At 34.4% G+C, this 280,709-nt stretch overlaps 31 protein-coding genes across 45 annotated transcripts in view; 18 read left to right on the top strand and 13 right to left on the bottom strand.

The window, feature by feature from the left end:
* Positions 1-2,684, top strand: part of LOC125820280 (PHD finger protein ALFIN-LIKE 4-like) — an 11,306-nt gene extending 8,622 nt beyond the window's left edge. Inside the window, exon 5 of the mRNA XM_049499722.1 lies at positions 2,070-2,684. Coding sequence (XP_049355679.1) covers positions 2,070-2,342 — 273 coding nt within the window. The 3' untranslated portion in view covers positions 2,343-2,684. The remainder of the gene's footprint in view (positions 1-2,069) is intronic.
* The window catches only part of LOC125820277 (eukaryotic initiation factor 4A-2), a 41,982-nt gene extending 1,232 nt beyond the window's left edge, over positions 1-40,750 (top strand). Inside the window, exons 1-6 of one of the 7 annotated variants that reach the window (XM_049499718.1) lie at positions 28,925-29,059; positions 30,837-30,897; positions 31,095-31,137; positions 38,409-38,472; positions 38,561-38,991; positions 39,970-40,750. In XM_049499718.1, coding sequence (XP_049355675.1) covers positions 30,839-30,897; positions 31,095-31,137; positions 38,409-38,472; positions 38,561-38,991; positions 39,970-40,605 — 1,233 coding nt within the window. In that variant the 5' untranslated portion in view covers positions 28,925-29,059; positions 30,837-30,838 and the 3' untranslated portion in view covers positions 40,606-40,750. Of the gene's footprint in view, positions 1-28,912; positions 29,060-30,836; positions 30,898-31,094; positions 31,202-31,289; positions 31,721-32,838; positions 33,729-35,610; positions 35,790-38,173; positions 38,243-38,365; positions 38,473-38,560; positions 38,992-39,969 lie in introns of those variants that run through there. The other 6 variants (XM_049499715.1, XM_049499717.1, XM_049499720.1 and 3 more) reach the window with 6 other exon arrangements.
* Positions 5,069-6,414, bottom strand: LOC125820279 (uncharacterized). Its single transcript, XM_049499721.1, has one exon. It carries the CDS (start codon positions 6,375-6,377, stop codon positions 5,358-5,360), a length of 1,020 nt encoding a protein of 339 aa, XP_049355678.1. The 5' UTR covers positions 6,378-6,414; the 3' UTR covers positions 5,069-5,357.
* LOC125820276 (protein phosphatase 2C 53-like) lies at positions 13,407-17,161 on the top strand. 2 transcript variants are annotated; one of them, XM_049499713.1, is made up of 5 exons: positions 13,409-13,687; positions 14,488-15,179; positions 15,273-15,590; positions 15,674-15,779; positions 16,283-17,161. In XM_049499713.1, the coding sequence occupies exons 2-5, from the start codon at positions 14,592-14,594 to the stop codon at positions 16,633-16,635; spliced, it is 1,365 nt and encodes a 454-aa protein (XP_049355670.1). In that variant the 5' UTR covers positions 13,409-13,687; positions 14,488-14,591; the 3' UTR covers positions 16,636-17,161. The 2 variants fall into 2 exon arrangements, with proteins under 2 accessions (XP_049355669.1, XP_049355670.1); XM_049499712.1 differs by having other exon boundaries at positions 13,407-15,179.
* LOC125820275 (U-box domain-containing protein 35-like) lies at positions 18,509-24,684 on the top strand. Of its 3 annotated transcripts, none has more exons than XM_049499709.1 (8): positions 18,509-18,843; positions 19,914-19,999; positions 20,576-20,697; positions 20,776-20,979; positions 21,666-21,921; positions 22,063-22,158; positions 22,643-23,071; positions 23,671-24,684. In XM_049499709.1, exons 1-8 carry the CDS (start codon positions 18,690-18,692, stop codon positions 24,376-24,378), a joined length of 2,055 nt encoding a protein of 684 aa, XP_049355666.1. In that variant the 5' UTR covers positions 18,509-18,689; the 3' UTR covers positions 24,379-24,684. The 3 variants fall into 3 exon arrangements, with proteins under 3 accessions (XP_049355666.1, XP_049355665.1, XP_049355667.1); XM_049499708.1 differs by having other exon boundaries at positions 21,663-21,921; XM_049499710.1 differs by having other exon boundaries at positions 18,509-18,847; positions 21,663-21,921.
* Positions 40,751-42,398: 1,648 nt separating the features above from the next.
* On the bottom strand, positions 42,399-43,822 carry LOC125819970 (NDR1/HIN1-like protein 6). The gene has a single exon (XM_049499378.1). The coding sequence runs from the start codon at positions 43,738-43,740 to the stop codon at positions 42,907-42,909; it is 834 nt and encodes a 277-aa protein (XP_049355335.1). The 5' UTR covers positions 43,741-43,822; the 3' UTR covers positions 42,399-42,906.
* A 3,371-nt stretch (positions 43,823-47,193) lies between these two features.
* Positions 47,194-48,665, top strand: LOC125820022 (abscisic acid receptor PYL2-like). The gene is made up of 2 exons (XM_049499439.1): positions 47,194-47,568; positions 48,313-48,665. Exons 1-2 carry the CDS (start codon positions 47,337-47,339, stop codon positions 48,651-48,653), a joined length of 573 nt encoding a protein of 190 aa, XP_049355396.1. The 5' UTR covers positions 47,194-47,336; the 3' UTR covers positions 48,654-48,665.
* A 3,088-nt stretch (positions 48,666-51,753) lies between these two features.
* Positions 51,754-57,603, top strand: LOC125820134 (uncharacterized). Its single transcript, XM_049499556.1, has 6 exons — positions 51,754-52,170; positions 53,005-53,273; positions 53,416-53,508; positions 53,592-53,663; positions 53,820-53,936; positions 56,381-57,603. The coding sequence occupies exons 1-6, from the start codon at positions 51,855-51,857 to the stop codon at positions 57,476-57,478; spliced, it is 1,965 nt and encodes a 654-aa protein (XP_049355513.1). The 5' UTR covers positions 51,754-51,854; the 3' UTR covers positions 57,479-57,603.
* A 22,692-nt stretch (positions 57,604-80,295) lies between these two features.
* On the bottom strand, positions 80,296-80,759 carry LOC125820142 (uncharacterized protein C6G9.01c). The gene has a single exon (XM_049499567.1). It carries the CDS (start codon positions 80,757-80,759, stop codon positions 80,373-80,375), a length of 387 nt encoding a protein of 128 aa, XP_049355524.1. The 3' UTR covers positions 80,296-80,372.
* Positions 80,760-81,933: 1,174 nt separating this feature from the next.
* LOC125820137 (serine hydroxymethyltransferase 3, chloroplastic-like) lies at positions 81,934-85,997 on the bottom strand. Its single transcript, XM_049499561.1, has 11 exons — positions 85,739-85,997; positions 84,596-84,791; positions 84,219-84,393; positions 84,023-84,140; positions 83,834-83,946; positions 83,599-83,721; positions 83,316-83,420; positions 83,070-83,156; positions 82,892-82,999; positions 82,471-82,543; positions 81,934-82,391 (listed from the first exon to the last, which is right to left on the bottom strand). The coding sequence occupies exons 1-11, from the start codon at positions 85,944-85,946 to the stop codon at positions 82,117-82,119; spliced, it is 1,581 nt and encodes a 526-aa protein (XP_049355518.1). The 5' UTR covers positions 85,947-85,997; the 3' UTR covers positions 81,934-82,116.
* A 2,149-nt stretch (positions 85,998-88,146) lies between these two features.
* On the top strand, positions 88,147-92,923 carry LOC125820141 (uncharacterized). The gene is made up of 3 exons (XM_049499566.1): positions 88,147-88,506; positions 89,763-89,921; positions 92,448-92,923. Exons 1-3 carry the CDS (start codon positions 88,237-88,239, stop codon positions 92,805-92,807), a joined length of 789 nt encoding a protein of 262 aa, XP_049355523.1. The 5' UTR covers positions 88,147-88,236; the 3' UTR covers positions 92,808-92,923.
* Positions 92,924-93,718: 795 nt separating this feature from the next.
* LOC125820139 (vacuolar-processing enzyme-like) lies at positions 93,719-100,190 on the bottom strand. Its single transcript, XM_049499564.1, has 9 exons — positions 99,961-100,190; positions 98,403-98,567; positions 98,173-98,329; positions 96,181-96,266; positions 95,881-96,080; positions 95,436-95,484; positions 94,991-95,200; positions 94,252-94,458; positions 93,719-94,106 (listed from the first exon to the last, which is right to left on the bottom strand). The coding sequence occupies exons 1-9, from the start codon at positions 100,144-100,146 to the stop codon at positions 93,924-93,926; spliced, it is 1,443 nt and encodes a 480-aa protein (XP_049355521.1). The 5' UTR covers positions 100,147-100,190; the 3' UTR covers positions 93,719-93,923.
* A 5,565-nt stretch (positions 100,191-105,755) lies between these two features.
* LOC125820133 (protein EARLY FLOWERING 3-like) lies at positions 105,756-112,279 on the top strand. The gene is made up of 4 exons (XM_049499555.1): positions 105,756-106,375; positions 107,356-108,128; positions 110,649-110,700; positions 110,945-112,279. Exons 1-4 carry the CDS (start codon positions 106,187-106,189, stop codon positions 112,094-112,096), a joined length of 2,166 nt encoding a protein of 721 aa, XP_049355512.1. The 5' UTR covers positions 105,756-106,186; the 3' UTR covers positions 112,097-112,279.
* A 1,995-nt stretch (positions 112,280-114,274) lies between these two features.
* Positions 114,275-119,956, bottom strand: LOC125820135 (nuclear poly(A) polymerase 4). 4 transcript variants are annotated; one of them, XM_049499557.1, is made up of 11 exons: positions 119,803-119,956; positions 119,560-119,689; positions 119,384-119,461; positions 118,370-118,477; positions 117,254-117,316; positions 116,976-117,137; positions 116,530-116,643; positions 116,367-116,441; positions 115,902-116,231; positions 115,641-115,805; positions 114,276-115,490 (listed from the first exon to the last, which is right to left on the bottom strand). In XM_049499557.1, exons 2-11 carry the CDS (start codon positions 119,683-119,685, stop codon positions 114,879-114,881), a joined length of 1,833 nt encoding a protein of 610 aa, XP_049355514.1. In that variant the 5' UTR covers positions 119,686-119,689; positions 119,803-119,956; the 3' UTR covers positions 114,276-114,878. The 4 variants fall into 4 exon arrangements, with proteins under 4 accessions (XP_049355516.1, XP_049355514.1, XP_049355517.1 ...); XM_049499559.1 differs by lacking the exon at positions 118,370-118,477 and having other exon boundaries at positions 114,275-115,490; XM_049499560.1 differs by lacking the exon at positions 118,370-118,477 and having other exon boundaries at positions 116,399-116,461.
* A 2,187-nt stretch (positions 119,957-122,143) lies between these two features.
* On the top strand, positions 122,144-131,693 carry LOC125820138 (ATP-dependent 6-phosphofructokinase 6-like). Its single transcript, XM_049499563.1, has 13 exons — positions 122,144-122,544; positions 124,257-124,303; positions 124,422-124,461; positions 125,671-125,733; positions 125,834-125,971; positions 127,287-127,445; positions 127,910-127,963; positions 128,557-128,625; positions 128,882-129,011; positions 129,489-129,757; positions 130,175-130,223; positions 130,297-130,451; positions 131,502-131,693. The coding sequence occupies exons 1-13, from the start codon at positions 122,443-122,445 to the stop codon at positions 131,682-131,684; spliced, it is 1,458 nt and encodes a 485-aa protein (XP_049355520.1). The 5' UTR covers positions 122,144-122,442; the 3' UTR covers positions 131,685-131,693.
* Positions 131,694-132,708: 1,015 nt separating this feature from the next.
* LOC125820140 (serine/threonine-protein kinase Aurora-2) lies at positions 132,709-136,019 on the bottom strand. Its single transcript, XM_049499565.1, has 9 exons — positions 135,882-136,019; positions 135,078-135,194; positions 134,555-134,701; positions 134,371-134,466; positions 134,008-134,103; positions 133,814-133,910; positions 133,536-133,653; positions 133,062-133,134; positions 132,709-132,978 (listed from the first exon to the last, which is right to left on the bottom strand). The coding sequence occupies exons 1-9, from the start codon at positions 135,921-135,923 to the stop codon at positions 132,877-132,879; spliced, it is 888 nt and encodes a 295-aa protein (XP_049355522.1). The 5' UTR covers positions 135,924-136,019; the 3' UTR covers positions 132,709-132,876.
* Positions 136,020-140,619: 4,600 nt separating this feature from the next.
* LOC125820132 (cell division control protein 2 homolog A-like) lies at positions 140,620-146,018 on the top strand. The gene is made up of 9 exons (XM_049499554.1): positions 140,620-140,788; positions 141,704-141,735; positions 141,820-142,004; positions 143,105-143,225; positions 143,468-143,641; positions 144,024-144,187; positions 144,799-144,886; positions 144,996-145,049; positions 145,625-146,018. The coding sequence occupies exons 2-9, from the start codon at positions 141,727-141,729 to the stop codon at positions 145,712-145,714; spliced, it is 885 nt and encodes a 294-aa protein (XP_049355511.1). The 5' UTR covers positions 140,620-140,788; positions 141,704-141,726; the 3' UTR covers positions 145,715-146,018.
* Positions 146,019-146,524: 506 nt separating this feature from the next.
* LOC125820493 (tryptophan--tRNA ligase, chloroplastic/mitochondrial) lies at positions 146,525-159,237 on the bottom strand. 2 transcript variants are annotated; one of them, XM_049499933.1, is made up of 15 exons: positions 159,107-159,237; positions 158,871-159,014; positions 155,176-155,263; positions 153,791-153,832; positions 153,430-153,519; positions 153,225-153,347; positions 152,094-152,165; positions 151,747-151,859; positions 151,558-151,579; positions 151,395-151,460; positions 150,429-150,485; positions 149,131-149,177; positions 148,826-148,907; positions 147,698-147,787; positions 146,525-146,911 (listed from the first exon to the last, which is right to left on the bottom strand). In XM_049499933.1, exons 1-15 carry the CDS (start codon positions 159,172-159,174, stop codon positions 146,777-146,779), a joined length of 1,239 nt encoding a protein of 412 aa, XP_049355890.1. In that variant the 5' UTR covers positions 159,175-159,237; the 3' UTR covers positions 146,525-146,776. The 2 variants fall into 2 exon arrangements, with proteins under 2 accessions (XP_049355890.1, XP_049355891.1); XM_049499934.1 differs by having other exon boundaries at positions 158,871-159,011; positions 159,107-159,236.
* A 3,229-nt stretch (positions 159,238-162,466) lies between these two features.
* Positions 162,467-170,346, top strand: LOC125820492 (uncharacterized). The gene is made up of 10 exons (XM_049499932.1): positions 162,467-162,772; positions 164,872-164,954; positions 165,058-165,135; positions 165,520-165,632; positions 165,732-165,797; positions 167,716-167,817; positions 167,917-168,451; positions 168,976-169,181; positions 169,360-169,523; positions 169,967-170,346. Exons 1-10 carry the CDS (start codon positions 162,654-162,656, stop codon positions 170,100-170,102), a joined length of 1,602 nt encoding a protein of 533 aa, XP_049355889.1. The 5' UTR covers positions 162,467-162,653; the 3' UTR covers positions 170,103-170,346.
* A 2,686-nt stretch (positions 170,347-173,032) lies between these two features.
* On the bottom strand, positions 173,033-178,113 carry LOC125820491 (casein kinase 1-like protein HD16). The gene is made up of 16 exons (XM_049499931.1): positions 177,436-178,113; positions 176,466-176,597; positions 176,299-176,372; positions 176,119-176,188; positions 175,959-176,014; positions 175,778-175,849; positions 175,563-175,657; positions 175,354-175,420; positions 175,127-175,256; positions 174,828-175,046; positions 174,585-174,727; positions 174,343-174,517; positions 174,103-174,193; positions 173,852-174,009; positions 173,583-173,771; positions 173,033-173,479 (listed from the first exon to the last, which is right to left on the bottom strand). The coding sequence occupies exons 1-16, from the start codon at positions 177,829-177,831 to the stop codon at positions 173,420-173,422; spliced, it is 2,127 nt and encodes a 708-aa protein (XP_049355888.1). The 5' UTR covers positions 177,832-178,113; the 3' UTR covers positions 173,033-173,419.
* A 1,479-nt stretch (positions 178,114-179,592) lies between these two features.
* On the bottom strand, positions 179,593-187,700 carry LOC125820494 (uncharacterized). The gene is made up of 11 exons (XM_049499935.1): positions 187,404-187,700; positions 186,516-186,560; positions 186,068-186,124; positions 184,110-184,179; positions 183,760-183,801; positions 183,558-183,631; positions 182,132-182,202; positions 181,898-181,980; positions 181,650-181,759; positions 180,957-181,019; positions 179,593-179,913 (listed from the first exon to the last, which is right to left on the bottom strand). The coding sequence occupies exons 1-10, from the start codon at positions 187,599-187,601 to the stop codon at positions 180,957-180,959; spliced, it is 813 nt and encodes a 270-aa protein (XP_049355892.1). The 5' UTR covers positions 187,602-187,700; the 3' UTR covers positions 179,593-179,913.
* Positions 187,701-190,320: 2,620 nt separating this feature from the next.
* Positions 190,321-194,903, bottom strand: LOC125820414 (protein NRT1/ PTR FAMILY 1.2-like). Its single transcript, XM_049499843.1, has 4 exons — positions 194,664-194,903; positions 193,499-193,716; positions 191,867-192,417; positions 190,321-191,500 (listed from the first exon to the last, which is right to left on the bottom strand). The coding sequence occupies exons 1-4, from the start codon at positions 194,767-194,769 to the stop codon at positions 190,645-190,647; spliced, it is 1,731 nt and encodes a 576-aa protein (XP_049355800.1). The 5' UTR covers positions 194,770-194,903; the 3' UTR covers positions 190,321-190,644.
* Positions 194,904-197,096: 2,193 nt separating this feature from the next.
* On the top strand, positions 197,097-206,998 carry LOC125820073 (chaperone protein dnaJ 10). Of its 2 annotated transcripts, XM_049499488.1 has the most exons (11): positions 197,097-197,926; positions 199,198-199,257; positions 199,396-199,478; positions 199,631-199,790; positions 201,021-201,150; positions 203,390-203,548; positions 204,828-205,006; positions 205,116-205,196; positions 205,288-205,437; positions 206,577-206,723; positions 206,763-206,998. In XM_049499488.1, the coding sequence occupies exons 1-10, from the start codon at positions 197,840-197,842 to the stop codon at positions 206,670-206,672; spliced, it is 1,185 nt and encodes a 394-aa protein (XP_049355445.1). In that variant the 5' UTR covers positions 197,097-197,839; the 3' UTR covers positions 206,673-206,723; positions 206,763-206,998. The 2 variants fall into 2 exon arrangements, with proteins under 2 accessions (XP_049355445.1, XP_049355446.1); XM_049499489.1 differs by lacking the exon at positions 203,390-203,548.
* A 2,505-nt stretch (positions 206,999-209,503) lies between these two features.
* On the top strand, positions 209,504-214,436 carry LOC125820111 (UDP-rhamnose/UDP-galactose transporter 1-like). Its single transcript, XM_049499532.1, has 5 exons — positions 209,504-210,006; positions 211,080-211,264; positions 212,384-212,584; positions 213,576-213,737; positions 213,853-214,436. The coding sequence occupies exons 1-5, from the start codon at positions 209,877-209,879 to the stop codon at positions 214,201-214,203; spliced, it is 1,029 nt and encodes a 342-aa protein (XP_049355489.1). The 5' UTR covers positions 209,504-209,876; the 3' UTR covers positions 214,204-214,436.
* A 2,898-nt stretch (positions 214,437-217,334) lies between these two features.
* On the top strand, positions 217,335-220,882 carry LOC125819993 (uncharacterized protein At1g76660). The gene is made up of 3 exons (XM_049499407.1): positions 217,335-217,748; positions 218,963-220,034; positions 220,342-220,882. Exons 1-3 carry the CDS (start codon positions 217,692-217,694, stop codon positions 220,527-220,529), a joined length of 1,317 nt encoding a protein of 438 aa, XP_049355364.1. The 5' UTR covers positions 217,335-217,691; the 3' UTR covers positions 220,530-220,882.
* Positions 220,883-221,396: 514 nt separating this feature from the next.
* LOC125820084 (uncharacterized) lies at positions 221,397-226,125 on the bottom strand. Its single transcript, XM_049499499.1, has 7 exons — positions 225,841-226,125; positions 223,763-223,823; positions 223,548-223,642; positions 223,432-223,465; positions 222,207-222,261; positions 222,080-222,122; positions 221,397-221,682 (listed from the first exon to the last, which is right to left on the bottom strand). Exons 1-7 carry the CDS (start codon positions 226,042-226,044, stop codon positions 221,611-221,613), a joined length of 564 nt encoding a protein of 187 aa, XP_049355456.1. The 5' UTR covers positions 226,045-226,125; the 3' UTR covers positions 221,397-221,610.
* Positions 226,126-227,063: 938 nt separating this feature from the next.
* LOC125819949 (pyrophosphate--fructose 6-phosphate 1-phosphotransferase subunit alpha-like) lies at positions 227,064-236,269 on the top strand. The gene is made up of 19 exons (XM_049499354.1): positions 227,064-227,209; positions 228,283-228,455; positions 228,943-229,055; positions 229,314-229,388; positions 229,468-229,581; positions 229,672-229,739; positions 229,931-230,014; positions 230,422-230,475; positions 230,688-230,768; positions 230,868-230,961; positions 231,044-231,117; positions 233,045-233,155; positions 233,249-233,293; positions 233,380-233,436; positions 234,307-234,411; positions 234,985-235,101; positions 235,206-235,309; positions 235,486-235,651; positions 235,809-236,269. Exons 1-19 carry the CDS (start codon positions 227,120-227,122, stop codon positions 235,935-235,937), a joined length of 1,854 nt encoding a protein of 617 aa, XP_049355311.1. The 5' UTR covers positions 227,064-227,119; the 3' UTR covers positions 235,938-236,269.
* A 682-nt stretch (positions 236,270-236,951) lies between these two features.
* Positions 236,952-237,578, top strand: LOC125820375 (transcription termination factor MTEF1, chloroplastic-like). The gene has a single exon (XM_049499807.1). It carries the CDS (start codon positions 236,952-236,954, stop codon positions 237,576-237,578), a length of 627 nt encoding a protein of 208 aa, XP_049355764.1.
* Positions 237,579-239,341: 1,763 nt separating this feature from the next.
* On the bottom strand, positions 239,342-243,709 carry LOC125820120 (protein PIN-LIKES 3-like). The gene is made up of 9 exons (XM_049499542.1): positions 243,460-243,709; positions 243,068-243,147; positions 242,869-242,993; positions 242,405-242,526; positions 241,760-241,999; positions 241,473-241,565; positions 241,188-241,288; positions 240,201-240,439; positions 239,342-239,687 (listed from the first exon to the last, which is right to left on the bottom strand). The coding sequence occupies exons 1-9, from the start codon at positions 243,592-243,594 to the stop codon at positions 239,563-239,565; spliced, it is 1,260 nt and encodes a 419-aa protein (XP_049355499.1). The 5' UTR covers positions 243,595-243,709; the 3' UTR covers positions 239,342-239,562.
* Positions 243,710-254,123: 10,414 nt separating this feature from the next.
* Positions 254,124-260,424, top strand: LOC125820374 (AT-rich interactive domain-containing protein 6-like). Its single transcript, XM_049499806.1, has 13 exons — positions 254,124-254,480; positions 254,694-254,830; positions 254,919-254,958; positions 255,299-255,351; positions 257,358-257,403; positions 258,121-258,213; positions 258,934-259,056; positions 259,162-259,213; positions 259,455-259,527; positions 259,652-259,718; positions 259,810-259,860; positions 259,967-260,059; positions 260,320-260,424. The coding sequence occupies exons 1-13, from the start codon at positions 254,124-254,126 to the stop codon at positions 260,422-260,424; spliced, it is 1,290 nt and encodes a 429-aa protein (XP_049355763.1).
* A 5,086-nt stretch (positions 260,425-265,510) lies between these two features.
* LOC125820373 (AT-rich interactive domain-containing protein 6-like) lies at positions 265,511-275,340 on the top strand. The gene is made up of 13 exons (XM_049499805.1): positions 265,511-266,137; positions 266,342-266,478; positions 266,566-266,605; positions 267,026-267,078; positions 272,575-272,620; positions 273,169-273,261; positions 273,883-274,005; positions 274,110-274,161; positions 274,346-274,418; positions 274,592-274,658; positions 274,750-274,815; positions 274,888-274,980; positions 275,236-275,340. Exons 1-13 carry the CDS (start codon positions 265,511-265,513, stop codon positions 275,338-275,340), a joined length of 1,575 nt encoding a protein of 524 aa, XP_049355762.1.
* Positions 275,341-280,709: the final 5,369 nt, after the last annotated feature.

Raw genomic sequence — 280,709 nt, 5'->3', positions numbered from 1 at the left:
GAGACACATACAAAAATAAGCTAGTTGTGGGCTTCACTTGCCATAAAGACTTAGTCAATGTGGGTTACACAGTGAATCTCATAAATTAACCTGTGGTGATGGGCCACGTGGAACTTAGTTCGAGGGGGAGATTGTTGGGTGTGCAAACAAGGTCTTATTTTTGTAGCGGAAAAGATTAGGAGGCTACATATAAGGTATATGATCTCTTAATGGTGTGTGGCTTTTCGAGGAAAATTGTTGGGCTCAACCTAAAACGGTCAATATCCCATCATTTTAAGAGGGTTTTGGGTTGTCTTAGCCCATAACTTGTATTAGAGCAAAATGCACCTCACTTGATGTTGGGCCCCCAAATTAAATAGACCATGCTTTAGATGTCCACACCCTCCCCCCTCACATGCCTTGGGAATGAGGTTAGGCGTTTAAGAATGAAAAAGTCCCACATTGATAGTTAATGAGATGGGTGGTCTCCTTAGCAGACTTGAGCAATCTTCCTCTCTTTGAGCTAACTTTTGGGGTTGAGTTAAGCCCAAGGTTCATTTCTTTACATGGTATCAATGTTAGATTCATTCCAATTTATGATTTACCGATGTTGTTGGGCCCCCATATTTAATTGTTTTGGACATGATGCAGGGTGTTAAGTCCCACATCAAATAGGATGATGAAATTTGAACTCCTTTAATGAACTTAGGCAATCCTCAGCTCATGAGTTAGCTTTTCGGGTTGAATTAAGCCTAAGATTCATTTCTTTACATGTCACAAATGATATACTTAGATTTTTTTATTTTTTTTTAAAGAGACAACTTGTATTATAAACAAAAGAATTCATAGAGTGTTCTAGTAATACTTACAGCCAAAAGTTAAAGAAGAAAATAAATCTCCAATGGAACTCATAAATAATCAAAAATACTCCTAGAAAATAAATCTCCTATGGAACTCATAAATAATCAAAAATACTAGGAATATGAGAATAGGCTTCACTGAGGATAATGTCCTGCTGGATCTATAGAGGTACTGTAGAATCAGATGTTGGTTCGATAGTTTCTGGCAATTGAGCGGAATTCAATGGAATGGCTTCCTCAACATTCAAGACTCCCACTTCTTTGTTTCCTTGCTCTGCATATTCATCTAACTCTAATCTACTGTCCACTTGGATGATTGACATAGCATCATCACCCCTTGGTGTAACATCCTGTAGTTCTTGATCAAGACCTTTTCCATCGATTTGTAAAACCACTGGTGGAGGTTCAAAAAGGCTTTCTCCTCAAATATGTTGAAGGATCTCAGCTCCTTTAGTTTGGTTTGCTAGTATCTCATCAACAAAAGGATTAGAGGGCCTTTTATGTTTTTTCCTCCCCTTTACTAATGCTGATTGGGCTGCCCAAAATTTCCCTCTTCTCATTATATCTGCCCACCCGTGCTTCCACTCGTACAACAGGGCCCACACACCCCTCACGTGACCACGCACATGTTTGGCCAGCTGTATAATTTTTCTGCTCCTCTTACCTTCAATCTGACCCATTTTAGATGATTCTGGAGCTCTGCTTCCTCCTCTGTATCCATCTACTGCAGAGATCTCCAATCTCTCGAAGGAACTTTTGAGACCAAAACTGGAGTGGAAGACATACCAGTCTGATCCAAACTTCCTTCAGGCTTTCCTAGATGGAGTTTGAGAATGGCGTCTACCAGTCTAGTTGGAATTTCTGAGATTTCTAGAACCATTTCCTTTCAGTTCATGGTCTACAGCTGTTGTTGTTGGAAACTCAAAAAGAAACTGATTGTGTTCCATCTCATATATGTTAATGTCATGGTGGTTTTTCCAGGAGCTATTTGACCATCGGCGAATCTCAGAAAGATGTACATTCGGTATCTCCTCTGATAGGCTTCCTACCACGTTCCTATCCACTTAGTCCTTGAAGATTTACGGGTTATTCCTAATTAAGCCATCCTGAAACTTTTTCTATTCATGTTTATTGTGGCATTTGGCACTTGTTAGTTTTATTGTGTCGATATTATTCTGTAAAAACTGCAAGTGGAATTACCATATTTAACCTCATATGATCTGATCACAGGTGGCACAACGTGGTTCTGAATCTCAGATCAAGTATTCAAGACCACAACCAAAAGATGAGGACGATGATGGTTTGGATGAAGATGACGAGCAAGGAGAAACACTATGTGGTGCTTGCGGGGAAAACTATGCATCTGATGAATTCTGGATCTGCTGTGACATATGTGAGATATGGTTCCATGGGAAGTGTGTTAAAATCACTCCTGCCAGGGCTGAGCATATCAAGCAGTACAAGTGCCCATCTTGCACCAGCAGCAAGAGAACACGCCCTTGATTGCACCTGTGTTATTGAGGTTCATCCTTTGTGAAGTCATGAAACTGTTAAGATCTTTTCGTGGTATGAGAAATGGATTTCTTATGGGAAGCTCTTCGATGCCATATGTTCTATTCTACATTACAATTATCTATTATCTAGTTGCAAGAATGTCATCTAGTTTCTTTTTCTAGTTTGTTGTGCTGTGAATGATGTAGGTTACCACTCTGAATTAGTTGTGTAGGTTGAAGTTATTGTGTCATGACTGTTCAAATCTCAAGTAGTTGTCTCTGTAGTGTTAAGGGAAGCCATTTTTCTCAGTTATGTGATGTTAAGGAGATATTGTTCTTCCCCAAATTTGTTGTCAATCTTTTGTTTCCTGTGGCCTGCAATTTCTAAGTTCCCTCTGTCCCCCTCTGATTTGATACATTCTGAAGTAGCCAACGATATAGTTTAGTGCACGAAGCATCTTGTGTTTACGTAGGTTTGGGAAAGGACTGTATGCAAGGGGTGTAATGTGATTAGTACATCCTAATCCTTAAAGAAAGTAATAAGTCTAGCTCTCAGTATTTGATTAAGCTGTTACCTATATTTTTTTTAAAAAAAAATTGGTTTTCTATCTTATGTCTTGTGCTTGTTTTGAAGTTCAGCTAATTTGGATTTACGCTTAAAAGTCCCAGTCTTGTGTTTGTTTTGAAGTTCAACTAATTTGGATTTATGCTTAAAAGTCCCACTTTGGAGGGTAAAGTGTAAGGTGACTCCATATCTGGACTTGAATGTAAGACTCCTTTTGATTTTACCATAACCTTTGGTGTGATGAATACTTTGCAATTAAATTTTGCTATTTTTGTTTTCATGGAAGGAACTATAATAAATAATGCCACATAAAATTGAACGAAGAGAGCACATATTATGGGATCGTTTGGTTAGGAAAGAAGTTATTCTGAGATTTTAATATGATGATCAAATAAAGATGGAATTATTTGGTGAATTGATTTTTAGTTGACTAAAAATGGGATATGTTTTGGATATTAATATAATGCATGTGTTTGGTGTATACTAGATAAGTGGATTTTTTTTTTTTATTTCCAATATAAACCTTGAAATTTTTAAGACTTTGGGGGAAGTGCCTTGAAAAAGGGCATCTTTGTCATTGTAGTGTTTTATCTCGGGACTAAGTTATCTCTAAATTATTATTTCATTCTCAATATGGAATAAAACAATACCACAATTATAACATAAATTAACATCGAAATTATTATCACTTATCTCTCCTACCAAACGGGCCCGAAAACCAAAATAATCCCACTGCCATCATGTAGATTTCTTTTTCCTCATATTTTGTAATTGAAAGGGTAGATTTTGTTAGGAGCCATCAATCAGTGACCTAACCTCTGACCAATGGTTGTTGTCTCTTCATGAAAGACAAAGACAATCACACTTTGTAGCCCTATGTTGATGTAAAAAAAAATAAAAACTGATATCTGTTTTGAAGCTCGGTCAATTTAAATTTATATCAAAAAGTTTTACGTTGAGAGTATAAATACTTCTTACTAAAAATGATCTTATTTTCAGAATTCGATAACGAGACATATTGAAAATGAAGCAATACTTCTCTTCTCATCTCATCACAATCTTCTTTAGTGGTGATCCTAGATCTCACTATAAATCTGATATCTTTTTCCTTTTTTTTTTCTTTTCATTTAGTGTTCCCTATTTCCTTTGAGACTCGATTGATTTGAATTCACATTGAAATGTCTTATTATGGAAATAAAACGCTTTCTATCAAAAGCAATTACGTTCATGAATTTCGAGTCAACACCTCTAATTAAGAAAATCTTTGATGACAATCTCAAAATCTGAATATATAGTACTATATAATTGCACTCTTCACCAACAAACAAGTGATAATATTGTGTTAAACATTATCTTTAAGTTAGGCAATTTGTAGTTCTTAGAATTTATTATGTATTATAATACTTTTGACTTTATCATTTTAAAAATTTGTTAGTCATAAATAAACAATACAATCATTTTTTTATGATTTTTTTTTAAATTTGGACTAAATTCATTTATAACCTTTCCCACCACAACACCTTTCAAGGCTTTTAAACCAACCATTTTGACATAAAAAGTGGCTATCTTCCAAATCCATTTGACATAAAAGTGGCTTAGAAAAAGGTCATGGTATTGGGTCCCAAAACAAGAGCCTAAAGAAACCACCTCCCCAAATTGCTACAAAAAAGAGTTACTTCTCCACATAATAACATGTATATCATTGCTAATCAAAGGACCACTTTTTTGTTTTTTGTTGGTTGTTGATAAAAAGAAAAAAAAAATATTAGCCTGAAAAGGAGAGAATACAACAAGGCCAAAAATGTTCCATAATGTAATGATGATACGTCTGTAATGTATTGTATATCTCTGAATAAGTCTCATTCTTTTACTCTTTTCTAAAAGTCGATGATTATTCGTAGTTATTATCTTTGATACCAAAAAAGAGTTCAAACATAATGCTTTATTTCAATCCTGATTCGATATTATAAGTATATTGATTTGTACTCATACTTGATTCCATCCATAGATTGATTATTCCAATGTATAGATATGTGAAGATGCAACAAGAGGCCAATCCTCAATTTACACTAAAAAGTTTCAATCTTTCATAGATTAGAACATCTTATATTTTAGATAGGATAGTAGTGAGACAAGTAAGACAACATGAAATACAAAAAGAAAATTAACATAACATTGCTATAACATAACATTGCAACTACATTTTTTACAAAAATTTACATTAGGTTAGGTAAAACATAAGAAAAAGTAAACTTCAATAGGATTCTAAATATAGAACATCTTCCCTTTTCTTTAGGTTTAAACCATTGTTATCTCACTATCCCGACTAATCTGGATTCGCGCCATATAAACACTGGCCAGACTAATTCAGATTTCGCCCGTGTGTTCAGAAGGGCTCCATTTTCCCTCATTGGTATCTGTGCTCAATGACAATCCAAGATTTCATCAAACAAAGGTTTCTTAATTCTTGGTAGATAGTTTCTTGAGGAACTCATAAGTAGTGATCATAGTTATTGCAGACATGGACATTGATGCCCATCTTGGACCTAATCCTCTATAACAAGCACTAAATCCACCTTCCTTCACTAAATTCTTCACTGTTTGTAAAACTGTTGGTGTTCTCCTACTACTACTACTACTACAACAATCATCATCTAATACTTGTAATCTCGTTTTCACGGTGTCGAGTGGCATTGTAACTAATGCAGACACTCCACTAGCCATAGCTGCACTCACTCCTTGAACTGCAAGCATTGCCTTCCCATCTGGCTTATAACCGCCCTCGGTGTCTTTCTTGCAACAATAGCAACCAATTGAGCCCCAAACCAATCTATGAGCTATAGAGTATGAACCCCACCACACTGCATTTGAAGGTGCATAAGTCAGTATTGAAATACCAAATCCTCTATACAATCCCCTCAAACCATCACTACAAATAATCTTCCTAAACGCATCGATCCCACCGTTATAACACTTCAATCCAACAACACCACAGCTAGAATTTCCACTTCCTTGAACCATCAACCTCTGACTCACAACATCAATTGGTGTCCACACCAATTGAGCTGCCATTGCCGCGCTTAGCCCAGCAGCAGCACTAGCAATAGTCGAAGACGATGCCTCGGAGAATCCCAACTGAACAGTTGCAGTTCCAACACTACTTTTAGTCACTTCAAGTGCCCCCATGTAGAGTGCTCTAGCAGGAATAGTCCCTGTTAGAGAAGTACCAAATCCTCTATAAAATCCTCTATACCCTTCATTCCTCAATATAGATCCTGCCATTTTTAGACATGGAATTTGACTACTCATAACTTGCTGCCTAGTTTTCAACACTACTATTGGGTAAAGTGCACCTGAAACACCAGAAAAAAGCGCAGCTCCCAAGAAAAAAAACTTAGATTTGTCAAGCATCTCCCAATTTATATCTGCAGGTAGATGTATTTTTGAACCTGAACCATCCTCCTCCATACTCACACTCATTTTCCACCACTTCCCAAATCAGCAAAAATTTCAAAATCAGCAAAAAAAAAAATTCTTTACCTCAAATCCACTAACAATAAACTCCCTTCAAATCAAATATCCCCCAAATCACCACCCAATCAAGAACAGACAAACAAAACCGCCATGAACGTTAAATCAAGAAGAGATCAAGCAAACAAAAAACAGAAACAAAACAAAAACCAAAACCAAAACCAACCCTTATACTAACTTCCCAAGATCTCAAATGGGTCAAGCTCAGATCAACAAAAATCTACACATACATACAAAATTCACAATGTATACACTATATCATCTATCTATCTATTTACTGTATCATTTTTTGTGTTTTCTTTTTCTGTTTGTAGATGCAAGATTTGAGAGCTAAAACTGAATCAACATAAACTTAAACTCAACCCCATCAAAGAGTTTTTGAGAATTGTGAAAAAGTTTCGATATTTTATAGTGACAGTGAAGAGGTGGGTGGCGGAACAATGGAGAAATGAAAGAAAAAAGAAGAGAGGGTTATGGATTTCATAAAAACTGAGGGTTTTATTTTTGGATATGGACACGTGTCAGTCAACATCTGAAAATATACTTGCCATAACCCCACACTCTTATCATGGGTCTATAGTCCCGTCTCGGTAAATACTTATCTGCATCGAGATATTATATAATATGATTGTGGATATAAGTGATATAATAGGATATATTAATTTACATGTATTATGTGTTTATTAGTTTGATCTAAAAATTGAATAGCATCTCAGTAAGTATTTATCTGTATCAAGTTGATATCAAAATATCTAAACTTATCGTTGGTAAGTAATATAGTAAGATATAATTTACACGTATTACACAAATGTTAGCTTGATCTAAAACTTAAATAATATCTCAGTAAGTGTTTGTCTATACTGAGTTGATATCAAATTATATAAAAATTATCGTTGGTAAGTAATATAATAGGATATAATTTACACATATTATATATCTATTAGCTCGATTTAATATATTGAATAACATCTCAATAAGTATTTATCTTTATCAAGTTGATATCAAATTATCTAAATTTGTCGTTGGTAAGTAGTCTAGTAGGATATATTTTACACGCATTTTGTTTTTATTAGCTTGATCTAAAAATTGAATAACATCTCAGTAAGTACTTATCTGTATCAGGTTGATATCAAATTATCTAAATTTATCGTTGGTAAGTAGTATAATAGGATATAATTTACATGTATTATGTTTCTATTAACTTGATCTAAAAATTGGATAACATCTTAGTAAGTACTTATCTGTATCAAGTTGATATCAAATTATCTAAATTTATCGTTGGCAAGTAGTATAATAGGATATAATTTACATGTATTATATTTCTATTAGCCTGATCTAAAAATTGGATAATATCTTAGTAAGTACTTATATGTATTAAGTTGATATTAAATTATCTAAATTTATCGTTGGTAAGTAATATAATAGGATATAATTTAGTAGTATTATGTATCTTTTAACTTGATCTAAAAATTGAATAATATCTCAATAAGTATTTATCTGTATCGGGTTGATATCAAATTATCTAAATTTATCGTTGGTAAGTAATATAATAGGATATAATTTACATGTATTATGTATTTATTAACTTGATCTAAAAATTGGATAATATCTCAGTAAGTACTTATATGTATCAAGTTGGTATCAAATTATCTAAATGTGTCGTTGATAAGTAATATAATAGGATATAATTTACATGTACTATTTATCTATTAGCTTGATCAAAAAATTGGGTAATATCTTGGTAAATATTTTTCCGTATCGAATAGATATCAAATTATATTAATTTTATCGTGGATAAGAAATATGATGGGGTTACATATATTATGTATATTTTAGCTTGATCCAAAAATATTAACTCGATAAATATTTATCAGTAATGAATTTAAATCAAATTATTATCATGAGTATATAATAAAATAGAGTGTATTTTACATGTATTATATATCTATTAGCTTGATCCAAAAATTAGATAATGAATTAAGTTTTTATCATTGTATTTGTTATATTTGAATTTAAATATACATTTCTAAGATTAATAATAAGTTTGTTTAGTAATCTTTTAAAAGTTAAAAGAAATTATTTATAAGAAATAATAATTTAAAATATTTTGACAGTTAAAATAACTGTGTGTTGATAGAATAAAACTTTTCAAAGACCAAAGAAACAGAGCTTTAAGAAAATATCTTCTCTTTTTGAATTTGTCACATCACATTAATCAGGGTGAAAGGTTGCCCTCTCTTCTTTTTCTAATATGAACCTTGGAATATCAGAAAAAATTGACTCTACCTAGTTTGATCGCTCCGTACAATTACATTTTAAAAAATAAAATTCTTTATCATAATTTGATGACCTATTTTCACTCAAAAATTTTAATCTTTTGATAAGAAGCTGAAAGCGTACCTTCATTTTCATTTGGTATAATAAGTCAACGAGTTTTCATGAGAGATTTTTCAAAAAATTTAAATCGCAACATTAAAGGATATTTTAATATATATTTTACATACTTTTAATATAAAATTAGAAAAATTAAAAAAACTTGATTTATTTAAACAATAAATAAATTAAAACAGAAAAATAATATTTTATTATATTATATATTATAGTAATAAAAAGAGAGCATAATTTGTGTGGGTGTGTGTGCAATAATAATTGACAAAGGGATATTGAGATTGGTCCAGTTAGAATAAGGGGTGCTCTTGTTGATTGCATAAACTGTGGGTAAACAGGTGGCTAACACCAGTGGGCTGCCTCACCACTTTTCTCATCACCTTATGCCTGTTGGCAGCCCCTTATTATCCTCTTCCGTTTTTTTTTGTTTTTCATCCGATGTTGAAATTGAAAATTTTCATTATAGATAAAATATTTTTTATTAAAGATGATTTCTCATTTGAAGAAATTTAAATTCGAGACCTCGAATTAAGAATGAAGAAGTACTTACTAGTCTACCACAACTCTTATTGGTCTCTTATTATCATTTTTTGTTGGCTTAAGTCATATGCGACTCTTTAAAGTTGTTCACATTTTTCACTTAGACAACTGAATAAAGCCTTGTACCCATTGAACACTTGAATCTTAATAAATTTATATTTATTTGACGCAAAATAATAATAATTAAAAAGATAAACACATCTCAAAAGCATATGCATACCAAATGGACCAATGAAACGATGACACATGTTGATTGGATTAAAAAAATTTAAAACTCTATTTAATTTAAAATTTAAATAATTCAAAACGAACTTCAAGAAAACCATTGCTATCCATCTAAGCTAACCCCTCAATCACCTTTCATTCTAATGGCATTTAACCTTTCATTCATGGTCTTCATCTTCTTTCACTAGTTATCATTATCACAATTACATGAAAAAATAATGAACTTTTGTCGGAAAAAAATAATCAATAACTTTGCTGAAATATTATTTTCATCGGAAACAATGGAGCTTTATCGGAATATTTAAGACCTAAATTAGATCTACATAAAAAAAATTAAAAAAGGGAAAAAAGTGGAAGAACAATTGGAGGGAGGAAGATGGGAGAAGACGTTGTTGTTTTTTTTTTTAATTAATTATATATTATTATTATTTATTAATTTAATTTAGGTGTATAAGTTGAAAAGAAAAAGAAAAAAAATATCATTTTTATTGTTTCACGCGCTTAAGGAGGGTGTTGTACACGTTTTTTTGTCATGTCAGCGTTTTGTGTCTAATTGGAATCACTTTTGAATATATAAAGTGTTCAATAGGTACAAGGCTAAATTGAGGTGTCTAAGTGAAATCTACGAACAACTTTAAGTGGATGTGTATGCCTGAAGCTTTTTTTGTTTTTGTTTGTTTTTTCACTTGGTGTTAGGATCAGGAAATTCCGTATTTGGGGTATAATTTTATTTTATTTTTGATTTTTCACCTGTTATCCGGTATCCACATTGGAGCCCGACTAAATCTAGATTCACATCAGAAAATCCCTTATTGGGAGGTGAAGCGCTTGCACTCACTAATAAAGACGATTTCATATCCAAGAGGACTCAAACCTGAAACCTCTGACTAAGGATGAAGAAGTACTTTTTTTATTAGTGTAAAATTACTAATTGCGTAGACTTTAGATATATTTTTTTATTGCTCCTTGAGAATGTGAGATTTTTTTTTTCTTTTCAAAGAATTTGTATTATATTCCTCTTGTCACTTCTCTATTCGTTTAATGGAAAATCAAGAACTTCTTGGGGTTATCATGGAATTATATGTTCATAATTTATAGTCAAAATACATATTAATTTTCTTTATTCACATGCTAATATTCCACATGTTCCTAGGTGGAATTTTATTATGTTCATTAAGACTACATGGTATAGATTGTTTACCAAAGAACATATTGTCTCAATTGTATATTTCTGAAAAAATATTTATATATAATCTAAACAATATATGAAGTGGAGGTGGGAGGTAAAGGGTGTGGATAGTGGGAAATGGGGGCTACGGAGATGAAGATGATGTTTGTTGGTGGATAGGACACAATTAGGGTAGAATGTCATCACTCGTGAAATTTGTTTCACTAGAAAAATCATTTTTCGTATTTTTCTAGAGAGAATACGTTTTATCTATACTGATCAACCACATACGTAATGTTTGTTTTGATACAATAATGATCTTAGAGGTATGGTGGTGCTTTTGAACTTTTGACTTTATTTGCTTTATTACACACTTGTTTATAAGAAAATAAACTTTCGCTCATTTTAAAAATTATTTAATATAATTTAGTGCTCTTTATCTATTGGGTAGCCAACCAGACTATAATTGGGCCAAATACAGGCCCATAGTCCTAACCCAATAAAATGTGATATAGGCCCACGTGAAGCAATAGCATTTTTACATGCAAGACAATCAGAGTGATGTCATCTCTTTGGGCCAACCAATCTAAATCTTCTCTTTTATGTCATCTAATTTTACCAATTAACAACCCAAATTAATCAAAAGTAAAATTTCATTTGTTTTTCTAATCACATACCCTAATAATAGAAAACATTATTATGCAGTTTTTCAATATTATTTATCGGGAAAAAAAATCTTATTTCAAAAATTAAAATTTAGGCATAATACATAAATATGTTATTTAACTTAATCTCATTTTACATTTATGCCCTTCAATTTTGGGTGTGTATAAGTAGACCCTTAAACTTGTATAAAGTTAAACAAATAGACAAACGTCCTACATGTATTTTATGTCATATAAGATTCATGTGTCTACTTGTTCAGTTTTATATAAGTTTAAGTATTTTGTTGTGCACACCCAAAATTAAAAGACATATATGTGAGACTAAGTTAAATAATACGTTTATGTATTATGCCTAAAATATAAGATATCTGATTAGGAATGAATGTTCACTTTTTATCTTTAGATAAAAGCATTTAATTGGTGCATTTTAGATAAATAAAAACATTCAATTGGTGCATTATTTTTGTATAGTTGAATAATGGACCATAGAGTGAGGGTCACTATAGAAGTCAATTAATTTTTGTTCACAATAGACAAAAGGGAGTGTGGTGTGCGGGCAATGAATTGGAGAGTGGAAAGTGAAAAGTGAGAGAAAACATTTTAATTTGTGGTGATGCTTTAATGTGCTCTCTCAATTTGACATCTGTCCTTTTTTTTGTTAGCTATTTTTTTAATGTTTTTTTTTTAAGTAGTACTCCCTCCGTCCCATTTTATGTGGCAACATTTGACCGGGCACGGAGTTTAAGAAATAAATGAAGACTTTGAAATGTTTACCAAATTGCCCTTTAAAAAGTAGACTCTTTTTTCTCTATCCTCATAAATGTATTGAAGTATTATTTTAAGATTAAGTGAGACCAACAAGGATAAAAGAGGAATTGTACCTTTATAAACTTACCATATAAAGAAATGTGACATTCTTTTTGGGACTGACCAAAAAGGAAATAGTGCCACATAAAATGGGACAGAGGGAGTAATTTGTTTTTGAAGATTATAAATATATCGATAGAGTAAATCTTTAATAAAAGAGGTATTATATCTTAAGACATAAATAAGGGTAAAATAATAAGAAAAATATAATTAATATATTTTAAAAAGTGTATAAAAGAGAAACACGGTAAGTAATTTAAGATAAAAGAAAATAATGAGACTTTTGCTATTTCTTTTATATTGAGTGAAGATTTTTGTGTTATGATTATTACAATTTAATGAAACTTTTGGATGTTTTTGGTTAACTTTATTTCCTTCACAATACTTTTTAAATTTAAAAGTTAAATATTATTAAAGTATTTGATCGAAATTAAAAGTATTTGAAAACTTAAAAGATCAATATTTGAAGAGAAATTTTAATAACTTAATTGATTGACTTATGACTAGCTGATTTTCATATTATCAATGAGAGTTGATTTTTTCATACATATTGTCCATGAGAGTTGAATATCCCAGGTTGTAATTCTCTTGCTCCATTTTTTTTATAACACCAATATTTGAGGGATTATTTTGAATACTTAGGGGTTGTTTGGTGTGAGAAATAATACCAAATAATCTCGGAATTAAATTATAGTATCGCTTATTTTGTTGTTTGGTTGGCAAGTTCGGGATAACTTATTCCGGGATTAATAATTAGTACCGGGATAAGTTATCCCTCTCCTTGGGTGGTAGAGTAATTCCGGGATAACTTATCCCGGGATAAAATAGGTAAATGACAAAAATGTCTCTTTCAACCCTTTTGTTATATCACTTTTTACATTAATTAATGGCATTTTTATAAACAAATAAATTGTTCTTAAAATTTATTATTTTGAATACAACAAACCAAAACTCAATAAAAAATAATCCCAACACAACTTATCCCATCATAACTAATCCCAACATAATTTATCCCAACATAACTTATCCCATCATAACTCATTTTCAAACCAAACAACCCCTTAATATTTTTGTCACTTTCTCACTCCTGAACTGAAGATATAAAATAATTTATTAAAAATATTTTTAAAAAGGAAAGTCTCCACCATTTCTTTGTATTCTTGATTCTTTGATGCAATTCTATTGTCTTCAAGTTTAAGCAGATTTCAATAGTATAGAAGACTGCAATTCTTGAAAAGAGGAGAATAAGTTAGTGGCAATTTTACCTCATATACTATCTTTTATGTGTTTTTTTTACATATTGGTGTCATCAATTGTTTGAAATTTTGAAGAGAAGACTAGTTTTAAAAGAGGGGTTGTTATGAGTTGCCTCAGATCCAGGGTACTGAAGTTTTTATGAGAAAAAGGTACTTGCTTTACAGTGATTTCATGCGATTCTTGGAAGTTAGCTTTGCTTTTAACAGGTTAATTCACATGACCCTTTTCTTGTTACCTATCTTTCTTGTGTTTTAAGGATTAAAGATTTATGCCATGTTTGGATTTTTGACTCATTACCTATTTGGGGTTTTAGTAATTGTGTGGATGTAAGGATCTTTTGTGGCTGTAGTTGCTTGGTGGGTAGATAAGGAAGAGGGAAAGAAGAAAAAGTTGAAATTTTTGAAGAGAAAAAAGGTTCTTGCTGTTGTGGCTATTGTTGTGTTCTAGCTGTAGTTAGTGGTGGGTAGATAAGGAAGAGGACAAAGAAGAAAAAGCTAAGATTTTTGAAGGGAATAAAGGGGTGCTTTCTGTTTTTTTTGTTAAAACAGATCTGATTAGCAATTTCTGTTAAGTATCTTGATTAATGGGGCGTGGCGAAATGTAAAAGAATGTTCTTTTACTAGTTGATTCTCTTAGGCAATGGAAAATGGTCTGTTGAAGCTCATGGTAAGATTATTAGTGATTCTAAAGAGAGGTGGTGAATTAGTTTAACAATGAAAGGCACTGTAGTTTTAGAGTGGTTGATGGTTAGCTTTTACTGCGTTCAGTGTAGTCGTTTCGATGGAGGAGATGTATATGGTTGCAGTGCCATTTGTATTTGGTAGTTTGATCTGTCACAAACCAAGCATAGGAAGCCATATGGATGTAACTAAGATAAATTCGATGGATGAAAATTCGATGGATGATGTAACGAGCCTGTATTCTAATTCCGGGACTAAAACGTTGGCAGACACTGTTTCTGGTGGTAATGATGATTGTAGTTCTGTTGATTCGGAGAGCGACCTTAGTATTACAGCATCATCTGTGCCTGAAGAGAGCAGAAGTGAAGGGACTATGTCGCTTGATGTGATATCTGAAAATGAAAGCAACTGGATTGGTGGTGATGCTGTTGTTAGGGAAAGTGAGGATGATGATTCCTTATCACTGGAGGGTGATCAGATTCCCGATAATTCGTGTTCCCTGTCAGTGGTGAGCGATTGTAGTAGTTTATGCGCTGATGATTTTATAGGCTTTGAGATAGCGTCTGACATAGAAGGTCAGGATTTCGTGGATTCTCAGAAAAGCATCAGCCATGACGAACTTATTGGTAAGACTGGGGTTTTGGTTGAGTCAGATGTTGAGGATACTTTGACTAGACCCGTGGCAGTTCCAGTCAGACTTGAGGAGCAGATCACTGATAAAGGTTTGAGTGCAACAGTCAGCCGCAGTGTTTTTGAAGTGGACTACATACCCCTATGGGGATATACATCTATCTGTGGAAGGAGACCAGAAATGGAAGACGCATTCGCAACTGTTCCTAGATTCATGAAAATTCCTCTACAGATGTTAATTGGTGATCGTGTGCTTGATGGACTGTCTAGACGCTTGAGTCATTTGACGACTCATTTCTTTGGAGTTTATGATGGCCATGGTGGTTCTCAGGTCTCTGTCTCTCTTTCTGACTTTGGTTCATACAACTCCTTGTTACCTAAATATGAACAAAAATTAATTGATTCATTTTTTTTTCTCTTTCAGGTGGCAAATTACTGCCGAGACCGGATTCATGCTGTATTGGCTGAGGAGTTGGAAACTTTTATGATGAATCACAGTGATGAAAGTATTAGACAAAGTTGCCAAGAGCTCTGGAATAGAGCCTTTACCAACTGTTTTCTTAAAGTTGATACTGAGATTGGAGGGGGAGCTGGTCACGAGCCTGTTGCTCCAGAAACTGTAGGTTCCACAGCTGTTGTTGCCGTTGTTTGTTCATCTCATATTATAGTGGCAAACTGTGGTGATTCAAGGGCTGTTCTGTGTCGTGGGAAGGAACCCATGGCATTGTCAGTGGATCACAAAGTAAGCGTAACTTTGAACTAAACTTACTTCCATAGCAAATAATCCCTGTATAATCATTTTTCATTTCTGTTCTCTTTTTTCAGCCAAACCGAGAAGATGAATATAAAAGGATTGAAGCAGCTGGAGGGAAGGTGATACAGTGGAATGGCCATCGTGTTTTCGGTGTTCTTGCAATGTCTAGGTCTATCGGTATGTTTTCTCCTAGCTAACCTATTTTCTGGCATTTGCAAGATACTTTAGTTATCTATAGCTTATAACATAAATCCCTATCTCTTTCATGTCGTAGTAGAATGATACATGCATTTGCAGTTGTCCCAATTACTAAATGAGCAAACGAAGACAATCCTTATAGAGGTCTTGGGATTAGATGATCACTGTTAGGCCTGATCGGACTATCACTGCAAGGCTTTTGGGCCATGTAGACAATCTGTCCTATACGGCTCAGGTTCATGCATTGGTCATAGGTATGGCATAACAATACTAGTCTGTTGGACCGTGTGATTTCGGCCCTAGTGCGCCAAATCCTCCATAAAGACATTCTACACATTCTTGTACTTGTAGTTTGATATGAGAAGTAACCTGTGGGTTGCGTATGTGTTCTCTTGGGGCATTTATCGGTTGGACAGAGGTCATAATTTTTGTTAGTAAATAGGTCTTTTGTCTCTTTCTTTTAATCCGGTTATTGATTGCAGGAGATAAATACTTGAAGCCTTGGATAATTCCTGATCCAGAAGTAACGTTCATACCTCGAACCAAGGATGACGAATGCCTTATTCTTGCGAGTGATGGTTTATGGGATGTCATGACAAATGAAGAAGCTTGTGATATGGCTCGTAAACGTATACTCATGTGGCATAAAAAGTACGGTGCAACGCTCCCCGTGGAAAGAGGTGAAGGAATTGATCCAGCATCACAGGCAGCAGCAGAATGCTTGTCGAATCGAGCTCTTCAGAAGGGCAGCAAGGACAACATAACAGTGATTGTGGTGGACTTGAAAGCTCAAAGAAAATTCAAAACCAAAACTTCAACACAATTGGCCTCATAATCTGCTGTTCCATTTATTGATTTGCAGTATAGACTGAAGGTGACACACTTTAACTTGGCCTCAACTGGTAACTAAACACTCCAACTTTGAGGATGCACATTTAGGCACCTCAACTCGTCTAACCATGTCAGTTAACCTGTCCAACTTACAAAATGATCATCTAGACACCTCCAAAATTTATGTGTCACATCAACATCGGTTGTTCACAACGACACAGTGGGGGACGAGTTGAGGTGTCTAGATGTGTATTCTCAAAGTTGAAGTGTATAATTGTCCGTTGAGGCCAAGGTAAACCATCTATTTCTGTGTTACATTTTTTTTTTTACCTTGGGATAAATATAATGGCTATTATTGGAGTAGGTTTCTGTCTGTATTTTAGTACATTGCTCCATTCTGTATGTAATTTTCTTTATTTTGCTATTTGAAGTAGCAAAAACTACTACATTATAATCAAATGTAATATGGTCATTATGCCTCCATAGTTAGAAGGCTCTATGTAGGTATTTTAATCTACTGTTTGACATCATGTCTTGTACTTTATGTGTGTCATATTTTAAAGGATAATACATAAATATCTCCCCGGAATTTTCAACTACACACCTAAACTTTGTGTTGGACTTATAAGTGTGTAGTTGATAATTCGGGGACAGGTCGAGAGGATATTTATGTGTTACCCTACATTTTAACATGCAATCAAAAAGTGTGATCTATTGGTCAATAAGATCATAGGTATCAGTATCCCGTGCACGTGGTGGAGTTGTAAATTACAATGCTTATTGTTTGAGTAGGAATATTTCGTCTATTCGATAAGAATAGAGATTTATTTTTTATTTTTCTATTATACTAACGAAATTCATTTGAAAGGTTAGAAATCAACAAAAGCAAGTAGACTTTGTCTTTTGAATTATGACTATCTCTATTCTGAAATTAAAATTCGATAGAGATGAAATTCGAGGCATTTGATTATTTTATGTTTTATTTTGGACTCCACAATTGGATCTTTATTATAGACATTTTATCTTGCCTCGAAATGTCAAACCAACACAATAAGCATTGTTATGCGATCCAAAGGTCTCTAAGTGATCACGAACAAAGATGGAGAAAGATACAATTTATTCAAATTATGGATATATGATATCATGTAATGATAGGAGAACAATACAATTTATCCAAACACTATATTCATTAGAACATACAATATGATACAATATAACATAATACAATACGTTACATTATGAAAAAAAATGTAACAACCATCCAAACAAAGTGTAAGTGATTACAAGTAAAGACGTCCACATCCCCAAAGGGCTCTAGGTGATCACGAGCAAAGATGGAGGACGACACAATCTACTCAAATTATGATATGTGACATTATATAACGAGGAAGAACGATACAATCTATCCAAATATTATATTCATTAGAACAATACAATATAACACAAAATAATATGATACATTATGAAACAATACATAACAACCATCCAAATAAAGTGTAAGTGATATCACGAGCAAAGACGTCCCACATCCCCAAAAGGGCTCTAGGTGATCACGAGCAAAGATGAAGAACAATACAATCTATCCAAAGATATGTAACGTTATATAGCACAATACAATCTATCCAAACACTATATTCATTAGAACAACACACTACGATACAATATATCACAATACAATACATTATGAACCAATATGTAACAACTATCCAAACAAAGTGTAAGTGATCACGAGCAAAACCGTCCCACATCAAAAATCCATTTAAACTATCACTATTTTACGAGTTTTATATCAATAAAAAATAGGAGGGGGGGGGGGGGGGGGTGGAGTTAAAACATCACCATAGAAATTGATCCATTTTTTTTGGGAGACAACAAATCCTTTTGGGCAAAACTAATGGCATTCCATTCCATGCAGCTCTACCAATTTTCCATTTTTGTCAAACGTGAAAAAAAGCTAAGAATTTTTTTTCAGCCACCGTTATGGTGGCGGAAAGGGGCGGAGCTAAGTAGCGGCAGCCTCTTTCCGATCTGTTTAATATATAAATTTATGAACAAAAAATGGATTCCCAAAATCCGGGGGAAGATTCTATTGTTGTTGCCGTTGATAAAGATAAGAGTAGCAGCTCTGCGGTGAAATGGGCTATTGATAATCTGCTTGGAAACAATCAAATTCTTGTATTGGTTCATGTTCGGGTCAAGAATTCACCAAAGCGTAGGTACCTTCTCTCTCTTTCATTTACATTTCTAGGTTTGGTTTGCCCTAATGGTCAAATGTCAATGAATTGAATTGAAATACGTTATGGTGGACAGAGTAATCCGATACATGTGTTGGTGAAAGATAATAGGTATCCCGGAAATTAGTTTAGGATAATGTAACTGGGATTTATAAATTGGTCATTCATTTGATAATGAGAAAGGAGACCTTGACGTAACTGGTAAAGTTGTTGTAGGAGGTTATGAGTCCTCTTGTAGAAATGCAGGTTCCCTACTATAGACCTTTGTAGTCTGGTCTTTTCTCAGACTCCGTGCATAGTGAGAGCTTAGTGCATCCTTTTTTTTATTCATTTGATAATGTAATTGGGATCAATAATTTGGTTTGGGAAGAAATTTAGAATTTTATTTTGTATTAAAAAAGAAATTTTTGTAAGGGGAGCTTATTGCTTTTTAGTCACCTATGATTGTTGGTTAAATGTGCTTTTGGTTTATCACCAAGGAATAGTAAAATCGATAGGATCCTTCCCTTGATCCTAGTACTGGCCGGAGTTAATAGGTACGGTGGAGTTAGTTGAGGTGCGCACAAACGGACTCAAACACTACTTCTTCTTTTTTTTATATAAAAAAGTCATTTATTTGATAAATGTAATTGGGATCAATAATTTTGTTTGGGAAGAAATTTTAAATTCTATTTTCTATTAGAAAATAAGTCTTTTTAAGGGGAGCTTAAATGCTTTTTATTGCACCAATGTTAGTTAAATGTGCTTTTGATTTACGGCGAGGAGTGTAGTAGAATGGATAGGATCTCTCCACGCTTAACCAAAGGTATCAGGTTTGAGCCGTAAGAATGGAGAAACTCTTGTTAGGGAGTTGTTTCCCTTTTATGGGACCCTATAGGACCCAAAACTACATTAGTCAGGCTAGTGGGCTTTGAATATTGGATTAATTTTTTTAAAAAAGGTGTTTTTGATTTCCCAAATTGCCATCTTTCTATATCTCAAATAATTTGAACTTTTAGTTGTTTATTGTGACACTAATGCTAATTTGTTGCGGTTGGTGGAAATGAAGCTACTTTAGATTCAAATGGAGGATTAAGTGATGAAGCTACTCAAAATATCTTCACACCTTTCAAGGTTTATTCTGCACGCAAAAGGGTACGTGAATTAATCCATGATAAGTTAGCACTCTCTTTTTCTCTCCAAGCATGGTTTGATCCTTTATTTTCCTTTGTAATCCCTTATGTTTAACACAATACTCCTATATTTGAAAGTTCATTAACTTTAACCTTCTCATTTTACAATATCGAAGAAGTCTTTATTGTCTTTTGCGTTAGTCTAAGTTGCTCGGACTCTCCAAAAATGTTGCTGCATCCATGTCGGATCCTCAAAAATGCACTACTTTTGAAGGGTCCGACAAGTATCCGATGACATTTATGAAGAGTCCGAGCAACATTGACGTTAGTAACACAGGTTAAGAAGCTTAAACACCAGATTGTCCTCTGTATGGTTTTTAAGATCACTAGAAATAGGTGTTTTTGTCTCGTAAAGTCTGTTTTATGTTCTTTTTTCCTTCTAAAATCTCTTGTTCTACTTGAGTGTTTTGCACATTCAAAGTAATTTATAAGTTACCTAGAGTAGCATCATGTAAGATTAGATGAAACCGGGCTTCTCCCATGATGGAAATTTAACTAAATCTTACTTTATTCTAAATGGTTGTTGAGTTTATTGCAGATAGTAGTGAAAGAGATTGTCATTGAGAATACTGAAGCATCGAAGGGACTTCTTGAGTACATCAACAGTCACAGTGTTAGCAACATTGTTCTTGGTGCATCGTCTAGGAGTGCTCTTGGCAGGTTATTATCTCTCAGTGTATCTGTTGCTTATTCTTCATTACAAAGGAAAGCGCTTGGCTTATATTACTTCCGTTGCAGGAAATATTGGACTCATGATGTGCCAACATTGGTAAATAAGGCTGCACCAGAGTTTTGTGCTGTCTACGTAGTTTCAAAAGGCAAGCAACAATCTGTCCGACCAGCAGCAAAATCTCTTCCTTCTTCTGTACCAGCAAGACAACCATCTTCATCAGCATGGTCAGCACCTAGGTCAAGTAACTCTGGATCAGAAGATTCAACCAGGTATAAAATACCAAGTGATGATATAAAATTGGTCAATCTTGTTTTCATTTTGTTGTCCTTATCTTTGATGGATTTATTACAACTTTCTCATGTCACTTGATATTTATGAATTGAACCCGAAGTATCAAAAGAATACTTGTCATGCCTTTTACAACACACATCATTTTGAATGCAGAGCAACAAAACTTAGTTTAGTAAGTTGGCAATTTTTTAATGCAGTTTGCTATGATGATTGGTAAAAGGATGAGTAGTTAAATAAGATTTTAAGAATCAATATATGGGACATACTAGTGTTAACTCAAACAATATTTTTGTTTATTTCTAACATATTATTATGTCCTCATTTTATGTACTACTCCTGATTACACTTTTTAGGGGAGTCGAACACTTTTTTCTTTGACTGTCATCTTTTTTCTATTCGAATTATTAACTATCGTGACTTATATTACTGTTTAGGTAGTTCCAACATATGTAAATATTATTTGAAAAACTTGTGTTTGAATTCAGACTGAAAATTAGAAGTTTTGCTTGTATTTCAAACCTCATCATAGTATTTGGAGTTAAAAGTTTGAACTGTTGAACTAAGACATAGATGAATGAACAATTAAGAACCCTTATGCTCTAAGCAAAAGTGTTAATTCTTTCTGTACTATCTCTAACTTTAATGAATCAATGGTACAAAGTAGGTTTTCATACACGAGGTCAGAGCAAAAGATTGTAGAATCTGAGAAGACGAGGGGTGAAAAAGGACCATCTATTGTACCGATAGATAATCTTCATTCTCCCGAGATGACAAATCCATATAAGCACGCTTCTCAACCAGATGGTAATATGCGGTATGCTCGTATTAGCCCTAGATCAGTTGATATGACGTCTGAAAATCTTGACTTCACACAAGTTGCCATCAGAGAAACTCCTATGAATGGAAGCTCCTCATATTCAGTAAGTGCAATATAATCAATCATATGAACTACACTGCAACACAAATTTGTTGCTTAATAGACATTATAAGCATTTCCATTATGTGAAAAGTATCAAAATTGCCTAGTAATAACCTTTATCTCGTCATATGTGATAATGCAGGTGGATGCTGAGATGAAAAGACTAAGACTTGAGCTAAGGCAAACTATGGATATGTACAATGCAGCTTGCAAAGAAGCGGTCGTGGCCAACCAAGCGGTAATAGCCCATTTTCTAACTGCCTAGAACCATAAAGATGAAGACCATCTAAAATAGCAAGAAAGAGATAAATATATGGGCCTAAGTATCTGCAAAAAGCATTAAACATAGAACTTGCATTGTATTATGCAAATCATATTTTCAAGAAACCTTGTTTAATAGTTCAACGATTTAAAAGATATTATAAGGGAACTCATGTTTCTACAAATTTTACTACCATGCGGCTCCCAACTCCCAAAACTAAATGAGTGCATGCAGCATTTTTATGGGAAGTTATTCCTCCAAGGAATATATAAGGTCTGAAATAATTGTTAAAAGTTAGTACAATTCTTATCTATAGATGAGTAAGAAATAGCATCGCATCAGTTGTTTACGTTTCTGAAAAACAAGTTACAAATGTATGTATCAAACTTAAGGACTGGCTTTCTCCCTCTTCTTATCCAGGAGTAAGTTTTTCATGTGTCATATTTCTACTAAGTTTCAGGCTGATGAGCTTAATAAATGGAAAAGTGAAGAAGCTCGCAAGTTTGAACAAGCCCGTTTTGCTGAAGAGGCGGCTCTCGCAATTGCTGAGACTGAAAAGGCTAAATGCAGAGCTGCTATTGAAGCTGCTAAGAAAGCACAAAAGATGGCTGAAATAGAAGCACAGAGAAGGAAATATGCGGAGTTAAAAGCTAAGCGAGAGACAGAAAAAAAGAAACAAGCAATGAATGTTCGATCTCAGAATGATATACGTTATAGGAAGTATACAATAGAAGAGATTGAGGTAGCCACCAAAAAATTCTCAAATGCACAAAAAATTGGAGAAGGTGGATATGGACCTGTTTTTAAGGGTAAACTAGACCACACACCTGTTGCAATTAAAGTTCTGAGTGCTGATGCTGCACAAGGGAAGAAACAGTTCCAACAAGAGGTAACCGTTTATACTCCTAATTCAATGATACCTTCTCTTTTACAATATGTATTTAAGATATGAAACATTCTGCATTATTTGGGCTGAACAACTTCATTTTCCGTAGAACTTATGCATTCATTGAGTCACTTCTGGAGTTAATTACACGCAATGCAATCGAGGGAATCATGATAAATTGTAGAAAGTGGGAAAATACATGTATACTGATGCAGCTTGGTGCATCGCATGATTTCTTTTGATTAATGGATAACAGGAATATTTTTGACTAATGCATAGCATGGTAGTTTTTTCTTATTTTAAGTATGTATGCTTTATCTAAAAGCTTCTCTATTATGCGCATAAGCTTTGTGTAGATGAGCCCATCTTAGAGATGTCCAATGAAACTTTTGTTTGAAAATGATGATTTACTAATGTAAATGGGACAGATTTTCACTTGCTATAACTAGAATGTCTAAAAGATGTTGTAGCTTGTACTCTCTCATCTATGCTACACTATTATTAGAAGCCCTCTTTCTTGGTTAAATTGTTGATTGGTGTTAGTATGAGTATTTGACAAGCCGCCTGCTGATGCACATGAAAAATGTTTTTTTCATTTACAGGTTGAGGTCCTCAGTCTCATTAGGCATCCAAATCTGGTGCTACTATTAGGTGCATGTCCTGAGTATGGGTGCTTAGTTTATGAGCTTATGAATAATGGCAGCTTGGAAGATCGTCTTTTTCGGAAAGGTAATACCCCTTCAATTCCATGGGAAATTCGCTTCAAAATTGCTGCTGAGATTGCAACCGGGCTTCTATTCCTTCATCAATCAAAACCAGAACCTCTTGTTCACCGGGATCTAAAGCCAGGAAATATTCTGTTGGACAAAAATTATGTCTGCAAAATCAGTGATGTTGGTTTGGCAAGGTTAGTGCCATCATCTGTAGCTGATTGTGTGACACAATATCACATGACTTCAGCTGCCGGGACTTTTTGTTATATAGATCCTGAATATCAACAAACGGGAAGGTTAGAGACTAAATCAGATATATACTCGCTTGGTGTTATGTTGCTCCAAATTATTACTGCAAGGCCTCCAATGGGTTTAACTCATCACGTTGAAAGGGCCATCGAGAAAGGTAAATTTGCAGATTTTTTAGATCCAACAGTGCCAAATTGGCCAGTGGAAGAGGCTCTTAAGTTTGCAAAATTGTCACTCAAGTGTGCTGAGCTGAGGAAGAAAGACAGACCTGATCTTGGTTCAGTAGTAGTTCCTGAGCTTACTAGGCTTAGTGAATTCGGAATGAGCAGCATGCCAGGTATCGGTTAGCTAAACTTTGCCCCCCGTGCATACTCAAAGATTGCTCCCACACACAATGGATAAACTACTGTCAACTCAGGTCTGTGGCTTCTTCCCATTACCAACATTTAATCGAGTGCAGTAAACATCAGCTGTATCGTTCATTTTCCCTTTTCACGAGTTAATCTTACTGAAGTTGAAGGAAAAAATGATCACTTAAGAGTATTCCCTTGTTGAAACATTTTGATAAAAAGCTAAGTGAGTGATGATATGATGAACATATCGACATTTTTACCTGTTCTTGGACAACTTCTGATATATAAAATGTTGTTCCAATCTTTTGAAATGCTGCCTCTGTTCCAATTTAAATTCTTATGTTATGTTATATCATCTTATGTTACACATCACCACGAAAAGGTTGTGATGAAGTGGTAACCAGAGGTCCCGGGTTCGAGTCCTAGATATGAAGTCATTTTTGGTAGGGAGTGCTTTACGCCAAAACTGAGACTTTTCAGCATGAACCCGAAGTAGTCAGCCCCCAAAGCCAGTACCGGATACCGAGTCAATAGTACAATATTTAGCTTTAAGGCTACCTACATTTACTAGGGTGTAAAAACTTACTGCACCTAGTGTTTACATCAAGTCAATAAGGGGTCGTTTGATAGGAAGACTTTCAATCAAAGACGACTTCATATTCGGGGCTTGAACTCGAAACCTCTTGAATGAGAGTTTTGGTGAATATTATCCAAACATATAAACATAAACTTAAAATTAGTTAATGTAATGTGGAATCCAATCCAAATGTGGATGATTTCGTCAATATTCAACCAAATTAGATTAATCAATAAAGAGCTCAATGATTGGATTAAATATTCAATATTGATATGACGTGACAATCATCACAAAGGATAATTATAATATTCTTTGTTTTTTTTTATTAATCATGGTGTTTAAGTCAACTTTCTCTTCCACTAATTTCACGAGATACTAGTCATTTTTTATTGGCAATAAATATCAGATAACTCTATCTACTACGACCAGGACAGATGAGAAAAACTCACTTAATATTTTTCTCGAAAGTAATTATTTGATTATTGCAAGTAGTTTACACTAATTAAGCATCAAATCTAAGCACCCTTAAAGTGGAATTAAAGTTATATTTTATTTAAAAAGAATAAGGGGAATTTGTTAAACTCTAGCAGACTACGCATTTAATGGACACGTCACATTTTCAACATTTTGTCAAAGGTTCCTTTTTCCTTCTTTTTTTTCCCAGCATTATTGGTACTTAATTACTAATTAATACAAAGCATATATACTTTATGTTGCTTTTGCACCATAAAAGATATTTCTCGTGGCTTCAAGAATATAAAAATCAAATGATAGTTCTCGATCCGAATTCAAATTTAAATGTCGAATGGAAAAAAACGTTACATGTCAAGACTCGAGAGTAGTTATTTTCTGAGCTTATATGTTGAAGGTGCCTTTTTCTCACTTGATAAACTAGTCTTTCAGATTAATTTTACATATTCCGTCTATAAGTTATAACAATTAAGCGGGTTGATTAATGCTTGAGGACGCAACTCAAAGCGATCACCTAAACCCAACATTTATATTAGATGATAAAATTAGTCCATAAAACATGATCAGTATGAATCAATAATATAATTCATCCATTTACTAGTTCAATCCACCTAAAAAATGAATTTCATTGCAAAGAGTATAGAGTACTACTATTGAGTTTATAGAATATTGAATATGTTATCAACCTGATCAGTTGTGGTGAAGTGGTGAGACTGCTCCATCCTTAATAAGAGGTTTCAGATTTGAGTCTCGGATATATATAGAGAGAATCTTATTAGGAGTGTCACCCCCAAATTGATCCTGCAATACACGATCTAAATTTAATCAGAGCTTCAATGCATATTCCAAACACTAAATGATTAAAAAATAAAGAATATTTTTTTATTTATAAATTAGTTTTGGATTGGACTCTCATGACTTCAGTGTGCACATATAAATGATCCCTATCTATATTATTATACATAAAATATTAAGTATATACACATAAAGAGAGACATATTTATTCCTTACATGATGGAACTGTCTGGTTATTTTCATCCTCTATATAAAGTCCATAAGAGCACACACTAATTCCTCACACAAATCAAATCATAAATCATAATCTTTGTTCCTTTCTTAAATACAGAAAGGGATTTCGATGAACAAAGTATTTTGCATTAGCACGATTTAGAGATTTGGAGAAGAAGTGCATCTCAAAAAATATATAATATTGTAGTCAGTCTATTTTAATGTAAGTATTAGTGACTGTTAAAAGCGGTAATTAATTAAGAAAGGTGACAGAAGAGAGTGAGCACACATGGTATTTTCTTACATTATAGTATATATGGATGTTTGAAGCTATGTGTGCTCACCCTCTATCTGTCACCTTCCGTTCTCTTTCTCCCTAATTAGCTATTACAAAGCTTTTACATTTGTATATATATATATACTTGTTCGTAGGGAAGCTTTAGAACAATGATAATAATATCTTTATATGATCTATTCACCAGGAATTAAACAAGAGAAATAAAATACCTAAAAACTTCTTTTATGTTAAGGAGATACAATAATTTTAATTTACGCATAAATTTTATTTTATTTACCTAATATATTTTTTGAATGAGCGGTATTTAATTGGACCTCTTTCATATATGTAGTTATGTTATGATCATAACGTTTAAATTTTGATGTTCTCACCATTTCCAACTTTCTTATCCATCCTATAGATTTTGATCCTTCTCAACCCTTAAAGAGAGAATTAATTATGGTGTCTACTTTTTTTTTTCATACTATGAGTACTCTACTTTTCAATTTTATGATTATAATTTTTTATCAGTATCAACTGTTTTTATCAAACCAATAAATAATAATATATGTTGAAATATACGCACATACATCTAATCATGATTTAATGATATATATTTTTACTTTATTAAATCATTTAATTATAAAAAGGTTGCATTATTTTGTTGTAAGCCACCCATATGAATTAGTATTTACTATTCTAATCCTTGTGTCTAAATAGAAAATTGTCTAGACGGATGACTAGTCAGAATTAGGCCCAATCTTCATCTTTACCTCTCAAAATTGATAGTTTTTAATTATTATCCTTTAGAACTGTTAGTTTAAAAAATAGCCAAAAATTCTCCAAATAGTAAAAAGCAAGACAAAAAATTCGCAACGTATAAGTTTAGTTAAAGTTATGCCTTGTATAAGTTTAATGACAAGTTAGGACATAAGTTCAGTGACATAAGCTATGCCCTAAAGTAAAACAAATTAGGTACAAAGCACAATTTATGTCCCCAAAACACAAATGCAGTGTCACAAGTTATATCTCAGAATATAAATTTAACGGCATAAATTATGCACTAAGTTAAAATAAAGTTATGCTTCAAGGCATAAGTGCAACCATACAAATTATGTCTTAAAGCAAAATAAATTAAGTTCAAGGCAAAAGTTACGCTCCAAAAGCAAAAATTCTCTAAAAGTTTTGCCATGTGAAACATATACTACATAACTTATACCCCAAAGCAAACACTCCTAAAAAAAAAAAGTTTGGCCGTGAGAAATTAGGTCATAATTACATATCTTTTGACCCACAAAATTTGTATTATATGAATAGAAAAATAAAAAATTAAAGATCACCATAAAATAAGAACAATCCGTGCAAAAACACTAATAATGAACTTCCACGTATGTGTGGGGAAAAAAAGTAAAAATTACATGAGGCATGTTTTCTTCTTCCTCCTTCATATCTTTGGCTCTTAAAGGTTGAACTATCAAAATTGGAAGTCAAGTTCTAAAATTTAATCAAACATCATACCAATGGGTCTTAGTTTAATTGTGGTTAGGTGACTAATAATTTTTGTGAAGTTTAAAATCTGAACTATTTAAACTAAAACTTCATACATTTTTTTTAAAAAAAAGAAGTTTCTTATATGATACTTGAGTCAAACTTCAATACGAGTTAAAAATTTTAGACGTAAAAAATTAAAATTTGACCTTCAGAGTTAAATTTGATAGAGTTTGAAATTTTTGATTGTTTTTTTAAATGGAATTTTTTTAAGATGACAATTTGTTCATTTTGTGTACTTTTAAAGTCTCATTGTCTATTTTTCCATTTTTTTTCTCCACTCCCTCTTCTCATCTTCCTTTTCAAGTCTGTTTTAAATTATTTAACTTGAGTTGAGTAATTTATTTTTAAAAAGTACTTTTTTGTCTTTAAATATAGACATAATATTTGTAGACATATCATTTTTTTAAAATTTTACTTAAAAATTACACTAAATATATTATTATTGTCATTGTCATCTCATCTTTTATGATAAACCTTTTTTTTCTTTTCAATTTCAATTTGTGGAATCCACGTTAGTGAATACAATTCCCCTATTGAAGCGGTCCAAATTTTCTAAAATACACTTACACCCCAAATTTTTCTTATAATATTCTTTTACCCCCCAAAAGTTTAAAAAAAGAACAAAAAAACCCACTCATAAAACTCATTCTACTTCAGATATTGTGGTTCCTCAACTCCGCGGCGTAGATCCGAGGAGTTTTTTTGGAAGAAGAAAAAAAAGCTGCAGTCTTTGAAAACCCTAATTCTCAAATCTTTCAGATCTTTCTTTAACAAACTTCAAATCGTTATCAAGTAGGTTACTCTTCTTATTCTTGTAACTTCCTCTTTTTTTCGATTTTTCTTGTATTTTGTAGATTTTTTATGTGTAAATTTTTGGTTGATTGAAAGGTTGTGTTTTTATGATTCATTGATGTTGAGTAGTGGTTTTGGTGAGTTGGGTGTTGATGGTTTTGCTGTTTTCTAATGTGGGTTGGTTTTGTTTTTTGTTTTAAATGATTGGAAAACGAGCGATCTAGTGATTCTTGTTTTATCTTTGTGTATTCAAGGATTCATATAGCACCCCCTCCAAGCTGTTGCAGTTGTAGATGAGTGGTGTGCTAAAGGGGTTAGCTTTGTAAAGATTAGAGGGGGTGGTAAGTTGGGATGCAGACGAGGAGACTGCAATTCCTCGATGTGCTCTGTGGAGCTGTGTTGTTGACATTTTTCTCGTTGTTTTGATGTATATTTAGAGCTATCTCAGCCCCATGAGTGATGTGTGTCTTAGAGGTGTGCTTAAGGAGTTAGCTTTACAAAGATTAGAGGGGGTGGTGAGTTGGGAGGTAGGTAGGCTAGGAGGCTATAATATCTTGATGTGCCTGTGTTGTTGACATTCTTTTGTTGTTTTGATGTTTATTTTCCACTCTCTCAGCTCCATGAGTGGTGTGTGTCTTAGTGGTGTGCTAAAGAAGTTAGCTTTTCAAAGATTGGAGGGAGTGGTGAGTTGGGAGGTAGGCAGGCTAGGAGACTATAATATCTTGATGTGCCTGTGTTGTTGACATTCTTTTTGTTGTTTTGATGTTTATTTTCCACTGTCTCAGCTCCATGAGTGATGTGTGTCTTAGTGGTGTGCTAAAGGAGTTAGCTTTGCAAAGATTGGAGGGAGTGGTGAGTTGGGAGGTAGGCAGGTGAGGAGACTATAATTCCTCGATGTGCCCTGTGTTATTTGGCATTCTTCCCATTGTTTTGATGTATATTATCCACTATCTCAGCTCCACGAGTAATGTGTGTCTGAGTGGTACTAAAGGAGTTAGCTTTTCAAAGATTAGAGGGGGTGGTGACTTGGGAGTCATGCAGGCAGGGAGACTATAATTCCTCGATGTTCCCTGTGTTGTTGACATTCTTCCTGATGTTTTGACATATATTTTCCACTATCTCAGCTCCATTAATAATGTGTCCGAGTGGTGTGCTAAAGGAGTTAGCTTTGCAAAGATTAGAGGGGGTGATAAGTTGGGAGGCAGGCAAGGAGACTATAATTCCTCGATGTGCCCCGTGGTATTGACATTCTTCCCGTTGTTTTGATTTATATTTTCCACTATCTCAGCTCCACTAGTAATGTGTGTCTGAGTGGTGTGCTAAAGGGGTTAGCTTTCCAAAGATAATAGGGGGGAGGGGGTGATAAGTTGGGAGGTAGACGAGGAGACTATAATTACTCAATGTGCCCTGTGCTGTTGACATTCTTACTGTTGTTTTGGGAGAGAGGATGCGTCTTGATTCTTGTTTATGACATCTATAATAATTGAAGAAAGAATGGATAATGCTATTTATACTTGATGAAACAAATTTTATGTGTGACTTTGTTGAAGTGTTTTGGGTCTTAACTAACTTACCTATTCACAGAGTTAAGCTTTGACCTTCACTTTTTATCATCTACAAAATGTTCAATGAATTGCCATATGACTGATAAGATTTATGATTTGTTAATAGAAAATTTTAGTTTCGAATAAATTAAATTTTTGCTTATACCAGTATCCCAAAACTATTTTGAGATTGAGGTGCAGTTAATTAATTAATTATTTAAAAATTCCTGCAGTCATGGCAGCAGAAGGTTCTCAGTTTGATGCTCGTCAATTTGATGCGAAAATGACAGAGCTGTAAGTTATCTCTTTCCATCATATATTGAGGTCATGTTAATCTGGCTGGAAAGCATCCTTGTCTCCCCATCCCCCCCCCCCCCCCCCTCCCTCTTTTTTTCCAATTTATTGATTTATCACTTTCTGCTGATATTTGGCGTCTAGCCTTAGCCATTGATTTGATTGACTTTTGTGATTGTTTGATATGCCAAAAACAGGCTTGGTACTGAACAACAGGAATTCTTCACATCATATGATGAGGTTCACGACAGTTTTGATGCCATGGGTTTGCAGGAAAATCTGCTGAGGGGCATCTATGCGTATGGTAAATTGACATCTCCTCCTAATTCTGGTTTCCTTTCCTCCATTCTAAATTTTACAGGGCACTGAACAGTGTTGTGAATTTCTTTAAGGTTTTGAGAAGCCATCTGCTATTCAGCAAAGGGGCATTGTTCCTTTTTGCAAGGGCCTTGATGTTATCCAGCAGGCACAATCTGGTACTGGAAAGACGGCAACTTTCTGCTCTGGAATTCTCCAGCAGCTTGATTACAGTTTAGTTGAGTGTCAGGCTCTGGTTCTTGCACCAACCCGCGAGCTTGCACAACAGATTGAGAAAGTTATGAGAGCACTTGGTGACTACCTCGGTGTGAAGGTTCATGCTTGTGTTGGCGGTACCAGTGTCCGTGAGGATCAGCGCATCCTTCAGAGCGGTGTTCATGTTGTGGTTGGTACTCCAGGCCGTGTCTTTGACATGTTGCGCAGGCAGTCTCTTCGCCCCGACCACATCAAGATGTTTGTTTTGGATGAAGCTGACGAAATGCTCTCTAGAGGTTTCAAGGATCAGGTTGCCCTTTTACTTAAATTTTTGCAGTTTATTTCTTAGTTCAGAGCAGGATTTGCCTTTATTTTCTGTCACTAAATGATGTTTCTGTGTTCGAAGGTTAATTAACATTTAACAATCTAGAAGTGGAGATTATTATCTCATTTTATCAACAAAATAAAAGAATTCACCCTTTCTATTTTTTATTATGTGAAGCAGAATTCAATTTTAAATGTGTGTATGTAGTTGATAGTGAACTAATAAAGCTAGGGCTAATTTGTTAGTGATATATTTCTCCCTCAAATTATCAATCAACAATTCCTCAGTCCTAAACTAGAGTTCAGCTCTATGGATTATCTTTATCCAGCTTGAAATCCGACCCTTTCAGGCCTAAGCTAAATAATCTGAAATCTAAAACAAGTTAAGAGGTTCTCTAAACTTCAAAGTTCCTCAAGTCTCACAGCTTATCTCTATAACTAGTACAAGATCTCCAACACTACTAGATCAAATGCAAGGGCGGCAACAATTAAGTGTTGACTCTCAACTAGTTGGCATTGCTATATGGATAAATTGCTTTCGTTGTTATTTATTCTTACTGAAGTTTGCATTTGTTTCTAGAGATCGTAAGTCTTCTGTGATATTTAGTCTTCCATGATATTTGAGGTTTACCTTTTTCGTTGCTACTGTTCAATCATCATAGTCCTGTGCTTATAGATCAAGATCATTTGAAAGTCAGATAAGCCCTTTTTTGATGTTATCTTATATGTGTAATATTTATATTCTCTGTCAAATGTGATCATGTCGAATATTGTCAAATCACATATGAGTGCACATCCGTAATCCTTTGCATAGACACGACACTAATTTTGTGGATATGTTTGGTCTTAAGAGGCCCAACATTCACCCTCATGGTCAAGTGCATTGCTTTCAAGATGTGTAGGTCTCTCTTTCTTTTATAATTTTCAATTTGCTTGACAATATATGCCGGTTATTGATCAGCTTGTTGGTGAACCCCCCTCCCCCCAAATTGTAGCTTTGATGTGCTCTAACCTCCTTCAACAATTGGTGCCACATCTTGGTGGTCTTTTCCTCCTTTGTTTTGATGATTTAGCTTGTCCCATGACACAATTATTATTTTCCAGATTTATGATATATTCCAGCTTTTGCCACCAAAAATCCAAGTGGGTGTTTTCTCTGCCACTATGCCACCAGAGGCTCTTGAGATTACTAGAAAGTTCATGAACAAGCCCGTGAGAATTCTCGTGAAGCGTGATGAGCTCACTCTTGAAGGTATTAAGCAGTTTTATGTCAATGTCGATAAGGAAGAGTGGAAGCTCGAAACACTTTGTGATCTTTACGAGACCTTGGCCATCACCCAGAGCGTCATCTTTGTTAACACTAGGCGAAAGGTTGACTGGCTCACTGATAAAATGCGTGGCCGTGATCACACAGTATCTGCAACTCACGGAGACATGGATCAGAACACTAGAGATATCATTATGAGGGAGTTCCGATCTGGCTCATCTCGTGTGCTTATCACAACCGATCTCCTTGCTCGTGGTATTGATGTCCAACAAGTCTCTCTTGTTATTAACTACGACCTGCCAACTCAACCAGAAAACTACCTGCATCGTATTGGTCGTAGTGGACGATTTGGAAGGAAGGGTGTTGCTATCAACTTTGTCACCAAGGATGACGAAAGGATGCTTTTTGACATACAGAAGTTTTACAACGTCGTAATTGAGGAGCTCCCAGCCAATGTTGCTGATCTCCTTTAAGGCGATTTTGGTATATTTTTTCTTAGATTTAGTTTCAGTTTGTACTAGACTTGGAATTAGGAAATGCTGGTACCATGGTTTGCCACAGCACCAGTTACTTTCCTGATTCAAATGAAACTTCTAGAGTCAACTTTTGCAAATTTTGTTTGGTTTGTCATTTTATATCTTAAAGCATCCAAATAACTTTGGATTTGGTATTGTTTGAATTGTTTAATTTATCTTTTTCCCTATGGAAGGTAAAGCTTTTAGTTGGATATCTGTTTTTCCCATTTTGATGCTATATTTCATATTTGTACTCCAGACTGTGGTTACATTCTTTAACATAGAAGGTGAAACATCTAACAACTATTGTTTCTTACCCAATCAATAAAGATTCAGATTTGAGTAGGTCCTCTAATATTTGCCTAACCAACAAGGATTCTTGTTGGATAGATCCTCTAATTGAAATCAATCAATTAAGATTCATGTTGGGTAGGTCATCTAATTGAGAAGCTAAAATTTGTCCAATCTATCAGGATTCATGCCAAGTCGGTCCGCTAACGCCTTATCTTCCTATTAATAAGCCACATCCTACTTCGACGTTTCCAATTTGCCATAGAGAAACTGCTTCCTGCGTCTGCAGCCGTTGCAACTAAACGAAGGAAGGAGGATTCATGTCAGATAAACCCTCTTATAAAGAAGGTAACATATCTATGAGCAAAAAAAAAAAAAAATCTCATAGACAGTGTTTTATTGATGTTAGTATGATGACATGGCCATCTATATGACCTTCTCAATTGTTCATGTTGAGCTATTATGGTCAGATTATATCAGTTAAGTTTCAAATTTCAATTAGTTGGGGTTGATAATATAAATCCACGCTATTCATACTTATTCCAATACTATTATAATACTTGGGACTGATACATGTAGAGGTAAACGTACAATGTATGAATTCAATATAACTCAATTATATATGAATGGAAATTTCACCTAAATAAGTACATATAATAAAACTATGAACTAGGTATCATTAATTAATTGTAGTATGTGACAAGTGAGGGGCTACTGAAACTCACAAACTTAAATCGTACAATAGTTCTCAATATTCATTTTCTTTAGTAGTTTAGATATATCGCTCATGATAAAGTAAATCTCATATTCAATTAAATTTCTGATTAGAAAACGAGAAAATTTCTACTATCATTGTCAGGCCAGCTAGGCCGTGAGCACATCTCAAAGAAGTAAGCCCCGGTAGGGGTCATCGTAGAATGAAGGGGATGGTGAAAATTATAAATGTCTTATTTCAAGATAATGACAAAAATAGTCCATTGTCTTTAATATTAAGTTCAAAATAGTCCCATATGTATCACTTGAGCAGTTTCAGTCCTTTTAAATTGTCAAAAGGGTGAAAGGACAAATATATCCCTGAACTATCGTAAATGGTATGCAGATACCCTCTGTCATACTTTTAGGACATTGGTGCTCCTGTCGTCCAAAAATTAGAGCATATATGCCCTTCACTCTAACGAATGACTAAATAGGGACATGTGACACAATCTTATCCGTCGATCTGATATTTAATAAATGTCGGATCGTTGGATAAGATTATGACACGTGCATGTACGTTAGTATAAAGGGTATATATGCTCTAGTTTTTGGACGGCAGGGGCACCAATGTCTCAAAAGTATGACGGAGGGTATCTGCATACCATTTACGATAATTCAGGGGTATATTTGTCCTTTTCCTCTTGTCAAAAAATGAGTAAATTTTTCAACCTCCATCAAATAATATTTACCAAAAACCTAATTATTAAATTTAATTATGATTTTTTTTATTAACCATAAATACCAAAAATCCCCGTCAAAGTCTTAGATATTGCAACATAAAAACGAAAAAGCAAAAAAATAACGATAATTACTCCTAAATTACGAAACCATATGAGTTCCCATTTAATATTTTCTACTTTCACAATATTAATTAAATTTAATAATAAAAATTTGACAAATATTTAATAAAGACCAAAAATATTTAATAAATTATGAAACTATTTTAAACTTATCACCAAATTATATTAGGTTAAGGGAAAATTTTTGAAACTTTTTCCTTTTTTTTTTTCCCAACTCAATTTACATAAGGATTTGGAAACATAAAAAGACAAAACATAACACAATCATAAAAACTCTCTCACACATATTGTCTTCCTGAACTCCGCGGCGTAGATCCGAGGAGTTTTTGGAAAAAAGCTGCAGTCTTTACAAACCCTAATTCTCAAAAATCCCCTTTTTCTCAAATCTTCAGATCTCTCTTTAACAATCTTCTTATTAGCTATAAGGTAACTCTCTTCTTTTTGCTGAACTTTTTTTGGTTTTTTGTTTTGTGTGTGGTTATTTTTTGTGTATTTTGCTGGATTCTTGTATCTGTTTGGTTTAGTTTAAATGGGTGTTTGAGTTTTTGAAGATTCATAGGTAAAGTTGTGATCTTTTTGCAGTTGGGGTTTGTGGGGTTGGATGTTCTTGGTTTTTTACTAATTTGGGTTGGTTTTGATTTGTGTGTTTTTGTTTTAGTTTAGATGGTGTTTGAGTTTTTGATGATTTATAAAGTAAAGTTGTGATTTTTATGCTGTTGGGTTTTGTGGGGTTGGATGTTCTTAGTTTTTACTTATTTGGTTTGGTTTTGATTTGTGTATGTTTGTTTTAGTTTAGATGGTATTTGAGTTCTTGATGATTCATAAAGTAAAGTGTGATTTTTATGCTGTTGGGTTTTGTGGTTTTTACTTATTTGGGTTGGTTTTGATTTGTACGGTGCTTGAGTTTTGATGTTTTGATTGGCGTAAAACAGTGATTTCTTCAGACAGTTTGGTATTGTGGGGTTTGATGTTCTTGGTCTTCACTAATTTGGGTTGGTTTTGATATGTATATGTTTGTTTTAGTTTAGATGGTGTTTGAGTTTTTGATGATTCATTGGTGTAAAGTTGTGATTTTTTTACAGTTGAGTTTTAGGGGGTTGGATGTTGTTGGTTTTTACTAATTTGGGTTGGGTTTGATTTGTGTATGTTTGTTTTAGTTAAGATGGTGTTTGAGTTTTTGATGATTCATAAAGTAATGATTTTTCAGACAGTTGGGTATTGTGGGTTTGATGTTCTTGCTCTTAACTAATTTGGGTTGGTTTTTATTTGTATCTGTTTGTGTTTGTTTTAGTTTAGATGGTGTTTGAGGTTTTGATGATTCATTGATGTGAAGTTGGGAATTTTTTCAGACAGTTTGGTATTGTGCGGTTTGATATTCTTGCTCTTTAACTAATTTGGGTTGGTTTTGATTTGTATCTGTTTGTGTTTGTTTTAGTTTGGTGTTTGAGGTTTTGATGATTCATTGGTATAAAGTAGTTTTTTTTTTAAAGATAGTTTGTGGGGTTCGATGGTCTTGCTCTTCGCTAATTTGGGGTGGTTTTGATTTATATGTTTGTTTTAGATTAGATGGTGTTTGAGTTTTTGATGTTTCATTGCCGTAAAGTACTGATTTTTCTACAGTTGGGTTTTGTGGCTCTTCACTAATTTGGGTTGGTTTTGATTTCTATATGTTTGTTTAGTTTAGATGGTGTTTGAGTTTTGGATGTTTTATTGGTGTAAAGTAATTTTTTTTTTCAAACAGTTTGGTTTTGTGAGGTTCAACGTTCTTGCTCTTCACTAATTTGGGTTGGTTTTGATTTGTATATGTTGTTTAAATAATGGTCTTTGAGTTTAAAGTAGTGATTTTCTGCAGTTGGGTTTTGTGTAGTTCAACGTTCTTGGTCTTGATTAATTTGGGTTGGTTTTGATTTTTATGTGTTTTCATAATTTCTTCCTTCACCATCAGAAATATGGTGTTTTGAGTTTTTGATGTTTCATCGGCATAAAGTAGTGATTTTCAGACAATTTGGTATTGTGGAGTTCGACCTTTTTTTGCTCTTCTATAGTTTGGATTGTATCTGATCTGTATATGTTTGTTTTAGTTTAGATGGTGTTTGAGTTTTTGATGATTCATCTGCGGCAAGTAGTGATTTTTTCAGACAGTTGGGTTTTGTGGGGTTCACGTGCTTGCTCTTCACTATTTTCAGTTGGTTTTGATTTGTATGTCTGTTTTAGCATCTCCTCCAACACTTACTCATTCTCGTCCGTTGTCACCTTGACCCTGTGTCAAGTAGCTATAGAAATAGGGTTGAGCTGTATGGCAAGTAGTCAAACAGTTATTTCTATCTGCTTTCTGCTCCTTTTACTTCTTCAGGAAAGAAAAAGAAAAAGGAGAAATGATGTATATTGTCTCTTGTGCATGCCCTCATGAATAAAGGAAGAACAGATAATGTTATTGATATGTGGTGAATAAATTTTATTTGTGAAGTGTTTTGGGCCTTAAACTACCTTTTGTTATATCTTATATGCCATGGAGTTATGTTTTGACCTTCCCTTGTTGTGATAAGATTTGTTATTTTTTATTTGAGAATTCTAGTTTTGATAAGTAGTTATTGGTACTTGGTGAATAAACTTTTTTATATGTCACGGAGTTAAGCTTCAACCTTCACTTTTTATCATCTACAAAATCTTCTGATAAGATCTGTTATTCACTAATTGAAAAAAGTAATCTTAAAAGAAAACTAAAATTTGCTTACACCAGTATACCAGAACTAGTTTGAGATTGAGGCATAATTAATTGATTTATCTGTTTTTTTGTTAAATTCCTGCAGTATGGCAGGCTCTGCACCAGAAGGTTCTCAGTTTGATGCTCGTCAATTCGATGCGAAAATGACGGAGCTGTAAGTTATCTCTTCTCCCTCCTGTACTGAGGTTATTGATCATCACTTTCTGCTGATATTTTGCCTCTAGCCTTTGCCATTGATTTGATTGACTTTTGTGGTTGTTTGATATGCCAAAAACAGACTTGGTACTGAACAACAAGAATTTTTCACATCATATGATGAGGTTTATGACAGTTTTGATGCCATGGGTTTGCAAGAAAACCTTCTGAGAGGCATCTATGCCTATGGTAAATTGACATCTCCTTATAATTCTGGTTTCCTTTCCTCCGTTCTCAGATTTTACAGGCACTGAACAGTGTTTTGAATTTCTTGAAGGTTTTGAGAAGCCATCAGCTATTCAGCAAAGGGGCATCGTTCCCTTTTGCAAGGGCCTTGATGTTATCCAGCAGGCACAATCTGGAACTGGAAAGACAGCAACTTTCTGCTCTGGAGTTCTCCAGCAACTTGATTACAGTTTAGTTGAATGTCAGGCTCTTGTTCTTGCACCAACCCGTGAGCTGGCACAACAGATTGAGAAGGTTATGCGTGCACTCGGTGACTATCTGGGCGTGAAGGTTCATGCTTGTGTTGGGGGTACCAGTGTCCGTGAAGATCAGCGTATCCTTCAGAGTGGTGTTCATGTAGTGGTTGGTACTCCAGGCCGTGTCTTTGACATGTTGCGCAGACAGTCTCTTCGCCCCGACCACATCAAGATGTTTGTTTTGGATGAAGCTGATGAAATGCTCTCCAGAGGTTTCAAGGATCAGGTCTCCCTTTTACTTAAATTTTTGCCGTTTTATTCTGTTAGTTCAATGCAGGATGTGCCTTTTTATTTGTTTTACTCTGTTATGTTTCTGTGTTCGAAGGTTAACACATTAGAAGTGGATTATTGCCTGACTTTTCATCACTTCTGAATTATAATTAACCTTCCCTTTTTTGATAAAGTAAACTGGATTACTTTTTAAATGTGTTTACTTATGAGTTGTTGGCGAACTAATAAAGTGATGGCTGATTTGTTAGTAATATGAGAAACAATCAACTTCTTCTCAGTTATATGGACTCTCTAGAATTCAAAGGTCTTAAGTCTCATATCTCATCTTTAACTAGTCCCAAACACTAGATCGGATGTTAATAAAACAACTAATTTTGACTCTCAGCTAGTTGATAGATATTGCTGTATGAATCTTCTGCTTTCATTGTGTTTTATTATCATTAAGTCTTCTGGGATAATTTATCTTCCATGAAATTTTAGATCTACTTGTTTCCCTTCTGCCACATTTCAATCATCGTAGTCAGGTGCCTATTGTCCAGGACACTTCAAGGTTTGCGCAAGACATGAGAAAATTATCTCTGGCAACTTGTTTGAAGTGGTGTTTTATTTTTGTGCTATTTATATTCTCTGTCAAATGTGAACATGTTTAATCTTGTCAAATCATAAATGAGTGCACATATGAAATCCTCTGCATATCAACGATCCACTCATTTTGAGGATATGTCTGGTCTTAAGAGGCCCAAGATTCATCCTTGTGGCCAAGTCTGCATTGATTTCAAATGTGTAGGTCTTACTCTTTCTTTTATAACGTTCAATTGGCTTGAAAATATATGCTGGTTAGTGATCCGCTTGTTGGTGAATACCCCCCAATTGCAGCCTTGATGTTTTCTAACGTCCTTTAGCAACTGCTGGTCTTTCCCTTCTTTGTTTTTATGATTTGGCCTGTTCCGTTGACACAATTTCTATTTTCCAGATTTATGATATATTCCAGCTTTTGCCACCAAAAATCCAAGTGGGTGTTTTCTCTGCCACTATGCCACCAGAGGCTCTTGAGATTACTAGAAAGTTCATGAACAAGCCTGTGAGAATTCTTGTGAAGCGTGATGAGCTCACTCTTGAAGGTATTAAGCAATTCTATGTCAACGTCGATAAGGAAGAGTGGAAGCTCGAAACACTCTGTGATCTTTACGAGACCTTGGCCATCACCCAGAGTGTCATCTTTGTTAACACCAGGCGAAAGGTTGATTGGCTCACTGATAAAATGCGTGGCCGTGATCACACAGTATCTGCAACTCACGGAGACATGGATCAGAACACTAGAGATATCATTATGAGGGAGTTCCGATCTGGCTCATCTCGTGTGCTTATCACAACCGATCTCCTTGCTCGTGGTATTGATGTCCAACAAGTCTCCCTTGTTATTAACTACGATCTGCCTACTCAACCAGAAAACTATCTGCATCGTATTGGTCGTAGTGGACGATTTGGAAGGAAGGGTGTTGCAATCAACTTTGTTACCAAGGATGACGAAAGGATGCTTTTTGACATTCAAAAGTTTTACAACGTCGTAATCGAGGAGCTCCCAGCCAATGTTGCTGATCTCCTTTGAGGTGATTTTGGCTCTGTGAGGGGAATTGTTCCTTTCCTACTGGAAGTAGTCTAATATATTTATTCAGAGTGAACAACTGCAAATTTTGTCTGGTTTTTGTTATTTTGTTTTTGGAAGTGTCCAAATAACTTTGGATTTGGTTGTTTGAATTTTGTTTATTTGAACTATTTTTCTATGGACGTTAGGCTTTTAGTTCTATTTTCTAATGTTGGTGCCATATTTATGCCCCACTATTTCTTGCCCAATCAATCAAGATTCATGTAGGGTAGGTCCTCCAAGATTTGTCCAACTAATCATGATTCATGCTGAGTAGGCTCTCTAATCGAGAAATACGAGAAGCAAATTGTTGTGTGGATGAATTAATATCTATACCTAAGTCGAGGTAGATCTTGTGTCACTCCAGCTAGTCGTATGAAACTTGCACATACCTATCACTTTTGGAAAGGTTTGAAATCCTTGCTTCATGTAGGGTCCAAAAATTTGAACATACCCATTTTTTTGTTACGACTTGTTAGTTGTTTTTCAACATTTCTTGCTTGAATTGTTGACCATTACTCGACCTCACATGGGAGGTTCCGCGTGGAGTGATTCTCCCTCTAAAAAGTCTACATGATATTCCTTTGATCAAGTAGATCCTCTAATATAGAAAGTAAAACTTGCTCAACTAATTAGGATTCATACTAGGTAGATCCTTTAATATGAAAGGTAAAAACTTCTTCAAATCGTTGTTTCTTGCCTAATCAATCAATTAGACTTCATGTCGTGTAGGTCCTTCAAGATTTGCCCAACCAACAAGGATTCATGTTGGGTAGGTCCTTTAATTGAGATCAACCAACTAAGATTCATGCATGTAAGGTCCCCTAATCGAGAAGGTAAAACTTGTCTAACCAATCAAGATTCATGCTGGGTAGACTCTCCCTTTTAAAGAAGGTAATACGTTTCTAAATAAAAATGTCCATGCAACAACTTATGTTGTGTTTGGGTAGATCCTTCTCTTGTAAAGAAGGTAATATGTCTCTGAATAAAAATGGAGAAATCTCATCTATGCAACAACTCTTAACAATGCCTATACTCAATGTTGTGTTTGAGTTGATGATATGAATTTCTCATAATTGACTCCACTCCATTCAAACTTGCTCCAATGCTATTATAATGTTTTTGAGTGATGCATGTAAATGCAAATATACGACGTATGAATTCAACATAACTCAATCGTATATGTGTTAAAAAAATTCACTAAATACATACATATAATAAACTATATAAACTCGATAACATAAATTGGTTGGGGCTTTTGTGGCAGAAATTTTAAATTTTGAATTTGCCTATTAAATACAAAGCTATGTGTAAATGAGGAAATAATTAAGACTTGATTGAGATCTACAATGAAATTATCTAGAGAGTAATTTTTTTAGTACTTACGAATTATTATTGTCAGATTGATAACAAAGTATCTTATTATAATAAGATAATTATATATAATTGTACTATATCATCAACAAATCTAATGTATCCCATAATTAGAGTTTGGAAATGTTAGAGTGTATGTTAATCTTACGTATACCTTAAGAAGATAAAGATTTTTGAGATAGACTCTTGATTTAAAGAATGCAATACCAACAAGCTGAAATAACAAGAAGACAAAACGAATAACCAAGGCTAAAGAAACAATAATAAAAGTCTAAGAATACAAAAAAAAATAACAAGAATAAAATCAATACTTGGGAAACATAATACAAATTTACATAAATATAATTATTAAGTCACATCAAAGAAGAATTATTAAGAATATATCAAACTCTTTTTTTTTTGTTTGCTTTTTGGTACATTAAAATTATATCAAACTCTATATTTCACCAAAAAAAATCTACATAACACCATTTTCTCCCTCCATTTGCCTTATCTCTACTACATAATAGTATAATATTATGAATAAATTGCAAAAATCAAGCAAATAATTGATAAATAAAAATAAAAACAACGAAAAAAGAGTTAAGAATCAAAAACTACATTTAACTATCTCAATTTTTTGAATTTTCTATCCAAATTATCACGTGTTTACTTTTTCTACCTGAATTATTACCAATTATTTATCAAAACATACATCAACTATAACTATTCACATTTTCTACCTGAGTTTTTACGGTGTTAAGGTAGAAAAAAGTGAATGCATTATGATTAACGTGTGATTCGATAAATATTTGATCATACTTCAGATAAAAAAAACTTCCACACCCAATAAATAATTCACCGAGATAATTTAGGTGCGTTTTTCACCCTTCACTCACCCTAAAAAATGAATTAGAAGGTCCATTTTAAGATCTTCATGCGTAAATCAGCCTTACATTTAGCATTTGTAGTTGAAGCCACCGCCGGAGTTTTCCCCGTCGGAATTCTTCCATGGATTCCGTCACAAGTAACTCTGATCCCGACTTCCTTACTTTTCAGTTTATCCATTTTCGCCAACACCATTGTATCCAACAAGATCTTCATCGGTAATCCATTTTTTCTCCTCAGATCTGATTTCAAAGATGAAATTGAATCCGCATCGAGCACTTGAGACGCCATTGATAGAGTTGAGTGAATGATCGTGATGTTATTTGGACCGCTGCTGAATCCTGTGAACGATCCATTAGCTAGTAGAACTGAATTCGAGTTCACGGTTAAGGAAATAGGATCGTAGTTGTAAATCAGCTTTTTGTTAGGGTTTTTAGTGGAGAGTGTGAGATTGAGCTTAACGGTGAGGTGTGTAGTGTCGTCGGAGGTAGTAGTGAGTTTGAATTGGATGATTTTGAGTGAGGAGACGGAGAATGCCGGAGGTTTTGGGCGGAATAGGAAGTAGAAACCGGCGCCGGCGATTGCGGCGAGGAGGAGGACGGTGCAGATGAGGAGGAGTGACCAGAAACAGCAGAAGCAGAAGCACCGACGGCAGGTGCAACGGCGGCGGTTGTGTCGGTGGTAGGCAGTTGGAGTTGGTCGGTAAGGGATGCGATTCGGATTGTACATTTGGTTCTTCGCCGCCGGAGGAGGAAATTGCGGCGGTTTTGCGGCGGCTTTGGGATTGACGCCAGCCCCAGCGGCAATATTGGTGGCATTGCCATTTGGCTTAGCTGAAGGGTGAACTCTGTCAGCCATTTTTGGAGAGAAAAAATGAGCTTAGATTTGGCAGAAGAAAAATAGAATTTATATTTCTGTCGTTTCACAAAGGTGTTTGACTAATGTCGGTGGATTCGGTGAATTCTATTATGCTCGCTCAGATTTTTCAAAAATATTATCGAGATGCGTATCATATAGATGTCAGAATATTTTGTAAACTTTGAATAACATAGGAACTTGTCAATCTCAATAGAAGATTGAGCCCGTTTGGATTGACTTAAAAGTTGGTCAAATCTACTTTTAAATAAGTTTTTTACTTCTAAAGTGTTTGACAAATATAAAAAATAACTTAAAATAAGTTACGAAGTGTTTGACAAGGTAAAAAATGACTTAAAATAAGTCAGAAATCAAAAGTAGATCTCTCCCTACTTTTTTATTTTTTAACTATTTTTTATTTAAAAACTACTTTTTTTTAAGTCAATTCAAACGGGCGATAGTTAAGTACTGTCTTATTTTTTTACGAATTAGACTTGGTAGTAGTTTAACGTTCTATACATGTTTCGCCTTTGTACCAATAGTATTAGCAGTTTTGTGAGTTGTGATTTATGTTACTTTCCATTGTGTTTTAATAAATGTATTATTTTGTTATATGATGTGTTCTCTAGTACTTGTTATATGTATTATATGTTACTTAGATATGCGTTACATTATGTTTTTTATGATTGATTTATATTGATGGACTTTTAAAATTCGTTCATGCTACTCGGATTTTAAAAAAATACATGTTATATAGATTCTGAAATATTTAGAGAGCTAGAGTAACATAGGAATTAGTCCATCTCAATAAAAGATTTTGTAGATAATTAAGTGTTGTCTTACTTTCTTACAATTAAGGTTCGGGGTGGTTTGACGGTTTGTACCTATTTCTTCTTAGTATCAATATTATTAGTAGTTTTGTGAGTTGTGATTTATATTATATTGCATCTGATTATGTTTTAATTACTACATTACTTTGTTATGTAATGCTTTTTCTAGTACTTGTTATAGATACTTATGTATGTTACTTGATATGTGTTGCGTTCTATCGAAATGAAATGTGAGTAAAATTTATGTACTTTCTATCTTTACCGACCTCATTATGTAAAATTATACTAAATATGTTGTTTGTAGGCAAACATATTCGTGTATATTGATAAGTTATAGCAAATATCTTATAAAAACTAGTTGTTGTGCACATAAATTGATGCCAACACCATGATTGAAGAATTTTTGTCGTTCTGTCTTTCGCACGGAAGTCTGTCTGTCTTCATTCCAATCATCGTAGTTCGATCGATCAACTACGCCCATCCATTCTAACAAAGAAAAAAGTGTTTGTCTAACACCTTAGCATTTGATGAAATAAATATAATCTTTTCGCTTTCAATTATAAATTTTTAGTTTTAATATCCTAAAATAAAATAAAAATAGATAAGTTTTTTTTTGTACATACTTCAGTATTTATGTAATAGATTAATCAAGTCAAATATCAAATATGATAGTTAAAACCAATTATCAATCGAGCCATTAATTACCAAACAACAAATGATTAAATAAATTATAAATAATAAAATAAAATAACTCTTAAATATAGAAAAATGCCAACTTTTTTTTAACAAATTGATAAGGAAAGAATAAATAAAACAAATAAAGTAGAGTAACTTGGTTAATACAAAAGGAGTATGAAAATTTGTGAAGTATAGGCAAAGCAAGCGTCAAAGTCTCTCTTCTTAGTTTTTCCTTCATTTGTTCCAAGTACTTATAAATTTTAAAATTTAAATTTTATAAATTTATTTTAAAAGATTTTTTATGTTGAATTAAGATGTTTTTAAAGTTATAAACTCATATTTGGTAGTTATTGTATTCGTCATGAATTTTTATGCAAAAATATATATATGTATGTAAAAATACTAGATTTGGATGAATCTGATACTAATACTTTATGTTCGCCTTTATTTGAGAGGGCGGAGGGGTGAGAGTGAGGATAATTTATGACTTTTATATTAAAATATGATTAGATGATAATAAGTTAAAATTTAGTAATAGAAAAGTATGTAGTACAATAAATTCTACCAAAAATGTAGTACAATAATAATTATGTGCATATATTTATTAGGTTGATTTGAATATTAATAAAATTTAGTAATAGAAAAGTATGTAGTACAATAATAACCGATCTCCTTGCTCGTGGTATTGATGTCCAGCAAGTACCCCTTGTTATTAATTTTGTCCACCGAAACTTGGATAGATGGAAAGAAATCACCTATTAATATTTTGCCTTCGCTAAATTTTGAACTTTGAATCGGAGACTTAGTGGTTCTTTTATTGACCACTGAGCCATACTCGTGATTCTTCCTAGTGTATGTGTTCTTGTATACATAAGCTTTCTTAAGTTAGAGAAAAGAGAGCATGTTTGAACTATGAAGTGAAGAAAGAAACATGAACTTGAATATTGTAGAAACAAAATTCCAATTCATTGAAAAATAACAAGAAATTTCTAAGACTCCTCAAAAATACCACGGAGTATGTGTCAAATCTTCCAAAATAGCTACTCCTTATACTTGGAGGATCAAATATGGATGCAATATCATTTTTGAAAGGTTCTAACCTATATCTTTGATTGGTGCAACATTACTCGACCATTTTGATCTGTCCAAATTCAACCTAACTTGCTAATTTGACACCCCTAACATCATAGTTTCACATATGTCTCCAAGTCCTAACCTAGAACTCTAGTTGGTCTGCGCGATGAGATAAGCAAGAATATTCATGAGATTATTTTATCTCACCTTCTATATGAGATAGTAATACCACTATTTCAATACAAATAGTGAGATATAAATCTCCGATTTTCCTAATATCTCAAATTAAATATGAAATAAAATTAATTTATTTCAAAATTATTATCCTTATCTCACGTACCAAATAACGGTCCAAGAAAAAGTTGTGGGTAGGGTTGAATGCTGCAAAGTTGAGTTTTGATCATGCGAATGTGTTAAACTTTGTCACATGATCCTCGAATATACAGCTTTGCTATGTTTGCTGTTTTTTCTTTTTTTTTTTCCTCGATAATCGATATTTGTTTCGTATTTTAATATAATTTAAATTTACGCCGCATATATAAAAGCTCAATTAATTTTAAAAAATGTACTTTACCAGCAAATTATATCCAATCCATATTGTATAAACTCGAAGTTTCTGATTAAAAATTTAAAAATCGAATTAATTTTTTAAATAGTTACTCGATAATAATTATTATCTCAGAAAGTCACCAAACTTTATTTGTGACATAAAAATCACTCAATTAATATTAATTATCATAAAGTCGGTTAATTATTATTATTTCACCTATAAAATTACGCTTGCTTCATGCACGAAACTGCCTACGAAACTCTTATAAATAAAGCCAAACAACCCATGCCCACATGTATTTTCCCTCTCACAAAAAGAAAGCCTATAACTTCTCTTCCTATCTCCCAAAAACCAAAAGAAGGATAAAACAATTTGGCATTTTTTTCTCCATTTTCAATCAATTAAATTTGTGATTTTTTTTCTCTTCAAGAACACTCACCTCGTCGATTCTTTCCCGTGTTCCTTAAATGGATGGTGATGGCCAATTATTAGTTCCACAAGGGCTAACACAAGAAGAATTTGCAGAATTGGAGCCCTTGATTCGAAATTACCATACCTTTGAGGATTTACCAAACACTTGTACTTCTCTTGTGACACAGCGCATAGACGCGCCTGTCGATGTTGTGTGGCCATTCGTCCGTCGTTTTGATAATCCCGAGAAGTATAAGCACTTCATCAAAAGTTGCAGGATCGTGTCAGGTGTGTAATTACTTCATCTAAAAGTTTAAATTGACATTAGTACAACACATATATTATTATAAGTGATTATTTTGTCACGTACACTATACTTCAATATACCTAGACTTGTTCTAGTGGTTAAAGTAAATACTACTATTGATCTTCTCGATGAAAAAAAATATCTCACATATGAATATTATTCATTTTCCTTGTTCAAATTAAACACATAAAATTTGTCCAAAAATGTCGTAGTGATAATATACTTGAATTATCTTTTATTAATAATATCAAAAGTTCGTTTTTAATTTGTTTAATTTAATCAAAATAAAAGCTTTCATTTCTCTTTCTGCTTTTTGATTTTATGTTTACCATTTTGTTGAACTAAAAGAAAAGAAGCTTTCAAGTATTTCACAATGCATTTTTATATTGTGATTTTAGTTGTTTCGACGAATCTATCTAAATTACCAGCACTTCTCTGATCGATAAAAGTTGCATTTTTATATAATAATCGAATTGTAGCGGGTAATCAATCTTTGTAAAAAGTTAAATTCAAAATAAGTAGCGGAGCCACATGTACTTAACACTTCTTCGTCAAAAAATTTACATTATGACGTAGCTAGGTAATTTTATTTGACGGATATTTTATCCCAAATAAAAATAATATATATATATATATATATTGACATATCTTGACTTCTTTGTGAATTTATTTCTTTATATTTTGATCTTTCTTAGTAAAAATTCTGACTCCGTCACTCGATACAGGTGATGGCGGAGTTGGCAGCATAAGAGAAGTCACAGTTGTGTCAGGAATACCTGCATCTACAAGTACAGAACGTCTAGAGATATTAGATGATGAAAAACATATTTTAAGTTTTCGAGTTGTTGGAGGTGAACATAGATTGACAAATTATAAATCAGTAACATCAATTAATGAATTCAACAAAAATGGAAAAATTTATTCTATAGTTTTGGAATCATATATTGTTGATATTCCAGAAGGGAATACTGGTGAAGATACAAAAATGTTTACCGATACTGTTGTGAAATTGAATCTACAAAAACTTGCTTTAGTGGCAATGTCTGCTATGCATGGGCACGAATAATTAATCGTGATGAAAGGATGATTCAGGATTTGAATTTGATCGTTTTGTTGGTTTTTTAGATTAATAAGTATGGTGTTTGGGGTGAAATGTGCTTCCTTTCATCAGGACATGTATCGAATAAGATTTGACAATTTTTATGTAGTACGTACGTACAATTGTATGCAGTTATGTAATCGTGAGTTTGGTTTTTGAAATGTTTGTTACTTTTAATTTTTGAAATATATATATATATATATATATATATGTTTCGTGTGCAAAATATATGTATGTTTGTATCCGACTCAAAATTCTTTAGCGGTATTTTGGCAATATCTCTTACATTTTATGTTTACGAATATGATTTGTGTATATTACTTTCTTAAAATTTTATTTACAAAATAATACTGAATATGTTATTGTCGTTATTTTCTATAATAAAGAAAAAAGGAGCCTAACTTTATATATGAATGAAAAGCTGGCAAAATGCCTTGTCAATGTTTGTGTATACTCCAACCTTAAAGGGGAGAAATTATTGTTGAACTACTCTATTACTTTTTGAATAAATGTGAGGGGGGGAAAAGGAGAGAAATAATTTGTTTTTTAAATACAAACAAAAAAAGGGATAAACATTAGTATTGTTACCATTGAGAAACTTGTGACTTACACCTTGTAACATGTGATATTAAATTTGCTTTATTAGTCACTTATTTTCTTCTAGTTTATACCTTGTTTGAAATTTGACAAGAAGAAAATAAATTTGCTTTATTAGTCACTTATTTTCTTCTAGTTTATACCTTGTTTGAAATTTGACTAGAAGAAAATAATTTTTAAAAAAAATATATATACACTCTTTTTCGAAATTAAAAGAGAGCAATTTGAAAATATATACATATATATGTATATTATTTTTTGAAATTATCAAATATTCGTGTTTTTTACTGGGTCCACCTCTACCTTTGATAAGGTTATACAATAGCTCAAGGAGAAATATGATCGATAACATAGAAAGGGTTTAAAACTAATGTAAGGATCATCTTACAATAGAAGAGACATGTATTATCATATGCTACTCTAATATAAGTGTAGTAATTTTAGCTTTTAATGTGTTTGAAAGTCTTTGATCAAACGAGTATTTTTATAAAAAGCTTAGATGAATTTAATTTCATTCGTCAACCGACAAAACAAAGACTAATTAATGCAACAAATTGTAAGAGCATCATTAAAGATCAGGCCCATGCTATTTTGGACTTGTCATTTGTGACTTTGAGTTTAGAAAGGAAAAATTACAATCTAATATTTTTGGGCCATCTAATTTACAAAATAGAATATAATATATGTTGTATATTAAATATGCACATCCTATACTTATAAGATATATATATATCTATACACATATATAATTGAAATGTATAAATAGTATATACTATGATCATGTTAATAAACGAAATGGTTCGAGTATACATTTAGGGGTCGTTTGGCAGAGTGTATAAGAATAATGTTAAATAAAGTGTATTAGTAATGCATATATTAGTTATGCTTGCATTAATTATACATAGATTATTTTAATGCGTTGTTTGGTTTGATGCATTAAAAATAGTATGTATTGCATTAAAAAAATTACTTACAAAGATACCCTCCACTTTTATTGTGGAAAAGATGTAAAAAAATGTTTTGAGGGACAATTGAGTCTTTTGTCATTTTAATGCATGCATTTAAACTATTGCATTGCTAATACCTAGAAATCCATGGTATTAGCAATGCACACCTTAATACACAATAGAATGTTTATACATAGGTTGAAAAAGAGTACCAAACAAGGTACTAGAATACACAAAGCTAATACATGCATTATTTTTCCTAATACACTCTATCAAACGACCCCTTACATAAGTTTTCCTTCAAACAATGAGTAATTGACTTGTTGAGATTTGGGTTGTGAAGAGGTTGCAAAATAAGTTTCCTTTAAGAGAATGAGTATTTTTCTTGTGATTGTCTCTTCAGAAAAAATTTGTGACTAAAGATAAATTGTTGAAAATTAAAATTTCTTGTGATTGATATTACTTGTTATCTATGTGATGATAATTTATTAAAAACTGCTCATCATTTTTTCATAAAATGTATTTGGTCTACTTTCTTGTCAAATTGACTTTAAAACATTGTTTTGGGTGAAGTTGCAACGAAATGACATTGAAAGGACTTTGTATTAACTTAATAGAAAGCATTGAAGATGATGAGAAAACATATTGTGATTGCTAATTTAGGAGATTTGATTTTTCATATTTGAATGTCCAGAAATTGAAAACTGTATAGAGATTACACTGTTAATAAACACATTACGACAAATTTAATTACTATATTTGAAAAGAGCAAAAACAGGAAGTAATTTTTGTCATTAGAAGTTTTTTAAAATTCTGGACACAAACTCTTACAACTCAGTATCATCTTGAATGACGGTTTGTATGATTGTATGGATCTTGTTAAAACCCATATGATTGCTATCACTAGTCTAAAAGGTTATTATCAACTAAAGATAAATTGTTGAAAATGAAAATCTTATATATTGCTACTGTAACGATAATTCATTGAAAACTATTCATCATTCAGTTATAGCTAATGAATATGATCTACCGCATTACGAAATCACTTTAAAGCATAACTTGAGAAGAATTCACAACAAACGGTATTGGATAAGACTCTGCATCAACTTAACAGGAAGCACTGAAAAATGATAAGAAAACACATCACGACTTCTTATTTGAGAACTTTGATTTATCATATCTAAATTGGTAAAAACTAAAATCTGTATATGAGTTATATTATAGATAAACAAACAATATTTCAACAGATTCAGTTAGAAATTACGAACATAATTAGTATGTTCAGTAATTCAAAAAAGATCAAAAAACACATAAACTTGATTTCAAGATTGTATAACTATAGTTGATCAACACTATAAATTTGTATGAACCTAAAATTTGCTCTGGACATAGATAGCTTACCAATGCTTTAGGACACGATCTTAGATAGATCGGGGAGAGACTTGAGGCCCAATTTCTATCAATTAAAAAATATCTAATCTAGTCATGGGTCAAATCCATATAAAACTCATTGTTGACCCGAACTTGTTCATTCTCTTTACTACTACTTCTCTCACTAGGGTTTCGAAAACCCTACCGCCGCTGCTCTCCTTTTTCCCCAAATCTGAGCAAATTGAAAGCAACAATGGCGGAAGAAGCACAGTACGGAACACCAGAAGCCGGTAACAACAAGAGGAAGTACGATGATCAAACGACACCGTCTCCTGGTCCACGTAGACCTACTGGATTTTCTGCTCCGATCGCTTCCTTATCTCCTTCTGATGGTGCTGCTCCTCCTTCTTCTTACAACAATGTTCCGCCGCCTATGGATGATTTCCAATTGGCTAAGCAGAAGGCTCAGGAGATCGCTGCTAGGTTGTTGAATAGTGCTGAAGCTAAGAAACCTAGAGTTGATAATAACGGCGGTGGTGCTGGTGCTGGTGGATATGATTCCTATGAACGTAAGGGTTATGAGCTTTTTCTAGCCTTTTGCCGTATGGATTTTGTGTTTTGTGTAGTTTGTCTGTTTTCTTTGGATGCTTTGACACGAAATTGAGATTTTTTTAAAGAATTGTAATTTTTTCTGTAATTCTTTACTGTTAGAGATACTGCACTATTAAAACGAAGTTCATTTTTCACTGATATCGTTAAACCCCATGTCAAAATAGTGTTTATATTGGCTACGATTGATTTAATTAGTTTGTACGGTAGTCAAGTTTACACGATTTATGAGTTTTCTGTCCTTTTCTGTTATTGATTTTGTGTGCTCTCTTATGATGGTTTTTGAGATGAAGGTGAGATGTTTTTTAGATTAAAAAGATGTATTTTCACGCTGATATTCTTTTCCTTTTTGATACCGCTTTATGGACACCAAAAAGAAGAATTTGAGTTTGTTATTTACAGGTATCCTTATATCTTATACAGCTCGTTGTAGTATTTTTTCTATATCCAAATAGGGTTCATATTTGCTACAATAATGGTGCTGGTGGAATTGATTCCTTGCGAGTTTACTTCCTTTTGTTGTTGTTGATTTGTGTTTATGCCTTTTTGCTGTGGGAGAACAATTTTCAGGAAATGAGGTTTTTTTTTTGTAATTACTGAAGTGTTATTTTATTGCTCATTGTTATTGTAATTTTCACCTACTTCTATACCCGTCCAAAAATAATCTGTTTACAAAATATTTTTGATGAAATACAATTATCCATACCCAATTTGTGTTTGTAATTGGTTACCACTGATGTGATTAGTTGGCAAGGTAGTAGGGTTTAAATATATGTGGCTTTTCTTGACTGCAGACAAGCCCATTGTTACTCCTTCAGTTACAAGTTCATATGGTTATCCGGGGCAAAGCAAGAAGATTGAAATACCAAATGGCAGAGTTGGTGTGATTATAGGAAAAGGTGGGGAGACCATCAAGTATCTTCAACTCCAGTCTGGAGCCAAAATTCAGGTTACCAGAGACATGGATGCTGATCCTAATTCTACAAATAGAGCAGTTGAACTCATGGGTACTCCAGACCAAATAGCCAAGGCTGAACAGTTGATTACTGAGGTTCTTTCTGAGGTACTAATCTTTGCCTTACAATACCTAAAAGAGTGTCAAACTCCCGTAATTCTTTTGTTGAATTATATCTATCTTCTCATGCTTTTGACCATTAATTGATCTGTTTTCAGTTTGTTAATAATGCATTATGTATCTGAAACAGGCTGATTCAGGTGGTTCTGGTCTAGTTTCCCGAAGATTACCTGGACAGCAATCTGGAGGAGAACAGTTTTCCTTGAAAGTCCCCAACAACAAGGTGAGATTTAGTGTTGTAGTTTAGTTGTCTCGTGGTTAGCTTTCTACTGTTTGTCTCATGTGTATTGGTATGTGTTTTGTTAGGTTGGTCTTGTTATTGGAAAAGGAGGTGAAACTATAAAAAGTATGCAGGCAAGAACTGGAGCACGTATTCAGGTAACTGCAAAATACTTTTCCCAAATAATTTGCAGTTTTTAGTTGGCAATGGCACTTATCTTTTATAAAGAATTACAGTCCTTTGCAGTGTGTGAAGCAATTGTTTAGGAGATTTTTTTCCAGCTTTCTTTCTTATCTTTTCCTACTTTGTCACAGGTGATCCCTTTGCACTTGCCTCCAGGTGATACATCACAGGAAAGAACAGTTCAAATTGATGGGTCAAGTGAACAGATTGAGGCTGCTAAGCAGCTGGTGTATGAAGTAATTAGCGAGGTATGCGTAATTGGATATCACTTTCTATTCTTTCCTTTTTATTGCAAGAATATAATAGGCAGCAAAGGTAGATGAACTCTTGCCTCATGATGATGCATTTAATCTCCTTCAAATTTTGAACAGTCTATATTTGTATGTTATTTGCTGTTTGTAGTTTGTAACTGTGTGTGTATGTTGCAAGTTGCATGTTGTGGAAGACTACACTTTTATACTTTAGTCCTGTAAGAGTTGCTTCTGTAGTTCTCCTGATCCTGTTGTTCAAATTTCATCTCTTAGCATCTTGAAGATGCTGTGGTGTTAATTTTTTCAGCAGTGGTGGAATTTCCTGACACATTTAAGTTACAGTTTACTTCTGTTGCTACAGCATTATGAATGAGCAATTACTAATCCAATATACGACTTAATCAGGATGTTCATAATCTATATCTGAAAGTTTCACGTATGTATGTTGCTGTCAATTACCTATATCCGTCCTTGCATCGCTAGAATTCATAGTGTTTGCAGATATAATTTTGCCAGTCCTCTTCTCGGGTCGACAGCGTCGGTTAATGGGAATTGTAGTTCATTTCAATGACCCCTGGATGAAGGAGATTGGCTCTTGCTGTGCTTCAGTTTTTGGAAGGAAGTATTCTTATTAATATTGGAGATATGCTTTCTAGTTGCAAATAGGTCTTTGAGAGTATTTTGCTCCACTCGTAACTATAGCTCCATTACTTTAAATAGAAGGATTAATAGTTTGTTATCCACATAATATATCTGTAGTGTGACATGACACCTACATATGTCAACATTTTTTCCCATCGGTTCTTTTTAATTAGTTGGATGTTGCTGGAGCAAGAGATCAGTTTCTAACCCAAGGCATTATCAGGTTTAAGATGGCTTATCAAAATGTTTAGTTGCCTCAATGTCTATTGATCTATATTTCATTGGACTTTAGATGTTCTGATTTTTGTGAGGCGCAGGTTTTGGAGAGGTTCTCCTTGAAGGTAACTAAGTCTGTCTAAAAATTTCCCTAATATTGAGGATATATTCTAATCTGAGATGTGCAATAACTCTTGGTTTGGGTACTTGGTTAATATCAGGAGACAACATATAACTATGCTGGTTAATTTTGTATCTGATCACTGATATTATTATTGGAAAATTTGTAGGCTTAGTATGTATTGGACAATGGTGACACCAACATGGAACCCTAAGTGTTGGTGTTCCCTCAGCATTGTTCTGGTATGGTCTCCAACCTAATTATTGATAACTAATGTCATATTGTGGGAGTAAATGAGGGACTGATTTTGCTAGGATGCAATGGAGTAAACTAAGATTTGTTGAAATTATCATTGTATCTTTTGGCTGTCAATCTTGAGATATTATATGAATGTACTACACAAGTGTTGTAACAAATAGTGTTTGGTGTAATTATCTACTGTTGATGTCATTATTCAGCCAGAGGACAACTTTTTTGTGCCTCAGGATTTTCTAGTGCTTCATTTGGTTTCTCTCAAGAAAAATCCACCTCATTCATTACTATTGATTATCCGCTAGTATATGATTTTTTCCTTTTCTCCATAGACCTTTTAGTAATGGCTATGAAGATCGAACTTCCTTTGAGATTCGGAGTGCTTTAAGGACCATTAGTATGTCAGTTTTGTGTGTTCTCCTCTTGATTGTTAGCAGTACTGCTAGGTTCGCATTTCTCATTATCGAAAAACGGATTGTTGCCCTTCAAGTGTGATGTGGCACGTAGGAATCTGCTTTCTGGCAGTGTTATTAATGACATACATTATCACTCTGTGGTTTCCCTTGTTGTTGGTTCCCCTGTGGTCCACTTCTCTTATGGGTGAACCCAATTCAAGTAGTGATTGCTCGTCTTGGAACCTCAAGGTGAACTGCTCTTGCTGCTTTGCAAACACATCATATTTTTTCTTAATATTGAAGTTCGTCGTTTGTCTAATTTGCATGTCATTGAAATAGTTATTTGTCTTCTCTGGGTATATAAATTTGGATACACCATATTATTATCATATAAAAATCTGAATACTCTGCTTATGACATAATGAACAGATTACTCCATCATCTTTTATTATTGGTCAAGTCCCTTGGCCTATAGTGTTGCCTTGGTCATCTTATCTTGCCCTCTTAAGAGTTATCTTGCCTACATATAGAATGTGTGTGTATTTGTTTTTTGCTTTTTGCTTTGGTATCCTTCACTTCAAATAGGGTGAGGATGAGCATCTGCCAGGAGTTTGTACCTCCCAACCAGTAAGTCTTACATCTGTCTTGATGCATACCTAATATCAATTGTTATATGTTTGTGGTATAAGTTACTGTTTTATCTGCTATGATTATGCTACCTGGGTGTGGCTTAGTCTGCCCTTGCAATGTGAGTTATTTAAATATGCTTGAATCAATCATATTCTTGGTTAGTTTAGACAACAATTCTTGTGCAGAATCGTGCTAGGAATCAAGGGATGTCCGGAGGATATCAACAACAAGGTTATCAGGCCCGGCCTCCTACAAACTGGGCCCCTCCTGGTGCACCTATGCAACAATCTGGTTATGGCTATGGTCAGCCTGGTGCATACCCATCTCAACCATCTTATCCTGGCTACCCTCCTCAACCTGCCTCTGCTGGATATGCCTCTGGCTGGGATCAGAGTGCTGCTCAAAATCAACAATCTCAGGCAGGTGGGTATGATTACTACAACCAACAGGCTCCACAACAACAGCAGCAAACTGCTGGAGGTTCAGCTGCTTCAACTGATTCCAGTGCCTATGGTTACAACCAGCAATCTGCCTCTGGTTACAGCCAAGGACAAGCTTATGCCCAGGATGGCTATGGTGGATATCACGCACCTGCTCCTCAATCTGGTGGTTATCAAGGTTCTGGTTATGAGCAGCAACAAGGTTATAGCTCTACTGCTGGCTATGGGAATGCCTCAAACCCAACATCAGATGCCCAGAACTCGTCATATGGTACCCAAAGTGATGGCAGTCAAGCACCTCCACCAGCATCAGCCACGGGTCAACAAGGATATCATTCTGGCCAGCAGCCCAGCCCTAATCCTAGTTACCCATCTCAAGGCTCTGCTCAGGCTGGATATGGGGTGCCCCCAACTTCTCAAGGTGGGTATGGTACACAGCCAGCTGGAGGCTATGCTGCTAGTTATGGGACCCCTCAGGCTCAAAAGCCTCCTAGTCAGGCAAGTTATGGTCAACCACAGCAGTCTCCTAGTGCACAAGCTGGTTATGCTCAGCCTCCCACAGCGCAACCCGGGTATCCTCAACCAGCTGCTCAATCAGGTTATGCCCAGGCCGATCCCAATGCTCAGCGACCTCCCTCTTCTGCCTATGGTGCTCCACCAGCTCAGCCAGGTTATGGTGCCCAGTCTTATGGCGCTCCGCCAAGTTATGGCCAGCAGCCACCACCTTACAACAGTGCCTATGGTGGTTACTCCCAGCCTCCAGCATATGCTTCTGAAGCAGCTCCAACCTCGCAGACCGTTCCACCTAGTGGTGGGGTTGCAAAAGCATCACCTCAGAGTTAATATCAGTCTTTTTCATATGTTTAAGCGGATCTTTTTAAGACAATTTCTTACTTCTGTTGCTTAGTTATCTTTAGGTTTTGTAGTGTATCAAGCGCTGTTTTAAACTGTAGTTTGTTTTTGTCCCCTTATCTGGGCTGCGTATTGTTTTCCTTGTTATATCTTTCAATTTGTTGGATGTGTTCTCAATTAAATTTCCTAGGGGCTAGGCATGTATGTGCATGTTATTCTATGCTTCTTTTCAAGAATTTCAAATGGTTTACGGAGTACCAGCAGAGACCTCAAAATCATGGAGGTTTCTGTTTCTGTAAGTTTGTTTTTGAAGGATAGTATGCTGAATTCAGACTTCTTCAGTTTGCAATATACATCTGATGTCTTATGTCTTCAGTATTTCTGATATAGATGCATGAATTAACTTTGAGAAAAAAAGTTTTATGACCAAGACCTTTTATTTCACCATTATCCGCGTCATTTATATATAACTTAAGAGGCCGTTCAACAAAATTAGGGGTTTTTAAAAGTTTTTTATTGTGTTCGTTATTTAATTTTTTTTTGTGATGTGTTTTTTTTTTTTAAAACCCTTAGTAATGACCTAGGGAAATTGTATGTACATCATGATCTATTCCATTTTAATAGCATATAGGGGCCACTCAAAAAATAAATTAGTAAGTTTTTCTATTTTTTGCGTGTAACTTCAATGATTTTTTTTTGGAGATATGACTTTTGGGGACTTGTTTTTGCAAAACAATTGCACCTTCCGTAATGATCTAGGGAAGCAGTACATGCCTTTTTTTTTTTGCAAAACCATGGCCCTTTTTTTGGAGGTTTCTGTTTCAGAATGACCTAGGTAAATTGTATGTATGGCCTCACAATTTTTGGATTTACATGCCTTTTTTAAAAATCACATAAATTTCATAATTTTTCGTGTGTATTAGCTCATGGATCTGGCACCCCGGAGTACATAATTTTTTTTCTCAAAAAACATTATGAGGACCTCCGTAATAAGTTGGGGAACCATCACATATACTAACACTATTTTTTTAACGTCCATTTTCGCATTTACAAACCATTTTTTAAGAATCTCCCAAATTCACCAATTTTTCGTGTGCATTAGCCCATGGATCTGGTGCCCCTGAGCACCCAAATTTATTATCTAAAAAAACTTTATGAGGACCTCCGTAATGAGTTGTAAAACAATCACATAAACTAACACTATTTTTTTAACACCCATTTTTACATTTACATGCCTTTTTTAGAAATCACGCAAATTTCTCAATTTTTCTTGTGTATTAGCCCATGAATATGGCGACCCGGAGCGCCCAAATTTTTTTTTCTCAAAAACTTTATTAGTACCTTCGTAATGAGTTGGGGAACCTTCACGTATACTAACACCATTTTTTTAATGCCCATTTCTGCATTTACAAGCCATTTTTTAGGAATCTCACAAATTTTTCAATTTTTTGTGTGTAATTGGCAAAAGATATGGCGCCCGGAGCATCCAAATTTGTTTCTCAAAAACTTTATGAAGACCTCGGTAATGAATTGGGGAACCTTCACGTATACTCACACCATGTTTTTACGCCCACTTCTGCATTTACAATCATTTTTTTAAAAATCATCCAAATTCCCCAATTTTTCGTGTTTATTAACCCATGGATCTGGCTCCCGGAGCATCCAAATTTTTTTTCTCAAAAATCATTAAAAGGACCTCCGTAATGAGTTGGGAAATCTTCACGTATACTCACACTATTTTTTTAACCCCCATTGTCGCATTAACAAGCCCTCTTTTAAGAATCGCCCAAATTCCCTAATTTTTTGTGTGTATAATCCATGGACCCGGCGTCCGAAGCACTCAAATTTTGTTTCTCAATTTTCTTTTGAAGACCTCCGTAATGAGTTGGGGAAACTTCACGTATACTCACACCATTTTAATGTCATTTTCACATTTACAAGTCATTTTTAAGAATCGCCAAAATTCTCCAATTTTTCGTGTGTATTAGCCCAAGGATCTGGCGCACAAAGCACCTAATTTTTTTCCCAAAAAAACATAAGGACCTCCGTAATGAGGTGGAGAAATTTTACGTATACTCACACCATATTTTAATGCTCATTACCGCATTTACAAGCCATTTTTTAAGAATCGCCTAAATTCACCGATTTTTCGTATGTATTTGCCCATTGATCTGGAGCTAGAGAACCCAAAGTTTTTTTCTCAAAAATCTTTATAAGGACCTCCTTAATTAGTTGGGTAACCTTCATGTACACTCACACCATTTTTTAATCCCCATTTTTGCATTTACAAGCCCATGTTTAATAATCGCTCAAAATTCCCAATTTTTCGTGTGTATTAGCCTATGAATCTGGTGCCAGGAGCACCCAAAATATTTTTCTCAAAAAACTTTATGAGGACCTCCCTAATGAATTGGGGAACCTTCACGTATACTCAGACCATTTTTTAATGCTTATTTCCGCATTTACAAGCCCTTTTTTAAAAATCGCCCAAATTTCTCATTTTTTGTGTGTATTATTAGCCCATGGATCTAGCGCACGAAGCACCCAATTTTTTTTCTCAAAAAACTTTATGAGGACCTCTGTAATGAGTTGGGGAACCTTCACGTATACTAACAACGTTTTTTAACGCTCATTTCTGTATTTACAAGTCCTTTATTAAGAATCACCCAAATTCAATGATTTTTCGTGTGTATATTAACCAATGGATGTGGCGTCCGGAGCACCATAATTTTTTTTCTAAAAAAACTTTATGAGGACCTTTGTAATTAGTTAGGAACCTTCACGTATACTCACACCATTTTTATAATGCCCATTTTCGCATTTACAAGAATTTTTTATGAATCACCCAAATTTCTCAATTTTTCTTGTGTGCCCATGGATGGATATGACGCCCGGAGCAGCCAAAATGTTTGACTAAAAAAACTTTATAAGGATCTCCGTAATGAGTTTGGCAAACTTCACGTATACTCACACCATTTTTCAAAGCTCATTTTCACATTTACAAGCCCTTTTTTAAAGAATCACCCAAATTTTCTAATTTTTTGTGTGTATTAGCCCATAGATTTAGCGCCTGGAGCACCCATTTTTTTCTTCCAAAAACCTTTATGAGCACATTCGTAATGAGCTGGGAAACTTTCACGTATATTCTCACCATTTTTTAACACCCATTTCATTATTTACAAGCCTTTTTTAAGAATTGCCCAAATTCTCTGATTTTTAATGTATATTAGCCTATGAATTTGGCGCATGGAGCACCAAATTTTTTTTTTTTACAAAAACTTTATGAGGATCTCTGTATTGAGTTGGTGAACCTTCACGTATAGTCACACCATTTCTTTAACGCTTATTTCCGTATTTACTAGCCTTTTTTAAGAAAAGTCCAAATTCACCAATTTTTCGTGTGTATTAACCCATGGATTTGGTGTCCGGAGCACCCAATTTTTTTTCAATAAACTTTATAGGTACCTCCGTAATGAGTTGGAAAACCTTCACGTATACTCAAACCATTTTTTTAACGTCCAGTTTCATATTTACAAGACGTTTTTTTAAGAATCACCCAAATTCACCATTTTTTTGTGTGTATTAGCCAATGGATGTGGCGTCCGGAGCACCCAAATTTTCTCAAAAAACAATATAAGGACATCCGTAATGAGTTGTGGATCTTTCACGTATACTCACACCATTTTTTTAATGCCCATTTCCGCATTTACAAGCCTTATTTTAAAAATCGCTAAAATTTCCCAATTTTTCGTGTGTATTACCCCATGGATCTGACGACAGAATCACCCTAATTTTTTCTCCAAAAACTTGATGAGTTCCTTCGTAATGAGTTGGGAACCTTCACGTATTCTTACACCATTTTTTAACTCGCATTTCCGCATTTCAAGCCCTTTTTTAAGAATTGCCCAAATTTATCGATTTTTCGTGTGTATAAACCCATGGAACTGGCGCTCTGAGCACCCAATTTTTTTTCTCAAAAAACTTTATGAGGACCTCCGTAATTAGTTGTGGAACTTTCACGTATACTCACACCATTTTTTAATGCTCATTTCCGCATTTACAAGCACTTTTTTAAGAATCGCCCAAATTCACCAATTTTTTATGTGTATTAGCCTATTGATATGACACTCGGAGTACCCAAAAAATTTTTCTCAAAAAATTTAATGAGGACCTCTGAAATGAGTTGGAACACCTTCACGTACACTTAAACAATTTTTTTAACGTCCATTTTCGCATTTACAAGCCATTTTTTAAGAATCGCACAAATTCACCAATTTTTCGTGTCTATTAGCTCATGCATTTGGCGCCCAGAGCACCCAAACTTTTTTTCTCAAAAACCTTTATGAGAATCTTTGTAATGAGGTAGGGAACCTTCACGTGTACTCACACCATTTTTTAACGTCGATTTACAATTCCTTTTTCTAAGAATCACGCAAATTCATCGATTTTTCGTGTGTATTAGCTCATTTATCTAGCGCTCAGAGCCCCCAATGTATTATTATCAAAAAACTTTATGAAGACCTCCGTAATGAGTTGGGAACCTTCACGTATACTTACACAATTTTTTTAACGCCATTTCCGCATTTACAAGCGATCTTTTAAGAATCACCCAAATTCATTGATTTTTCGTGTGTATTAGTCCATTGATTTTGCGCTTAGAGCACCCAAAATTTTGATTCTCAAAAAACTTTATGAGGACCTCCGTAATGATTTGGGAAATCTTCATGTATTCTCCAACCATTTTTTTGAATGCCCATTTCTACATTTACAAGCCTTTTTTGAAGAATCGCCCAAATTTACCAATTTTTCGTGTGTATTAACCTCTGAATCTGGCGCCCGAAGCACCTAAATTTTATTTCTCAAAAAATATTATGAGGACCTCTCTAATGAGTTGGAGAATTTTCACGTCTATTCACACAATTTTTAATCCCCATTTTCTCATTTACAAGCCCTCTTTTAAGAATAGCCCAAATTCCATAATTTTTCGTGTGTATTTAGCCCATAGATTTGGCTACTGGAGCACCCAATTTTTTTTTTCTCAAGAAACTTTATGAGTATCTCCGTAATGAGTTAGGGAAACTTAACGTATACTCACACTATTTTTAATGTCATTTTCACATTTACAAGCTCTCTTTAAAAACCTCTCAAATTCTTCGATTTTTTGTGTGTATTACCCCATTGATCTGACGATCGGAGCATCAAATTTTTTTTTCTCAAATTTTTTTTTACGACCTCCGTAATGAGTTGGGAAACCTTCATGTAAATTCACACCACTTTTTAATGCCCATTTCCGTATTTACAATCCATTTGAAAAAATGTCCCAAATTCACCGATTTTTCGTGTATATTAGCCCGTTGTTTTGGTGCTATACCACCTAAAAAAATTTTCTCAAAAATATTTATGAGGACCTCGTTAATGAGTTGGGTAACCTTCATGCTTACTCTCACCATTTTTAACACTCATTTCTGTATTTACAAGCCATTTTTTATTAATAGGCTAAAATTTCCAATTTTTCATGTGTATTAGCCATGGATCTGGCGCCCGAAGTACCCAATTTCTTTTTCTCAAAATATTTTATGAGGACCTCGATAAAGATTTGGGGAACTTACACTTATACTCACACCATTTTTAATGTCATTTCCGCATTTACAAGCCTTTTTTTAAGAATCGCATAAATTCACCAATTTTTCACGGCTATTAGCTCATGGATCTGGCTTCCGGAGCACCCACATTTTTTTTCTCAAAAAACTTTCTAGTACTTCCGTAATGAGTTGGGACCTACATGTATACTCATAGTATTTTTTAACACCCATTTCCGCATTTACAAGCTTTTTAAAAAAAATCACCCATATTACCCAATTTTTCGTATGTATTAGCTCATGGATCTGGCGCTTAGAGCACCCAATTTTTTTTTCTCAAAAAACTATCTGAGGACCTCTGTAAAGAGTTGGGGAACCTTCGCGTATACTCACACAATATTTTAACGCCCTTTACCTCATTTACAAAGCCTCTTTTTAGAATAATCCAAATTCATTTATTTTTTGTGTCTAATATTCCATGGATTTGTCTCATGGAGCACCCAAATTTTTTTCTAAAGAAACTTTATGAGAAACTTCGTAATGAGTTGTGGAACATTCATGTATACTCACACCATTTTTTAAGCGGCCATTTCCATATTTACAAATTCTTTTTTATGAATCTCCAAAATTCCCCGAATTTTCATGTGTCTTACCCCAAGGATCTGATGCCCAGATCACTAAATTTCTTTTTCATAAAAAACATTATTAGGACCTCCATAATGAGTTGAAAAACCTTCACGTATAGTCACACTATTTTTTCAACACCCATTTCCACATTTACAAGCCATTTTTTAAGAATCACATAAATTCCCTGAATTTTCGTTTGTATTAGCACATGGATCTGGTGTCTAGAGCACCTAATTTATTTTTCTCAAAAACCATTATGAGGACCTCCATAATGAGTTAGGAAACCTTCACGTATACTCACATCATTTTTAACGCATATTTCCACATTTACAAGCCCCTTTTTTAAGTATCTCCTACATTCACCGATTTTTCGTGTAATAGCCCATGGATATAGCTCATGGAAGTCCCTATTTTTTTTTCAAAAAACATTATGCGGACCTCCGTAATGATTTTGGAAACTTTCACGTATACTCATACCATATTTTTAACGTCCATTTCCGCATTTATAAGCCTTTTTTTCAGAATCGCCCAAATTTACCAATTTTTCGTGTGTATTAGCCCATTGATCTGGCGTCCGAAGCACCCAAAATATTTTTCTCAAAAAGCTTTATGAGGTCCTCCGTAATGAGTTGGAGAACCTTCACGTATACTCACACCACTTTTTTGACTCCCATTTCCGCAATTGCAACCTCTTTTTTAAGAAGCATCCAAATTCACCGATTTTTGTGTGTTTTAGCCCATTGATCTGGCGCCCGTAGCACCAATTTTTTTTTCCTCAAAATCCTTTATGACGAACTTCGTAATGAGTTAAGGAACCTTCACGTATATTCACACCTTTTCTTAACGCCTAATTACACATTTATAAGCCATTATTTAAGAATCGTCAAAATTGATCGATTTTTCGTGTGTATTAGCCCATTGATCTGGCGCTCAAAGCACCTAATATATTTTTTTCAAAAAAACTTTATGAGGACCTCCATAATGTGATAGGCAACCTTCACGTATACTCACTCCATTTTCTTAACTCATTTTCACATTTACAAGACATTTTTAAGAATCACCCAAATTCATTGATTTTTTGTGTGTATAAGCCTACAGGTTTTGCACCCGGAGTACCCAAAATTTTGGTTCTCAATTTTTTTTATGAGGAGCTCCGTAATGAATTGGAAACCTTCACGTATACTCCAACTATTTTTTAAATACCCATTTCCAAATTTACAAGCCTTTTTTTAAGAATCGCCTAAATTCATCGATTTTTCGTGTGTTAAGTCTATGGATTTGGCGCCTGAAGCACCCATATATTTTTTCTCAAAAAAGATTATGAGGTCCTCTGTAATAAGTAGGGGAACCTTCACTATACTCACACCATTTTTTTAATGCCCATTCCTACATTTACAAGCCTTTTTAAGAATCCCTCAAACTCCCTGATTTTTCGTGTGTTAATCTCATGAATCTGGCTCACGGAGCATCCAATTTTTTTTCTAAAAAGTCTTTATGAGGATATCATTAATGAGTTGGAAAACCTTCACGTATACTCACGCCATATTTTAATGCCAATTTATACATTTACAAGACCTTTTTTAAGAATCACCCAATTTTTTTGATTTTTCAAGTGTATATAAGCCCATGGATCTGTAACCCGGAACACCCAATTTCCTTATATCAAAATCCTTTATGAAGACCTCCGTAATAAGTTGGGGAACCTTTAGGTATACTCACACCATTTTTTAATGCCCATTTTCGCATTTACAAGTATTTTTTTAAGAATCGCATAAATTCACCAATTTTTCGTGTATTAGCTCTTGGATCTGGCTTCCTAAGCACCCAAAATTTTTTTCTCTAAAAACTTTCTAGTACCTCCGTAATGAGTTGGAAACCTTCCCGTATACTCACACCATTTTTAATGCATCTTTCCGTATTTACAGGTTTTTTTAAGAATTACCCAAATTCCCTAATTTATTGTGTGTATTAGCTCATGGATTTGGTCACCGGAGAACCCAAATTTTGTTTTCTCAAAAAACTTTCTGAGGACCTCTGTAATGAGTTGGAACCTTCACGTATACTCACACCATTTTAAACTCCCCATTACCGCATTTACAAAGCCTCTTTTAAGAATCACCCAAATTCCTAGATTTTATGTCTCTATTAGCCCATGAATTTGTCGCTCGGAGCACCCAAATTTTTTTCTAAAAAAACCTTATAAGGAACTCCGTAATGAGTTGAGAACCTTCACGTATACTCACACAATTTTTTTGAATGCCCATTTTCGTCTTTACTAGTTCTTTTTTATGAAACGCCAAAATTTCCTAATTTTATGTGTGTATTAACCCAAGGATCTGACGCCCGGATCACCCAAACATTTTACCTCAAAAAATATTATGAGGACCTCCGTAATGAGTTGAGGAACCTTCACGTATACTCACAATATTTTTTAACGCCCATTTTCGCATTTGCGAGTCCCTTTTTAAGAATCACCTAAATTCCCTGATCTTTCGTTTGTATTAGGCCATGGATCAGGCGTCCGGAGCTCCCAATTTTTTTTCCTCAAAAATCATTATAAGGATCTCCTTCACGTATACTCCCACAATTTTTTAATGCCTATTTCCGCATTTACAGGCTTTTTTTTTTCAAAAATCCCTCAAATTCACCGATTTTTTGTGTGTATTACCCCATGGATATGGTGTCCGGAGCACCCAAATTTTCTTTTCAAAAATCTTTATGAAATCCTCCGAAATGAGTTGGAAACCTTCACGTATACTCCAACCACTTTCTTAATGCCCATTTCCGCATTTATAAGTCTTCTTTTAAGAATCGCCCAAATTTCTCAATTTTTCATGTGTATTTGCAAATGAATCTGGCAACCGGAGCACCCAAAATATTTTTAACAAAAAATTTATGAGGATCTCCGTAATGAGTTGCGTAACCTTCACTTCTACTCACACCTTTTTTTTAAGACCTATTTCTGCATTTACAATCTCTTTTTTAAGAATTCGTGCGTATTAGCCCATGGATCTACCATCCACAGTACCCAATTTTTTTCTCAAAAACCTTTATAAGGACCTCTATAATGAGTTAGGGAACTTTCATGTATACTCACACCTTTTTTTTAATGCCCATTACCGCTTTTACAAACCCTTTTTTAAAAATTGACAAAATTTATCAATTTTCCATGTGTATTATCCCAATGATCTGGCGCTCGGAGCACCCAAACTTTTTTCTCAAAAAAACTTTATGAGGACCTGTATAATGAGTTGGGGAACCTTGGCGTATTTACAAGCCTATTTTTAAAAATCGCTCAAATTCACCAATTTTTTATATGTAATAGCCCATTGATCTGGCGCCCGGAGCACCCAAAAGAAATTTCTAAAATTTTTTTATGAGGACCTCTATAATGAGTTGAGAACCACTACGTATATTCAAACCAAATTTGTAACTTCCATTTCTGCATTTACAAGCCTTTTTTAAGAATTGCCCAAATTCACCAATTTTTCGTATGTTAATCCCATGGATCTGGGTCCAGAGCACTCTAAATTTTTTCTCTACAAACTTTATTAGGACATCTGTAATAAGTTGAAGAACCTTCACATATATTCACACTATTTTTAACGTCCATTTTTGCATTTGGAAGCCCTGTTTTAAGAATCGCCCAAATTCCTCGATTTTTTATGTGTTAGCCCATGGATTTGACGATCAGAGCACCCAATTTATTTTCTAAAATTTTTTTATGAGGACCTCTGTAATGAGTTGGGGAACCTTCCCGTCTACTCACATCATTTTTTATGACCCATGGATCTGACTCCAAAAGTACCCAAAATTATTTTCTCATAAAACTTTATGAGGAACTCTGTAATGAGTTTGGAACTTTCAAATATACTCACACCATTTTTTTAACGCTCATTTCCGTATTTACAAGCCTGCTTTTAAGAATCGCCAAAATCACCAATTTTTCGTGTGTTAATATTAGCCCATGGATCTGGCTACAAGAGCACCAAAAAATAATTTCTCAAAAAACTTTATGAGGACCTCTGTAATAATTTAGAGAACTTTAACGTAATCTGTCACCATTTTTTCAAAACCTATTTCCGCAATTGGAAGCCCTTTCTAATAATCGCCAAAATTCACCTATTTTTTGTGTATTAACTTTGGATCTTGCACCCGGAGCACCCAAAAAAAATTTCTCAAAATATTTTATGAGGACCTCTATAATGAGTTGGGAAACCTTTACGTATACTCGTACCATTTTTTAATGCCTATTTTTTGCATTTAGAAGCTTTTTTTTAACAATCGCTTAAATTCACTGATTTTTCGTGCGGATTAGCCTATTGATCTGGCACCCGAATCACCCATGATATAATTGTCAAAAAACTTTATGCGGACCTCCGTTATGAGTTGGGAAACCTTCACGTATACTCACACCATTTTTTAACGCTCATTTTCACATTTACAAGCCTTTTTTTACAAATGACTTAAATTCACCGATTTTACATGTGTATTAGCCCATTTATTTGGTTCCTAGAGCACACAAAAAAATTCTCTCAAAAAACCTTATGAGGACCTCCGTAAAGAGTTGGGGATCACTCACGTATATTCACACCATTTCAACGTTGATTTCCTCATTGACAAACCCTTTATGATGAATCACCCAAATTTCTTGATTTTTCATGTGTATTAGCCTATAGATCTATCGTCCAGAGCACCCAAAATAAATTCCTCCAAAAACTTTGTTAGGACCTCCGTAATGAGTTGGGGAACCTTTACATATACTTACAATATTTTTTAAATGCTCATTTCCGTATCTACAAGCCCTTTTTAAAGAATCGCCTAAATTTCCCTAATTTTTGTGTGTATATGCCCATTTATTTGGCGCCCAGAGCACCCCAATATTTTTTTTCTCAAAAAACTTTATGAGGACATCCGTAATAAGTTGAAAAATGTTTACGTATAGTCAAACCATTTTTTTTAACACCCATTTCCGCATTAAGATTCCCATTTTTAAGAATATCCCAAATTCTCCAATTTTTTGTGTGTATTAGCCCATGAATTTGGCGCTCGGAGCAACCAAATTGTTTTTCTCAAAAACATTATCAGAACCTCCATAATGAGTTGGGGAACCTTCACGTATACTCACACCATTCTTTCAATGCTGATTTCCTTATTGACTAGGCCTTTATTATGAATCACCCAAACTTCCTGATTTTTCATGTGTATTAGCTCATGGATCTGGCGCTTGGAGCACCCAAAACAATTTCCTCCAAAAACTTTATAAGGACCTCTGTAATTTGTTGGGGAACCTTTACATATACTTACACTATTTTTTCAACGCTTATTTCCGCATTTACAAGCCCTTTTTGAAGAATCGCCTTTTTCGATTTTTCGTTTGTATAAGCCCATGTATTTGGCTGCCGGAGCACCCAAATTTTTTTCTTAAAAAACTTTATGAGGACTTTCGTAATAAGGTGGGAAATCTTCACGTATACTCACACAATTTTTTTAACACCCATTTCCGCATTTAGAAGCCCATTTTTAAGAATCTCCCAAATTCTCTGATTTTTCGTGTGTAATATCCCATGGATTTGGCGTCCATAGCACCCAAATTATATTTCTCAAGAAACTTTATGAGAACCTCCATAATGAGATGAGAACCTTCACGTATACTCACACCATTTTTTAACGTCTGTTTCCGCATTTACAATCCCTTTTATAATAATCACCCAAATTCACTGGTTTTTCGTGTGTATTAGTCAATGGATCTGGCGCCCAGAGCACCCTAAATATTTTTATCAAAAAACTTTATGAGGACCTCTGTAATGAATTGGGAACCTTCATGTATACTCACACCATTTTTAACTCAATTTCCCCATTTACAAGCCTATTTTTTTAAGAATAGCCCAAATTTATTGATTTTTCGTGTGTATTAACCCATAAATCTAGCCCCGGAGCAACCAATTTTTTTTCTCAAAAAAACATTATAAAGACCTCCGTAATGAGCTGGGGTACCTTCACGTATACTTACACCATTTTTTTAACGCTATTTCCGCATTTATAACCCCTTTTCTAAGAATCACCCAAATTCACCAAATTTTCGTATGTATTAACCAATAGATCGGCGCCCGAAGCACCCAATATTTATCTCTCAAAAAATTTTATGAGGACCTCCGTAGTGAGTTGGGTAACCTTCACGTATACTCACACCATATTTTTAACGCTCTTTTTCACATTTGCAAGCCATTTTTTAAGAATCACCAAATTCACCAATTTTTCTTGTGTATATTAGCCAATAGATCTAGAGCCTGGATCACCCAATTTTTTTTTTTTCAAAAAACTTTATGAGAACTTTCGTAATGAATTGGGAAACCTTCAAATATACTCACACCATTTTTTAACGCCCATTTCCACATTTACAAGTCTTTTTTTTAAAAATCGCCCAAATTCACCAATTTTTCGTGTGTATTAGCTAATAGAGTTGGCACCCAGAGCATCCATAATTATTTTTCTCAAAAATCTTTTGGAGGACCTCTATAATGAGTTGGGAACCTTCACATATACTCACACTATTTTTTTAACGCACATTTTCGCATTTATAAGTCTTTCTTTATGAATCGCCCAAATTCTCTGTTTTTTTCTGTGTGTTAGCACATGTATCTGGCGACCGGAGCATCCAAAGTTTTTTTCTCAAAAACTTTACTAGAACCTGCAAATTGATTTGGAGAATGATCACATATTCTCAAACCATTTTTTTTATCGCCCATTTCTTTATTTACATGCCCTTTTTGAGGAATCGCTCAAATTCTTCAATTTTTCGTGTGTTATAGCCCGTGGAACTGGCATCTTAGAGCTCATAATTTTTTTTTGAAATAGTATTTATGAGGACCTCTGTAATGAGTTGGGACAATAGAATGCAACTATTTCTGACGGATAGATATGTTAGCTAGGCCATTTGCCTGATCAGGGTTTTCATCCGAACTAGTGCCTTAAGCAGGAAGGAGGCGAAGAAGGCCTCCTTTCGGGGGGGCCCAAACCATCAGTGAGATTTTTTAGCACCCATTTTAGTGTTTTCATGACTTTTTATAAATCACGCCATTTCCTTAATTTTTCGTGTGTATTAACTCATTGATCTGGTGCGCAGGAGCATCCCAAATTATTTTTCTCAAAAAACTCTATCAGGATCTCTGTAATGAGTTGGGAACCATTACGTATATTCATATCAGTTTTAACGCCTATTTTTGCATTTACATGTTTTATTAAGAAATCGCGTAAATTTCTAAATTTTTTGTGGATATTATTAGCCCATGAATTTGGCGCTCCAGAGCAAATATTTTTTTTTTCTCGAAAAACTTTATGAGGACCTTCGTAATAAGTTGGGGAACCATCACGTATAGTCACACATTTTTTAACATCCATTTCTGCATTTACATGCCTTTTTTTAGGAATCACGCAAATTTTTCAAAAGAATTTATGAGGACCTCTGTAACGAGTTGGTGAAAATCACATATATACTCACACCATTTTTTTAACGTCTATTTTCGCATTTACATGCCTTTTTTTAAGAATAGTGCAACTTCCTCAATTTCTCGTTTGTACTAGCCCATGAATCTGACGTCCTGGAGCATCTAAAGTTGTTTTCTCAAAAAATTTTATGAGGAACTCCGTAATGAGTTGGGGAACCATCACTTATACTCACATATATTTTTAAAGCCCATTTTCGTATTTACATACCTTTTTAGGTATCGCGCAAATTTTTTAATTTTTCTTGTGTATTAGCCTAGGGGTGTACAAGTCAAACCATAAAGTCAAATCGAACAGACAAATCAAATCAAATCAAAATAACAATGATTTGTAATTTGATTTGGTTGGTTTGGCGTTGAAGAAAAAACTGACTATTCTTGATTTGGTTTGATATTAAAAGAAAAAAAAGTCAAACCAAACCAAACCCACATAATATATATATCAAATTTGGGATTGTAAAATTTTATAAATATTTTATTTTGTATTAAGATCGGAAGTTACATTTATATTGTTTTAATTTTAAAATTCGAAGTTAACAATTGACTTTGTTAATATTTTGTTTTGTTTTTTTTTAATGAAAACCAAACCAAACTGATCTATGTGCACCCCTATATTAACCCATGGATCTGACTTCTCAGAGCATTCAAAAGTTTTTTTTTATAAAAAACTTTATGAACCTCCGTAATGAGTTAGGGAACCAGCACGTATATTCGCACAATTTTTGTAACATCTATTTTTCAGATTATGTAAATTTCTTAATTTTTCATGTGTATTATAGCACATGGATCTGGCGCCTCGGAGCACTTCAAAAATTTTTCTCAAAAAACAACATGAGAACCTCCGTAATGAGTTGGGGTACCATCACGTATACTCCAACCATTTTTAACTCATATTTCCGCATTTACAGGCATTTTTAAGGAATTACACAAATTTCTCTATTTTTCGTGTGTATATTAGCCATTGATCAGACGCCTCGAAGCATAAAAAAAATTCCGAATACAACACTCCCCGTGAAGTTTTTTCAGTAAAAATATTTAGGTGTTGAAAGATGTCTGATGCATGGGATGATACACATGAAAAGTCGGGAAAGTCGAGTCATTACGACATTTGGCTACTAAATGCCATAACATGCCTTAAAATGGTGGGACTATATGTAATGTTTTCCTAACTCATTACAATGGTATTGATATAGTTTTTTCAGAAAATTTGTTTGTGTGCTCCAAGGCGCTAGAACCAAGTGGCAAATACACATGAAAATTCAAAAAAGTCGCGTAGTTCCTAAAAGTTGCCTCGTAAATGCAATACTATCACTTAAAAAATGGTGGGACTGTACGTAATGCTTCCCTTACTGATTACAGAGTTCTCATAAAGTTTTTTCTTAAAAAAAATTTGGTTTCTCCAAGGCGTTTGATCTATGGGCTAATACACACGAAAAACTAGAAAAGTGGCGCAATTTCTAAGAGTTGGTTGTAAACTGCGAAAATTGGCCTTAAAAATGGTGGGTCTATACGTAATTCTTCCCCAACTCATTACGGAGGTACTCATAAATATTTTTCAGAAAATAATTTTGAATGCTCTAAAGAGTAGATCCATCGACTAATACATACGAAACATCAAGAAAATCGCGTAATTTCTAAAATTTGGTTTGTAAATGTGAAACTATGCCTTAAAAAATTGTAGAATTGTACGTAATGCTTCATCAACTCATTGCGGAGGTCCTAATAAAAAAATTTCAAAAAAAAAGTTTTGATTGCTCCAAGGTGCCTGATCTATGGGCTCAAACGAAAAATTGAGAAAGTCACATAATTCTAAAAGTTGGTTGGTAAATGCGAAAATAAGCATTAGAAAAATGGTGGAACTATACGCAATGCTTCCAACTCATTACGTAGGTACTCATAAAAATTTTCAGAAAATAATTTTGGGTGCTCTAAGGCGTCAGATCCATGGACTAATACACAAGAAAAATTGAGAAATTCGCATAATTCCTAAATGTTGGTTGGTAAAAGTGAAAATAAGCCTTTAAAAATAGTCGGACTATACATAATGTTTCCCCAACTTATTAAGAAGGCCCTCATAAAGTTTTTCTTAAAAAAAATTGAATGCTCGAAGACGCCAAATTGGTGGGCTAATACACACGAAAAATCAAGAAAATTACGTAATTCCTAAAATTCAGTTGGTAAATGCGAAAATATGCCTTAAAATGGTGGGAATATACTTAATTATTCCCATCTCATTGCGAATGTCCTCATAGAAGTTTTTTAGAAAAAAAAATTGACTCTCCAAGGCCTCAGTTACATGGGCTAATTCACACGAAATTAGGAAAGTCGGGTAATTCCTAAGGTTGGCCCGTAAATACGAAAATGTGACTTAAAAAATGGTGGAGCTATAAGTAAAGCTTTGTCAACTCATTACAGAGATTCTCATAAAGTTTTTTTCAGAAAAACTTTTTGGGTGCTCCAAGGCGCCAGATCAATGGGCTAAGACACACGAAAAAAATAAGAAAGTCGCTTTCTAAAAGTTGGTTTGTAAATGTGAAACTATGCGTTAAAAAGGTGAAATTGTACTTAATACTTCCTAACTCATTACGGAAGTCCTTATAAAATTTTTTTAGAAAAATGCTCCAGAGAGCCTGATCCATGGGCTAATACACACAAAAACCAGAAAAGTCCCGCAATTTCTAAAATTTGCTGGTTAATGCGAAAATAGGCCTTAAAATGGAGGGACTATAAGTAATGTTTCCCCAGCACATTACAAAGGTATTCATAAAGTTTTTTTCAAAAATAATTTAGGGTGCTCCAAGGCGCCAGATCAATGGGCTAATGCAGACAAAAAATTAGGAATTTCGCGTTATTCCTAAAATTTGACATAAAAATGATAAAATAAGCCTTAAAAATGATGGGACTATACGTAATGTTTCCCCAACTCATTACAAAGGTCCTCATAACGTTTTTTTCAAAAATAAATTTTAAGTGCTCCAAGGGGTCAGATCCATGGCTAACACACACGAAAATTGAGAAAGTCGCATAATTCTTAAAAGTTAGCTCGTAAATGTGAGAAATATGCCTTAAAAATTGAAGGACTATACTTAATGTTTTCTCAACTCATTACGGAAGTACTCATAAAATTTTTAAAAAAAAACTTTTTGGGTGTTCCAATGCGCAAGATCCATGGGCTAATATACACGAAACACCATGAAAGTCGCATTATTCATAAAAGTTAGCTCGTAAATGCGAAAATAGGCCTTAAAATGGTGAACTATAGGTAATGCTTCCCAACTCATTATGGAGGACCTCATAAAAATATTATTTTTAAAAAATTGGGTGTTCCAAGGAACTAGATCTATGAGGTAATATACACGAAAAACTAGAAAATCACGTAATTCTTAAATGTTGGCTCGTAAATGCCAAAATAGGCCTTAAAATTGGTGGGACTATACATATTGTTTTCCAACTCATTGTAGAGGTCCTCATAAAGTTTTCTTAGAAAAAAAATTTGGTTGCTCCAAGGCACCAGATCAATGGGCTAATACACACAAAAACCCAGGAAAGTCACTTAATTCTTAAAAGTTGGCTTTAAAAAGCGAAAATAGGCCTTAAAAATGGTGGGATTACACATAATTCTTCCCCAACTCATTGCGGAGGAACTTATAAAGTTTTTTTAGAAAATAATTTTGGATGCTCTAAGGCGTCAGATCCATGGGCTAATACATACGAAACACCAGAGAAGTCGCATAGTTCCTAAAATTTGATTTGTAAATGCGAAACTATGCCTTAAAAAATTGTAGAATTGTACGTAATGCTTCCCAAACTCATTACAGAGGTCCTAATAAAAAAAATTCACAAAAAAAAATTGGTTGCTCCTAGGCGCCTGATGGCTAATACACACGAAAAACTGAGAAAGTCACGTAATTCCTAAAAGTTGGTTGGTAAATATGAAAATAAGCGTTAGAAAAATTGTTAGACTATACATAATGTTTCCTCAACTCATTACGAAGATCCTCATAAAGTTTTTCAGAAATAAGTTTGGGTGCTCTAAGGAGTCAGATTCATGGGCTAATACACACGAAAAAAATGAGAAAGTTACGTAATTCCTAAAATTTGATTGGTAAATGCGAAAATAAGCCTTAAAATTGTCGGACTTTATGTAATACTTTCCTAACTCATTATGGAGGTCCTCATAAAGTTTTTTCAGAAAAAAATTTGGGTGTTCCAAGGTGCCAAATTCATGGGCTAATACACACCAAAAAATGGAAAATTCGCGTTATTCCCAAAAATAGACCTTATATTGGTGGGATTATACGCAATGCTTCCCCAACTCATTATAGAGTTCCTCATAAAGTCTTTTTCAGACAAAAAAATATTGGGTGCTCTAAGGTGTCAAATCCATGGTCTAATACACACGAAAAATCGAGAAAGTCGCGTAATTCCTAAAAAGTTGGTTGATAAATGCAAAAATAGGCCTTAAAATGGTCGGACCATATGTAATGCTTCCCTAACTCATTATGCAGGTTCTCATAAAGTTTTTTCAGAATTTTTTTTCGAGTGTTCTAAGGCGCCAAAAGCATGGGCTAATATACACGAAAACCAGGAAAGTCGTGTAATTTCCAAAAGTTGGCCTGTAATGCGAAAATAGGCTTTAAAATGGTGGGACTTAATGCTTCCCTAACTCATTACGGAGGTCCTCATAAAGTTTTTTCACGAAAAAATTTTGGGTGCTCCAAGGCCTCGATCCATGGGCTAATACACACCCAAAATAAAAAATGTCGCATAATTCCTAAATAAGCGATTTTCTTAGTTTTTCATGTATTTTAGCACATAAATTTTTTGGTAATATGGCTTTCATACACTTTGTCTCAAAACCTTTGACATAACCATGCGAATTAGGATATTTTCTTAGTCCCACCATGATCCACACCATTTTTTTTATTTAGGGGTCATTCAACACGAATTAGGATATTTCTCAGTTTGTCATGTGTGTTAGCCTATGAATTTTTTGGTGATATAGCTTCCGCACACTTTTTTTCTCTCAACTTTTACAGAATTATCCACAAGGATCTGGGGAATAATTCTTATAGTCTCACCATAACTCATACCTTCTTTTTTTTTACATTTTGGGGTCACTCAACAGGAATTAGACGATTATCGAATTTCATGAGTGTTAGTTAATGAATTTTCCGATGATATGATTTCTAGACACTTTTTTCGCAAAACTTTTACAAGACCCTTTGTAATGACCTGGGGGAGTGGTACATATAACCTCACCTTCCAAGTGCCCCTCATATAAGGTTTTATCTTCCAAATTCTTTGTCAAGTTTTTTTTTAATGACCATGGTATCTGAATCAACTTTCGTACATTTCAACTAATTTCACAAAATTCATGTCACTTTTCATCAACAACAGGTATCAAGATGCCCCTCATATAAGATTTTATCTTCCAAGTTTTTTGTCAAGTTCTTTTTTTTAATGACTGTGGTATCCAAACCAATTTTCGTGTATCTCAACTAATTTCATGGAATAACTGTCACATCTCATCATCAACAGGTACCAGGTAACTCTGTTCACTAAGACTAGAACAGATAAAAAAAGAATCTTGATATTTTTTATCTTCACTAAGTTTTAATCTTGAAATATTAGAATTTTCAATCAATTCAGGCCATCTTGGTTGCTTTGTAACTCAAGTTGGAGAGGAAACAATGAACAAAATCGACAACAGTGAAATGTAAACAATGTTTCATGATTGGCTAATCCAAACATCTACCAGAAGAGGTTTAAGGTGTTGGACAATAAATTTGAAAAGAAAAAGTTTTTTTTTTGGTTTTTCACCCGGTGTTTGGAGCCCACATTGAAGCTCCGACTAAATCCGGATCGCACACTGCAGGGCCCATTCGGGGTGACGCTCCCAACAAGATTTTCTCCATACCTAGGGCTCGAACCCGAGACCTCTGGTTAAGGGTGAAAAACTCCCACCAGTGCACCACAACTCATGTTAGTAAAATAAAAACTTCTTTGCATGGTAGTAGTATCTATTTTGTGTGAAAAAACAAAATGGAAATATCTATTGTGTGAAAAAAGAAGTTGGAAAAATCAAGTAGAAGCAAAAGATGTCTGTATTTATTTTTTTCGTTCAAATATACAATCACCCAAAGATTATATTTTATCAAACTATCTCAATCTCTATAATCAAAAAACTAATCATGTATTATCGCCAACGGCTTATGATAAAGTCTCATTAACATTTTACTTCTCTATTTTTGATCCGATCTCTTTTAGACTTAATTAAATTTAACTATTCATAAATAGTATTCCCTTTGTTTTAATTTATATGGCACAACTCAAATTTCGAGAGTCAAACAATTAAATTTTAACCATGAATTCAGGCATGAAATATTTAATACTCGTTTGAATCTTGAAATACTAAAGGTGCCACATAATGGATGGAGTATCAAATATTACCCATAATTGAAGAGGGAAGAAAAGGTCTTTAGGAAAACCGGCACTAAAACTTTGGTCAATGGTGTAGTTAGTACATAAACCTCAATGTCAAACGAATTATTAAAAAAAAAATCAAAATAAGGGAGGTAAGCATAATATTGTGAGAGACAAAGGAGATCAGTATTACGAAGCGAAAACTAGAGTCTCTGAAATTATTCCAAAAATTATATCACTCTCTTTTAGAATATTCCAAGCAAATGAAATTGGTGCATTACACTAAATTGTGCAAGTAATTCTTCACAGTTCAAACAAGTAATAGGCATTTTATGAAGGCCTCCAAGGATGAGCTAGCTGGAAAAACAATCGTTTAGTCGACTAGTCAGACGAAAATGTTTCAGCTATATAAAGAACCAAATCAATAAAAACACGTGATGATGCTCGTAATTTTATATCTTTTACGACCTTAGATTAATTTCTCTCCTCTTTCTAGCTGCACGCTCAGTCCCTCTCCTCAGCGCTACTGACTCACGGGTTACTCTGACAAACACCTCAACTTTTCTCCCTCCATGACACTTTCAGGTGCCACTTTGCCAGCCTTCACACATTGCTCTGATTGCCATCAGCATGCTGCCAACACCATTCTCTAGCCTTCGACTTGCTGCTTTTGCTCCTAGCGCATTAATTTTTTTCTTCCCATCATGTTTGGACCCTTTCTTCACATTAAGGACCTTGTTCCAATTTCCAGATATGCTACGTTAAGGAATTACTCGAAGTGGTTTGATCTTTTTCTAACTGGTCCTGGAAATGTTGGGTCAGATCGGTGACTCCAAACTCCCAGATGATGAACCATCTTCATCAGATCACCAAATCTGGAACTAATTAAACAACACAAGCATGCCATTCAGATGGATACATGCAATGATCCATATGGTCTTATCCCCACTTCTTAATAATTACCTGATTGTCGCAATGCTTGGATGATATTGATACCAAATACCACTTCCTACATTTAGTTAGGGACCTAACTACTAATGTGTTTATAGGTAAGCTTCATGAGCTTGTCCATAGACGTGCGTCCTACACCCAGCGTCTACAGTGAACTATTCACTGTACTCATACTATCTCCTCTGATGCCTTAGCTATCATGACATTTCACATGATATCAACTCTAACTTTTGCAAAGTTATGACCAACGCTGATTATATATGAAGCATGTCTTGATGCAACCGCTTACACCTTCCTGCCTTAACAGTCATTCATGTACACATCTAACAATAAAATAATGCAGAAGGGGGTGAACATGAACATCCTCACTACGACAAATGCCATGACCAATAACCATGATCAAAATTAACAATTTCAGCATGCTTTCTTCACTGATCAACGCGTCCTTGGGCCTGTCCAGCAACCAGTTTTGTAGCAAATTCCTTCCCTCATATCGGCACAGCTCCATCGTGTCAAATTTACGATTTGGTTGGTAATTTGGATCTTTTTTCCACCCCAATCATTCAGATGTAGGGATGTCACCTTTATCCTCAGCTTCTGGGTCCATTATTCTCTAGTATAAAAGTGACGACAACTATGTCCTAGCCTTGCTAGGCAGAGTTACCTAGTACCTATTGCTAGTGGGAGGTGGCAGGTATCCCGTGGAATTAGTCGATGTGCACGAAGCAGGCCTAGACACCAGTCATTGGTGTCCTGTCCTTGACGACAATTCTGTCTCTCTCTCTCTCTCTCTCTCACGCTGGTCTATTTGTCAGTTCGACATTAAAGATGCTCTTCTCAAGGGTTAGCTGACAGATTATGTGGAGCAACTGCAAGACCTTGTTGATCCTTACTAGTCTACCTAAGTTTGCAAGCTGCATATTTCACTGCCTTAACCGAACTCTTTAGCCTAGTTACTCTTCTTTGTTCCTTTTTCTACAAGCATGGATTTTTTAGTGGTGGGACAAACAACTCAATGTTTAACTCCCACAATGAGTATAGTTACCTATTTCCTTTAGCATAGATATACTAAAGATATCTTTACAGGTTCCAAAAAATATTATTGTTAGATTGGTTTTATGGTCTGTGCTTTAACTTTTCCTGGATGAAGTTGGTGATCTGGACTACTTCCTCCGCATGCATGTTCCGTCACATTGTCTAGCTCCTTTTATCCAAAACCAAGTATGTCAATCAATGACTAGGAGAAACGGGCGAAGATGCCTCATTATATGGTCTATCTACCTATCAGCAATAAGAATATCTAGACAGCATCAGCATCCATTCATAGATCCAGGAGACCATGTTACAGATAACCATCTAGGATTTCACTTGTAAGCTAAATAGCGCAGCCAAGTTTGCTTATGCAGAACTGGAAATCATACGTACATCCTTTCACACTCAAAACTTAACGCAATAACCCTAATTTATGTTACATGGACCATTTTACAGACACAATCAGGTGTACTCAGATTTTTCTTCGATCTCTCAAGTGTATTGGGAACAATTCCATGAATACACAAACCCAACTCAAAAGTTTATACTTTTCAGCTTCAAAAATCCAGGCAATTGAATATGCATCACCAAAACGAACACTTTACATCTATAAACAAAATTCCTCATGCATTCAAATAAAACTGTTACAACTTACACCAGTCAGTTAAAAGAACAAAACTTCATCCTCAAAACAGACATACTACTACAAATTCACTACAAAACTGATATAATTCCTTCAATATCAAACAATCCTTTCAAAATTCACTAAAAACAACAGTCACAATCAAAAGGGCAAAGTGAAGTACCTCCAGCATTAGACCTCCCAAAACCCAACTCCTCTTCTGTGTATAAAGTAAACCCATCTGCCGTTTTCTTCCTCGACCGACGTCGTGGCTCAGATAACACATTATCTTTCGGAATCCTACTACTTGTTTCCTTGCTTTTCTTCACCTTTTTCGGCTCTGTAACAGCAACTCCAGTTGATTTTTCTTGTAATTCCGGTTTCTTCCTCTTTTTTCCGGCAAATATATCGTCGATTTCACTGCCTGGCTTTTTGGTTTTGGATGAAGGAATTGTTTTCTCCTTTTCTACAACAGCAGCTGCTGCTACTTCCACTGGTTTAGGCTTCTTCAAATTACTCTTTTTTGGCATTGTTGGAAGTGAAAACTATGGAATTATACCTAAATTCAGCAAAATGTGGAAGAAAAAATTGAAGAGTAATTTGATAAAGTGATAGAAGAGAAAGTCCAGGGATTTGGGGTGATTTCTATCTTAAACCCTAGGTAGGGTTAATTAAAGGGAAAATGGTTTTAAAATATAACCCCTCAACTATTGAAAATTGAAAATAGAATAAAATGTTCTCCGTTTGGTTTTGCGGTTTAAAAATATCCTTGAATTATTAGAATTGAGATAAAAGTCCTCTTGCTCGAACGAAATACATGTATTCCATTTTACGACTCCTTCCGTATAATAATAGTTGTCCACTATACTATTTTGGAATGCCCAACAATGCTTGTCCACTTTATGAAATTGATAGATAATTCTACACTTAGTTCCTAATTCACCCTTATCATTAGTTATAGTTATTTTTCTATTACATTTTTCATGGCATTGTATTTATTATATTTAAATGGTGATATAGTAAAATTACTCTTCTATTTATAGTTTCTTAAGGAGTGTGCAAAGTCAATAGTGGACAAGTATTGTTGGACGGAGGAAGTAATATATAGTATGGGGGATATACTTGTTTTATTGATAAAAAATTGTTCAAGCAGAAATAATAATATTTGTACGTGAAACAATGACTCACTAATTAAATATGGGAAAAAAGATTAAAATGTGTCTAAGAGACTCTATTGAGACAAAAATGAACTTTCAAGAATGTAGAGCATGTATAATGGTTGTCCATCTAGTATGGATCATACATGTATGGTAGCTGAAATGGACGACGATTTCTATTGCTATCGAGGAATGCATCATAATATGGTGAATATCACGACTTGAGTCAATATGGATAGAAGAAAGAATTCAATCTCCTTCGTGATCTTATTGACCTTACAACAGACTTGAGAGCAAGAAAGTCTCAACTCCCTAATTTAGAGAAAGAAAGATTTTCTTTTATTATTTCTTAATCGCGATGAATTCTACCTTAGAAACAAAAACCTACCACACTTGTTTCTTGTACATTGTGTTTGCTCCTTCCATGGAAAAAAAGCTTATTTTTTGTTCTTTCATAAAAAGCTTGAACATGTACGTATAATTGTAACTTCTAAATTCTAATAAAGATGGATAAAAATTCATAGAAAAAACATTTACCAAGTATTTCATATATTTCCTCCACATTTTCAAAATTTTGGATCACTTTTTTCCATTTTAAATCCTAAAGGGGGGTGGGGGTGGGGAGACAGCATTTCATGCAATCATCCTACATTATCAACTTTCAAGAATCTGCCTGTTATACTATTTCATACAACCAGTTTGCTACTGAAAAATCTCCACCAATGTTTCATCACAAGCCAGGCAATGGATATTGGATTGTCAAAGCTTCAACTCTTCTTTGCAGATCTAACACCTTATCGATCAAAGGAAACTCCGGTGAAGTAACAAACTTCATGAAGTCTTGGAGTTTAGAACCAGAGACTAAGCTCTTGGCCTCAAGAGTTATCTGCACACCCTCGTTAATGAGGTCTGCAACAGTTACAAATTCCTTCTCTGAGAAACCTCGAGTTGTCATTGCAGGTGAGCCTATGCGTATACCACCAGGCACTAGTGCACTTTTATCACCTACAGTTTCATTGACGGTGTAAGGACAAGATAATAGATGTCAATAATAAATCACAATGGTTAAAGCTTCTAAACTTACCGGCTACTGAATTCTTATTGAGCGTGATTGATGCCATGTCAAGTATTTTCTCCACTCTAGCACCATCAGTACCCTAATTGGCATATGTAGTCGGGTTAATCAAAGTTCACAGGACGAGGTTGGTTGTATCTTGGTGCTTATAGCTGGTAAAACACAGATACTAACAAGTAAAAGCCAGAAGGATCCTTTAACAGAGTTTGACGACCTGTTTTTAGACTTCCTATATGGATACATTAATCAACCAAATAATATTTGCTATCCAATATTTACCAAATTCATATGGTTGCACTTCAATTCCGCAGTAACCACCAGTGCTTAATAGTTTAATAGTTCATTAACTACGATTGCGTTGCCAGTACATTTGCATGTCCTAGTTGAATTTTTCTTTTCTGGATAAGAAATAGTGTAATGCAGAACTTACCAATGGCCTGAGATCAACTAGGACCAAATGATTGTCAGTTCCTCCAGATACCAGCTTGTACCCCAACTCCATTAACCGGCTTGCAAGAGCTCTACAGTTAGAGACCACCTGCAAACACAAAAATTATGTTTCCCGCATAAATGGCCACAATCTAGTGAAAAGACAGGAAAATCTTTACCTTGTTCTGATAAGCCTTGAAATCAGGTGATTTGGCATGCTTCAAGCAAACAGCTAGTCCTCCAATTGTATGATTATGTGGACCACCCTGTGAAAAAAAAGCATGCTATTGCTCGTCAAACTCACCACATTATACAACATACAGCTAAAGTGCCAATAGTCCAGGCATTGATAGGTTTTAACATTCCGGGGAGCAAAAGAAAAAATTGTAGGGTAACAATTAGTGTTGAGAGAAAATGGAACTGACCTGCAAGCCAGGAAAAACAGCATTATTGATGGCAGATTCCAAATCAACGCCTAGGACAGGATCTTTCTTGAAGAAGATCATTCCTCCTCTAGGACCTCTTAGAGACTGAACAAAAGCATTGCCATTAAACTTAATCAGGCCAATGGAAATAAAATCATCAAAAATATTTTTGCATTTCATTCTCCATTTGTCCTTTCTGTGATTTTCTTTTTAACTTTATTTTTCGCTGGGTAGAAGGAGCTGGAATGGCTATGCACAATATTTCAAGAATTTTAAATCATACCTTGTGAGTTGTTGTGGTAACAATGTCACAGTATTCAAATGGATTAGCAACTACAGAGGCAGCAACAAGCCCACTGATGTGAGCCATATCCATCATGAGAAAGGCTCCAACAGCATCCGCTATCTTCCAGACGTATAGCAAAAGAAATAATTAGATGTAGAAAATAAGATATCAACAAGGTGAATTATCAGTATGAAACAGCAACTCCAACTAGCAAACTCCAAATATTTTGTACCTTTCTCATACGAGGATAATCAAAATCTCGTGGATATGCACTAGCACCAGCAATAATAAGTTTTGGCCGAAAAAGGGTTGCAGTTTTCTCAAGCATGTCATAATCAACAAGGCCTGTTAAGTCGAAACAAAAATCAGATTACAATTATAGTTAAAGCTTAATGCATCTACAAAGATAGGCATGCGGTACCTGAAGATTCATCAAGGCGGTAAGGCATGGACTCAAAGTAAATAGATGTGCCTGAAACTCGTCTTTTAGGAGTCATAAATCCATGGGACAAATGACCCCCATGAGGCAAGTCCAATCCCTGAGTGATAAATATTAAAGACAAATATTAATCCATGTAATCTAGAAGACCAACAGGAAGAGACTGCTTACAACTAACCATAATTCGGTCATGTGGATTGAGAACTGCTGTGTAGGCTTCAAAATTTGCTGGAGAACCAGATAGGGGTTGAACATTGACACCCCACTGTTTTCCATCTAAGTTAAAGGCTGCCAAAGCCCTCTCTTGACAGAGTATTTCTAACTCATCAATGTACTCGTTTCCACCATAATATCTGATATAGGGAATTCATTTACAAGAACAAAGGAAGAACGTTGTTAAATAAGCTACACAAAAGGAAAAAAAGAACAAGTTTTTACCACGAAGAGATTCATATTTCATATCAAACAAAGTAATCACAAAGATAAATAATAAAGAAAAATTAATGTGAAAATGCTCATTTTTCTTCTTTTTCTTCTCATAGGGATAAAATTTACCTTTTGCCTGGTAGTCCTTCGGAGTATTTATTTGTAAGGCAAGAACCCACTGCCTCCATCACTGCTCGAGATGTGAAATTCTCAGAGGCAATAAGCTCTAAACTCCGAAATTGACGTTCCTTCTCTTTGTCAATTATACCACGAACTTCAGGATCAGCTTCACCCAATCCATAATCTGCAAAGTTGTTCCCAGCACCTAGAAAGTGCAACAGACAGCTCTAAGTAACAGAGTAACAGAATAAGCTAGCAAGCATAATTCAAATTCATCAACTTGAACTATCACATACCACTAGAATGCGGAAATGAAAAGTGCCAAGAAGTGGCTTGACTACCACAACCCTTACATAGGAAAGAAAAGGAAGAGAAATACTATTCAAGTACGAGAACTATGGAACGTTTTCAAGATAAAAATGCATTCGTTTTCGTCAACAAAGACAAGTGACATACAATTAAATGTTTCAGAACTTCTGAGTTCTAACAATAATGTCAGTGCCCTGGTTGATTTCAAGAAGATTATAAGATCACAAGCTGATGGCTTTGCATGTACCAATAGTAGATATGAATAAAAGGACATTCACAGACCATGCAGTAAATTGGCAGGCTACCAAGGACTTAATGCAAAACCCCAAATCTGGGAATGTCAATGTGTTCCACATTTCTTGAGTTACGTGATTTAAAAAGTCACGCCAGAGGGCTGTAGGTGCACTAAGTTGGATCATAATTGTCAAGACTCTACGATGAGCAAAGAATTAAAAATGGTCAAACCCTACAACAAGAAGGTAACACATGAAGTAAGAGTGAAACCCCCAAATCCCAATCGACTACACATTAGTCAAAATGATTCAAGAACTTTTAGCATATATAGCAGTTAGCCAATTATATTATATAATCTTCTAACATGTGCATTAACTAATATGGTTTATGAAATAACTTTAAAATGTAGACAGAATAACTCCAGAAAACGATTTCACACCCCACAGAATACAAAAGAACAAACACATCAAAGACTACTAGTAGTATACAAACTAGAGCACATAGAAAAGCCAAGAAGACACTAAAACGGAAAAGTCTATCACCAAGAATCTGCTGCATAGTTTTTATGTGTATGTACACATGGAATAAAACGTAAGTTTGAAAAATTACCTCCCATTTCTGGAATAGGAACAGAAACTGCAGGAGGCCTTCCTGAAACCAAGCTCCCTTCAAGTTGAGAGGCTTTGCAAGGCTTAACAGACCATAACTTGACCCCATTAAGTTTCACTTCACCCTTTAAAGGAAAGGCTGATCCATTAACCCAAACAGGTTGCTGAAGAGAAGAACCCATCACTGCAGCTCTGCTACAAGCCTCCATATTACCTTATAATACTGTATACAGCCTCTATGTAAACCACCAATTCCTTCACATAGAAAAGAAGAAAACTTTATTATAGACCGTTCAACTTAATTAAGGAAAAATATTTAAGTACTTGAAAAAGATGAATAATAAATCAAAAAACTGCACTTCTGATACAAACATTCTTCGTCTAATTTTATCAAACAGAAAGAAGGAATAATGCATAAGGACACAAAATTTCCTCTTTATTTTAAAACCGTGGTGTCCAATGGCAGAGCAAGCATTTTCACTTTCATTAAGGAGTTTAAAATATGAAAAAGTAAACACACGAAGAAGCAGGATGCTCAACATCTACTATATATCCATAAAAATAGTATTAACCATATACAAACAAAACAATTTTATACTGAAGTAGGTTTGATGAACCCCTCACTCCACCCATTATGGTGTCCAGGGCCAAACTTGTGTTGTGTGCATCACATATCGAATACTTGCTACCTCCCAACAACACAAGTATCGGATAACTCTATCTTCCTAGTTTGGATGACATATATGATAAAATCACTTAGTGTTTTGACTATGCTGGGATTTGAACCTGAAAATCCATAATTCTCAACTCACCTCATTGACCAATTCCCTCAATTTGTATAACTAAAATAAACAGAAAAATTCAAACTTGACACAGAATTCACTCTAATTTCTCAATTTAGAATCAAAAAATTTCAAATTTCGCAAAATAATAAAAGGCAGTACAGTACAGAAACACATATAATTCAAACATCAAAAATATTGCTTCACAGATAAGATTTTTTACCTGGTTCTGTTTTGTTGCTCTGTTTTATCTAGCTTCGTATAAACTATAGAGTGCTTATAATAGAGAAGATGAAGAAGATAAAAAGGTAAACCCTAGCTAAGCTGCAGCTTATATGGGAAAGCGCGCGCTGAATATTGGATTATGTTAATATAACTCGATTGGTGATTAGAGTTATGCCGATATTGTTATTGCTAATTTTACTTATGTACTATATTAAATTTATATTTTTTTTATTTGTTATTTTTAATATACGAAAAGCTATTGTTTTAGGTTTAATCTTCAATATTAATTATTGTGGGCAAGTAAAAAGAATAAAAGGAGTATTAGAGATAAGATATAAGACCTAAATTATAATAAAATTATTATTTACACAGTTAAATTATACGAATGTCTTATTATTTCTGAATTCAATTATTATTATTTTGTATTAGTTACACTTTTAGACTATGTGAGCAGTGTCATGTTGGTAGAAGAAGAGAAGAATTGGGTCTTTTAAAACTCGATTCGAGATTAATTACAGATGAATTAATAAAAATAATTTTACATATTTAATTATTTAATTTAAGATGTCATATTTTCCGCATTGTTTAAAAAAAAGGACAATTTAAGATATAAATTCAGAGTTAAAAGCATTTTAATAAATCCAAAATTCTAAATGAATGAAAGAAAAGACAAATTTAGTTTAGTGAGAAAAATGATATTTTAAAGTAAGAGTTGTGCAGGTGCAGATGATTTGCATCTTTGTAGATATATTTATTTTACTGAGTTGCTCGTCGAGATAGTACTTAGATTTACGTTTTTTTTTATGGGTCGAAACTCAATAAAGAACTCCGTTATCTTAAAACCGTTATAGTTACTATCGTCTCTCAACAGAACTTCAATCATCAACTGCATTGTTATCAGGACACTAACTTTTTTGACCTTCCAACATTGTGCACTCGTCAACCCTCATATTCAATCTTACGATTTTGCGGAGACTTGTGTTTTTCATAATCAATCATTTAGATCTGATTACCGCAATTCCCTTTGTGAGAAGGCATCCTTTCTCTCGAAGTTACGAACCTATTTGTCGATTTCTTAGAGAAAGTTGTCTTGCGCCTCTAGATATTCTCAATTTACTCACTGATGTTGATTTCTGATACAAATATCATCTGGCTTAAAGTCTTTCAAGCTTTTCTGAGAGTATTATATGGATTACTATATCCTCTTGCATGACTCGAAGCATTTTTTCTGCCTTTTTTTTATCTTGAAAAAAAATAGAAATATCTTGTGTTCTTGAATCGATAATCATCTTTCGATTAACTTAGCCTCCTCCATTCGTTGAAGGAATATTCACTATTTCTAAATCATGCAATTTTTACAACAAAAGGGGGCTAAACGGAAAAAGTAAAAAACAGAAAATCCCTTCGAAGAGAGAGAAACCCAAAGGGGAAAAAAGAGGAGAATTGTCTGAAAAGAGGGGAGCTAGAGAGAGAAAGTGACTGATCGGGAAAAATGGAGGGAATAGAAGGACAAGGTTCAGGGCCACCGGCGGTGAGTCGTTACACTCTACAACCAACTCGATTAGCAAGCGAAGACATACTGTTCTGTGTAGATGTGGACAACGAATCACTTGTTGAAATGAAGGTTGCGGCTGCCGGCGGTAGACCGTACACCAGGTTGGACTCAATTAAGCAGGCAATCCTTCTATTCGTCAATGCCAAGCTCACTATTAATCCAGATCACCGTTTTGCTTTTGCTACTCTTGGCAAATCCGCTTCTTGGGTAATATTTTTACTGCAATTTCTTCAAGCTGATTGAAGTTTGAATTGGGTAATGCTCATAATATATGTAGAATTTCAGATATGCAATTGTGGAATAAGTGATTTTGCTATCCTTCCCATAATGTGATAAATAGCCACTCTCATTTCAATTTGTTTGTAGGATTTTGACTTGATTCATAGTTTAAGAAAGTAAAATATACTTTTAAATCTTGTGGTTTGACATGTAATGTATCAAAATATCCTCTAATCTTGTGGTTTTAGACATGTCAATTGAAATTAAAGAGTTGTCAAATAAGAAAAGAAATATTCTTTTCTGAAACGGATTAAAAAGGAAAGGAAGGCAGACAAACTGGAAAGGAAGGAGTATTAGTTTTTTCGGTTGCATAATTAGGCAGACCTTTTTCTTAGTTCTGGTATAATATGAGGCAGTTATGATACCTTTTTTTTTCTTCAAATGCTTACTAACATGAGGCATTCTGATATGTGTATAAAAAAAATAGTTCTTGCTAATATCATGCAAACTAAGTCTAGTATTTAAGTGGAGAAGGGTAGAGGGACGGCCCCATTATCATCGAGTATCGAAGGTGTATCCCCTTCTCTGTCATACCTCTTGAGTTAGAAATGCTTAATGAGTTGTTAGCCATCCAAATCATGCAACTTTAGATGGTGCATTAGTCTTCTAAAGTATTTTCTGTGGCCACATTCTTAAGCTTGTAATGGAGTAGTCTTCCTAGAGTTATTAAAGAAATTCGATGTAGTTAGTGATGGGGATACTTCAGATACTGTTTCAACACGTTACTTTCATCACTATTCTATTGTTATCATACAACTTGTCAAACTTAATCATTGCAAGCATGAAACAATTTGTTATCACTGGTAGGAATACTTGCTTTTTAAGATGTAGAATCCTGCTTCTTAGCATGAAATTGGTTTGACGGAGTTTGTAAAAGTGTATGAGTGGTTTAGAATATCTCCTTAACTTTGATGTATTTTCTTCTCACTTTCCCCCTTCGCTATTATGATGTATTCCTGTTTGATGAATGATTTCAAACATAAACTTATGCTGCTTTTATTGATGACTTCCAAGAGCTGCTCTGCTATATATTTATGTTCTTATTGTAGTATAAGTTATTTGAAACTTTTATGGCCTGCTTAAGTTATCTTATCAAATCTATATCTTCCTGTTCCAATTTACTGGTGGGAAGATAGCGTAGAGTATTGAAATTGACTTGTCTTCTCAAATTTCTATTGATGAAGGTTCGGAAAGAGTTTACTAGTGACATTGACTCAGTAGTTTCTGCATGCCGGGGTATTGCAGTAGAGTCACCTTGTGGCCATGCAGACCTTACTCAACTATTTCGAGTGGCAGCTCATGAAGCAAAAAAGACACGTGCACAAAATCGGATACTCAGGGTGGTAAGGATGTGATTAGCAATGTGTCTTTTCATTTGACTTTAGGACATCTGGTGCTGAACTTTTTATATGGAGAAGGTTAACATTTGGTTTGCTAAGAAAATTATAGAAGCTATTTTGCATATGAATGACGCATGGTAAATCAGCTACTCAGTTTTGGTGCAATGTAATGAGCAGATGTGTTCTATTTCTAGAATTATCTCTTAGCTATTAATCTGAGCACGACTACTAAAAAAAAATGGTTTTGCTTCATCATGTGGTTGATAGTGCTGTAGCAATAAGTAATGGTATTTGAGTTGTTAAGTAAATACAACTTTAGTTTTGTGTGTCTCAACCAATATTGAGTCTTCGGTTTCTGAGGTTGAATGTTGCAGAGAACAAGCACCATATGCGTGACTACTCTTGATGCACTTTCATCTTGGCAAACAAGATATTAAGAACACAGCTAGACCAAATATCCTAGCACCAATGTGAGAATGGGGGCAAATAATTCTAATTTTGGTAACGTACTTTGGGTTCTTTTTCTGAATAAAATGAAAAGATGGTTTCTCAACATACTCAGAAAAGCTAGTAGATCCAACTGAAGGAGGAAAGGAGATCAACTACTTGACATACTTGCATTTTACAATTAAATATGTAGTTTTCTTTTGATGAAGTTAGTAATGTAGTTTTCTTCTTTCCTTTTATTTGCTTTATTTCATGCCACTTATACATGCTATTGTTGGAAAGAAACACTTCTTCTCTAGTTGATTTAGTCGGCCTAAATTAGCCTAGATTACCGAATTAAGGGATTTATCTTCTTTGTTTAGTCATTCATCTTATTCATTATCAGTCCCTGATTCAGTAGCAGTGAAATTTACTATCATGATGTTAGTGGGAGTGCTTATGGATATGTAAAAATAAAAGATGTGTTTTGTTTGTTTGCACATCTCATAGCCACCTTAAACGAGATTTTCATTTCGGAAAACTTGCTGACTTTAAGTTCACAAACATATTGCTTTTCCATCTGTTAATTCTTGCACTAAAACACTTTAACGCCCAAGAGATTGGTCTCTACACTCCAGGGAAAATACCTTATTTAAGGCGACCTAAAGCAGGATACTAGTCTCTAGTATTAAGGTTAACTAGAAAATTTTTAAATAGCTTCCAGGTGGCATTAGCTATATCTAGATTGGGTCATGGGCTGCCAACGTGTAGAGACACAACTCCAATAATGAAAAGATGTTAAGATGAACCCTTCGGGGTGGCCCAGTGGTTTGAGCTTGGGACTTCCACGTTGGAGGTCTCAAGTTCGAAACCCCTTGCCAACGAAAGCAAGGGGTTTGCCTTCTGGGTCGAGCTCGTCGCACCAGGCTTGCCTAGTGCAGATTACCTCTCCTATGTGGTTTGGGAGCTATTGCATAGGAGCGGGGATTTTACCCTGTGCGCACCCAAAGGGTAGCGGCTGCAGGTTTCCCTTGTCATAAAAAAAAGATGTTAAGGTGAAAAAGAATGAGTACTAATAGTGGGTTTTAGGTAGTTGTTTATCACGAGGAACAGATGCAGAAAAGCTACAGAAGAAGGGAAGATAAACTTCTTGAAATCATATGAACCTGAGAAAGATCACACCAGTTTGGATTGATGTTAGGTTGGACGTGAGGTATATCTGATAAGGATAGCATATGGTGTTTGTCAAGGCAAATGAAAGATGCAACCGAGAGTAGGTTCAGGTGTCTATATGCATAAAAGTATCTTCTACTTCCTTCTGAAAACTAAAAAGGTCTTTACTTGTATCGAGGTCATAGCAAGCATAATCACCAGCTGTCACCTCCTTCAACTATCAATTAGTTTTATTGACTGAGAAGTTCTAGTTTATACAGGAAACCTCCAACTACGACGGTGTCAAATCAGAAGTGTTTTCTTTTGATTATTTGAACAATGCTTACTGCTTGTGTGTTAAGATTATATTTGAGTTGTGTGTGCAGGTCCTTTTATTCTTTCATGTCTATGGTACCATGCCATGTGCAGGTAGTAATAAGTCTGTTACAATAGCAACATTTAAAAGTACTGCATCAATCAGTGGCAAAAGGTCTGAAATTACCTCAAAAGATAGCCACATAGAAGCTAAGTAAATCTTTTGAATGTGAGACTCTGAAAGTGCCTAGAAGATTTTTCTTTTCCTTTATCAGTGAAGGGTTTTTATCTTTCAGTGTCTTGTGGGATCTAAAATGGTTTTTTACCTTCATGAAATTCAGTTATTCTCATTTCCTTTGATCTACTGGTAATTTTTATGAGTTTGAACCATTCTCATTTCTCACTAGATGCTCTCTTCTGAATGATTACAACTACAGCTCAGCCCCAAACAAGTTGAAGGTCGGCAATATGAATCCTCACTGACCATATTTCCTCTTTTAAGTGTATCCTAGGCCAATATTATGCAAATGATTATTCGATACATTTTCATAAACATCTAATGCTTGCAAATTTATTCTCTCTGTACAATTGGTTGCTAGGAAGTGTTAATTAACATGTATTCTCTTTATTATGCAGATACTTCTATATTGTAGGTCATCTATACCACCACAGCATCAATGGCCTGCTACCCAAAAGCTCTTCACTTTGGACGTAGTTTACCTTCATGACAAGCCCGGACCTGACAATTGCCCTCAAAAGGTGTATGATGCCCTTGTCGAGGCCCTGGAACATGTCAGTGAATACGAGGGTTACATATTTGAGAGTGGTCAGGGGCTTACTCGTGTCCTATTCCGTCACATGTGTACACTTCTTTCCCACCCTCAGCAACGTTGTGTGCAAGATGACCTTGACATTCCCAAGTCCCTTACAAAGAAGTCAGCTACCTCTGACTCGGCACCAACTGATGAAAATGCTGTTGTTGTCTCTAGCCAATGATATCATAAGCAGTTGACAAATCAAACCAACTCTCTATAGTTGTACTGTTTCTAATCCTTCTTGTTTTAGTGTTCTATGGAGACGGAAACTAATGTGGGTAGGTAATCTGGTCAGTATGTCACCCCCTATCCCTACCCCCACCCCACCCCACCCCTCTTCCTTTCCAACTCCACTGTTTTCCTGTATAGTAATCATTTTGTTGTGAAGTCTTAAGTCAGTCTAAGAATACAAATGGATCAGTGTTGATGAGCTCTCTTCTTTTTTCCATTGCAGAATCATCTGATCTACTGTTGTTTTAAGGCCTTTAGTCTTTTCATTTACTAGAAGTAATCTTATTTTTACGTACGTGAGTAATTTCCAAATTTTTCTGTCTGAATGAAGACGTTGTTCTTGTTTTCTATAAGATACTCTTCGGAACAACTTCAGACACGTGGTGTTTGAAGTTAGGCTTGATGAAGTCTAAATATTTTAAGTTTCATATGGTTGAAGTTCAAGCAGGTAAATAATTTTAGAAAATTGGACACATGTTATAGATAACGGAGTTCAAATAATGTGCCCGGGTGACATTCTTACATATGAATTACAATACATCTAGTATGCTTATTATTTTTGGCATATCATATCATTGTGATGAGGGCAGCTTAGAAGCAATGGTAAAGTTGTCTCATGTGACTTAAAGGTCGTGGATTCAAGCCATGACAATTTCTAACGTAGGATGTTTTGTCCACTGGGATATGACTTTGATTAATGAAATTGCCAAGAAGATGCACACTGGTGTAACTCTCCCTCCTATCGTTAAAATTTCCATTCATCAGTGGGTTCCCTTCAATTTATTCGAGAGGAAAATCCCATATTATGGAGGTCTTGCCATTTACTTGAAATGAGAAATGTCCTTTCAAATATTATCAATATTCAACACGATAAGTTGTGCTTTTTCAACTGTATTTACAGAGCACCAATTTACAAACAATACATGAATTCTGATTACCAATAATGGTAGACTTCAATAATACCAGGATCAAATTGCAATTTGCAAATAGGACACGAAATGACACTGATAACAGCAACTATTATTATTACCAGCATCAAAGTGCGAAACTGCACATTCCATGGCGTTTACGCACTAAAGCCCCTGTGGAGGGAACTCCAAGTATTGGAGGGGATGCTAGGACAAGCTTGTACTGATGCCTCCACCATCTGCTCCATCTGAATTCCAGCATTACAGATATTGGCAATGGAACGCATGTGTTTCATTCCATATTGAGATAACGATCCACAGTGTGACTCAAATGTTCTTACCTGCAGATATGATAGATTAGTTTGATTCCGAGGCACAAAAGTCGCAAAAAGATAATTGTGTTCCATGCGTTCAGACAAACTACAATGATGAACCAAATCTCAAACATTAAGAGTTCTATGAGATTGCAGTTTTTTTTGTGCTTACAAAGGATTTAAGGCAGGCCCAATCATCAACAAGAGGCTGACCAGCAGATCGAACATGCTTCAGCACCTCTGGACCTTTTTGAATTCCAAACAGAAGCTTACCAACAAGGGCAATGCGCTCATCTAGGTGCATTCTGTGTGACATAGCTTCAGTGAATTGTTTCTGAGCTTCAACTTTCCGAGCAGAGCCTTCAGGAGCCTTGCGGAACTGCCAGCATTGAGGAAGAATAGGAAGTCAGCAAGAAAGCATTTCACATCAGAGGCACAATGGCCACTCAGCTCGTAATGACATCATAAGCAGCCAAATTGGGCACCAATTTTCAATAATGCAGCCAAATGCCAATTAATACATACACATAAGGACCAACGAATTGCAATGTGACTTGTTAAAAATAACTCTTGCGGCTTAGCACAACCTTGGAACACCACTAAGTTTCCCGCCTGTTTAGCATCACTATCGTTCATAAATGTAATGCTAGTGTCTTTTTTGGAAACCAGCTATACCACATTAATATGGTTATGAAACCATCCATGGTAGCAACATGGTGCAAAGATATTTTTTAAAGAGGACATACTGTTAACTAATATGTGCTTTAAGATTCAATAGCTTTATTTCCTGCTGGTTTGTTATGTAGTATTTGATATTTTTGATTCTTATGTTTAGTGCAAACTCATTTTCCTCAAACTCAGGAATCTCTGAGTTCTACCAAAACACTAAGGGGGCGTTTGTTGGGGCATACCTTGTCCCAGAAATGTAAAAGATCTGCATCACGCTGGTTTACAGACTTTGATGATGCCCACAAGGAATTGTCATCTACATAAGTGTAGTTATCATTTGCAGGATTTGTACCCATAAACCTGAATAGAGACTCCATACTCAGTTGTAGATCACCAAATTGCATGACATGGGAACCATAGGCAGTATTTCCATTAGCAGTTCTCTTTTTGACCTGCAAAAAACAGCAGTAGAGATGCAAATACACAAAATAATTAAAATGTCACCATAATAAAGGATAGAGAGAAACTATATCATTGGATCGGTAATTGTGAAACCCCTTTGTTCTTCTCTTTTAACACCAATACATTTGCTTCAGCATTCCAAATTCCTTATTTTGTTATTATTTTTACTTTCTAAACTACCACATCAGCTAGATGACCTAATCCTCAATGTCCAAAAGTACTTACCAGGTGATACTGCTGCCTCAAATTTTCAGTCCGCAAATTGTGCATTTCACTGCACAGAAATAGAAACACAAAATGGTTCAGCAACAACGTATAGGACTACTGTGATCATTTAGCAGAACCATAATTTTTTAAACATAAAATCCAGATCATAGTGTAAAATCCAAATTTGAAAAGGACAAGTAACGGAAACAGAAATCCACATATAACAAGTCCCTCCTTGCATTGGCAAGTCACATGCATGTAATTTTATTTGCAATTGACACATTCTTCCGCATGGAATATAAGAATAATTCAGCCTCTAAGATTGAGAAAATAATAAATCAAGAGATCTCAAGAATTTCAGGCAAAGCCAGAAAAAAAAGGACAAGAACAAACTTCATAGTCATTTAATAACAAAACAAGTAAAACTCAAAATCATCCAGTAAAGTTCAGAAGCTGCATATACCTGTCCTCCATCCAGGAAACAGCATACAAATCACCCAGACAGGTCTCATATTCAGGAGGAGGACTAGGATATTCTCCGGGACAATAGGTTCCCCAGCTGCTCTCTTCAGCATTTGAAGCTGTTGTGGCATAAATATTTAGACCCTTAGGAAGAAGTCCTTCAAATATACTTCCAGACTCACAAGCTTCAATGTACAGTACCTGGAAATAGTAAGCAAAAGAAGAAACAATTAAAAAATTAAGAGAAAATACGGAAGTGGCTTCACAAATATTTAAAAGACAATTGAATATAACAGCTCACCAAGCTTTTATATGTCCCAGCGGCATGCTTCTTTTTCAACACAGCAATCAGATCATTTGCATATAGATAAGGATTGGTAGGCATCCCTAGTACACATGACAGTTTAGCAGATATGTAAACATAGCAGTGATATAATTTATCCAACCTATAATTCAATAAACCAAGTTTATGAAAATATAATAGACTGACAGCAAACATGCAGAATTAAAAGGACAATCTATTGGTCCTAAAAATTCCTTAAAACGTTTTTGAGGCTACAAAACTTATGAAACCTGTGGTCTTAAACATGCCATAGCCTTCCTGTGGCTATAAAAGCTTCTCATTAAGTAAATATTGAAATGTGTCATTCTGTTTGAAACTGGCTAATAAGAATATCACGCCAAAGTGGAACGAAGGGAGTATCTGTTAAAATTCACTTCCATGAAAATACCACTTTCTTATTGATCCACACAATATAGAACTACAGACATAGGTGCTCAATTCAAAGCTTGATGACTGAATGTGAAAGTGGTTCATGAACAGATACTACAAAGAGATAAGATAGAGAATATGTTGAGTCCTTTGCTGGCGATATATTCACCACAGATATTGTTGGAAAAATAATTCTAGTATCTCAAAAAGAAGTATTCATATTATTGTCTAAGATTCATTCCTTAATCTCTTTATTAATGACTCTTTATTGTATGACAATAATATTCAAGCATTACTATAAATAGTAACATCTTCCTTATTCATTACTCCCTCTGTCCCTAATTACTTGTCCACTTTTCTTTTTATAGTTGTCCCTAATTTCTTGTCTCATTTTGACAAATCAAGAAAGGACAAATTTTTTTTTACCTATTTTACTCTCAATTAAATGACTAATTAGTTTGAAAAATGTAGAACTTTTCATCCACTTCATAATTAATAGGGATAAAATGGTAAACTCATTATGTCATTAATTGTTTTCTTAATAGGTGTGTCAATTCAAAAGTGGACAAGTAAATAGGGACAGAGGGAGTATTATTTAGCCTTTAATGAGTTATTATTCCTTATTATGACAATACCTTAATATTCATTTAAATCATCATATTTATGAGCTACATTAATTCTCTTATAGCTGTTGAAAACTATACGTTGAAGGGATTAACTTCTTGTTCTTTGTGTGGAGTGATTCCTTTATATATATTCTCTGTGTTACTACTTTGAGAGTAGAGAAGAACACAATTTCACTGGTAAGAAACAATATTCTTCTTCTTCAATTCCTTGAGTGCTGGGTTTTCTTTTAAATAAATCTTTGTTAGTTTTTGGCTCCTAGTTTTATACTAGAAGAGCTTGTTGAATCCTGGGGGATACACCCATACCGGGTGAAATATCCTTAAGGACAGTGTCTTTCGACACGCCTCAAGCTATGAGAATTTCCTACAAGAGTTTTGTGGTGAAGTACAAGCTTTGGTGAATTCGATAAGTGTTCGTGATGAAGGTATTTTCTGTAAGATTTTACAACAGATATCTATTACAAAAAATCAGACATGTGATTGTCAATTAGGATGAAAGAGGAAAGGTTAAGCTGTGATATTGGATCCATGAGTATAAAGTGTTCTTTTTGTTTTTCTTAAGAGATTTTTCCCCAGACATTTTTTTTTAGTTTGGGATTGGGGAGAGGTTGGATTAGGGGACCATTACCATAATTTCTATTGGTGAACTAATTGAACTCAAAAACAAACAGAATGTTCAAAGGTATAAGCAGATTCAGCAGATAAGAGAACCAGAGATAATATTAAATAAAGATTATTTGCTTGCCTAAATAGAAACAGAACGAATATGTATCATCTATTTCTCAAACAGTAGAAAGCAGTGAGACAATGGTCAATCATATTCAATACACGTGAAATTCTCGAGGTGCAGACACAGATGCGCAAGCCTTCAAAAATTTCATGACGAAATTAGTATAAAAGCGCTACATATAGAAAGCAAAACAACAACCAAAAGAGGCACACATAAGCTACTTACCAAGCACCCCAGGGCCACCATGATCACTATAGAATATGAAAATATGATCATTTGGACCACTATTCACCACCTTTCCGCTACCTCCAGTAAGAGCAGTTTTGTTACCAAGGAGAACAGCTAAAAAGTTGTGCACATTAACATCATCTCCCGTGTAATCCTGCCTCGAGATATAGCACATGAGACAGGAGTATAGTTTAGGTATATACTAAATGATGATGAAAAACACCAACCTTAGGAACTCCTTCGTAAACATCATCACCAGTAGGACTATTAATGATAACTCCTGGTCTTGGGTTCTCTTCATGGTGAGCAATGTCATCATACATGAAGACAATAATATTTTCATCTTTGAGACCACCTTTTCTCAATAGCTGATATGCATGGCATACATCAGCCTGATACAGAAGTCAAGGTCGACAAGGCTTATCAGTAAACGTATGAGAAAAGAAATATTATAAAGACACTCCCTAAAAGTTACAGTTAGGAGCCGGTTTATTCCATTCTCTAGTCCCAAATCTAATCTATCAAAAGAAGGAAACTGTTGTCTTAGCAAAACTTTTTACAAACTGATTCGGTTTTAACTGGCTGGTTGTCTTAATGGGATGCGTTTCACAAACTTGGAAAGCTACCACCATAGATTTTGAGAGTAACTTTTGTAATGTTATCTTCAAATATCAGTTTGGCCATGAAATTTGATCAAAATCTGAGCTTCAATATTTTCAAGTTCCCAAGAATTGGCTCAGACCAGTTTTGGCGAGTTTGGGACTTCCCCTCACAAATTTCAATTTTTTTCCAAGTAAAATGCATGTCCAAACACAACTTCAAATTCCAAAAGCTCAAAAATTCAAGTTTCAACTTCATAATCTATAGCCAAACGGGAGCTAATAGTGATGAAAGTCTTTGTTTATAGCCTTTAATTCTAACAAGTACTGCACAATACATATAACCAAAGTCCAAATTCCAATAAGTGCAGTATAACCCTTTACTGAATCATCCAAGTGCAGTATTTTCTAGCTCGCTAGCTCATTCAACCAAACAAAGAATAAATTATGCAAGCATCTCAATTTTCATTTAATCTCTTAAACATAACATCAACATAGATTTAGTGAAAATTTTCCTCCTTCATTTCACCAAAAACAGCAATAAAGACAATTATCCAAGTGCACTGTTTCCTAGCTCACAAGCTCATTCAACCAAACAAAGAATACATTATCCAAGCAGCTCAATTTTCATTTATCTCTTAAACATAACATCAACATAGATTTACTGAAAATTTTCCTTCCTATTTTCACCAAAAACAGCAATAAAGACAATATCCAAGTGCAATGCTCCCTAGCTCACTATATCATTCAACCAAACAGAAAATACATTATGCAAGCAGCTCAATTTTCATTTATCTCTCAAACATAATATATAACATACATTTACTGAATTTCCCTTCGTATTTTCACCAAAAACAGCAATCATCTATAAAAGACAATTATCCAAGTGCAGTGTTTTCTAGCTCACTTTGTCATTCAACCAAACAAAGAAAACATTATGCAAGCAGCTCAAATTTTTCATTCATCACTTAAACATAACATCGACATACATTTACTGAAAATTTTCCTTCATATTTTCACCATAAACAGTAATCATCTAATACCTACTATTCAAAAAAAAAAAGAAGGCAATTTCTAGATATTACAAAAACAAAACGAAGTAGATCGGAAGAAAAACACGAACTCACACTAATTCAAAAAATTCAAAATCAAACAATAGCATTTCTAATACGCAAAATATAATCACCTGATGTCTATAATTCCAATAACCATTTGATCCGGCAAGAAGGACGGCCCATCTGGTTCCAACAGAGTTATCTGCGTCATCGAAGAATCTGGAAGCTTCCGACGGAAGTTTCAAAACATTACGTCCTTCGACGGCGGCAAGGACGGCGACTCCGACGAGGATGAAAACTCCGGCGACGTGAATCATTATTATCGGAATTTGCAATAATATAGTAAAGTTTAGTTTCTGCCATAGATATTATATAATACAGAAAATATCTAATAGCGATATGAGACGTGTACGGCTGAGATTGAAAGAAGCTTTCATGCTATCTTACGCATTATGCCTATTTTTATTCTTTAAAGCCAAGGGGAGTAGGTGATACATAGGACAAAGTAATCAACAATTGGTCGGTATTCACATTAAATTTCGATTAATTTAGATTTGTGTTATCATATTACAAACTTCTTCATACTTTATTGAAATTGTTGTTACATTATCTTTTTATATTATATTATACTATATAATATTCAAATTGATTATAACAATTTTCATCATTATATAATGTCATACATCATTAATTTAAAAGCTACCACTATAAGAAAAGTAGGAGATAAGGTAAAGTTATAATAAAAAAATAAAATGTAATTATGAAATAATAAGTAAGTCTAAAATGGGAGGGGAAAAAAGCAATGTTACAATCATAATCGTCATTAATAATAAATTTAATTATATACATAAAATATTTTTAGATAATCAAAATAAATATTTATATTTAATGATAAAATAGACAACAACCATCCAAAACAACTTGTCCAAAGTAAACACGAGACATATGACAACACTTGTCTCACATGTTTGGTGGTATAAATTTGAAATAATCTCTTAATTATATATTTAATTTTTTTATGTGTATTTTGAATTTGTTAACAGTGAATATTTTTAGTTTTTATTAATATTTTACAAATTAACCGTGTTAAATTTAATAAAAATGAAAATGAAGATTTAAACATAACTCTGATAAACTTATTCGACTCAATTCAATTTTTTAACAAAACAAAAAGCTATCTTATTTTTTTGTGTGGTATAAATATACCTCAAAAATTATAAGTAATTGGTTCGATTTGTTTCAGTTCAATTGATTTGGGAGGTTTTCATAATTTTCATTACAAGTTTGAAACTGAAGTATTATAGAATTATGATTCTTACACTGAAATTAGGATTATATTTAGATAACTTATTTCATCATTTATGTGAAAATTTTATATGAACTATAGTCCTTATTTTAGTACTAATTTTAGTTATTATCTTCAACCGAACAAGAAATAATTAAATATCAAAATTTAAACCGGTCTAACTCATCTAATTTCTTGAACAAAATGACCCCTAAGACTAATTAAGAGTCTAAACGAATAAGGATCATGATAAGGTGGTAAGGCAATCATTCATTTTTGTTAGTAACATACCCTATGCGAAGACTTTCTAATATAAGTTTAAATTCAGTCAAATTTTAATATAAATATCGAATATCAAAGATGAAAAAAAAGTTACTTATTTTATATTGTTACATATATTAAATTTTATAATTTTTTAAAAAATATATTTGACTTCGTCATCGTTATCGCAAAATAATGGTGATGAGCATACCACGTTGGCTTGCGGAACTCGGCACATTTGGGGTAGAATTTGGCATCTTCGACTATGTACAAATCACGTTTTTGTTAACTTCAAATTATTGTGGTTCTTTTTTGATAATATAATGACTACTCGAACATTTTGTTTTTTACAAGAAAGTTCAAAGTTTGGACTAATGTATAGTACTAGTTCGTAGTATGTAAAATATGTAATAAATGATAGTCATGTGAATTGATTAATTAATTTTGAGAAATGGTTAGAATATGTTATTCATTAATAATTGTGTTAAATATGTTCTTATTGTTACAATATTGATTCAAATTATTTTATTTATATAAAAAATACTTAAATTACCTTTGAACCTTGGGAAATAGTTTAGATTTGTTTTGAATTTTGAAGGCTTCATTATCTTTCTATAGCAACAATGGTTTCCTCTTCAATACTTAAGATTTCTAACGATAGTGTATCTATCTTTCAAATTTAGATAAGTTATCCGCAAATTTCAAATCATCTTAAATAAAACTTAATTAACACTGACTTAAATTTTTGCATTTTCCGAAAATCAATTAACACAATTCTATCACTAATCCTTCTAAGATCATTAATAGCAAACTCAAAGCTTCACAACAACCTCATAATGCCAAAGACTTCTTATTCAACATTTAGGGTGTGTTTGGTATGAAGGAAAACATTTTCCGGAAAATGTTTTCCAATTTTCTCATGTTTGGTTGGGTTAAATGTTTTCCAAATCAACTCATTTTCCTCAAATTTAAGGAAAATGACTTCCCTTCAAAACTTAAGGAAAACATTTTCCAAAACTTTCTTCCAACTTCAAATTACAATTATTTTTTTTGTTGAAAAAATCAATTTGTTTTGTTTCTACCCTCAAACCAGCCCCCCAACCAACCCCCAAAAAATAATAATTTAAGTTTGTTTTCAAAAAATATTTTCAACTTCAAAATTTCAATTTTTCACCCTACCTCGACCCACCCCTACCCCCCACCCCCCACCCAAAAAAAATTAAATTTGTTTTTAAAAAATATTTTCAATTTCAAATATTATTTTCTACCCTAGTAAAAATAAAAGATATTTCTCAAAAAATAAAATCATTCATAAATCAAACACTAAAAATCTTTTCCGGAAAATATTTTCTACTCACCAACCAAACATGAGAAAATAAGTCAAAAATCAACTTGTTTTCCAGGAAAACATTTTCCTTCATACCAAACACACCCTTAGCTTCTAATTTGTTCGCAATTATGTTATGGTAGTTAAGGGTGGGTTATACAGTAGGTGGGGGGCAAAACGGTAAAGATAAAGACGTGAAAGAGACTATTTGAATGAGGTGGTTATGTACAAAATTTATGTGTTCTTTTGTAAGTGTCGTTGATGTGAAATGGTGGACCAGCAATAATTCGAATGACTTTTTAAGAGCGGAAAGAATAATAGTGTTGATTCATTTAGTAGATGGGTGATTGAGAAAAATAAAATATCAAATTTGTAAAGTTTATACGAGTTAATATCTCAAAAGGTCACTCAACTTTAGAAATTTATCTAGCAAAGTCACTAAACTATATTTGGTATCAATAAAATCACTCAACTTAGGCCTTTATATCAATAAAATCACACAATCAATTCCTTATTAAAAACAATTCACACCACAAATAAATTATTTTTCATATTGTGTTCATGATTAAACTACTAAATACATGACTCAAAATTACTATTTCAATATAAAATAATAAAAAATCAAAATAAAAGATAAATTTATCAAACTTTGAACCTAAAACTCTCCAAACTAGCGTCATGATACATGGAACCTCACTTTTATTTTATTTATTTTTAAGTGAAAAAATAGATTCACACAAAAAAGAAATTGATTAAACCATCACAACAAGTGTGACCGTCAAATGAAGCAATAGTAATTAATCAAATGAAATTAATAAATTATCGAAATTGATTAAACTACCAGAGCAAGTTTGACAGTCGACATCGCAATGAAGCAGTAGTAATCTACCAAATAAAATTGATTAAATTATCTTTTATTATTTTATTTTATAATATATAATAAAGTAGTAATTTTAAGCTATTTATTTATTATTGTAATTGTGATCAGATATTTTAAAAAAATATTTTGTTTTTTTAATGATAAATTTGATTGAGTGATTTTATTGATATAAATGCCTAAGTTGAGTGATTTTATTGATACAAAGGTTTAAGTTGAGTGATTTTATTGATACAAAATTAAGTTTAGTCACTTTGCTAGATAAATTCTTAAAGTTGAGTGACCTTTTGGAATATTAACTCAGTTTATACACACCTGTTTTGATCATTTTACAAAGTTCAAGAATAAGAACTTACACAACTTTTCAATAATGTCATGTGAATTAGAACGACACTTTTAATGATAAAATTTGAAATAATAAGTAAAGATATATACTTCTTCTGTCACCAAATTCATTTAAATTACAGAAGAGTAAGCAAAATGTTCTTCTCAAGATTAATCTACCCTAAAATAATCAAGATAGTTTATTATATCAAATACATTTTTATTGTGGCCTTTTTTTGTCTTTTACAATAATGACTACTCAAACATCTTGTATTCACAAGGAAGTTCAAAGTTTGGACTGATGTATGTAAATATGCACTAAATGATGTCATGTTAGTTGATTGATTAATGGGGAAATATTTAAATTAGTTATTAAACTTTTGGGGAAGGGTCCAAATATGTAATTCTTTAATAATTGTGTCAAATATATTTCTATCTTATGAAACTAATCTAAGTTATGACATTTTTTCTTAACAAGGAGAAAAGCTTAAATTTGTCCTTGGACTTTGAAAAAAAGCTTCATTGTTATTGTGATTAGTGGTGGAGTCAGAATTTTCAATAAGGAGTTCAAAATCTGAAAAAATAGACACACGAAGTAGCCGAAGGGTGTTCGACATCTACTATATATACCTAAAAAATTATTTTAACCATGTATAAATCATATAATTTTCCATCGAAGGGGGTTCGGATGAACCCTAATTGTAGGTGGCTCCGCCACTGCTTGTGATAATATTATCATCCTCTTCAACACTTAAATTTTTTAACGATAATGTATTTATCTTTCAAATTAGATACCTACGAATCATAAATTATCTTGAATAAAATTCAATTACCACTAACTTAAATTTTCATATTTGTCGAAAAACTCAATTAACACAATCCTATCACCAATCCTGTTGAGATCATTAGTAGCAAACTCCAAGTTTCACAATAACATCATAGTGCCAAAGACTCTTTTTTCAATATTTAGCTTCTAAATCATTGGCAATGATATTTTGACAGTTAAGGGTGGGTTATAATGGTTAAGGGGCAAAGCGATAAAGATATATGAAGGTGTGATAAAGACTATTTGAATGAGATGATTTTGTGTCAAACTTGTGTGTTCTTTCGTTAGTATAGTTGATGTGAAATGGTGAAGTAATAACAATGATTTTTGAATGACTTTTTTTGAGTAGAGAGAATCAATTAATATAGCGATGATTCATTTAGTGGATGAGTGATTGAGAAAAATGAAATATGCACAAATTTGTGAAGTTTATAAATTTTTTGACCACTTTACAAAGTTCAAGGGTAATGAAACTTATATAATTTTTTAATAATGTCACGTAAATTGAAACAACACTTCTGATGACAAAGTTTGCAATGACAAGTGAAGATATAGGATCTGTCACTAACCAGATATATATGAGCTACTAAAGAATAAACAAATGATCTTCTCAAGATTGATCCGCCTTAAAATAATTGAAGAAGTATATTATATTAATTGCGCTTAAAATATAAATGAAAAGAACGGAATAAAGTATCGTTTTGAGAAATATAACTATTGAAAATCTTAAAAACTCGTCGGTTCTCAATTTTAAAGATTTTTTTGTCAAGATGACTAAAGTAAGTGCCTCCACATGAGATTCGAGTAACTAAGTATGAACCGATACCATAGACATTCCGATAGCGAAAGAGATGAAAGACAAAATCTTATAAAATCAAAATAAGACAAATAAACTAAATTATCGGAGAGTGATCCCAACTGAATATTTTAATAATCCTAATAAATAAATAAATACTCTCTTATTGGATGTTCTCCATTTCTCTCTGTTCTATCCAAGAAATACTGGGTCCTCCAATTTTGCACTTTTTTGCCCCTTCCATTTTCACACAGTCGTTTGATCTTTTGCCGACTTTTCCAATTACTTCTTGTTTTTTTCTTCACTGTTATCTCTTCCCTGATATTATTGTTCTCATTACCTGATCACAGAAAAATACAATAGTAATTTTGTGAAAGTATACATCTTTTTTGCTTCTGGGTGCTTCAGAAATCTCTTGATTTCTATGTAAAGATTGTGTTTTGGGTTTCTGGGTCGGTTGAATTCTTGTTTTTTCAGGTGGGTTTTGCTTGGTTTTCTTCAATTTTGATTGGTTTTGTTGAAAAGTGCAGAAATTTGATGTAATTGGACGGATTTCTTTGAATTTTGGAACTTGAATGTATGGTAAAGTTTCCTTTTTTGGATTGAATTAATGAATGTTGGAGATTGGGTGAACCTGTTGAGAAGCTATTAGAGGGAAGAAATGAAGAGAGGAAAGGGTGAAGAGAAGTTAATGGGACCTATGTTTCCAAGGCTTCATGTTAATGATACAGAAAAGGGAGGTCCAAGAGCACCTCCAAGAAACAAAATGGCTCTTTATGAGCAGCTCAGTATTCCTTCTCAGAGATTCAAACATGGGATTTCGAATAATCCTAACAATGCAAATATCCTGGTATTCAAACTGAAATTTATCCCTTTTGCTGAGTATATAAGTAATATATGTGAGCTGATTCATTAATTTGGCCAATAGAGTTGGAATTAGCTTTGAATGTATGATATTCCTTTTTGCTGAGTGTACATGAGTAACATATGTGAGCTGATTCATTAATTTGGCCAATAGAGCTGGACATTAGCTTTGAATGTTATGGTTTACTGCTATGATTGGTAGCTTTTGATTTTAAGTCTGTTGTTAGACCTGTTTAAGATAAAAGAGTTCATTTTTATCCTTTTTGAATTCTTAGTTTTGTTTTTACCCAAAAAAAAACACTCTTATAGGATAGGATGGTTGTTTTTCTCACAGGAATTGGGTTAAATTGCAATGAGTTGCTGAAGAATTGTAACAGAATCAATTGTCTTAACTTTGTGATATTGTTTAAAATCATCTAGATTGACTATTGTGTGCCAGCATTATTGAGATAATCACTAGATGATATGCACACCGTTCGCTAACCTCCTTTGTTTTGTTTTATTGGGAAAAAGGTTGGGGTGGCTAGACACCACTTCCATTGGCATGCTTTGCATAAAAATGAGGAAGTTAAGTATTACCTCGAAATTCTTAAGTTCTTCACCTTAATGTTCCAGCAGGATGTTATTAACTAACTTATGTGATTGTCCTTCTCTTAAAGGTCTGTTGAAGAGAATTTGAATTACCTCATTCAATTAAGTAAATGGTTTTGTCATTTCCTTGCTTTCTTTTTTCTGATCTTTTTCTTGGAAACTAAAGATAATGTACTAGTAGCAAAACGGACTGTTACATCAAAATGTGTTCTTAATGTAAGCTGGTATTACCTTTAATCTTTATGCAGTTTAGAGGTTTCATGATGTTATCTGTTTCACTCCGGATTTGATTTATATTTTTTGTGCATGGTGATTATGAATCTTGTAGATGTTTGAATGTATGACCTGACTGATTTAAGCAATTAAATTGTGCAGGGGAATGGACGTGAAAATGATGATTTTTTCTCAGTACAACTTCCTCCATCAAGACATCCTACTGAAAATCCACATTCCTGCAGTTCAAATTCAAAAACTCCTTTGCTGCCAGTTGAGTCTAACAAGAAAACAGAAGAGGATGACTTCAGAGTTCCTGTATTTGTTAAATCCAAGGCGGGCCAAGGAGATGGAAAGCTTTATAGTACTCTGGATGGTAGAAAGCTCTCTGCCTCTACTGCAGTACTTTTGGGGCATTCTAGAAAAGACTTGAATGACGAGAACTCCAAACAGATCGCCGTAGGCAGAAAGATTTCGTGCAACTCTACCTCAATTCCATCAATGGATAAGCTAGATGATGTTCGGAAGAAGGCTGATGTACAATTGCAATATGAACCGAGAGATGACCCTGATAATACTTTTGGCATATTTTGTAAGAATGATCTGTTACGACCGGAATGCAGAGTTGATTCTCAAGTTGGTGGCACCATGCTATCTGAACCTGTTAGGGTTGTTGATAATGGTGATTCTTCTCTTCTTGTGAAGGATGTTGCATCAAAAGAGCAGATAAGTCCTAATAATAATCACAGTAATGATAAGGAATCAAAGGAAGACAAGGCATCTGAATCATTACAAACAAAAATTGTGGACCAGGGTGACGACTTATCAGAGACTTCCATGGTGGAATCTATATCTGGAATGTACATATCTCCTGACGATGTTGTTGGGATAATAGGTCAAAAACATTTCTGGAACGCCAGAAGAGCTATTGCCAAGTAAGTTCAACTGTTTTGTATTGGCTTGGTGAATGATAAGTATTTGAGCTTGACATTTGAATTTTATCATCATATGTGAAATATGAGTCTGCCAACTCTTTGGTAGTTGGGTGGATGATCTTGTATGTTGGCTTTTGTTTTAAACTTGATTTCCACTTAACTGATGGTGTACTTCCAAGTGCTACTCAGATCATCATTTATAGAGAAAGTGACCAGTTGACCTCTATGTGTATCCTCATGGTATTTTATGTAAATGAGGTACGTTCTCCTGGAGTAATTTTGCATGCTGTAACAACATTATCTGTTCTGTGAATGTATTACATGTTCTCTTGAAATATCTGCCTACTTTATCAGTTAGGTCACTTGTTATTCAGAATGATCCCGAAGGATATTTATCACTTGTTAGACATCTGTTCCTACTTAAATTTGACATTTGAACTGCAATATGTTTTAGAAGGACCTTGTCAGATAATGCATCTTGATAATCTTTCGATGTCATGATCTAGTGTTGCCACTGGGTGCAGTTTGAGTGGCATGTTTAGTTATTTAGATGATTACGAGTGACATGAGCTTTGCTACAACATGAAACTCCCCCACATAAATAGTTTTATTTTAAAAAAAATTGTAGTCTACTTCATCATTTGTTTTTGTAATGCTAATGGTGTTTATTCAATTAGAGCTTTCTCACCTTATATTAGGATATTTATTGGTTTTCATTTGTCTCTGCCGGGGGTCTTTAACAATTTAGACCGAGTGGTTGCTGACTTGGTGCAAGTGGATGGAGTGTGAAAGGTCTCAACACCTTTGAATGGGATGATGACCCTTTTGAATACTACCTCCTCTTGTCCATTATAAATGACCTTTTAGTTCAAAAGAATTGATCCAAAATAAGTGTCTTCGAGAAATCAAGAAGACATTAATTTTTTTCTTTTCAAATCATTTCTTGTTCTCTCTCTTGCAAGATTGAATAAGCTCAATCAAATTTGACACTCCCATCGCCTCGCCCTTACAATGGAATTGGAATTCAAGCTCAATTAGAAATATATAAATTTCGCCTCAGTTTCAATGTCAATGTGTTAAATTCAATCAAAATAGATGTTTGTAATCCAAGAAAAACAATTAAAGCTACATTATAAAATTTAAAGAAACACAAAGTAAGTGACTACATCCAGATCACTATTGAGGAAACTAGAAACAAAACTTAACTGAAATAATTGAAAAGTATTTATACCATTTTAGGATCACATTTCAGTTGAGCAAAAAATCGGTTTTTCCTTTAGTAATCAACACATTAAACGAATATCAAATCCATCTTGTGTTGCTACTCGACAAAATTCTTCATCATCAAGATAAATATATGTTCTTTGCATTATCTTACTGAATGAATATTGGATAACTTCAGTGTCCTCATGGCCATTTTGCCTTGATAGTAAGAATAATTTATAATTTATTCAATGAAGTATGACCTTACAATGTCTTTGGTTATTCAAATTACTGGTTTTTGTCTCTGGATTATGGAAGCTCTGTTACAACTCTTTTAGCTTGTTCTTATGTGATTTAGGGGAACATACCAATTTTTCTAAAGAAGAGTTAATTTCCTTGTGCATCAAACCCTGGATGGGCTATAACAACTTAAAGCGTAGATTCTTATGAAGTTTCTGAAAAGGCAGTTCCCTAGTCTCTTCGTTAGAACTCATATATTTGTTTTGCTAATTCACTACTAGAGCTCGACATATTTCTTTTTCCATATGTCTCTATTGTTGTGTGAAAGAAAAAGATATTCAAGGAAAGAAATTGAAGGAGAAAATCAGTCCAGTAGATACATGTGTATAAAGAAACATAAATATTGAATTAAATTAACAGGAAAACAAGGAGAGAGGCAAAATCGGTTTTCCTTGCTTGGGCTGGTGACCCCCTCTGTTTTAATAAGTTCACATGAACAAAATTAGTTCTGTGGTGGAGAGAGGCAAAATCTGGTGCTAGCATACTGATGCATTTTAATGACTTCTAAAGCTCTAATTTCAATGTGCATCCTAGAACTACATAAATGGGTTATGCTGTGATGGAAGCTGTCTCCACCACATATTAGTGCTGTAGGAAAGGTTATCATGTTGACAGCCTTATATTTTTTTATTATGATATAGAAGAGATGTTGTGTGTGTGAAATCCGTAGAAAAACGGGAGGCTTTAAATATGGCCTTGTCTTCTGAAGCTCTAGAATTTTTTTATCACCCGGTTGGTTGTCTATTACTGTTTTAGGTTCTCATTTGTTCAAGCGTCTTGATGGAACTGACTACTTTTTAGATGGGTGAGGATATCCATCCCCCTTTCTTTCGTCAGTATTTGTTGTTGTCTTGTCTCTAGATTAACTTAGTGGTATTCTCTCTTTAGAATTGTTTTCAGCAGTGCACTAGTCTTTTTCTTTTTCATTTTTAATTGATAATTTTTTTACTTGAAAGGGCTAACTTCTTTCTATTTGTTATTTGTTTGCTTGACGTTTTCCCTTTTGTCCTGGAACAGCCAGCAAAGAGCGTTTGCGGTTCAAGTTTTTGAGTTGCATCGTCTAATAAAGGTGAGGTAGTATCAGAATGCAATTTTGTACTGTAGACAATATAGATGTCATGTTGGACTGGATTGATTCATTACAGAGACAAGAGGAGTCAGTCTAGTCCTATGATGTAAACATTTTTAGCACTATCTTGGGTGCTGTGCCTTTTGAACTAATAAACTTACATATCAGAAAAACACAATTTACATTTACTTTTTTTCTTATTGAATTAAGTAATTCTGCTGAAGCTTTTGTGTAACTATAACAGGTCCAGAGACTCATAGCTAGTTCACAAAGCATGCTTGAAGATAGTGCTTATTTAAGCAAAGCTGTAAAGGATTCATCTGCTAAAAAACTTCCGTTGGAGTATATCGTCAGAGATGGTCACAATGTTTCGAAGCAGAGGAAGAATTTTGAGAAGCCAAACACTAGGATGGAATGTTCTGCGGAAAATACAGTAGGCAAACCTATGAAGGATTCATCTGCTAAAAGACTTCCGTTGGAGTATATTGTTAGAGATGGTCACAATGTTTCAAAGCAGAGGAAGGATTTTGAGAAACCTAACATTAGTATGGAATGTTCGGCTGAAAACACAGTGGGAAAGGCATCCTTCTCTTCTGTGCAAAATAATAGCCAGCCTTCAAGCTACACTTTGTTTCCAGGTCACCTAATAACAAATGACTCCACCATGGGTCCTTGGAGCTTCAATCAACCCTCAGGGCACCAATGGTTGATCCCAGTCATGACTCCTTCCGAAGGACTAGTATACAAGCCATATCCTGGACCCGGAGTCGCGAGTTCAATCTGTGGAGGTTATGGACCCCCAGGATCGACTCCGATAATCGGAAACCATTCAGCTCCATCTTATGGAATTCCAGCTTCTCATCATCAGTATCAAGGAGTCAGAATGCCTTTTGCACCTCCAGCTGGTCACAACTACTTTCCTTCATATGGCATGCCAGTCATTAATCCAGCAATCTCATCTTCAGCTGTCGATCAATCAAGTCTGTTTGTTGCTCAAGGTTTACAAGGTGAGTTATCAGGAGGAGGAGCTAATATTTCTGTTCAACGTCAGAACTCGAGTAACATGCCAAGCAATAAGAATGGAACTGTCCCAGATGTGACATCTCATTCCTATAGAGATGCTGAAATGCAGGCCAGCACTGCAAGCAGTCCAAGTGGAACAGCTAACAAAATAATTGTGGATAACGCCACAGCGCGAAGAAATGTTCTTCCTCTATTCCCAAGTTCTCCAGCTACCAAGAACCCGGATATAAGCTCCCAACCTCAAGTTCCTAGTCATCATGCTCGAGTCATCAAAGTCGTACCTCGTAATGCAAGGTCTGCCACAGAATCTGCTGCTCGGATTTTTCAGTCTATTCAAGAAGAGAGAAAACAATACGACTCTGGTGTTAATTAATCATCTATAGACAGTAGTTATCTAGTCATGAATGTGACCATTAGTTCATTATGATGTGTTTATGTATAATTTCTTGTAACCTTTTAGATAACAATATTGTAACTGGAATTTATTTGGTAAGTGAGTCATTTTGTAAATAACATACTTACCTTGTAATTATATCACTATTACATGATTTTTCTTCCTGGTGTTGTGTACAGAATAGTGAACATTGTTTTTAAACCCTCATATAAGTTATAATTTATCGGTCTTTTGTTTATCTGTGTTGAGGTGAAGCTCTAACAAATATCAGTTTATCAGAGATGTTGAAGCTTATGTTGCTCGGATTCTTCAGAAGTGTCGCAATACTTACATTAGATCCTCCAGTCAATAATGTTGTCGCATATGTGTAAGATTTTTATGTCGTTATAGCTGTGCTACGACATTTCTGGAGGATCAATGCAGCATAGGTTGAGGGGATCTATCCCGAGTCATCCGTCCACATGGATGAATACCTCCCAACCAATTAAGCTTATCCTGAACGACGCATTGAGTTTATACATTCAACCAAACAAAGTATAAATTATAATTTCAGGAATATAATCACGGAATAACTTAGTTCGAGAACCAAGAACTAATCTCAATCAAAAGTAAAAAAAGAGATTACAGAATTTGATTTGCTTTTTTGTTTGAATTCATCATCAAATTGCTTCTTTATGCTTGGTCACATCAGACTTAATGTGTTGTGATCATCTAAGGTATGAGGTGATTCGATCCTTTTTGCATACTCAAGTGCCATTTTTGTGTCCCTTCATTTGGGCTGAACTCGTTACCGTTGTTTGTATACACTCTACTCTCCCAGACCCCCACTTGGTGAAATTTCACTGATATGTTGTTTGTTTGTTGATGTTTTTATTCTTTTCTTGTCTATGTTTTATGATGAGTTCCTTTTTCCATTCTCGACAATTTTTTTGCACTACGTATCATATATATGCGGGAAAAAGGACAAATATACCCCCAAACTATCGTAAATGGTATGCAGATACCTCTGTCATACTTTTGGGACATTGGTGCCCTTGCCGTCTAAAAACTAGAGCATAGATGCCCTTCACTCTTAACGGAAAACTAAATAGGGACACGTGGCACAATCTTATCCGTCGATAAATGTCGGATCGGTGGATAAGATTATGTACATGTCTGGGATAATAAAGCCTATGCACTTCCTGGATGGTGAATTGGTATTTTATTGTTTTAACAAAGGGTTATTTATGTATAATATGGATCATAATACTTTGAGGAATATTGGAGGTCCACAAGGCTCAAAACCATATACTTGTTACCCTTAATAAAAAGAGCCTTTTAACCATAGCCTAGCTTTCTGTCATCTTGTTCTTTTACCTATGTAGTTTTGGAACTTTGAAATATATGTTATCAGTATTTATTAAGCTTCTGCTTTTGAATATGAAAACTATTTGATTTGTTTCTCCAAGAATATTGCTGCAACTATTGTCTGATCCTCTGAAAATGCACGCTTCAACCTCTGATGTGTTGGTCGTAGCATAGGTACAACAACATATTTAAAGTATCTTACACAGATGCGACAACGTTATTGGCTGGAGGATCTAATATAAGTATTGTGACACTTTTGAAGAATCCGAGCAACATAAGCTTCAACAGCTCTGATAAACTGATATATGTAGGAGTTTCACCTCAACATAGATAAACAAAGACACAGCAAAATCATGTAATAGTGATATAATTATAAGGTAAGTATGTTATTTACAAAATGACTCACTTACCAAATAAATTCCAGTTACAATATTGTTATCTAACAGGTTACAAGAAATTATACATAAACACATCATAATGAACTAATGGTCACATTGATGACTCTAACATGATGACTAGGAAATTGAGGTTGGGAGCTATATCGTCAAATTCAAAGGAGAGAAATAAGTCGGGATTGATGAAGAAAGGGGTATTGATTATCGAACCAAATATTTTATAATAGCTTTACCTCATACCCTACTTTTCTAGTAAATTTATTGTTTAAGTTGACATGTGACATATAACAACATAAAATTCTACAATTTAGCCAAAAATATTATATTCATCAAAACAATAGAATACCATACAACACAGTGCTAATATGGCTTTTTACAAATTCAGTCTTTTCACCATCCATGTTCTCTCTCTCTTACAAATTTTCAAACTTCTGTCACCTCAATAGCTATGCTGCTGGACTCTGGTGCTGCTTTCTAGTTCTACTCTCTCTTGCTGTTGATTTTTTGTTGTCTGGGGGAAATCTTGATTTTGCTAATTTGATGAAGTTGTGCTGCCTTTAACCCCTGCTGCTGGATTTGTAGTGTAGTTCATGCACTATCCGATTATCACTTCGACATCCATCCCACAACTGAAATCTAGTCTGCGAAGCTTGTATCATCCTGCAACGACTCAAAGCTTCCAGTCTCTCACTGCCATCGGCCACTATTCGTGAGTCAAAAACTCAGAGACTCCTCGAGAGGTTTTGAATTTTGGAATTTGATGCGAGCACATTTCAACTCCTTCACACCATCCACCCACCTCAAGTTTGTATACCTGGTCCATCGACCTGGTCATCATTATCCACCTTCCTGCATAGCCTGCGAAGCTGGGGCACCTCTAGAACATTGTTCCCAAGTACTAAGCGCCTCCTGGCAACGGAAGAATGTTATGTTGGACTGGTCAAGAAAACCTTCTTTTATAACTTCCAACAAGTTCCTTGATGTGGTGATGTCTAAACTATCAGACTGGAATTTTCATTTCACTCAGAAATGCATGGTTTCTGCTCCCCAGTATCCTCTGTTGATTTATCATCAGAACTTTGGTTTTGAAGGCCAGCAGTCTTAACCTCCTGGAGTGACTCCTCAGGAGTGATTATCTGTGATGATCCGCCTGACCGACTAGAAACACTTGCAGGAGACACAGATCCTATATCTTGAGGACTAATAGAAGCACGTTTCGGCAGTTTGTCGGACTGTACATCAACTGTATGGGTTTCCTGCTTCCTCTTTGAACGCCTTTCTTCAGAAGACATGCAACCTTTGGCATCTGTCTCGGGAGTATGCTGAATTGTATTTCTAGATTGACGTGGTCTCTTATACCCATCAGGAAAGACATAAGCAGGAATTTCCCTCCTAGGAACATGCGAGACATAGATATCCATGCCCGGTCTCCAATAAGAGTACATGCTTACATCTTGCTTAAACTCATCGACTGTTCCACGAATATCAAACTGTTGACCTTCTTGTACTTTGACACCCTTTTGCCTCTGCAAACCCATGAAAAAAGTACAATGCGGGCATGGCTTCGACATGTCCACAAATTCATTAGGATAAGGATGGCACTGCAACGTCCCATTGGTGTCCCGCTCAATCTGCAAAGCATCAACCGAAAACTACACATTACATCAATAGAATAAGAAGAAAAAGGACAAGGAAATTAGATCTTTCCCTCCCGGACTTTATCTTTCTGTGCTAACAATTCTCATCAACCTGAGTTAACTAAAAAAACTACCAACTTTCACCTTTAGCGTGAGTTGTCGAAGCCGTGATTCCACCCAGCCTTTCCAAGCTCGCAAATCACCATTATCTGCTGCTACGATTTCAACCTGGAGATAGTTTTTGTACGCCTCAAAGAAAAAATAATGCTCAAAAAGAGCAGGCCACTGTGCTTTATTCAACTCCACATCCTGGACAAAAGAATAAACTAAAAACATCAGCACTACTAACTAAAATTTGTTACAAGAAGAAGGGGAAAGAAAGAACACTGAACCTTTATAGCTTACCTCACAAATCTTGTTACCAATCTGAAATTGATCCATCATTACTCGAAGAGTGCTTGGTGAGACATTATAGCTAGAGTTCATGCAAGGGTAGGCAGGAGTGATGATTGGCATATGATGAGTTCTGTCTTTAGGATTCTTGCGTGGATCCCAAACAAGAAACCCAAGTTCATCCTCTTCTATTGGGCATAACATCACAGGATTTGGCCAACGCCATTGTGTATAAACACGGAAGAACCTAGAAACAAGCATACTAGGGATTGCATTTGGGTAAAACTGGCAAATGCGAGCAACCAAAAGAGCCCAATTCACCCCACCAAGAAATCCAGTAACCTGAATAAGAAGCACAGAAGAGGCAAACCAGAAAATCATGATCAGATTGGGATATTTCTAAAGAATGGCGCCATCATATCAAATTAATGGTAAAGAGTATGACCAAACAAGAAGAATGACTAGAGAGAGAGAGACCACTGAGATGGTTCGAGGGACTAGGAACTCACATTGGAATAAACACCACGTCTTTTGGCCCAGAACTTCAGACATCTAAGAGTTGTGCGGAAGTGCTGCAAAAGTTTTAAGTAAACATGGAAATGATCAATCATTTAAGGGAAGGAGGAACACTGATGGTTACCTTAGCATTGGGAACTAGTTTCAGTATTTGATCAGCAACTCGGCAACCATTCAGACTTCGAACAGTTGGTCCATCCACATTATAGAGTATAGATTGGTCTGAGATATCCAAATCCTATTGTCAAATCAAAATTACAAATTGGAGTTGAATTCAATTCAGCATAACAATATAATTGAAGCCTGAATAATAATATTCAAGAACCACATGTTTCATATCCAAAGCTCGCAAGAAAAGGTGGAACACAGTTGAAATACACATAATAAATGAGAAGTTGTTACATTCTCTATTGAATGAACGAATCCACGTAGACCAACTCTTCAAGTACCAGCCTTAACAAACAACATCCATGAAATCCTTGACATACCACAAGTTTCAAAAGGGAAATAAAAAGAAAAAGGAAACTACACAAATAAAGAACAATTCATGAAAACTTAATTCCAACTTACTTCAGGAATAACCAAGAGAGTTATACTTGCATAAAGAAGATCAATTGATATCCCTTGAAATTTGAATTTCATAACAGGGACATGAGCATCGGGAACTGGTTGAAGTTCACGAACTTCTTCCATTTCAGCTAAAATATCATGAAGAAGGATAAAGAAATCTTCCTGCATAGTAATAAAAAAAAAAGATGGGGTAAACACAAAAAGGAACAATTTTAATCAAATTATGTCATGTTCACTGAACCAAACAACAAAAAATTTGACCAGTGGGTTGTACTCACTTCTCGATTGACATAGGAGGGACCAACACACAATGTGTCAACGTCAGCTCCTGGTCCATGAACCTGCAAGGAGTACAATACCAACTTATACATTTGTTGAGCCAGAACCTCAAGATAGTGAACGAAGGGACCATTCAGATTCTAAAGTAACTTACATGTGAACCAGATTTAAGGGGAAAAAAATTCATGTGGACGCCACGTAGGAAATAAAGTTGGGGACAAAGGGATTTAATGGTCAAGGGCTTATATGTGCTCAAAGTTGGACGGTACGGGAAATATATTGAAAAGTATAAATATAACCTTTTTTGAAGAGTACATGGGAAAATCTGACCCTTTCCGCATATCCAATACTTCTGTTGGAGATGTGTTTAATGTTGTTAGAGATTTGTATGTCAGTACAGAATGTTGAGAACTTCTACTGTTTAAGAATCTAAATTGCTGAATATTAGACTGAGATAGACATAACCATGGATAGTGAGGATTCGTATTACTAATCCCAAATAGCTTGGTGTATGTTGTTTTTTCCAGTACTGAACACATTTACCATCTGCAGAGTGAAGACGCATCCTGTTCAAACTTTGTTTCAGGTTTTTCATGGATTTCCATACCTTTGTAAAACTAAATTACAAGACCTACAAGCTCATGGAATTCCTTCATCACCTTAAGTAGACCCAAATAAAAGCACTGCCTCCATTCTAGGACAAAATAGTTCAACTACTTAACAATCCCGTGAGATATTGCACAAATCTAAGTCCATTGGTTATTAACCAAGGTTAAACTTGCAGCACAGAAAACGGAGCAGCATGAGATCACTTAGAGACTAATTGCAAAACAGGAATAAATTGGAAGTCCTAGACTAGTGTTGTTACTCAGTTTCTAAAGGTGCCGTCCAAAATTTTATTAAGTTGAACTTCACATAAAACGGTCCATATAATGCATAGCATTTCTAACCTCCAATCAGAAGAAAGCTAGGAACATAAACCGAGTAGAGGGTATGTTAATCTTACAGGTGAAGATTTGAAGCATAATTAACATCCAGAGAAGGGGATTCTATTAAGCTGCTTCCGGAAGAACTAACTACAAGTAACTTCCATAAACGCTGAAACTTTTACTTACCCCTAGACGATAAGAGCCAAAGGTGACTATGATAGCATTTGCATCCTCAACCATTTGATCTGTGTAGCCTCTCTGGCGAGTCAATTGTTTGACCCATTGTTTTACAATCTACAACAGAATAGTGACTGGTCATTACAACTTCTTTCACTACACTTCCATGGATAGATCACCTTATGAGAATCCAACTCTATTAGTTGGATATTATGGACATATGAAATGAATTCAATATGCAAATGGTAGGATAATACAAGAGGGATTATTGCAAGGAGCTAAATATCAAAATAACCAGCAAATCCAATGCATAAACTGAAAAGTTTTTTCCTAGTACATGACAATTCTGGCAAACAATAATGCATATTATCAAATTCATGTAAACATAAAGGGGTCGTTTGGTAGCTGGATAAAAAGCAAATTATCCATGTATTAATGTCCGTATAACTTGTATGAACTATGACGTATAACTCTAGATAGGAAGGAGTGGAGGTCGCTATTAGGGTAGAAGGTTAATAGGGGTAGAGTGTTGTTTTTCCTTGCGAGGGTTTAGACTTGTTAGTGCCTGTCGTAGTACTAGTCACACACTTGTAGTTCTTGTTTTTGCTATCTATAGCCATATGTTTTTTTTGCATTTCACTTCCCACGCTATTTTGTTGTTGTTATTGCTCCTTTTAAAATTGTACACTGCTTTTTCTTATTAAATGTTCTGTTTTCTTCATTGTTTTCCTCTTCTTTTACTTAAGGGTCTTTCGAAGACAGCCTCTCTATCTCCATAGTCTACTCTCCAGACCCCATTTAGTGGGATTTCACTAGATATGTTGTTGTTGTACGACGTATGAAAGGTAGATACGAAATAAGTTATTTTTGGTATAGAATTAATACGACGTTTGGTTGACAATTTAGAAACCCGCATAACTAATACATGAATAATTGATCTCTACATAACTAATACTTGCATAAAATAATACATATATTCTCTCATAACTAATCCAAATTGTTAAAGTAATTAATGTGGTTTACCTCGTCAAGTCGCTGCAGTACTTCTTCTCTCCTAGCAGTCTCTTCCTCACTCTCATACAATTCTGATTCCCTCAAAAACTATCCCATCACCATAAAACCCAAAAGTCAATACAAATTCATAATCAAGTGAAATCAACTCAGACAATCCTAGAACAAAAATATAAAAAAAGAACTACCTTTTCTAGTTCTGCATTTCTTTGAAGATCTGCCTCAGTGGGTCCAGCAAGAGATAATGGCTTTGTGACACCATATTTCTTTGGTGGTGGTGCAGCAGACTCACTTAAGCTCTCGGAACTCACCATCACACTGACGAGAAAAGGAAACAACCCAAACCAAAAAGAATACCAGTCTGAGTTACCAAACTTCAGATCAGCATAAAAGCTAAACTTTACACATCATTGAACAATTGAAATACAGACCACTTTGTGGGATTTCACTGAGTATGTTGTTATTGTTGTTTGTTGTTTGTTGAACTAATGAAATGCAGAACCAGAACAATCAAATGAAAAAGGCCAGTCAAGTTACCAGAATTCAAATTAGCATAAAAGCTAAACTTCACAGATCACTGAACCGATCAAATGCTGAACCAGAAAACAAAAAAATGAGAAATTTTTAACTATGAAGGACAAAAATTGAAATGGAAAAACCCCACGAGAAACCAAAATTCAGATTAGAGTAGAAGCTCAATTTCACAGATCACTGAACCAATCAAATGCGGAACCAGAAAAGGAAAATACAGAGAATTTTTCAACTCTCTGAACATAAATTGAATAGAAAAAACGCGAAAGAGACCAGTCGAGTTACCCAGAATTCAAATTAGCATAGAAGCTGAACTTCACAGATCACTGAACCAAATCAAATGCCGAACCAGAAAAGGTAAAAGGGAGAATTTTTTTCAACCCTATGAACAAAAATTGAAAAGGTAAAAAAACCTAGAGCAGAAAAAGACCAATCGAATTACCCAGAATTCAAATTAACATAGAACCTGAACTTCACAGATCACTGAACCAATCAAATGCGGAACTAGAAAACGAAAATACAGAGAATTTTTCAAAGTCTATGAACAGAAATTGAAAACGAAAAACCCTAGAGCAGAAAAAAAACCCAGTCAAGTTACCCAGAATTCAGATTAGCATAGAAACTGAACTTCACAGATCACTGATTACTGAACCAATCAAATGCGGAACCAAAAAACGAAAAAAAACAGATTTTTTCAACCCAATGAACGAAATTGAAAAGTAGAAAACAACCCAGAGCAGAAAAAGACCAAATAGAGTTATCCAGAATTCAGATTATCATAAAATCTGCTAAACTTCACAGATCACTGAACCGATGAAATACTGAACCAGAAATCAAAAATGGAAGGAAAAAAAGGATAATTTTTCAATTCAGTATGAATATGAAAGCTCTCATAAATTTGAACGAAGGAATATTCAGTGTATATAGAAAGAGAGAGATCTGGAGAGGATAAAGTGGATTTTGGGGGTTTTGCCGCTGGGTTTAGCAAATTACAAGGGGTGGGGGGATTGCTTTACTAGAGGTTTCGGTTTGAGTTCTAGGAAAAGAAATCTTGTTGAAAATATTATATTTGTATCATCAGCTTCGATACGAAAACGAAACACTATATGAAAATCAAAAAAAGAATTAACCATTTTAAATTAGTCAATCAAATACTATACTATCTTTCTCTAAAAAAATATTTCATATAACTGATTAGTTATTTAAATTTTTACTTTATTGATTATGATTCTATTTTCGTCTTGAAATTTTACTAATTCATAATTCAGTTGATTGATTATATATATAGGAGTACCTTTTTAACGAAAGCTTGATTCCCACCTTTTAGTTCTCTTCTCTATTTTTTCTTTGTCTATCTTAATTATTTTTCTTATAATTAAATTGTAAATAATTAAGCATTAAATATATATAAAATAACAAATAAAGAATATTTTAGTCTAATTCTAATTTTTTTCCTTTTGAAATACTTTTTGTTTTATATATTAGCTCAAAATGTATTAATTATTTCTTTTGTTATGTTGCTCTTAGTTTGTTAATTTGAAAACTACATATCTTAATTATGACATATAAAAAAATTTATGATTTATTTTGATGAAAGAGACTCACGGAGAATTAATGATAAATTAAAGGTATGAAGACAAATTTTGGAGTCTAAAATATTAAGTTTGAGTAGGATCAAGATTTGACTATTTGGAGTGTTAATTCGAAAATATGATATATGAGGCAAGCGTGAATGACACTCAAAGTGTCCTCGGGTCTCTGATCCATGAAACTAGAGAAATCGACGATAATGTCACATATTATATTTGTGCGGTATGAATAAAGTAGAAGCTTGCGTTCAACGTTTTGTGTAACAAAAATATACCATCAAAACTAAAAATAAATTTTATCGAGTGAAATTATGAAATAAAATCACATATTTAAATTCTACTTGATTTTCCGTGGACTAATAAATTTGAATTAGTACAACAATACACATTAATCATTTTGAAGTATCACCCAAACTAAGAAGAAACAACATCATTTAAGGATTAAAATGTTTAATAAAGAAGAAACTCTTCTCATCTATCATAAAAATAATGAAACATAATCAAACGTCTATTAAGTCGTATATATAGGAATATAATATTTTTTTATTAATTACATATATAATTATATTTAAAAAATTGAAATGATATGATAAATGCCACCACCAGCCGACCAACTTCCATATCCATATGTTTTCACTCTTCCGGTAAAAAAATATCATTTTTTTCACTTTCCCCTTTGAAAATTCTGACTAATTTTTGCTCCTTTGATTCGTGTGAAAGAACAAATCTCCAATTCACGTGTTGTACTGTCACGCTTGTTTGTGTTATTACTACAATATTCCAGTTTCTTCTCTCACAAGAACCAAAAAATACAAATCTCTCTTTTCTTGGGTTGACTCAAATTTAACATATATATGTATTTTTTTGTTTTTGTGATTCTGTTTTCAGATACCCTTTTGAATTTCCATTGAGAAAGTTGGAATCTTTTTTATTTTTGTATATTTAGGGAAGATGGGTACTGAGAGTAATTACCAGATGAAGGTGGTGAAAGGAGATTATGGCTATGTTCTTGAAGATGTTCCTCATTTGACTGATTATATCCCTGATCTTCCTGTATTGTTCTTGTATTCTCTCTTTTTTCTCTTAATTTCTGAATGATTTTGAGTATGCATGTGTTTGGATGTTGTATATGTGAATCTCTAATTGTTTGATTTTGTCATTTTGTAATGTTAATTGATTGGGTTTGTTTAGTTATTGCATCTTGTGTTGTTTGTCCTTCACTTGATCCATAAAAATGTAGAAAGAAATGTGAAAGAAGCTATTTTTACGCGATACCTACCACCTTCCACCATAAACATGTACTATGTAACTCTGTCTAGCTATGACAGATGAGAAAAAATCACATAGTGTTTATGTTGAGGTGTGAGCAAGTTGACTTGGACACCACCGTTATAAAAAAAAAAGAGTTAAAGAAGCTCATTGGGGCTATGCATCGAGATGTGTGGCAATCTCACATTATGAGTTAGCTATTGAATGGAGTATATAGTGCTTAAGTGGAGGAGGGTAGAGAGATATGGTTGTTATCTTTTTTTTTTTTGATAACCGAGAAATCCGTTTGTGACCCGCTCTTTGGACCAATCACAGCCTTCTAAACTTGCTGGTATAAATGGATTTCTGGTTAAATGTACAGTGTCATTTTCTTTCCGTTTTGAAAACAGTTAAGAATATGTTCTTTGTTGTAGTGAACTGAAAACGCACTAATATTGGGAGATCTTTAAAATTTATTGATGACTTCAAATGTCATGTAATTGGGGAGGGGAGCTGGTTACAGAAGTATGGTATCCATAAAGCACACATGGTTTCTCATGCTTAGTTTCTACTAATTTTTACTGTTTGAAGTTCTTGGAGAAATGATTATTGGGCTTCTGATGAAGTTTTGTCAGAACCTAAGAGATAGAATCAGAAGCCCTTTGTATGAAGGGTGGGGGGTGGGGGGGGGTAGGGGGAGATCTTCTACTCAAATTCTTTGGGACGGCAAAATTAAGATATCAGTGTTGTGCTTTGAAGTTTTAAGTAGCCTGCAAAAGGAAAGAGTTCATAGCTATCTCAATGAGGGGACATCCTAACTTGTTGGAGGATGATTAGTTGTCTGAACTGGCATTTATGTAAAAGAAAAGATGTTTTGGGGGCGCCTACAATTTGGTGCTCAGCACAGCTGCTAGATGCTATCTAGATCTTTTATTTTGTGTCAGTAAACAAGAGGCATCAAGTGAATATGCATTGGCTTTTGTTGTAGTCTAATCAGTTGTTAATGCAGAACCGTTATATGTATGAACTTTCGTTCATTTTACAAAACGTTTTCGTGATGTCTGCAATTTCGTTTTGAACACAAGTGCTAAGTTCAGGTTTTGTTGGACTGACAAGTATTCGTACATCCTTCTGTCCACAAACCAATCCTAAAGAAACCATATCCTTTCCATCACTCTCCTTTGTTTTCTTTCATGTTCTCAATTCAATCACTTTGTTGGAGAAGCTCATTCCATCTGTATTTTGTTTTTGGAAGGGAACCAGTTTGTCATCACTTTAAATATCGTGAATGCTGGCATGTGACCTTTTGTGACACAATATCCTAGTTCCTCTTGTTATAACCCCCCCCCCCCCCCACCCTCCCCTCCCCTCCCCTTTTTTTAAGTGTTTTAAATAAATGGTTCAATTTTAGCTCTTATAGGTATTATCTTTTCTATACTGCCAACCTTCATGTCTCTTGTGCTGGATGCTGATATTTACTAATTGAACTTCTTTTACATCTTGTTGCTTGACGGCAGACTTATGACAATCCATTGCGGTCCAATCCTGCATATTCAGTTGTGAAGTGAGTTGATCACCAAAAATTCTTTCGTTATGCTTCAAGCTGATGTGGCCGTTACTTTACGGTTAATTATATATGCATTTCATCCATAACAAGTTATGAACTTTCATTGTGGTTTCAGGCAGTACTTTGTTGACATGGATGATACTGTCCCCCAAAAGGTGAGTCCTGCTTCTTAACTTGTTCCATGGGTCTAGAATTCTCTACAAAGAAGAAAATAGTATACCCATGTTCGTTCCAATGTTCGATGAAATACTAAGACAAATTACATTTGACTACATAGAATCTTGAGAAAGCTGGGCTTAGGATTCTCTATTTACTACCTTGGGAGTGCAGGTGATCCAAAGAATGTACTAATAGGAATAACTTGAAAGCTAGAGTAGAGGACTATTACACTTCGATCTAGGTTTTGGGAAAATGAAGATCCCGTATTTTGTTGAATTTGACATATCTAGTAGTTCTGCGTAACATATGAACACTTTGTTATTCCACCCTTGCCACAAATTTCATCTCAGGAAACAGAATCTAAGCATTGAAATGGAATGCTTAAAGGATAAACAAAATCAAGGTATATGTCAAAAAATTGAGAATTTACTCCATTATATAGCTGAAAGGTACAAAAAAGAACATGCTGATATGATTAAGAATAGGTGTCTATTAAATCTGTATTCTATGTGTAAAAGGAGTATTATGGTAAATAGGGAGCAATACATGGAATTCCCAGAAGAGATAAGAGATCTGTAGTTTCATGTTAGTGTTAGATGCTGATCTTTTGTAATATGTACCATCTTAGTTCCTTTATTATTTAAATCTTAACTTATTAAAATAAGAACATGCTCTGACTCTTCAGAATGTCCGGCCAATCATTCCGCTAGCATCTTGCATTCATGCCCCCGTTTGACTGCCGTTCGGGGATGTAGTTGTAGATAGGTTAGTCTTAGTGGGTAGTTGACTCCACCTGTTATCTCCTTCTACGGCATGCTATTGCCGTCTCCATATACCACATGTCACTTAGTCATCTCTACCTCGCTGCGGGTCAGCACCCTTGAAAGAAACGATATTAAACCCGAAACTCCTGGCAGATGGCCAGTCGCCCAAAGAAACGAAAGAATCTGTTACGTTTTTTGATATGATCTCTTCTTTTAGATAGACCAACCTAAAAGCAGTACTTTGCTCTCCTTTTCATTTCTTTAGTCTTTTCAGTAGTTTCCAAGATGATATAGCTGTGAAGAAGCGTGAAAATTCTCTTTCATGGAATGAGCCCTTCATAATCTTTATATTCTTATGCTAGCTTGTCTTTCCATCTAGGTACCAGGGAAACTTGTATCCCCCCTCCCCCTCATTGAAGTAATGTTTAAGTCTCTTTCCAGGTTGTTGTTCACAAGGACAGTCCCAGAGGGGTGCATTTCCGGCGTGCTGGTCCACGTCAGAAGGTATGTACTATGTACTTTCCTCTGGAAAGAGCAATTCTCCTTTTTTTCATCAATCAGTAGAAGTATGAACTCACTGAGAAGCGTGCTCTTTGTTGCTCAGGTGTATTTCAGTTCGGATGATGTTCGTGCTTGTATTGTAACTTGCGGTGGTTTGTGCCCTGGGCTAAACACAGTGATCAGAGAGATTGTACATAGCCTTGATTATATGTATGGGGTCAGCAAAGTCTTTGGTATCGATGTAAGTTGTTTGAACTTCAAACTTTTATGCTTGTTTAGGCATTCTGCCTCATATGGGAAGTGATTGAGGCATGCACAGTTAGTTGCAAGGGGGTGTAGTCACTATTTGTTCGTACTTGATTCCATATTGATGAACAATGGATTCTGTACATTCATGTGCTTATGTTATTTCATAACTTATCACAGTTTTAAAGCTGGCTGCTGAATATATTTTTTTTTCTGCAAATGTTTTTGGCATTAGATCAGTTATTAACTTCAGCAGGTAAAGACTTTGTAGGACTAGATCAAATAGCACCACTTCTCTAAGTGAAGACTTGCAACATGCAGAGTCCCCCCAAGGTGATTTGCATCATGTGCTCAAAGAACTTGACCATATCCTTAGTCAATATTAGAGCAATTTGTAAGACTCAAACTATTAGCTCAATACTTCACTATTAAGCCTGTGGTACACACAGCCATTCATGAATTCCCTTACTGAAAAAGAATGAAGATGAATTATGGTGACTGTATCAAAACATTGAGATATAAATTGTGGCAGGTTTTGATTTTTTGGAAATAGAAATACAAATTGTTACCTTCTCAAAAAAAAAAAAAACAACGTTGAGATATAATGCTTCTGTATTCATGTTGAATCCACTAACCGTAGAATCCAGAGGAATCAGAGGCCAGTTCTGGAGTTTGCGTTCATTCATGGTCAAACCTTCTATCTAGGAAATGATAATCTAGCTCAATCGGTTGCTAGTTCTGGAGTTCAAAAAAAAATTCAGAAGACATCTTCTATCCATCTTATCACAATTATGGAAAAAGAAGGAAGCACTGCTTTGTGGGAAGTGTAATATGACAACGTAAATGAGGTAGATAGAAAGATGAACTTTTGAGTGATATAAAGTTGTAATCCTTGTTAAGTTTCTATAGCATCAGTTTGCTTCAATTCTGAATAGAATACCTATAAGGAGGTGGGGATGAGATGGAGGACTCTGGTGATAATATCGATAAAAAAGATCTTGAATCTTATTGATTCATAGACAATGCTTAAAGAAACTTAAGACATAATTCAAATTGCTTAGACCTTGGGTCTAACTCAACCTCAAGTTAGCATCTAGTACAAGGACACCAATTTGCTTTGTGTGGCAAGTTTAGATTGTAAAACAGATTCTTGTTGCTGTTTTGTTTTTGAACCATTTTGGCTATTAAATATAAATGTTTGACAATTGGAGATTGATATGGCCTCTTTTATTCTGTTTTCACATCTTCCTCTTGGAAAAGTTTTATATTGCACTTGATTGTCAGCTGATACTGTAATTCTTTTTCAAAAGGGAGGCTACAGGGGTTTCTATTCCAAGAATATCATCAATTTGACACCAAAAACTGTTAATGACATTCATAAACGTGGTGGTACAATTCTTGGATCATCACGAGGAGGCCATGATACCACAAAGATTGTTGACAGCATACAGGACCGTGAAATTAATCAGGTATCTCTAGTGCGAGATTGTCCATAAACAAGTTTTCTTTGAGATAAGTTGTCCATCCATAAATAGGTGTCGGAACTGGCAAAATACTTTTCCGCTTTCATCTCTCACCATTCAAGCTATGATTTTCTCAACCTTTTGCAAAAGCTGCTTATTAATGAAGAAGGAACTATACTGGTCATGAAAATCTTCTTTGGGGGTAAAGAAAGTTGAGCTTCTGTTAGCATGCTTGTTGTATTCATGCAAAAGACTTTATCTGGAAAAGAAGCTAGAGGGAGAAAAGGGGTTTAGGAATAGAATTTTAGCTTTGTCACAAAAAATATGATCTTGAGGGATGAACTTGCTGTTTATACCAGAAGTCAGTGTCCTCCGAGGCGAATCTTCTATCTCACTGCAAAATGTCTTGAGTGTGGTTTTGTCACTCAATAAATTTCCGCTGGCTATAACTTGTGTTTTTTACTGGTAAGGTTTATATAATCGGTGGTGATGGAACTCAGAAAGGAGCAGCTGTAATATATGAGGTATGTTATTTCCTGGAAATTCCAGCTTCAAGATTTTAAAGATGCCAGCTCAAATAGTTTCATTTTGAGGGAAACAAGGTGCTCATGGATTGTATTGTCTTGCTGAGCTTTTTAGCACTCTGCTCAGAGTTTTGAAAACCAATTCTTTTATTAGGTCGTTGAGGTGATATAATCACTTAACAGTCTCTTGAATTATGCTATCTGTGACAGTCTGTATTACATGTTTACATCATCTTAATCCTCCTTTAGCATACATCAGTTAAGCTCGTGGATAGTATATATACCTATATATTGTACTAAGTTTGTCCGACTTTGATGGCTTTTGCATATCGACCTAATAGTTTCCAGGGGTTTGCTATTCTCTTGAAATTTTCATGTGGTTTTAGTATGATTTTTAAATATCAGGTTGCAAGGTGCTTTTTGATCATTTTTTGCCAATAATACGAAGCAGCCACTTTTATATGCTTTACCTTTTGCATCTGATTTTGGCTGATGATATAGTCCTTGTTTTGGGTATTCTCAATACTTTGGTTGGTGGAAGAGTACTTATCCTCTGGCAAGCTTATAAGAACAATCCTACTGCCATTTTGCAGGAAATCAGGCGGCGTGGTCTCAAAGTAATTGTTGCTGGGATCCCAAAGACAATTGATAATGATATCCCTGTAATTCTCTTCTCTTCAGCACCACTTGATTTTTTCTTTTTTTTGTTTCCATTTAATAAACAGTTTAAATAATCTCAGGAAATACAGTTTGATGTTCTTGCAAATGAGAAACATAAATGTATGCCGCAGCACAGTACTTGTTATTAAGTCTTCAAAAGCCTCAGCTTGGGCTACCATCTCTTATTTGATCGAGCCAAATTGAGCTCTTCATTTATGGCAGCTGGTCTGTGAAAATAAAACTTTTTTCTGTTTTCAGGTTATCGACAAGTCATTTGGTTTTGATACTGCTGTAGAGGAGGCTCAACGTGCCATAAATGCAGCTCATGTTGAAGCTGAAAGTGCTGAAAATGGTATTGGTGTGGTGAAGCTAATGGGACGCTATAGTGGTATTGTGCACCTTGACCTTGAAATCTTATTAACCCATAGCCAATAGTCTAGTTATGACAAGTTTTTTCCAAGTTCTCATGAGTCATGGAGAGCATTTGTTGTCCATCTCTGCTGCATAACATCTCTTGCACAGTGTCGCTAAATTTTGCTCTTAAAAAATTATTGCTTTTGAGTTAGTAGATGCAAACTAGATAATGGTAATAAATAATAAGGTCTGCTTATCTAAGCTCTAGGACAATCATTTTGATGTGGAGAATAGCTTATAATATTTGCAGTGATATCTCAGTAACAATGCCCTGTAAAGTTATTTTTCCAATGCTTATATTATCTAAGCTCTAGGACAATCATTTTGATGTGGAGAATAGCTTATAATATTTGCAGTGATATCTCAGTAACAATGCCCTGTAAAGTTATTTTTCCAATGCTTATATTTAATTTTTCCTGGCTTAGTTCAAATTTCTGGAATTTTGTTGCAGGATTCATCGCAATGTATGCCACTTTGGCGAGCAGAGATGTTGATCTCTGTTTAATTCCAGAGTCACCCTTTTATCTTGAAGGAGATGGTGGACTCTTCGAATACATTGAAAAACGGCTCAAAGAAAATGGGCACATGGTTATTGTGATAGCTGAAGGAGCAGGGCAAGAACTTCTTGCAGAAGAGAATGCGCATGCCAAAAAGGAACAAGATGCTTCGGGTAACAAGCTTCTCCAGGATGTTGGTTTGTGGATTTCCCAGAAAATCAGGGTAATGGTTGTAAAAGTTCTCCTTTAAAAATATTGTTAAAACTCAGAAATGTCTAGTGATATGTTTATATATTGAAATGTATTGCTGTTATCTACTTACTATCAAAACTGAGTTATGTGTTGGTGTAGATGATGTAAAGTGGCTGTAACTGCAAATATTTGTTGAACATTCTGCTTTTTGGTATATCTAATTACAATGATGAAAATTTTCCTAACTTCATGGTGCAAAGCACCCTTGATGAGCAATCTGCAGAAGTCTTACATTTCCCAATGTCAGTATTAAGACATTACCTCTTGGCAAAAACTGTCAACATGGTGTGTATTTATTCTTAAAGAGTTCACAGAAATTTTGAGTTGAGTTAAAGAGGAACTATTTTGTCTTGTATTCTGTTATACTCACATCTTTGTTTTCTTGTAGGATCATTTTGCTAAACAAACTAAGATGTGCATTACTCTTAAATATATAGGTAAGAAATTTCAACCATCTTAATTAGTGGATTTGTTGCAAAATATATCAAGCTAATCTTCTTCTTTTTTCAGATCCGACTTACATGATTCGTGCTGTTCCAAGTAATGCCTCTGATAATGTATATTGCACTCTTCTTGCTCAAAGTTGTGTTCATGGAGCAATGGCAGGCTACACAGGTTTCACCTCAGGGCTTGTCAATGGTCGCCAGACTTATATTCCATTCAATGTAAGTAGTTCTGCATTGACTTGTCTTTTCAATGGAAATGATCTCGAGAATTTCCATACCTGTACCTCTCAAAGTCCAACTTGGGTAGTTCTATGTTGTTTGACCCCCACCCCATCCCCCAAAAAAACATTAGTGTAATAATCTGATCTTTTATATCATGGTTTTGGGCATCTTTTATGAGGACTTTTTTCCATTATTATTAAGTAAATAGCTTAAGATGACAAAAATAGTAACTGTAGTTGAGATCCACAGGCCATTCACCCTTGAGACATTCTCGTCCTTACACATTCCCTTCAAAAGCTCTGGAGTTTGGGCAAAAGTAATTGTTATCATACAATATTTGTTACTAATACACATCCCATATTAACTTACCCATTCAACACCTCTTTTTGCATGAGGAAAAGTACCCAGGCATAAGACACATGAGAATGGGTAAAAGACAAAAATGTCAACGGTTTTTCATATCATTTGACTGTCTCGAGATAATTAGGAATTGCCTCTTCTCTAAGCACATCTGCACATGTGAAGACATACCTCACAAGTTACAAGTGCCTTTTAGAACATTGTGCTGGCATTTTATGCGCTTTTCTTTATCAGGTTCTGGTTGGGAACTCTCATTTTAGGTCAAGGGTGTAACTGTTTCTTAAATTCTTTCATTCTTCTACCTTTTGATCAGTTCTTCTGTCATATCCATCTGGACTCATTGCTTAGTTTTTCTCAAGCTTTCCTCATTCCAGGAAAGACATTCGACATGTTAACCCAGTCACTGGATAATTTTGTTTTATTGTTGATAAAAGATTCATTTGTATGATGTTAAGTAAGAGCATCTCCACAGCTGAAAACCAAAGCTGTCATTGCCATGGTTTATACCACAGTTACACGTTCAAGCATATTCTATTTAACACCTCCTTTCATGATCAACTCTGTCAAGCTTTCCAGGCTTCAAAAAGCACATTTGATTTGCTATGAAGGTTTAAAGCCATTGAATTTTGAACTCCATGGATGCACAATCATATATGTTTAAGTTAAACTGGCATTTTTTGTTTGCAGCGTATTACCGAGAAACAAAATATGGTGGTTATAACTGACAGGATGTGGGCACGTCTTCTTTCGTCAACCAATCAGCCAAGCTTCTTGCGCGTGAAAGACATTGAAGAGATTAAAAAGGAGGAGCAGCCGCAAACTCAACTGTTGGATGGGGATAACAATGTACATGAGAACTCAGGTCACTGATACAGTAATTACGAACTTGGCGCGACACACTGAAGTAACTCTGTTGTAATCATTTGCCTGTGCAGTGGTTCTCTTGCTGTCTTTAAAGCTTTGCTGCTTACCATTGTGCCTTATAAAACAGTCCTAGGAACTTATTTGTTGAAGGTTTTGGGATCTTCTTCATCAGATGTAGGCAGTAGTAACAGATGTATTGCTGCCTTATTCATCTAGAGTCCTAATTTCTGGAAGTGAAATTAGACATCTTTTTATATAATATTTTGTAATAAATTTATATAGTGAAAACATTTGCTATGCACATAAATGGTGAACTGTGTTGCTGGATGGTCTTTTAAGATCTAAAATAGTCCAAGATTTTGGCAGAAATCAGAAGTAGAGGCAGATTTTTTAAACCAATTGTCCCTTTTGGGGACATGAGTGGGACCATCCTAATCTTTCTTTGACTTGCACCCACCCAGACTAGACTCACCTAAGCGACGACAACAACATATCTAGACAGGGGAGGATGGTATGTGCATAGATCTTATCCTTGAAGACGCATGTTGCTTTTGGACGATCCTCGGCTCAAGTAAAACAATACAAACCAGGAAAATAGAGCTTCTTATTGAGACGTAAATAACTTTTTTTTTTCCTTTCAATTGCTCTTGACAATACAAAGCAGGAAAAAAGAACTCCTTATTGAGAGACATAATTAACTTTTCCCCCTTCAATTCCTCTTGTAATGATCCTTTCGAGCAAATTAAAAATATTATGAGGAAATGTTAGATGATAGTCTAAAATTTTAAGTTATTGCAAATATTAGATGAATGTTCAATGTGTTGTTTGTAAGGAATATCAAGATCTACCTCTAAAGAATGACATGTTCTCCAAGTATAACTGTATAAAGATATGGCTGGTTAACCAACATGATCATCCAAACGAAGTGTCGAGTTGTCAGTTAAAACCAAGTTAACTTTAATATAGAAAGATACAGAGACACCTGGGAAAGAATGGTAAAATGACTTACTAGCTGCATAATAAACAGTTGGAAAAGTAATTCTTCTCATTTTCAAGCAACACAGGTTTTTCATTACAGCTCGTAAAGTAATTCCTCTCATTTTACATGACAATGATTTATCCTATCTGAGATATCAAAGGCTTCTTGAAAAATATAAAAGAATGTAGTATGATTGGAACTTGCAAGAAGATGTATCCATTAACCCCTATAAACACCAGAAGGATCTGCATTCTGCACAATCCAAGGATGCTCAAGTAACTTCTTCAAGGGCAAACGTTGCGAAGAATCCTTGACTAGCATCTGCTATGCCACATAATATTAGTCTAGCTGAAACATAAGTATAGTAGTTATCTGAAAAGTAGCTGAATAATTTTGAAACTAACCTGAGTAATAAGATCCTTTGCAGCTGATGAGACTACCGGTCTAGAAGGAAATTTTAGATCCACTTGTATAATCCTGTGTAACGTCATCACAAACCACGACACTTAGTGGCGTTTGGACATGATTTGGTTGAGATTTTGAGAAAATGTAATATTTGAAGTTAAGTTGAAGAAGAGAATTTGAAAGCTAAAGTAGTGTTTAAGACGTGAATTGAAGTTTACTGAGTAAAAACTTGAAAAACTCCAAGAACATGTTTTTCAAACTTCAAATTCTATATCAAGTTTGAGTTGAAATAATCTCCTTCAAATAATATCCAAATCTTATTCATGGTCAAACGGCTCCTCAAGGTTCATTTATTGTTTCTTTTAGGACTGCTTGTTCTGCTAGCTAAATCAAAAACTCTTTTACTTTTTCAGTTTCACATTCCTCATAAAAAGCAAAACTCTCAATAGTTTCCATTTGTAGCGAAAGTTTACCTTCTATATGTGTCCGAGTGTTCCTTTGCTTCAAATGGAGGCACCCCATATAGGAATTCATAGCAGAGAATACCAAGGCTCCAAATGTCCACATTTGCATCATGCTCCACACTTTCCACTGCAACATTCAGCAATCAACCATCATACTCATGTAATTCAGTTAGGCTTGCTTTTAACAAAATCAAGCAGGCCATGTGAAAAGCACAGATGAACTTGGAGAAAAGATTATTTGCTTCGGCCATGAGAACATTAATTTACATCAAGTACAACGTGCGTACCCATCTCAGGTGGCAAATAGTCTAGAGTGCCACACATAGTGCGTCTGCGATTGAAGGTGTGTACCGACCAACCAAAGTCTGCAATTTTAAGTTCACCCTAATAGTAGAAAACCATGAAATATACAGTTAACAACTCTGCCCCATTTTACAGCAGCAAGCAAAGCATAAACTCCAATAAAATGCAAAATAAGTACCTGTGCACCAACCAAAAGGTTCTCTGGCTTAATATCTCTATGTATCACATGCTTCCCGTGACAGTATATGAGGACTCGCGCCAATGATGCAACATACTGAACACCACACCCATGACAAAAAAAATACATAAAACTTTTGTATCAATTTAATAACGATAGGTAAACTAGAGAGCATATTAAAATGACATAACGTGTTACGGACTCAATGCTACCTAAAGATGTGACAAAAAGAAAAAAAGAGAAAATGAACACCCAACGCGAATTGCTCTTCATCCCTTAATCTACAAAGGAAATAATTAACAGGGAGTCCCAAGGTTTCACGGTAATGTGAAGGCAAAGTCTAACAGTGTGATAAGAACTCACAGTTGCGGCACGCCTTTCACTAAAATATTTGCATTTTTGCAGCTCCTTATAGAGTTCACCCTTGGCAGCATATTCCAGAATCAAATAAACCCGTTTCTGCAATAATAATGAGATAATCAGTCTCTTATAATTCTTCTCAGGCCACAAATTGAACAAGTAAAGCATTAAGATTGTAGAAATCTACCTGATCATAAAAGTAACCATACAGTCTCAGGATATTTGGATGCCGAAGGTGGCTTTGTATTTCTACCTCACGACGAAGCTGATGCTCAACTTGGGACTGTTTCAGTTGGTTCTTGAAAAGCACTTTTAGTGCAACAATATGATTGCTCTGTTTACATGAAACAACTAAGATTATAATAGGCGTTATTGTTTGTAGCATGAATTGTATATTTAGATAAACAAAGAAGAATAACAGGAGGAGGATAGGTATATAGATTAGGGAAGGATTTTATCAATGGGCTAAGAACTCTCTAAAATCTGAATAGTTCAACACAATCTAAGCGGACATACAAATAAGCACAATACATTTCTTTTTTCCTTTATACTTCAAAAACATTGATTTCCATGAAGGATGAAAATGAGGATCAGATGCCCAACAATTTCCCATTAAACAATGTTACAGAACTCAGAAGATAGTATTCCGAATTACCAAACCAGTGAAGTATACATAGTTGATTAATTAAAATTAATAATTATCCACTAACCCTTTTCTCCCTAGCTAAATATACATGACCAAATTTTCCTCTTCCAAGAGGCTTTCCAATGTCAAAATCATTGAGAGTCCATCTCTTTTGGTCCACCGCCGCACCCTCAGAGGAATCCTGCAAAAAATAAAATCCTAATCAACCAAGTATACAAAAGGGAAAATTGATGCAAAAAAAGTTAAAAGAACATACATTTCTATCTTTTAAACCTTAATGCATAAATCAACATGGATTATGGTGGAGTGGTAAATACTGTATTATTCTTAACGAAAGGTCTCGGGTAAGGTCAATGTACACTCTACCCTCCCCCGACTCCACTTGTGGGATTTCACTACGTATGTTGTTATTATTGTTGTTGTATACTTAAAGCATAGAAAATCTTAGAATTTCATAACCATGATAACTGTCCAGGAAAATGAAAAACAAAGCTCAGCAAAGTCAACCAAGTCCATTTAGTTTATTTGTTCTACAACATGCCAAAATTTTCCATGAGAAAATCCTACTCCACTGCCCTAAATCCTTTTTCAGTGCTCAGTTAACTAGCGATCCACCCCAAAATTGCGACATTTCTGTTTAAAATACATATCAATTAAATTCAAAATCGAGAAAAAAGAACTCTTTACAACAAATGGGATTCAACAAAATCGTCAGAAATTCAAGCGCATAGCAACATTCAAATCGAACAAAATGAGCACGCATATAACTCAATGAGTTAAAATTCCTAAAAACCCTAAGCTCACGAAAAAACAAAAATTGACATTTTTGCTCTTCTATTCATCTAATTAGGTCAGAAAAAATTGTTACCTTCGGCTGTTGCTGTGGCTGAGTCTCCGGTGCAATCCCCATATCCTTCTTTTGCCTGTATACGATGCCCTAAAATATAGAGAGAGAAAGAAGAGAGAGAAATGGCTGAATGAGGAGCAATTTGGGACTCGTTAAAAAGATGTCAAGTTTTTTGAATAGAAGGAGATCTCTCCTTTGCAACGGTCATATTTTATTTGTGCAAACATGACATGTGCCATGTGGGCCAAATGCCATGAAGAGGATTTATTTTTATTTTTTTATTGCGGGGGTCCATTATAGGTTTTTCGGGTAAATCGACGAAATACTTCGGGGAGTTAGAAATAAGTATTGATTTTGGAGAGTTTTTAATAGGACAACCTTTTGAAGTAGGGCTATTCAAAATCAAATCGAAATCGATAATTTGAATCGAATTTTTTTTATTGGTTTATCAGTACTGGGTTATTGGTTTAGCAGTTTTGATAACGGTTTTGATTTTTTTTGTTATCGGGTTATCGGTTCTTAATGGTTTGAGGTTTTTTCTTAATGGGTTAACCGATAACCCGATAGTAAATTAAATAGTTATATTTATATCATTTTGTATATAAAGTCCTTGACTTAGAGTTTGATTTCCTACTTTTATTTTTGGTTGTCTCAAACACTTGGTTATTCTACAATGTAAAAGTGGACAAAATGGCACAACATGATAACTTATAGATTAAATTGGCAATAAATAGCCCATTTTTAATTTTTTAGCAAGAAAAAAACTTTGTTTTATTTATTTGACATTCAATAGTTATTTTTCTTTTTCTGAAAAAATGTATTTTTGTTCTCCTTATTTTTTTCTAAATCATGTTTGATTGCTCCTTTTTTTTTCTCGAATAGAAAAAAATTATTGTTTTATTATTCATATTTTATCTCTCCTTTTTATTTGTTAACCATTTTAAAATAGAGTTCTTTCTTCTTGTTCTTCCTCCTCCTCCTCCTCCTCCTCCTCCTCCTCCTCTTCTTCTTCTTCTTCTCCTTTTCTATTTCTAGAATTCTTTTCATACGAATATTTGTTGCTCTCCCAAATTTTCAATTCTTCTCCTTAATTCACTTTGTTAAGAAAATTACATATAACAATATGTTTATTCATGTATACTTGTAAAAATCATCTTTTATATATAATCTTGTTCTTGTCCAATTTATTGTTGAATTCATGATTTGTGAAATTAAGTTTTTTTCAATTTTGTTTTACGAAATTATAGGTTATTCATCCCTTTTTTTTCTAAAATCTTTTTCGTATGTATATTTGCTTCCCTTCTAAATTTTCTCTTATTCTCCTTAATTCATGTTGTTTATGCAAATCAGATAAACTATATGTTTATCAATTGATCCTCCCAAAGATTTCTTTTAATCTATAATTATGTAGCATTTCTTGCCCAATTAATTTTGAAATTTCGTGATTTGTGAAATTAAAGTTTTTAAATCTTTTTTGCCAAAAATTTAGGTTATAGTATTTGAATTTTATTTTTTTTTCAATTTCATGGGTAAGAAATTAGGTTCTAGTATGATCCTCGTAAAAAATCGGAATGTTGATTTTCATGAATACGACTCAATTCATGTATACCAATGAATGTCAATCTCAATTTGAATAAAAATATATAAATTTATTAGGTGAATACATACCAATGAATATGAACCAATGTATACATAGTGCAATTATTGTATACATAAACAAAATCACATGTACAATTTATGAATAAAATTTAATTTATATATGTATCATATTCTTGTATTCATTATAGTGATAACTAATACCTATAATTGTTGGTAATATTCTTATGTATACATTATAAAGTTTATGTATACATGCTATAATTACTGTATACATCAATAAAATTTATACGCCTATTTTTATGAATAATCTTTTGTGTATACATATAATACTTTTTTATGTATATATTATGTAATTGCAACTTTGATTATTGTGTAATTTATGTATATGTATTATTAAAATTTCTAATAAAAATCATTGCCTCTTAATATTATTTGATTAATTATTTTCAGTTATTTGATAATTAATACACGTTAATTGAGCATTAATAATATATTTTCTTACCTTAAAAGTAGTCATAATCTTTTATTAAGTTAACTAAATAATTAAAAAAAACTTCTTCCTTGAAAGTTCACGTAACCTTTTTTTAATGGGTTAATTAATAAATATTTATTTTTCACTTCTTAAAAGTAGGCAACTGTTTTTTAATAAACTAATTACCGTCTATTAGTAAAAAAATAATTCATAAAATTACATTCAACTATATCATTATGTTATTGTAAATTGCATTAATATTCTTTTAAATAGACTGATAAATAAAATTGAGTTTGAGAATTTAAAGATATTGAAAAGCTAACTTCCTCAATTATAGGAGTTACAAACAAGAAAGGAAAAATAACCTCACATCTCCTTAATTAATGCAATTGGTTGCATATGGTTTAAAAAAAACTGTAAAAAGTTTGTTATATTTCTTTAGGCTAATACGTGCTATTTTTTTTGGGACTATTAATTGCTAATTAATATTGGGCTATATGTTGCCAATTGTATATAATAGTTGTATGTCTGTGTCAATTCCTCGTAAAAGTGTTTGATTTTGAGCAAGATGTAACTTGTGAACTCATGTGCATGGTTCATTTGGTGTTGAATTCATGGGAAGGCAAGAAAGAATTATGTGAATCTAACATATATTTGATAACCAACTTTAAGTTAGATATTTTTGAAGAAAGGATCTTTTTTTTACGAGGTGTAATGGGACTACGAAGTCTCTAGACCTTTAATTAGAAGTAATGAAAAGAATTACTTCTAACGAAGATGGATTCATAACCTTTGTTTAAGCAATTTATGTATCCATAATGATTTGATTGACTAAGGAAGCAAAACATATCAATATCGTTTTGCAATACATTTCAACACTATCTCGATCTTGAATTATAAAAGTGTTATAGATGTTTGACATATTATATTGCTGGGGAGAAGTATATCTAGTAACATTCTGACGATTTGAACAACATCACAAACTAGAAAAAGTTTGTAGAAAGATCAATAAAATAATTTATTCTTTTTAACTATGATCTTTTGAACCATTAAAAACGAAAAAACTCTAATAAGAAATGTTTTTTCTCTTTTTATTGCATTTAAAAGGATCATGGACATGTATACATTTGTTAAGGCAGTGGCGGATCCAGGATTTTAAGGTTGTGGGTGTTCTCACCTTAATAGTGATGGAGCCAATTTGTTCACTAAGTGAGTTCAAAATATAAAAGTTACATAAATAAATACACAAGAAGTCAAAGAGTATTCAACATCTACTATATATACATAAAATATAATTTTAAGTATATATAGTGTATTTTTCGCCGAAGAGGATTCAAATGAACCCACTGGATCTACCTAGACATGCCCTTACATAAAAATATATATAAGTGCACAAATTTAACACGTGTCATAAAAAGGTGATCATATTTGAAATCAATAAGAACAACTACTCACTTTGTTCATTTTCACTTGTCATAGTCTCCCTTTTCTAGAGTCAAACAATAGCAATTCTGAACAATGTTATAAGATTTATTTTTTATTATATTGATATAAGAAAAATTACAACTTATAGAACTTCTAGTATAGTTTTTGAAATAAAATTTTAATTTTTGAAATATTGAATTATTTTAATCTAATTTAGCTTTGAAAATTATGAATTAACTCTTGCAAAGTGAAACATGACAATTATTTAGAAATGTAGGGAGTAGTATTTATTATCTTAAATAATTAAGAAAGGAAAACATTTATTTGTATATCTTCTTTTTTAGGAAAAGTAGTAAAAGGGCTTCTATAAATAAAAAAAGAATAGTGGGTTTCAAAAATTAAAAAGAATACATGCTGAGGGTCAGATTCAAATCCGGGATCAGTAGCACAGAACAATCTTAAGCACCCACTATGAACCATTGAACCAACAAACTATTTATTCATTGGGTGCTCTACGTTTAATATATACCAATACTTCATAATTTCTATATAGATATATATATAATTTGATACTAGGTTAATGGGTGCTCGAGCACTCGAAGAACACCATGTTGGTCCACCCTAGTGTTAAGGTAAGAAAGACAAGGCAAAGTTTTTTAGTCATGCTAACTTATTATGCGTAGTTATACTAAATCACTCTAATTGTATGGACTAAGTCGATGACGATAAATTAAAGGTTAATAGAAATAATGTTTAGTTTTCTCACACTAACTATAAAGGAGGAATCATATTCCTAGGCATGGCCTATGAGAGAAAAAAAAAAAAAAAAACTATACGTACCCTACAACAAACAAAATGAATAATATAACAATATAAATTTGATAGTCATAAAGCATTAATCATCACAAACATATATTGAAATATACATAAAATACAATATACATGCAATCCCAATAGATTATTAATTTTAAATAAATACTAATTATTCTCGTTTACTTGTATTTTAGATAATTTCACTCTGTCAACGATTATATTAGCATATAGTAATAGTATTAGATAAATTCAAATGCCTAATATCAGTAAAAAAAGAATTAAATTGATTAATTGAACCGTAAATACTCAAACTAAACTTTTATTAGTGCAAAATTATATTAAAAATATATATAAATAAACTTAAAGGAAAAAAACATTAAAAAGTATAAAGAAAATTGAAGTGAAAAAATAAAAATAAAAAATCAAACCAAAATTAATAAGATGAGGTAAATAGCCTTTTTCTGCCCCATATATTAAAGGTGGACTTGCAAGTCCAACAAGTGTTCCCTGTGGTACAACTACAAACAGCAGTTACTCCGTCTCCGCCAGTACCGCCGGCAGCTTTTCATCTCCGATCCTCCGGTTCACGACGGTGATATCCTTCTCTTGTCATACTCAAGTGAGTTACAGTTCGTTACCCCTAATCACATTTCCCGAAATCTTCGATAGATTCATAGCTCTAGTTGTTTTCTTTTGCTTCAGATTATTGTGGATGAGTGACATTTCGTGTGTTAATTTCCAATGAATTTTGAGTTTCTATAAGTTTGTTGCTTGCGTTTGATTACTTTGCTGCTGATTTTATAGCTCTTAACTGTTTTTGTTTTTGCTTCTGACTATTGTGGATGAGTGGCATTTTGTGTGTTAATTTCCGATTAATTTTGAGTTCCTCTAAGTTTGTTGCTTGCGTTAGATCACTTTGCTGCTGATTTTTGGGGGTTAGGTTGGGGAAATTCGAACTGATTATCTGTTGCGTAAATTGGAGATCTTCATTTTGATCTCTAATGTGTATTAAGATGGTGTTGTAGTAAATTGATGTTGTTTCAATTGAAATGGCGTACTAGCAACGAGAAGTATGAGATATGAAGTGGGTGGAAGTTAATTTTTCCCTCTTAGTTTTATAATTGCAAGTATTATCCGGGAGTATTATGGTTTTCTCTGTATATATGCCATATGGAAACCTTGCCTGGTTCTGCATTGAATTTGAAATGTACTCAAAATGTTAGTTGTTACTTGTTAGTGTAGTGTACATGATCATTTGGTATATTTTTCTAGTACAGCTTGGCAAATTATCAGTTATTACACATGTTTGAAACTCGGGTGAGTAGGATTTCTGGGCGTTTGCACCTTTACGCTGCTCCTAATTAGTAGTGGCAGCTTTGAACTGAATGTTGATCCAAGTAAAAAAGAATTGATTGAAAAACAGATAATGCACTTGATCTTAATCAAAATGACTAAAAAGGTATCTGTGTCAAATTTTCTTTCTTACTACTTCTCATCTGAATTTCTTTTTTGTTCCTCTTGCTTTGCCTTTCAGGAGTCCATCCAGTTTGACCTAAGATGGACCAGGTAAAGGAGTTCTCATCTGTATCATTAGTTGCTTTCTGTTCACCTGATGCTTATATTGGAAAGTGATATTGTGGGTAATTGCAGTATGAAAAAGTTGAAAAGATTGGTGAAGGAACGTATGGCGTAGTGTACAAAGCTCGTGATCGTGTAACTAATGAAACTATTGCACTGAAGAAAATTCGGCTGGAGCAGGAAGATGAGGGTGTGCCAAGCACGGCTATTAGAGAAATCTCCCTCCTGAAAGAGATGCAGCATGGAAACATTGTGAGGTATACTGTAGCAATATGGTCTTTATTACTACTTCTGTAAATATTACTGTATGGATGTGATTACGATGAGAGTGGTTGAGGCTGTATTCTCTATTTCTTGTGGTTATTCAATAAATGTAATGTTGATTATGCAGTTTATGCACGTCTAGTTCCCCTTCATATCAGTTTAAGCAGGGCCTCCACTATTACAGTTTCTTGAGTAGTAAAATATTGATTTGTTTTCTGGCATAGGCTGTTTTCCTTATACCCCTTGTTTTGCCGTGTAAGAATTTTTGTAACTATTTACCTTCTTAAATTCTTCTATATGGAGTGCATAGTTGGGAGATGTTTTTCTTCTGCTCTGGGGACTGGGGAAGGCTCCATGTTATGTACTGGTTCTTACTAGGGAAAACTTCACCCTCTATGTCTAGCGCTTCAAATGTAATTGGGTCGCGTAAGGGCTGTTTCTGTGTAATGGATATAGACCTAAGTTTGCTACAACTTGTAGTCATATTCATAGTTACTTAGATTCAGAAAATAAAGTTCAGCATCTAAACATTTTGGATTGAAGGTATTATAGATTATGCATACAAGCTTGTTTCTATAGAGATGCATTTAGGGTTGTGCAATAATTTGTAACTTCTGCTGATGGTAGAATGGGTTGAAACCATTTGTATTTTTGGAGCTTCTTAATCATTCCTTACACTTTAGAAATATTTAAGTGATAGTGGCTAGGAGACGAGACATCTTCTGACTTCCCATTCATTGTTTGTATGAGCTAGCTTATCTTACATTTGAAATCACTATTCATTTGGTCCTCTATCTAATTATGTTTGGAAGGTGAAGAAACTGGGTGAAAAGGTTCATTTCGTGATGATAGCTAAATAGAATTTGTGCCATTATGGGATTAGTGAGTTTAGGAGTGTTTTTTTTTTTTTTAAAAGGGGGGAGGGGGGGGGTTGTGGTGGGATTGGGGGACGTTAATTGAATCAAAAGGAATTGGAGACTAGAGAGCAGATCCAAACACGATCTGTTGGATACCAATATAGAAATTCTCTTTTATAATATCGGAAAGGTATTTTTGCATTTTGTAAGATAGTTTTCTTCCTATCTGCTTACAGGTTGCAAGATGTGGTTCACAGTGAGAAGCGATTATATCTAGTGTTTGAATATCTCGACTTGGATTTGAAGAAGCATATGGACTCATGTCCAGAGTTCTCTAAGGATCCGCGTCTTGTAAAAGTGAGTAAGAACTGGATGATCCTTTGGAGGTCTGGTTTCATTATGTGTTATCTGCTTGATGAATTTGTAACTCTATTATGTCTTTGTGGAGGAGGAAGAGAGAGGCACTCTGACCACAAATATGTAAATTCGAGGTTATCTGGTTATGTGGATTGAGAAAGTATCTCTATCTCATGATTATTCCCAAGTTCACAGGCTTCTTGTTCATGGTCATCAATTAAGCAATCTCTCCAATTTTGCAGATGTTTTTGTATCAAATTCTCCGTGGAATTGCTTATTGTCATTCTCATAGAGTTCTTCACCGAGATCTGAAGCCTCAGAACTTGCTGATAGATAGACGTACAAATGTTCTAAAGCTTGCAGACTTTGGATTGGCTAGAGCATTCGGCATTCCTGTCAGAACTTTCACTCATGAGGTATGAACATTGTGTTTAGCTCTCTGAAACTTTCATTGTGCCTTCTCTTAAATTTTTACCAATTGTTTAATGTTCCCTAGGACTGATGAGAAGCTAGTTATTATAGCAAAGCATAAACTTCTCTTACATCTGACGCTCTTCTTCAGGATCTGATACATCTTCTCTATGTGAACAAACTTTTTTCCCTTCAAAGTTTTTCTTTACCATTTATAGCTTTAAGTTTTCTGATAAAGATAAAGAGTTTGATCAGGATTCAGGGGTTTGGCCCTATCATTTAAGATAGACTCTTTTATCTTCTGTATTAACCAAGCAATTGGAAGAGCAGGGGTATTTATCTAGCTTTTATTTCCTTGGGTCTTCAATAGTTGACTTTTTGTTTCAGGTGGTGACCTTATGGTACAGGGCACCAGAAATACTGCTAGGATCACGCCACTACTCTACTCCTGTTGATGTTTGGTCAGTTGGCTGCATATTTGCTGAGATGGTGAACCAGCGGCCTTTGTTTCCGGGTGACTCCGAGATTGACGAACTTTTCAAGATTTTCAGGTTTTAATATACATAATCATTCTTATTGATAAAACAAAGTACATCACTAATTCTTTCATGAAGACAATGTTCTTTATGGAAGGAATATCCTTTGATGATGGAAGTGTCCTCCTTATCTACAGACTGCAGATCCCATTTTCATCCTTGTAACTAGCCCTTCTTAGAAAGGAATAGGCATGGAACATTCTACTGACCTCCTTTATGCATCACAGACTAAAATAATTAGAACTCAAAAAGCAGGCAGAATATAGGGGGCTGAGTGAACAGAATATAAGGGCATGGATAAGCCTCATGGTTCGGAATTCCATAACCATCATTTTGGATGGCCTGTGATGTTCATTTCCTTGTGGTGATATGCATATTAGTAATTTATTCTATTTACCTTCCCCTCTATGGGGTTTAACAAGGTTCATATATTGGCTTTATGATGTTTATGACCAAAATATCACTGTTAACATGTTTATAACTATTAATTTCATCAAACTCTATAAAGAGAATGCTAGAGTGAGGTTTCTTGAATCAAGGAATGTCAGTTTTTCGTTTCCTTCTGCATCGTGTTTATTCAATATTTCCAATGATGTCATGATTCTCTACTTTTTCCTTATATGAAGAGTTGTGGGTACTCCAACTGAGGATACATGGCCTGGAGTGACTTCTCTGCCTGATTTTAAATCTGCTTTTCCAAAATGGCCATCTAAGGTAATTTACGTTCTTCTTATGTTTTTTTTGCCCTTAGCAATTTGACTCCTGCTATACTATGAGGATAACGTCCTATGAATTATATAATTGGAGCCATTTAAACTCGCAGGACTTGGCAACTGTAGTCCCTAATCTTGGTGCAGCAGGCCTTGATCTCATTGGTGTAAGTTCACATTCTAGTTAAAAATGGTATATGCATCTTATGAGCATGTAAAACATGTTTGAATGTAGACCCTGCTTTATGATTGATTTCTAGTGAGAAAGATATTCTAGTGAAAGACATAAAAACATCTACAACTAACTGCTTTGTGAATCTCTTCCCGTGATATTGTAACAGCAGCAAAAGACTGACAATTAATTTTCTTCAAGGAAAAAGGCGTTCCAGTTTCCGTGTTTGTGTTACATTTCTTTCTTTTTAATCGTTTCGGAATCTGCATCCATATACTTGTTTCAGTCTATGCTCTTCTGTTTTCCTTCCATTGTGCGTCTCTTTTCGTTTCCTTCTCAATTCTCCTTTTTATTTAGAGGACATTTACTGGGAGGTGGGTCATTATGGTGCAGTTTGTTTCTATGGAATTAGCAACTTTCATGTTGTAAATTCGATGAATCACTTTGGAACTTCTCTTCATTTGAACTATAAGTAGGTCTTCATGTGGACAATGAATAGCGTTTGATAGATTAGATGATTGAATATTTTAGCCTTCAATCTCTCATACTGATATATTATTGATGTTTCAGAAAATGCTTTGCCTAGACCCCAGCAAGAGAATCACTGCCCGAAGTGCCCTTGAGCATGAGTACTTCAAGGATATTGGTTTCGTTCCATGATTCGTGGCACCTGTTCTAATGTAAAAGAAATTTGGATTTCTTCGCACCTGCATCTTGAGTTCTAATGTAAATTTGAGTGTGTTATCTACAAGGTTTTCTTCTTAGGAAGTTGTGCAATCTTTAGGCTTTGTCTGTACTCTACTTTTAATTATATTTCCTCCAATGCTATCCAATCTGTTCACAATTCACGCTAAATGTTTGAAGATAGTTTCACTGCAATTTCCTTTGGCTTTGTATTTTGTGGTTCAGACAATACTGGAAGACGGCAATCCATACTGCTTTCTTGCATTAATTTTATTTTGGGTTCCATTGAGTGTTGTTGTGCATAGTTTGCTATCTGGGCTTAATTTGAGTGCATTACTGGAGCTTTTTATTATCCAAAAGTGCCATTCTTGAGGTCACAACCTGATATGTTTAGCATTGTACAGATAAGTAAAGACGATTGTTATCAAATATAATCGATCTCACAAGGAGCAATACTAGGATTGATTAACTGTTAATTAGATGAAATTAACTACATGTTAAATAACCCAACTTTCTAACTTCCATTTTAATTCGCAGGTTGTGATGTAGATGAAATAGTCTAAGCCAAAATATTAAGAGCTTACTGGATCATGTACATAGTTCAAAAAACAAAAAACAAAGGAAAGCAGCATATTTTGCAAAAACTTTACTTGTTGCATTACTTCTGCAAGCAGTTATTGATGGATTTATATAAACTAAAATATAAAGTTTTGGAAAAAATTCTTCTCCATATAGGTTTAGCCAATACAAGGTGTATAAGGCTAAAAGCAACTTGCAGCATAAAAATTAATTTAAGACTCGAATTAATACGATGAGTAGAAAAGGATTACAAAAATTAGTTATACAACTTGACTAAACACAAATGGCAAAATCGGTGATACGTCCTCCATTGAAATTGCAACGCATATTGATGCATAAAACAACAACATTTCTAATGTAATTCTGCAAGTGGAGTCTGGAACACATACCGATGCGTGTATGCTTTAAATTATCACATTGACCTCTGCATCTTTGGTTTTCATGCAGCAGCGGTCATGCTCATCTCTTCAAGAATCCCATTGCCTGGTAGACATTATTTACAGTAACATCTGCTATGTCTGCAGCTTTTCTGGCTCCCTCTGCTAAAACTCCGTCCAAGTAACTTGAGTCGGATATGATTTCCTCATAGCGTACCTGCAAAGTGCAAACCAAAAGAACTTGTGCAAAACTATCTTTGAAGGAATAAAACATTAGACAGACACTAGGCTTGCAATCGAGATGAATTATCTTTATACTTGCAATTGCCTGATGCGAAACAGAAATGTATCCTGTTAGAAAACCGAACACAAACAATTTCAGGAAAAAGGAAAAGGCTGTAGAAGAAACTATAACCCCATAGTCAAAAGTGAAGTTGAAACAAAAAAAGACGTTACAGAGGAAAATGAAGAGTTAGAACACAAAAGAGTTGATGTGACAAGTTGATACTTAGATGCAAAATACTAGCAAGAAAGCTTATTGTTACCAAAAGGGTAGCACCAAATTCATATATAAAGATGCAACCATGAACCATGTGTATTCCCACAAAGCTATTATAAGAAATGTAACTATAATATTTGAAACCAGGATGGAGCAAGTGTCGCAAATGAAAACCTCAAGAACAGTTTATGTCACCCTTATGGTGGAAAAAGATCAAAAAAGGAGGTATATAAACAGATAATAGCACTAAATGCACTTTATTGTCACTCTCAAGTCTCAAACTATATTTCTTACCAAGTTTCTAGCTCTATGACATTGACTACACTAAGAAGTAGGCTATTAGGTCATGCACTTGTGATTCTCCAATATAAGCATGTGGATGCACTTTATGCAAAATTTCCAACTAAATCTTAAACAAATATATCGTGGACACATCAACTACACAAGCACAACCATCCAACTAACACAAAGCTATCAGGAAGCATCACATGCGAAAGAAGAAACCTGGATAGGGTGTAGATGATCAACTAAAGCATCTGTAAGCACGATTTTGAATGTTCCCCAATTCATATCTCTGCATTCTTCCGCAACCTCCTGCGACATCAAGTCATTGAGATTTAACTTCTCCATTATAGCTTGGACAATGCAATGAAAAAGGAACCAATTTTGCACCCTCAAACCCAACCACCCAAAAGAAAAAAGAAAGAAATTTACCTATATCATGATACATTTTGCTAGACCTTTAATGTGAATTTTCTATTTGACTTGCAAACTAAATTGATCACAGTGAAAGAAGAATAACTGAAGTTGTTTATGTAGAATGAGGGAGGAAGAATTTTTTTTAGAATACCCAGTTTGATTATTCAGAGAAGGGTCAAAGACTTTAGTATCATGTAGAATGAGAAGAAATGAAGGAATTTGGAAATACACAGCTTACTTTTCCCTCAAGCTATTGATAATTTAAACGGTGGAGAACATTGATAGAATGTCTGCATTGGTTGAGGTATTTGTCTCTGCCTCTGATGGATTTCTCAAGATTTCAGAATTGTTAGAACATTGCAGAATTGAAATTCCCAAGATTTCGTGCTATTTGTTTCTGCCTCTCTGATGGATTTTGACAGCCATAAATAGACGTTCAAGAAATTTGTCAGAGAAAAGCATCTGCTGGACAATTTGGAAGGTGAGGAACTCTACATGCTTCGAAGACACAAGCTATTTACAGAAGATTAAACCCAACGGTGTTCTTCTTTTTGGATTTTGGTGCAAATCTGATCCTTGTAAGAAGAATGAGGATGTTCTAAACATCTTTTTGGATTCCAGCATTTTTATGCTGATGATTACTTATATATAAAAAACATGTTACCTTGATCAAAAAAAATATTGACTCTCTCAATTGTATGCATCACATAAAATGGGACCAAGGCAGTGACTTGATTTCCCAATACCTTAGGTCGTAATTAACAGCACAAGGAACTGTAAGAAAGAACCACAGAATAAACTGTGCAAACTTAAGTTACAGTTACATGCTAAAGTCACCCATTAACGAAGAGGCATACATAGTATTGGTGAAAGAAAAAAAACACAGAAGGGTAATGTACACAAATTATTAGCATTGAATATTAGGTGATTCACCTGCTTGGTCTTGCCTGAAACTAGCTGATAAATGGAAAGAAGATTGTTACATTCAGGTCTTTCCGCATTGTCAAACTCCAAGCTGTGTATTGGTAAATAAAACAACAGAAGAAATTATAACTCAACACAAGAAAGTCGTCATTGAGAATTTTTTTAATGCTGGATGTATTTCACGTGCCTTGTCATGGTCTAGCCTTTAGAGAAGCTTTTTCTTTTAGAAATTATAAGTAAGACATTAAAGTCTCAATGGAAAAGACAAAATAATATTCTGCAAGCCTCAACACCAGAAGTGATTGGTTGCTTACCCGGGAAACGCATCAGTCTTGCACCGTTTTATTTTATTTGCTATTACCTAAGATAAGAACAAAAAATCCCACATTACGCATGAAATATGTCTAATGTTCAACATACAACAATTACCCCAACCAAGCTTTATTTGGGTATCAAAAGGTCGTCGCCACTAAAGATTCATTAAAAAAATGCCTACAACTTCACATTTCATACCTAGAACCTCTACTCAATGGAAATGACACAAGTATTGAATTTGAATTTAAACTGTTATTGTTTAATATAAAAAATGGACGTGAGACTTTTTTCTCAAAAATAGAGATTATTATTTATTTATTTTTGGTTTCTTAAGGTCAAAATTGAAGATACGCTTTGTTGGGATGAAAGGAATTGTTGTTTAATCTATTACCATTAATAAAATATGGTTAGACTTTCCTTTTTAGAAAATATATATTAATTTAGGACAAAGTTAGACATTCAACCAAAGACAAATAATCCTAAAATATGGTCAAGTGTGCATGTCAACTCTTAGTCCAATTGCTTAGCTATTAATAAAGCCACTACAACCCATGTTCCCAACCAATGTGGACCTGTAATGCCTCCGCATGCCAAAGGCTGGACATTTGGAGCACATGCAACATAACACCCCGGCAAGACATTGCTTAAACTGAGAATGGATATGAATCTGAATTTAATAACATGTTTAGAAAAATGAACCTTGCACTTAACTCAACTGCAACAGCTAGCTTTTTTAAGTTGAGTAAAGGCCTAAACAATGTGAACCTCTAACATGTCCATATGCCAGAGGCTGAATATTTGGAGCACATGCAACATAAAAACCTAGGCATGACATTGTTTAAACCAATAATAATTATGATTCTAGCTTTAATACCTTGTTTAGGAAAATGAACCTTGGACTTAACTCCAACTGCTAGCTTTCAGATTGAGTTAGCTTTGTTGAACTAGACCCTGAAATCCACTAATGCTCTAGACATTCTTTTACTAATCGTAATTTTCAGATATGTTAATCCGAAACCAATAAATGGAATGTGGAATAAACCAAATATAAACAAAGAGAGAAAAAGAGAATTGAAAAGTATTTATGATGAACTTCAAGATGGAATTGCAGATTTCCAAAGACGAGAAGCTGCAAAGTTGTCTTTTTCTCTTTCCTTCTTACAATGACACATCCAGAATATGATTAGTCTATTCAAGTTTTTATTATCATGTTCAAATGCATCAACCCACATTTGAAAGGGAAATACATAAAGAATGCTGAAAATAATAAGCAGTTGACCCAAAAAAAATTACTTACATCTTTTGAATCTAGCAAATTGATTCTCGACTGATCAGATGGTGCTGACTTTGACATCTGTGGAACACACTTCATTAGAAAAATATATATGAAAGATGCACAAATTTATCAATGAAACTGAGACAAATATGACAAAGGCTTTAGGCAGTAACTATCGCAAGATGAAGATCAATTTTCTTAGATGGGGAGGAATTACTTAGACAGTCTCCAAGAGAGGTTCACACCATACTTTCACATTGGCTATGCCTAGGTCCACTCATGTAAGGGTTTTGTCTCGCAGAATGCCTTAACCATTTGAGTATTTGAAATGTCACAAAACTATCTTAAAAGTGAAGTTAGGAAGTAAAATGGTGTTGCAACTTGTATGTAGATTCAAATCCTTCCTCTCCCGTTTGTACATTGTGGACTACATTTCCAGAAAAAGTGCTATCAAGTTGACAGAAGAAGAAATTTCTAACAACAACATTATAACGTGCTCTCTAGGGAAATGCTACCACTCCTTTCGTAGTAGGATTATCCCAAAAAGATTCTTGGCTGTAGGTCAAATGGAGTGAGCGCAAATGGAGTAGGATGGTTATACAGCACGTGACAAAACCCAACCAGTTTCGCATTGAGGCGCTGTTATAGTTGCTGCTGCAGGTCAAGTAGAATCAAATCAAATACATTCGTTTGTACTAGAATGGTAATTTACTGTCTCTATATACCTTCTCATCAGAATTCACCATTAGCAGGATACTATAAAGTGAAGTGCATGAAACTCTATGTATATTTGTCATTCGTTATACATGAAAAGACTTTTCTCATCCGCACTTCACTGAAATTTAAATCATTTCAGAGTTTAGCTACTAAAATTCAATTGCCTTTCTGTATATTTGTGCATACACACCTTTTAAGCTTCTAAGAAAGAGTCCGTGCAGGAGAAGAAAGGAAAGAAAAAAAGTTGTTTGAACTTAAGAGATTGCAAACCTTGGAAAGGCCATCAGTAAGGGACATGATTCGAGCCCCAGTGGGTGGAATAAGGGGTTCAGGAACCTACATTGACAAAATCATACGGACAAGTGTTTTCACCTATACAAATAATAATGTACAGAAGTGAAGGGTATCAACCAGACAACAGTTGAGAATCCACCTTGAAGAGTGCACCACCTCTCCTGTTACAGAGAAATGACAAAGTGATTTTCTTTTGACAAGTTGAAACAGAATCAGCTACTTCCTAGGAACCAAGAAAAGAAAGGACACAAAAAAGTCAAACAACAAAAGGCAAGTATCCAATCAAGTATATGTATTTAGAGCAAAACGTGACTACCTTATGACTTACCCTCCCAGCTTCTTCCACTTCCTTCCTCCATACAAATAGTTTACACGCTCAGCCAGTTCTCGTGTCAACTCCAGATGTTGCTTCTGATCCTCTCCGACAGGGACAAGATCAGACTGCAAGAAAGATACTCAGATACATCAGATCCACACGTATTTACACACTTTCAAGATTACAGTTGGTGAAAATTTGTGCCAGGGACTGCAGTGGCATCAGCAAGCTCCGCCAAGAATACCCCAAGATATTATGATAATCAAAATACTGAATGCAACAAATCAAGATTCTTCTTCATGAAAAATAAATCTGAGGCATATCAACTAGGGTTAGTGAAATATGGAGATGGGTAACACCTGATACAGAAGAATATCAGCGGCCATTAGCACAGGATAGGTTAAAAGAGCAACACCCACATTTTCATCCCCCTGCATAGAGAAGAAATGTATTAAAAAACAACCGGTAGAGACACTAAAAAACAGTCAGGTACAAGATAGAGCTAAAGGTTTTAATATAAGAAAAGTATTTAAAAAACAAGCAGAGTTATGATGTTTCTGTAACAGATGGGGACAAAACCAGCAACCAACCGTCTGGATGTCGTTAAGATAAAAGGTTCATTCAATTTTTTTGGCTCCAATTTCAGGCAGTAATTATATTCACCAGCTATTTCAACAATTCGAATAAGTCTAGACACCTGAAATGAGATACGTAAGAACCCCGAAGCATACATACATGTTTCTGCTCAATATAGGGGGTCCAAAGGCATACCCATTAAAAGCATGCTTGTATATTTCAAGCATTCATATGGTAGTAGGTATGCATACTGGGTCATGGGAGTTAGAGAAAATTTGTCCTCTCAATGAAGTTAAGATCTTCAAATCAAAATGATGTTTGATTAATGTTGATTGTAGGAAACAGTAAAGAAATAACAAAACTGATCTTGACTACTATTTGCACACAATAGAGGAAGTAATCTATAAAACAGAAAGGATGACTGGTAACTAAATAAGTGTAAACAAGCAAGATTTTATGCAGCATTAAAGGTCATAAGTTCAAGAGACAAGCAGCAAACACATGTTGAGCAAAAGTGTAATCTGCAGATAAAAGTAAGCATTGGATTCACCTGAACACATTTATGCTGAGCCCAATGACATCAATGGCACTTATAAAGATAGTCAGAGAAAAATCAATGAATTATCTTTTGCCACTTATAGAAGTTCTCCCCAGGTTGTGTATTCACACTTGATATCAAATCTACCTACTATTAGTTTATCCAAAACATCCTTGGGTTGAGTTCATACTTATAGCACCTTTTACATATGCAGCATCAAATTACAGTTTACGAGATGATAAGTTTAAAATAGAACTCCTTCAAAAAGATTTGATGAGTCAAATATGTATAGGCTGCTTAATCCTAAAAGACAGAAATTGAGATATTGAAAGATTGACACTCTGTGGAGACAGGGCTGCATACAGCAACAACGCACCGCCTTCCGTGATTTCTCTTTAAATTGAATCATTCTATTGAGCCAACCAATAGGTGTTGCCGAACTCAAAAGCCACATCAACTCTACATGAGCACGAACATGAGACTGCACAAAGACTGAAGCCTGAAACCAAAGTTGCAGTGATCAGAATGCAAGGGATATTGCTACAATGTAATATATATGTTAGAGAAGACAAATAGTAGACCTTAGAAGGATCTACACCACATGCTAGATAAATAGCAGCTGTATCCCTTGTTGCCCTTAGCAATTGTTGTGCTTCATATTGCAAAGTTATCTGGAAACATCTGAAACAATATTACCTTCACCAAGGAGGAGGAATTCTTTAAGAATGAAACAAAAAGAAAACTCTAATTTTTGGGAATTTCTCCAGATGGAATATGCCTCAACCATAAAGTGAAAGAAAAAACCGAAAGACAAAGGGTATCATAGCACTATTACTTGATAATGCAAGTTCATATATATCTTCCATAAAATGTAAAATGGCACGAGAAAATTGCAAATAAACGACATATGATTAAGGAATAGTTTGAAAATTTGAAAAATACCGCATGAAGGTCCACAATGAAGAAGAATGTCTCATATGTATCCTGAAAAGAGAAAACTCGCCCGTGAAATTGTAATACAAATCTATATTGAAATTTTCTGAAAAGAAAATATAATAATGTGAGAAATAGAAAAAAAGTTAATAGCAAAGCTCTTTTCTTTTATATGTAAAATGATAGTAAATCTCTTCACACGTCTTATATGTTACAGAGACTGTAATTTCCAATCAACTAAGTGCTAGAATTATGGATTTCCAAAATTTCTTTTTTAAAAATGCCATTTATTTTTTTATTTTATTTATTTATTTATTTTTTGATAACCGAGAAATCCGTCTGTGACCCGCCCTTTGGACCAATCACAGCCTTCTAAACTCGGTGGATAATGGGCCCGCCCCTCTACCCTTCTCCACTTAAATACCGGGCTTCGCTTTGCATGGTGTGGGGCTTGAACCTGTGACCTAAGCCACAAATCCTCCACCTTTTGCCACTTGAGCTAGGCCTTGGGGGCTAAAAATGCCATTTACTATCAACTGAATAGTAGCATTATGCCATTATGGGTTCCAATCAACTGAATACTAGCATTAAAGGGATTTCCAGAATTTCTTTAAAAATAGGCCATTTAATTGAGTATTCAAATAATTAGAAAGAAGAACCCAAACAAAAACAGGAACCCATTAACATGTATGTGTTATAACATCCACTGTTTCCTCATCAATCTGTGTTAGCAATTGAGTTCACCATTCCATTCGAAAACCCAACTGAGGCAACAACATAAAATGCAGTGAAAACCAAAGAGATCAGCAGATATTCGATTCATAATGAGTTGATATACATGCTATCATGTAAGTTTGAAGCCTGAAACATTGCCCATCAGACCTTGATGGGCAATCCACAGTAACATATAGCAAAAAGATGTTGATGAATGATGACTAAGAGGTGTGGATTTGACAATGTTCATTCAACAGAGTTTTCCTGGCTGATACTGGCCTCCATTGTGAAATGAGTATTGGTGAGGAAATGAAAACCAAACTAGTCATAGAAATTTGGAAGCCTTAGATTCATGATATATAAATTTCCAGTACGGGTGTAAGCGAATTTGACCACACCAAGACAAATCTACAAACATATTTTAACACAAGAAGTTCTAGCGTAAAAGCTAAAAGTGGAAAACTCAATCACCATTCAACATGGTACATTAGTAGGAAGCACTTGCATCTTCGCTTCAGATTGCAAAACATAACATCAATAGGATATTCAGAAACTATATAAGAAGACAGCAACAAAAACAAAGAATCTCAATTGCTAGGAGTATGTTGTAACTGAGTTAAAACTTTTATTTCATAAACTCTTTCCCCACAGAAAGTATAAGAAAATACAAAGCAGCCAACCTGCAATCGTATCCAGTTCTTTATGGCACCAAGGTAATTCCCCAGATGTATCGATCCAGTAGGCTGAACACCGGAGACTATTCTCTTCCTGTTTAAAGAAATAAAAAAAAAAGCACAACATTCTAATCACGAAAATCATAAACTATCATGGTGATCTAAACTTTCAAATAACCAGTGAGTGTGTAGCACTTTGCATAAATGCCTTTTTTTGAAAATCACACTAGAGAGGTTCAGATGATGCCTCATGGTACCATAAACCACAAGCATCATATTTCTCCATATCTTGAGGCATGCCCAACAACCTCATAACTTATTGATAAAGATGTTCATTCTTAGAATTTTTCATTTCCACAAGTTAAACAACATAATACCCATACCCATTGTAATCCCACAAGTGGAGCGATTCCACAAATTAAACTAGGTTTAAAATAGATTGAAAATATAAGTGCATTTCTAAACTAATTTGTAGTAGATTGAAGATGGCAATTAGTCACTTAGTGGCAGAAAATCAGTCTGCCTTTGTACAAGGGAGATCAATGATGCATAATGTGTTGATTTGTCATGATCTTCTAAGACACTATAATAGGAAGTCGGTTTCTCCTAGGTGTCTTATGAAGATAGACTTAAAGAAAGCTTATGATATGGTAAGTTGGGAATTTCTGGAGGAAGTACTACATGGTTTTGGATTCCCTGGACAATTTATTCAATGGATCATGCTAGGTGTAACCACTACTATGTTCTCAGTGAAGGTCAATGGGGTGAATCATGGTTTTTTTGCGGGAAGAAGAGGCCTAAGACAAGGGGATCCTGCATCTCCCCTGCTGTTTGTGTTAGTCATGGAGTACTTGTCAAGAATACTGCATGTAATGAGTCAACTGCCTGACTTTAGATACCACCCAATGTGCAAGAAGGTAAAGCTCACTCACCTTATATTTGCTGATGACTTGATGATATTTTGTAAAGGGACTGTGGAATCTGTGAATAGAGTAATGGAGGCACTAGCACATTTCAGTGCTGCTACTGGACTAGAGGCAAACATTGAAAAATCAAGTGTATTCCTAGCTGGAGTGGATGAGGATACAAGAAGTCAAATTCTGTTGAGGACTGGATTCTCAATTGGCCAGTTTCCTATTAGATATCTTGGACTTCCCTTGTCACCAAAGAAATGGAAGAAAACTGAATGCTATTCATTGGTTGATAAGATCACACAGAGAATCACCGTAACTTATTCTAAGCAGCTTTCCTATGCTGGGAGATTACAAGTGATTAATGCTGTATTATTTTCCATACATAGCTTTTGGGGGGCAGTGTTTATTTTACCTCAGAGTATCCTTAAGGAAGTGGACAAAATATGTAGAGCTTTCTTGTGGGGATGTAATGCAGAACAGAAGAAGATAGCATTAGTTTCATGGGAAAAAATATGCCTTCCAAAGAGAAAAGGGGGACTGAATGTTAAGGGCAGTAGCAACTGGAATATAGCATCAGTGGGCCAATTGTTGTGGCAAATTGTAGTGAACAAGGAGTCATTATGGTTGAAATGGATTCATGGAATATATATAAAGACTGATGCATCTATCTGGACTCATAAAGTACCTACAGATTGCAGTTGGTACTGGAAGAAACTCAAAGGCATCAAAATACTCATGCAGGGCTGGTATAACCAGGGTAGATATATGTTAACACAGTTTGGTAATTACTCTATTACTAGAAGTTATTTAGCATTAATGGGTTACAGGCCAAAAATGAGGACTGCTGAGCTAATTTGGACTTCCATGGCCTTGCCTAAGCATAGATTTATGGTATGGCTGGCTATCCAAGGAAGACTACTTACACAAGAAAGAAAGGTGAGAATGAACATCCCAGTAGAAGATGTAGCATGTTGCATGTGTGATGAGCAAGTTATGGAGACTACTGTGCACTTATTTGAGGAGTGCAAATGGACATTAGCAGTGTGGCATGAGATCAACCAATGGACAAGGACAACAATACAAATCAATGGGATTACTAGAATGCTGGACAAAATCAAAGTGAAGCATTGGGTACAATTCAAGAAGGAAATCATGGCAGCCATTTGTGGAGCAGCACTATATCATACCTGGAGAGCTAGGAATTGGAAGAAGTTCAAAGGGAGAAATGTTCATACAGAGGAGGTCGTTTTACAGATAAAAAAGGAAGTTATAGGAAGATTATCTTTACTTAATAAGTCTAAGCAAGCACACAAGTGTAGAGATTTTATTCAGCATTTACTTTGTAATTAGTTTTTGCTTGGTTGGAGGCCTATTTCTGTTATCAGAATCGGTGCTCTTTAAGTTGTAATTGTTCTTGGTGGTATGGTAATCTTTTACAGTTGTTACCAAAAAAAAAAAATAGATTGAAAATAAAAATAACAAAAGCTGCTACTTTCCGAAGTACTGATATATGGAACCAAATAATATGGGTATAAAGTGCAAGAAGACTAAAAGTTAAGAATTAGACATAAATCATACAACTATACTGTAAAAGTTGCGTGATTGCTTAATTATTACTCTTGTAAAACACAAGCTTTTAGCACTGTGGAACAGCATAACCATTAAAATTTGGAACCAATCACTGATTGTTGTGGATTAATTATACTCTCTAGTTCAAAATGCCGAAGACCATTCAAGGACTGCTGTGAATGCTGAATTGAGGGGAAAATCAATTGTTATGAATTTACTCGTTCATTAACAATGACAGGCTCAAATCAACTTAAAATCACCTAGAAGTAACAAATCAACCTTAACCCTTCGGGGTGGCCCAGTGGTTTGAGCTTGGGACTTCCATGTTGGAGGTCTCAAGTTCGAAACCCCTTGCCAGCGAAAGCAAGGACTTTGCCTTCTGGGTCGAGCTCGTCGCACCAGGCTTGCCTAGTGCGGGTTACCTCTCCTATGTGGTTTGCGAGCTATTGCATAGGAGCGGGGGTTTTACCCTGTGCGCACCCAAAGGGTAGCGGCTGCGGGTTTCCCTTGTCATCAAAAAAAAAAAAAAAAGTAACAAATCAACCTTAAAATTGAACTTTTCAAACATTAAAGTTCAAGCTGAATAAACAAGTCAAGCAGGCAGAATAAATTATCAAACACAACTAATTTGACAATTCACACATGAATCAAGAGTTTGTACAAATTAATCAACAAGCCTATTAATTACCAAGCTGTCAAACTGAAATGCTTGAAGAAAGCAATGAAATATCTGAGTTTTTTTGTCCAATTAAAAATTTTATCTCTCAGTTGCATTACACAAAGTGGCAAGTAAATCACAATCGATTAATTGAATCAACATGTCCTTTAACAATCAGGCTATCAAATCGAAATGCTTGAAGAAAGCAATGACATATCTGTGTCTTTTGTCCAATAAATCTCGGTTTTTCGAGTTTCATACTTGAACTATCACCAAATGTTTATCGAAACATACTACAACTATCAGTTCTTCCCTTTTTCTACCTGAACAATGATGATATTTCAAGTAGTAAAGGGAACAACGGATAGTTAGAGTGTGTTTTAATAAACATAGTTCAAGTATTAAACTCGAAAAAACAGTGTACTTCATGTGTAAAGCCCATTAACTCTTGATATTTATCAGTTTGCATTACACAAGCTGGCAAGTAATCACAATCGAGTATCATTCACTAATTCGTATGTACAAAACAAATCCAGTTTACATAATTCGAGCTGTATTACCTTACAGGACTTGAAGAAGACTCAGAATTCACAGGTTCAGATACCGCTACACTACTGCAAAAGCACCGGAAATCTCCACTGGCTTGTTGACGAATTATCCGTGTTCTTCTCAAGTAACCACCGATACTTAACCCGCAAGACCTGCTAAATACAAATAAATCGAAACAAAATTGAAGATAATCAATGGATAAACGGAAAATCAACAGAGAATGAGAGTGAGAGAGAGAGATGAATACGTTGAAGAGGCGAAACGAGGAGCAGAATAGGTGACCATACTGAAATGCGAGAGAAGAGAACGACCCATTGGTGCAAAGCTATATGGATGAGATGCTGAGACTGAACAATAAAAAGAGGGAAAGATGAAATCGAGGAGTAAAGAGAGAATTATAGAAATAACTTTAATATGTATTTTTCTTACAATGAAAGACATAAAACGCATTCATTGAATGCGATTTATGAGTAAAATCTTGTGTCTTCTTTTTTATTATTGAAATTACTATATTATCCTTTCTTTATAATTTTATTTGTCTATTATTTTTAAAATATATTTATTTATTTCATTTATTACTTTTATAATATCAAGATAAATATTTTATCTTTTAAAAAAAGGTCATGTCGATGAACACTTGAAAAACCCTTTTCATATATCAAAATAGAAATAGTTGAGAATGAAAGCGTAAAACACATTCAATGAATGCGATTTATGAGTAAATTTATGTGTCGTCTTATTTATTGTTGAAATTACTATATTACCCCTTTCGTTTTAAAATAGTGGACAAATAAAATTAAACGGGAGGGGTAATAGAGTAATTTCAAGGATAAATAAGAAAGACATAGAATTTTACTCATAAATCACATTCGTTGAATGTGTTTTATGCCTTTAATTCTCAGCTTTTTCTATTTTGGTATCTGAGAAAAGTTTTTCAATATTTAAACGACATGACATTTTTTTGAAAGACAAAATATTAATCTTTCTTGATATTATTAAAGTTCCAAATGAAATAAATAAATATATTTTAAAAATAATGGACAAATAAAATTAAATGGAAAGGGTAATAGAGTAATTTCAATAATAACTAAGAAAGACACGGAATTTTACTCATAAATCGCATTCACTGAATGTGATTTATGCCTTTCATTCTTAGTTCTTTCTATTTAGGTATATGAGAAGGGTTTTTCAAGTTTTCAACGATATGATGTTTGTTTTAAAAGATAAAATATTTATCTATTCTTGATATTATAAAAGTAATAAATATATTTAAAAACAATGGACAAATAAAATATATTTTAAAAATAATGGAAAATTGAATTAAACGGAAGGGTCTTGATATTCATTGAATGCGATTTATGAGTAAAATTATGTGTCTTCTTATTTATTGTTGAAATTATTATATTACCCCTTCCATTTAGTTTTATTTGTCCACTATTTTTAAAATATATTTATTTATTACTTTTATAATATCAAGAAAAGATAAATATTTTTTTCTTTTTAAAAAACGTCATGTCATTGATAACTTGAAAAACCTTCTCATATACCAAAATAGAAATAATGAGAATGAAAGGCATAAAACGCATTCAACGAATGCGATTTATGAGTAAAATTCTGTATCATCTTATTTATTGTTGAAATTACTATATTACCCCTTTCGTAAATTTTATTTTTCTACTATTTTTAAAATTTATTTATTTATTTCATTTATTACTTTTCTAATATCAAGAAAAAAAAATTATCTTTAAAAAAACGTCTTGTCGTTGAAAACTTGAAAAACTCTTATGAGATACCAAAATAGAAAGAGTTGAGAATGGAATGCATAAAACGCATTCCTTGAATGCGATTTATGAATAAAATTCAATGTCTTCTTATTTATAGTTGAAATTACTATATTACCCCTTCCATTTAATTTTATTTGTCCACTATTTTAAAAATATATTTATTTATTTCATTTATAACTTTTATAATGTCAAGAAAAGATAAATATTTTATCTTTTGAAAAACGTCATGTTGTTGAAAACTTGAAAAACCCTTCTCAAATATCAAAATAGAAAAAACTGAGAATAAAAGGCATAAAACGCATTTAGTGAATGCGATTTATGAGTAAAATTTTGCGTCTTCTTATAATTACTATATTACCCCTTACGTTTAATTTTATTTGTTAACTATTTTTTAAATATATTTATTTATTTCTTTTTTTAGTTTCATAATATCAAGAAAAGATAAATATTTTATCTTTTAAAAAAACATAATGTCGTTGAAAACTTGAAAAATCCTTCTTAGATACCAAAATAGAAAAAGTTGAGAATGAAAGAAATAAAACACATTCAACGAATGCGATTTATGAGTAAAATTATGTGTCTTCTTATTTATTGTTGCAATTACTATATTACTCAATTGAAAATTACTTAGAAATACGGTAACAAACCAAATAAGCCATTTAGATGAGTTGATAGATTGTATGGTGCTCAATATCAATACTAACACATTGTAGATTAACCGAAAGTTTGAGATTGCCAGAAATAAAAATATGAAACTAAATCATAAGTCATGAATTTTATATATCGAGTGGTATAAATATAATTTATTAATTTATTACCGGGATTATCGATTAGCTCATTAAGTAAAAACTTCAAACTGTTAAGAAACAATAACCCGATAATAAAAAAAATTAAAACGTTAAACTAATAAATTTTTTCGATTCGAGTTTTCAATTCCGACTCGATTTTGAACAGGCCTACTTTATTAGAACAACATATCAATTGTAGATTCATAAGTGAAATTTGAAAAAATAGTGTGTATAAATGAAGCTTTACCTTAGAATTTATATTGCGAAAATAAATTATTCTAATAGATTCATGATTCAAATAAACTATATCAAAAGAAAGGAAATACAATAATAAAAAAGGCAATTAAAAATAGAGAAAAAGGACGATAATATGAATAAATACACAATAATCAAAACAAATGAATAAAAAAATTAACACAAAAGTATACTGATAAGATAAATTAGATAATACTCAACTACCTTCTCATACATTCTCAAACAAATATGTTGAAATTAAAAAAATAAAAATAATTTTTTATACCCCTAAGGCTTTCACCTTTTTATTTTTAATGTGACTCAAATTCATGATCTTGAGATCGAAAGTAAAGAATAATTTTTTTTCTTTTTTCCATATTTCAAATAACCAACAACATATTTAGTGAATTTTTATAAAGTGGGATTCGAAGAGGATAAAGTGTACATGGTAGATAAATTGTTTTCGAAAGACATTCGGTTCAAATAAATCAAAATAGTAACTAAAAAGATGGCAATGAATAGAAACATGACGATTAATAGCTAAAAATGCGAAATATATATATATAAATCGTAACAACAATAATTACCGACCACCTAAACACATGAATAAGTGATATTAAACATTAAAAATCAAAGATTACATAAATATACCACAATGTCACGATACTTTATACTATCACTAAGTCAAATACATAATAAGCTAGTAACCGAATATTAGGTTAATAAATAATTATAATATGAATGATGATAGATTACTTGATCCTTAATTAGATATCTCGTCCTCCTATTGGGGCACCCAAAAATGTTGAGCGAGTTCAACGTTAAACCTCCGTTATCTTCGCGGTTGATTTTAACTACTTGTGCCGCTACTTGCAGACGGCGTTTTAAGGATCTCGCAGGTTCATTATGTATCTACTCGCATAAAATGCTATAGTAACATTTTGGACTGAATCGAAGTACGCCAGAGAAGCAACGAAGGTAGAAAAAAATGGAGGACGATAGAATTCTAGAGAGAGAGAGGTATCAAATGGAGCAAATACGGGAGCTTGAATCGGAGGAATTGCAAGTTGAAGAAGTCGATGAAGAATCATCAGACGATGAAACTAAGTAAAATTATACATTTTTACTTTTGCATTTTGATTTGTTGTTAAATTTGGGTGGTGATCGTATTTTTTAGGGTTTTTAGTTTGATTTATTATCAGTGTATTATGGCTTTTGGTATCAATGTTTGCATGTTTTGTAGCCTTGTGGTTTTGTTGTTTTCAGATTGGAGTAGTTTTTGAGATATTTATATGCTTAATTTATCTATATCATATCATGTATCTGCAAATTGGAAATGGAAAGTGAAACCGGATCATTTTGTGCTTACCTAGACTAATTCCACGGGATACCTATCACCTCACATCAGCTACAAGTATACAAGTATCAGGTAACTTTGTCCACCAAGGTTAGAGCAAATGAGAAGAACATGAGACCTCATGGTGCTCAACCACTTCATTGACTATTAGGCCACACCCTTGGGGGTGCGAAAATTCCATAAATTGTAGTATTAGTTTTCTTTGCTTGGGTACCCAAATAAAGGAGAGAGAAGTGAAATGTTGGCAATTGGATGACTTGGAGTATTAGAACTTAGAAGTATGTCTATTCTCTTATGCGAACTGGGATGACTTTTGTGCCTTTTAGAAATTTACTTGGACTGTAGGTATCATCATAGTAAGAGAAGAATTTAAGAAAGAGATCTTTGTTCATTATTCCGATCACTTCTGTTTTACCTCTAGATTTGTCACCTATAAACTAGTCTGTCTAGTGCTGCCTATCTACTTCATTTTTTTTTTTGGAGGGATACATCTTTATCTTTGGATCATTTAAAATAGGATGGATTTTTCATGTTCCTTGCATAGGTTTGTGTCTGATAGTTACATCAATGCAATATCATGTTGTGTATGTTCAAACATATATCGGTAAACAAAAATAAAATAAAATTGGGTGGGGGGGTTATAAGAACTTGAAAGATTATGTCGATGATGATCCCTGGTGTTATCTTTTGGTGTTTATGGACAGAGAGGAACAAAAGATGTTTTGATGGAATTTCAACTTCTAGAAATCTTTTGCGAGGCAGATGTCTAGTTAGCCTTTTTAGTTGGTCCAAACTAACCCCTGTAAATAATTTAGAACTCTTCTTGGATTTTGTTAGCTCTATAGCTTAGAAAGAGGCTACAAATCCTTTTTTTTTGTGTGCTTAACTGATCTATCCTTGTAAAGCTTGCATCTTCTTGATGCCTTGAAATGAATCTACTTACTTCATCAAAAAAAAAAAAAAAAACTTGAAAGATTACAAGTAACTTAAGCCTAGTAGTCAAAGTATGTAGAACTATACTTTAGTTGGAACCGAAGAATGTGGTTTAGCGGACAGTGAATTGGGACCAAAACCACAAGACCATGTTCAAATCTCAGCAGATAGTTCAGGTGCGTCCAAGTTTGCCAAGAAACTAATATATCCAAATATAAGTTGGAGGATTGTCAGTCCGATACTTCTAACACAGTCCCCAATGTGCTGATCAATATATTTTGTCTAATAATCCCTCTGATTATAATATGTCGGTGCTTAATTGGATGTGGAGTTCAAGAAAGAACACACATATGACATACTAATGGTACCCTGGAAGTTGGAACTGCAGTATTAGACATTCCACAACATTTTGATGGCTATAAGAATTCATTAAAGGTCAAATGAGAGGTTTAAAGTTGAAGAATTTTCAAATATGGAAAGTTGTCATGCTTGCTTTTTTTGCATCCAAGGGCGTGGTCTAATGGTCAATAAAGTGGGTTGAGAACTATGATTGTCTCAGGTGTAAATTCCATTAGAGACATAACACTACGTGATTTCTTACATATGTCCTAGCCTTGGTGGATAGAGTTACATAGTACCTGTTGTAGGTGGGAGGTGACATGCATCTATAGAATTAGTCGAGGTGCTCACAAGCTGTCCCAGACACCACGATTACTAAAAAAAATTGTTGTCATGCTTTTTTGGAATAGACTAAAAATGGAACAAGTGCCACATAAAAAATGAAAGGGAGGGAGTTACTCTTTTTCAGCTATGCGATCTAATGGATTTTCATTTTCTCATTACAAGTATCAATCAAGAATTTCTTTACTAAAAGTACCAGAAATGTTTTTTTTTTGTACTTGGCTTCTGATTGTAGTTACCGTAGTTCGGGGGGAGCATCTGCATCTGGTGAATTTACTTACAACACCTCGTTGGCTGCCTTACATTCTTACCTTGGTGGTAGGTGTAATCTGCTCTTCCATTCTCATTTTTCATTTACTTTTTTGGGATGATGCAACTTTCATGTTATTTGACTTACTTTTTAAACATTTTCTTGTGTCAGATGTTGAAGATACTCATAACAGGCTGGCCTTCTTGGATGGAGGAGCTGTCTTAAATGTTCCTCTGTTCTATCTTGAAGGTAAATTTATTACTCGGTTTGGACGGTCTTTTTTTCAATTAAAAGTATTTATGGAGGAAAAGGAAATATGACCATTAACTGTATGAAACACGTTGTCTTGTTTGTACAATTGTAGATGTGAGGTATAACTGCTGCATGGTGTTTGTGAGTTCAACTAGATCCTATATTTTTGTAGTTTGAGAAGTGACAGCGGTGCATGAATCTTTTACCATTAATACATGGTATTTTTGTTACTTGATCCCAAATTAGTATGTAAACTTTTCTTTCAGCTCAACAACTGTTTCAGAGTTCAGATTTCTACGGAGCAAATGTTAACTCATGTGTGTTTGTCTTGGGTAGTTTAACATCCTTCACAGTGTCTTATGTGCTTTATTTTACTTCCAGGAGTTGTTTTATTTCCCGAGGCCACACTTCCTTTGCGAGTGATTCAGCCTAATTTTATAGCTTCTATTGAAAGAGCACTGAGGCAAGTTGATGCTCCTTACACGATCGGCGTGGTAAGTGGATGCCTAATGGCACTGATGTTTTGTTCTCTTTCCCTAGATTTTGTTTCTCTTTGAGTTTTGAGTGGGATTGATGGTAAAAATTTATTCCAGATCCGAGTTTACAAGGATCCAAATAATGGTAGGATGAAACTTGCAACCACCGGTACAACTGCTGAGGTAATGGAACTTGAATCCTCTGGCTTTGTTGATAGTTAATTTTGTGGATCCTCCGTCCTTTTATAGTCTAATTGATTATATTTCCTAGAAACTGGTAGAAATGTTTCTGAGCGTAATAAGTAGACAAGAATCTCAACTGTTTCTGAAGAAGAAATTTCATGTTGGCTTTGTGACATTCCATCTTGTTACTAGATTTTTTGCAGATCACATTTCTTTCTCGTGACTGGTATAACATCAAAAGATTTCTGGGTCTAGGAAGAATTTCTAGTTCGACATAATCTAAATTAGAACATATTGGAGCTTCCTGGTTTTGGTTTATTTGAAAAAAACATGTCCTAGAAGCAGATCAAATCTGTATTGTCTAATCTTTATGGTAATACATCCCTCTTTTGTGAAGTGGGAATTTACGAGGTGCATACAGTTAATTGATGGCAAGTTCAAAATGGTAAAAGCAATGTTTAAAGTTCTTTTCTTTCTGTTGTATATGTTAGTTGCATGAGTGAGTTGTATTTGTTTCTGTTATTCCCTCTGTGCTTTCGATGTCACCACTCATGGTTGCTTGGGTTATTTAAGCTTAGAGTTAATTGCCTATATATTTGTGTTAGTCAGAAGACTGGTGGAAGAGACTATCTTGTCTTTTTTTTTGGAGCAAAAGTGATCCCATGTAATCTTTGCTGTTACAAAACATTCAAGTTAATTATGAACAATTAATGAATTTTCCTTGGAGCTGGAAGAAGTTTCCAATGCCCTAAAGATAGCAACCAGTACTTCCAATATTGGAGCAGATTGTTAGTGCTAAAGGATAATTTTATATCAAAGATGATCTTGCCTGTAACTAAAGGACACAACTGAAAGATATACATCCTTCCAGTGAAAGCTGTTTAGTGTGGATTACAAAATGCATGCATATTGAAATATGGAAATGATTTATGTTTAAAATAGTATGAACCTTGGGACTGTTAGAAGGTGCTCCATTATGAGATTGATGTAAGTTAGATAAGGGGTGAGCATTGCTGCAATTATGATCTAAAAAGTGGCTAAAATTTGACACAACTTGTTCTGCTACAGAATGAATGTAACTTCAGATAAAGGATGAGTTTGTCATATTAATAAGGTATTTCCATTACAAAATTGATGATATATATAAGGACCTTGCTAGCACCCAAGGGTATGGGGCTACTGGTCAATGAAGTGGATATAGTACCATAAACCCAGGTGATTTCTTCCCCTTTACCTAAGCCTTGGTGGGCGGAGATACTTGGTACATGTGGAATGGTCAAGGTAATCTCAGCTTTCTTACACATAAAACATAATGATATCAGCTGATATAATAATTTTGTCACTTATATTTGATAAAATTCTTTCCGTTCTTTTAAGTAAGTAGAGCACAAAAATAGCATGGCTGTTTGCCTTACTTTTCTTGAAACAAGACAATGATACAATTAAAAATTAAAATAACATACTGTCTTGTACATGATGTTTGGTGCTGTCAAAGTGACTTTGGTTAAAATCTTCTTTGTGATTATATGATGGGCATCTTGTAGGTATATTTATGCCTATGTTAATAGATAAGTGGTATACTAAGTAAAAGGATTGGTGTCTTTAGGCAAATTAGTACATTTTTATGACCATAAATTTAAAGTCATGCTTATTTTATGCAATGCATTTCCAGAGCATTGACACTATCACGTGATGTTTTTGGTACAAGCCTAACTTTCCCAGAAGAATTATTACTTCTCCTACAGCCAACATATGTTAGTCTAGTTGATTTCTTAATCACCATGCCTTTTCAAATTAACATGCAAGGAGAGTATACACATTGTACAGGGAGTCGATATACTTATGTTTCAGCAACATATCGAAGATGGCTTATTGTATGACTTGCTGATCCTGGGTAGCTATGTGTATACTGTTTCAGATTAGGCAATACCGGCACTTGGAAGATGGTTCGGTGAATGTTGTAACTCGTGGGCAACAACGTTTTCGTTTGAGGCGCCGCTGGATGGATGTGGAGGGATCAGTAAGTGTACAACACATACTATTATATTTATTTTTAAAAAAGGTATCCTTAATTTTTTCATCTTCATAAATTCATGTTCCGTTGCATCTTTTTGTCTAGCCTTGTGGGGAGATACAGATTGTCAAAGAAGATTTGCCGTTGAGAACACCCAGAGAGGCTGTTGGAAGATTAACACCATTAAGTATCTTCCGATCTAATGTACATAGTCAAATACCACCGATAAATCGCTCTCGAGCTGACCAATATGGCTTTGGGAATGAAAATGATTCGGATGCAATGTCAGAGGAAAGTTTTGAAAGTGAACTTTCACCCACAGAAAGGAGGTTGCACCAGTCTGCTCTTGTTTCTTGTGATATGCTTGACGAGTCGGCGAGCAGTGACGATGAGAATATTGAACAGCAGTTTCGTATCCAACCTGCGAGATCTCCTTTTGATAGTTTTAGAAGGTCATTCAGCACGGGGAAAAACCAAGAGGTTGATGGTGTGAAGCTTGCTTTAGGAAAAAGGTCTATGCCAACAGACAACACATGGAAAAAGTATTCTCTAAACCAGTTTCGTGAAGCTCCAAGGGCCTTTTTGCCCAGTTGGGTTTACCAGATGTACGATTCATACTCTCTTGCTCAAAGGGCAGCAGGTCAGGTGGTCTTCACTTTCTCCTTTTAGAAAATTATGGATGATGAATGTTCCAAATTTGGTCACACTAGTTTGGACTCTTTAGTAGCTGCAGTTATGACATTGAAATAATGGTGAAAATACCTTTCTTCCTTTTCTCCTCATAAAATCATTTTAGAGAAATTACATATGCTAAAATTTGGGTATTTCGGATTGAAATTTAACTCATGCTACGTGTGGTTTATGCTATTCATGTGTTGTCTCCTCCATCTTGCCATAAGAGGGGCTTCTCTTTGCTTAACACTGAGCTATCAACTTGTCTTAGATGGATATCGCCTGATTTCTTGACGACAATCATGGATAGACTAATCCATAAAAATGTGAACTACTTTCACTCTGTTAATCTCAGTACGTTTGTGGTCTCGAGCGCACTTTGATAATTTATTCTTCTGGTGTTTTCTCGGCTTTGATTCAAGGGGGTCATTTGAGTAAGAAGTTACAATAGAATTGAGACAGTTATATTAATATTAAGTTGAAATTTTGCAGGTCGATGGAAACAGATAGTCAGGGCCCCAAGCATGGACAGTTACATAACGAAGCCAGATCTTCTTTCATTTCATATTGCAAGTAAGATGCCCGTGTCTGAATCAACAAGGCAAGAACTTTTGGAGATTGATGGAATATCCTATAGATTGAGACGGGAAATTGAATTGCTTGAGAGTTTTGATTGTGTTCGGTGTAGAAGTTGTGAGGTAATGTAGAAATGACGCTTACTGATTTTAAATAACTGAATATTGTGTCACTAGCTGTTCCATTTTTCCCTTCTCGAGGACACTAATTGTGATGTGGAAAACGACACTAACGCTAATCTGCTGTTTTAAATAAGTTAAATATTGTGTCACTAATTGTTGTATTTCTCCCTTCTCATAGACTCTAATTGCCAAACGGAGCAATATGTTGGTGATGTCTAGTGAAGGCCCTCTCGGTGCTTACGTAAATCCACATGGTTATGTACATGAGATAATGACACTATTTAAAGCAAACGGGTTGGCTGTTATTGGAAATCCTGTTAAAGAATACAGCTGGTTTCCTGGGTAAGTTATTTTCACTTGGCTGATTTTTACGGTTAACTATGTCTTGTGTCAATTATTTTCATAATTTGATCTTATTTGACGAAGTGCATGAGTAGTGGGATATTACGAATCGCACTAAGATGTCGGATGAGAGTACGTTGAAGAACTCACTGCTCGACATCAGTTGTGATAGATTTATACTTAGAAACATCTTCATGGTTTGTTTTTAGCCTCTTGTTCACTCATCTGGAACATGAGAAGGTAGTCTGCTCCCTGCATTTAATGGAAATCGATGCAACTGGACATCGATAATAGAGTATAGTGATTTATTTTTCAATGGTGAATTGCAACCATGTCTACATACTCTGGTTTCTGCTGCAATAAGATTTGATCTCTCAATTGCTATGTCATGAAATCTCGGTGTGAAGAGATTTGATAACTAAGAATGACGTTGCTGTATGTAGGTATGCCTGGTCAATCGCTGAATGTGCCACTTGTGAAACTCAATTGGGATGGTTTTTTACTTCTACAAAGAAGAAACTTAAACCCAGATCATTTTGGGGCATTCGAAGTTCCCAAGTTGCTGATGATTCACGTTGAAGCTATGGTATTCGTCGACCTGGTTTGTAAATTTGAATGCTAACTTCTGTTTAGAGCTTTTGTACTTCAATAATAGCTCTTGCCTAGCTAATCTGAGTTGTAATAATTCATTCTCTTTATAACATATTAGAGCTTTGTTTGGGTTAAAATTTACGTTGGCTTGCCGCTGGCATATCAGTTTTGAGAGCGTTGCGAGATAAAATTACAACAATATTTTACTAAGAAAACATTTACGTTAGTTGCTTGGGGCAATGACTAATAAGTACTTCAGTTACAAATGTTATGGAGTATCATCGTTGTGGAAAGTGTGCTAGAAAAGACTGCAAAGAAAAGAACCCACACATGATTCTTTAGTAGATCACTAGGAAAATCGAGGTATGGATAATTCGAATCCGAAAACATGTGGTCACAATAATGAGAAATTTGGCCACGCTCATATTTAAGGGTCTATAGAAACTGCCTCTCTACTACTCTACAAAGATAGGGGTAAAGTTTACGTACATCCTTCCCTCCTCCAGATATAGAGCAAACCATAAGGCATCACCCCCCCCCCCCCACCCCAACCCACCTTCTCCACCCTCCAACCTTTTCAAGTATAAACATGATGTTCGCGCACACCTTTTTTAGACCACTAAGCCACACCTTAGGGTGCCAAAACATCAACCCTTCCACAAGCAAAGTGTAACAGCTACCGACCTTAGCTCCATCCAAGTGAGCTATGCACTAGTTTGATGAAGAACATACTATCACGAGACATCTGTATTATCTATTACTAGATCCTCCAAATATTCTGAGGCTGGGAAGCGAAAGCAGCTCCAGCCGTCAGATGTAGCTAGAGACGCATCTATGCACACCACAGAACTGTGCATACGAAAATTGACATGGGGTCACCTAAAAACAAAGACACACCACAAGACTAGAAAAAGGCTAGGATTGCATTTGCAAGTTGGACCACCCTTCACAGAAAAGACAGGTTTCCAAGTAACAAATTAAGTTCATCCACAAATACTTGGTAACAACTCTCATCGGATTAGCAGCTATCATAACCACGTTAAGCCACAGGTAGGCAGACACCTACCACCCAAATAAAATTGGTTAGTGGACTCTGGAAAGAATATGACACTACAAAACATAAGGGCAGCCCGGTGCACTAAAGCTCATGCTATGCGTAGGGTCCAGGTAAGGGACCAACCACAAGGGCCTATTGTAGGCAGCCTTACCTTGCATTTCTGCCAGAGGCTGTTTCCAAGGCATGAACCCGTGATCACATAGCAACAACTTTACCAGTTACTCCAAGGCTCCCCTTCACCATGTAGACAGCATAAACACATAAAAAGGATTCCTGCAACAAAAAGTGCAAACAACTGCCATTTGCATTACCTAAAACCCCGTAGTCATCAGAACCCGGGCACCACATGATTGACCAGCTGATAATGCTTTGTGAAAAAGCTTCATTTTTTTTCCAGAAAGGGGAGGGGTGGGTATATCAGTTCTGATAGGGAACTCTGCAGATTCCAGAATCCTCTGATATCACCCCCAAGAATCACACGAAAATACCAAACACATGACAAAAGGCAATATAAGTTTGAAGCAAAGATGCGGCAGTGAAAAACAATTCTAAGAAACTTGTAAAGTAGACCAACAAGCAGATCAAGAGAACTGAATTAGTCGAGGTTGAATTAATCAATGTTAAATGGAGCAGGAGCTTGTTCATGTTTTGGCATATCATATGACTTCCTCCACTGTGAAGGTCAAGAACATACAACATAAGCTGACCACTTTCACGCGAATTTAGATATATTGTGGTGTTTGGTATGAAGTAAAATATTTTCCTAGAAACTGTTATCTTGGAAAACAAGTGGATTTCTTACTTATTTTCTAATGTTTATCTCAAGAGCATTTATTTTAAAAATCTAGCAAAAATACTATGGGAGGTAGCATCTAGCAAAATCCAGAAAATTTTGATACTGTTCAAGTAAAAAAGAAGTAACATGGGCAACAGACCAACCTTCCAGAATAATAGCGCTTCTAAACAGCCTTAGATACTCGAAATCCTAATAGTGGCAACAGAATAATTAGCAGACTGGTAACTTACACATCTTAAGTAACTCCCGTGCTGCTACATGGTAATTGATCTCCTACGGCACCAGGTATGCAACATATTGCAAATAAGCATATTTTCAGACGATAAACTATTGAGTACACTTCAGTATGGTACCTCAAATACTTGAGAGAAGTTTCTGACCTACAAATACTTCATTTTTGCAGGCTAATCTACCGGAAATACCTATTACATCACTCTAATGCAGGCTAACGTATTCATACCCTAAAATTTTAATAATGGAGATGACAACAGAAATGGGGGGTGGGGGTGCATGCACTAACAGTACTTCTGTCTGGTGACCAAAGTGCCATTTTTTTTTGGATAAGGTAGGATCTTATTGAAAACAGTATCAAGATGATACTGTGAAAGTACAGAGAAAATGTAAGTTAGATTACATAAGAATCCAAAGAAGTCTAACATGCCCACCATGTTATCTAAATTCATAACATTTCCATCTTTCCAATAGACAGGTGGTGCAATCAACTATACTTCACAGACTGCAACTGCTCCTTTTTTTCCTTCAAACTACCTCTTATTTCAGTATAAGTGCAATAAACTAAACAAGGACAACTTCAGAATAAGAGTTTACTGTAGTACGAGGTATGACAGAGGAGGGAAGCCTGTGCTGAAAATTAAAATTTCCAGTGACCGAAACTCCAAAATGATCATGAATGCACATAAGGAGTGATAGAGCTAACATATAAAACAACAGGAACAGGGTTCTACCATAAAGTAAGTAAAAATGCATTTCCAACACAAACTTGCTGTGAAGAATTAATGGATATAATATATGGTCTGACATGAACCAAAACCAGGAAGGGGCAAGAAAAATAGAAATAGAAAATAAAATTACTAACAGTGTTCAAAATCCCTTACAAAATATTAAATTGCAGGGTCCATAATACTACAGAATATCCTGTTTTGGTCGTCTCTGAAAACTAATTATTGTTCAAGCTGTACAATCTTTAACCATTATGTAAATTACTCCCATATCCTAGCTCCAGAACTGCCTATACTAATATTCACATACATTGATGGCGCAATGGATTTTGCAAATAGCATCCCCAAATGAAAAGAAAAGCCGGGTTGACAAGCACGAAACAGTATCATCTATTTTTCTCCATTAGTTAGAAAAATATGCAGGATGTTGCTCAAGGCACATTCAGGGTTATCACATGGCACCCAGGAAAATTAGCAGCCAAACTTTGGTGCCTCAAGAAACAGTTCGCCCATAACAAACAGATGCAAGGTAAAGATTTTTTGCCCATTTCTCCTGCAGTGAGCACAATCAATAGTTAACTATGGAACACGGAGTAAAAAAAATCACAAATAGAGTGGTTCCTGTTAAGAAAAACATAATTGATTAATTAAACAACCTTGACATGAGTGCTAGGAAAAGCAGAAGTACGAAGTGTCTCTTGTGTTTCATCTGCAGGTTTCCTTCTTGGAACACTTAGAACTAAAGCAGCTTGATCCCATGTGGCTGCAGTTGACGTAATCCTATATCCAGCATCCCATCTCCTATGGACCCCTTCACTAGGATAGAGAAAATCTAATTCCACCACCTGTAAATTATATACCGAATTTCAAATTTGAACAATAGCAAGTGACCCTAAAAAATCAAAAGAGAATCCATGATGAAAACCTGATCAGAGAACCCAGCCCCACGAGACATAACAATTGCCCATCTACTTCCTGCAGTTGCCATGGCAGTGACATAAAAACCCTCTCTCCATTTTTTGTTTATCCACTTAAATGGGAAAGACTCGCCGACTTTGTATGACTGTTGCAGATACTGCGTACCTGACATTTTACAAACAAAACTAAGTTTAGTCTGCCCTAATTCACAGATTATGGTGCAAAACATGTAAAGCATGTTACAAGAGCTTCATTAACCCTTTGACATGATAACTAATGAGCTCCCATTAGTAGCTCCAGCAATAGCACTTATATAATAATTCTTCTCCCATTGCTCCATAATCCATTCCTACGTTTAAACATACACAGAGGGAATTAGATAAAGCCTGAAGGAGTAAATTGAATCATGCATAAGTTAGCTAGAGGTATAGCAAATATGCAACATAATTTATTTGAATATGCTTAAAGATAGACCACACTCGTTGGAGCATAACAGACCTTGTGAAGAAATAAAGGTGACAATTCATAAACTTGGGCACTGAACCCAGTTCCTGCATCCATGATTAGCGCCCACAAGCTTGAAGAAGATGCCACACTGCTGATAAATAGTCCGTCTTCATTTCCTTTCTCAATGTGCTGAGCTAGCCTCATATCAGCAACATTATAGTGATACCTGCAAGCCGAAACAATGTCACTGCATTGTTCAAGCTCAAACCAAAGAGATTCCAAACTGTATATACCTTTGCTTCATTGGGCGACGAGCATTGTAAACACTGATCCATTGTGTCGCAGGCATTCCCATGCGAACCTTCTTCTTTGGCTGTTCATCATCTTCTTCTTCCATTGTCAATCTTCCTCTTTTCTGCCCAACTTGGTAAATAAGCTTCAGAAAATGAAAAACATGTTAGCAAATTCTACTTCTGTTGCTGATTCTTCAACATCAACAAAAACATAGAATACAGATGTATGCAAATAATACCTACCTTCTGTGCACCATCAGTGTTGATTGGCCTGATTTCTGGATTTGGACCTACTACTCCATCAAATAAGGAGATATACTTAGCATAGTTAGGCTCCTCGTCGAACTTCAAGTTCACAACATATTCCACAAACTGCCTAAACGGAGCAGGGCAGAAGCAGCAAAGAGTTTCTGGAGAAGATGCCATCTTCTTCTTACAGACAAGGAAACCTTTGTTCTCGCCCTAAACAGAAAAAAAATCACGTCACCGGAAGGAGACAATTACAAGTAAAATGCCGCAAATAAGTTGAGAAAAAAGAAAACCTGGTATCCCTGCCAAGGCAGCCGGCCTCGAAGAAGAAAGATGAGCGTGTAAGCCAGTGACTCTAAATCATCCCTCCGGCTTCCAGTCCTTCCCAGGTGAGCATGCACACTAGCATACCTTACAGTTCCTCTGAGGAAATGGTTCTCTTAATAGTCAGTGGAATCAGATGCAAAACAAATGTAGCCAAACATACAGATAGGACAAATTGAATTATTGAATATTGTACCTAAAGACATCAGGCCGTTGATCATACTCGACATGTAAGCCGGTAGAAGCATCACGCCACCTTGTTGCTGGACCATTTAAACAGGTAAATCAGCATATGACCGTATTATGCTGAATAGAGCATGATGAAGATACCAAAGAGAGAATATGGGAAAGATCAACAATAAATTGTTTTTTTCCTTCTTCTGTTCTAAGCTACAATTAACTCACCTAATCCAAGGTCAACAAGAAACAATTTTTTTTCATCAGGAGTTCCGGGGGTTCCAAGAAGAAAGTTTTCAGGTTTTACATCCCCATGCACATACCTTCAGAACAACATCAGCCAGACAAACCAATCAGATCAATCTACCTAAAGATAGAAAACAGCTTCATACATGTAGTACACTAGGAAGTAGGAGCTGTTAATCTAAGCATAACATACTTACCCTCTGGAGTGCAATTTCTCTAGTATGGAGATTGCTTCAATGGCAATGCATGCTACCATTTCAACAGACATCCTAAATGGACAACATAAGAACCAAAGAGCTGGAAATGAGGCCCAGAAAACATAAATAAGCTTAAAGATAAGCATTTTCTATAATAACACGGATGGAGAATACAACTTACGTGTGCGCATTATTGTTCCAGACATCCCATAAACTAGGACCAAGCATATCCATAACCTGTAATTTCATTACAGGAATTCAGCAGTTCTAAAGGAGATTGGAAACAACTGTAACTTGAAACAAATAATTAAAATAAATCCATTAAACTGCAGAAGACATACCATAATATAGTAATCACCTTGACGTCCCTTGTAATGTACACGTGGTATACCATGACTGCCACCAAGTGCACTAAAAAGAACAGGAAAGGGGCATCAACTCTTAGAATATCTTTAATTACCAGATATCAGTAATATAAATAAGATAACAGAAGGAGCAACAAGCGTTAAATGACCACATACTTGTAGACCTGCCACTCATAAGGTGGTCCATGGTTACAACCTTTGCTGCTTCTATGCTCGAATTTCAGGGCAACCTAGAACCAGAAATGATAATTCATCATAATAAAGAGAATCATCTTCAGCAAACAACAAATAGAACAGTAAAAAATTGAGAAGTAATGAAGTACCTCTACTGCTCCTGGGCCAGTTCTTTCATGTGGATTGGGTGGATTTGCACGACGACCTACAAACACTTGACCAAATCCTCCTTTACCAAGTTTCCTGTCAATCCTATATGCTGGCGATCCGCCAACCTGGACCTATTGGACGCAAAAGGACACAACTTAAAACAACAATCAAGTCAAGTGCATCAATGTAAAACTAGGGAAAAAATAAAGTGGAAGAGCAACAGTAACATGTCTCCACTTTGACAGGACTAGAGAATTCACAATTTCGGCAAGCAAATTTATCAAAACCAAAGTTAGTGAACAACTTTTTGTGTGTGTCTATTCGTGCGTGTATGTAGTAATGAATGTGATGTTACAACCAAAACTAGACCATACCAAGCGAACCATATACACCCAGCACATACTCGGCCTATCTTTCGATTCCCCAAACAAGACCACAGAAACAAATTCCCACTGAGCTAGACTTACTATAAAATTCAAAGGAGTCAGAAAGAACAAAATGTAGAAACTAGTGGTACACCTAACTGCAGTACTTGCAATCCACAGTCAAACACTACCCAGCGTCTGACCATGGATTTTGAAAATTTGTCTTCAAACATCGTCTGGCCATGAAATTTGAGGTTCGCAAGAACTGACCAAACACAACTTCAAAAACTCAATTTTCAAGTTCCAAGTTTCAACTTCAGAAACTCAAATTTTCAGGTTCAAAAATTCAATTTTTCAAGTTTCAACTTCAAAATCTCAATTTTCAAGTTTCAACTTCAAAATCTATGGCCAAACTACATTACTGCAAAAAAATTAAATCTTCCACATAGATGTTTAAGAAAAATTACACATCAGACAGACCCAGGAACCTGCAACCTTGTGACTTGCAGAGTTCAAACTGAAAACTACATCCCATAAAACTCAAGACAGTTATCTAACTTCACAGACTAATTGTTGAAAGGAGAGAATGAGTAGAAAATGATACCCTTTCAGGCAGTGGAGCGGTGCTGCCTTCATCCTCAGCAGCCAAACCCTTATCACCACTCTTACCACCACTGTCGTATTCATCCATCTGTTTTTCTCCTACCTCTTCCTCCTTCTCTACTTCCTTCTTCTCCTTATCCTCTTCTCTAGACGCTGTTCTCCTTACAGTATTCTCATCACCTACTGGTACAACCTCCTTCTCCTCGTTATCTGTATTCTTCTTCTTCCTTCCTCCTACTCTAATTCCACCAGCTCCCCTCTGCCTCGTAGTCCGTGCAACAGTTGTTCTCCTTGTAACCCTCTTGTTCTCGTTATCGTTGTTTTCTTCCGGTTCGATCGCAGCAATCGGTTTACGGCCTCTTCGCACTCCACTACGCAATTGAGGCATATCGATCATCCATCAAGTTGTGAAAACCCTAACTCGGTCTTCATCAGTCAAAGCTCACCTTCTAGACTCTTCTTCAACTCACTCCTTCACAACCAACAGATCTCCTATATCTAAATCGGAATTCCAGAAATCTGAGCACCGGGAACTCGCCGGCGGTCGGTGGCCGATAAAATTCAAAGGATAATTGTGGAGATCTATGGAAAAGAGAAACGATGAAAACTATGGGTTTGCCTCAAGAGAGACGACGAAAAGTGATGAACTAAGAGGTGATAGCTCCCCTTTCATTTCGTTAGTTTCATAAGAAAAATTACTTCCCTAGTCACAATTTAAGTCTTTGTTCGAATTTCGAAAGTCAAATTTTAAAAAATAAATTTAAAATTTTATACTTCTAAAAAAAACATAGTTATAATGAATAATAATTAAAATATAATTAACATTATGATTTTTAATAAATCTAGAAAAGAGGGAGTACATAATTTGAAGTAGAGAAAAATATTGAAAATATCACTAAATTCAATGCAAATCTTGCGAAATGAGTGAAATAAAATTCCTAGATTTTCTTCAAGTTTAAAAGTTTCAACCTCTTTTTGACTTGTTAGTAAACAGACAATAATTTAAGAACAAAACTAATTATTTGTATCAAATTTCGAGTATTTTCAATACTTTTATCTTTAATTTTTATTTTTCTTTCCCTTTTTTTCTTAATTATGTAACAAATTCTCATTTAGTCATTTCCTACGTAACTCGTATTTTCTTATTCGTTAATTTCTTGATTAAAATTTTACGGTTTTTGGTAATTTAAATTGTTGGTGGAATAATACGTGGCGGATGATGAATGATAATACGACAAGAAAGAAGAGGGATAACAGATAAGTGATTCTTTTGGACCATTTGGTCATAACTCATAAGATTTCTTAATGAATTAAAATTATCTTCAAATATTATATTTTTACTTTATTTATTTATTTATATTTACATTTTATTATATACAAGAGAAGGAAAATGAGGAATGGATAGAATTTCTTTGCTCGATTCGAGTTATAATCATACTAAATCAATAATCGAATCAATAAAATATTGATTATTGATTTTCGAGTTTTTAATTTTTGCAAAGAAAATGAAAAATTCATAGTTCAAACTTTAAACTATTAACACTTTTGCTTATATAGTTCAAACTTTATAGTGAAAGTCTAGTACAATGTCATGGAGTTCGAAACTTCATACATGTAAAACTCAAAAACATTATATTGAAATTCAAACTTTTACCAGTGAAATTTTATTGCAGTATCTTAGAATTCGAATTTTAATAAGTGGAACTCCAAAATATCGTGGTGACTCAATACAAAGAGAAGGAAAATGAGGAATGGATAGAATTTCTTTGCTCGATCCAATTTATAGTCATATACTAAATCAATAATTTTCGAGTTTTTAATTTTTGCAAAGAAAATGAAAAATTCATAGTTCAAACTTCAAACTGTAACACTTTTGCTTATACAGTTCAAACTTTATAGTGAAAGTCTAGTACAATGTCATGGAGTTCGAAACTTTGTACATGAAAAACTCAAGCACAATATATTGAAATTCAAACTTTTACAAGTGAAATTTCATAACAATATCATAGAATTTGAGCTTTTATAAGTGGAACTCCAAAATATTGTGGCGACTCAATACAAAGTTATGAACAAACTACGTGTTCTCCTCTCAAGCACAATATATTGAAATTCAAACTTTTACAAGTGAAATTTCATTACAGTATCTTAGAATTCTAGCTTTTCTAAGTGGAACTCCAAAATATCGTGGTGACTCAATACAAAGTTATGAACAAACTGCGTGTTCTCCTAATGTAAGAAAAGGAAATGAAAAAAACAATTTCCTTACAAATTTCATGTCCCCCTCACCCCTCAGGGGAATGAACAAATTCATATGTCTGATCTAGTACCCTTAACATGTTTACCTGTAGTTTTGGCAGGAAGTTCGTGGGAAGAACAAGAGTGAATAGTATCTTCAGAAACCGCGTGAGAACGAATAACATCTCCTTCTATTGGGGTTGGACGAACAAATGGGAGATCGCGAATACCTTTCGTGTTTGACCTGCAGGAATGTTACAATGCATTTGTTTGTGTTATTAACTGAACATTCATGTTAGAAGGGTTCAAATCAGAATAAACTTGAAGCTAACATAAGTAGTTCCTAACAGTGAAGCAGTAGTTCTCTATGTATACAGAACGTTTATGCTAACAAGCGGTAGTTTCACAGATCTGTGAATTAGAATAACAATGTTTGACAACCTAAATTGTCTGTTCCAAGTATGTGAACAACACATGAAACAAGGAAATGAGCAATTCATTTGTCTTTGGGGGTAAAATGCAACGAAACGGGAAAAGATCCTATGTTTAATGACAAAATAGATCTACAGCATTTCATTGATCGAACCAATGTCCCCCACCCCCTAAAAAAGATACCTTCGATGATCAAATGGGAAACAGGGTGAGATGGAGAGATCAAGAACGCATTATCTAGCATGTAAAAATAAGATAGAAACCAAGGTATTGAGTTGTTCCAAAGGTTTAAGGAAAGTTTTAAGAGGATTAGAACAAACTGCTATGCGATGAATTAGATAATTGCATTGGATGGAGGTCAAAACTACTTATTTTCAAATGAAACTACTTCGACGTTTTGTCTTGAGGTTTATTTGTTTTTTTTTTTCATTTTCCTGATAATTGCTACCTAGCTCTGTCATGAGGGAGTTTCAGTCTTCACATATGATGCAGACAAAATAGTCATTGATATATTTTGGTAATGTCACTTGTACTTCTAATTGGTATGTGCAAATTTATATGTTTGTGCAGATGACTAACTTACAATCCACTTAATAAGACATAGAAGCACGAAGCTTTAGAAGTAGAAGAAATACATCCTCTGGAAACCACATGGATAGCAATATCAGGAGAATTGTACCACCTCACGAGGAATCCAAGAAAACATGATGTGCATTGTGCAACAGTGAGTTTATAAGGTTATGTGAATGAACACAAGCAGCAAAGAAAAACATATATACACGGTGATGGAAAGCACATAAGTTGAGGTATTCAAAGTACTTTAAAGGCTCTTAAACAGTCACTGGTCACCATTACCTATTTTCCATTTACATAATCCAGAAGTCTTTTGTCAAGCTCAAAACGCCCACAAAGAAGTCTCTGCAATAAAGAACTTGCAAATGTCATCAGCACAGAATTTCATCGTTCATAAACAACATACAGCTGAAATCTGAAGAAAGACAAGATACAACTGATTCTAAGATGCTAAATTCAAGTACCTATATTTGCACTAAAGAAGGAATAAGGTATTGCTATGTATATTTTTTCAGAACAATATAGTACTGACAGCAAGTGCCAGAGGATAGCCATAGAAAGCATGAGGCATGATTGTGGGTACGTTTGAACTTTTAGAGGAATCTATTAAAAGACGAAGGGATTAATGAAGTCATATTTTGGAATATTTCTGAGATTCACAACATCCAATATATTTGTTGAACTAAGATATCATTTGTAAATGTGAACTACGCCCTAGCTGGTCGTTGTTAAAGTATGAAAAGATCTGAATCTCTACAAATATATGAGGTCAACAATCAGGCATTGTGCAGAAATACATTGGTGAAAGATAAAAGGTGAATACTTCTATTATATGGAAGCAGAGAAAACCACAAAGTGGAAGCAAACAGTTTAAATATGCAATAGGAATAGATTACTTCGCTTTGGAACAGAAAGGGCAAGCAAGGGATGGAGTAGGAAAATACAACACTTGCACCTTGTGGTAGCAGAGAATACCTTGGTAATGGTAGGACCAAAAACATATGGCTCAGAATCAAACTCTGGAAAGCGTGCAACCTCTACAGCATTCTCAAATAGAATGTACACCGGAAGTTGGTTCAAGCTTCCTAGATAAGATCTCCCAATGAACCGGTCAATTGAAAAGTCAAATGAAACAACAATAGCACTTTAAAGTCTTAAACACCACAAAATCAACAAATCCAGTTCATATAACACATGTAACAGCAGAGTAAATAATAACACACCAAGAGAAATGCCAAATCTTTCTGCAGCATTAGGGAAGAGTCCAAGATCAATTGTCCCAAAAGATAAATTTGTATTTGAGTATCTGTTTCAGGAAAATATATAAGAAACTTGCCATTACAACAAAGAGAAAAACTCTCAAAAAATTCAAATTTGGGTGAACAAATGACCAACTTCATAAAATGCCTCTCTAAGTTTTAATAATAATTTTAATCATAATGGAGCATATCACTCACGTTATTGAAAGTTCTGGAAAAAAGGAACTTGTGCATACGCAAGCCGATGTGGAGAAAGCGCGAAATTCAACCTGCCAAAGGTGACAACCATAAAGTATAAGAAGGAACAGAAATACAGAGATTACAACAACAACAACAACAACAACATACCCAGTGAAATCCCACTAGGTGGGGTCTGGGGAGGGTAGAGTGTACGCAGACCTTGCCACTACCTAGTAGAGGTAGAGAGGCTGTTTCCGAGAGACCCTCAGCTTAGAAATACAGAGATTGTATACAAAAAATAGAGAGGTCATTTTCATGTCATCTCCATTTTCTTTTTGCCACATGACACACACAAGATTGGGATTAGATCCTCTTTATTTCTTCTATTCAACTTTCTGATGCAACTTTGTAACACATGATATTTTTTTTAACATGATCATTTACAAGTTAAACAGTCTATATTTGGTCATTCAAAATAGTGAAATTTGCTAATAAAAATTTTATTGATCAGAAGTTAAAACATTCTAATCAAGCAGCACACTAACTCTATTAGTCTTAGCATCATCTACTCATTCATTAAATGCAAATTAAAGGAATTTCAACTAAATATTCTAGTTTTACTTCTGTACCAGATAACTGAAAGAAAAGGAAGAATATAAATTGAAAAAAGAGCAATTAGGTACTGTTGACTGTTGAGAGCCAAATTGGCTCATTTAGGAATGGATGTCTCTTTATATTGTCTAGGACTCTTGGGGAATCCTCTCCTCATGAGCAAGCTTTTAGGGTTGAGTTAGGCACAAGGTCTATTTAACATGGTATTAGAGTGAGGCATTTTCCGATCATTATTTACCCGATGTGGTGCCACCATCTTATATGTTCCATGCACCAGATTTTCAGTACTGGGCGTGCGGGGGATGTTTGAGTCCACATCGGCTCACTTAAGGATGGGAGGTCTCTTTATATGGTCTTGGGCAATCCTCCCCTCATGAACTAACTTTGAGTTGAGTTAGGCCCAAGGTCCATTTAACAAGTACCACAAGAATAATGTTAACAATAACATAGTGCTGACCACATTGTGGAGCCAAATAAATTAAAAAGTTTCTCCGCTCAAATACACAAGGATTAGAGGATAACTACAGTGCTTGTATAGCAGACTTACTAGTACCTTTACCATTTCAAAAGAAAAAAAAAGTTTTATAGCAGACAGGATCAGGTAGAAGAACAAATATGTGTTACATTTTCAAACCAAGGTCTTTGTAAGTTTCTGTTTGCACAACACCATTCAAGAGTATTTCCAAATGGCCAAATCTCCTAAGCATTCACAATCACCACAAATAAAAAATGTTTGTTCTTATCTTCAGGGAGGCACAACATTAAGTAGAAACTACAGATAAGGAACCTTTCCAAAGAAAAAAATACCAATGAAAAACTGCAGAGAACCAACCAGCCAAAATCGTGATGTATTTCCTTCAGTAAGCAAACTCTCCAACTGCAATGGTGTCAAATGATTTGAAGAACCTGGACGTTTACATTTACACACTCAGTGTACCTTAAATTTTATTTTTACAAGTCACTCCATGTACCCTGTTAAGCTCAGAAAACTATAAGAAACAAATGTAGCCTCATAATGGGAGTAGCGAGAGTACCTAGTCCTTCATATGGAGGCTGTTGTGCAATAATATGTATTACTGCAAGGAAGAAACCGATACGACAACTGCATTAGATAAAATTACCAAGTATAAACAACAACAACATATACAGTGTAATCCCACAAGTGGGGTCTAAGAAGATTACCAAGTATAAACAACATTCTCAAATAAGGGTAACAACGAAATTGCAAAAGGCTAAGAAAGTCAGTAAGCCATCCATCTAATAGATAGATTTCTCATAATGCTTATTCATGCATCGCATTATGACAATCATAGTGCTTTTGAACCTCCCTATCAAGTTTTAGAGCTAGCATTATCAGAAACTGCAAACAAAGAGTAGAACCCACCTAAAAATGCCAATGCATACCAGAGAGCCAAGTGATAATCCATAACTAAAGCAATGGCAGTAAGGAAAATCTGAAATGAAGCAATTTTGTGTTAAATATTCCAATGTAAATAACAAGAATTCAACAGAAGCTATAAAGAACTACTCAGCTGTAGATGGTAATGAAATTTGAAACCAGATTTCCAATATTAAATTTGATGCCCAAGTATGCACAATGAAAGAATAGAAATTTGAGAAATGTCAGGATGAACCCTATTTACAGTATTTATTTCCTAATAAGAATTTCTCTGCTTGCTACATATCATACTAACTGAACCCAATGCAATGACTAGTCTGCTAATTGCCGCAGATTTGTTTTTTCTTCCTTCTTTTGTATAAGCATAGTGTAATATCAAAGAGGATCAAGATAGATTGAATACACCACTTTCAGCATGTTCGTTCTTACTCCTTAGATTTCTAAATTTTTCAAACCAGTACCACTAAGATCAATATGGGAAAGTCTGCAATGTTTTTTTCCAATCATGGGGAAAGTCTGAAATGCTATGACTTATAAGTATCATAAGTTGTAATTCAAGTTTATCTTTCCATTATAAGTTTACAAACTGCCATAGCTCAAACATCAATAAAATTGTTACTTTATCAACCAAAAAAAAAAAATACAAACTGCAATTGGTCACTGTAGCACTAATCCTATGTTTACGGAAGCTCTTTTTTATGTTTTTTCTTTCAAGCAACTGCTGACAGATTACTTCTTTTCATTCCTAAAGGTATAATGTGGAAAAGAAACCCACTATAATAAAGGCCTTTTGCAAAATTAAGGTTTTAAATGATTGCAACAATTTTCCAATTTTACTGTGATCCTTTTTAGTTAACTACCACTTTTTGGGGGTGGAAGTGGGGGTGGGGGAATATTACACACACACTCCTGACAACAGTTTCAAGTTGCAGGGTAAATCAATTAAAGTACGTGGTATAAAGGGAACTGTGTTTCCTTTTTTACTTCTAGAAAGAAAGTACACATATTCCCAATAAATTTTTTCAAGATATAAAAAATGATAGGTCAATGTAAGAGGTGTCATTTTCTTTACTGTACAAAATGTTACCGTACTACAAGCGCACAGTAGCCCTTAGCAGCCATAACTTAGCTGAAAGTTCAATAGAATATTTAAGCAAGTAACCCTTCGGGGTGGCCCAGTGATTTGAGCTTGGGACTTCCATGTTGGAGGTCTCAAGTTTGAAACCCCTTGCCAGCGAAAGCAAGGGGTTTGCCTTCTGGGTCGAGCTCGTCGCACCAGGCTTGCCTAGTGCGGTTTACCTCTCCTATGTGGTTTGCGAGCTATTGCATAGGAGCGGGGGTTTTACCCTATGCGTACCCAAAGGGTAGCGACTGCGGGTTTCCCTTGTCATAAAAAAAAATATATATATATTTAAGCAAGTAGTGCAACAATCAATAATATTTTCTCAGACAAGTTCGACTAGTTCTTCCTTTAACTCAAAAGCCCTGATGAGCTGACTTCAGCTAGTACTACATCTGTCCTATATGATTATGACCTAATTTGGCTTATGAGGATTGACTGGTTAGTTTTGTTTCTTCTATTGGATATTGATTTACTTATTTACTGAAACTAGACATCAATTTATTTTATCAAACTTGAAATGAAGAAACTACATGGAAAATAGTACTACTAATCACCAATTTTTGAGCTAACACGATTTAAAATATGGAGTAACTAAGCAGGGTCTCACACAAAGTAGAATCTAGCTGATTTTCTACATAATATCTTGGGAAACAAAATGAGATGGGGGTTAATATTACCGGCATTTTGGGTAAGTTAAAGAGTTTGAAAATCAGAGATAGCTATATCCAGTCAACACAAACATATTAATTATAAATCATGATGAAGAGAGAAGAATTATGTGAGGATTGAGGATGAAGAGCATAAAAATAACAGATATAACCTTAGCAAACAACAAAGTATCTTGAATGAAGGATTGCCAGCTTTCTGTCCTTACAATCTGTCGTGCAAAGTAAACAACAATGTCAAAACAACAGGTATAGATCTCTCCTTTTCAAGTAACAATTTTAGGCATCAAACAACAGAACATTCAGGGGCTGGACAGCAAATTGTATGCAATGGAAATGTTATACAAGTTTGTTCAATAGGATAAGGAAAAGATTTAATGTTCCTTTAATGCTCCAATTGAGCAAATTAGATGATACTGATACATATCAAAGGATAAACTCCAACCTGAACAGTCTGACTATGAACTCCTATTGAAGTGAAAAAGCATGTATATTGGATAAGTCTTTGGGATGAGCAAGGAATGAGCTAAATATGAAGATAAAAAAAGGAGTAAGGTCGCATATGCTACATTTTTATTGGAAAAGGATCAGTTAAATATTTACCTTCACAACACTTAAGACACAGTATGCAACAAACACTTGAATCTCCTGCCAATGAAACAGAAAATCGTGAATAAGACTATAATGACAGCACAGAGAGGGACAGAATTTCAAAAAAGTATATTACCAGCTTGTTTACATGGTTGTGAAATATCCTTTCATAATGTATCCTATTGTATTGTACTATATTGCTTTGATAAGTACCCTTTTTGGATAGATTGTATTGTTTTTGTCTTTCATCATGGCAGATGAGAAGAAAAAAAATGTAACAACACTACATACGAGTCGTTACATAAATGAACACTTCTCATTGTTACATAACAACAGTTTTAACAATATGATAAAAATGGTAACACAGAACTATCACTTCTGCGCGAGTTTCACACTCCAACTATCAGTTGTTACCTTTATCTATCTGAACTATCACCAACTGTTTCATTTTCCTACCTGAACTATCACCATCTATGTATTAAAACACACCTAGTTGAGTAAATGGTGATAGTTCAGCTAGGATAAGGTAACAAAGCCATCATACCAGTCATTACATAAAATGACACTTTTCATCTTTACATAACAACAGATTTAACATTATGATATAAATGGTCAAAAACACATTGAACTGTCACTTTTTCACGAGTTTCACATACTAACAATAAGTTGTTCCTTTTTTTCTATTTGAACTATCATCAGCTGTTCCATTTTCCTAGCTACGTATTAGATAGTTAGTCCAACCAGCTTCCAGGTGTGTTTTACTACATATTTGAAGTAACAAATACAATACAATAGGTAACAACCGTCCCAAACAAATTCATTCTCATCAGCCATTGCATGTATCAATATAGCTACAAACAAAACCACTTTAACGAGATTCAAGCCGAGAAGAGTATATACTCGTTTAAGCAGGAACGAATTGCGAGCAGGATCGAGGATTTGGAGTGCGGAGCAACGAACGGGGATGTACGAGAAGAAAACTAGCAAATGAAACAGATAATACGGCTCCGAAACCATCAGATTCAACCATCTCACTGGATCGTAAGAAGATTCCTGATCTCGTTGAACACTCGATCCGCCATTGCTGTTTTTCGACATAGCTGCAGATCCACCAAATGAGCTTTCTGATTCTGCAAAATGCTAAGAAGAATTCATTTGAATATTTAGCTGAAGCTTTAACGAACAGGGAAGAACTCAAATGCCCAGTTATGATTTGAACTTGACCCATGAGAGTAATTTGCATTTTTGCACCCTTAAATTTATGCAACATTTTTATTTGCACCATATTGTTTAAAAATGTATGATTAGCCCCCTTTCTATTTAATTGCAACATTATGGAATGGGAACTTTTAAAATCTACTTAATTTTAAAAAATATGTTAAAAGTGGTTTTTGAAAAAATAGTTTTTGTGTTTGGCAAATTAATTTGAACGTATTTTTTGTCGATATTAAAGTAACAATATATGTTTAGCTAAAATTTCGAAAGTACTTTTGTAAAAAATAAAATAAAATAAAATTCACCCCCTAAAAATAAGTTATGCTACTATTAATAAAGATTCTTGTTTTTTTTTTCTTAAGTTTGACCAAATAGATTATCAATCAAATTTTGCGTGAAAAAATAGGATTTTTTTTTTTTTACCTTAGGTTCAAAGAAGGGGAAGGTAAAAGAGAGTAATGAAAATCCAAGGAATGGATTGACGTCATAAAAGTCTATTTACCTTTGTTTCTTACACTACTAGACGTTTTAGGCTTGTATCCTCTATAATTCCTTATGTCTGACTGAGCGGTGGATTCATGATTTGAAACTTAACGGTTAGTTTTGAATTTTAGTCTTTTTAAATTACTGACTCTATTTTGTACATGAATTTTTAAAACAATACAAGATTTGAGCTAAAGTTACTATATCTTGGAGTCAACACTCCAGCTTCGTTATGGCTATTATGAGATTGTGATTTTGATAGATTATTTTTCAGCAACCAAATATCATTAATATTATAGGTTCAAATTCAAGACAAATGTTATAAATATGTTCCTTAAATAAATTAACCGTACATACTACAAAATGTATGCTTTACAATATATACCATAGCTAATCATAATAATTGGTCTAGTTTAGTTTTGTTAACCATAATTGTTGTTATTAAATATTAGAGTGTGGATAAACATCACATAACACTTATAAGAGGCATATAACAAGCATAGTTTTCAAGAAGAATCTTGTGTCGGTCAAAAACATAAAAAGGGTTGAAAACAAAAAAATCCTTATCTAAGTTATAGCTACAAATCAAATTTCGTCATCAATCCGTGAAACTTTTCAAGCTCAATATTTTCCTTCTAGTCTTTTTTGTTGTTCAGAAGTAAGAGGACAAAAAAAAAATGTTGAACAAATTCTTGAACTTTCTATTTAGTTGAATTTTTTTTTTGATTTTATTACATTTATTTACAAGTATATAAGCACACAAGATATAAGTAAATATACGTGTATTTTAATATGAAATAAGAATTCTTGATATGAAATAAAATAAGAACTCAATTAAAAGATAATTGTATTACATAAAGAGTCGTCAATTCAATTTAATGAAAAAGAAGAATATTTTATTTTGAAAATAGTAAATTTGTACAAATTCTCTTCTTCAAAGAAAAAAGATGTCAGCATCAAAAGAAAAGGAAAATTTAAAGGAAATAGTGATTTTTTTTTGCAATATTTTAGTTTTATCTCTGAAATTTACTACTAGATAAATCATTGATGTAATACATACTCTTTCATCGGCATCAAAATAATTGTCTACTTATCAATCTGGAAAAAAAAAATCACGGTTAATATAACACAGAAAAAAATGAGTTAAAATATGAATTTTAAATGTAATTGATAGAATAAAAGTACCAAAAAAATCTTATCAAATAATATTTAGCAATTAAGGGATTATACCTTTTCTTATGATTTCTTTTCTAGCATTAGGAATTCAATGTAAATGTAAATTTAGTCAAGAAAAATATAAACCCTCATTTACCAAATATGTTAAAGTAAATTTACAAACAAAACATTATCACTATGGAGTTTAGTAAGCTTTCTTTGGGTTGCATTTCGGTCCACTTCATGAAGTTTATACAATTGTCAACTACTTATTTAAGAGACATTAATTGCAGAATGTTATAAGGGTTACTCCAAATTAATAACTTAGCCATGTGTATGTAATACATTATCTTAGATCTTGTTGCATAAGAAATTTTGTCTAATAATATAAAATTTTGAGTAGTTTAATTCAAGGTCTAAAATATTTTTAAAATTGAAAAATATCAACCTCTCTTTCCTTATTTTTTAATAAAGATTTTGCAGTTTTTTTTCTTGCAAATTGCAATATTTTCTTAAAGTAAAAATAAATTGATAAATCAATATTTATTTGGGACTATATTTTACAGGAAGCCCCCAAAAATGGTTTTCCAAAAATGGGTGATCAAAAGATCGAATTACTATGCCTATCTTGGTGGTCTTTTTTTTTGGCTGACTCGTCTAAGTGCTCTCCTTTGTCTCATTGTTTATCTCGTAATCATTCGATTCCACCCCTAAAGCTAGCTCCTACTCCTCCTTCTTCTCCTTTAGGACCCAAATCCGCGTACCCCTCACGCAAGTACGCTTTAGCTACTAAGCTTCGAAACAATTTCATTGTGGAAGACACAATTTTTTCTGAAGAATTCGCCATGATATACCTAGGCTGTAATTATCTTTTTGTGTACAATGTGAGAGGACATCCTTGTGTTTTTTTTTTTGTATAAACCAAGAGGATTTCCAAAGGTATATATATGTACCAAAAAGAAACTACACAAAAATATACTTCTTCAAGTATATAAGTTATTTACACCAAGCTAAAACTATCTTCTCCCCACAAAATTTAGTGATTACAACTTCATTTGATACCTACATTAGCATCAGTCATGCTCAGCTGAAAAGTATATATAAAAAAAAAGTTAAAAAGAACGGAACGATGCACTAAGTTCTTGCTATGTACGGATTCAGGAAAGGGTTGGATCAACCGAAAAGTATATATATTACTACTAACTAGCTATGAGGAAATAGGCATGACACTATATGGATTAATAGATTGGGGCGTTTCGAGCTACGATATACAAGTTCTTGTACCCATTCATGGCTTCTCTTCTTCCATCACCTCTTCTTTGCATGGACCATAAGCTTTACTACAGACAATATAGCACAGTATGTTAACCAGACTAAATCCTGCAAGAACGAGATAATAGTAGTCGTAATGGCCCTTGTTTATATTGCTCGATACCCAACTTTCTTCCCCTCCTCTTTTAGTCAAGTCGTCGATAGTACTCATTATAGAGCTAGCTAGTAAGCTTCCAACTCCCATACCAACTCCTAATAGAGAAGCAGCTACACTAGACATGCTTCTAGGAAATTCTGAAATGTAGAATTCATTTTGGCCGATGGCATGCAGGGCCTCTGCGAAGCCAGTAAGGGAATTCTGGGGAAGTAGCCACATAGCTGACATTAGGATCACACCTTCTGGATCATCCAAGTACCCCTCCTTGATTGCGATACTTCTCCGTACACCTTCTACAACTGCAACCACTAAAACTGACAGGAAGGAAAGAAACAACCCGAACCCCATTCTCTCTTTTGTGCTGAAATGAGCAGGCTTTCCAGTCATTTTTGATGCAATGGGAAGAATCAGATAATCATAGAGGACAATCCAAAGTATAGCAGAGATGACAGCAAATATGCCAAAGGAGGCAGCTGGGATTTCAAAGCTTGAACCAATATGTCGATCCATGGTATTCGCTTGAAGTACAGGAAAAGTGTTCTGGCTTATGTTTATGGACAATACAACTCCCGTCAACCAGATTGGAACAACTTTGAGCAATGCTTTCAGCTCCTCTACTTGATCTACAGTGCAAAGCCGCCAAGGATCTGTCGCTTCTCCATCTGGGCTCAAATCTAGTTGAGGATCTTGTACAATGCAAGCTTTATTCAAAAACCTAAAGGCAATATATTGAAGTTAAAACGCAATACAAACAAATATATCAGGACTGGAAAAGGGCATCACTAATTTTGAACATGACATGAGGCCTCTTTAAATAATAAAAAGCAGGAGTCAGTAGCACAATGAGTTATATATGTCATCAGCTGGTGCAGGTTAAAACAATGAACTTCACAATTGCCTATATAGGTGAGAGAAGCAACAGCTATAAATGATCGATCAAATAATAGTTTAGTTCAGGAAGGAAAAGCATACAGGCTAGATAACCAAACAACAATTTACCATTGCATAGGTTCTGTTTCAAGCATATGCAGAAAGTAAGATGACCAACACAAAAACTAATGTCTAGTAACAATAAAGTTACCTTAGTTTTTCACTTGGAAGAACTACGGTTGACCCTTTTTTCTGATGATATTGTATATCTTCACTCTGTGACGACAATTTGAGACATCTATTTCTATAAGAGGCTACAATCACTTGAAAAAGGCCAGTGATTAAGCTCGATTTAGGCTTCAGCTTCGCGTAGAATGGAGTACCCAAATAAATTAGAAGAGTTGAAAACAACATTAGCAAAACAGGAGCTCCAAAACCTAAAGCCCACCCCATGTTGACTTGGATATAAACAAGACACGTGAGAGCAACCAGGATAGATAAAGCATACGAGGCATAGTACCAGCTGAAGTATCTCTCCATTAAACGCGCATTATCTTGATATACTTCCCGTTTCAACTGATCAGAACCAAATGCTAAAGATGAGGATTTGACTGCACCTGCTCCAATGGCAACGATGCCCAAAGAGAAACACAGGAAGAAGAGTTGGAACATCTCTGCTGATCTGCAAATGTTGCTGGAATTGACACAGGGAGGGGGCCTTGCTTGCGGAATCACTGATGTCAGCCAAAACAGAAACATCCCCTTCAAAACACATAGAATATCTAGAATTATTATCGGTTTTACCAAGTTCAAACAGATTATTATGATTCTTCATATTACATAAAATTGCATCAGATGGGTGATAATGATTCCTCCAATTGTCAAATTGTGAAGAGGGATCAAGCAATTAATGGGAATACATGTTGCTACATCCTCCCCCTTTCCTCAAGTTGAAAACTGGTCAAATGGGAACAAAGGTTGTGCATTTATTTTTGCATGATCATACGATAATATTTTGTGCACATTGAATGTGACTCTTAAGTTGTTAGTTACAGCCATACAAGGGGCTGCAAACATACAGCGCCAAACACAAGATATTGTGCTGAAGATTAAATACTTACTGAGCTCGCTAACCTACAAGTTGAATCATTGTTATCCTAAGGTCCATCGGCTTACTTAGATAAACAGTGGTACTTGAATTTGGAGTCTGAATTGTCTTCAGCAAATGTACTGCTAGCTGCTTTGCTAATTCTGCTTCATTCAGATGCTACTCAAGTTCCCGTATTTAGGTTCAGTGAACTAGACATTAGTTTCTTTGTACAGTCAAATTTTTGGTAGAGAAGAAGTCTTCCCTTCTTCCATGTAAAAAGTGGCATCCTTTGTTTCGTTTGTAGCTAAAGAGGCATGTTTGACTCAAGAAAAATTGGAAAAAGGGAGGGATCCAACTATGCTCAAGACGTTATTTGACCCCCTCGTCTAATTGAAAGTTAGTGTTCGATGTCAAACGAAATGTTCCCATAGATGTGACAAAGAAACTAGTAGAAAAAATATAAAGGGACAGAAATGTGCATTAAGGTTCCTCATAATCAACCGAGGTTCTTCCAATTAGTAGTAAAAATTATGGAAATCCATTAACAAACACGAAAAATAAACAATTATGAGTATGTTTGATATGGCAGACTTGGTCATTAGAAGGAAAACAATTTCCATGGTGAAAAATGACTGCCCTCTCATTTTCCTTTCAATCTCATATTACTTGCTCCAACTAAAACTACGACGTCACTTTGCTCCTTAAAACTTAAGGCAACTAATGAAAGAAACCAACTTAGTTAATGAACTTTACCATAAGGGTGACAACAGATCCCAATCCTATCATCTGGAACCGACCCACAAAAGAATCTGCCATAAATGCCCCAACAACTGGAGCGATGTTGGTAACTGCTGACCACATGTAGATAATATTGGACCCAGTAGTCATATCCATGTGATATTCATTCATCAAATACAGGATCATATTAGGAGTTAGAGCAGACGTCGCCGCATTCGTCAAAGCCGCATTTCCTATCCAAAATCAAGAAAATAAAACATTAAACAGTGAATCAAGAACTCCCCAACTGTTTCATTGGAATACCCCACTTCCTTTAATTTCATGTTAAACCCATGACCGATGAATCAACAACTAGGCAGAAATCATCAAATTGAACCTCTCTAAAGGGCTATTACATGTGTTTATCAAGAAATCAACAAATAAATGAACTTATTCCAAAAAGTTGTCGACAAAAATCAAAAGAATTAATGATCAAAAATACACCTAAACTATCACTTTTTTCCGAGTTTCATAACTCAACTATCCATTGTTCCATTTACCTACCAAAACTATCACTCATTTTTCTTGATGCTGAGTTGGCCAACACGCCTCTTGTCTATTGGGGAACGAATTCAGCAAACTTACCAACAAATTTAACGAACAAATCAATAACTAGGTAAAAATCATCAAATTGAACCTCAGTAAAGGGCAATTACATGTGTTTATCAAGAAATCAACACATAAATGAACTTACTCCAAAAACTAACTCAACAAAAATCAAAAGAATTAATAGTCAAAAGTACAACTAAATTATCACCTTTTCACGAGTTCCATACCTCAACTATCACTCAATATTCCATTTACCTACCAAAACTATCACTCCTTTTGTTCCTAGCAAATTTATCCTGTAAACATGACATTGGATGGGGAGAGTATATTCACATCCCACATGGTCCCGAACCTCCACTCCAGATTTCAAATTAGGCCCCAAAAACTAACCCGAAAATTGCCCAAGCCTTATAAAAAACCCACTATCTCATACCAATCCATGATAATTCCATTCACCACCAACTCAACAATTTGACTAATAAATCAACCACTATGTAAAAACATTACCAAAATTGAACTTCAGATAGAGCAATTACACAAGTTTATCAAAACATCAACACACAAAATGAAAAAATAGGGAAGTACGTCATACCAAGTATGAAAGGTAAAGTTCTGAATCCACCCTTTTGAGTTTCAGAATCATCTAATAGCAAAGTCTGTTCGATCATTTCACCTTTTTCACACAACAAATTCTCCATATGTGTACGATCAATCTATAACAAACAAGAGAGAAAAAAAACCCTCTCCCTCTTTCAACTTTGTTGGCATCAGTCACAGTCCACCACTGACAGTTAAACACTGCGATAACAACCAAGCGTCGACTACAGGTATATACAAACAAAAGAGATGATCAAATAAAACAAAAAACAGAGAAATATTGCAGAAAAAACGATTTGTTTTGGCCCTACTTCGTTGCTTTTTCCCCCATTTTCCATGAAGTTCTTCGTGGCACCATATGCCTCTGCCAAGTTTTGCTCTTACTTTCTTCAGATTTTTCCTTTCTCAAATAATATTATTATTATGATTATAATAATATCAACGTGTGTTTATATTGTTAAATTAAATATAATGTTTGTTTTAATTGTTACTACTTCAGCAATTCTAGATACAACGAAGAAAATATAGCAAGTTATAAGGAAATATCACAAACTCTACTAGAAGGAAATAACAATTGCAACAAAATAATACAATAATCGAAACTAAGGAGATTTGTGATTCGATTTGGATCGGTTATTGATAAAAATCAAAATCAAACAAATCTAGTCGATTTTTTTTAATTTCTAAATCATATATACCAAATCAAACGAAAAAATAACCATCAATTTGATTAAGTTTTTTTGGTTTATTCGGTTTGAAAGCAATAATTTTTTTGAGGACGTACGTATCTCGATAGACACAGACACCTCGTACATGAACAATCCACAAACAAACTACCGCCAGTTCAATTAAGCAATATTAGAGTTGTCATTACACGAACAAAGTGATTCAATTAAGAAAAAATGTGACTATTTTATGTGGAATTGGGTAAGTAAAGATTAAAATGAATTTTGATGAAATTGGATTTTGGATTATTATAGTTAGACTAAAGTGTTGGGCTTAAAGAAAAGAGTAAATTTTAGGTTTAGCAAACATAAAAATCATATTTGTATGCTATAGTTATAGTTTGTATAATTGTGCTCCGATCCATAGCAAACTTTCTATTAATATGTATATTTCGATATACATATATGAATATAGCTATTAATATGTATATTTCAGTATACATATATGAATCAATTGTATAATTTGTGTTTGTATAAAACAAAAAAGAGAGAAAGACAAAAGAAAATTCGGCAGAGGGAGATCTATATTTGTATAATTATAAGTGTATATGACGAAAATATATATATTTGTATATACAATTTTCTCTCGCTTTATACAAACACAAATTTTGTATAAAAGTGAGAGAGACGAGCGAGATTCTCTGGGAGAGAGATACAATTTTTCTCTCACTTTATACAAATACATTTTATACATTTGTGTTTGTATAAAGTGAGAGAGGTGAGAGAGAGACTGTCGAGCGAGATCAGGAGAGTGGCAAGCGAGAAATTCAAGGAGAGAGGCGAATTGCAACTGTTTGCTACGGGTTACAATTAAATCAAACTGTGATTATACCATTTAATTTGAATTAATAGTTAGCTATTTTGTACAATTTTTCCTAAAGAAGATGGTAAAGTTAAAGATATAAGTTGATTAAAATTTTAACATAATGTTTATATTTTATTTATAAATAATACATAAATAATTAAAATATATATACATCTAATTTATCGATTTAGTTTGGTTATTTTTGCGATTGTCTTTTAGTAAAATCAAAACCAAACCAAATAGTATCGATTTTCAAAATTTAAAACCAAACCTAATCAAATCAAACCAAATATCAATTTTTAATTGATTTGGTTCAAATTGCGGTTCGGTTTAATTTTTTAACCATAACCATGAACAATTCTAACTGAAACACAATAATACTAGTTGTCATGTCACGGTTTTCGAAAGTCAATTTGAGTAAAAAACCATACGAAAAGTATATAAATTGAATTTTTTTTTGCATATTAATATGATGAAAAAATACATCATAAAATGTTAGTTAAAATTCTTATCGTTTGACTTTACCATAATAACTAAAAGTGGACAGAGAAAGTAATAAATAATGATGAATCGAAATAAATATTATATTTAAATACAATACAATTAATAACAACCATCTAAACAACGCGTTCATCTTTTTAGTATTTTGAGACGGAGAAAGTAAATACATATGGCCAAATTTTCAATGTCATGAACTTTAGGGACCAAAAATGTATTAGTGGTGCCAAATGTGACCAAATTACTTTGGCTGAGATAAATTGTGAAATTTTTTGAAATTACGAAAAGTCGAAGGTCCACCTGAAACCGCCCCGCCCCAGCCCAGCCAGCCTAACACCGTACACAATTAGTCAACAAAAACCGAATCTAAATTTCAAAGAGACAGGGACCCGAAGCCAACACAGCATGAATCATCAATTTCATTCTTGCACTTTATTCATCATAAATCTCAAAGTTACTGTCCCTTTCGGTTTGTTAGAGGAAAAAAATTGATTTTTGTACGTGGAGTTGATGTTTTCTGTTCTTCGATCCCCTTTTTTGAAACTTCATAGCAGTTTCATTGTTTTAATCTCTTAAATTGCTGGCCCTTTTGGTTTGTTAGAGGAAAAAAATTGATCTTTTCTTCGATTTTGTACGTGGGGTTGTTGTTTTCTGTGCTTCGATCCCCTTTTTAGAAACTTCACAGCAGTTTCATTGTTTTAATCTCTTAAATTGCTGACCCTTTTGGTTTGTTAGAGGAAAAAATTGATCTTTTCTTCGATTTTGTACGTGGGGTTGTTGTTTTCTGTTCTTCGATCTCCCTTTTTTTCTGACCCTTTTGGTTTGTTAGAGGAAAAATTCGATCTTTTTCTTCGACTTTGTACGTGGGATTTGTATTTTCTGTTTTTCAACTTGATAGCAGTTTCATCATCATAATCTCTTAGATTTACTGGTCATTTTGGTTTGTTAGAGGAAGTCGATTGAATTTTTTCTTTGATTTTGTACGTGGGGTTTGGTATTTCGTGCTCATTTATCCCTTTTTGTCAACTTGATAACAGTTAAATAACTGCACCTGGGTGGTTTTCAGTTTCGAATTTTATTTCCTGTTTTTGTTCTATCAATTGGTCAATTTGAAAGGAAAGAAGGAGAAAAGATTTCGAGATCATGGTGAAGGAAACTGAATATTATGACATTTTGGGGGTTAGCCCTACTGCTACCGAATCTGAGATTAAGAAAGCATACTACATTAAGGTATGTATAATTATCTTATTTGTATTAACATGTTATTTATCATTTTAATACACTTAGGGATATAGTTTTAAGTATGTGCATGAAGAATTAGAGAATTTTTTTCTATCTGCACTTGCTTGTCTGGTTCAAGCTGAAAGCTAAGTTGGGCTGAAAGTGGATGATTAGGGAGTATATGTTAAGGAGTTATATTGGGGCAGTGGATAGGTTTTATGCTTGAAAAAGAAGCTACCTTTAATCCCATAAGTATGATTTTTTTATTTAGGAACTACAAAGAATAATCCTTTTTGCTATCTATCAACACACACACGCGCACATGCAGAAGAATCTTGTCTAGGTAATAGAAGGAGATTGTAGACAGAAGTGTTCCTTCGGCAAATTCCATCTGCCAAAAAGGATGCAAGCGTTTGTTATAAATAGATGGAATGGAGAATGCAAGAAATAGAAGTTTGCAATTCCTTTTAGGATTGTGGTAAACATTGGGGATGTTCGAGCCTCTATTTAAGGCTTCTTTTATACACATTATCGCTGAAACGTTTAAGACTAAGACTGAAAACTTGAACAGCATTTATTTGTTGAACATCATGTCATTGTCCTTTTTTCATACCCATATGTGATGCCATTACATTTGAGGGAATAAACTTGATGAATTGGTGAATTATAATAATTTCTCTTCTTTTAACCAATTTTCATGCTAAAGTGACCGTTTGAATATCAAATCTACAACTAGTCAAAATGGGCACTTACTTTTCCCCCTGATTTTGCCAATTGGATATTTGAAAAAGAGGAGTAAGTTCTCAGCTCTATGGTTTACTTCATCAGCCCATATACAAAAGAATTAGATTGTTGGACTTGACAATCTAATTTGAAGACTGATTTCCTTAATATTTTGGGTTACATTTTTTTAATGGGGAAGTTATAGTGTTTGGAATCTTCACCCAGCTATGTATTTATTTTCTTTATTTGCGGCTTTCAGTTGGTACATTGAATAAGTTAGTTATGATTTATCCATAAGCAATTGTGCTTTTGTTTTTTTGTCATTTTTTTAAAACTCAGCCTCAGGAATGAGCATACTGCCACACAAGTACCACAATAAAAAGTGATGAAGTTTAAAATTTGTAGCTCACAGAATTTGAAAACTTCTAACTTTAGTTTTCCTTATTGTAGTCGTATTTGCCCTTTTTTGTTTTAATTTTCAATCTTGACTCTGTTTCCTATTTGAGCTTTCCATGTTTTGACTTCTTCTTTACTACTAACTTTCATATGTGGTATAGGCACGGCAGGTTCATCCTGATAAAAATCCAAATGACCCTCTAGCTGCACAGAATTTTCAGGTAAGTCATTAATCTACCCTTCTTCTTTTTTTTTGAGAAGTCTCTTGATGATTTATTTTTGAACTGTTTTTTTTTTTCTGGTTAATTAGGAGATATTCCTGCTATTGGCTCAATAATTCTTGTTTTCTCCTGTTGCAGGTGTTAGGAGAGGCTTATCAGGTACTGAGCGATCCATCTCAACGACAGGCTTATGATGTACATGGAAAATCAGGAATTTCAACGTAATTTCTCTCTTGTATTATTGATACCAGGACATTTGTATTTCTCCTAGTACAATTGATATTTGGTACCTGTATGTACATATAATTTGCTCTGATGTTCTTCTGTGTATTCACATGTTAATTCAAACTTCTATGCTTTGAATTGTTTTCAGAGATGCAATCATTGATCCTGCAGCAATTTTTGCTATGCTTTTCGGAAGTGAACTTTTTGAGGGGTACATAGGTCAGCTTGCTATGGCATCAATGGCTTCATTGGATATTTTCACTGAAGGTGAAGATTTTGATGCTAGAAAGTTACAAGAGAAAATGAGGGTACAGTTCTTCATTTCCTTTTAGCATTTATAATTGTAAGAGTATTACTTGAGAAAATTGAATTCAAACATTTTTATCGACTTCGTGTATATATGGGTAAAACTTGCAAAAAGATAAAGAACTGAGAAGTAGCTTGAGAAATGGTTATAGTGGCACCTCTATCTATATGCTTATATATAAGAAATAACATTTATTTCCATGATATTATAAACTATGGCTTGTTAAACCTTTGTTGTTGCTACTGTTCTGTTTCTTCACCGCAATATTTCCTTTTCAAATTTGCTTTTAAAATTGCTTTATTTGAGCTGAGGGTCTTCCGAAAACAACCTCTCTATTGCCTCCAGAAGGTAGGGATAAAGTCTGCATACACACCACCCTCCCTAGATCCACCCCACTTGTGGCATTACACTGGGTATTGTCATTGACTTGTTTAACCTAGAGTCCCACATGGTGCCTCATTCTTTTACTTTAAAGAAAAAAAAAAATTCCCCAAAGGCCAAAAGAAGATAGAGGCCCAGAGATATAAATAAGAGATAGAAAACATGCATCTAGTTGTATAAATTAAGGGAAATGATTCAGATGATTTGGACATATCCATCAACCTTAGATAGTGTCAGATGCAACTGATGATACAATAAGGAAGAATAGGGGAATCAGAAGAATTAACTAGCTTTTTTTTCTTTATATATTGATTGACAAGTAAAGAAGAATCGACACGTGTAGTAGTGTTTGGATCCAGGGTTTTCATTGTCCGTACTACAAAATTTTCAGCTAGCTTATCTGTTGCTTGTTTGTTTTGTAGTACAGTTTACTGGTTGAAGTTCTCATATTAAGAGATGTCCAATTATCTTACACCTTGCAAGCTGTATTGCTTAAAAAGATCTGTGGGGGTAATTCTGTTGCTAGAGGGTGTAAATCGACTTCAAGACAGCAATGTTCTTTTATTGACCATTTGAATGATATACACCTATTGCTCTATTTATCAAGATGTTAATCATTGATATCACATTGTGTGTTATTCACAATGAATCGGTTATTGATGTCACAACAATCTGTTTGAGCACATTGCAGCTTTACATCACAATGAGTTGGATCTCATATCAATTCATTAAAGAGATGCTAATATGCAGTCACATGGCCTACCACGACTTGGCTGGAGCTACTGTATTCCATAGAAGCTGTATCAGGATATGTATACAATTAACTTCTTTCCTTCTTAATCTAATACAGGTTGTTCAGAGGGAGAGGGAAGAAAAGCTTGCTGAAACTTTGAAGGACCGGCTCAATCTATATGTACAAGGAAATAAAGAGGACTTTGTTCGTCATGCAGAAGCTGAGGTGTCGAGGCTTTCAAATGCAGGTTAACATTGTCATACCTATACATAATTCCTTCGACCCTTTTTTTTGTATTGAATTGCTTTTCTGACCTCGGCAAATGTTGATACTTAAGGGGTTGTACAAACAATATGCATATTTACAGCTGTATTATGGGTTGTGAAAAGTTGGTTTCGTGAGTTGTGCACACTAAGATCTTTAAATTTCCAATAACTTTTGGAGTCATGGCAATTCATGATTGAAAAAGAGGTATCTAAATATTAAGGGTTGTTTGGTATGTAGGAACGGCTAAGGTTTCTCGCTTCTCCATAACAAGTGAAAGATTTAATGCAAAGCATGGCTCTTACCGGACCTTGTATTGGACACTGGAAAAATAATAAGTCAATAGGGGCCAGAAGGAGATGTAAGCAAGGTACTGGACCCTATGTGTTCGTTCTGGTAAGTACACAGAGATACCAAGATGGTCAAAGGTAGAGGATGTGTGAAACTAGGCAAATCTAAAGAAAGTGACACAGACTAGCATGACGTGTTCACGAAGGTTGGGTATATAGCAATGATGCCGCATTTGAATCTGAGAATAACCTAATAACAGACATTTATCACCGGGAGAGGTTATTAGGGTCAAGTTATGAAGAAAGCAAGTGCTTCTAGAGACACTAGCCAGAGGGAATATAAAAGTGAATATGGTAAGCCAACAACGTGTGCAACTTTATTCTTATTTTAAAGGACATGTATTTAATCAGATAACGAGATGTGGGTGTAACATCTCCTAAAAATGCAAGTCAACATGAGATCTATTAGGCGCAAGCAATTTCAATGAGATACCTATTCTTCTATCAACTACTATATTTTGTTAGAGTATAAGGTTGTTTTCTGATAAATAATTTTGGGCGAGTTCTTGTACTAAAAATTAATTTTGGTGCATTACACTATGGAACATCCAAATAGAAGTGCCAATTTGTGGCAAAAGGTGGAGGATTTGTGGCTTAGGTTGCAGGTTTAAGCCCCACACCATGCAAAGCGAAGCCTGATATTTAAGTGGAGAAGGTAGAGGGGCGGGCCCATTATCCACCGAGTTTAGAAGGCTGTGATTGGTCCAAAGGGCGGGTCACAGACGGATTTCTCGGTTATCAAAAATAAAAAAATTCAACAAACAAAATCTAAAAAATGTAAGGCAGCTCAGAACAATCTTCATGCAAGTTCATATGAATAATCATATCATTTAAATCTATCAAACAGTGAAAATGCATACAAAAGGTGATTCAACTAGGATCTCAGACATCTGTTGGGCTAAAGACAAATGAAACTATATCCAATTATTAGGATGAAAAGGGAAGGAAGTACTGATTTATCTACCTAGTTGGCATGAATCATATTTTAAAGTAGACAAGTGAGAGATACTAATTATAATTTTCTATAGTGCATATGAACTAAGACAATCAATGGGTGTTCTCGGATGGTGGAGTAGTATAGTCCATGTGATTCAAGTTCCCTTTTCTAGAATAAAAAGTCCGTCTGATTCATTTCCAATACCAATTATCTATCCAATAACATAAGTTTGTGTAACAATGAAGTTATTGAAAAGGATCACGGAGCAGCAAAGTGTTTGGGGTAAACAACTAATTGATATAAGGTAAGAAAGAGAATCAGGAATGTAAAGGACTAACTTTACGGCCAGAAAGTTAAAACTTATATACTCCGGTTGCCATGGTTTGGTATCTATTGTCTAATGTGATTATCTGAAGAGACTAAGATATAAGGCTATAGAGGAAGATGTGATACTCGACATATGATCGGAAGCACATGAGTCAGTGGTTCAAAGGTTCAAACCCTAGCCGCAGGCAAAAGTTTGGTATTTAATTGGAAAAGGGTAGAGGGGAAGCGGACCTATTATCCGCCGAGTTTCAAACCGTGCGCCATTGACTTTCGGAAACTTCTCGGTCGTAACAAAAATATTGTAGAGACTAGTTTGAAAAATAGAAGTAACTTGTGGAGACAATTTCCATAGGAACTTGTAGTCATATAAGGAAACACTTAGTTTGGTATTGAGGCATAATAGTTGTCGTATAAGCACCATTTATGGCATTGAAGCTGTCTTGTCCTATTCTACTGGCTTACATTCTCTCTTGATCTGCAATCCCCTTTCCGTTTCTTTCCCTCTCAACTCCTTAGCTTTGACTTTCTTGATATTTTTGTTGGTCTCTTCCAATTGACATGGCTATAGTAACAGAATCTTTTCTCATCAACTTAATGTTTGGTAACAGCTTATGGTGTTGATATGTTAAACACAATTGGATACATATATGCAAGACAGTCAGCGAAAGAGCTCGGAAAGAAGGCATTATATTTGGGTGTGCCTTTTATTGCAGAGTGGTTCAGAAACAAAGGCCATTTTATCAAATCCCAAGTAACTGCTGCAACAGGTTTGTTGTGCTGGCTTTAAGCAGTGGTTTGTGGTTAACATTGTGCTTCTCATTTCCGAAGTTAGGACAAACCATTTGCACCTTGTTCGCTCAATCTCTATATTAATCTGTGCATAGAGCTTTCTAAAGAATAATTCCTTACAGTTTATGCTCTTCTTTCAGTTTTGTGATTTAATTAGTCCAAAATTAGTTTTTGACTGTTTTTTCTTCTGTTGGTTGATGTCATATAATCTTGATGAACTTAGGTAGACAGTAGGATAGTATAGGTAGAAATATATGAGAGGAGTATTAAGCTGAGGTCAAATAAAGTATACAATCTTTCTTCAGTTTTCATGTACATCTATCTCTAACCAGAAATGAGGCCTGCACCTGGTAGACAAAAAAATGCATTGCTAAATCTTTTCCCACTCGAAGCACCATCCCTGCAGTCATTTGTTGGATCATTTGAAATGAAAGAAATGCCAGATTCTTTGAGGAAAAGAATGTTTCAGTCCTTAAACAGAGTTGTATATCCTTGCTTAGTTTTGGCGTAATATGGCAGTGGCAAAAGAGTCCGAAACCATGCTAGATTCTGTCACTGCATTACTCCCTGGAATGTGTTTTTTTTTTAATGTTTTCTCTGCTAACGCTTTGTGGGTTTTGCATCAATAAATTTTTACCTTATCAAAAGAAAAAATAAATTGTATGGTCTAGTTTTGGTATAGACGTGCTATGAAATTGTTTCTCTCTTAAGCGGTTTTAACTCTCTTTTTTCTATTGGAAAAATTTAGTTCCTTTCTCTTACATGTTTCTTTACAGACCTTTGCCTGAAATAGTACAAGAAAAGTTTGATTTAAATAGTTGTAGCTCATAAATGCCTTCCAAGCTATCTTCCTTATCCAAATACTTATAAAAAGGGAATTGCAATGTTTGAAGATAAGCTTTTGGGTCTTTCTTGTATCACTTCTATCATAATGTGTCCTTAATTATAGCTGATGTCATTGTGATTAATTTTGATCATTCAACCAAACCTGCATAACGGTAAAATTATTTTTTGTGTGACCTATAGGTCATGGATTCGAACCATGAAATCAGCCACTGATACTTGCAAGTGTCAGGGTAGGTTGCCTACATCACAACACCCTCTTGGAGTGCGTTCCTTCCCTGAATCATATGTAAACTTTGGATTCTTCGTGCACCGGGTTGTCCTATTCATCCAACCTCTGCGTGTATTGAATGATACTTGATTGTCATATGTGGTAATGTTCTTCTGAAAAAAAAATACTTCATGCTTTTGTAGGTGCAATTGCTTTGATTCAGCTTCAAGAGGACATGAAAAGGCAGCTCAGTGCAGAAGGAAATTACACTGAGGAAGAACTTGAAGAATACATGCAATCCCACAAAAAGCTAATGATTGATTCTCTCTGGAAGCTTAACGTAGCAGATATTGAAGCCACTCTTTCTCGTGTTTGTCAAATGGTTGTTCACCTTTATCATGTTGTGTTTGTGGCTTATTCTTGTATTGTTCTTATTTATTTGTGTTAATATTCATTACTTTGTTAAAAAAAAATATTCATTACTTTGTTAGGTTCTACAAGACAACAACGTAAAGAAAGAAGAGCTTCGTGCTCGCGCAAAGGGGTTGAAGACTCTCGGCAAAATTTTTCAGGTACTGTAGTTGACCAATATTTTAAGTAGGTAGTGTGATCCTCTCAATTGGTTAACCTTGTTGTTCTGTTGAATGATATTCTTATGTACAGAAGGTTAAGTCAGTCAATGAAACCGAAACTACAGAAAACGGCGTCCACAAGTTGGACGGAAATGAACCAAGCTACGACTCTCGTTCTTCAACTGCATCAGTACCATCTCAAAATAGAGAAGAGGTGCCTTATACAGTATTTGCATCACAGGTACTGCTCTGATTTGTGTTCTATTCCTTTATGAACAGCTAACTTGCACAGGTTTGGTTCCTTTACTGGCCTCTTTCTTTGGTCAATTGCCTTTTTGGTCCTCAGATTGTAAGTTCAAAACGAATTTCTGTTGTATATTGCTATGCCGAAAACACTTAGCCTTTGTTATATTTGAAAATGAGGTATTGTTCCTTTTATAAATGAAGTCAACCAAAGAAATAATTATCAACTTTATTGCATTATGGCTGCCATCACCTCCTCCTCTGCCGTCACCACCAATCCCTGAGATTTTTTTCCCCAACCCTTCACTGACACTTTGGTTGGAGAGGTTTGGTTGCATTAGATAGGGAGGTTGGGATAGGTTTTCACGGTGATATGCTTGGGTGGGGGTAGGGGGTTTAGAGAGGGGCTGAAGAAAGCAATGGAGCTTTAATGTTTCAATTTGATTTGGTTGATTCTATTAGTGGGGGTAAATTTGCTTGTTAGGTGAACTTGGAAGTCTACTAATTGTGATAACATAGGCATCAAACATAACTGGTTCAAGACACAAAGACATGGTAAAAAAAAGAGTACAATTTCTCTTTGGGATTGTTATGCTTGGAAGGACAACTATTTTCTTCTTTTAGAGATACAAGAGGAACTAGTCGAAAGTAGATTTTCTGCTTGGGAATTGCTACTTGCAACTGCAGCTTAGCGAGAGATTTACTTGCCATGCGTTACATGTCAGTGTCATGTAGATGCAAGGGCAGAAAAGGATTCAGAGGAACAGGTTTCTCCTGACTTATTTTCTTTCATCTTTTTGGAGGTGAGTTTGTAGAATAGTTTAAGATAAAAAACCTTCGGCTCTATCCATACATTCGCTGGATGACAATATCATTAGGAGATGGTAAAGTGATTAAGAAACGGGTGGCGGAAAGTATTCTTGCTCTTTTTCTATCAATCTTAATTTCCTTTTTCTTTTAGTGTTGTCAAGAAGAATATATTTTGCTCTCCCAAAACAATAAAAGGAAGATTCCATCGTAATGAGTATATCGGCTATTCTAGGAAATGTTCCAACTTCTAAGATTCATTTCAAATGAAGCAAAGATCATGTCATAGTGTCTTTTTACATTATCTTAACTTTTGGACATATTTTCCAGAGCCCATATGTGGAGGCTCCACAGTTTACCGGTGGTCAATCCAGCTATAACTTCCCCATGCCGACTGCACCACCAGGTGCACAGAGACACAGGTAGACAGACAAATGGTGGACGCCGCATGAATGTGTAGCTTGTGAATTTGTAGTGCTTGTTGGTATTTGCTTATTCTTAGGGAAAAAAAGAGGGAGTTTGAGTTTCTTATGTATCCCTAGTGTGCTATATTTTAAAGCATGATTCTTGCTTAGCAGAGAAAAGCTTACTGTCATATTGCTTTCATGAAGGACTGCTTTGTAATTAATATAGTTAGAGTGTAAGTTGTGTGGCCTGTGAATGCAAAATATTGTATATTGCATTGGTCTATTCTTCTTGTTGTATTAACCAATTTAATGTTTTTGTTATTGACCTATTTTGCCAACTCCCTAGTTGGTGTCTTTTTGTACTTGAAAAGAGTACTTTCTTGCTGGCCTGCTTGAAACTTAATGATAGTGACTATTTCTAATTAATTGCTACAAGGATTGAAAGTGATTATCTGTAAACTTCACATATATTTTGTGGGGATGAGAAGAAAAATATTTGAAACATGTTATGAAAACGTAATCATAAAAGATTAGTAGGCTTCGGTAGTTTTTTGTCCTTCGATATTTGTTATTCTATGTTGTTCCTTGTACTTTGGAATGTTTTGCCTTGAGTTGAGGGTCTATCAGAAACAACCTTTCTATCTTTTAAGATAGGGCTAAAGTCTGCTTAAACTCTATCATCTTCAGACCTCCACTATTTAGGACTACACTTGTAAGATGTTGTACACACTTGAGAGTGGGGGGGGGGGGGGGGTTGATAACATATAGAGTGAAATGTAGGGCGTAGTAACTTAACTGGTTACCCCAACCTCCCTCAAGAAAACATGTAGAGTGAGATGTAGGACTTGGTAACCTAATTGGTACTTCTCAATTACGTTCAAGTCGCTCGCAAAGGTAAAACATTTCACCATTTTTTATAACTATAGTTAAAATTACCCTTGAGTTATAACTTTATTAGTAGTCATTAAATAAATGAAACTTTTCTCAATAATAGGCAGAAAATTATATGAAAAGTCTAATGAAGGAGAAAGTTAAACAATTTTAAATATATATGAGCAAATTTGACCTTACATTATTATCTACAATTGCTCTAAGATATGCCTCTCTAGTTTCGAAACCATATGTCATGTTTACCTAAATATAACATACTTAACTATAGTTGAAATAGATCTGCCAAATTTCATTAAATATAAAGGTATTACTTTGATTATTTTTTCTTGTTAGTCAATACAACTTGCCATTAGTCACACATATTAATACGATATTAGAATAGACAGAGATCTTGGGAATCGAATTTTACTGTTATCTAAATTAAAAAAAGAATATTTACGTGCTTGGTCCATGAAAAAAGAATCAAACCTTCATGTGAAGGGGCGTGTTGAGAATATTAAAGATGAGATGAACACACACCTTAACAGATGAAAACAAAATTAACTTTTGATAAATTCAAAGGATCAAAATTGTAATATATATTAACCACTTGTAATATTTCTTCCAAATAGGAATATCTATTCCTCTTAACTACTCTTTTTTCTTTTCTTTATTTGATAGGGATGGACCCCACACAAAAATGAATCTATCATTCTACTTAAAGGGTCTATTAAATTATTTTCCCTTTAATTGATTTTGAAGAAGGAAAGAGAGAAAAGAGAAAGTTGTATTTGGTAGTTGGAAGATGGAAGGAAGGACAATGATTTTAACAAAATATATCCTTTTGAAAAATAAGTATTTTAAAATTATTTTTTATTTTTTATAAGTAAAAAATATTATTTCAAATGTATTTTATATCATATATCATCTAAGTAAATGAGCAATATAGAATTAAGGCGGGACACGAGTAAAAATATGATCAGATATGAATCTAAAAATTTTAATTTTATAAATTAAATTTTAAAAGTTCTTAATGTTAAACCTATGTTTTTAGAATTATTGATCCAGATCTTATATGTTGCAGTCTAACAAAAAAAATTTACGCAAATATTTCACATGGAAAGTACTAACCTAAAGTAAATCCAAAGGTGTTAGTAAAGGTGGGGCAAGTGTTTGAGGTATGAATGAGATAGGGGTGTTAGAAATTAAATCATAATTGATAAATCAAATTGAAAATGTGTTATTGAAATCATGTTATCACATTGCAGACTTGAAAGTGATTTAGAATTTTATAAATAACAGATTATATTTAAAATTATAAACTCTATTGCCTCAAAACATCTCTCTCCGTTTGCTGCTCACCCCAACCATCATCGCTATCGCCTACCAACTATATTCTTCATCGATAACGACACTGATATTTAATAGATTTAAAGATCATATTAAACGAAAAATCATTAACATAGTACACAAACGCTACACTTTTATTTTAATTTTTACATCAAATAAACTAAATATCCCAAGCGATAACAAAACAAAAATTCCTTAAAATCAAAACAAATCAATCAAATCTCATTAATTCAATTATTGCTTAGCACATATAAAACTCAATAATCAACAAATCAAATTATTAAGCGCATTAACCAAACCAAACCACCTGATAAACACTCCTAATATTGACTACCTGAATCTCACCTTATTCGATTCCCCACGTTGTAATTCAGTACCTCCAGTTTTTATTTTTTTAAAAAATAAACACTCCTAATACAAATATCACTTATAAAATTTATTTTTTCTTAAGTTTTTTTTTTATTTATAGAATTTTTTTTAAAATATTTATTTCCATACCAAATACACCCAAAAAGAAGAAAAGAAAGGGAAAGAATATGGAAAAAGTGACAAACAAAGTGATGTATAGTAGCATCGAAAATACCGGTGGAGAGTTCGTAAAAAACTCTCTCTCTCTCTCTCTCTCTCTCTCTCTCTCTCTCTCCTTTCTCTCTCTTCAAATTCCAATTTTTTTCAGATCTTCACTTCCCTCTTACTTCTGTCCTCTCACACGCAAAGGAGAAAACACACATCCCACATGCACCTTTCTCTCTCTTCTTTCTCTCTCTACAAAATAAAGCAAAGTGATATGCTTTTAGTAGTATCACAAAAATATAAATCTGAATCTACTCAATTGTGCTTATTGTTATTGTAGATCTACATATTGTGTTGATATTTGTGTTATATATTGTTTTTATTTGAAAAAAAAATCCTGCCCCTCTCTGTTAAACGAGTTGGGTAGGTGATTTGGTTTGATCTTTGGATTATTAATAATTGTTGTTATAGTATAGTTGTTATTGTAAGTATGGAGAGCGAGAAGAAATCGTCTCATGTATCGGATATGGGAGCATGGGCGATGAATGTTGTTAGTTCGGTGGGAATTATTATGGCTAATAAGCAGCTTATGTCGGCCAATGGTTATTCATTCACTTTTGGTAAATCTCATTTAATTTTGCCGGTGTTGTTTAGATCTTGTGAGAATTTTTTGATTTGTACGTAGTATGTATTGTTTTCATGGCGGATCCAGGATTTGGAAGTTGTGGGTGCAGGGATAAATACAATATGTTGTAATTGTTTGTTTTTTATGGTTGATTTGGTGGATTTTTGTATTAATTTAGCTTGTTTTTTGTTCATAAATGTGCAATCTGATCTGAATTTTGAATTTTTATTACGTAATATGTTCAATTATGAATGGAGAAGAAGGAAAAAAATTGTTATTTTCGGCTAGATGGATAATGGATGTAGAGTATCATGTTTACAGTTCATAATGAGCTCAATGAAGCATATATTCAATTCTCAGACTAGAAGCATATGTTAACTATAAACCTCGAATTTTTTACTAAAGTGAGAAAAAAAGGATGTTTGATATGGGGGGGACTGATATTTGAAAAACGATATCGACTTTAGTACCTATTAAATTGAGATTAATAAAGATCAATTCTTTGATTCGCCTTTGCTAACCTGTGTTCTCAGATTCTCTTTGATTTTTGCCGCCACTCATCTTGTTCTGTTATTTCTCGTCCAAGGACGTCTTAAGATTTGAAATATTGTTTGCATGGTTATATACAGTTGTAATCAGATTTGCCATTTCACTGTCTTTATAGTATTGGTTTTGTAAAAGAAGAAGTCGGCTTGAAATTAATCCCCATTATGACTAGCGGATTCCTTTTCAATATTGAGCTAGTGTATCTCAACCGTGTCGGACATTCCTCTGGTTGCTTTGTTTCGTCATGTTGAACTAACTCGTCTAGGTCTAGATACATTGTGCTATTTTGATTACAAAGATCTTTAAGGCTTGTATTTGAACTGAAATAACCTCCTTCTGGCTTAGTGGTGGAACCTGACATTTTTGGCCGTTGAATTTTCTACATCTCTTTTCCTTCTTCTACTTCCTTAGGTTTAGAAGTCTGTTGTTCCTAGTACATCCCAATTCCCATCCTCTGTATGTATGCTTTTAAATTTGAATGGTCTACCTGTCATTTTTAATTTCATGGTTTGTTTCCTCCAGCTACAACATTGACTGGGTTCCACTTTGCTGTGACGGCACTTGTTGGGATGGTGTCAAATGCCACGGGGCTTTCCTCATCAAAGCATGTACCTTTGTGGGAACTTATCTGGTTCTCAGTTGTTGCAAACATGTCTATCACAGGAATGAACTTAAGTCTCATGCTCAATTCAGTTGGATTTTACCAAGTATGATAATCTCTCTTTTGTTTTTTTACCCGTAACGTTTCTTGTTAAGTCTTGTATTTTGTTCTCTTGAAAAAGATAAGTCTTGAATTTTGGCTATGTCTATCAGAGGGTGAATAATATTTGCTAACAACGTGATTATGCTATCAGCTTTCAGTCCTTTCTTATAAAATGATTTCATCTTTTGTTGTTTTTGTTCATGATCTATTGACATGGAGTTAACTTATACTGATCAGTATCTTCATTACCTGAAATGACAACACACGGCTTGGGTTTAATTTGAAAGGGAAAGGAAGGATAAAATATTGAAAAAATGAGAATAGAATACAAGTCAGGGTATGTCATTTTCTTTCTTTGATTGATCTAAAAGGATAATTGCAGGAAAGGGAATTGATCTTCCCTCTTCCTCCTTGATTGCAAATCAGTTAGTAGAATAGAAACCAGTAATAATAAAAAAAGTTGCTTCCTTTCATTTCCTAGAGATTCATACTTAACATTAGTTGTACTAATGTTTTAGCTATGTTATTCAATTCAATCTCTTAGTCCTCCTTTATACCTTTTTAGGATATCTCCTTGGTAATCATTACTATTGACTATAGCTTTTAGCAAAAATTCAAGTCCATATTTCTAAGCCTTTAACATGCTTTTGATGAAGACAAGTGGCCAAATAAAGTTATTTTTCCTGTTATTTTTGGGAAGAAGTGCCAATTGAGCGTGATGCTTTTTCTGATATGGAGGTGGTATGATGAAGTTTTTATATGTGCAGAAACTTCTAGTAGGTTTGCATTCACTAGTTGGTCCTGTTTTTGCTGAAAATTCATTTAGGTTTAGAAAGTTATTATTGGCAGATTTTAATGGTTGTTGAGTTGATGAAATTCCAAAGTAGTTTTGTTGACCAAATTTACTGGATATAGAAGAATAATTTTTCTTTTGTTAAAAAAATTATGAACAAAGGACTTGAAGCATTTATTCTTTTTGGTCTAGTGGCTGAATGATTTACATATTAGATCAATGTATTATATAGTATACTAGCGGTGCCATTTGTTTTATTTTATGTTCCTTGGTGAAATTTCATTTTATGTGGCTAAGTTTTTCTTTTTTTCTTTTTTTTTCTGGGTGTAGATCTCAAAGTTGAGCATGATTCCAGTGGTTTGCATTATGGAATGGATCCTTCATAATAAGCGTTACTCGAAGGAGGTTAAAATGTCTGTTGTGGTTGTCGTTATCGGTGTGGGTGTTTGCACAGTAACTGATGTCAAGGTTAACGCCAAAGGTTTTATTTGTGCTTGTGTTGCAGTTCTGTCAACATCGTTGCAGCAGATTGTGAGTATATTCTGGCTTCTTCATAACTTTACTGCAAAAAGACTGAATGATTGAAAAGATTTCCAAAAGAGAAATATTTGGTTTTGTTCTGATTGAAGATCACTATTATTAAAAGTTAAACAATTTCCTAGACGTTTGGTAATTTCTCCTCTGACCATGATAAAAGATCCCGTTGAAGTGGCTAATCCGATGCATACATAATTTCTTTAGTACATGTTAGGTGTCTTTTGTAATTTGACTCTACTCTTTATGTGGGTTTAATTTATGATTACAAACTTAGTTTTCATTTCTGAGAGACAGTTTATTTAGGGAGCCTGCTATACTGCTATCGAATTTACTTATCCTTAACAAAGATCCCTTCTTTCTATTAGAAACTAAAGGATAGATGTCTGAAAATTTTCCCTTTTTTCTTCTTCCCTCGTCTCCCATAGAAGTGATGAAAGTTTGCTTTCTTTTTGTTTCCTACTATAGTGTCGAGAAGAAGTAACTACTCTATCAGACCGTTTAATCCTTGACAAGGATCGTTTCTTGCTCTAAATAAAAGATGTCTCCAAAATTTTCATGTTCTTCTCTCTCTGCTTTTACCCTTAATTAAAAGCTTCACAACAAGAAATATGCCTCAGTCCCAAACAAGGTGCTACATTTGTTGTGTTGCTTTTAATCGAGGGGTAAGAAAGGGAGAAAGGGAAGCACTGATTTGACTTTTTTATTTGCCTACTGCTTTGATCCTTGTTCGGTGGTATGTGGAGAAAAAGCTTGTCTCTACCATTGCAGAGTTTAGAACAGTTACCTGCAGATACTCAATGGGTCAAAGAGAATTCCCTGCTGGCCCCCTTCATATAGTACATTTTGTCATCAAGCTCTCACATTCTTCTACCAAATTAAATCCTTGCTTCCTTCTTGATCCCCCCTCCTCCTCGAGTCACTCTATCTTTGTTCTCTTAAACTTGTGGTTGCATTTGTGTGATCAAACGATGGTTTTTCGGTGCAGTCAATAGGCTCTTTGCAGAAAAAGTACTCAATTGGATCCTTTGAATTATTGAGTAAAACTGCTCCGATACAAGCTTGCTCCCTCCTTGTGCTGGGTCCTTTTTGCGACTACTATCTTAGTGGAAATCTATTACTAGACTACAAGTATACTTATGGTGCCATTGTAAGTATCAACCAATCTTCCTATTCTCAGATTATGATGCATATTTTATTGGTCCTTTTACGCCCTACACTACTTTATGCGCTCTGATCATGGATGTGTGTGGCACTTTCTGCAGTTCTTTATACTCCTGTCGTGTTCATTAGCTGTGTTCTGCAATGTGAGTCAGTATCTCTGCATCGGGCGATTCTCTGCAGTTTCCTTCCAGGTTCTAGGCCACATGAAGACCGTGTGTGTCCTGACTTTGGGTTGGTTGCTCTTTGAATCTGCGTTGACTTTTAAGAACATAATGGGAATGCTCGTTGCAATTGCGGGCATGGTGATCTATAGTTGGGCCGTGGAGATCGAAAAACAATCCAACACCAAGAGCCCACACGCTTCCAAAAACAGCTTGACAGAAGAAGAGCTGAGATTATTGAAGGAGGGAATGGAGAAGGCGGACGTCGAAGTCGGTCAGTCCAAGGCCTAAATTTTGAGGTCTCTTATTTAGTAGCCATCATCACACAATAGTTTATGATCAAATCTGCATGTAGTTTATGATATTTGTTGCATTATTTATTGGACATCCCTTCCATTTGGTCCCAATTTGGTGACCTTGTCTTGCTTTTTTTTAATAGTTACTGAATGTTTTGTTCTTTATCCAAGTCTACCACTACCAGGTTTCTTTTATACCATTTTTAGCTAATGTTATTTCACATAAATTCATTTGTTTTTATTTTAAGTGCAGTATTCAATCATGTGCTTGATTCATCCATTTGAAAATATTCAAGGAAACAGGTTATTATTAGCATAATTAAAGAGGTAATTAACTTAAGCAGTATTTAAGGTATTTAAAGCTGATGATTTAGCCAACTATAAGTGTTATATCAAGACTAGAAAGTTCAGTCGATTGGGATTCCTACAATCAAACCACTGTGTTTGTCGACCAATTTGAAGCGGGATCAAATAAAGGTAGCTTGCTTCTTTTCTGGACGGATGATGATTTATATAGTGGTTGGCTTCTTCTACCAAAATGCTTTTTTGGTCGAAGATCCTTTTTTATTAGTAAGGATGCGTGGAGTAAAATAACTTATCGAAATTAAATGATTTTTAGGTTGTACACTTAATTTTCTTGGAATTGTAGTCCAATTGACCAAAGCATCACCTAAGTCATATTTTGATTCAATCATTTTTACCTTAACATTAAATATAGATTAAATAACAATGTCTTAATAAAATATCAGGTAAAACTTTTACCAATTGAGTATGATCATGAATGAAACCACAACACGCAATGTCATGTTAATATTATATTTTTTCTTAAAATATAGAATAAAATAAATATTGTGAATATTGTAAACAATTTATATTCTTGAAGGACTTTTAGCATCATACAATCTTGAGTCGTTTGATGGGAAGTATAAGGTATAATAGTCTCAGGGATAAAATGCATGATTATTTTATCCTGCGTTTGATTGGAGGTATTAGGCAGTCCTAAAATTATTTATTCCATCATTTATACCTTAGTGATGGAATAAGTTATCTAATATACATGATGAAATAACTTATCTCAAAATAATTAATCTCGGATAACTGATTCCCAATCAAACGACCCCTTAATGTCTAGCTCTAATAATGTGTAATATCAAGTATGGGGCCCAAAATTAGTAGTTGCTCATCATAGAATGATGATCCACTAGCAAGTTTTAATGGTAACAATAGTGATAAATATTGTTCCTCCATCAATGAAGAATTTATATTTTCACAAAATATCATGATCATTTAATTAAACAAAAGTTGAAGAAGGAGAAACTCAATTATGGAAAAAATATGTAGATTTTTTTTTAAAAAATAAATAAATTAGGGTAGGAAAAAAAGAAATGGAAAAGATATTACAAAATGGGGAATCGAATCTATACCAACAACAAGACAAATAGTAAAGCTTTGTCTTGCTTATGCATCCTTACTAATAGACATATTATTTCTCCTATTGCTGCTTGTGGTAAGATTTATGGTATTTTGTTATAGCTATCACTCTGTGTTGTTATAACTATTGTTTTTCTTTTTTCATATTGCTTGCCATGCTTTTTTTAGTATCTGCTTTGATATGTGCTTTTTTAAGCTGGGAGTTCATCGAAAACATGTTATTCACCTCCCAAGGTAGAGTTAAAATTTGTGTACACATTCTATCTTTTCAAAATTTACTCGTGAAGTTACATTGAATATATTGTTATTGTTATATTTAACCATGATAAGTATTTTTTCACTTTGATTTATTGAGTTTTATAGTGTTAAATTATTTCCCTAAAAAGTGTAAATATACTGTGCAAATGACTACTTCTACCCTTTTTCCTTTATGTTATGTACCCATTGCATTGTTTTAATTATTAAGTTGTTTAAATGCTCATCATTTATCTTAATGAAAAAATCATTTATACTTTTACTTGTAATTAGAGTTTGTATTGTTTCGATTATTAATTTTATTATATCGCATCATTAAATTTATTATTATGTATTATATTTTTTTAAAATTAATGGTCTGATTGATTATGTGTGATCTCGTTATTATCTTTTTTTTTCTTCTCATTTTTTCTTTGTTTATTATCTACATAATTTTACTTTATCATTTATCTACCTTTTTACAATAATTTTATCTTTTTTTTTAGGCTTTATCCATTGATGTGTACATTATGTAATAGTAATCGAAATAACACAACATAACACAATCAACATAATATATTTTGAAATACTACATAACAATAACCATCCAAACAAAGTGTAAAAGATTTTTTCTTTGGTTTCTCATGCATTATCTGATATTCACATTTATTCAAATTCGCGCCAAATAAACACCATTTGAGAGTTACACTCTCTATCAAAGATTTTCTATTCCCACAAGTCTAAAACCAAAATCTCTAACTGAGAAAGAAACAATCTCATGCAATAGCTGGTATTCGCATTAATTTGAATTCGTGCACCAAATAAACACCATTTAGAAGCAACACTCTCCTTCAAAGATTTTTCATTCCCAAAATTCTAAAATCAAAACCTCTAACTAAGAAACAAACAAACAATCGGATCTACTCACCACATTCTTTGACAATAAACGTTTAAGATTGAAAAAAATGTAAAAGAAATTTCTTTTGATTTCTCATACAATTTCAATGTTCGATATTTACATTGATTCAAACTTCGCGCCAAATAGATACTATTTGAAAGCAACACTCTCAATCAAAGATTTTCTAATATGAGAATTCTCAAACCAAAACCTCTTACTAAGGAAAATACAATCTACCCAAATTCATAAACTTACTAGTCAAAAGCTTAATTAAATATTAAAAAAATTAAAATACTACTACTATAATTATTATTAACAAGAATAAAAATAACAAAAATGAATTAATTTAAAGCTACTCTTTTTCTTTTTTTTTTACTTTTTTCCTTTTCCCATAAAGCATCTCTCTTTTTCTTTTTCCCTTTCTCTTTCTCTCTCTCTCTCTCTCCCCCACCGTTTTTTCACTTTCACTTTCACACACACAATTTGGCTTTATTTGTGCTTTCTTTGTCTTTTGATTAACAAAAAAATAATTATTCTCTCTCTGTCTCTTCCTGTAGGGAGAAGGAAAAAAATAGTATCAGTACTACGTCTACTACTAGTAGTAGCATCAGCAGTACATACACTCTTCTCCATTTTTTTTTCAATTTTTATAGACCAAATTGTTGAATTTGTCTGCATCTGTTGAATGAGCAAAAGGATTTTGTTGTTTGTGTGTATAACAACCATTTTTGAGTACTTTTGAGTTTTGAGTGTGTATATATTGTGTTAAGTGTGTTTTTAGTGTGGAGATGAAAGAGTAAGTGCTGAAAAGGAGAAAGAAAAAAGATTTGTTGTGTTTAAGCAGTGGTGAAAACTACTGAAGTGAAGTGGAAAAAGGAGTTTGATTAGCTGAAGTATTGTTCAAATTGGTGATAGTAGAAATGGGGTCGGAGCAGAATAGATTTCCGCAGCAGCAAGGACCGCCACTTCCTTCTCGGGTACTGTGCATTTCATTTTTCAGATCTACTTGCTTACTGTGTAATTTTGTATGTGTTTTGTTTGTGTGGATGAGAATTTGTGCAATCTGTTATGGGTTTACTTTTTGTAATGCTTTAGTAATGATTAAATTGTGTGGTGGAATCACATTTGCGAACAGATCTGAGGTTTTGGTGAAATGGGGTTGTGGAGTTTATATGAAGGAATAACTTTAATCTACTAAATAGTGGTTGTTCGGAGTGATGAATCTAGTTTCCTAATTGATACTATTAGATAATGTTGTTATTTTCAACTTCAATTTATGCCGCCAAGGGTGTCGTTTAGTGGTTGATGAAGTGGGTTGAGAATCGTGAGATCTCGTGTTCAAATCCCACTAGAGATTAAAACAAACATTAGGTGATTTCTTACCATTTTTTCCTAGCTTTTGTGTATAGAGTTACGTGGTCCCTAGCGCTAGTGGGAGGTGATAAGTATCCCGTGGAATTAGTTGAGGCGCGAAAGTTGGGACACAATGGTCATAAAAAAAAATGATAATGTAGTTAATCTCACTCGTAAGAAAATATAGGAATTTATTTAATGCAGTAATTTTGAGTGCCGCGGGGATGATGATCTTATTGGGGCCAAAATTAAGTTTTCGTTTTGTTTATTTTGAGAAAGGAAGCTGTCATGTTTCACTAGCTAACCTGATGGATGTTGAGTTTGGCTCCACTATGTGTGGACCATGGTATCTTTTAGATGTGTGAAAATGCAGCTGATACATGATTCTTATGGGTTGGTGATAGAGACACTAAATAAGCTTTTCATTGTTGACTTAGATACTGTAAGGGAATATGAAAAAAATTACTTTTGACTATTAATGATTTCGCACTTGGTCTTACTTCTGTATATTATGATTTTACTTTCTTGTTATCGGATTTCACGTGTGAACCACTTAGGCAAAGAGGCAGATCAACGAATTTTGATTTCTGGGTTCTGAATTACGATCCTTTTTGCTTACTGGTTTTTGGATAGCATAGTGAATATATTTTTAAATATAAATAAAGTGCTCGAGTGTAAGTTAATGGGTTTTGCTGAACTCGTAGCTCTAAGGATGACTCCTCCCCTGCTTAGATAGGCAAATGCCTACATGAATGCACCTTTTATCCAGCATCTTCCCGTTTTTTCTGTTTTTATCTTAAGAGTACACCCCAACAGCTAATGCTCTATTCTTTGACAGCATAAACGATGGGGAGGATGTTTGGGAGGATTGTCTTGTTTTGGAAGACAAAAAGGTGGAAAGCGTATAGTGCCTTCATCTCGTATTCCTGAGGCCAATTCAATGCCAAATCAGCAGAATGTTCCCCAAGCTGGTGGGCTGAATAATCAGACGGCAGCTCTTTTAGCTCCACCATCTTCACCCGCGTCCTTTTCGAATTCAGCACTCCCTTCAACAGCTCAATCACCAAGCTGTTTTTTATCTAGCAATTCACCAGGAGGTCCTTCATCTGCTATGTTCGCCACTGGTCCATATGCTCATGAGACCCAGTTGGTATCTCCTCCCGTGTTCTCAAACTTCACCACTGAGCCATCTACTGCTCCTTTCACACCTCCGCCTGAGTTGGCTCACTTAACTACTCCCTCTTCACCAGATGTGCCTTTTGCTCGGTTCCTCTCCTCTTCTGTGAAAGTTAAAACCAGCACTGGTGCCAATGATTTTCAAACAACATACGCTCTTTATCCAGGAAGTCCTGCTAGTACTCTCAGATCCCCTGTTTCGAGGGGACCAGGTGAGAGGGAACTTCCTCAATTGGATCCTTCTATCCCTTCATCCGAGATCAAGTATCCAGGCCCTGATTCAAGCACCTCCAAGTTGACTCAAGATTCAAATTTCTTCTGTCCAGCTACATTTGCCCAATATTACATTGACCACTCTTTATTTCCTCATTCTGGTGGAAGGCTGAGCGTTTCCAAAGAAACCGATGCTTATTCAACTAATAATGGGAATGGCCAGCAGAGTTGGCAGAACAAACCATCTAAACAAGATGCAGAGGAAGTAGAAGCGTATAGAGCATCCTTTGGGTTCAGTGCTGATGAGATTGTTAGTTCGACACAATATGTGGAAATTTCTGATGTCGCATTAGATGAATCCTTTAGCATGACCCCTTTTACTAAGCCCAGAGAAGAGGAAATCATATTAACTATGTCAACAGCTGAGGGAACAAAAGGAGGGAATATCTCTAATATGGCATCTCCTCTGCAGTGCAAACCAGGGATGCATCATTTTGAAGGAGCAAACAATTGCATGAAAGGTGCATAATTTTTTACTCTCTGCTAGTATTGAATAGTAACAGTTGGTATGAAGTTTCAGTCGAATGGATTTTCTTTCTTCTCTCTAGCCTTTGCCATGAGATGTTCCTAAATTCATGTTTCTTCTGTCGTTGGATTTTATCTCATGCTAGTATTTGTAATTTTCTACTTAGCAGCTTCCAATTCAGTTTAATATTATTCATGGAACACGACTAAGTAATTGTTAAAAGCTCCACCGAAACAGTTCTATATTATCTAGATATTGTTCAGGACTTAAAAACTGATTGCTTCTGTCTTCTACATCCACAGATCATACGTCTCCAAAGCAAATTGAACCTGCCAACCATGCCATGAGTGATGATGAAGGTATCTTCTCCAAATTGGGAACTCTAAGATTAAGTCGGAAACATGACCATGGTTTGGCAAGCTCCGATGCAGAGATAGACTACAGGAGAGGAAGAAGTTTGAGAGAAGCAAAAGGCAATATTGCATGGTAGCACTAATATTTAGAATATTATATAGTCTCCTATTGGCTGAATTGCATGGTTCTCTTCTTTTGCTTTTGTTGGGGGTCTTCTTCTTTCGCAGGTGATCTAACCTCACTCACGAAAACCCCCTACTGCGTCCTCGTTTATTCTGCTGTTTTATTCAAGAATGTATCGTCTGTATATCTTATGGTTCCCTCGAGTTATGTATGTCAAAAGTCGTAGCAATATACTTTCAGCCATTAATGTTATTAGGAGTGGGAATGGATGCTGGAACTTTTTCTACTGTGGATTGTGTATGCTTGTGTCGGAATGTCTTAGGCTTGAAGTCTTTGAAAATGTATCTTATTGAATATGCATTTCAACCAGATATATTGCTTTTAATGACAATGCTTTTGATTATTTGGCTCATAGACATCATTCCTTGGATGACAAATCTCAATTCTTTCACATCACAATTCTAAGATGTGCTTAATATGAACTTTTCTGGTTTTTATGTTTCTACTGTAACAATATACTAGAATGATACCACATGGGTAGGGTCGGGAGAAATATTCTCGAAAAACGTTTTCCTCATAAAGTTAAGGAACTTGTGTTTTTCTGGAAAAAATGTTTTCCACAAGTTTTGACCAACTGAACGCAGGAAAATTGAAAAATATTTTTTGGGAAATATTCTCATCAGTATGAAACACACCCTCAATCTTGACTGCATATCTTTGATCAATGTTTTCAGCTAGCGCAACAGGGAAGAGAAAGAATACATGTTTAGCTTCTTCATTACATGAAAATGAAAACACATATGGTGCTAACCTGCTCCATAATAAGTAGTAAAGATGCAACGCTGGAACGATAACTTCCACATACAAATCAACATCTATGAAGCTCGTTGGTCATAATGAAAATGGGACACAGAAACTACAGAGTAGGTTTATAACAGAAATGGCCAAGAGGCTTTCATCACACACATCATTAGACTGAAATGGACTAGAAAAACATCGCAACCAGAGAAAGTGTAGTAGTATTACATGTGAGCATTTCAGTAAGATAGGCGTTGGTAGCTCATTGTACTTCTTTAACATTTCACTTTAGTGGCTCACATTCCATTAAGGGTGATCACAATTCTGCGTGGGGTGGCAGAATCACGGTGCTCACACAACCATATGCCCTGAGATTCAGAAAACATTAGTTGCTCATCATACCTGTAAGTCTTATATTCAGGAATCAATAAATGGACATGTAATGGTTTTGTCTCGATAGAAAAGAACAATTGACACTTGGTAAGAACTGTCTCCGTGGAAATCTTACTATCCTTGTGATGGTTTGGATCTCTACTATCCAAAAAGGAACCTTGCTATAATTACAAGTTCAAACCATGGGAAGAATTGGTTGTGTAAAAAAGAGATTGAAGGATAGATTTGACCAACTTGGTAATGACAATAGATGTAACAACTTTAACTGTCTGCTTTTTTAATCCAACATGAAGGTGAAAGTGTTTGAATTCATTGTTCTAGGCTTCTAGCCATGCTCAAATCAAATGACCTAAAAAGAGGTAGCACAAGTACCTGCCAGGTTCCCATGTTTAGCTTTCCGTCTGTGATCGGTATCCTGAAAATCCAAGACGTGGTAAATATCAGTGTATGGAGAAGGCGTGAAAAACTATATGGATTAAATCAAAGGAGATATTCAGACGTGAGGTTGCAGCCAAACATCGATGACTTAATATGAGCGGGCATGTCATCTGGCCCTGTCAAAATTGCAACATACTAACATCAAAATAACAACCAATAAAATTGAGAAAGACAAGTTAACCAAGGAGGAAAAAAAAAGACACAAAGAACTTAATATAAATTCAGTCAGGAAGATCGAGGGTGATGCAATAGATTATTAAATAGATATAGATAAACTAAGTGGCAGTATTATCAGTAGGTATGACATAATCTGAGGGATGGAAGTCAGAATCGTCAACAAAGAATAAATAGATAATTTTGCTAAACATTTAAACAGACTGCAAGGTCTCCAAAAACAACTCAAATGCAGTAAAAGAGCAAAATTCTTTTATCATGTTAAGATATAGTCAGTTTTTCAGTCTTCATTATTTTACTGTGATTAATTCTGAAAAATTAATGTACAAGGAGGATGAAGGATCTAGCTATGCATTTGCTGATCACATGAAGACGCAGACCTGGATGCTGAAGTACGCAACGACTGAGCTAGAATATAAGATTGAAGTAGTTGAAGCTTGAATCTAACCTAGATCTGTCTCTCTCTCTCTTATCTCATTTTTCTTCTCTTAGCTAATCTATCTACTCGTGTTTTGGTACAGATATTCTCCTCTTGTAATTTCTTGACTCTCATCCCATTGCATCGTAGGTTTTCTTGTATTGAGAACAAGTCTGTAGACGTACATCTCACTGAAAGGTGTTACAGGGGATCATGGCGACGTCAGCCTGAGGACTACTATGGATCTCATGTATTTTGATTCCATACCATCTATTTGTAAGATATAAGTTATTGTCTCCATTATGAAGATGCATTGGATGAAATATTTTGAGTTTGTCGCTGTTCTGAAATAGGAAATTTTAGGTTTTGACTAAAGATTACTTGATTTTCCAGTAATTTGTGGAGTATCATATTGAAAATGTGGTTTCTTGAGTTGGGAAATCGACTTTCAAGCATCTCAGGCCCGAGCACAAGCTCTTTAGTCATAATAGAGAGTCAAGCTCAGCCACAAGATTTTGAGTTTCCCCAAGCTCAGGCAAAAATTGATAGGTGTTTGGCTCAGATAGTTTTCATCCCACACTTACAGCAGCCCATTAAATAGCCACCCCTGGAATAAAATCCAGTCAATTACCTGACGAACCAAAAAAGAAAAGAAACAGCACTACAGAGGACAGGGATTACGTTACACACTTACCCTCAAGAGTATGTTTCCACGGTGCAGAAGTCCCCTGAAATTGTCATTTTGAAACAAAATGAGACTCTCCACAACAATGAGTGACTATTACTCAACTTGGCAGAATATAATCTTACCTCTGGGACAACCCTACTAAGAAATGTCTCTGTATCATCTCGAACATCTGAGTCGTAATTTTCATTTATAGTTAAAGAAGCACTTGTATGCTGCACTGGTTAAACACATAGCTAACCATACTCAGTCATAGTAGAATTCTGGTGCAAATACATTTGCCAATTAAGAGACATCCAGAAGAATTTCAAGTGAAAAATGTCAGAATAAGATTACTTACGAAAAAGATGAGCAAGGCCACATTTGAAGCCTGCTATCTCTTGATTAATTTCCTTCATAATCTGATGAGGAGATTAAGATGGTATCAATTAGAAGCAGAATATAATCTTTTTGCTGAAGTGGGAGGGGGATAGAACACAAAAAATTGGGCTAGAGAAAGAGAAACTCACTCTTTTGCGAGTCTTTGTTTGAAAATAGAAACATGTTGTTCCATTAGCGAGGTACATAATGCTTAAGTTTAGATAATGTTATCGTAAGAACATTTTTCTTGTTTATTGTCTGGATCAATATATTAATAGCACTAGTCTAGCAACTGAAAAATTAAAACCTGTGAGGCAGCTAGAAATACTAAAGCTAAAAACTGCCCAAATAACTGTATATGAAGTTAGGTTATCACCTTTGAAACCTGATCAAAAGATGTTTCATAAGCCAGAAGAGTAAGAATGGAATTCGAATACATCCAACTTTTGTAAGTAAACATGTCAGTTTAGTTTGTGAGCCAACTAATAGGCCACTCAGTGATAACATTTTCACAGTTTCAATAGTCACGTTTATTCTTGTAAGGGCCAAAATAAATCTGTCCATGTTGATTATGCCTACTGACATGATATATATTTCCAACTCCCCTCCACCCACCCTACTAACCACTAGAAAGTTTTGCTGAACTGATACATTCAATTCAGTTTTGATTCTCTATGCACAAAATAACATAGGATAGTTTGGTTCTTGGTCATTTTTGTAATGTATTATTTTCAAAAAGTTAAGCAATATCTTGGAAACCTCTATTTGAGAATTCTAGTTTTGTTGTTGATATCAGTTCAGGTTAATCTTAGAACAACAAATGGATGATTGATAGATTCAATTAGTTTAATAGAATCATAATGATTTTCATCTTTGTTACCTAAACCTCAACTGGAACCTAGTTCCATAAAGTTAATCAAGCAAATATAGACACAATTATGTTTTGAAATTTCAATTTGATATAACAGGATTAGCATACCAATAGTGTAGCCTAACGGTCAATTAAGTGGATGCAAACCTTGGAGTCCTATTTCAAATCATGAGACATAAAGGAGCTAGGTGATTTCTTTCCATCTGCTTAAGTCTTGGTAGGTATAGTTACCTTACCCGTACTAGTGGGATAATAGGATTAACATAGATACGCCAAAATGGGTGAACCACTACCATCAGTTTCTTCGGAAAAGAAAGAATTAATACAAAATCAAAAAGTTGCTATCAACCAGGCAGAGCTCATTAAAACATGGAACCCATAGGTTTAACAATATCACAATTCACTCTGTAAAAGTCCATTAACGAATAATCGCTCAAAAGCTTAATCATCGGCAGCTCAGTAATGCATCCCAATTATATCTAATATATATTTGCAAGTAATCAAAAGCAAACAAAACAATAAAAAGGGAATCATAATAGCTCAGTTAGGCGACTACTTGAACTTTCAACTTGTTGAAGATACTTGGTTCACTTAATTGTCAGGGAGCAAATTAATACACAAGAAACGAATAATCGCTCAAAAGCTTAATCATCCGCAGCTCATAAACACATCCAAGTTATATCTAAACATTTGCAAGTAATCGAAAGCAAACAAAACAATAAAAAGGGAATCTTAATAGCTCAGACTGCCCAGTTAGGCAACTACTTGAACTTTCAACTTGTTGGTGATACTTGGTTCACTTAATTGTCAGGGAGCAAACTAACACACAAGAAACGAATAATCGCTCAAAAGCTTAATCATCGGGAGCTCATAAACACATCCCAATTATATCTAATAAATAAATATTTGCAAGCAATCAAAAGCAAACAAAACAATAAAAACGGAAATCTTAGTAGCTCAATTGGTCGAGGTAAACCTGAACTTTCACCTTGTTGGTGAGGATTCCATTCCCAATTCCCCACCTTATAATCCCCTCCGCATTTTCCCTTCCCCTACCCCCAACTAAAAGAACATCAGAAGAATAAAATGGATCAGTTGATTGACATAAGACACAAAGGGTGTCCACAAAATTCATTAATAACCTAAAATACTGACCCATAAAGCTTAATTCCCATATACATACATACCTTGGATGTAACAAGATGACAGCCTCGCCTTTGAGGAGGAAGAGTCACAGTTTTTTGAGCCCATTTTGGGGAAGCCATTGAATCAGAAGGGTTATTAATTGTTGTTCTCAAAGGAGTATACTGACACTTTAACCTGATCGGAGCCGAAAATGGCTTTGCAATTCCACCGAACGATACTAAAGAGGAAGACGAAAGAGAAAGCATTTGCTGCTGTTTCAAGAACAATTTTTTTACTAGTTGTTTTGGAGGACTTTGGACCAAAAGTAATAGTACTAGTGAATTATGGGCTTCAAAAAAAAAACTTAGCAAAGTTTAAAATGAGGCCTATAAAAGAGTTTGTGGTGATGTTAAATGTGTATGGTCCAAATTTAGCACTCTTACCTCCACTAAAATGTTGAGAGTGAAATGAATGTCCAAATCAAACTTACGCGTATCTTAATTGATTCATCAAAATACTATGTTGTTTTCTATTAGATATAATATGATATTTAACTCGCTTTATTGATTATTAAATCGCGCACTTATTTTCTTATGAAGAAAGCTTAGTATCATTAATTTGTGATTTTCTTATACGAAGACAAATCTAGCTACTTTGATGACAATGAGAACACATTTAATCTCAATTATTAGCAAAAAGTAAATTTATACCATTTCACATAGAGGCAACTAGCTAGTTTTGTTATTTAGGAGCAAAGGTCCTTTGTGATTAGGAATATGTTTTGAAGTAATTCCTTTAATATATATATCTCTGACCAATTTAATTTTTAAAATTAATCAAAGTAAGTATTTTTTTAGATTTATCAAATATTTAATAAATTTTGTCTTGTTAGATTTGATGAGAGATTTGAAGATGCTATTATTGCATTTTTTTGCTACTTCATGTCTATATAGGGGGAGACTTGTGCAATTTTTGAGGTGCAAATTTCACAATTTGGATGCCTAATTCAATTTTTAGGATACGACGAGACTTTTCTATAATTCTGATTAAATCATTATTTTCTATGTTTCCCTCAAATCTAACTGATACGATCAATCAAAATATTCGATGAAAATAAAAGTAAGAAACTCACTTTTAATAAACTTAAAGGATTAAAATTACTTAAAAATATATTTAGGGGACTATTTTGAACCTATACCAAACAATAAGGACCATTTTCATCATTTTCTCTTTAACTTGGTCGTATCGCCAACCTTTAATCCCTCATATATAAGCCGTATTTTCAGAGCGAGAAACACAAACAGAGTGAGTGAGTGTGTGTAGTAGGTGAAAAAATCACAAATGGATGCAGATTACGGCATAGCTAGAGAACTCTCTGATCTGCAAAAGCTTCGATCTCAGTATCAACCTGAGCTTCCTCCTTGTCTTCAGGTTTCTCTTCATTTTTTTTTTTGCATTTTTTTGAAATTTTTTATGTATTTTTTCGTTGTTATTGCTCTACTATGAACTGTGATTCGTTAGATAAGTTGTTGTTGTTGTTGATTCGATGGAGAAGATGATTATGTTTAGCATTTGGAAAAATCGGAAAATAATTACCGGCGAAATGTATGTATTGTAGATTGTTTCGGTATACTAACGTCCATAACAATAGAATAGATCTGACGTTGTAGATCAGATTTGTTCTTATGCTATCTGTATAGGTACAGTTTTTTGGTGTAAGGTGTCTCTTGTTGTATTAGAATTATGTCATTCATAGCGGTCGCGATTTTCTGTTTGATTTTGTAGGCGTTGTGTTTATATATGATTTATTAGTATGATGATGATGTGAAATGAGTTTGAGTGAAGAAGTTAGGATTCATATAGAGGAACTCAACTTGTTTGGGACTGAGGTGTAGTTTGTTCTTGTGTTTACATGCGAATAATCAAATTTAAAAGTAAGGTGATGGAGTAGTTTTGAGAAGAAAAAGAAGAGAGAATGTTAAGTGGAGAAAGGTAGAAGGTGGGTTCATTATTTACCGAGTCTCAAACCATGGACCATTTGCCATCAGGGATTAAAAAAAGGAAAAGTGAAAATACATTCTACTTACCTGTCAAGTGTTTCCAGGAAGAGATGCTGATTGTCTCTTGTTTAATGGATACCAAAGGGGGACTTTGTATATGGAGTCTATCCTTGCAGAACATGTGTATAATGCACTTTTTTTTTGTGTAAATCAAGGATGATTTTGTATGGACTTTTTTTCACGCATGCTATAATGTATTTTGAAGTCTTTTTGTTCATTCATCTGATTATTCTGTTTGATGTGTATTCAATTTGATTAATTATCAACTTCCACTGGATTGGTAATGAAATGTGCTGCCAATTCTTTGTATCTATAATATTGATATCCACTAAAAAGCTGCTCTTGATAACTGCTCAGAGAGCTCAATCCTACTTACTCTTATAAGGATGAAAGATTTTTCTGTCTGCAATCCCGAGTTCATTAAATCTGGTTAAACTACAACAGGGTACTACTGTGCGGGTTGAGCTAGGTGATGCAACCACTGCAGCAGATCACTCTGGTGAACATGTAATAAGTCGGTCTTTTCCTCACACTTATGGTCAGCCATTGGCCCATTTTCTCAGGGCAACTGCCAAAGTCGCTGATGCTCAGATAATTACCGAGCATCCAGCGAAGAGGTATGCATTAATAATCTTTAGTTTACTTCATCAAAGAAAAAATCTACAGTTAGTAATCAATGACATCGGGGTTGAAATCATGAGCTGTTTGCTCCAAGTCTATGTTGGAAGTAGGCATACGGTAGTTCTTTTGTTTAGGTGACTAAAAGTTCCTTCGTTTTAGTTACCCATAAAAAAAGAAAAAAAAGAAACACATCCTTCCTTTTAGTTGTTTTTGGAATTCCATTTGCATTTACTGTCTTTAGAATCTTACTGAGGGGACTAAAAGTCTAAAACTAACAGTTCCTATCAAAACTGATGTGTTTATTTATGTATAGACATAAGGATAAAAGTTCACTGAGACATGAATTTCTGTGAAATGAGCTTTATTCATTTTTAAGAGAAATAAACTTGTTTTATTACTTTATCAACAACAACAAAAAAAGAGCATCATAAACATCTCTGGTATACTAATGTTTTCATTGTACTCACTCTTTTTCCTTTATAGGGTTGGAATTGTTTTCTGCGGGAGACAATCTCCTGGTGGACATAATGTGATATGGGGTATTCATGACGCCCTTAAAATTCACAATCCTAACAGTACTTTGCTTGGTTTTCTGGGTAAGTAGTCTTTTTGTGTTGGTGTTCTATGTTCTGTGATGCGTCTGCACGTGTACTCTCCTACAAATCTGCTAGACTTTGAGATTGTTTCTCATACTCTCCTGGTTGAAATGTCCTGGCCATCTATTCTTGGGACATCAGGGCAGTAAACCCTTAGAAAGACCTGCTACACCATTTGAGTGTCACTTACATATCATGTCTACGATGCTTTGTGTCATAATTTTTTCTGCTGAATCTCTCCTTTTCAAATGTCAACAGGTGGTTCTGAAGGTTTATTTGCACAGAAAACCCTAGAGATCACCAATGATATTCTTGCCACCTATAAGAATCAAGGTAGAATCTGGTTTGGAATGAAGTCAGTAGAATTCCTTTTTGCCTTAAGCTTATCATTAATTGATTTTTCCCCATTAAGGTGGTTATGACATGCTGGGTCGGACAAAAGATCAAATTAGAACAACCGAGCAAGTTAATGCCGCAATGGCTGCCTGCAAAGCTTTGAAATTGGATGCCCTTATCATTATTGGAGGTATTTATCATGCAGTTTTTTGGTTCATTATGGATCTTCTGTGCATACACACAGAGATATACATCCTAACATATGCATTATATTTTGAAGGGGTAACATCAAACACTGATGCTGCTCAACTGGCCGAAACATTTGCCGAAGCAAAATGCCAAACAAAAGTATGCATGGGTTGAGGCTATTCTCTTCATCTAATTTACTGTTATACTTCTGACTTTTCATGAATTGAAGTGCATAACCTAATTTTTTCTCCAAATGTTTTTGCACTATTCCAACTTTAACCTATGCATTCTCTTCCATTTTATCCTCTCATTATGGAAGGTTCATACTTTCTGATTGTTCTTTTCTCCAGGTGGTTGGAGTTCCTGTTACATTAAATGGAGATCTAAAGAATCAGTTTGTTGAAACAAATGTCGGTTTTGACACAATATGCAAGGTATTAGTCCAATTATGTCAATCATATGAAAGGAAACATTCATCTAAGGACTGTTTTTTTAGAATACACACAGTTAACATCTTACACCTTTCCCTTTAAGAGGCATTGCCATTTAGACTTGTGGTCATGCTCCCCACTTAAACTTTGAGGGTCTTGTATATGGTGGTGTGCAGGTTAAGTGTTCTTTTTACTTGTTATTTTATAAGTGATGGATTATGAGGTGAAATACATTCAGCAGGTACCGAGTGTTAAATTTGTAGGTCATTTTGACGATTTCTGCATGAGCAAGAGACCTTGTTTTTTTTCTAGTAATGATGCTATATTGTGTGCTTCAACTGAAAGAAAATCCTAATAAATTATATAAAAAATCCCTGGGGAACTTATTATTATCTTTGTGGTCATCTTAGGTTAACTCCCAACTCATTAGCAATATGTGCACTGATGCGCTCTCGGCAGAAAAGGTAATTTCATGTTCTTCACATCTCTTCCAATTTCTATGGAATATTTGGGTAAATTTTAAATATATGTTTCTGGTGGGTTTCATTTCTGTTATATAAATTTGTTTTGATGGTGTTGACTGTCTGTTGATTATGTTCACAACCTTATCTTTTATATTTCCTACCTATGTCTTCTGCAAATGCTTTACTATAACCTGGTAATCTTTCCTTTTCAGTACTACTATTTCATCCGACTCATGGGGCGAAAGGCATCACATGTTGCCTTAGAATGCACTCTGCAGTCACATCCTAATATGGTTCGTTTTACAGCTTCACTGAAAAACTAATGAAGTAATTGTGCTGTTTAGAACTTGCAAGTGTTCTGTATTAAAAAGTGTTAATAAATAATCTTGCAGGTAATTCTTGGTGAGGAGGTAGCTGCATCAAAGCTTACTCTTTTTGACATCACAAACAAAATTTGTGATACAGTTCAAGCTAGGGCTGAACAAGGTATGGAACTTTACCTTTTCTTTGTTGTCTTTTGTGGTGCTTTTCAAAAGAAATTGACTGCTTACTAAGTTTTTGGATTTAGATAAAAACCATGGTGTGATCCTGTTGCCAGAGGGGCTTATTGAAAGTATTCCTGAAGTATATGCTCTACTGCAGGTAAAATCCAAATAAAAGAGTTCTATTTCTTAGCCTGCCTCCCAGTGTCTGTTATCACACCCTCTTCACTCTCACCCAAGGAAAGATGAAATAAAGGGTGTGAGAAATATAGGAAAAGAATATTATTGAATTGTTGTTGTGTACATTATTACATTGAGACCCTATTTATAGACCCTAGAATACAATCCTTTACCAAGTAGGATACTATTTAGTATTCCTATTTCTATTTCTATTACTATTCCTATTCTAATAGGATTGTATAAACCTATTCCTATTCTAATAGAATTGTATAAACATATTCTTATTCTAATAGGATTGTATAAACCTATTCCTATTCTAACACTCCCCCTCAAGCTAGTGCATACAATTCATGTACCTAGCTTGTTACAAATGTAATTAACACGAGGACTGATGAGGGGCTTGGTGAAATCTGCAAGTTGATCACTCGACTTCACAAAATTGACAATCAATCTCAATGTGCTTGGTCTTCTCATGAAATACTGAATTTGATGCATAATGCCGATAAAACACAGAAGAGTGATAAAATTACAGTGTTGGAACTTTCCAAACCAAACTTGCAAAGACTGTTTCAGACCATAGAGTGACTTACGTAATCAACATACAAGGCTACTAAACTCCCCCTGAGCAACAAAATTAGGTGGTTGCTCCATATAGACTTCTTCACAATGCAACGGTCGTAAGTGCTCAAAATCTAGTGTAAAGTATATGGATCATGTTGGAATCACTAGACGAGTTGATATCAGACAAGTCACCGAAAAACTAGCCAGAACATGCTCATATGCCGGAGTATTAGATTTGATGGCTAAAAGTGGTCACAATCTAAGAAATAAAATTATATGGGTAGAGTCGGAATGATGTCACAACCCAACTAGAAAATATAAATTATATAGGATAGTTTGAATTTATGGAACGACCCCATTGAAAAAGAGAAATAATATGGGTAGGGTCAGAATGTTGGCACGACCCTACTGAAAAAGAAACGGGTAGGGTTGGAATGATGGCACAACCCTACGCAAATCAGATTTGAGGAGTCACCGGAAAGACGAATGGAACTATGCAAATCAAATCTGAGGAGTCACTGAAAAGACACATGATGCTATGCAACTCAGATATGAGAAAATAGTTCGAAAAAATCCACGGTACTGCACAAATTAAATATGAAAAGTAGTCCGAAAAGATGCACGGTGCTACACAAATAAGATATGCAAAAAAGGTAGTCACCGGAAGGATGTCACGGTGCTACACAAATTATATATGAAAAAGTAGTCACTGGAATGATGACACAGTGCTACACAAAAAAGTAGACACCAGAATGATGGCACGGTGCTACAAAAATTAAATATGAAAAAGTAGTCACCGGAATGATAGCACGGTGCTACACAAATTAGATATAAGAAAATAGTCACCGGATAGATACACGGTGACCCAACTTTTGTTAACATAATCATTGGCCAGACGGGCAGCATATATGGGTGCCACCCGCCGGCAGCGGAAGCTCTTTAATTCTCTACCAAGTTTGTAGAGGCTCTGATACCATGTGAGAAATATAGGAAAAGAATATTATTGAATTGTTGTTGTGTACATTATTACATTGAGACCCTATTTATAGACCCTAGAATACAATCCTTTACCAAGTAGGATACTATTTAGTATTCCTATTTCTATTTCTATTACTATTCCTATTCTAATAGGATTGTATAAACCTATTCCTATTCTAATAGAATTGTATAAACATATTCTTATTCTAATAGGATTGTATAAACCTATTCCTATTCTAACAAGGGAAAAGAGAACGGATAGACCAAAAAAGAATTCCAAACTTTAATTGGCGGGCTTCTATGATTCTTTGTTTGGGAATGGAATTTTTGGTTTTCACAGTGCCTTGTTATGATCCTGTGTGTTACAGGAAATTCATGGTTTGCTCACACAAGGCGTTTCCACTGATAAGATTTCCTCTCAACTATCACCTTGGGCATCTGCGCTCTTTGAGTTCTTGCCGCCCTTTATAAAAAAGCAGGTACCACTTATGTATTGTTGGAACTGAGTACTCAGATATGACAGTTAAGTTTCACTTGGATTGTTCTTACATAAAATGCTTATGATGTTGTAGCTCCTCTTGCACCCAGAATCAGATGATTCTGCTCAGCTATCACAGGTAACTAATTCTCCCTTTGGATGGTGTGTTTGGTGATACGTATGAACTATATTTTAAGTTGATTATTCTTTTATTCTTCCTCACAGATTGAAACCGAGAAACTTATAGCTCATCTGGTGGAAACAGAAATGAATAAGCGATTGGTATAGCTTCCGTCTTCCTCTATTCTGGAATGTAAAGTGTTGCATGTAGTATTGCGTATGGTTTTTCTTTAGGAGCAAATAAATGAAATATCCCATCTCAAAACAGGAAAGAAATTTTAGCAAGGATATGTATATTGTTTTACCACTATAAGCGTTTGAGATTGTAAGTGAGTAGCTCACTGACTTCTGCCAACCTCTACATTGTTGTTGACTTGTTGTGTTACATTTCTTGGCGAAATTATTTGATGCAAAGTTACAAGAGTGATTTTCTTTAATACAAAATCATATCATCTATCAGAGAGGATACGGACCACATTTGTGCAAGTTTGGAGTGGGGTGAATAATATATTTAGACCTTGGAAAATTCAATCAATTTTTCTCTTTCCTTATTTCATGAAATACAGCTCTTCTTCATAACGTTTTATGTTGGAATGCTAAATCTTAAAACTGCTTGCTAAATTTTCTTTCCAAAAACAAGGTTATGTTACGTGAACTCTTCATTTGCTTTGACCTAGACTTATACTGGGCATGGCTATTTAATATGGTCCTTCATCAGAAGCTTAAAGTTTGCTGTATTGACTACCTAACCGTGTCCACTAGTATTGACTACATTACCATGTCCATGGCTAGGACGAAAGTTTATTGAACATATAAGGTTGTTACTGCATATGTCATACAGATCCTTCAGCCATTGCTATGTTTTCACTGAGCAATCTTTCTTTGTAAAGTTTTGTTTGCTTCAAAATCATTGACATACTCTTCTAATAACTGTTTCATTTGAAAAAGTGAATCTCACATGATTTAGATATTTTCTGCCTTGGTCAGCGTTACCTTTACTAAACCTGTTTTGTATCTTGTATGACTTTACAGAAAGAAGGAACTTACAAGGGAAAGAAATTTAATGCAATTTGCCATTTCTTTGGTTATCAAGCTCGGGGATCATTGCCATCAAAGTTTGATTGTGACTATGCATATGTAAGTTTTATATTTTTCCTAGCTTTTCCTTCCTTTTTCTTTCAAGTGAGACAACTCCCTCCGTCTTATTTTTATGTGATGTTGTTCACGTGGTTTTAGAAAAAAAAGACTTTTGAACCTTATGGTCAAACAAATATTCGCTCTGTCTCAATTTGTTTGTCTTATTTTCCTATTTAGTCTGTTTAAAAAAGAATGTCTCTTTCTTTTTGTGGCAACTCTTTGATTTCAACTTTTCACGTGACATGTTTAAGACCACAAGATTAAAGAGCATTTTGGTATATTCTACATATCTTTAGTTTCCACAAGATTCAAAAGTCATTTTATTTCTTAAATTTTGTGTCAAGTGAAAATAAGACAAACATATTGAAATGGAGGTAGTAATAGATATTTGTATGACTATATATCAACTCATTAATGGTATAATGGGAAAGTTAAAGTAAGTTGTTTGTAAATATAGGAAGATCTAGACAAACAAAAAAGGAAAGTACATCACATAAATAAATTGTCCCGGGACAGTGGAAGTATAAGATTGTTACAATATAAGAAAAATAGTAACAAGAATTACAATGCCAGGTACTTGGTCACGTCTGCTATCATATATTGGCTGCTGGCCTCAATGGTTACATGGCTACATTGACTAACTTGAAGAATCCTGTCAACAAGTGGCGCTGTGGGGCTGCTCCTATAACTGTAAGCTCCTTACTGTATTTTGTACTTATGTTTCACACTGTCCATTACCTACCAAAAGAAAAGAGGACATAGATTGACCTTATCACTATTTGTTTAAAATCTAGGCTATGATGAGTGTGAAGCGGTATGGTCGTGGTCCTGGCAAGGCATCACTCGGGAAGCCTGCTGTTCATCCTGCCACTGTAGATTTGAAGGGCAAATCATACGAGTATGTCTATGTCCTGATTTTTTGCTTATTTACAAGCGAAGCCTAAGAGGAAGCTGAGCTTTTGTGATTGAAAAGTAGGAAGTAGACGTGAATTCCCAGGAAAAGCTCTCTTAAGAGCTGGCATTCTAAAGTGAATTGTGTGCATATAACTGATGTGTATCTTTATTTTCGTGCAGATTATTGAGTCAAAATGCGACAAAGTTCTTGCTCGATGATGTTTACAGAAACCCAGGCCCCCTCCAGTTTGATGGCCCTGGTGCTGACGCAAAAGCTATTACTCTTTGCGTTGAAGACCAGGATTACATGGGTCGTATCAAGAAATTGCAAGAGTATCTGGACAAGGTGATGATTGCTCTGCAAGAATATATTTACACTTAAGTAAATTATAGCATCATTTATTTATCATGGCCACCTGCTATCAAAGCTTGGCAACACGATTTCGTTCTCTTTTAAACTTTGGTTTGGTGCATGCGTTCTCATTTTATAATCTACTTTCCAGGTTCGTACAATCGTGAAGCCTGGATGCTCACAAGATGTCCTGAAAGCTGCACTTAGTGCCATGTCTTCTGTCACAGAAATTCTTTCTGTGATGACCTCGCCTTCAAGCAACGTGAACACACCTTTCTAGATGAGAACACCCCTTAACCTCGCGGATATTTAGAGGCAGCCGTATTTGTCAAACTTAATAGAATTCATAGCCTCCCCCCCCACCCTCCCTCCCCCCACCCACCTACCCACCCTTTTTTCCCCTCCAATCGTCTTTTGCACTTTGCAGAAACTTTATTTAGTTACAGAAATGTTAGTCGGATTGTGTGACATTACAGAGGCCTTCAACTGTCTTTACTCTTTTAGTTTGTTTCTTTATTTGTGTTTTTGAAATTTTGACGACCCGAATAATGTTGAGATTTGAGAAGATTGTATTTATTGTGGTTTCAATAGGTACATGATTTATTGGTTCCATCTGTCACATCACATAAAAAGTGATGTCTAACTCTAGTAGGAGATGACGCTCTTAATAAAAAGTAGAGAAAAGGGTTAAAAGCACCATTAAATTTGGTGACAATTTAGAGGTGTACTTTATTCATGTCGCAAGATTGTGAGTATGTATTTAAGGCAAGATTGTGATAAGTGTTTTTGATTGTTCTTCCTACTTCAAAAATTTTCATTACATTATTAGTTCACTATCCCCTTATCCATTTCCCTCTCTCACGCCACTTGTACAAATTCCCTCATACCCCCAAATCCTCCATTTTTTTCCCTTTACCTTCTTTACATACCAAAAACAACAAACACCATGTGAGAAATCACTATGCAAGAAACTCTCCATCTCTCTTCTTCTTCTTCCTTCTCACTTCCTAAATCCTCCATTTCTCCTCCCAAATCCTTCAAATCCTCCACCATTTCTTTCCCTCCACACCCAAAACCACCCACCCCCATCTCCACTCTCCCCCCTACCCCCACCTCCAAAAATTCCCATCTCCATGAAAAACTTCTTTTTTTGGATTCTCTTGGCATAGACTCTTTACATTGCCTTACTTCACAACCCCTTATCATTTCTTCCTCTTTATCTCATCTCAAATCAGTTATTCGCTTCCTTTATTCCCTTAATCTCACCATTCTTGATGTTCGGAGAGTTTTACATATGTGTCCGGAGATTTTAACAGCTCCAATTTCCACCACCCTTAGAGCCGCCGTCACTTTTTTGCTCCGGGAAGTTCATGTCACTGGAGAAAATCTTCCGGGTGTTCTCCGTCGACGACCCCGGCTACTCACAAAGTGTGTAGACAAGCATCTCCGACCGACCCTTTACTTTTTACAGAGTAGTATTGGTATTGAAGATGTTTCAAAATGTGCGAGTTTGCTATCTTGTTCTGTGGAGACTAAGTTTATACCGCGATTGGATTACTTTCAGAGAATTGGGTTTTCGAGGAGAGATGCGAAAGTGATGTTTCGGAGGTTTCCTTCGTTGTTTTGTTACAGTATAGAGGAGAATTTGGAGCCGAAATTCGATTACTTTGTGGTGGAAATGGGGAGGGAGATGATGGAATTGAATGTGTTTCCTCAGTATTTCTCGTTTAGTTTAGAGAAGAGGATAAAGCCAAGGCATATGATGTGTGTTGAGAAAGGTGTGTGCTTGTCATTGCCTGTGATGTTGAAGTCCCACGAATCGCGATTTCGTGATAGGCTGGAAGTTTGTTGTTGCTCTTCTATGCCGGTGAGACAATCTCCCTTTTGGTACTGTACAAAATTTGATCATAATGTAACATAGATTGAAGTTAAAACCATATTTTGCCCCATTTTGTTTATAAAAGTATATGTTTTGATGATCATTTTAATGCTTACTTGTTTCCCGGTGGTATGAATGAGGATTCGTAGGTGACCACAACTTGCTTGGGATGGAAACGTAGTTGTTATTTGCTAGTTTGTATACATTCAAAATATTTCTCGTTTAGCTTTGAGAATAGGATAAAGCCAAGGCATATGATGTGTGTTGAGAAAGGTCTGTGCTTGTCATTGCCTGTGATGTTGAAGTCCCACGAATCACGATTTCGTGATAGGTTGGACGTGTGTTGTAGCTCTTCTATGCCGGGGAGACAATCTCCCTTTTGGTAATGTACAAAATTTGATCATAATGTAACATAGATTGAACTTAAAACCATACTTTGCCCCATTTTGTTAATAGAAGTATATGTTTTGATGATCATTTTAATGCTTACTTGTTTCCCGGTGGTATAAAATCTTGTTAATTTTGTATACGTTCAAGTTTAAATGGAGCGACATGGTCAATGAGGATTGTGGTAACTATTGTGGTTTGATTGAATATGTGGTAATATTGATTGATACAGTCTACAGGGAGTCAAGTCGATGTATCCAAAGTCCCGAGTTCTAACTGCGAAACCATAGAACCAAGTTAAAACTATGTGGTAAGTATATGTTGATGATCATTTTATTGGTTAACTATTTCTGGTGGTATAAAATCTTTTTAATTTCTTACTAGTCTAGTTTGTACACATTCAAGCTTAAAAGGAGTGACACGGTCAAGGAGGACTCATAGCTGATCATAACTTGTTTGGGATCGAAACGTAGTTTTTATCTGCTAGTTTGTATGCATTCAAGTTGCGGTAACTAATTATGTGGCTTGCTTGAATATGTGGTAAGCAAAGTATTGATTCGATACCCCTACAACTCGTCCCCCTTTTCGTACTAGAATGAAGTGGATGTCTTGTTTACTTTTCCATGTAATGAAGGGGGAGCAATTCATCATTTGCCATTTCTGACATTTCTCTGATTGAATCCTTTAGCTATTAGGAAGAAAGTTGCATTAGTCAGCCTCTCTACCCCACAAAGGTTGGTTGTAGGGGTAACGTCTGCATACATCCACCCTCCCCAGACCCCACTTGTGGGAATATACTGGGTATGTTGTTGTATTAGGAAGAAAGTTGCATTGATATCCTCTATGCTTGGCCTTTTACATCTGTGAAAGCAGCAGAATCATTTTGCGAGTATATTGAAATCTTTAATCTGCATCCTACCCGAGGGCTTAGTTCAAGTGGCGAAGGTTGATGGACTTGTGACCTAGTTCGAGCCCTGTGCCATGTGAACTAAGTCTGGTTTTATCATCCGCTCTGTTTTTCTATCTATCATTCCCCACATTCTCAACTGAGTAATATTGTGTTTTAAGTACTAGTACCACTTCATATCAAGCATTGTCATGGAGATTGAAGTCTGCATAAACTCTATCCTCGGATATCACCTAGTAGTAGGATTACACTAGATATGTTATTGTAAATTACATTATTAATTTTATTTTCTTTTTTCTAATTACAGCTTTCCGACAGAATCAACCTTACAGCTGCTGAATGGACAGAACAATTTTAAATTTAATTTTTTGAGATAAAAAAATGTTTTTAACAACTTTTCTTTGTAAATTTTCCACTTATTGATGACATTTTAATAGCATGTATTGGATATGGAGTAGTTGATATTTTTAGATGTTTGAAAAGGCAAGCATAATTACAGAAATATAACTTAAATCGCTTAACCATGGTAAATTAGATTGATTTGACGTAAACGTTCGACACATATTTCCCATTTTTGGGGTGCAAATCCTTATTGTACATAAGTAGAACCATCATTTTTTCTCCTAGTCATTTAATCCATTTCTAATCTCCGTTTTTTTCTCAAACAACAATAACATATATCCAGTATAATCTCACACGTGGAGTCTGACGTTTTTCCTCTAGAAATAGTGCTCATGATACAAGCCACATGAAGAATGCTGTCCAGAGTGTAAGTGCTGCTGAAGCCAGTGCATAAGTCCATAACATAATCACTGAACACTCACTCTCACCAGCTCCAAATAACTGTGTTATGGTTGCTGCAAATAACACCGAGTTCACGTAAACAGTCAAATCTCTCTATAACAACTAGAGCAAGATGAAGCAAAAGATACATTCATTAACAGATGATGAACTGATATATACACAAAGAAATAACAATCTCTGCATGAATTTTTATATTGGCTACTATATTTTGTTTTCATTCTGTTTTTTATATGCTTTACTTGAGTTGAAGGTCTATCCGAAGCAGGGTGAAGGGTCAAAAAACACACCCAAAGTATCTCGATACTTTTAGTTTCATACGTGAACTATCAAGTGTGTGAGTTTTCTACCTGAACTATCACTAACTATTCCTCAAAACACACCTCAACTATCAATTGTTCATTTTTCCTACCTGAACGGTTATGATATTTCAGCTAGGAAACTCACACACATGATAGTTCAGTTAGGTTTTGAAACTCAAAAACTGAGATACTTTAGGTGTATTTTTCACCATTAACTCGAATAAAAATGATAATAGAACAAAAGCATAACTTGTTGAATCAACTTACCAATGTTCATTGCTGGTGGAAGTGCAAAATGAAGTAAAAGAACAAACTTATACAATGGATCATCATGTACCAAGCCTAACCAAGAAGCGCCTTTGACAACACCAATACCAATCACAGGCATCGCGATGTATTTGACAACGATAATGCCAGCAATAATAGATTTCGGAACTACTGAGACCCTCAAACCTTTTAAAAGGTTACCTCCCATGATCAGCGTTAGAAGCGGAACAGCTCCATCTCTGCAGTCATTGATGAAATGTAAATATCAATTTCTTCAACCAGACAAAAACCTTGACAATTTAAGTGAACACACTCAAACTTGACCTTTAATTTGTTGGCAAGTAAGTACTTCGAGTATGCATATCTAGATACCTCAACTCGTTTTCACTCTGTCAGTTGAATACTTCAACTTACAAAATGATCATCTAGACACAAAATGAGAATGAGTTGGAGTATATAGTTGTCAGTTGAGAATTTAGACCAAGTTGAAGTGTCTAGATATGCACTCTCAAAGCTCGAGTGCTTACTTGTCAGCTGAAGCCAAGTTGAAGTGTTTGCTTATCTATTATGTTGTTTAATTATGTTACTGAACTTTTCCTTTTTCAGTTCAAACATCCCATCTTTCCAAGTGGCTAAGCTAATTTTTGGCACAATGGATTCAATGTTCAACTAACACAGTGGAGACGAGTTGAGATGTGTAGATTTACACTTTTACTTGCTAAGCTGAGGCAAAGTTTGAGTATTTGTTTTATACATTCATGATCGAGATGTGAATGAGTCGAATGACTCATAACTCGGTCTATTAGTGAACCTTTTCTCTAGGGATTGTGAAAGATGTTCTACTAGAAATATTCTTGTTATTGCTTCGACTCATGTTCCCCCAAAAGTGGATCCTGCTCTAATAGCTCCGAATGAATTAAATACTTGCATTAAGATACGAAAACTACCTCTGCTAGTTTATTTAAACAAGTTAAGAGAGTCTCATACCCAAGTATCAAAGCTGTATCTTGAATCACATGAAGAGGAGCTGCATCACCTATAACTGCATTTCTGATCTGAGGTATAAGTCCAACAACAAAACCTGCAATCTATACAAGGCCAATAGTCAATACTACTACTCTCACAATAACTAGATTGTAAACAAGACGAACCCTGAATTCCCTTTCATATTGACGGAAACATCCAACAAATTACAAGTTCTAGATACGAACTAACACAATCACGCAATACAAAAGAGTTCAGAACACAGATAGGATAACAGTGGGAGAATACCGCTCCGCAGGTAGAAGGGGCTAATAATTTCTTCAGGTTCATCTTCTTTGAAAGCACTCCCATGTACTGTCTCGATCTAGTCCATACCGATACCTGTTACAGGAACTCAGAGATCAAAATTCAAAGCGCACTTGTCTTAAATGATCACTCACTATGTCACGTGGAAAGTTGAAATTAAAGAGTTGTTAGAAAAGGAAAAAGACAAAATGAAAGTAAGACGAACATATTGAAACGGAGGGACTAGTTAATTTCAAGTATGCATGATTGAAATGTGATCCATAATCAACCTGAGATTTATCATCAAATCTAGTAGAGGGCAATGCAAGTTGTTCAGATTGGTGCTCTGATAATGCTAAGTCATTTGTCTGAAGCAGTGGCTCCGTAGAGACCCCGAGTTCTGCTATGGAGCTTTCTCTGGCAGATTTACTTATGGAGGAATCGTTAACTTCTTCAACCTCTTCGGGGCTCTTACTTGATGATATTCTGACAATATTATACACATAAGACCATAGAAAAACCGCGCATACCTGAAGAAGAGAAATCACCAGACAAACATTGCATTAGATTTCCCTTGCATGAAAAGTTAATAGTTTTTGCTATTGAGTGTTTTTTTCTAAAGAGTGAAGAGGTAGCTCATAGCTGATACTACCTCTGTTGCAATAACTCTCGACACAAGTCAAAACGAGACAAACAAATTGAAACAGATGGAGGCATGGAGCATTCAACACCACAATTTCACATCGGAGACCATCCCAAACATGAAAGTATTGTGAAGCAAACTAGTCGATTGCAATAACTCCGACTCAAGTAAAAACCAGACAAACAAATTGAAACAGATGGAGGCATGGAGCATTCAACACCACAATTTCACATTGGAGACCATCCCAAACATGAAAGTATTGTGAAGCAAACTAATCGATTAAAACACATACCGCCATTGAAAGGGAAGCATAGCCCATCCCATATGTATGGCAAATGTCAGGCGCCCCGAATGGGCTTCCTTTCTCCTTACAAACAGCTGGAATTATGATGAGAAGCATGTTGCCCATGTTTCCTGTCCACATTGAAGGTGCAAAATTATGTGGAGAAAGTAAGAAAGACTCATGTTTGTCTGGTTTTAACTTGACACGGAATTTTGAGAAAGCAAGAAAGGTCATAAACTAAGGATATGTAGAATGTATCAAAATGTTCTTTATTCTCGTGGTCTTAAACATGTCATGGACTAAAAAGGAAAGTATGACAAACAAACTGAAACGAATGGAGTACTTAATTTTGGCGAGAATACTAATGTCAAGTTGCCACATAACGTGAAAGCTGTGGAAAATCTATTACAAGCATCATATTGACTTGAACAATAGTCGTCTTCGTGACTGATGTTCTTTCTGGTTATACATACCTGCAGCACAGCAGCCTATAACGAGGCCTCGTAGATGTTTAGGAGGTTTTGTTATTTGATTGACAACCCAAGCAAGAATCGAACCAACAATAAAAGTGATGAAGATATTCAAAGGCATGAACCACCTACAATAACAGAGTTAATGGGACAGACAGGGTTCACATAACAACACAAGAGATAAGAAATCTCGAAAACTCACAATCGTTTCATGCTTTCATATGTAATTGTTTTGGATAAGTTGCTTGAAATCAGAGATGGATTGCATATGTAAAACACAATCTGTTCATAAAAAAATATACAACAGGAAACATCAATTTTCTATGACAGAAATAACCACATAAAGTGAGTTGAGAACATGAGGTCGACAAAAACACTAGGTGATTCTTCTCATCTGTTCTAGCCTTGGTGGACACCTCTTCAAAATATGAATAACTAAACACACAGAGCTGAAGAGGTTTCAACATCTACTATACATATATACATAAAAAATAATGATTTTAACCATGTATAACTAACAAATTCACGTACAAGTAATTAACGAGTAAAATGGGAATCAACGAGCAAACTACGAAACATGAAATATATACTCACATTATTCAAATGCTTCCTTGCATCCTCTCCTAGTATGGCGAAACGATCTAATGCAAGAGCTAGTCCAAGTGCTGTTATCAAAAGAATTTGAATAACTGGCATTGATGCTGCAACTAAGAGATCCAAAAGCCCCATATCGAGTTCCTTTCGTGTGAACGATGAAACAGAGGATAGTCGTCTAGACGTGCACTCTCAAAGTTGGAATGCTTACTTGTCAGCCAAGACCAAGTTTGAGTATCTGTTTACTTATTACGCCTATTAAAAAAAAACAAATCAAAATACATCATACAATGATACTGAAACTCAACAATAGAATTTACAAACAAAAAATCAAAGAAAATTAAAAAATGCAAATTAACTTATTTCCTCTTATTTAAGTTAAGTTAGCTCGTTCGAGAACTATGATCTTTAGCTCTGAAAATAAATCATTTCCTCGTATCTAAGAAGAACTTCGAGATTAATATGAAGGAGTATTTATTCCACATAAGTGAATTTTCTAATCACTAATTTATTTTATATCACATAAAAGTTATTTAACTTTAAAATTTATCACACATAAGTCATTTGTTTTATTTTTTGTTACATAAAGTCATGATCCAATTCTACTGAAGTTGACTAAAAAGTAAATTTCACCTGAATTTCTGTTCTATTGCTTGTTCGAGAACCACGATCTTTAATTTTAAAGTAGAATCTTTTCCCTGTATTTTGAGAAGAACTTCGAGATTAATAGGAAGGAAACTTAATCGAAATGAATAATAATTTTTCTTCTCTCATCGACCCATATAAATATCAATTGGACTATCGTTGCACAAATGGGTACCTAACTCCTTTACAGGGAATTTTGAAAAAATGGATACCTAATACATATAGGTGAGGAACTTTAAGAGGAATTAAATACTGGACAAAATATGGGCACCTAAGGCATTTGCATGACAATGACTACCTTGGGTCTCGCATTGAGTTAAAACGCTTCCTAATAAAGATGATTTTGTATTCAGAGTATTCGAAATTGTGAGGTTAAGAATGAAGTAGTACTTACCGTTCTACCAAAATCCTTGTTGGTGACAACAACTTCACCAACATAGGTTGTGGTGGTACGGTTCGAGATCTATGCACGTCAAGGCGGAGTCAGGTAGAGTTGAGGGGTACATCTGAACTTCGTTTGACAGAAAATTACACATAAATTAAAGGTATTTTTTATGTATATATATAATAGAGGTTGAATCTAATCGTGTGTTTCCTTTCATATTTTGAACTTTGTTAGTGAAAATTTTTGGTTGCCCAATAAATAATGGAATTAAAGCCAAAAAAATGACAGTAACTTAACAGCAACAGATAAGGGAATTGCTTGAAGAAGAGAATAAGGGGACCCAAGAATAATAAATGCACAACATATAAGAAGGTATATACATGTATATGTTCAATTGAATTCATTAACTTGATATATATATATATATATATTAAATTCTAAGAAAATCCCCTCTTTCTTTCTCTGTCATCGCATCATTGAACGGTTTCAGATAAATTATTTAAATTAATGATCTTTCAAAAATTACTTTTTTTTTTATTTCTATGAGGTAGGATGGTTTGCTTACATTACGTATGTTATTGTTATTGTTTTTGTTGGGTTTAATTTTAAAAAAAAAATCACCCTGAACTTATTGTAAAATTATTAGTCCAAACTTACTATTTATTGCAAATTTAGTGAATTTTTTGTTTTATTTTATATTATTCCTTCATTTTTATTTATTTATTATAGTAAAAATAATTTTTATTTTATTTGTTATTTTTTACATGTCAAGAAAAAAACTATTTTTTCATATTTATCCTTAATATTAATTATTTTTCTCCAATTTTTTTTTTAAAATCTAAAAATATATACATCAATTAACATAAATATTATGATAAAATAAAAAAATATATTAGTCATTATTTTTTAAAAAACATGTAAAATCTAAAGTAGACAAGTTAAAATAAATGAAATATATTTAGACAACATTTACACTACTTGATATATTATTGTTGTTATTATTTAGCGAAAGTTATTGATTCCACCGAATTGTACATGAGCGTTGTGCGACACTGATTGAATTAAATTTAGACGTATCGAAATAATCATTATTCACCAACCCTCAAATTTTCCATATTATTTTTCACCTACCCTGGAATTTTGCATTTGCCCTATTTCATATTGTACGCATGTAATTCGAAAGTACAGAAATTAAAGTGGACACTATTGTGTGGTTTATATTACTCACTTCGTGCACTTTTGTTAGTCACATGTTGGGAATTTGAAGTAATAATATGGCCACACACGTAGAAAGTTCATAATACTTATTAATTGATATTTAATATTTAAATTTTAAAAAATAAATAATTAATATTAAAAATAAATATATAATTTTTTCTTATATCATTAAAGTGAGAAATAAAAGAAAAAATTTATTTTTAAAATAACGAATCACTGATTTTTAAAATTTAATTTTTAACTATTGAAGTTGATAGTACATACTTTATTTGGGTATGAAAAAACAAATATTAGATTCAGAATATAGCATGTTGACGTTCAAGTCAATGGTCCAATTATTTATTAATACAATAAATTGTGCTATAATAGGACAAAATTTAATTTTTAACTATTGAAGTTGACATTACATACTTTTTTTTTTTGGGTATAAACTAAAAGATGAAAAAACAAATATTCAAAATATACCATACCAAACTACTTTAAAGGGTGTTTACCAAACTACTTTAGAGGGTGTTTGGATTAATTTAAAGTTGGTCAAATTTATTTAAAGGCATAATACATATATTGGCCCCTAAACTTGGCTTCAAATTTTAACTTTGACCTCTAACTTTCATAATGCACAAATAGGCACTTTAACTATCCTACCTTTAAATAAATAAACACGCGATTTTCGGAGCCAAAAGCGTGAAATGCAAACGCTGCCACGTGTATTAGTGACCCACTCAATGACTGCCAACTATTCAATGCATGTGGGCCCGTTTTCCTGTCTATTTGACACCTTTTCAATTTGCCATACATTTATTTCAATCTCTTTTAATGGATATGGACCCCTCCTCACTAATTCCATTCCCTTCTCTTTATTTTTGCTTCACAACTTCTTCCTTCACTTTCATTTTGTGGTAAATTAATATTTGAAAATGTCAATTATTCAATTTATAATTTATTTGTCTTATTTCTTTTTTTAATTTATGTGTATTCAAAGATTACATTTAAGATACTATAAATTATTAGACTTAATATTTAAAAAAATTTATTACAAATTTGAAAATTACGTAATATACACTATTAATTACAATAATTACTAATTTAAAATATTTTTTCAATCTAATAAGAGCCTACAAACACACTATACGTTATATTTAAAAGTACTATAAATCATAATTAAAATATATATTTTTTAGAAAATTTTTTGTTGACTCTTGAAATTCTATTGGTGACACATGAATTTGAATAGAAGGAACAATATATATTATTGAAAGCTAACAATACTATAAGTTATTCGAAAATGACGTTAATGATTTTTATAAATTATAACAAATTAGCAACTAAAATATTTTTGAAAAAACATACAAAAAATTAGTTGATGAATCAGCCACCACACCGTGGACATGTATGCTTTTTGTGATTAAAATTGAGTTTAAGGGTTATTTTGGTCATTTAAGGATTTTTCTTTAAACTTCAAGCTTTATTAATAGTGATGTATTCATTTTAGAGTTAACATGAACATTTACTACCATATAAATATATATAATTTATTCAAATTTAAAATTTAAAACTATTTATTTAACGTCAGTTAAAAATTAACTTTTAAATTAATTATTAGCACGGGCTCTTCATCACTAGTATATAATATAATAAGCGGGAATAGAGAGGACCTTGGGGTCGACACGTGTTCCTTTTTCCTTCTGGACAAAAAAAGACTATACAGGCAGGAGGTCAACCTGTAAAAAAAAAGGGGGACCCATATTTTACTATTGAAGGATGCGTGTTTCTTTTAAATTTCTTTTACCATACTAAATAATTGTATAAAATATTATAAATCACGATAATTAATTACTTAAATATTTAAAAGATATAAAAATATATAAAAGATCTGATTGACTCTTCAAATTTTACCGGTGACGCATAAATTCGGACAAATGAAATAATATATATTATTTGAAAATTTCTTAGAAAGTACTATAAATTACAGTAATTAACAGCTAGAAATATTTCAAAGACAAAAAAAATTGATTGAATCTCAAAAAAAAAAATTTAGTACTACACGTGTTCCTTTTTCCTTCTTGCCAAAAAAAAACTTCATTATAATTTTTTTTCGTAATAACAAATTTTTTTATTAAATGTCACTTGCATTTTGCAGTGAACAACAAATAATGCAAAAAAGAGGGGAAAATTGTTGAAAAAAATATAAAAAGGGTTTAATTGTTCTTTCAATGCTTTTTTTACTATTGACCCCCTGAATTTTTACATCTGATGCGCCTAATTTGAGTGTATTTCACGCATTTTGCCAGGTAGGATCTGAGTATTTTTTTGTTTAAATTTTGGATAGTTAAAGTGCCTATTTGTGCACTTACAAAGTTAAAGGTCAAAGTTAAAATTTGAAGCCAAGTTTAGGGGTCAATGTATGTATTATGCCTTATTTTTAAGTCAATTTTTGACTTCTGCAAATGTTTGACGAATATAAAAATAACTTAAAATAAGTCAAAAAATGATTTAAAATAAGTTAGGAAGTGTTTGACAATGTTAAAAATAAAAGTAAGTTTCTCCCTACTTTTTATTTTTTGACTTAAAAGTCATTTATGTTTGACTTTTTTTTTTTAAACTTAAAAGTTACTTTTTTTAAGCCAATCCAAACCGTAGGATGATCATAAGGGGTCGTTTGGTAGGAGGTATTAGAAGAAATAGTCCATGTATTATGTATGATATTATTTAGTACTAGGTTTGCTAAGAATTTGGGCCTATGTATGGATTAGTTATACATCCTACATGGTATTATAGGATCTATTACTAATATCTTCCATTTGGAGGTATTAGTAATACATAAGATTTAATACCATGAGATAAGTCTATGTAAAGACAAAAATATTCCTCAAATCATTTTAATTATTTTGTTTATTTTCTTGATTTTATGTTTTATATTTATATTTATATTTGTACTAGTAAATTTATTCAAATAAATTAGCTTACAAATTATATGAAGAGTGTTGTTTGTTACTATATAAGTTCGATACAAATCAATACAATATTTGAAATGTGAGTTGTTTAATATTTACTAATTAAAAATGCAAATATATCATCACATGACGTTTGTGATATAATATATATATATAAATTTCTAATTATTTTTATTTTGAATAATTTATAAAATTGCATACATCTTAAACTACAACTTATAATTTTTATGTGTAAATATAGATGATTTATTTAATTTACAATTGTTTACCGTCTTTTCAATTTTAAAAGTAGATGGTTTATCTTTTTTAAATTGAAAATTAACATTTTTTGAGTGATCAATTTTTTAAGATGACAATTATTTATTCTCAAATAATTCAAATGAAAAAAAATAGCAAACATGACAATAAAATTGTTCTTCTCCTAGCTAGTTAGAAGGCCATAGAAAAATAATATTGTCCGGCAATTATCTACGTTGACCCAATTACATAATAATTCAAGGGTGTAACTGGAAAGAAACTTTTTATAGAGTTTTAATCCAAACACAAGATGAGGTGGGAAACAAGGAACCGAACACTTGATAAAAATAAATCTTATATTACCAATCCTTGCACTACTAATCCATGCATTACTAATCCATGCGTTATTAATTTTTGTACCAAATGACCCCTAAGTGTTTTCAAAGGGAGGCCTAGCCTTCTACTCCCTTTGTCCCTAATTACTTGTCCACTTTTGAATTGACACACCTATTAAGAAAACAATAATTTATATAGTGAGTTTACCATTTTACCTCTATTAATTATGAATTGGATGAATTAAAAACTTAAGATTTTCAAGAAGTTCTACATTTTTCAAAGTAATAAATTGAGGGTATAATAGATTTTTTTTTTTGTCCTTTCTTGATTTGTCAAAAATCAAAATGGACAAGTAATTAGAGACAACTAAAAAAGGAAAAGTGGACAAGTAATTAGGGACAAGGGAATATTATTGAGTGGCAGTTTCAAAGTTTGTTCCATTCCTCCATTCACTTAATTAATTAAGCAATTAATGTGATGATTATTTTTTATTATCAAATATATATTACGGATACTCACAAAAATCTCACTAATTTAGGAGTTAATTATTTAGATTCATGTTCATTTGCAATATTACGAATTTTACCAGTTTTGGTGTGTATGTCCAGATACATGTGTCTCAGGATACATGAGGTCAAAATTAAGTGTAATTTGTCTAGATACACTATATTCAAGTGGATTCGTATGTATCTTGGATACATTGACAAATGTCGTTCATCGCTCTCCTATGTATCTGGTATTCCAGATACATACGAATCACTCTACCTAGATATATTAGTGTGATTCACATATATATGTAATACATAGGCAGATCTCGCTCGCCTCCTTCCTGTTCTCGCATGCCTCTCTCTCTATCTCAGTGTATCTGGTAGCAAAAAAACATTTATCTAGGTGTATCTGACTTGAAATCTGGTATAAAATTATTAATTACTGATATAAAGTATAATTATTTTAAATTATAGAAAAAAATAATAAATACGATAGGAATATTCAGATAGTTAGGTAGTTTCTCTTATATATTAACACCATAAAATTAGACTCATTTCTGAACTTTTGACAAAAAAGATTCATTTCTAGCTTTTAATTGTCACCAAAGTAACAAATTATACATGATATCAAATGACTACACAAGTCATGCCAACTGATTAGTCTGAGAAATTAAGCAAAATCAGTGAATTAATCAAACAATTGTTTTGTCATACTTCTATTTCTAGACCGTTTCAAAAAGAATATTTTTTATTATTTTCTGGCAATTCTTTAATTTCAATTTTTCACATGTCATGTTTAAAACAACAAATTAAAGAATATTTTTTTTGTTGTCTTAAACTCCGTATTAAGTCAAAACAAAACAACCAAATTAGAATAGAGAGGGAGTAAATAATATATTTCATACTATTTATATTCATTCAATCATTTGTAAAATAAAGTTGTACAATTTTATTATTGGGCTTGCTAATGAGAGAGGCAAAACTCAAAACTAGTCAAATAGTTCATGTTGGTGGTCCATTTAATACACAAAATTGTGCCACAATTGGACAAAATTTGTTTTTTCAACAATTGAAGTTGACAATACATACTTCATCTAGTTATCCACAAAAAGAAAAAAAGAAGATTAACATTAGAACTAGAACATAGTATATACCAAACTAAATCTAGGATGATAAATACTAAAGTAAAATTAAATAAAGGTCTAATCTTCTATTTATTGAATGAATGGTGGACAATTTCAAGAATTCTTTTCCTCATTCACATAATTAATTTATGCAATTAATGTGATCATCATTTTCAATAATCAGATGTATACTAATTAACACCATAAAAGACTTATTTAAACTTTCATAAAAAGAAGTTTATTTTTTAGCTTTTAATTGTCATTAAAGTAAGAAATTATGCATGGTAGCAAATAATTACATAAGCCACGCCTACTACTTCAAAATACATGTCGTAAAAAAACATATACATTAATATGAAGAGATATGAATGTCCTTTAATTATGAAGTCATGAGTTACAAAATAGAGGGAGAGCATGGAGATTGTGATACTTCATTGTCACAAGTCACAAATGTTGAAATGTATTTTATTATTTTTGTTTAATCCATTTTATCTTTTTTTCAGTCCCAATATATATGACATCATTCAAATTTTAAGAGTCAAATAATTTAGTTTTGATTGTGAATTTAGACATGAAAATTTTGTTTTTTTTAATAATTTTTTTTACATATATAAAAACTACATAAAAAGTTATATATATATATACACACACACACACACACACACACACACACACACTTACATTTAAATCCAAAAATGTAGAAAAAGTATCACATCAAATACATGTATTCAGTGCGGTTCACATGTATTTGAGATATATAAACAAATCTCGCTCGCCTCCTTTATGTTCTATTGCTCGTCTTTCTCACTATTTCAGTATATCTGGTAGCAAAAATATGTGTCCAGGTGTATCTACTTAAAATGTGATATGAAATTATTAATTAGTGAGTCAAAATTTAATTATTTCAATCTATAGAGACAATCAATAACTATGGTAGCAATGTTGTGAAATTAAATAGTTTCTCCCTTTTTATTTGATAAATCTGTTAGGTTTAGGGCAAACAACTGAAATGAACACCTTTTATTATTTAGAACCATTTCAATCAAGTAAAATATAGAAAAAATGATAAGAAATGACCATTCAGGTATTTCCGTTACCAAAATTTTAGCTAAAATTTAGGGAAAGGCACAAGTACCCCTACACTATGACCGAAATTACAGAGACACACCTTAACTAAACTAAGGTCCCATTACCCTCCTGAACTCATTTGTTTTGTAGTTTTATACACATTTTGGCTTACGTGACAATTGAGGCGCGTTGGAGATGTTTGGATGCCACCACTACAAGAGAAGTGTGAATTACATGGGGATTTTCTTGGGGATTAGCATGAAAATTTGCAGAAAAATAAGTTTCCTACAGATTTTCATTCTAATCCCCAAGAAAATTCCCATGTAATTCACACTTTTCTGGTAGTGCACGTAAGCTAAAAAGGCGTACAAAATTACAAAAAATGGGCTTGGAGCCGGGGGGGGGGGGGGTAATAGGACATTAATTTAGTTAAGGTGTGTCTTTGGGATTTCGGTCATAATTTAGGGGGTACTTGTGCCTTATCTCGCTAAAATTTCAAAAATTACTAAAATTGGCCGAACCTTATGCTCTTCTTCTTCTTCCTTCTGGTTTCGCCATTAATAACTTCTTTTCCTTCTTTCTTCTTTTAATGCGTCTTCTTAGTTGTTTTTTCCTTCTTCTTTAAAATTTGACGCACTATAAACATGAATCGTTTCGAGCGAATTATATATCAAAAGACTGAAAACATTGAGATGATTTCATATCTAAAATTTGAGACTATTTAGAGGTGGTTTTGAGTTGACAAAGATTGAATAGTGAATGTATACTTCATGTATAGACAATGTATACTTCATAAAAATTTTGCGCGGGTTAAGCTCAACCCACCCTGCCCCCGCCCCTCACCGCCCATTGCCATCCCTACTCCTCCTCCTTCTTTTTCTTCCGCATCGTCTTTCCTTTTTCTTTCTGTGTCGTTTTCTTCTTTGTTGTTTTTTCTTTTAAAATTTGATGTACCGCAAACGTGAATTGTTTCGAGTGAATTATATATCAAAAGACTCAAAAATATCGAGAGAATTTCATATCTAAATTTTGATACTATTAGAGGTGATTTCCAGCTGATCGAGATGAAATAGTCAATGTATACTTCATATATAATTAAACTATATTTAGTTTTTTGAGTATATCGTCATGTATAGATACACTATATTAAATAGCCAGTACTCATTATATACTTTATATGACTTTTAACAAACTTTATTATATATATAATCAATGTATACTTTCAATGATTTTTTAATTATATGACTATATTTATGGTAAACTAATTACTAATTTATTATATATAATTGAAATTATTCCTAAAATATATTAAAAAGACCAAAATAAAACATTACTAGTAAATTAAGTACCACTTTAGTCATTTTCTCAAAAAGTCTCATATAAAGACAAAGGAATTAACTCATATCCTACTCACACTCTTCAGTTACTTGGTGCCAAAAATATTTGAAGAAGCAAAAGCCGCCATTGGAGGGTAAAGCTCACGATCGTTTCCTTCTTTGTTAAGCTACTTTGCTTCATCAACCTCCGATTTTGATTGCAAATTCCTACCTGTTGCTGAATTTGATGGATTCTTGTAAGTTTTTTTATTCATCGGCATTACTTGTTTAGCTGTTGAAAGTTGCTCTGTTTTTGAAAAAAATGAAAAAACTAAACACATTTGAGATGTGGATGAAGTTTTGATGTTTTTTTCCCGGTGAATTGATCTGTGGGAGGACCTTTTTTTAGATTTCATTCTGTTTAGAGTTAACATACGGGGATGAGAAATATGATTTTTATTTTTTTCTGTTTGTTTTTGTATCCTGAATTCTGTTTTGATGAAACTAGAGTTAGGGTTTTTGTGTGTGTGTTTGTGTGGAGGAATGCATTCTTTTGCTAATAGATTTTATATGTAAGGGAGTTTGGCCATGAAAATTGAGAGAATTTGAATAAAAAAGGTACTTTTTTCCACTCCAAATCACTCGCAAAAACTCAAAAACAACTCCAATTTATATTCACAACCAAAAACAACTCCAATTTTCAAATTAAAAATTGGAGTTGTTTTTGTGAGTGATTTGGAGTGAAAAAAGTGAAATGAGTGATGCATATCAGTTTTTTTGGAAGTTATTTCTCCCCTTTCCTTTTACTTTTGGGTGCTTTTTCTTGAGGAGATGAGTATTAGAATGCTGAAAAATTTGATACATATGAATGTTGCCTGTGACTAGTTGTCAGAATGGATAAGGGTGATGTACCTACTATTGATGCTGGAACGGATGATGAATTACATAATATTGATGAAGGAGAAGCGAATGAAGTTCACCTGAGTGAGAAAATGATCTATGAGGTCAATCAGAATGGTAATGATTTGACGGTTTCAAGACAAGAGGACCGTCAAATGAAAGCAAATCCAACAACTGTTACCACTGATGGTGATGCTAGGTCGGACGAGTTTTCGAAAGTGAAACTCGAAGTTACTGATTTTTCTATTGGAAAAACGCCAGAACCAGCTAGTCTAATGTTTTTGATCAATCCTTCAACTGCAAATGCTGGACAGCATAGTGGGGAAGCATCTGAGAATATTTCTGCTATGGTACATACTCTAATATACTTTTGGAGTCATCTTTGCTGTGTTATTTGGTTCTTGGGATAAAATAATTCATTTACAAGTACTAAACTTTTAACTATGTGAAATTGTTGGAGGCCAATTTTTTTATATAGTGTGCATGTGGAGGTTATATCCGATATTTTTTTTTTATATAGTGTGCAATTGTTTTTAAATTGATCATTTGTTTTCAAATTTTAGATGGCTGATGGTGAGGATGATGAAGGCTCCCCTGAGGATCAAGCTGCGTTTATAGGAAAACTAGGCACCTTTTATCGGGAGAAGGCGATGGAATATAAACTACCAAAGTTTTATGGTCATCCGCTTAATTGCCTAAAGTAAGTGTATCATGGTTTTATCATTGAGCTTTTTTATTTTCATCTTGTTCCTGGTACATATTATATATTGTCATGTTCTTCATGCTAGGTTATGGAGATCTGTGATCAGATTAGGTGGCTATGATCGGGTAAGCCTTTTATTCTGCACTGGTCGTTTTTGTTAAAGGCTTTTTGCTGCTTGTTCACACAGCCGTGTGAAAAGCATCCCTGGAGGGCCATGTTTCTCTTTCCAAATATCACAGTGTGAACCTCGAGTTGTTAGAGAGGGTATTCTTAATTTATTTTTAAGAAATAAGCAATGTAGCTCCGTTGTTTATAGTATAATTAAAAAAATTCAAGCGGTGGTTTTGTATTTTCTTCTGTTACTAGATTAATTAATGATGCAATATGCTATTAGTCTGTGAGATGAATTTTATGTTATTCCACGTACTTTTGATGGTGTACTATTAAGCTACTTTATCTCTGTAGGTAACTGGATTAAAGATGTGGCGGCAAGTGGGAGACTCCTTTAATCCCCCCAAGTGAGCATTTAGTTGGGCCTGGTTATTTCTGTTTTTCTGGCAACTTGATATGAATATTTCTCCTTTACTCGTCAAACATAGACTTCCCCAATAAATACTATGTAAGGGAGATGTTGTCTGTCATTGTTTTACTAATGATGTGCCAAGATTTTGAAGTTTATTTCTGTTGTTTTGGATGTGAAATGTTACAATATATTTTGGGTACATGTGAGAGGAATAAGCTGCTTGGTTGCTAGAACAGTATATCAGAAGGTGGTAGAAGAACAATTGTTCTTGAAGTGTATAAAACCTTAATAACTACTCCCGTTGTTTCAAATGTTTGTCTGGTTTTGACTTGACATAGACTTTAAAAAAGTAAATAATTTTTTTGAATCTTGTAGCCTTGGATCAAAATAGCACTTGGTCCAGTTATTTTGCTTAAAATAATAACAATTTTTTCGAATTACAGAATTATATGAATTAGGGAGAAACTCCATGAAAGGAAAATTAATGATTCATATAAATCGCTTAGTGGGAAATGTCCCCAAGAAATCCAATGAGTAACATAATCTTGTTATATAGAAAAGAGCAACTATTGCCTTTTTCTGATGAATCGTATAGTTTTACGATTTCATCGACTAAAAAGGTTATCAAATGAATGGTAATTACTATAAAGATATGACACCTGGACCCAACTCAATCCTTGCTCATGAGCGGTGGTTTGTCCATTTCCATATAAAGCATCCAATTTCTCATCCCTCTTTCGATGTGGGATTTCTTAACATTCCCCCGTACGCCCAGACCTCAACTAGAGCGTAAACCGTTATAAATGGGGACCCAACATCGGTGAACAACAAACTGGGATGAGTCTAACTCTAAGATATGACACCTGAGTCTACCTCAACCTCAAAAGCTAGCTCTTGAGGGAAGGTTTGTCCAAGTCCATATAAGGAGTCCAATTTCCCATTCCTCTTCCGATGTGGGACTTTTTAATAATTACAATTGAAATGATCGAAAAGGAAATGTGAGTTAATGTATGCTCAAGGGTTGAAATTATCATAAAAACACTTTAAAAAGAAGAGTCCCTTAATTACATAATTTTAAATGGAAATTGGGAATTGAATTCATTATAAGATCTATTTATCCTTTTTAGAAGATAGTATGCTGCCACTCGGATTCGAGCTGAGATGCATTAACATTGCTTCCTAAGAGCAGTGTGTCTACCAATTTCACCATAGCGGTCTGTCTTGAACTCATAATAGCATATGAATAAGCAATTTTCGAAATTGAGTAAGCTATTTTAGTTTAGTAATGACTAAAATAGATCAATGACAATAAAAAGTTGTTCAAATAAGGTTGAAGGTTCATTTTAGATTTGAGTTTAGATAAACCAAAAGATGCGTAGAATGTACCAAAATGTCCTTAATCTTGTGGTCTTGAATGTGTCATGTGAGTTGTGACACGTTGAAAGTAAGAATCACCAAAAAAGGGAAGAGGCATTCTTTTCTTTGAACTTGGTAACTTTGGAAGGAGGCATTCTTTTTATAGCGGATAGAGTATTAAAACTACTAAAATTGAAAATACGAAGAAAACATGAAGTGCTTTTGCAAAAATAACAACATAGATTCCAACATCAAGCTATAAGCTTAGTTGCTCGGACTCTACTTGTGACACGTTGAAATTAAGAATTGTCAAAAAGGGAAGACGCATTCTTTTCTTTGACCTTGGTAACTTTGGAAAGAGACATTCTTTTTATAGCGGAGAGAGTGTTAAAACTACTAAAATTGAAAATACGAAGAAAACATGAAATACTTTTGCAAAAATAACAACATAGATTCCAACATCAAGCTATAAGCTAAGTTGCTAGGACTCTTCACTTTTGGTGCTACACCCGTGTCGACACTACTGTTGAGAATTTACTGGAATGATAATCAACTGAATATATAAAACAATACCAATGCCTTCTATCTACTACTATACGACTCTCTAAATGTGTTTTTTGGGGCTTTGATAATCTTCTTTCTCAGGACTTGCACTACTATTTCTTGGACATTCCGCAGCTTCTATGAGAAGGTAATAACCTGAAGTTCTCTTCCCTTGATAGTTATTAACATATTTTGACTACTGTCTACCATGCTGCTAATATTTGGTAGTGGGTAGGTGGTTTGCGATGTTATCTTTTATGTGGGTTGTATGGGGAGAGGGAGAGAGTGTTTGAAGGGATAGAAATTGATTTAGTAAATGTAAGGATTAGCCTTTTTATCTCTAGTTTCATTTTTGGTGCACCTATTTTGAATGTCTTTTATAGAGGACCATATTTTGGTATAGGCTCTCTATTTCTTGGTATACGGCTTGTATACGGGATTTTCCTCAATCATTAACAAATTATTTAACCTTATCAGAAAAATTGGTGGGTGCTTTGTGAAGTGTCAACTTAGAAAACTTTTTGTAACAGCCCATCTTTTGTGGCCTATAAAGTCACTTGAATAGTTTGTGTTTGCTTCTTTTCATTTTTGTGGTTCTGCTTTTCTTCTTCTTTAAAGTAGGTTTCATTACATCTTTGATTTTTCAATTGGTTATATCACTGTGAGATGGCTGCTGGACAATAAATTGTTTAGCTTTCCACATTTTGAAATGCCAAACTTAGATGTTTAAGTTGAAGAAAGAACTTCATCTCCATGCATCTATGCTTATATAGTGATTTTGAATAGAATTTGTTCTAAAAAGTTATCTGTCTCTTGCTTTTTGTTTCTGTACATTCTATTATCTCATGATTTCTTTGTATGTTAGTTGCTTCTACAATATGAAAGGCACAAGACACAAAACGGAGAGCTTCAAGTTCCTATTGCTCCTCCTCCTGGTTCTTCGGGTGTTGACAATGAGGTAATGCTGTGTTTACATTGTTGTTATGTGATGTATCTTCACATCTGCTGTATGTTGTACACCTTTTAATTGATATATGGGGAATCCTATTACCCTAAGTAATTGAATCATCGACGTATTTTGACTTTGATCAAGTTCTCAAAGTTGATCATGGAGATCCTTCTTTAGTTGACTTCGACGGAAATCAGTATGACCTCACTTTGGGATTAGGGCCACTAGGAAAAGACTTTTTTAAGTAAGGAGTAACTCGATTTAAGATTGGCCTTATATGGTTGTGCCCATGTGTAGCTTAAGTTTCTATTTGTTATTGTACACAATGTGTAATTATTTCTTTGTTTTTTTTTTTATAAAAAAACTAACTCCAACATGCATATGGTCGACTATTTTGAAGGAAAGGAACAACAGTTGCTTTGAAGACATAGCTAACTCAATTCAGATGCATACTTTTGCTTTCTTTTGGTGTAAACTATAAATGAAGCATAATCAATACTTCGTCTGTTACAATACCTATAAGAATTGGATAGGGATTTTTTATCTCACTTGTAATTACTACAACACTTACTTAGTACTAGCTTTGTATGACAATTACCTTTCTCTAAAAAGGACATGTAGCTAATAACGAAAAGTGAATTCATTGTTCAACCAGAGTCCAGGAGGCAGATCTAGCTTTTGAAATTTATGGGTTCCTACAAAAATCAACTATTTAAAATAATTCTGCAGGGAAGTGGTTACCAAATTTCTGCATCAGGAAGAGCAGTAAGAGATTCAGCTGCTCGTTGTAGGCTAGGCTGGCAGGAGCAACACCTTTTTGGTTATGGTGAGGTTGCTGAGCCAATTGTAAAGGTCTGCTGCTGAATCCTTGTAGATGTCTTCGGGGATTGATTTTCTTAAGTTTGATCCTGTCTATTGCCATGTACAAGTAATTTTGGTGTTTTTCATCTTTTATAGGACAGGAGTGCCAACTATACGCCAAAGAGTGCAAAGAGCCTAAAAACTAGTGGTAAGATTGTTCATCAATTCTTTGCCAACTTGACCTCTTCATATATCTCTATCATTGAGCTGTTTTCTCCTCACCATTTCCCAATATGAAGTCTGGCACTCTCCAAAACTTTGGCCTTTAGTGGCTGTTAGTTAACACTAACTATATCAGGATCATCATCCGAGAACTTTAGTTTTTGCTTTAACTCATACTCTTATCAAAAAGGAATAGTGACCGTAGAAAAGCTTCTTGTTGTATTCAGGTTCTCTTAAGCACCTGGGACAAAATGAAGTGGAGCACCCAATGAAAGCTTCAGAAACTGAAACATCTAAGCCGTAAGTCATACTTTATCACCCAAAAGAAAAAAAGTACTAGGAACTTCAATAGTATTTCTCTATCTCTCTCTGTTTTTGGTTCCTTCGTTTCTGATGTAAACATAAATTGCTTTCCATCTGCCAGGTTGGATGTCCAAGTTGTTGATGTTGGACCCCCCGCTGATTGGGTGAAAATCAATATTCGTGAAACAGTAAGTTCCTCTCAGAAGTAAAAGAATTAAGAACCTCTAGATTATGCATTTTATTTCTCTCATGTGATTTGTAATGATTTTATGCAAACAGAATGATTCCTTTGAGGTCTATGCTCTGGTGCCTGGGCTTTCACGAGAGGAGGTATAATACCAATCGTGCTACTTGTTTCCATCAAGTGCATTCAATTTATTTTTGTCTTTTTACACCATCTCAAAGCTCTAATGCCATTATTTCTTGGTAAACATAGGTACAGGTTCAATCTGATCCAGCTGGTCGCCTGGTCATTACCGGTCAGCCAAACCAATTTGACAATCTTTGGGGTGTTATTGGCTTCAAGAAGGTACACACCTTGCTATTTATTTTACTGATTTTGACTTTGATAGAGTAATTCAATCGTTGCCTTACTTGCATCTTTTTGGACTTGTAATTTTCTCTGGTAAAGAGAAACTGTCATGCAGAAAACTTAATGTTTCTTCAATGGATCTGAAAACTATATCGTTGTTACGTTTCTATTTGTTGATCACAACACTCTTAAGAAGTCTACGACAATCAAAAGGCTCTCCATTTGTAAGTTGGCCTGACATAGTTTTTTTTTTTCAGGTGGTCACCTTACCTGCTAGAATTGATCAGCTTCGGACCAACGCTGTTTTCACCCTTCATGGGTGTCTTCATGTACATGTGCCCTTTGCGCAGCAAAATCGCTGAGTTGACAATGCAGGAGTATTGGTAGTTGGCCAAAATTGTGAATGCTTGGCCATAGTTGTTTAGTTGTTGTTGATGATACTGTGGGTCAAAAACTTTGAATGGCCCAGATATAAAAAATGAGGTATTTCGGCTTCAGCCGCCCCAGTAGAAACTTAGAAGGCTTTTCAAAGACAGATGGATATGTGATGAACATAGCTTGGAGTAGTATGCTGTCTTGATACTGAAACGTATCTCTCTTTTTAGTATTTGACAATTCTATTATAATCTCGAAATTATTGGCAGACACATACTTTCTTGAAAGTTCTCTTTCAGAAACACCATTTTGAGTTTGAAAGTTAAGCCAAACAGGGTCTTGGTATATAAGAGACCTGAAGCTGAAGGTGGTGGAAAATGTTTATCAAAATATCAGTAACACCACCTTCATTGTTGAAGACTCATATAGCATCGGTAACTATCTATCATGGAGTTTTTCTCCTTTCAAGCTCCTTGCATGTGGTTTAATTGTGCGATTTGTTGGGGGGGTCTCAACTCCCATCCCATCTCCCATCCACCCCCTAAATCTTTTTCTTTCTTAGTTAAGCCTAGCCTACTGTTCCTTCTCAACATTAGGTAGATGATTGCGAAGGAGATTTGCTTGAGAATGGAGAAAAATGTCCAGTTTTGGAGGTTGAAAATTGCTTAATTGGTAGCAGGAAAGAAGAAACTTAAGGAATAGTGTTACTTTTTGGAGCTGTCTGGAGAAAGAATTGGTTCTATCAAGGAGGAGTAGATTATTTAAAACGTACAGGAAGGAAAGAGAAAAGCTAGTACGGAGAATATTCTGTTGGGACTTGGGAGCGTCACCCCTAGAAAAGGGAAGTAGATTATTTAAAACGAATAGGAAGGAAAGAGAAAAACTAGTATGGAGAAAATTTTGTTGGGAGCGTCAACCTCCATAATGGGCCCTGCAATGCAAGATCTGGATAGCTCGAAAAAATAGTAAGGACAGGAATGCACTTTTTAGGTCAGTCTGATTATGGGATGTTTTGTGTACTTGAGCTGTCCTTTTGCAATATTGTATTATTGCTTCACTTTTGATAATTGCAATCCAAAAGGAAGTGATTGTGATATATATAAGCGCATCATATTAGGAAGTTCTCAAACAAAAAATTGGAAAAGAGAGATGCTATAAATCTCAAATAATTGATTAAACTAATACCTATTCCGTTTAGTACTTCAGTTACTTATGTTGCGTATAATGTGAATCCCGGCCTTTCGAGCTAAAAGTTCAGAATTTGGGCATATGACATTTGCACAAAGGTCACATTTTTATAGAAACAATCCATACAGTTTTGGTATAACAATATGTGTAAGTACTAACTCTTAACATTGGTCAAGCTGTCTTTACCAAAAAAACATTGATCAAGTTGCTGGTTCATGCCTACAACTCCACTTTTTCTCGAGTCGTTATAATTTATACCTTAACCAGAACTTGAATTATGTTCCTCTGTGAGGTTTGGAAGATTCACTGTGCTGATATCAATGACGATGTTTACCATTCAACAACTAGAAAAACCAGAAGCTCAAGCCAAAATTTGTGATATTGCGGTGTCTATTATGTTATCAGATTAATCTGAAAGAAGAAACAGCCTGCACATTGCAAGAAACTTCAGACATTGATTCACTTGATTATAATATCAGATTAAATGACTTGCTTAACCGTTATTGCACAAAATCCTCACTTAACAAACAATAAGCCATGAAGATATCATGCACAAAATAGGACATTCCAACATGATATTATCGATACAAAACTTATTCGCACGAGTAATATCCTTTCTGTGATCTAACAGAATCTGTGATACTAAACAGCCTTAGAAAGGAAATGACGCATATTGGTAAAACTGTGAAAATATATCCATCAAGCCACAAAACATTTTGCAAAAATAGACAAAATTTCTGGTGAAAACTGAGTTAATATGAAATGTGATGCAACTTACTTCAACATATCAACACATTCAAACTCTTAAATGAAAAGCTTGAGTGTGTCGTTGATGACACTGCCTCGTGAGACAAATGAATAGAAAGATTTATGTTTGGTTTGAGAAGGGAATATTGAATCCAGGATTCAAAATCACTCACAAGCTTGGAAAGAAATGAGGAGAATATTTTCTGTATTCAGAACATCACTCGTAACAATCCACAATGAAATGATGGCGCCATTATATGGAATTGAAAAAACATGAATTTGTATTTTATTCATGTAAGCTCAAGAAGAATCAGATTATTTTTTGCAAAATCAGAATTCGATTATGCCTTATATATATCTCGCGTGCAGGTGGAGAGAGGCAAATCCACCTCTTTCGCCTTTAACCCCATTTCTCATGTATACAAGCACATACTTTTTTTTTTCTATATCCCTTTACAAAGCCTATCGAAGTTTACAATTCCTTATTACGAAAAAGAGAGTTCTTCCTAATCCACGAGGGACACTTTCTTTTGAGATACTATAGACATTTTTGTGATGCATATCTTCACTCAAAAAACTAGCAAACACAAAACCGTATGTGCTTGTACCTAATTGATCCTCCATCTCACTTTTTCCCTTTTTCCGTGATGGAGAAAAGAAACTAATTTCAACGAGTTTTTATAGTGAAACTTCTCTTCTTCTTCTACAGATCACAAATTCAGATTAAGTAAATGCACACGCATGCAAGTCAAACCTCTTAACCCCTTCCAGTCCTAGAGATATGATTGTAATTAATTCTCAAACTTCTCGTCAACGTTTATATGGTTAATGCTTCCTTTAAGATTATCTAATCATATATATAAGGAACTAAAAATTGAAGAGCATGAGAATTTCTATAAAAATCCTACTAGTAGACAAATCTCCTTCTCCTCCCTCACCTCTCTCACATCTCGCTTGCCATTCTCTATCTCGCTCGCGTATCAGTATCCCGATTACATGCGAATCACATCAAAATATATTTATCTAGTGTGATTCACACATATTTGAGATACATAGACAAATTTTGTTCGCCTCCTTCATGTTCTTACTCGTCTCTCTCGCTATCTCAGTATATCTGGTAGCAAAAATATGTTTCTAGGTGTATCTACTTAAAATCTGATATGAAATTATTAATTAGTGAGACAAAATGTAATTTTTTCAAACTATAGAGACAATTAATAAATATGGTAGGAATGTTATCTACTTAGATAGTTTCTCCCTTTTTATTTGGTAAATCTGTTAGGTTTAGGGCAAACAACTGAAATGAACAGCTTTTATTATTTAGAACCATTTCAATCAAGTAAAGTATAGATAAAATGATAAGAAATGACCATTCGGCTATTTCTGTTACCAAAATTTTAGCTAAAATTTGGGAAAAAGTACAAGTACCTCCTACACTATGACCGAAATCTCAGATACGCATCTTAACTAAACTAAGGTCCTATTACCCCAAACTCATTTGTTTTGTAATTTAATACACCTTTTGGCTTACATTCTATGCAGTTGAGGCGCGTAGGAGATGTTTGGCTTACGTGGCACACTCCAAGTAAAAGGTGTATTCTTAAAATTACAGAAAATGGGCTCAGGGGGTAGTATGACCTTAGTTTAGTTAAGATGTGCCTTTGGGGTTTCGGTCATAGTCTAGGCGGGTACTTGTACCTTAACCCGCTAAAAATTCAAAATTACTAAAACTGGCCAAACCTTCTACTCTTCTTCCTTCCAGTTTCGCCATTAATAACTTCTTTTCCTTCTTTCTTCCCCCTCCTCCTCTTTTTTCTTTTCATGCCTCTTCTTAGTTGATTTTTCCTTTACTTTGAAATTTGACGTACTGTAAACATGAATCGTTTCGAGCAAATTATATATCAAGACGCGAAACATCGAGAGGATTTCATATCTAAAATTTGGGACTATTTAGAGATGAGTTCGAGTTGATCAAGATTGAATAGTCAATGTATACTTCATATATAATTAAACTATATTTAGTTTTTTGAGTATATCGTCATGTAGAGATACACTGTATTAAATAGTTGATACTCATTATATACTTTATATGACTTTTAACAAACTATATTATATATATAATCAATGTATACTTTCAATGATTTTTTAATTATATGACTATATTTATTGTAAAAGTAATTACTAATTTATTATATATAATTGAAATTATTCCTAAAATATATTAAAAAGACCAAAATAAAACATTACTAGTAAATTAAATACCATTTTAGTCATTTTCTCAAAAAGTCTCACATAAAGACAAAATAATTTACTCATATCATACTCACACTCTTCAGTTACTTAGTGCCAAAAAATATTTGAAGAAGCAAAAGCCGCCATTGGAGGGTTAAGCTCACGATCGTTTCCTTCTTTGGTAAGCTACTTTGCTTCATCAACCTCCGATTTCGATTGCAGATTCCTACCTGTTGCTGAATTTGATGGATTCTTGTAAATTTTTTTACTCACCGACATTACTTTTTTTTATCTATTGAACCTTTATCTATTGAACCTTGCTTTGTTTTTGAATAAAATGATAAAACTAAACACATTTGAGATGTGGATGAAGTTTTGATTTTTTATCTGGTGAATTGATCGGTGGGAGGACCTTTTTTTAGTTTTCATTCTGTTTAGAGTTAACATACGGGGATGAAAAACATGAATTTTTTTCTGTTTGTTTTTGTATCCTCATTCTTTTTTGAAGAAACTAGGGTTAGGTTTTTTTTTTGTGTGTGTTTGTGTGGAGGAATGCATGCTTTTGCTAATAGGTTTTATATATGAGGGAGTTTGACCATGAAAATTGAGAGAATTTGAAAAAACGAGAGTACTTTTTTCACTCCAAATCACTCGCAAAAACTCCAAAAAACAAACACGATTCGCTTTAAAAAGTTTCTTTTCTTGTAAAAAATTGAATTTGAAATAAAGGTATGAAATTTGTAGAGAATCATATAACTAGTGGAATGAGTGATGCATGTCAGTTTTTTTTGGAAGTTATTTCTTCCATTTCCTTTTTCTTTTGGGTGCTTTTTCTTGAGGTGATGAGTATTAGAATACCGAAATTTGATACATATGATATGTTGCCTCATGTGACTAGTTGTCAGAATGGATAAGGGTGATGTAGAGATGCGGGATGCTGAAACAAATGTCCCTGCTAGTGATGTCCTTGTGTCCAATGAGTCATTGGTCAAGTACGAAAACGGTGTTAAGACTGGCAAAAGCAATGCTGAGGACAAGACACATGATCAGAGTGATTCAAAGGGAGATGACTTGAAGAATGCTAGATGTGAGACAGAGGACGAGCTCAACTTTAAGAGTCAGCCAGAGGCACACAACAATGTGGTGCTGGAGAACAAAACACCTACTGTTGATGCTGGAATGGATGATATGGTAAGTGGCTATGTGAAGTTGACAGATGATGAAGTACAGATTATTGACGAAGGAGAAGTGAATGATGTTCATCAGAGTGAGAAAATAATATGTGAGGTCAATCAGAATGGGAATAATATGCTGGTTGATAGATCAGAGGACCCTCAGATGAAGACAAATGCTACAACTGTTACCACTGATGGTGATGCTAGGTCGGACGAGTTTCCGAAAGTGACAATCGAAGTTATGGATTCTTCTATTGGAAAAGCGCCAGAACCAGCTAGTCTAATGTTTCTGATCAATCCTTCAACTGCAAATGATGGACAATATAGTGGGGAAGCATCTGGGAATATTTCTGCAATGGTACATACTCTAATATACTTTTGGAGTCATCTTTGCTGTGTTATTTGGTTCTTGGTAATTCATTTACAAGTACTAAACTTTTAACTATTTGAAATTGTTAGAAGCCAATTTTTTATATAGTGTGCATGTGGAGCTTATATCCGATATTTTTTTTTTATATAGTGTGCAATTGTTTTTAAAATGATAATTTATTTTCAAATTTAGATGGTTGATGGTGAGGATGATGAAGGCTCCCCTGAGGATCAAGCTGCGTTTATAGGAAAACTAGGCACCTTTTACCGGGAGAAGGCGATGGAATTTAAACTACCAAAGTTTTATGGTCATCCGCTTAATTGCCTAAAGTAAGTGTATCATGGTTTATCATTGATCTTTTTTATTTTCATCTTGTTCCTGGTACATATTATATCTTGTCATGTTCTTCGTGCTAGGTTATGGAGATCTGTGATCAGATTAGGTGGCTATGATCGGGTAAGCCTTTTACTCCGCACTTATATTTTACTTTTTTTTAATTGAATCAAGAACAACAGAGGATATTAGTCACTTCCCCAAAATGTCCTCAGCTAATCAGAAGCAGTGGGTCAACAATCGAGTGCAATAAGTCAAGGAATTATTTATGGATTAACCATGATCTTGTTTACACAGCCGTGTGTAACGCATCCCTGGAGGACTATGTTTCTCTTTCCAAATTCTTAATTTGTTTTTAAGAAATAAGCAATGTAGCTCCGTAGTTTATAGTATAATTAAAAAATTCAAGCGATGGCTGTGTATTTTCTTCTGTTACTAGGTTGATTAATTAATAATGCAATGTGCTATGAGTCTGTGAGATGAATTTTATGTTATTCCCACGTACTTTTGATGGTGTACTATTAAGCTACTTTATCTTTGTAGGTAACTGGATTCAAGTTGTGGCGTCAAGTGGGAGACTCCTTTAATCCTCCCAAGTGAGCATTTAATTGGGCCTGGTTATTTCTGTTTTTTCTGGCAACTTGATATGAATATTTCTCCTTTACTCGTCAAACATCAACTTCCCCCATATATACTATGTAAGGGAGATGTTGTCTGTCATTGTTTTACTAATGATGTGCCAAGATTTTGAAGTTTATTTCTGTTGTTTTGGATATGAAATTTTACGATATATTTTGGGTAGATGAACAATTGTTCATGAACTGTATAAAACCTTAACAACTACTCCCGTTGTTTCAAATGTTTGTCTGGTTTTGACTTGACATAGACTTTAAAAAAGTAAATAATTTTTTTGAATCTTGTAGCCTTGGATCAAAATAGCACTTGGTCCAGTTATTTTACTTAAAATTATAACAATTTTTTTGAAATACAGAATTATATGAATTAGAGAGAAACTCCATGAAAGGAAAATTAATGATTCATATAAATCGCTTAGTGGGAAATGTCCCGAAGAAATCCAACGAGTAACATAATCTTGTTATATAGAAAAGAGCAACTATTGCCTTTTTCTGATGAATCATATAGTTTCACGATTTCATTGACTAAAAATGTTATCAAATGAATGGTAATTACTGTAAAAATATGGCACCTGGACACAATTCAATCCCAGTTCATGAGAGGTGGTTTGTCCATTTCCATATAAAGAGTCCAATTTCTCATCCCTCTTCCGATGTGGGATTTCTTAACATTCCCCCGTACGTGCAGACCTCAACTAGAGCGTGAACCGTTATAAATGGGGATCCAACATTGGTGAACAATAAACTGGGATGAATCTAACTCTAATACTATATAAAGATATGACATCTGAGTCTACCTCACCCTCAAAAGCTAGTTCACAAGGGGAGCTTTGTCCAATCCATATAAGGAGTCCAATTTCCCATTCCTCTTCTAATGTGGGACTTTTTAACAATTACAATTGAAATGATCCAAAAGGAAATGTTAGTTAATGTATGCTCAAGGTTGAAAATATCATAAAAACACTTTAAAAAGAAGAGTCCCTTAATTACATAATTTGAAATGGAAATCGAGAATTGAATTCATTATAAGATCTATTTATCCTTTTTAGAAGATAGTATGCTGCCACTTGGACTGGAGCCGAGATGCATTAGCACTGCTTCCTAAGAGCAGTGTGTCTACCAATTTCACCATAGCGGTCTGTCTTGAACTCATAATAGCATATGAATAAGCAATTTTCGAAATTTAGTAAACTATTTTAGTTTAGTAATGACTAAAATAGATCAATGACAATAAAAAGTTGTTTAAATAAGAATTTTAGTGTAACATCCGACAATTTGAAATAGCTTTGAAGATGCTTAGGTTTGGATATTATTTATTATTATTTTTTTTTTGGAAAGAATTTTAAAGTTTTGGAAATTTTGGCTAAGTATGGAAAATGTGAATTTTTGGCCAACTTTGAACAGCCATAAATTCTATCTCAGGATGAGTTAGGTGGAATTCCAGTTATGGTTGCAAAGTTCGTGGAATGATCTTTCTAACGCCACCGAGTTTGCTCAATTCCGAGTCCGTATGAGCGAGTTATGTCCATTGAAAGTTGGGCAGTTGGCAAGGAATCCGTCCGGGAATCATTAAGGGCATTTTGGTCTTTTCCCTAGCCTTTTATTTTGGTTATATAAATGTGTTAGGCTGATCATGTTGATCAGTTTTACCATTTTAAAAGGAGTGAGAGTGAGGGTTTTGAGAGAAGAAGAGAAGAAGAAGAGAAGAAGAGGAGATCAAGCAAGGAGATCATCGTGGATTTTTCGTCGGGGGTGATCCCTATCAAGGTATGTGAGCTTTTAGTGTTGGGTGATCCTTTCCCCCACATGCCAAACTCGTTTTATTTTCGAGAAAAGAGTGATTGTTGTGGTTGAAGTTGTTAGAGTTGTTAAAGTTGTTAGTTGTTGAAATTATTGTTGGTATTGTTGTTGGTTGTGATGTTGAGATTCTTGATGATATGGGACTTGTTTCCGGTTGGGGTTTTGAGTTGAAATCTATTGAATGTTGAGGGATTTCATGTTTCTAAGTGATTGGGGTTGGAACCCTTGAAGTTAGAGAGTTTAGAGTTGGAAAAAAAGAAGGAGAAAAGTCGGGCTTCTTACATGAAACAAGTCCGTGTCGCGGACTTGTTCCCTCTGTGAACAAAATCTTCCCCGCGTCGCGGACAGGACGCGGACTTCACTGTTTTCAGAATTTATTCTCAAAATTTTTCTTAAGTTTGGTTGTTCCAAATCATTCCTAAATCATTCCTAAACATCATGAGGTCCTTCCAAACACCAATCAAGTCCTTGAACCCATAATCCAATTCAAGGTGAGTTAGGATCAAAGTCAAGTGAAGTTAGTTTCCGATTCAAGTGAAGTCAAGCTTAGAAATTAAGTAAGTCCAAGCAAGTCTTTAAAGCTTTTCAAGAGTCTTCATTGAACGTTTTAACTTCATTCTAAGGCTCAAGTTCCAAGTTAAGTATAGAGTTTCAAGTCAAGCAAAGAGTATAGAGTTTCAAGCTAAGTAAAGAGTTTCAAGTTTCAAGTTTAGTAAAGAGTAAAGAGCTTATAGTTTCAAGTCGAGTAAAGAGTATCGAGTTTCGAGTTAAGTCAAGAGTCAAGAGTTGAGTTCATTTCTCAAAAAGTAATTAGGGAACTAAGTATTTCCCAAGGAAGTTTATAAGTGTTTTCACATCTAAGTTGAGAGGAAACGGAGATTTTCAAAAGAGTTTTGAGAAGTTTGGGCACTATCTCTTTTAAAAATAAAAGATGAGTTTTTCAAAAGAGTTTCTAAAATATGATTAGATATGACAAATCGAGTATGTCATCAATGTTTAAACAGTATGGTCTCTAGATATACCATCAATGTTTAAGCAGTATGAATATCCCGAGTCATCAATGATCATATAAAAAAAATATGGTTTTGATTTGTTCTTTTTAGAAAGAGTTTTCAAGTGCCTTCGGGCTAAGTTTTGAGTAATTATCTCAACTAAAGAAAGATGTGTTTAAAACACTTATGAGCTAAAGTATTTTTGGGAGTAGTCTTGAGCACCGAGTTGGGGACACGAGTTCATATTAACTCAACTCTCCATAAGAACCATGTAGCCAAACATGGGATTTCTCGGATCATACTTTTTAGATGATCACGAAAGTTAAGCTAGTGGATCCATTAAGCAAAAGTTAAAGTAAGGTCCTATATCGATGGCAAGGTATAGGATGGTCCTTGGGCAACGTGAGGTAAAACGTTGTATCACCACTTAGTTTCATAGTGGTGGTTATCGGTTAGAGAAACTCCCACCGCAGTAAAAAGAGCTTGGTTCCTCGATAAGTTCTGCTTAGTATGGATGGGGGTATGGGACTTCATTCATGCATTGCACAAGTAGACTTTGAGAGGAAGCATGGTATTTTCATGATATTATAAATATGATTTTTATGTCATGTTTTAATAGTTTCAAAGGCTTTATATATTGCATGTGTCTCATTGTTTTATATTAAGTTCAGTTATTCTTGAGTTGTACAGAGCCAAGGTAAGTTCTCTTTTGTATCCTTTTTCAAGCTTAAGTTGTTTTTAGCGGTCCAGCTCGCATACTCGTACATTCCATGTACTGATGCCAGTTGGCCTGCATCGTTTTATGATGCAGACGCAGGTACCCAGGATCAGCATTCTGCACGCCGTTGATCCAGTGAGCACTCTAGAGTCAGGGGTGAGCCTCATTGCTTCCAGAGGGCTCAGTTATTTTGTTCTCTTAGTTTTGTTTATTAGGGTGTTGCGGGGTCTGTCCCAACATCCATCTAAGTATTTTAGAGGCTTCATAGACAGTCAGTCAGTTAGTTTTGAGTCTCTTATCTATGTATATATGTAAGTATTCTATTTTGAGACTCGAGTTGCCTTTTTGGCCAGATATGTATCATTTAAGTTGTTTATGTCTCTGCATAGCACTGAGTTATTCTGTTGAGTAGGTTTCCGCTGAGTTAAGAAAGTCAGGCCAAGGGTTCGCTTGGGGCCAGCAATGGTCTCCGAGTGCCGGTCCCGCCCAGGGTGTAGGCTCGGGGCGTGACATTTAGGTTGAAGGTTCATTTTAGATTTGAGTTTAGATAAACCAAAAGATGCGTAGAATGTACCAAAATTTCCTTAATCTTGTGGTCTTGAACATGTCATGTGAGTTGTGACACGTTGAAATTAAGAGTCACCAAAAAAGGGAAGTGGCATTCTTTTCTTTGAACTTGGTAACTTTGGAAGGAGGCATTCTTTTTATAGCGGATAGAGTATTAAAACGACTAAAATTGAAAATACGAAGAAAACATGAAGTGCTTTTGCAAAAATAACAACATAGATTCCAACATCAAGCTATAAGCTTAGTTGCTCGGACTCTACTTGTGACACGTTGAAATTAAGAATTGTTAAAAAGGGAAGAGGCATTCTTTTCTTTGAACTTGGTAACTTTGGAAAGAGGCATTCTTTTTATAGCGGAGAGAGTATTAAAACTACTAAAATTGAAAATACGAAGAAAACATGAAGTGCTTCTGCAAAAATAACAACATAGATTCCAACATCAAGCTATAAGCTAAGTTGCTCGGACTCTTCACTTTTGGTGCCATAGCCATGTCGACACGACATAGGTGTGGGATCCGTGTCCAATTTGGTCAACCGATTTTGGGTGCTTTGACCAAAATCTATGGGGGTAAGTGTGGACAGTTTTAATGATTGTCTGTAATCAATACAAAAGCTAAGGTGAAATTGAAGAAAATGAAATACCTTTTATCTAGAAATTTCTATGTCACTCCTTTTCCGTTAATCTCCTTCCAGATTCTCCTCAAGTTCTCCCGTAATATCTCATAATTTAGGTTTTCTAACTCTTCTTTTAGATATTTTATTATTTTATTATTTTTAGGCTAATCCCCGCACCCGTATCCCTACATGGACCCATATCCCTGAATCTTAAAAATTAGATCATGAAGGATCCAACATCTAGATCCGCACCCGTATCAGACACCCGCACCGAGTCCAAGCTACTTAGGCTATAAGTGCAGAAACATACACCGCATTAACAACAAACAACATACCCAAAGAATGTTGCATCTTTCTTTCTGTTAGGTCTTGGTCAAATATAGAGGACCAGGGATCTTATACACGTATCTGAGTGGTGGCAATTGGTTCTGGAGTTAAGCACGCAGGGACTTGAAGCCTAAAATATTTACAGATGCTTATGAATAGAGAGTCTAGACTTTATGAGATACTGACGGGATGCTTCCTTATGCTAGATTTGCTCAATGTGAAATGAGTGTCGATGTCTGATGTCTCTATTTAGATGAGTAACTTAGAATAAAGAATGGGGTTGTAATGAGCAAGATATCTTTTAATGCTCAAATAAGATAAGAATTTACTGGACTGATAATCAACTGAATATATAAGACAATACCAATGCCTTCTATCAACTATTATACGACTTTCTCTAAATGCTTTTTTTTGGGGCTCTGATAATCTTCTTTCTCAGGACTTGCACTACTGTATCTTGGACATTCCGCGGCTTCTATGAGAAGGTAACCTGAAGTTCTCTTCCTTTAATAGTTATTAGCATATTTTAACTACTGTCCACCATGCTGCTAATATTTGGTAGGTGAGTTTCTGGGAACTGAATTATGTCGCCTTGTTAGTGGGTAGGTGGTTTGCGATGTTATCTCTCATGTGGGTTGTATGGAAGGAGAGGGGGAGAGTGTTTGAAGGGATAGAAATTGATTTTGTAAATGTAAGGATTAGCCTTTTTATCTCTAGTTTCATTTTTGGTGCACTTATGAGGTCTTTTCACATAGATTATTGAATGTCTTTTGTAGAGGACCATATTTTGGTATAGGTTCTCTATTTATAGGTATTCGGCTTGTATACGGGATTTTCCTCAATCATTAACAAATTATTTAACCTTATCAGAAAAATTGGTGGGTGCTTTGTGAAGTATCTTGAATAAAGAACTTCATCTCCATGCATCTATGCTTATATAGTGATTTTGAATAGAATTTGTTCTAAAAAGTTATCTCTCTCTTGCTTTTTTTTTCTGTACATTCTATTATCTGATGATTTCTCTGTATGTTAGTTACTTCTCCAATACGAAAGGCATATGACACAAAACGGAGAGCTTCAACTTCCTATTGCTCCTCCTCCTGGTTTTTCGGGTGTTGACAATGAGGTAACGCTGTGTTTACATTGTTGTTATGTGATGTATCTTCACATCTGTTGTATGTTGTACACCTTTTAATTGATATATGGGGAAGCCTATTACCCTAAGTAGTTGAATCATCGACGTATTTTGACTTTGATCAAGTTCTCAAAGTTGATCATGGAGATCCTTCTTTAGTTGACTTCGACGGAAATCAGTATGGCCTTACTTTGGGATTAGGGCCACTTGGAAAAGACTTTTTTTAAGTAAGGAGTAACTCGATTTAAGATTGTCCTTATATGGTTGTGCCCATGTTTAGCTTAAGTTTCTATTTGTTATTGTACACAATGTATAATTATTTCTTTGTTTTTATAAAAAAAAAACTAACTCCCACATGCATATGGTCGACTATTTTGAAGGAAAGGAACAACAGTTGCTTTGAAGACATAGCTAACTCAATTTTTTATCTCACTTGTAATTACTACAACACTTACTTAGTACTAGCTTTGTATGACAATTACCTTTCTCTAAAAAGGACATGTAGCTAATAACGAAAAGTGAATTCATTGTTCAACTAGAGTCCAGAGGCAGATCTAGCTTTTGAAATTTATGGGTTCCTACAAAAATTAACTATTTAAAGTAATTTTGCAGGGAAGTGGTTACCAAATTTCTGCATCAGGAAGAGCAGTAAGAGATTCAGCTGCTCGTTGTAGGCTAGGCTGGCAGGAGCAACACCTTTTTGGTTATGGTGAGGTTGCTGAGCCAATTGTAAAGGTCTGCTGCTGAATCCTTGTAGAGGTCTTCGGGCATTGATTTTCTTAAGTTTGATATGTCTATTGCGATGTACAAGTAATTTTGGTGTTTTTCATCTTTTATAGGACAGGAGTGCCAACAATACGCCAAAGCATGCGAAGAGCCTAAAAACTAGTGGTAAGATTGTTCGTCAATTCTTTGCCAACTTGACTTCGTCATATATCTCTATCATTGAGCTGTTGTCTCCTCACCATTTCCCACTATGAAGTCTGGCACTCTCCGAGAACTTTAGTTTTTGCTTTAACTCGTACTCTTATCAAAAAGGAATAGTGACCGCAGCAGAACTTCTTGTTGTATTCAGGTTCTCTTAAGCACCAGGGACAAAATGAAGTGGAGCACCCAATGAAAGCTGCAGAAACTGAAACATTTAAGCTGTAAGTCGTACTTTATCTTGATCCTTTCTTCTAATGTTTTTATCTTGTACACCAACAGTTTTTATCACCCAAAAGAAAAAGAGTACTAGGAACTTCAATAGTATTTCTCTATCTCTCTCTGTTTTTGGTTCCTCCGTTTCTGATGTAAAGATAAATTGCTTTCCATCTGCCAGGTTGGATGTCCAAGTTGTTGATGTTGGACCCCCCGCTGATTGGGTGAAAATCAATGTTCGTGAAACAGTAAGTTCCTCTCAGAAGTAAAAGAATTAAGAACCTCTAGATTATGCATTCTATTTCTCTCATGTGATTTGTAATGATTTTATGCAAACAGAATGATTCCTTTGAGGTCTATGCACTGGTGCCTGGGCTTTCACGTCGTGCTACTTGTTTCCATCAAGTGCATTCAATTTGTTTTTGTCTTTTTACACCATCTCAAAGCTCTAATGCCCTTATTTCTTGGTAAACATAGGTACAGGTTCAATCTGATCCAGCTGGTCGCCTGGTCATTACCGGTCAGCCAAACCAACTTGACAATCTTTGGGGTGTTACTGCCTTCAAGAAGGTGCACACCTTGCTATTTGTTTTACTGATTTTGACTTTGATAGAGTAATTCAATATGTGCCTTACTTGCATATTTTTGGACTGGTAATTTTCTTTGGTAAAGAGAAACTGTCATGCAGAAAACTTGATATTTCTTCAATGGATCTGAAACTATATCATTGTTACGTTTCTATTTGTTGATCACAATACTTTAAGAAGTCTACGACAATCAAAAGGTTCTCCATTTGTAAGTTGGCTGACATAATTTTTTTTTCAGGTGGTCACCTTACCTGCTAGAATTGATCAGCTTCGGACCAACGCTGTTTTCACCCTTCATGGGTGTCTTCATGTACATGTGCCCTTTGCGCAGCAAAATCTCTGAGTTGACAATGCAGGAGTATTGGTAGTTGGCCAAAATTTTGAATGCTTGGCCATAGTTGTTTAGTTGTTGTTGATGATACTGTGGGTCAAAAACTTTGAATGGCCCAGATATAGCAAAGGAGGTATTTCGGCTTCAGCCGCCCCAGTAGAAACTTAGAAGGCTTTTCAAAGACAGATGGATATGTGATGAACATAGCTTGGAGTAGTATGTTGTCTTGATACTGAAACGTATCTCTCTTTTTAGTAGTTGACAATTCTATTATAATCTCGAAATTATTGGCAGACACATACTTTCTTGAAAGTTCTCTTTCAGAAACACCATTTTGAGTTTGAAAGTTAAGCCAAACAGGGTCTTGGTATATAAGAGACCTGAAGCTGAAGGTGGTGGAAGATGTTTATGAAAATATCAGTAACACCACCTTCATTGTTGAAGACTCGTATAGCATCGGTAAGTAGGTAGCTTGGAGTATTTCTCCTTTCAAGCTCCTTGCATGTGGTTTGATTGTTCGATTTGTCGGGGGGTCTCTACTCTGATCCCATCCCATCTCCCATCCACCCCCAAAATCTTTTTCTTTTTAGTTAAGCCTAGCCTACCGTTTCTTCTCAACATTAGGAAGATGACTGTGGAGGAGATTTGCTTGAGAATGGAGAAAAAAGTCCAGTTTTGGAGGATGAAAATTGCTTATTTGGTAGCAGGAAAAGAAGAAACTTAAGGAATAGTGTTACTTTTTGGAGCTGTCTGGAGAAAGAATTGGTTCTATCAAGGGGGAGTAGATTATTTAAAACGTATAGGAAGGAAAGAGAAAAGCTTGTACGGAGAATATTCTGTTGGGACTTGGGAGCATCACCCCTAGAAAAAGGAAGTAGATTATTTTAAATGAATAGGAAGGAAAGAGAAAAACTAGAATGGAGAAAATTTTGTTGTGAGTGTCAACTTTCAGAATGGGCCCTGCAGTGCGGGATCTGGATTCAGTCTGAGCTCGAAAAAATAGTAAGGACATGAATGCACTTTTTAGGTCAGTCTGATTACGGGATGTTTTGTGTACTTGAGCTGTCCTTTTGCAATATTGTGTTTATTGCTTCACTTTTGATAATTGCAATCCAAAGGGAAGTGATTGTGATATATATAAGCGCATCATATTAGGAAGTTCTCAAACAAAAAATTGGAAAAGAGAGATGGCTATAAATCTCAAATAATTGATTAAACTAATACCTATTCCGTTTAGTACTTCAGTTGCGTATAATGTTAATCCTGAGCCTTTCGAGCTAAAAGTTCAGAATTTGGGCATATGACATTTGCACAAAGGTTACATTTTTATGGAAACAATCCATACAGTTTTGGTATAACAATATGTGTAAGTACTAACTCTTAACATTGGCCAAGCTGTCTTTACTTACAACTCCACTTTTTCTCGAGTCGTCATAATATATACCTTAACCAGAACTTGAATTATGTTCCTCTGTGAGGTTTGGAAGATCCACTGTGCTGATATCAGCGACGATGTTTGCCATTCAACAACTAGAAAAACCAGAAGCTCAAGCCAAAATTTGTGATATCGCGGTGGCTATTATGTTTTCATATTAATCTGAAAGAAGAAACAGCCTGCACATTGCAAGAAACTTCAGACATTGATTCACTCGAATATAACATCAGATTACATGACTTCCTTAACAGTAATTGCATAGAATCCGCACTTAACAAACAATAAGCAATGAAGATTTCATGGACAAAACAGGACATCGCAACATAATATTATCAATAAAAAACTTATTCACACGAGTGATATCCTTCCTGTGATCTAACAGAATCTGTGATACTAAACAGCCTTAGAAAGGAAATGACGCATATTGGTAAAACTGTGAAAATATATCCGTCAAGCCCCAAAACATTTTGCAAAAATAGACAATTTCTGGTGAAAACTTTGAGTTAATATGAAATGTGATGCAACTTCCTTCAACATATCAGCACATTCAAACTCTTAAATGAAAAGCTTGAGTGTGTCATTGATGACACTGTCTCGTGAGAGACAAATGAATAGAAAAATTTATGTTTGGTTCGAGAAGGGAATATTGAATCCAGGATTCAAAATCACTCACAAGCTTGGAAAGAAATGAGGAGAATATTTTCTGTATTCAGAACATCACTCATAACAATCCACAATGAAATGATGGCGCCATTATATGGAGTTGAAAAAACATGAATTTGTATTTTATTCATGTAAGCTTTTGCAAAATCAGAATTCGATTATGCCTTATATATATCTCGCGTGCAGGGGGAGAGAGGCAAATCCACCTCTTTCGCCTTTAACCCCATTTCTCATGTATACAAGCACATACTTTTTATTTCCTATATCCCTTTACAAAGCCTATCGAAGTTTACAATTCCTTATTACGAAAAAGACAGTTCTTCCTAATCCACGAGGGACACTTTCTTTTGAGATACTATAGACATTTTTGTGATGCATATCTTCACTCAAAAAATGAGCAAACACAAAACAGTATGTGCTTGTACCTAATTGATCCTCCATCTCACTTTTTCCCTTTTTCCGTGATGGAGAAAAGAAACTAATTTCAACGAGTTTTTATAGTGAAACTTCTCTTCTTCTTCTACAGATCACAAATTCAGATTAAGTAAATGCACACGCATGCAAGTCAAACCTCTTAACCCCTTCCAGTCCTAGAGATATGATTGTAATTAATTCTCAAACTTCTCGTCAACGTTTATATGGTTAATGCTTCCTTTAAGATTATCTAATCATATATATAAGGAACTAAAAATTGAAGAGCATGAGAATTTCTATAAAAATCCTACTAGTAGACAAATATCCTTCTCCTCCCTCACCTCTCTCACATCTCGCTTGCCATTCTCTATCTCGCCGCATCTCAGTATCCCGATTACATGCGAATCACATCAAATATATTTATCTAGTGTGATTCACACATATTTGAGATACATAGACAAATTTTGTTCGCCTCCTTCATGTTCTTACTCGTCTCTTTCGCTATCTCAGTATATCTGGAAGCAAAAATATGTTTCTAGGTGTATCTACTTAAAATCTGATATGAAATTATTAATTAATGAGACAAAATGTAATTTTTTCAAACTATAGAGACAACTAATAAATATGGTAGGAATGTTATCTACTTAGATAGTTTCTCCCTTTTAATTTGGTAAATCTGTTAGGTTTAGGGCAATTGGCTGAAATGAACACCTTTTATTATTTAGAACCATTACAATCAAGTAAAGTATAGATAAAATGAGAAGAAATGACCATTCGGCTATTTCTGTTACCAAAATTTTAGCTAAAATTTGGGAAAAAGTACAAGTACCTCCTACACTATGACTGAAATCTCAGATATGCATCTTAACTAAACTAAGGTCCTATTACCCCAAACTCATTTGTTTTGTAATTTAATACACCTTTTGTCTTACATGGCACACTCCATGACTCCATGCAGTTGAGGCGCGCTGGAGATGTTTGGCTTACGTGGCACACTCCAAGTAAAAGGTGTATTCTTAAAATTACAAAAAATGGGCTCAGGGGGTAATATGTCCTTAGTTTAGTTAAGATGTGCCTTTGGGATTTCGGTCATAGTCTAGGCGGGTACTTGTACCTTAACCTGCTAAAATTTCAAAATTACTAAAACTAGCCAAACCTTCTACTCTTCTTCCTTCCAGTTTCGCCATTAATAACTTCTTTTCCTTCTTTCTTCCCCCTCCTCCTCTTTTTTCTTTTCATGCGTCTTCTTAGTTGTTTTTTTCCTTTACTTTGAAATTTGACGTACTGTAAACATGAATCGTTTCGAGCAAATTATATATCAAAAGACTTGAAACATCGAGAGGATTTCATATCTAAAATTTGGGACTATTTAGAGATGAGTTTGAGTTGATCAAGATTGACTAGTCAATGTATACTTCATGTATAGTCAATGTATACTTCATATATAATTAAACTATATTTAGTTTTTTGAGTATATCGTCATGTATAGATACACTGTATTAAATAGTCGATACTCATTATATACTTTATATGACTTTTAACAAACTATATTATATATATAATAAATGTATACTTTCAATGATTTTTTAATTATATGACTATATTTATTGTAAACTAATTACTAATTTATTATATATAATTGAAATTATTCCTAAAATATATTAAAAAGACCAAAATAAAACATTACTAGTAAATTAAATACCATTTTAGTCATTTTCTCAAAAAGTTTCACATAAAGACAAAATAATTAACTCATATCCTACTCACACTCTTCAGTTACTTAGTGCCAAAAAATATTTGAAGAAGCAAAAGCCGCCATTGGAGGGTTAAGCTCACGATCGTTTCCTTCTTTGTTAAGCTACTTTGCTTCATCAACCTCGATTTAGATTGCAGATTCCTACCTGTTACTGAAGTTGATGGATTCCTGTAGGTTTTTTTACTCACCGACATTACTTTTTTTATCTATTGAACCTTGCTCTGATTTTGAATAAAATGATAAAACTAAACACATTTGAGATGTGGATGAAGTTTTGATTTTTTTCCGGTGAATTGATCGGTGGGAGGACCTTTTTTTAGTTTTCATTCTGTTTAGAGTTAACATAAGGGGATGAAAAACATGAAAAAAAAAATTCTGTTTGTTTTTGTATCCTTAATTCTGTTTTGAAGAAACTAGGGTTTGGTTTTTTTTTTTTGTGTGTTTTGTGTGGAGGAATGCATGCTTTTGCTAATAGGTTTTATATATGAGGGAGTTTGACCATGAAAATTGAGAGAATTTGGAAAAAACGAGAGTACCTTTTTCGCTCCAAATCACTCGCAAAAACTCCACAAAACAAACAAGATTGGCCATAAAGAGTTTCTTTTCTTGTAAAAAATTGAATTTGAAATAAAGGTATGAAATTTGTAGAGAATCATATAACTAGTGGAATGAGTGATGCATATCAGTTTTTTTTGGAAGTTATTTCTTCCATTTCCTTTTCTTTTGGGTGCTTTTTCTTGAGGTGATGAGTATTAGAATGCCAAAATTTGATACATATGATATGTTGCCTCATGTGACTAGTTGTCAGAATGGATAAGGGTGATATAGAGATGCAGGATGCTGAAACGAATGTCCTTGCTAGTGATGTCCTTGTGTTCAATGAGTCACCGATCAAGTACGAAAATGGTGTTAAGACTGACAAAAGCAATGTTGAGGACAAGACACATGATCAGAGTGATACAAAGGGAGAGGACTCGAAGAATGCTAGAAGTGAGATAGAGGACGAGCTCAACTTTAAGAGTCAGCCAGAGGCACACAACAATGTGGTGCTGGAGAACAAAACACCTACTGTTGATGCTGGAATGGATGATATGGTAAGTGGCTATGTGAAGT

Source organism: Solanum verrucosum, unplaced genomic scaffold, assembly GCF_900185275.1.
Source record: "Solanum verrucosum unplaced genomic scaffold, falcon-dt-bn FXZP01000229.1, whole genome shotgun sequence".
Classification (NCBI taxonomy): domain Eukaryota; kingdom Viridiplantae; phylum Streptophyta; class Magnoliopsida; order Solanales; family Solanaceae; genus Solanum; species Solanum verrucosum.
This window is presented reverse-complemented; position numbering and strand designations above follow the sequence as displayed.

What these genes read in the sequence shown, in the direction of transcription:
- LOC125820137 (XM_049499561.1), bottom strand. Translation starts at nt 85,946, where the DNA reads ATGGAGGCTTGTAGCAGAGCTGCAGTGATGGGTTCTTCTCTTCAGCAA. An exon ending in TCCTATTCCAGAAATGGGAG is followed by an intron (nt 84,792 to 85,738) that starts GTAATTTTTCAA and finishes TGCACTTTCTAG; the next exon opens with GTGCTGGGAACAACTTTGCA. An exon ending in CAATAAGAATTCAGTAGCCG is followed by an intron (nt 82,392 to 82,470) that starts GTAAGTTTAGAA and finishes ATGAAACTGTAG; the next exon opens with GTGATAAAAGTGCACTAGTG.
- LOC125820120 (XM_049499542.1), bottom strand. Translation starts at nt 243,594, where the DNA reads ATGGGGCTTTTGGATCTCTTAGTTGCAGCATCAATGCCAGTTATTCAA. An exon ending in TATGAAAGCATGAAACGATT is followed by an intron (nt 242,994 to 243,067) that starts GTGAGTTTTCGA and finishes CTGTTATTGTAG; the next exon opens with GTGGTTCATGCCTTTGAATA. An exon ending in TCCACCAGCAATGAACATTG is followed by an intron (nt 239,688 to 240,200) that starts GTAAGTTGATTC and finishes TGTTATTTGCAG; the next exon opens with CAACCATAACACAGTTATTT.
- LOC125820142 (XM_049499567.1), bottom strand. Translation starts at nt 80,759, where the DNA reads ATGCCAAAAAAGAGTAATTTGAAGAAGCCTAAACCAGTGGAAGTAGCA.
- LOC125820135 (XM_049499557.1), bottom strand. Translation starts at nt 119,685, where the DNA reads ATGGTGAGTTCCGAGAGCTTAAGTGAGTCTGCTGCACCACCACCAAAG. An exon ending in CCTCCTATGTCAATCGAGAA is followed by an intron (nt 117,138 to 117,253) that starts GTGAGTACAACC and finishes ATTACTATGCAG; the next exon opens with GAAGATTTCTTTATCCTTCT. An exon ending in TTGGTAACAAGATTTGTGAG is followed by an intron (nt 115,806 to 115,901) that starts GTAAGCTATAAA and finishes TCTTTTGTCCAG; the next exon opens with GATGTGGAGTTGAATAAAGC.
- LOC125820275 (XM_049499708.1), top strand. Translation starts at nt 18,690, where the DNA reads ATGGATTCCCAAAATCCGGGGGAAGATTCTATTGTTGTTGCCGTTGAT. An exon ending in CGGTCGTGGCCAACCAAGCG is followed by an intron (nt 22,159 to 22,642) that starts GTAATAGCCCAT and finishes ACTAAGTTTCAG; the next exon opens with GCTGATGAGCTTAATAAATG. An exon ending in AGAAACAGTTCCAACAAGAG is followed by an intron (nt 23,072 to 23,670) that starts GTAACCGTTTAT and finishes TTTCATTTACAG; the next exon opens with GTTGAGGTCCTCAGTCTCAT.
- LOC125820132 (XM_049499554.1), top strand. An exon ending in AGGATCCGCGTCTTGTAAAA is followed by an intron (nt 143,226 to 143,467) that starts GTGAGTAAGAAC and finishes CCAATTTTGCAG; the next exon opens with ATGTTTTTGTATCAAATTCT. An exon ending in CAGGCCTTGATCTCATTGGT is followed by an intron (nt 145,050 to 145,624) that starts GTAAGTTCACAT and finishes TTGATGTTTCAG; the next exon opens with AAAATGCTTTGCCTAGACCC.
- LOC125819970 (XM_049499378.1), bottom strand. Translation starts at nt 43,740, where the DNA reads ATGGCTGACAGAGTTCACCCTTCAGCTAAGCCAAATGGCAATGCCACC.
- LOC125820494 (XM_049499935.1), bottom strand. Translation starts at nt 187,601, where the DNA reads ATGTCGAAAAACAGCAATGGCGGATCGAGTGTTCAACGAGATCAGGAA. An exon ending in ATTCGTTCCTGCTTAAACGA is followed by an intron (nt 186,561 to 187,403) that starts GTATATACTCTT and finishes TTTCATTGGCAG; the next exon opens with GAGATTCAAGTGTTTGTTGC. An exon ending in TTTCCAGAACTTTCAATAAC is followed by an intron (nt 181,981 to 182,131) that starts GTGAGTGATATG and finishes TTCCTGAAACAG; the next exon opens with ATACTCAAATACAAATTTAT.
- LOC125820084 (XM_049499499.1), bottom strand. Translation starts at nt 226,044, where the DNA reads ATGCTTTCTCTTTCGTCTTCCTCTTTAGTATCGTTCGGTGGAATTGCA. An exon ending in TTAGTAGGGTTGTCCCAGAG is followed by an intron (nt 223,466 to 223,547) that starts GTAAGATTATAT and finishes TGACAATTTCAG; the next exon opens with GGGACTTCTGCACCGTGGAA. An exon ending in ATGTTTGGCTGCAACCTCAC is followed by an intron (nt 222,123 to 222,206) that starts GTCTGAATATCT and finishes TTGGATTTTCAG; the next exon opens with GATACCGATCACAGACGGAA.
- LOC125820111 (XM_049499532.1), top strand. Translation starts at nt 209,877, where the DNA reads ATGGAGAGCGAGAAGAAATCGTCTCATGTATCGGATATGGGAGCATGG. An exon ending in TGGTTATTCATTCACTTTTG is followed by an intron (nt 210,007 to 211,079) that starts GTAAATCTCATT and finishes TGTTTCCTCCAG; the next exon opens with CTACAACATTGACTGGGTTC. An exon ending in CAACATCGTTGCAGCAGATT is followed by an intron (nt 212,585 to 213,575) that starts GTGAGTATATTC and finishes TTTTCGGTGCAG; the next exon opens with TCAATAGGCTCTTTGCAGAA.
- LOC125820139 (XM_049499564.1), bottom strand. Translation starts at nt 100,146, where the DNA reads ATGATTCACGTCGCCGGAGTTTTCATCCTCGTCGGAGTCGCCGTCCTT. An exon ending in ATTGGAATTATAGACATCAG is followed by an intron (nt 98,568 to 99,960) that starts GTGATTATATTT and finishes CTTCTGTATCAG; the next exon opens with GCTGATGTATGCCATGCATA. An exon ending in TGAGGCAGCAGTATCACCTG is followed by an intron (nt 95,201 to 95,435) that starts GTAAGTACTTTT and finishes TGTTTTTTGCAG; the next exon opens with GTCAAAAAGAGAACTGCTAA.
- LOC125820373 (XM_049499805.1), top strand. Translation starts at nt 265,511, where the DNA reads ATGGATAAGGGTGATGTAGAGATGCGGGATGCTGAAACAAATGTCCCT. An exon ending in CATCCGCTTAATTGCCTAAA is followed by an intron (nt 266,479 to 266,565) that starts GTAAGTGTATCA and finishes TCTTCGTGCTAG; the next exon opens with GTTATGGAGATCTGTGATCA. An exon ending in GAAACTGAAACATTTAAGCT is followed by an intron (nt 274,419 to 274,591) that starts GTAAGTCGTACT and finishes TCCATCTGCCAG; the next exon opens with GTTGGATGTCCAAGTTGTTG.
- LOC125820375 (XM_049499807.1), top strand. Translation starts at nt 236,952, where the DNA reads ATGTGTCCGGAGATTTTAACAGCTCCAATTTCCACCACCCTTAGAGCC.
- LOC125820493 (XM_049499933.1), bottom strand. Translation starts at nt 159,174, where the DNA reads ATGGGTCGTTCTCTTCTCTCGCATTTCAGTATGGTCACCTATTCTGCT. An exon ending in CCTCGTTTCGCCTCTTCAAC is followed by an intron (nt 159,015 to 159,106) that starts GTATTCATCTCT and finishes ATTTGTATTTAG; the next exon opens with CAGGTCTTGCGGGTTAAGTA. An exon ending in GAGGTGGTGCACTCTTCAAG is followed by an intron (nt 151,461 to 151,557) that starts GTGGATTCTCAA and finishes TTGTCAATGTAG; the next exon opens with GTTCCTGAACCCCTTATTCC.
- LOC125820279 (XM_049499721.1), bottom strand. Translation starts at nt 6,377, where the DNA reads ATGAGTGTGAGTATGGAGGAGGATGGTTCAGGTTCAAAAATACATCTA.
- LOC125820276 (XM_049499712.1), top strand. Translation starts at nt 14,319, where the DNA reads ATGGAGGAGATGTATATGGTTGCAGTGCCATTTGTATTTGGTAGTTTG. An exon ending in ATGGCCATGGTGGTTCTCAG is followed by an intron (nt 15,180 to 15,272) that starts GTCTCTGTCTCT and finishes TTTCTCTTTCAG; the next exon opens with GTGGCAAATTACTGCCGAGA. An exon ending in CATTGTCAGTGGATCACAAA is followed by an intron (nt 15,591 to 15,673) that starts GTAAGCGTAACT and finishes CTCTTTTTTCAG; the next exon opens with CCAAACCGAGAAGATGAATA.
- LOC125820491 (XM_049499931.1), bottom strand. Translation starts at nt 177,831, where the DNA reads ATGATCGATATGCCTCAATTGCGTAGTGGAGTGCGAAGAGGCCGTAAA. An exon ending in CTGGCCCAGGAGCAGTAGAG is followed by an intron (nt 176,373 to 176,465) that starts GTACTTCATTAC and finishes TTCTGGTTCTAG; the next exon opens with GTTGCCCTGAAATTCGAGCA. An exon ending in CACCTTTATTTCTTCACAAG is followed by an intron (nt 174,194 to 174,342) that starts GTCTGTTATGCT and finishes GTTTAAACGTAG; the next exon opens with GAATGGATTATGGAGCAATG.
- LOC125820133 (XM_049499555.1), top strand. Translation starts at nt 106,187, where the DNA reads ATGAAGAGAGGAAAGGGTGAAGAGAAGTTAATGGGACCTATGTTTCCA. An exon ending in CTAACAATGCAAATATCCTG is followed by an intron (nt 106,376 to 107,355) that starts GTATTCAAACTG and finishes TAAATTGTGCAG; the next exon opens with GGGAATGGACGTGAAAATGA. An exon ending in AGTTGCATCGTCTAATAAAG is followed by an intron (nt 110,701 to 110,944) that starts GTGAGGTAGTAT and finishes TAACTATAACAG; the next exon opens with GTCCAGAGACTCATAGCTAG.
- LOC125820073 (XM_049499488.1), top strand. Translation starts at nt 197,840, where the DNA reads ATGGTGAAGGAAACTGAATATTATGACATTTTGGGGGTTAGCCCTACT. An exon ending in AGAAAGCATACTACATTAAG is followed by an intron (nt 197,927 to 199,197) that starts GTATGTATAATT and finishes TATGTGGTATAG; the next exon opens with GCACGGCAGGTTCATCCTGA. An exon ending in CTCTCGGCAAAATTTTTCAG is followed by an intron (nt 205,197 to 205,287) that starts GTACTGTAGTTG and finishes TCTTATGTACAG; the next exon opens with AAGGTTAAGTCAGTCAATGA.
- LOC125819993 (XM_049499407.1), top strand. Translation starts at nt 217,692, where the DNA reads ATGGGGTCGGAGCAGAATAGATTTCCGCAGCAGCAAGGACCGCCACTT. An exon ending in GACCGCCACTTCCTTCTCGG is followed by an intron (nt 217,749 to 218,962) that starts GTACTGTGCATT and finishes ATTCTTTGACAG; the next exon opens with CATAAACGATGGGGAGGATG. An exon ending in AGCAAACAATTGCATGAAAG is followed by an intron (nt 220,035 to 220,341) that starts GTGCATAATTTT and finishes CTACATCCACAG; the next exon opens with ATCATACGTCTCCAAAGCAA.
- LOC125820492 (XM_049499932.1), top strand. Translation starts at nt 162,654, where the DNA reads ATGGAGGACGATAGAATTCTAGAGAGAGAGAGGTATCAAATGGAGCAA. An exon ending in CCACCGGTACAACTGCTGAG is followed by an intron (nt 165,798 to 167,715) that starts GTAATGGAACTT and finishes ATACTGTTTCAG; the next exon opens with ATTAGGCAATACCGGCACTT. An exon ending in TCTTGCTCAAAGGGCAGCAG is followed by an intron (nt 168,452 to 168,975) that starts GTCAGGTGGTCT and finishes GAAATTTTGCAG; the next exon opens with GTCGATGGAAACAGATAGTC.
- LOC125820134 (XM_049499556.1), top strand. Translation starts at nt 51,855, where the DNA reads ATGGCGGAAGAAGCACAGTACGGAACACCAGAAGCCGGTAACAACAAG. An exon ending in TGGATATGATTCCTATGAAC is followed by an intron (nt 52,171 to 53,004) that starts GTAAGGGTTATG and finishes TCTTGACTGCAG; the next exon opens with ACAAGCCCATTGTTACTCCT. An exon ending in TTACTGAGGTTCTTTCTGAG is followed by an intron (nt 53,274 to 53,415) that starts GTACTAATCTTT and finishes TATCTGAAACAG; the next exon opens with GCTGATTCAGGTGGTTCTGG.
- LOC125820414 (XM_049499843.1), bottom strand. Translation starts at nt 194,769, where the DNA reads ATGGAGAATTTGTTGTGTGAAAAAGGTGAAATGATCGAACAGACTTTG. An exon ending in AACTTTACCTTTCATACTTG is followed by an intron (nt 193,717 to 194,663) that starts GTATGACGTACT and finishes GATTTTGGATAG; the next exon opens with GAAATGCGGCTTTGACGAAT. An exon ending in CTTCCAAGTGAAAAACTAAG is followed by an intron (nt 191,501 to 191,866) that starts GTAACTTTATTG and finishes TATTGCCTTTAG; the next exon opens with GTTTTTGAATAAAGCTTGCA.
- LOC125820374 (XM_049499806.1), top strand. Translation starts at nt 254,124, where the DNA reads ATGGATAAGGGTGATGTACCTACTATTGATGCTGGAACGGATGATGAA. An exon ending in TTGCTGAGCCAATTGTAAAG is followed by an intron (nt 259,057 to 259,161) that starts GTCTGCTGCTGA and finishes CATCTTTTATAG; the next exon opens with GACAGGAGTGCCAACTATAC. An exon ending in GAAACTGAAACATCTAAGCC is followed by an intron (nt 259,528 to 259,651) that starts GTAAGTCATACT and finishes TCCATCTGCCAG; the next exon opens with GTTGGATGTCCAAGTTGTTG.
- LOC125820022 (XM_049499439.1), top strand. Translation starts at nt 47,337, where the DNA reads ATGGATGGTGATGGCCAATTATTAGTTCCACAAGGGCTAACACAAGAA. An exon ending in AAGTTGCAGGATCGTGTCAG is followed by an intron (nt 47,569 to 48,312) that starts GTGTGTAATTAC and finishes CACTCGATACAG; the next exon opens with GTGATGGCGGAGTTGGCAGC.
- LOC125819949 (XM_049499354.1), top strand. Translation starts at nt 227,120, where the DNA reads ATGGATGCAGATTACGGCATAGCTAGAGAACTCTCTGATCTGCAAAAG. An exon ending in TACTTTGCTTGGTTTTCTGG is followed by an intron (nt 229,056 to 229,313) that starts GTAAGTAGTCTT and finishes AAATGTCAACAG; the next exon opens with GTGGTTCTGAAGGTTTATTT. An exon ending in TGCAGTCACATCCTAATATG is followed by an intron (nt 230,769 to 230,867) that starts GTTCGTTTTACA and finishes ATAATCTTGCAG; the next exon opens with GTAATTCTTGGTGAGGAGGT.
- LOC125820140 (XM_049499565.1), bottom strand. Translation starts at nt 135,923, where the DNA reads ATGGGGATTGCACCGGAGACTCAGCCACAGCAACAGCCGAAG. An exon ending in GTGAAAGGCGTGCCGCAACT is followed by an intron (nt 134,104 to 134,370) that starts GTGAGTTCTTAT and finishes TGTGGTGTTCAG; the next exon opens with TATGTTGCATCATTGGCGCG. An exon ending in ACCTTTTGGTTGGTGCACAG is followed by an intron (nt 133,911 to 134,007) that starts GTACTTATTTTG and finishes TTCTACTATTAG; the next exon opens with GGTGAACTTAAAATTGCAGA.
- LOC125820138 (XM_049499563.1), top strand. Translation starts at nt 122,443, where the DNA reads ATGGGTACTGAGAGTAATTACCAGATGAAGGTGGTGAAAGGAGATTAT. An exon ending in ATTATATCCCTGATCTTCCT is followed by an intron (nt 122,545 to 124,256) that starts GTATTGTTCTTG and finishes GCTTGACGGCAG; the next exon opens with ACTTATGACAATCCATTGCG. An exon ending in GTGCTGGTCCACGTCAGAAG is followed by an intron (nt 125,734 to 125,833) that starts GTATGTACTATG and finishes TTTGTTGCTCAG; the next exon opens with GTGTATTTCAGTTCGGATGA.
- LOC125820141 (XM_049499566.1), top strand. Translation starts at nt 88,237, where the DNA reads ATGGAGGGAATAGAAGGACAAGGTTCAGGGCCACCGGCGGTGAGTCGT. An exon ending in TTGGCAAATCCGCTTCTTGG is followed by an intron (nt 88,507 to 89,762) that starts GTAATATTTTTA and finishes CTATTGATGAAG; the next exon opens with GTTCGGAAAGAGTTTACTAG. An exon ending in AAAATCGGATACTCAGGGTG is followed by an intron (nt 89,922 to 92,447) that starts GTAAGGATGTGA and finishes TTTATTATGCAG; the next exon opens with ATACTTCTATATTGTAGGTC.